This window comes from Sander vitreus, chromosome 16 (assembly GCF_031162955.1).
Source record: "Sander vitreus isolate 19-12246 chromosome 16, sanVit1, whole genome shotgun sequence".
NCBI classification, from domain to species: domain Eukaryota; kingdom Metazoa; phylum Chordata; class Actinopteri; order Perciformes; family Percidae; genus Sander; species Sander vitreus.
The window spans coordinates 14,502,270-14,790,627 of record NC_135870.1 but is presented as its reverse complement, the minus strand read 5'-3'; the positions used below and the strand labels follow the sequence as shown (position 1 = coordinate 14,790,627).

General features: G+C 39.9%; 16 protein-coding genes and 1 pseudogene across 37 annotated transcripts in view; 10 read left to right on the top strand and 7 right to left on the bottom strand.

Moving 5' to 3' along the window:
• Nucleotides 1-8,780, bottom strand: part of tescb (tescalcin b) — an 11,779-nt gene extending 2,999 nt beyond the window's left edge. Inside the window, exons 1-7 of the mRNA XM_078271484.1 lie at nucleotides 8,494-8,780; nucleotides 2,139-2,208; nucleotides 1,880-1,960; nucleotides 1,616-1,755; nucleotides 1,446-1,507; nucleotides 765-872; nucleotides 638-685 (exon numbers count right to left, since the gene is read on the bottom strand). Of these exons, the coding sequence (XP_078127610.1) occupies nucleotides 638-685; nucleotides 765-872; nucleotides 1,446-1,507; nucleotides 1,616-1,755; nucleotides 1,880-1,960; nucleotides 2,139-2,208; nucleotides 8,494-8,557 (573 nt within the window). The 5' untranslated portion in view covers nucleotides 8,558-8,780. The remainder of the gene's footprint in view (nucleotides 1-637; nucleotides 686-764; nucleotides 873-1,445; nucleotides 1,508-1,615; nucleotides 1,756-1,879; nucleotides 1,961-2,138; nucleotides 2,209-8,493) is intronic.
• Nucleotides 8,781-9,560: 780 nt separating this feature from the next.
• LOC144531689 (uncharacterized) lies at nucleotides 9,561-11,502 on the top strand (annotated as a pseudogene).
• Nucleotides 11,503-54,188: 42,686 nt separating this feature from the next.
• On the top strand, nucleotides 54,189-69,932 carry cabp7b (calcium binding protein 7b). The gene is made up of 5 exons (XM_078272092.1): nucleotides 54,189-54,297; nucleotides 68,654-68,797; nucleotides 68,930-69,042; nucleotides 69,551-69,698; nucleotides 69,805-69,932. Exons 1-5 carry the CDS (start codon nucleotides 54,189-54,191, stop codon nucleotides 69,930-69,932), a joined length of 642 nt encoding a protein of 213 aa, XP_078128218.1.
• Nucleotides 69,933-74,946: 5,014 nt separating this feature from the next.
• Nucleotides 74,947-77,847, bottom strand: zmat5 (zinc finger, matrin-type 5). The gene is made up of 6 exons (XM_078271458.1): nucleotides 77,702-77,847; nucleotides 76,501-76,684; nucleotides 76,127-76,189; nucleotides 75,939-76,019; nucleotides 75,388-75,496; nucleotides 74,947-75,280 (listed from the first exon to the last, which is right to left on the bottom strand). Exons 2-6 carry the CDS (start codon nucleotides 76,625-76,627, stop codon nucleotides 75,133-75,135), a joined length of 528 nt encoding a protein of 175 aa, XP_078127584.1. The 5' UTR covers nucleotides 76,628-76,684; nucleotides 77,702-77,847; the 3' UTR covers nucleotides 74,947-75,132.
• A 4-nt stretch (nucleotides 77,848-77,851) lies between these two features.
• uqcr10 (ubiquinol-cytochrome c reductase, complex III subunit X) lies at nucleotides 77,852-78,523 on the top strand. The gene is made up of 2 exons (XM_078271459.1): nucleotides 77,852-78,021; nucleotides 78,197-78,523. Exons 1-2 carry the CDS (start codon nucleotides 77,881-77,883, stop codon nucleotides 78,245-78,247), a joined length of 192 nt encoding a protein of 63 aa, XP_078127585.1. The 5' UTR covers nucleotides 77,852-77,880; the 3' UTR covers nucleotides 78,248-78,523.
• A 1,934-nt stretch (nucleotides 78,524-80,457) lies between these two features.
• Nucleotides 80,458-82,748, bottom strand: gal3st1b (galactose-3-O-sulfotransferase 1b). 3 transcript variants are annotated; one of them, XM_078271246.1, is made up of 4 exons: nucleotides 82,601-82,688; nucleotides 81,718-81,857; nucleotides 81,586-81,637; nucleotides 80,458-81,393 (listed from the first exon to the last, which is right to left on the bottom strand). In XM_078271246.1, exons 2-4 carry the CDS (start codon nucleotides 81,837-81,839, stop codon nucleotides 80,494-80,496), a joined length of 1,074 nt encoding a protein of 357 aa, XP_078127372.1. In that variant the 5' UTR covers nucleotides 81,840-81,857; nucleotides 82,601-82,688; the 3' UTR covers nucleotides 80,458-80,493. The 3 variants fall into 3 exon arrangements, with proteins under 3 accessions (XP_078127372.1, XP_078127373.1, XP_078127371.1); XM_078271247.1 differs by having other exon boundaries at nucleotides 80,458-81,637; nucleotides 82,686-82,748; XM_078271245.1 differs by having other exon boundaries at nucleotides 80,458-81,637.
• A 1,227-nt stretch (nucleotides 82,749-83,975) lies between these two features.
• Nucleotides 83,976-95,029, bottom strand: prodha (proline dehydrogenase (oxidase) 1a). Its single transcript, XM_078271377.1, has 14 exons — nucleotides 94,581-95,029; nucleotides 94,127-94,335; nucleotides 92,479-92,513; nucleotides 90,774-90,923; nucleotides 90,513-90,577; nucleotides 89,622-89,738; nucleotides 89,358-89,437; nucleotides 89,104-89,185; nucleotides 88,204-88,296; nucleotides 87,823-87,969; nucleotides 87,290-87,465; nucleotides 87,111-87,209; nucleotides 86,754-86,842; nucleotides 83,976-85,541 (listed from the first exon to the last, which is right to left on the bottom strand). The coding sequence occupies exons 1-14, from the start codon at nucleotides 94,911-94,913 to the stop codon at nucleotides 85,351-85,353; spliced, it is 1,866 nt and encodes a 621-aa protein (XP_078127503.1). The 5' UTR covers nucleotides 94,914-95,029; the 3' UTR covers nucleotides 83,976-85,350.
• Nucleotides 95,030-100,142: 5,113 nt separating this feature from the next.
• srsf9 (serine and arginine rich splicing factor 9) lies at nucleotides 100,143-104,559 on the top strand. 3 transcript variants are annotated; one of them, XM_078271417.1, is made up of 5 exons: nucleotides 100,143-100,257; nucleotides 102,324-102,500; nucleotides 102,683-102,909; nucleotides 104,023-104,195; nucleotides 104,286-104,559. In XM_078271417.1, exons 2-5 carry the CDS (start codon nucleotides 102,343-102,345, stop codon nucleotides 104,511-104,513), a joined length of 786 nt encoding a protein of 261 aa, XP_078127543.1. In that variant the 5' UTR covers nucleotides 100,143-100,257; nucleotides 102,324-102,342; the 3' UTR covers nucleotides 104,514-104,559. The 3 variants fall into 3 exon arrangements, with proteins under 3 accessions (XP_078127543.1, XP_078127541.1, XP_078127540.1); XM_078271415.1 differs by having other exon boundaries at nucleotides 100,144-100,257; nucleotides 102,197-102,500; XM_078271414.1 differs by having other exon boundaries at nucleotides 100,144-100,257; nucleotides 102,106-102,500.
• A 1,110-nt stretch (nucleotides 104,560-105,669) lies between these two features.
• Nucleotides 105,670-121,042, bottom strand: sgsm1b (small G protein signaling modulator 1b). Of its 2 annotated transcripts, XM_078272009.1 has the most exons (25): nucleotides 120,897-121,042; nucleotides 120,747-120,790; nucleotides 117,118-117,193; nucleotides 116,286-116,448; nucleotides 115,952-116,104; nucleotides 115,538-115,605; nucleotides 115,269-115,411; nucleotides 114,901-115,032; nucleotides 114,601-114,725; nucleotides 114,445-114,512; nucleotides 114,194-114,357; nucleotides 113,939-114,068; nucleotides 113,334-113,460; nucleotides 113,185-113,249; nucleotides 112,938-113,083; nucleotides 112,685-112,813; nucleotides 112,431-112,604; nucleotides 112,216-112,284; nucleotides 109,977-111,206; nucleotides 109,769-109,893; nucleotides 109,577-109,659; nucleotides 109,370-109,479; nucleotides 109,185-109,281; nucleotides 108,915-109,082; nucleotides 105,670-108,651 (listed from the first exon to the last, which is right to left on the bottom strand). In XM_078272009.1, the coding sequence occupies exons 1-25, from the start codon at nucleotides 120,901-120,903 to the stop codon at nucleotides 108,563-108,565; spliced, it is 3,885 nt and encodes a 1,294-aa protein (XP_078128135.1). In that variant the 5' UTR covers nucleotides 120,904-121,042; the 3' UTR covers nucleotides 105,670-108,562. The 2 variants fall into 2 exon arrangements, with proteins under 2 accessions (XP_078128135.1, XP_078128134.1); XM_078272008.1 differs by lacking the exon at nucleotides 120,897-121,042 and having other exon boundaries at nucleotides 120,747-120,809.
• Nucleotides 121,043-124,670: 3,628 nt separating this feature from the next.
• On the top strand, nucleotides 124,671-140,966 carry git2b (G protein-coupled receptor kinase interacting ArfGAP 2b). Of its 6 annotated transcripts, none has more exons than XM_078270922.1 (20): nucleotides 124,671-124,886; nucleotides 125,452-125,585; nucleotides 125,718-125,830; nucleotides 127,323-127,428; nucleotides 128,219-128,305; nucleotides 128,402-128,532; nucleotides 129,658-129,752; nucleotides 129,860-129,905; nucleotides 130,211-130,259; nucleotides 130,351-130,423; nucleotides 130,521-130,618; nucleotides 130,749-130,860; nucleotides 131,353-131,504; nucleotides 131,619-131,771; nucleotides 134,574-134,783; nucleotides 134,930-135,019; nucleotides 135,660-135,742; nucleotides 136,806-136,961; nucleotides 138,988-139,075; nucleotides 139,353-140,966. In XM_078270922.1, the coding sequence occupies exons 1-20, from the start codon at nucleotides 124,835-124,837 to the stop codon at nucleotides 139,560-139,562; spliced, it is 2,238 nt and encodes a 745-aa protein (XP_078127048.1). In that variant the 5' UTR covers nucleotides 124,671-124,834; the 3' UTR covers nucleotides 139,563-140,966. The 6 variants fall into 6 exon arrangements, with proteins under 6 accessions (XP_078127048.1, XP_078127049.1, XP_078127047.1 ...); XM_078270923.1 differs by having other exon boundaries at nucleotides 130,208-130,259; nucleotides 139,012-139,075; XM_078270921.1 differs by having other exon boundaries at nucleotides 130,208-130,259.
• An 802-nt stretch (nucleotides 140,967-141,768) lies between these two features.
• LOC144531036 (glycolipid transfer protein-like) lies at nucleotides 141,769-144,321 on the top strand. The gene is made up of 5 exons (XM_078270927.1): nucleotides 141,769-141,949; nucleotides 142,371-142,429; nucleotides 142,579-142,712; nucleotides 142,804-142,954; nucleotides 143,225-144,321. The coding sequence occupies exons 1-5, from the start codon at nucleotides 141,847-141,849 to the stop codon at nucleotides 143,405-143,407; spliced, it is 630 nt and encodes a 209-aa protein (XP_078127053.1). The 5' UTR covers nucleotides 141,769-141,846; the 3' UTR covers nucleotides 143,408-144,321.
• Nucleotides 144,322-145,741: 1,420 nt separating this feature from the next.
• On the bottom strand, nucleotides 145,742-166,419 carry LOC144531251 (protein FAM222A-like). Of its 2 annotated transcripts, none has more exons than XM_078271288.1 (3): nucleotides 166,146-166,419; nucleotides 156,802-156,970; nucleotides 145,742-148,336 (listed from the first exon to the last, which is right to left on the bottom strand). In XM_078271288.1, exons 2-3 carry the CDS (start codon nucleotides 156,929-156,931, stop codon nucleotides 146,931-146,933), a joined length of 1,536 nt encoding a protein of 511 aa, XP_078127414.1. In that variant the 5' UTR covers nucleotides 156,932-156,970; nucleotides 166,146-166,419; the 3' UTR covers nucleotides 145,742-146,930. The 2 variants fall into 2 exon arrangements, with proteins under 2 accessions (XP_078127414.1, XP_078127415.1); XM_078271289.1 differs by having other exon boundaries at nucleotides 156,802-156,967.
• Nucleotides 166,420-170,073: 3,654 nt separating this feature from the next.
• On the top strand, nucleotides 170,074-190,378 carry cplane1 (ciliogenesis and planar polarity effector 1). 9 transcript variants are annotated; one of them, XM_078270711.1, is made up of 50 exons: nucleotides 170,074-170,232; nucleotides 170,526-170,679; nucleotides 170,776-170,911; nucleotides 170,994-171,113; nucleotides 171,414-171,613; nucleotides 171,739-171,842; nucleotides 171,920-172,076; nucleotides 172,173-172,276; nucleotides 172,914-173,096; nucleotides 173,585-173,834; nucleotides 173,947-174,129; nucleotides 174,727-175,517; nucleotides 175,628-175,818; nucleotides 176,010-176,090; nucleotides 176,178-176,342; nucleotides 177,268-177,435; nucleotides 177,514-177,745; nucleotides 177,853-177,989; nucleotides 178,080-178,297; nucleotides 178,391-178,555; nucleotides 178,773-178,920; nucleotides 179,006-179,115; nucleotides 179,207-179,356; nucleotides 179,465-179,576; nucleotides 179,934-180,249; nucleotides 180,342-181,460; nucleotides 181,753-181,904; nucleotides 181,997-182,082; nucleotides 182,171-182,235; nucleotides 182,532-182,802; nucleotides 182,892-183,266; nucleotides 183,368-184,009; nucleotides 184,104-184,285; nucleotides 184,376-184,463; nucleotides 184,560-184,644; nucleotides 185,396-185,530; nucleotides 185,768-185,830; nucleotides 185,940-186,046; nucleotides 186,368-186,584; nucleotides 186,719-186,984; nucleotides 187,099-187,198; nucleotides 187,364-187,504; nucleotides 187,877-187,919; nucleotides 188,059-188,190; nucleotides 188,255-188,450; nucleotides 188,554-188,609; nucleotides 188,694-188,861; nucleotides 189,040-189,167; nucleotides 189,297-189,574; nucleotides 189,693-190,378. In XM_078270711.1, exons 2-50 carry the CDS (start codon nucleotides 170,599-170,601, stop codon nucleotides 189,846-189,848), a joined length of 9,753 nt encoding a protein of 3,250 aa, XP_078126837.1. In that variant the 5' UTR covers nucleotides 170,074-170,232; nucleotides 170,526-170,598; the 3' UTR covers nucleotides 189,849-190,378. The 9 variants fall into 9 exon arrangements, with proteins under 9 accessions (XP_078126837.1, XP_078126839.1, XP_078126831.1 ...); XM_078270713.1 differs by having other exon boundaries at nucleotides 171,381-171,613; nucleotides 177,271-177,435; nucleotides 185,940-186,025; nucleotides 188,270-188,450; XM_078270705.1 differs by having other exon boundaries at nucleotides 171,381-171,613; nucleotides 177,271-177,435.
• An 855-nt stretch (nucleotides 190,379-191,233) lies between these two features.
• Nucleotides 191,234-232,066, top strand: wdr70 (WD repeat domain 70). The gene is made up of 18 exons (XM_078270714.1): nucleotides 191,234-191,478; nucleotides 192,290-192,349; nucleotides 192,455-192,538; nucleotides 192,619-192,727; nucleotides 192,883-193,087; nucleotides 194,005-194,064; nucleotides 194,610-194,743; nucleotides 195,668-195,821; nucleotides 199,584-199,660; nucleotides 207,106-207,280; nucleotides 215,993-216,092; nucleotides 217,037-217,121; nucleotides 217,225-217,363; nucleotides 226,410-226,510; nucleotides 227,014-227,093; nucleotides 228,804-228,920; nucleotides 230,558-230,720; nucleotides 231,438-232,066. The coding sequence occupies exons 1-18, from the start codon at nucleotides 191,454-191,456 to the stop codon at nucleotides 231,523-231,525; spliced, it is 1,956 nt and encodes a 651-aa protein (XP_078126840.1). The 5' UTR covers nucleotides 191,234-191,453; the 3' UTR covers nucleotides 231,526-232,066.
• Nucleotides 232,067-237,570: 5,504 nt separating this feature from the next.
• gdnfa (glial cell derived neurotrophic factor a) lies at nucleotides 237,571-244,388 on the bottom strand. The gene is made up of 3 exons (XM_078271441.1): nucleotides 243,686-244,388; nucleotides 242,546-242,776; nucleotides 237,571-239,042 (listed from the first exon to the last, which is right to left on the bottom strand). Exons 2-3 carry the CDS (start codon nucleotides 242,748-242,750, stop codon nucleotides 238,495-238,497), a joined length of 753 nt encoding a protein of 250 aa, XP_078127567.1. The 5' UTR covers nucleotides 242,751-242,776; nucleotides 243,686-244,388; the 3' UTR covers nucleotides 237,571-238,494.
• A 19,037-nt stretch (nucleotides 244,389-263,425) lies between these two features.
• Nucleotides 263,426-279,515, top strand: opn4xa (opsin 4xa). Its single transcript, XM_078272172.1, has 10 exons — nucleotides 263,426-263,641; nucleotides 267,452-267,587; nucleotides 273,899-274,032; nucleotides 274,486-274,689; nucleotides 274,800-274,971; nucleotides 276,469-276,630; nucleotides 276,947-277,054; nucleotides 277,139-277,307; nucleotides 277,737-277,889; nucleotides 277,992-279,515. The coding sequence occupies exons 2-10, from the start codon at nucleotides 267,454-267,456 to the stop codon at nucleotides 278,418-278,420; spliced, it is 1,665 nt and encodes a 554-aa protein (XP_078128298.1). The 5' UTR covers nucleotides 263,426-263,641; nucleotides 267,452-267,453; the 3' UTR covers nucleotides 278,421-279,515.
• A 3,513-nt stretch (nucleotides 279,516-283,028) lies between these two features.
• Nucleotides 283,029-288,358, top strand: part of pdlim5b (PDZ and LIM domain 5b) — a 39,949-nt gene continuing 34,619 nt past the window's right edge. For all 3 annotated transcript variants that reach the window (XM_078270931.1, XM_078270930.1, XM_078270928.1), the window contains exon 1: nucleotides 283,029-283,136. The gene's annotated coding sequence lies outside the window, so the exon portion shown is untranslated. The remainder of the gene's footprint in view (nucleotides 283,137-288,358) is intronic.

The following is a 288,358-nucleotide window of genomic DNA, read 5'->3' as shown; positions in this document are numbered from 1 at the left end:
TCAAATTTGATTCATTCAATACATTGTTTTTTGTCCACCAGCCAACATTTGCAGCATCCTGAGCCTTTTTGGTAAGGTTACTAGGAAAAGTCAGCCCAGAGTATTTTTATTTTTTTTATTTTTATTTTTTATTTATTCTCCCCGAAATAAGTTTCCTTTTTATTTTTAAAGAATTATACCAACAAAAAAAAAATCACAACTTTTTTTTGTCTCTTGCAACTTCATTGCAACAAAAATACAAAAGCTCCCACAAAATCAGGCATTTTGGGACGCAATAATCTAAAAAAAGGCAGCAAAATCCTGGAGGGCCTGATAACTGCTTGCAGTTCTTGTAATTACCTTAGTTGCTACAACAAATTCTTGCTAATGCTTTGGCTTGTGACAGCTAGAAAAAATCTTTACGACAGCAGGTGTGGTAAAAACACTACAGCTTTAGTCCAAAGGGGCCGCAAGAATCAAAACAAACTGAAAGTTCCTCGTAGCTGATTTAAATGGAAAAAACAAAAATTCTAAACCATGTCATTTAATATGATCAATTTCAAATATATTCACATATTTCAATGCACTTTTAAAAGTATCGTAAATAACTAAGAAAGTAACAAACATATTTATTATAGTATGTATTCTGTGTACCAACCTTGAGGAAATGTTCAAATGTGATTCCCTCATAGAATTCATCAGGTTCCTGCATGTGAAAAGTGAAGTTACAGACAAACATTGAATCAAACTTAAAGTTATCTTGAGCTATAGTACAGCTCACGTACCATGTGGCCCATTGAAATACTGGCCACCTCCAACATGGCTGCATCAGCAATGCTTTTGGCTGTGTCCTTCTCCAGTGCCTCGCTGAAAGATAACAGCTCCTCCACCACCTGGACAGATGTTAACAACAAGATATAGGTCATTTCATATCTCGATAAAGATGTATATCGCCATAGAGCATTTTTTTCTGGTAATTCAATAACTAAATATAAAATAACCATATGGTAAAGCCTATTTTTGTATACTCCTGTGTGAATTAAATACTTGACAAATGAAAAGAACTGAGTATTTTCTCATTTTATTAAGAACTTTAGTGTAAAATGAACATAACACGCAAGGATCAGTCGTCCAGATGGCGTAAATATTGCCATAATGTTTAACATTGCGATGGAAACAATATAGAAAAGTATATATGATAGACATTTTTATATTGCTTTGACAATATATTTCATCATATCACCCAGCCCTACCTTTTAGAATTCAGCTTAACAGCTTAAAATGTTTCAATGATGCTGATAAAACAGACACAGATAACAGTAAAACCCACATAATAAACCTAGATGATGTCTTCAGACCATGAGTAGAGATTGTTGTAATCTTCACTGGTTATAGGATGACCTAAGTTCATTTAAAAGGTTTAAAACTTCATGAGTTTTTATCAACAGAAGTAAGCAGAGGCTTACATGTCTGTATTCCTCAAGGGTTATCGTCCCGTCGTTGTCTGCATCATGCATGTTGAATAAAACTGCAGAGAATAATAATACAAATACATATAAACATAGCTATCAGTTCAACAGCTGTGTGTCAGCCACAGATAATGTCAGGCATGTGATCACGTGATTTGAAGACACACATCTCAGTTTGTCCCTCCTGATGCTCTCACGCTGTTCCTGTGTCATGTGCAGTGACGGGGGCTTGAAATGGGACATAACCACCAGAAACTCCTTAAAGCCGATCTCCTCAACTGTACCCTCGCCATTCTGCCGAAAGTTTCTAAAGAAATATAGAAATGAGCGTACAGATCGTGCAGTTCTGACAATAACATGAAGCAAATTCTTGAATCTTATCTCGCTCCACATTACAAGTTCAGGCAACTTTCTAACCATTGTCACTGTACCTTCTGTCAAAGAAGGCCTCTATGATCTGCAAACGGATAGGATTACATGCTAGATCTGGGATGTCATTGAAGTGATGTCTCCTGTGGGTGTAAAGAGGATTTTAAGGTGTGGCAAGGGTTTCAACTTGCGAAGAAGGTTGGTGAGCTGCCAGGCCGATTGGGTTTAATAATTAAATTAAAATGATAACAAACCTGTAGGTGTCACTGAAAAATTGACATTGCACTTGTACACACAATACCTAAAAATCTTAAAACTTACAGCAGAGTTTCTTCATTGTGGCTCAACTGCTTGAACCTGTTATGTAGGATCCCAATCTGCTCAAATGAAACTGAAAACAGAAAAGTTATTTTGTTAAAGGTCCAATATGTTGGACCCAAAATGATCCCAACACGTCATCAGATATTAAGGAAACATGCTAAGCTGAAATACTATCTTTTCTGACAACAATGCTAATGCCAGTATTTTCTCCTTTTGAAACTTCTGTTCCGTGACGGAATTTCTTTTTTTAAAGATTATTTTTTGGGGGCTTTTCCATTTATTATGAAGTGACCATGGATAGACATGAAAGGGGGAGGGAGAGAGAGAGATGATACGCAGCAAAGGGCAGCAGGTCGGATTCAAACCTGCAGGACTCAGCCAACATGGGGCGAACGCTCCTACTGGGTGCATTAGCTTCAGGCTAATTTATCCCAGCTACACGGGACATTTTATGTCATTTCAACATTCGTGTAGCTACTCACATTGAATTATATAGCTAGAGTACCCAAGTTGGTTACTCACAAAAACAATTGAGACACAGCCAGTAAAGTGATCCTGACTGGTCCTGGCTAACGCCGCCATGCTAACCCTGCTAACTGCTAACATTACCGGAGGACCAGGCAAGCAGGCCACGGCTGTTTACAATGTGTAGCCTGTTCAGCGGCCGTAGCCGACAACGGTGAGTTATTTGAAGCCAAGAGAGGGGGGCTGTAAATCGGGAAGTTTGCAGTGTGTTTAGAGATTGTTGCCGTAATTCTAAGCCAATAAAGTATGTATTTCAGTCGGGTGGAAAAGGACGGCAAGGTAGTGGTATTTTTAGTGGTTCCTATCGTAATTCTAAGCCAAGGAAGTGTGTCTGTCTGGCGTGTGGAGAGGACAATTCAATTCAATTTTATTTATAGTATCAATTCATAACAAGAGTTATTTCGAGACACTTTACAGATAGACAGTGATGGGAGTTACGCGTTACAAAAGTAACGCAATTACAGTAATGTATTCCTTTTTGCTGTAATGCAGTAATATAACGCATTACTAATAAAATGACAGTAATATTATACCCGTTACAATCTCAGTAATGCAAGTTACAACGCATTTTAAGCCCGTCATTTAGTGCTCGTTTTTTTAAGAATTCACCAACACCGCGAAACATTTCGACACAGAAAAAAAGGCTGTGAGTGTTATTTACTGTTGCTGGATTCAATGGTTGAAATGACTGCAGAGACAGATACGTTTGCGACATGGACATTATTTTCAGGAGTTTTTTACGCTGCGTTGAAGCTGTCCCGTGGTCAGAGCCAGACCCAGAAGCGGTAGGCTAGGGACATCTGTGTCCTGTCAGTGCTGACAGCAATGTGCCCGAGCAACTGACAGATAACAACATGTCGGGAATTAATGTTTAGTCTTGCTACATGTAATATCATGACATTTTATCAGCGGTGGAAAGTAACTATCCCGTAGGCTACTTCGATTCAATTGTAAGGTGCTTTTAATTGAGTATTTTCATTTTCTCCTACTTATTAGGCTACTTCTAGTCCACCACAATTCAGAGTCAAGTAGGCTATTGTATGTTTTACTTAACTATTTGTTTTATAGCTTTAGTTACTTTACAGATTCAGATTAATAATACAAAATAATATGAATGAATTATGATGTATATAGTGGATAAAGATGAGACTTTGTTGAGCCCTTGGTGAAATTCACAAGCTACCTGCAAGTCATACTTCACTTTTATTTTGGTGAAAGTAACTCAAAAGTAACACAAAAGTACTGTAACGCATTACAATTCAGAGACAGTAATATTGTAATAAAACTAATTACTCTCAAATGACAGTAACTAGTAATCAATAATGTATTACATTTTGGAAGTAACTTGCCCAACACTGCAGATAGAGTAGGTCTAGACCACACTCTATAATTTACAAAGCCCCAACAATTCCAGTAATTCCCCCAAGAGCAAGCATTAGCAGTGGCTAATGCGACAGTGGCGAGGAAAAACTCCCTTTTAGGAAGAAACCTCGGCAGACCCAGGCTCTTGGTAGGCGGTGTCTGACAGTGCCGGTTGGGGATGTGATGAACAGGACAGCGAGGTTGCGGGATTTTTAGCGGTTCCTACTGTAATTCTAAGCCGAAAAAGTGTGTCTGTCAGTTGGGTACAGAGCTTCGCGTGAGCATGGGCTTTTATGACTGTCAATATAGCTAGCATCTAACGTTAGCTACTCCGCTGTGCTGTGGAGTAATGTCTGGCTATATGACACAAGCGTCTAGCAACATTGCTGTGGATGCTGCGGTCTCAGCCCGGCAACCTCCGTGAACTTCAAGTCTGGGGAGGAGGGGGTGGGGGAGACGACTCTCTGCAGTATTTTGAATTTGTACCATCCATCCATCCATCCATCTTCATCCGCTTATCCGGGGTCGGGTCGCGGGGGTAGCAGCTCCAGCAGGGGACCCCAAACTTCCCTTTCCCGGGCCACATTAACCAGCTCCGACTGGGGGATCCCGAGGCGTTCCCAGGCCAGGTTAGAGATATAATCCCTCCACCTAGTCCTGGGTCTCCCCCGAGGCCTCCTCCCAGCTGGTCGTGCCTGGAACACCTCCCTAGGGAGGCGCCCAGGGGGCATCCTTACCAGATGCCCGAACCACCTCAACTGGCTCCTTTCGACGCAAAGGAGCAGCGGCTCTACTCCGAGCTCCTCACGGATAACTGAGCTTCTCACCCTATCTCTAAGGGAGACGCCAGCTACCCTCCTGAGGAAACCCATTTCGGCCGCTTGTACCCTGGATCTTGTTCTTTCGGTCATGACCCAGCCTTCATGACCATAGGTGAGGGTAGGAACAAAAACTGACCGGTAGATTGAGAGCTTTGCCTTCTGGCTCAGCTCTCTTTTCGTCACAACGGTGCGATAAATTGAATGTAATACCGCACCTGCTGTGCCGATTCTCCGACCAATCTCCCGCTCCATTGTCCCCTCACTGCGAACAAGACCCCCAAGGTACTTGAACTCCTTCACTTGGGGTAAGGACTCATTCCCTACCTGGAGAAGGCACTCCATCGGTTTCCTGCTGAGAACCATGGCCTCCGATTTAGAGGTGCTGATCCTCATCCCAGCCGCTTCACACTCGGCTGCGAACCGATCCAGTGAGTGCTGAAGGTCACAGGCCGATGATGCCATCAGGACCACATCATCTGCAAAAAGCAGCGATGAGATCCCCAGCCCACCGAACTGCAACCCCTCTCCACCCCGACTACGCCGATATCCTGTCCATAAATACTACAAACAGGATTGGTGACAAAGCTTAGCTCTGGCGGAGGCCAACTCTCACCTGAAACGAGTCCGACTTACTGCCGAGAACCCGGACACAGCTCTCGCTTTGGTCGTACAGAGATTGGATGGCCCTGAGAAGGGACCCTCACCCCGTACTCCCGCAGCACCTCCCACAGTATCTCCCGGGGCACCCGGTCATACGCCTTCTCCAGATCCACAAAACACATGTAGACTGGTTGGGCATACTCCCAGGCTCCCTCCAGGATCCTTGCGAGAGTAAAGATCTGGTCCGTTGTTCCACGACCAGGACGGAATCCGCATTGTTCCTCTTCAACCTGAGATTCGACTATCGACCGAACCCTCCTTTCCAGCACCTTGGAGTAGACTTTACCGGGGAGGCTGAGAAGTGTGATACCCCTGTAATTGGCACACACCCTCTGGTCCCCCTTTTAAAAAAGGGGAACCACCACCCCGGTCTGCCACTCCTTAGGCACCGTCCCCAGACTTCCACGCAATGTTGAAGAGGCGTGTCAACCAAGACAACCCCCTCCACACCCAGAGCTTTAAGCATTTCTGGACGGATCTCATCAATTCCTGGGGCTTTGCCACTGTGGAGTTGTTTAACTACCCTCAGCAACCTCCACCAGGGAAATTGATGCCAATCCCCCCTCATCCTCCAGCTCTGCCTCTACCATAGAGGGCGTATTAGTCGGATTTAGGAGTTCCTCAAAGTGCTCCTTCCACCGCCTCTATTACCTCCTCAGTTGAGGTCAACAGCGTCCCCATCCTTACTGTACACAGCTTGGATGGTTCACCGCTTCCCCCTCCTGAGGTGGCGAACGGTTTTCCAGAAGTACCTTGGTGCCGACCGAAAGTCCTTCTCCATGTCTTCTCCGAACTTCTCCCACACACGCTGCTTTGCCTCTTTCACGGCAGAGGCTGCAGCCCTTCGGGCCCTTCGGTACCTTGCAACTGCCTCCGGAGTCGTCTGGGATAACATATCCCGGAAAGACTCCTTCTTCAGTCGGACGGCTTCCCTGACCACCGGTGTCCACCACGGTGTTCGTGGGTTACCGCCCCTTGAGGCACCCAAGACCCTAAGACCACAGCTCCTCACCGCAGCTTCAGCAATGGAAACTTTGAACATTGTCCACTCGGGTTCAATGCCCCCAGCCTCCACAGGGATGCACGAAAAGCTCCGCCGGAGGTGTGAGCTGAAAGTCTGTCGGACAGGGGCCTCCTCCAGACGTTCCCACTTTACCCACACTAACCCGGTTTGGGCTTACCAGGTCTGTCCAGAGTCTTCCCCCACCCCCTGACCCAACTCACCACCAGATGGTGATCGGTTGACAGCTCCGCCCCTCTCTTCACCCGAGTGTCCAAAACATATGGCCTCAGATCAGATGAAACGATTATAAAATCGATCATTGACCTTTGGCCTAGGGTGCTCTGGTACCAAGTACACTGATGAGCATCCCTATGTTCGAACATGGTGTTCGTTATAGACATTCCATGACTAGCACAGAAGTCCAACAACAAACAACCACTCTGGTTTAGATCAGGGAGGCCGTTCCTCCCAATCACGCCTCCATGTGTCTCCATCATTACCCACGTGCGCGTTGAAGTCCCCCCCAGCAGAACTATGGAGTCCCCCGACTGGAGCCCCATGCAGGACTCCACTCAAGGCCTCCAAGAAGGCCGAATACTCTGAACTCTTGTTTGGCGCATATGCACAAACAACAGTCAGAGTTTTCCCCCCCACAACCCGCAGTCGTAGGGAGGCGACCCTCTCGTCCACCGGGTTAAACTCCAACGTAGCGGCGCTCAGCCGAGGGCTTGTGAGTATCCCCACACCCGCCCGGCGCCTCACACCCTGGGCAACTCCGGAGAAGAAAAGAGTCCAACCCCTATCCAGGAGTATGGTTCCAGAACCAAGACTGTGCGTAGAGGTAAGCCCCACCAGATCTAACCGGTAGCGCTCCACCTCCCGCACAAGTTCCGGCTCCTTCCCCCACAGAGAGGTGACATTCCACGTCCCCAGAGCCAGCCTCTGCTGCCCGGGTCTGGTCCGTCGAGGCCCCTGACCTTCACTGCCACCCATGTGGTTGAATTTGTACTGCAGTAACTATTTTAAACACTAGCTGTTAGTATTACATATTGCACCTTTAAGTGTGCATGCATAAATAGCCTAAATGCCGCCAAAACAGTGAGACACAAAGTAAACATAAAACTCTTTAAACCTATTAAACATTAATCATTTTGACATTTAAATAAGTAAGTTTGTTGAGAATCTGATGGTAACAGCTCTTTATTCCTTCACAAGTTTTACTAGAGGCTTTCAAGGCATGCAGATTTGAATATTCATATTTAATGTAAACACTTTGGTTTGCGGTTGTCTGTCACCTGCAGCTACTAAACTCACCTCTATCATAAGAGGCTACAGGTGAATTAAAGTAGCTATTGATGCATATAAAAAGTCATAACTTGCAGGCACGTATCCATTAGATATAGCCTATCCTCTTCTCTTAAATGGTTGTAACACAGTCATATGACATAGTAGTAGCCTAATATAAAATAAATGCCAGATATTGAAAGTTTAGGTAGTCCTGGAAAAGGAGGCCAGAGCACTCACTGATTGCATATTGTTTGACAATTTTACAGTCAAAAAAGCAAAAAAGTCCAGGCGGCCTGAATGAGCACTAGGTGTTAAAGGGTTAAATTGTTTTGTTTAGCTTTCAATACAGTGTCTGATCTATTATTAACTGTACTTCCCTTTGTAGACTGGGTAAAGTTACACTTAATGTAAATGTAATTGTAAATGTAAATTATTCATTACTACTGCACCATACTACTGGTTTTCCTTAGAGATGCTGGACATGAGTAATTAAAGGCAAACAATGATCATATCTTTACTTATGACGTTGAAATGGTCAGATTCCCCTTTAAGACAAGACTGGATTAAAATGAGACTCAATTCAAATAATATGTCCGGTGTAGTGAGCTCAGGTTTTGTTTTTCACACATCCTACATGTCTGACTGCTGTGTTTAAAAAGCAACGCCAAAGCAAACAATAATAATGATGACTACTCACAGCCCGTCTTCTCCGCCAGATCAACGTATTCTGGTTTACCCGGTAAGGACTGTAGCGCACCCATACCTGGGAAAAGATCTTCCACCAGTCCGATTTTAACGGGACCAGAGACACGTCAGAAATTAGCCAAAACTGTTGGAATTGAAACGGATCTCAGAGGGTCATGTCTCAGAATCATCCATCGCCACCTGAGTGTTTGTACGCCAGACTTGTTTTCCGTTTGCGGTCGCCAGGCAGGTCTCATCTCTCTGCAAACTACGCAGGCTACTTCCGCGACTACAGTGCTGGTGACGACACACATTTAGGAACAACAGGCTGCAGTTTGAATTATTTATCTAGACTTTTTTCATTTATTCAGAGGCTGCGACCATTAACTGTGTTTGTTTATACTGTAGGCTACCAGCCAGGGAAGATGGAGATAAAAAGGTAGTTCTCATACACGACTGAAATATTATATAGTCTATGTAATATTTCAAACGGAACTCTTTTGATAATTTGTATTCACATATATTATTATATATAATATTTCTATTTTGATCGGTAGATAATAAAAACATGTATTTTAATAGATATAAAGTCACTGGAACTTTAGATGATATCCCATGATCTTCATCAACAGGTGGAATTTGACACTTGTCATAGAAATCGACTGGAAGATTGACAAGTTTGAATGCTTCTTCAAACCATGTAGGGAGTCTAATTAACCACATGTCCTGCATTAGGAATTTTAGATGAGCTCCAATGTTTTTCAAATGTATTTTGCTTGTAATAAATTAAAAAAAATTAAATTAAAAAAATATTAGTTCATCCATATGATCTTAAAGAGCTCAGTCAGTATTTGTGCAAACTGTCAAATGTAGGATTTTATCCAAAATATCCAGATGGTGTATCCAATGTTTATTCTATTTCTGACCTTGTGTGATTTTGTATTCCAGTTTATGCAGAACTACAATGTGAAAATGTGTCCAAAACACTATAGTATCTGATAAGTTTCCATAAATTATCACAGCAGTCCTGGCTCTGATTTTTGAGCTTTGAAAGAAACCTGTTCATGCACATAAAGTAACATGACTGTACGTGCAGTCATTTACATAAGTGAAACAAGTTACATGCTAAATATTGTATATTATAGATTAAAACTATGTAGTACTAAAATACACCACATGGTGGTAGCGTTTTGTCAACTATGTAATGTATGTACCAGCAGTAGAGATCAGTTATCCCTGAATCCAGTTTTGTTTTTATCAGAGCAGGGGTAAAATATACAGTATTGTGTGTGTGTGTGTGTGTGTGTGTGTGTCTGTGTGTCTGTCTGTCTGTCTATCTGTCTGTCTCTCTGTCTGTCTGTCTGTCTGTCTGTCTGTCTGTCTGTCTGTCTTGTGGCATTAAAGTGCCATTATTTCGTAGTGTTTCATCCCAGTCACTTGAGGATAGCATTTGTGTTTCCATATTATGTCATTGTCTTTACATTAATTGAATTAAAGGTATTGTTAAATACCAATTTTCAGTATTCAGTATCAAAACAATATATACCATCAGTTTTCAAAATTCACAGCTGTTTCCAAAGCTGGTGTTTGACAGCACCCTGAGGGACGCAGCATCCGTCCGATCAACCTGCACTGAGCTGGACGGATGGCTGAAGTCAGTGGACCGTTCTGGATTGCCAGGGAAGTTCAAAGCTTGGCTATACCAGCATGGCATTCTTCCCAGGATCCTGTGGCCACTCCTCGTCTATGAAGTGCCAATCTCGACTGTGGAAACCTTAGAGAGGAAGGTCAGCTTAGAAAATGGCTGGGGCTTCCAAAAAGTCTAAGCAGCATTGCACTCTATGGGCATCGCAACAAACTGCAACTGCCACTCAAGTCCTTGGAAGAGGAGTTCAAGGTAACGAGAGCCAGGGAAGTGTTGCAATATAGAGACTCAAGCGATCCAAAGGTGGCAAAGGCTGGGATTGAAGTGAGGACTGGTCGGAAGTGGAAGGCTGAGGGGGCTGTTCGACAAGCAGAGGCAAGATTACATCACAACAGGCTGGTGGGAGTGGTAACAAGAGGCAGGGCTGGACTGGGTTCCTTTTCAACTCCCCACATTGACACCACCAAAGGGAAGGAAAGGCGCCGCCTAGTCCAGGAGGAGGTAAGAGCAGTGGTAGAGGAGGAGAGAACCTGCAGGACAGTGGGAATGAGGCAACAGGGTGTTTGGATACGATGGGAGAATGCGATTGAGAGGAAGGTGACATGGGCGGAGCTGTGGAAGGCAGAGCCACAGCGGATCAAGTTTCTCGTCCAGGCGGTATATGATGTGCTTCCCAGCCCATCAAACCTTCACATATGGGGCAAAGTGGAGTCACCAGCTTGTACACTGTGCTCCAAGCGTGGAACCCTAGAGCACATTCTGAGCAGCTGCTCAAAGGCACTGGGAGAGGGAAGGTACAGGTGGAGACATGACCAGGTGCTGAAGGCCATTGCTGAAGCCATTGCTGCAGGAGTCGAGTGGGCCAAACGTTCCCGCCCCTCCATGCAAGCCATCACCTTTATTAGAGTTGGAGAGCAACCAAGACCAGCTGCAAAAACATCTGCAGGAATCCTGGCACTGCGAGAGACTGGCAGCTGTTGGTGGACCTGGAGCAGCAACTCAAGTTCCCCAACCACATTGTGACCACCACCTTAAGACCAGATGTTGTTCTCTTGTCTGAATCCACCAAACAAGTGGTTCTGTTGGAGCTAACAGTCCCTTGGGAAGACCGTTTGGAAGAAGCCTTTGAAAGGAAGCTTGCCAAGTATGAGGGACTGGTTAGAGAGTGTCGACAAGCCGGATGGAGAGCGAGGTGTCTCCCAATAGAGGTTGGAAGCAGGGGCTTTGCAGCCCGATCACTGTTCAGAGCCTTCAGCGTGTTAGGCATCGATGGAGTGAGAAGGAGAAGAGCCATCCACAATACCACCAAAGCGGCAGAGAAAACCTCAAGATGGCTATGGCTAAAGAGAGGAGATCCTTGGGGGCAGAGTAGCTAGATAGATAGATAGAAGCTGGGGTCCGATCAGCCTCAGCTGGGTCGCCTGAAGGAGGGTGTATGATGTTGAAAGACCCGAAACATCCAATGATTCCTGAACATCACTGAAGATGTGTCCAGTAGCATCAGATGTATTTGCACAGTACCATCAGTTTTCAAAATTCACAGCTGTTTCCAAAGCTGTCGAGCCCCAACGTCTGTAACTGTTGCATCCTCCAGTCATGAGCAATGAGCTGTCATTGCAAATAGTGAATCAACAGGGCCTTGTAAGAATAATAGCAACACAATTCCTACTATTTTATCTTACTAATCTCCATTTCTTTACATTTCTCTTAATGCCAGATGTATGTACTGTATAACATTCCTGCACAATACTGTGTTCACACCTGAGGATTGTCAAGAAATTGTCACTTTTTAAGCTTAAGAGCTCAACAGGTTTTGTCACCTCTATTAGGAAATCTGAAATCCCCATCAATTATCAAGTAAATGAAGGTGCAGTAATAGAAGAGCACTACATCGGGAGGTTACTAGTGCTCTTTATACTTGTTGCGATACAACTCGTTAATTAGAGTCCGCCCTAAAGATTTAATCATCTGCGTGTGAGAGCTCTTTAAGCTCTCTGTGCCAATATTGTGTGTCTGTGATCAAATGCTAACTGTTTCATAATAACATTTGTCTGCTTTGTGCAATGCAGTAAAACAAATAACTATGCCGTAGATTGTATCTTTGAATACAGTTCAAAAACAGGGGAATGCACAAGGTCAAAGACTACGTTCTTTATGACATATATATTGTAGATTTAGATTGGGTATGTTTTGCACTATGCTATTTAGAATATGAGCAACCTGTAAATGAAAAGTAATGATGCTTTTCATTTCAGTTTTAAAATGCTTTACATATCTGTAAGCCATTGGGCTCTGATAGCTGAGAGTAAAGGAAGATGTTCATGGTAGAAAGAGGTCGACCAAATCACAACATGTTAAAATATTTTCCCTGTGCAGAGTAATTGATGCACCTAGTAATACACAATCGGGCCTGAAAAAACCCACAATACATTTTCTTTTCTTTGTCTGTTTCTGCCCTTGAAATGTTCTTTCCCATAAAATTGTCTCACTTGCAGCATGTTATGTTTGTGTGCTTTGTAACTATTACTGAGCGCACTACATTTGATGGCTTGAAATTGATTTGAATAAAGACTCCGCTTCAGAGAGAGGGGGAGAAAATAAGGAGGTGTCTGACACAGAAACAAAAAGGGGTGGAAAAGTGTGGCCAAGGAGAGAGGGCAGCTTGAGCCTGTTTTGCATGCATAGGGGCTTCTGTGGGAGAAGGAGTTGACAGGGCGCCGCAGTGCTGCCTCCAGCTCTCAGACAACAGCTGCTCAGAAAGAGGAGACGTCCTGAGGGTGCTGCGACATGTCTCGCTCTTTCTCCATCTTTCTTTTCACCTGTCTGCCTCTTCTTTTCACCGAACAGACATATGCTAGACACATGTGCAATACACTGCCTTCTCCACATTCACACACATCTCTTTCTCAATGAAACACACACATACATACACACACACACACACACACACACACACACACACACACACACACACACACACACAGACACCGAGGCATGGGATTCATAAGAAATTGGCAGGCTGCCTGTGCTCAAACAAAACACCCAAAATAAACCAGGTAAAACTGGATATTTGATGGGATCTGTTATTTGTTACTTACTTGGAAAGATGTTTATGACGAATAATTATCAGCAGTTACATGAAAATGAAATATTCTTACTCTACTGTTTTCCGAGCCGATGATGACAGAAATTCAAGTAGATGAGCCAATATACTGTATTAACATCAAAAACATTTTGTATTTATTTATATTTGCATCAGTGTAATTTGGTTACTTTGGTTACTGCAACATTTGTTTTTCTATTGTCACCACGTGTTGTGTGAGAGTGATGCCTTTATATCACACAATACCATCGTAAGATTGTTTGATGTGACAGCTCACATAATTTAAGAACGATGAAATCTTTTATTTTTCAACACAAAAGCTCATTAAATAAAGAATCTTTAGCAACAATCCCCATATTTAGCATGCATTAGCAGTATATAAACATTTATTAAATGGTTTAAATGGTTTATATCACACTACAATGTAATTGTAAGCAGATATGAATTGATGTATTTGTCAACACCCATAAGAATTTTTTTCACATTAATACAAATTAATTAAAACAAAATAAGTGCATGCCAAATGTATTAATGGTCCCCCCACATTTATATGCATGCTATACATTAATATAAATGGATTTAAAATAAAATCACAAGCCAGCTTTTGTTTGGGTACTGTTATTATTGCTTTCACAACTTTAGAGGTGACCCAGTTCTAAAATCAAAACATCCAGACGAGATGCTAAGAATTTAGTATGAAATAATTACTGTACCTCATGAGAAGGATACTAGCAGAAAAACAACCTTCTGTCTATGTGGCTTAAAAGAAAATTTAATATATTACAAACCAAGATTTTGTGTCCAACTGTAAGTAGGAATGACAATGTCATCTTAATCTTTTTATACTCATTCTACTGCAATAAATCAGGAAAGTGATTTCACAGCTTTTTCAGTTTGCTTTTGAATTGATAGCACATAAAAGGACAGAAAGGTGTTTCTTTTTTACGTTTTGCCCTTGGTTTGTCAATAGAAAAATGGAGAAGGGATTGCAGAGGCGTGAACAGGGCATGCTCTGATCTCCAGACAGAAAGAAATCAATTTCTGAGTACAAGCAGTTTCGAGACAGCCAAAGACAAAGTTAAGTTATAGTGTAAAACAGTAAGGTTGTAGAAAGGTCAGTGAAGTTTTAGAAATGTAAAAGTAGTTATATCGTGATCAAGAAGACTAAATTAAGATTTTAAAAAATCCATACAAACTGTGCTATCCAGTTTCAAGTGATGACTAAATGGCCTTTTCTCCAACAACTCTTTTGGGGGGAACCCTCATATCTCTCAGGCCTGATGGGAGTCCTAGGTCTGTTCTGGGGTGTCTTCCCACTTGGTCATGCCCGAGGACACCTCCAAACAGAGCCTGGCATTTTGATGAGATGCCCGATCCACTTAAGCTGGCTGCATCCTCACAGCACAAAGAAGCAGTTGTTCAATGTCGATGCTTTCCAAAATCATTGAACTCTCTTTAACATAGAGGGAGTTAAGCCACCCAGCGGAGAATCCTCATTGTATCTGCAATCTCATTATTTCCGTGAGTGTTTGTGAGGATTTGAATGAGGACTGACTGATCAATTGAGAGTTTTACTTTAGCTCTCACTTCACTGCCACATGCTCATACTAGGCCTGCCAGCCAATGCCCCTAACTGATTTTCAATCTCACAAACCATCACAACTGAACTCCTCCACTTGTGGCAGCTGCTCCCTCACCCAGATTGACTAATCCACCATTTTCTGCATCACGTTCAGCATTAAAACTCTCCACTGAACATCAAAGGTCACAATCCTTTAAAGCCATAAGGAGAGAATCATCTGCAAAAAGCAGAAATGCCACCAGGGTGTCACCAAATGTCAAGTGTCCCATATTTGCATTTGCATTCAATTCTACTTGTTCTCAACATTATTATTACTTCTGCCAAGGAGGTTATGTTTTCCGTTCAGTTTGTTTGTTTGTCAGCAGGATTATGGAAAAACTACTGGCCTATGTTTTCATGAAACTTGGTGAAATGGTGAAGCATGGGCCAGAGAAAAACCCATTACATTTTGGAATGGATCTGAATCACAGGGGCGGATATACAATAGCAACTTTTTGACCAGCAGCACATTCAGTCGACCTCATCAGCCAGACAGAAACGTAAATGAGCTGTGAATGTGCGTACCTGATGACCAATCACTGATTCCAATTGTTTGTCTGAGGAATTCATTCTCCTTTGTTTTTATTCTAAATGAGTAAAGTGCCCATATTATGAAAAAATCACTTTTTTCTGGGATTTTGGGTGTTATTTTGTGTCTCTGGTGCTTCCACACACATACAGACTTAGAAAAAAAACCCATCCATGCTGTTTTGAGTGAGATATGGGTTTCTGAATGTATCCTGCCTTCAATCTCCGGGTGAGCTGTTCAAAATCGGCAGGACTGTCTATGTCATTGGCCGAAACATTTGAATATTTCACCCACCACCCCCTCCCATCAGAGCATACGTATCCTGCGCGCTTTCAAATCACCCACAATCCTATGCGCGCGGCTTTGCCGGCTCGTTAAAAAAAACAACAATGGCAGACCTAAGCGGGAGTTGGAGCGGGATCGCTGACGGCGCAATAATCATTTAAATGTAAGTATCTTTAGTGTTTGCCATACATTTGTTATCACCGTTAATGTGTTACATCATTGTAAAGCTTAACGCTTTAATGCTGGTACAAATTGCTAAAATCATTAGGTAGATACACCCCGAGCTAATGTTAGGCTAACTGAACCTATCATTTAACATTAGGCTGGGTTGCTGTCTTTTGTGCCATTTGTGTTTGTAAAGTTTAATGTCCGGTGGCATTTTCATCTCTTTTTATATGCCGTTACTGTATATGCGTAACGTTAGCAGAGATTTAGAAATTGGTATGTTTATCAGTTGTAGCTGCAGGATAGGAGGTAAAGCTGCACCTTGTTAACTTCACTAGCAACGTTAAATGAAAGCTAAAATGTATGAGTTATTTCCCATGTAAAAAGTATAACGTTCCGTAACGTTATAGCATTCATAACGGTAAACATCTTTTTCTTGTGTTTGCTATCTTTTAACAGGGACTAAGGAACACACGGAGGCGGTCACTGAGGATGCAAAAGCCACAGCAGCAACAAAGAGAGATGTTGAATAGATTATTTGCTATATTACAGATTGGCATTCAAAAAATAAATGCATTAAATTAACTGGTTTGTCTATGTCTTTAAGTTTTTGGGTGTGTATATATTAAACGGTTTCATTCAAATTCAGTCGAAAAATAACTTTAACTCAAACTAAACACTGGGAAAAGCAGGCTACAGCTAAATTAAGACTTTACAGTCATAACAATAAAGACGAGTATTGATTGATTGTATTTTAAATGAGCACAAGTAAAGTAGAACTGACGTAACAGCTGTTATATATTTTAACGGTTATTTTCAGGTTTTATTTTGAGGGTCTTTTAAAGTTATTACATGCTGTCTCAGCTAGCGGTTAGCCGAATTAGCTGTTAGCTAAACTAACGTTAGCTTCCCGGTGTTATCATCTGCGTATGACGGATCGTGCAGGCAGCACAAATCGGGTACCGACAGTCTACACTCTCCCCGATACCATTGTAACAGTTAATGAGTGGGGCATGGGCAAATGAGCAGCAGCTCATAAATATGTAATGAGCAGCAGAAACAGCACACTCTGAAAGGGACTGAAACAGAGAGTAATAGAGGTAGCTAAGAATCTTTTCCTACAAGCTATTTCCAGCAAACAACTTCAGAAACATGTTTTCTCGAACTCAAAGACCTATTTTAACTTGTTGAAACATAGTCATTATATGGGCATTGTAAGTTGACTATTTAAGTTTTCTTTCTTTTTTCTCTTATAATACAACAATGAGTTTATTCCAGTGTCTGAATCATCTCTATATTTGACACTTCAGTTCCAGAGTCTGTACAACAGCCTTCATAAAAAAAGTTTTTTTAACATTAGATGAAGATTTAGATGCATACAGATGTGATAACAGTTTAAAAATAGTAAAAGCTAATGATAAAGCTAGTTAGAGTCAATTAAGTTTGTCTTGACTTTATTTTTAAACTTAGATTTTTTTTAAATGTTATGAATGTAAATAGTTACTTATAATAACATCAGGGATATTTAACTGCGTCAAGCAACAGCCCGTCCCAATTTAACCCCTGATGAGGGCTAATTAATGTGTTTGGCAAATGTAACTTGGGTAATGTTGGCTGGGGTTGAAGAAGTGTACTGTAAACTTATACAAATCTAATAAAGAGCAGGGCAGAGCCTCTAACATTTGCCTGAACTCTGATGGTTTCCACTCAGTGAGGAAATACTTCATGGTGGATGTGTTCGTCTGTAACACAGCTTTCTTTGTAACAGCAAAAACTCAGGTACCCTCGTCAATTAATTATGTGCTTCTTGGTCTTGGAAGTAATGCTCTGTTCCCACTGTAGCTAGTTTGCAGGGCACGGTAACGTTGGTACCTTACATTAGAGCAGATAAACACTGGTTAATCCATTCCTTACACTTTTGTGTTTTTGTGTTTTTGTGTTTTGTTTTTGGAAAGGCTAAAAAATAGACACAGTCCATTTTCTTAAAATGCAGAGTATCTCGCTACAGCTTCTTGCACACTGAGACATTAAAAGTGTAACAGACCTGCCATCATGTCAAATTACCTTAACTTAAGGCTGCTAAAGGTTACAGTAAGCCAGAAGAAACTGAGCATCCTGACCCTCCTAGGAAATCCCTTAAAAAATAAGTATGCTATTCGCCTGTGGAAAATTGCTTACAGCATGCCCTTAGGATGGATTACCTTATTGGCCACTGTCTAAAATAAAATGTTTACTGGATAAGGGCATACTTATTGTTAAGCAGGCAGCTTATAGCCAGTGTGTGGAAGTTATGCTCAGCTTTAACTTTTACTACAGTAATGTCTTGCTTAGATCTTAATTTAGGATTAAGTGATGCTTTAACCTATTTTCCCTCAGAGACCCTTTGGTGGGTTCATTATTGGAAATCTAAATCATGAACTTTATGCAAGTGTATTGAGCCTAAATATAAATTACAATGATGCAAAATATGTTACACTAAATTACAGGGAAATATGCGTAAACTGATGATAATATATGCAAAAATTTAGAAGTACAGCTAAAGAAAATTATCCCTTCAAAATTCCCCTCAGTATATACAGTCCGTGATATGCAAATGTTTTTCTATCAAAAACAACGACAGGTGTTCAAACCTTAAGAGAGAGAATACTGAGTTGATGAGGGGTGTCACAGAGGTGGTAGACTGTATACGACAGATGAATATGTGATGATTGGACAGAGCAAAGAAAACCTGTGATTATGAATTACAGTCGACGCATCTGGGCCAGGTTCTGTCTCTAGTGCCGTGATTTGATTACTGATTTTAAATTAAACCTGTTTTGTTGTGTTTTACATTTGTTCAATAGACATACTTATATGCAACATGTTCATCAGATGTGAAGTGACCCCCAAGCCAATTTGAAAACCCTTAAACCAGTTTCCTAAAAAAGCTTTTGAAAAACTGCTGTTCCCATTAACACCAGTGCAATGATGACTACTGATGTGCTGGAATTAATACCAATGGTGTTAGATTGTGGTAATTTCATTAACAAGACTAAGAGTCAATATGGGGCAATATTGGGTCCATCCATCCAACAGTTGTCAATACATCTAACTCAAAACAACAAATATTAAACTCATGGTGACACTAGAAGAAAAGTCAGGGGATCACTAGTGTAATTGTGATTCATCGTCCAGGAACCCTGATTGTCTGTTTAGAAGTTTGTGCCAATCCATCTAATAGATGTTGAGATATTTCACTGAATAATTGAAAAGTTTGACCTGCTAGCGTACTAGATCACTAAATTCAGTAGATTTCATCCTCTCGGGACCATCAATGTCTGTATCCAACAGTGATAATACAGTAATTTAGAAGTGGTGGGCTCACCGACAGACTGACTTTCTCTATCCATAGGGCGCTAGTCTGGCTAAAAAAACAACTTTATTAGGAATATGCATCACATAAGTACAATAAAAAGAAAAATAATTGAGTTCTAAAATTACATTTTGACACAGGGCCCTCATAAAACAGAGAGCCTTAAAATAGTCAAATAAAGCAGGGCCCACTTTAGTTGATATTGTACCTTAGTGGTTAAAACTTCGAAACAAATTTGCAATTAATCAAATAGCCTGTAATAAAGAACAGATTTCAAGTGACACGGACTTTACCGTTGGTGGCGCGTGCATGTGCGCACCCGCGTACTCGCGCACCACGCTATGATGGACTATGATGCGAGCGCTCGCCTTCGCCGCCGTGTGTTTATGCCGTCCATAGCAGACTTTTATTGGATTGCCTGACGTGTTCTCGCCTTTCCTGTCTGCGTGAATGTCTGATCAGTAAGTTACATGTTCTTGTGTTGTTGTTAAGACTGAGGAGTGAGGACGGACATTTCTTTGAGTTGATAAACTCTCAGTTTATAGAGTTTATAGACACGTTTATTAGCACGTGTAATTGGCTAGCTGTGACGGCAAAGTTTGTTTGTGTTTGGTACTGTCATTTGTTATTAGTCACTGCTGAACTGTGTCAGGATACATGACTGAGAACTGCTGTTAGCTGTTATACCAAGGTGAGAAACCTGACAAAAACCTGACTGTTAAACTTAAATCAAATCCCTGTTTTCCAGTCCACTATTTTTTGTTGTGCTCTGTCAGTAGCATAATGAAAATGTTTTCCATGACATATGGTGCCTGTCCCCAGCAGATGAAATCTAATGATGTTGATGAGACCCCCCGACCTTTCTTTTGCACTGGGTCAAATTCCCTTTTTTATCCCAGCTGTGTTATCATGTAGTTGGCAGATTGTTATTAACTTTGATATTCAAAGTACAAAGCATTTGTCCAGTGTCCAGATATGAGGCCCTAATGTAATTTACTGTACTTGTATGTTTCTAAAATAAAGGTATCAACCACTATATAGGAGTATGTATACAGTGGAAAGGTAATGGTGTTGGTAAAGTACGTCACAGTAAATTCCCCTTTATCTATTTGGTTAAAAAGGCACATCATACAACACTGCATTCCATTCAATGCATTTCAATTTCACTACTGAAGGTTAAGACTGTATTTGTGTAAGCAATGCAATATCCCATTTTAATAACATCTCTTGAAAAACAACAATTCCTCCTGGTCTGAGTACATAGCAATTCTTTGTATTTGACCTCAGAAAGTACAACACACTCATGTAAGCTAACATAAAAATGCATTGTCATGAGCCAAGGTCAGTGCTGTGTTAGTAAACACACAGTTCCTCAGCCATACCTGCCAGGAATTATACACTATAGGAACGCAGAATTGAAAAATTGTTTTTTGATATCTGGAATGCTTTTTTTAAACAACAAAAAGATTATCGCACCAAACTATGAATCATCACTATGATTTATAAAGTGTTGGTTCAAAGTGATGTCAACGAATCATTGTATTTCTTCATCCTGAACAATTCCCGTGTCTGGTTTGCAGCTTCCCATAGGCAGTCAGGGAGAGCTTCAAAAGAGTTTTGGTCATCAAGGGAGTTTCAACCGGTTTAATCGTCTTCCTGTTGCTCAGGAAGCAGGAAGGACAGGAAGTATTCCACAGAGACGGCAGCTTTGTAGTTTGAATAGACAGTGGTTAATATTTAAATCAAACAAAAAATGAATAATATGAAGAGAATGTATTTTTATGGGTAATATACTGACTTGTGAATGGGTTTAGTAACTATAAAAGTAACATCTGTAGAAATTCAGATGCTTTCTGAAAGGGCAGTGTGTGTGGTTCTAGTAAAAGACAGACAAATAGCTCTTTCCTGGTGCCTAAAAAATGATAGAACCACCCTGGATCTGTGTCCAGTTAATGCAGGTACTGGATGGAACAAATATTATTTTTATGCTCACCTTGAAGAAATTCTTGGAATTGGTTTAGTCATGGAATTGGTGCATCCAAAAGCTGCTGACTCTTATTTAAAAGTTGAGAAGAATCCCCCATCCCTCCTGCTCTGTGCTGTGGTCTCTCTGCATCAGTGCGATATTGTTTGTGACCTGTGTCTCCTCCTCTATCCTTTTATTCACTTTCCCACACTGTGTGAAAGGCTTGACGTGCATAGCTTTAGCAGGAAGGATGGGCTCTTGAGCAGCTATATTATGTTATCCGAAGCTCAGCCTCTCCCCAGGTCCCTGCTCAGTGCTCAGAAAAGACCTGTTGTGTGGAGATACCGGCCTGTCACGCTGTGCTCTGTGGCGCGGCGGTGATCGGCTGTAATATTTACCTGCTGCATTGCAGTCAAGGTCAGTGGATTGGCTGTAGCCCAATATATGGGCATCCATTGAGACCTGTGTGAGGGAAGAGCTGTTGAATGTTTATTACAGACACAGACCAGCTTGTGTCTGCTATTTCACCCACCACCTTTTTGAACTACAGGCTAAGATGGATGGGGATTTAGTGGTCGGTATACTGTAAGTAATTCTCCTTAGTCAATTAGCCTTGACAGGAAGCGATGATGAGCTCCCATGAGTCTTCTTCTCCTGTCATTATTGGACTTCACCACATAAGCCTGTATAGATCTGTTGGGGCAGGAAGTATGAATTAAAAACACATTGTAAAGCTAAACCAACAACATATCTACCGGGCTCATCTGTGGTTGGCTGGACATGTACACACAAGCTGTTGGATGCAAAAACATGAAGAAGAGGGTCAAATGTATTGAGTCCCTTTAAAGAGCTTTACCTGTGTTGATAGACCCAGGCTAACCTTTGCTGTCATTGCTGTCTGGCATCTGTTGTGTTCTTGCTGCAAATAGAGATTTTAATTGTTTTTCAGGATCATTATTATTCAGTCACAGTGTGTGACGCCGGCAGTAGTTCCATAATAGAGGAGCAGTAGGGTAATCAATCACAGTGTCGGCAGCAACACTTGACACGTGGCATCTAAAATCCAAAACGCGTCAGCCATATACACAGCTCTGTCGTGCTTTGAAGCTTTTCCAAATTAGTTTCAGGAAGAAGTTTCAAGGATAAATATGCAGTGATCTCCAAATCACAGCCCTCCTTCATACAATATTACATTAGTTAAATCAGATTTAGGCAGCAGGAACATTCAGCTGATCTAGAGGACAACTTTTATGCACCATCTCACTCTCCAAAAAGGTCTGAACAGTGGAAAGTTTAACATAGATTTTTCTGATATGTTTGCATGCCCATACCATTTGATTTCTACATGAGCAAATAAGTTACAAAGCTTCAATTTGAAATCAGGAAGCTTCATTGATTGAAAGTGACTGAATTATAAAATGTTTTGCCTGTTTTGTCTTAAAGACGAACTGCGCTTTTAATCTAAAAGGATTGCATATTTAGAAACCAGGATTTTCTTCCAAGCAGGTGTAAGTAAATGGCTGCCACATGAGAGGAGTGACCTAAGTAGTGTCTGACATCGTTTCAGTCTTTCCAGCTGAACCATTATTTAGTCCTCTGTATAGAATTTCCTCTATAGTAAATAATTGCAGACAAAGCCATAGATCTGAGAAGGTCTAATCAGGTAAAATAAGCGAGACAACTGCATGTCTGTATTGACAGAACAAGTAGTAGTTGTTGTAATGTTTAAGCCCAATTTATATGATATTCAGCTGCAAAAGATCACACAACTGCATAGTGCATACCACAACCTAATGTCTGTTATCTGTAGGCAACAGCTTCAGAGTTCTCTGTGATACTCTGTCACTTCAAAAGGAAGTAAATGAAGGGAAATCACAGCTGGCGGGTTATTGAGTAGACACGTTCTGCTGTGTTTACTGCTCAGTCAATTAGGTGACATAGAAGGATTTCTCCGTAGTGACAGGCATGCTCTCCAAACCGTTTCCTTTATTTTTAGCTTTTCAAGAAAAGCTAAGAAAATGGCCCTTTAAGTGTGCAGCTAGAGAAACTTCTATGAATTGTGGTGGAAGTTTTCGATGCAGCAGGTGTAGATGTTTTAAAATAGGAAGGTGAAACAAAATAAGGACAGTCGAAGACTAAACCAAGTTAGGTTTTTGTATTTTATTATAAACTTGCAAGTTTATAAGGAAGCACACTGTTCACAAAAGGCACGCAGCGCTGGTTTGAAAGGTCTCTTCAACGAATAAGAAAAAGCACACAGTATATATGCATCTCCAGTGAGATAGAAAGACATGCCCCCTTTCTAAACATGAGTCAACATTTCTTACAATCAAACATAGTCAGATATTCAGGAGCCACTTCACTTCTTCCCCTCTGTAGCGCTTTCTACCCAAAGGTTTAGACATCTCGTTTGTGAGAATGTCTCAACTATCCAGGGAGAAATAACAGATAGTTTAGGGTGACCTTGTAGCCCCTATCTGTTCAGCGTACACATTACGTTCCCAGACTTTGTGGCTCTTACTTTCAACATGTGAGAATAAGAAAAACTCCCTTCCAGTATTGTGAGGGAAACAGTAAAATAAATTATACAAATAATATAGAGAATCATGCTTAAATGTAAATTTGCCATCACAGTGTGCATAGGCTGAGTCACAGCAGGTTGCTTTTATACGTCAGGTTTCAGTCTGGATTAGCACCCCCTGCTGAATAAAATAGATCTTTTTGTGTTTTTCTCAAGGTGAAGAATTATTTCAGTTAACTATGTGTGAGGGAGAAAAATAAGAAACTTCATAGTCATGAGAATTAGAAATGCTTTGTTGGCCAAATTTAGTTTTTAGATTTCCTTATCATGAAATCAGTTAGGATAACATTTTTCACAATAAGCACACACGCACACACACACAACTAAGGATTGGTTATGTCACTGTTTGCATACTGCATTTAAATGTAGAATATGGTTTATAGTGAAACACCGTTGAAGTCTATATCAACCAGAATTATACATTGACAAACCCTGTGAGAAAAGCTGAAAGTTTCATTCAGCCAATGCAGATATTTCCTCCCTGTTTACCTCATTCCTGTTGGTTAATTAACTAAATAGCCAACAGCTGATGCCAAGAACAAGGTCAAGTTCTTGTTTTCCCCAATTAGTGAAAAGCAAAGAACGAGGGCTTGGAACAGAATACGTTTGTTTGAGACATTTGTGGGCGTGTATTTAGTCAAATGAAAAAAATAGTTTTAATATAAAAGCCTGCATTCAAGTTCCTAATAGCAAGTGTAAACTTGATCTTATTATGTCAAACGGTTTTGTTAACATGCCAAAACGTGTGTTGTAAATACAGAAAGCTCTAGGGAAACACTTTGATATATTATTCATGGTTATAAAACCAGTTTTGTCTGCACATATTTTATTACTGTATCAATTTCGAATGCTAGTATTGGTCATTTTTATGTATCTTTGTTTAGTACAATAAAAAGTAAAGAGACATTTGGGATTGTGGACCTAGTGGTATTTTCTGGACCATAGCTCCACAAAGATGAGACTGTTCTTGCCTTTAAATCTTGAGCACCATCACAGCATGCCATTTTCTAAAAGCAATAGGGATCCCATGCAGAATAAAGTAGTCAATCAATATGTGATTGTGGCACAACCCTTTCTAAGTGGATCTGCAATATACACTCACAAAATAATTACTGAAAAGTATGATTTATGTGAAAAACGGAGCGGCGGTGGTGTGGCTATGTGCTCCAGAGGAAAGGTCATGTCACGTCTTGAAGTTTATTCCCCCCAAAACAGTAGCTGCTTGCTGCTAGCTGCAGTCCGGTGAGTGTGTTCAGCCAGCCTAGGGAGGAATAAACTTCAAGACGTGACATGACCTGTCCTCTGGAGGACATAGCCACATCACCGCCGCTCCATGGATTGTTGTCGGGATGATTATCACAGAAGCCTGGCTGAACACACTCACCGGACGGCAGCTAGCAGCTACCAACTACCATCTACCGGCAGGATCGAGACAGGGACCAGGGTAGGTGAATTTAAACAATGTCTGAGTTGAAAACGCATCTTGTTGTCACGTAAGGGCCTTGTTCATGTTGCACAGACATTTTAATTGCATTTTATGGCTGTTAAGAGGCACAAAGGCACTCTAAAACTTGCCCCGACAACTGCCGATTTAGTCCAGTGGAAGTTCATACACTTAGCTGCAGCTACTCCGTGTTGCCTGCACCGATTCAGGTCGGGTTTTCGAAAATACACGCATATTTATAGCGATCAAGATTAACGTAAAAATTGACCGGAATTCTCCTTTAAATGTCCTTCTTTTTCAACTTCTTGAAATTCTCCCAATTTCTTACCCCTGTTAGATGACAATTGTAAACCAGCCAGAGCGGGGTATTCCATAATAATAAAGTGTGTAACTAGGCTATGGTGGCAGCAAATCCTAGCTGTAAACATGACAGATGGACTGAGAGGAGAAGGCAGTGACCCCCTTGATTGTTTGGAGGGAAATGACACAGATGTGACAGAAAACAGAAATTTTGACACACAGAATTCAAATTAAATTAGTGGACAGGGTGGAGGTATAGACACACTGGCTAGTTTTGCTCATCCTAACAGACCTTTTCCATTTCAATCTTTCATACTCTGGTGACGCCTAGTGATGACACATTTAATTGGCTAAACAAATTTTGATGAATCCATTTATTTGGAAAACATTCTAGTGGTTTCTTTCAAAACTGAACTCTAATTCTAACTAACTACTAAGTCAGTAATGTCATCTGCTATACAGCCCTCACTAGAAAAGGAAATAAAACATTTCAAAGACAATTTATACATATTTCTTTCTGACAATATTATTTGTAGATGACAGCCTTTCATTATTTCATTTTAGATTGCTTTATCATCAATGGCCTTATGTATGAGTCTAAAGCATTTGACTTTGGGGGGAGGATAGGTATCTGGATGCTCAAAATGACTTTGTTTATATTGCTTAAAAAAGACAATGCTCTCCTTTTGGACAGCCTCTCTTGAACCTTCAGCATCTATGTTTTATATCACTTTCACAAATTAAAAAAATTGACCTCAAGTAGCAGTAGCATCTGGGTGTCCTGCTTCAGAAACACAATACAAAATGAGTTCCACTACACACATGCAATCTACATGATTGCAGTAGCAGTCCACTCTTGGAAACTGATCTCTCTATGTGACGTCAGAGCTCATGTGCACGGATGAGATTAATATGGCAATTGCATTGAAAGACCAGGCTATTCATGAGAAGTGTTTTAATCGCGCTGATATATCTAAATCAGACAGCTGCTGTCCGCACATAAATCTTCCTACTTCGATTGAACAATGCCATGTCTTAATTGGCAGGGCACTACAGGCAGAATATAATCACCTGCAGGTTGCATAATAAAAACCACACATTGTTTGCATCCCTGAGATGTGATTGAGTGAACAGTTTAGAGATTTAAAGATATGATACACATGGAGATAAGGGAAGGACATGTATGGGAGCAGATGTGAGGCTGTTGGAGAAAAGACATGAAAACTAAAAAAGAAAATAAAGAGAAAATTAGAGCCAGAGAGACAGATGTAATAGCTTATCCAGAATGGAGTTTCGCCATTGTTATTCATAGAATGGCATGCTTGGATTAGAAGAGGTTTCTCACTCACATAACATTCTCGTGGCCTGAAATTGCCACTTAATTCAATGACAATGCAATGAGATCTGGCATGATTACAGGAAAAAAGCAGCATTGGCACAGCCTGGCAAGGAGCTGGATGGTATAAAGACATTCAGTCCCTCCAGGATTTTGCGGCCTTTTTTTGAGATTGTTGCGGCCCAAAATGCCTGATTTCGCAGGAGCTTTTGTAAAACATTGCGATAAAAGTTGCTATGTCTTTTGTATGTTTGTTGCAATGAAGTTGCAGGAGACAGTGAAAGTTGCAAAAAAGTTGCGATTTTTTTTTTTGTATAGTTCTTTAAAAATAAAAAGGAAACTTGTTTTGGGGAGAATAAAACTACTCTGGGCTGAGATTTCCTAGTAACCTTACCAAAAAGGCTCAGGATGCTGCAAATGTTGGTATAAAAGGAAAATGGCTGGTGGATTTAAGACAAAAAATAATTTATTGAATCAATCAAATTTGAACATATGTGTCAGTGGCTTGTTGATCTTTACATTGTTAGTTATTTTCCTATGCTGGCCTGGGACACACATTCATACGGTTTGATAAAGTACTGACTTTAACTTATCATTGCACTTACAATAACGAGCGTAGCTGTCCTCAATTTAGGTCATTGTGTCGTCTCATCTCCTTTATCTCCTGCATCCACCGTGTGTGTGTTGTTTGTGTGTGTGTCTGTGTGTGTAAGCGTCAGTCGCGGGGGGTACGGAGCAGTAGCCCCACCCGCTGCAGAGAGCCGACAGCCAGGATGGAAACGGCAGCAACTTCAGCGACTTTTAAATCGTTAAAGTCTACATTGATGTCAAAATGTATCGGACGGTCTGAAATGTTTTGCACGGTCTTTCGCTGTACGTTTTGTTGGTAAATGAGTCACACACACGTCTCGTCTTCATATCATAAACAAGGAAATGGTCATTGGCTCTCAGAGTGCACGTGGGACTGCTGTGATTGGTTGAAGTCGCGGGAAACTTCAGGTTATTGGTCAAATGTGCGGAAAAGTTGCGGTGATTGGTCAAAATTGCAAGTCGCACCAAATTCGCGGTGATTGGTTGAATTTGCGTGAATTAGCGCGATCACAACATCGCAAAATCCTGGAGGGACTGTATATTACAAAGAGGGGGAGTGAACATCACACGAGTAACATTTTTTGCATAAGCTGTATATTCTATTGCATTTTGGCATTATTTGAGAACTTAAAGTGGAGAAAGAGGATGAAAATTAAATTGGTGCAACAAATCTGGGCCCGGTTCAAACCCATGTTCTGGTTTCATGGTTTGTTCCTCAGGCCAGTGAGCCGCCAGGACTCCTTAATCCCTTTCTTCACACAGTTCCCCTTGACATAAAAACACTGTTATCACTTGCGGAACCAAATCGGGTTCTACCAGAATCCTCTAATAATGAATTCTTACTTAATGCATCTTTAATACACAATCCTACTATATATATATATATATATATTATATATATATTATATATTAATGTGCACATTAACAGACATGCATTGAAAAAAAAGTGCCACATTATAACCTCTCACTGGAGTTGCAATGTCAGCTGCAAAGTATATGTAAGCTCTATCATAAAAAAAGTTAATGTTAGCCAGACTTGTATTCACTGTAGGAAAGGAAGTTTGAGATTAGTATTTCTGCATTTCTGCACACCCACCTCACCACACTGTAAACCTGCCTCTCAGAAATAAATCTCAGTATCAATCAAACGTGATTTTGCTTCTTTTGATAGCACAGATCTGTGTGTGTACAATCCGGAAGAATTATAAGACTGAGTCTGTAAAGCTCAAACACAACCAGATAATCTTCGCTGACTGCGAGTTCTGGCAAAGCCTCTGACCCTCCCTGAGGCACCGATGGCTGGTGTCCTATCAGGAACAGTCCTCGTCCAGAGGCATTTTCCAGAGATAACAGACCCACTGGAGAGCAGGGACATTAAGTAGATGAAAGGTCTGGGAGGAGCTGAATAAACATTGAACTCAATAATACTGAATTTGCTGAGGAAACTCTGCATCTCAGAGTAAAGCTTATTACATATGCAGAAAAACCTTAAGCTGTACATAAATCAAACAAATCATTCGATACCTTAACAAGAGCTTAATAGATTTAATTCTGAATAGTATCCTGTATAAATGTGTCTCTCAGACTGACACCTTGTCAACACTGCTCCTCTGTGCAAGAAATTGCTCAGTGACGTCAACACACGTGCCTCTGCTTTGATCTTATTAATTAATTAAGTAATTGATTTAATTAACAAAAGTCCTGTACGCATCAAGGATTGGCAAACAAAAAGGAACTGTTTATTTAGTAGTTAAACCAATAAAGCACTGCAGAGGAATGCATGTCTACTCACGATGAGTGTAAAAGACACAACATGTACAAGAGCAACATTTCAATCCAGAGTGGGCCTGACTGCAGCAAAAATATTTATAAGCAAAAACAGTAAATAAACCCTCGGCTTGGAAATGAACACAAAAAAACTATTCATGCATAAATACATAAATGCATAAATTGTCTTGCAATGAATTAAATAGAAACTTCCTAAAGTAATCTTCATATAAATAAATGTTCAACCTCAACTCAGCTCATTCAAAGCGTAATCATTTCTCTCCCGTTCGTAATGTAGGTAACAACGTTACACTGCTGCATCTGCTTCACGTATACTGTCGGGATTTCTCGTCCTGTTTCACTGTGGTAATTGAAACTGTGCAGGTGTGAGGCCCACTACACAGGGACTTCATTAGTAAAGAGAGAGATTTTACCTGACCCATTTTCAGAATACCCTGAGTGCTACAGGAGAGGTTTTTTTGACATCCCAACTGCTGTTTTGACATAAAGAAGAAGGGTGATTCATTTATTGCTATGGCATATGAATCCATAGAGAGCATCTCTGGGTCTTTTCGAAACCTTGAATCTTAGAGGTCTGCGAGTATAAGGTCAGTACGGTTAGAGATCAATCTTAAACAACAAATTAATGCTTTTTGCCCAAAGCCTCCAAAATCTCCCATAATGCAAATATGATTAATTCACGAAATAGTTTTGTTTGTTAATGCTACAAAAACATCATATGAGGATGCAGTTAGAAAACTCAGAGCTGCCAATCTGAGACAGACAGATGCAGATCTTTTAAAGATCTCCCTGCTGATAGATTTATGCAGTCGAGTGCATGGAATTGTCTAGTTTGGAAATCTTGTCGCTTTGAGCTGACTGACCGCTCACTGGAAGGAAGCAGGCGGGCATGAGTTGAATAACAAGTGTCGCACAGATGGCAATCATCATTACTATTGCCGGATGTACAATACACCTTATGAAAATAATAACAGGGTATTCATTGTAAATAACCTGTTAAATATGTAAAAAGATAAGGATTTATTGTTTACCTGCACAGAGGAATAAATCAATTGACAACAACCTTGTGTTTGTATACATACTTAACTTAATTAAATTATCTCTGAAATGAAACTGTTGTCTGTCCGCACTAGTTAAGGGAAGTTGTTGAAATGTCATAACGTGGTGTTAAACTACAACTGAGACACTCATTATTGAGAGAATATGCACTGAGATTGTAGCATTAAAGATTTTATTTGTTGTTCTTAAGGATTTTTGGTTTATGTGAGGGAGCTTGACAATTTATCTCCCTTTGTGGGGAGGGAGAGCTTTGTATGTGACAGAAACTTTCAGGTGTATGCAGGCTTAGGGTATGATTCATTGTTTTTTAACTTTCTGTCTTATTAGGGGAAAATGTTGAGTTTATAGCTACGTTCAACACAGAGATGTGTGATTTTTTTTTTTTCTTCCAGACATTAGCTGTCAGCTGTGACCAAAGACTTACATTTGAAGCCTGTGACTTGTTTCGGTAAGTAATGATTATGATGCTGCTTCCTCTCCGATAAAATTGTCCTGGAGTTTGTGTCCGATCCTTAATGAGTCTGGAGTTGACAACTGGCACAGACGTAATGGGTCATGAAAAGCTTATTTCACTCTGTGTCAACTAGGGAGGCAGATTTTGATTCATCCTAAATCTGCATACCCAATTTACATTTCAAAAGGCAGCAATCCTTTTAATTTCCATGAAATTGGGTGTATATTAGAGGGGGACTTGGATACATGGAATACACGAATCAGTCCAATAGGATTCTGACTTGGGAGGACATCCCACGTGGGAAATAACCATGCAAATTATTGATGTGTCAACCTTCTCTCTTATTTTTTTCTACCATTAAGTGACATTACCTTCCATAATCTTTCAAATCAATAGCTTATCAGGCAAATAGATATTTAAATACCTTAATATTGTATAGCATCATAGCCAGGCTTTTTGTGGAGTTTCGTTATTATCATTATTATTTATTTCATTAATATTATTTATTATACTTTTTGTACATCTTAATGGTTTTGCAAACGCCCTCAGTGGCTTGCTTACAGATTTAGTGGTAGCTGAAATGCTTAATACAGCAATATGATATTGCCTTTTACTTCTGTTGCCCTGGGATCAGAGTCAAAACAATGTAACTTCTTATTCTACTCAGATGGATCATCCTCTGCTGTTTTCTGGACGAGCCAGCAGTATCTTGTGACCTAATTTTCCAAATACACAATTGAGTGCTTACATGACAGCTCTATGAATGTAGGTCAGCACTTTATGGGTCAGTCCTGCCAAAGTGCTGAAGTAAATAGATACTGTTTGTTCTGACTACATATATTTTTTGTTGTTGTTCATACTCCTTGCTATTTCACTGACTTATTCCTTTCATTTTAAACAAAGAAAATTGATGATACTCAGATCACACCAAACTGTGTGTCTGTAATATCTGTGATCCAGAGGCTGATATGAACCCATGTGTTCCTGTATGAGAAGACCTTCTCACAGAAATAATTTCTCACATGAAATGACTGTCACCACAAAACGTACAAATGTAGTTTGCCCTATTGCATCCTAAATAGTAATACTGAAATATTCCTCTTTAAAGTTCCTTGTGATCTATGTTTAGCATCTGTTCCTTGACAATGCTCTGTATTAGGTTTCCTTATGTGCTGCTACTGATACGATCAATCAACAGCCTTAAAGGAATAGTTTGACTTTATGGGAAATTTGCTTTCTTGCTGAGAGTTAGATTTGAAAACTGATACAAGTCTGATGTACGCTAAATATGAAGCAAGCCGACAATTAGCTTAGCTTAGCATAAAGACTGAAAACAAACTTAGCTGGCTCTGTCCAAAGTAGAGCTGGGCGATACATCAAATTTATTAAATGGATTTTTTGTGTTTGCTTGATGTGTAAGATGTCTACATCGTAAAATCGAATTATAACAAGCACAAAAAGATCACTTTTAGTCAAAATGTTACTATAGTTGTCTCATAAAAACTACACAGCATGAATGGAATAGTTACATTATATGCGCGCCTGCCATAGTTTACAGACTGTCGTGAATCCATGTGTCTCCCCATTTCAGGTGCACAGCTGGCCTTGTTGTCTTGTAGTAAATTTAACAGTTCAGTCAGTTCAGACTGAAAAAGACGTTACAAACTGACAGATGCTAGTGCGAGCTGAATGAACAGGCTGATGCTAAGAAACATAAACAAGCAAAAGAGCAGATGACTAAGTGTGTAGCATTTCCTGCCTGGTCCGTTCTGAAACGGATTATTAAAACTTCATGTCTATGCTCTACATTTTAGTTTTAGGATCTGCTCCTGACATAGCAGTGTGGAATAACTGATACTTTTAAATGTGCATGACATTTGTGTCATGCACATTTGTTGTACTGTCATACACATGTGTTGTGTTATCTTGTTCATTATATTATATTCCAATAATGTTGCAATCATGATGATGATCTTTTTTGTGCATGTAATAGGTTTACAAAGTGAAACAGCCCAAAGTCCACCCCAAAGGGACTTACCATCTCCAACAGAAAACACTGTTCACAAACTATTGTAGTCCAGCCTTTACTTCCGTGACGAACGTGCGTCACTTTGTAACACACATTATAATGCTCGCCTAGCTGCTAACATGGCACGCCCTCATACTCTGCTTCTGACTGGCTAGCAGTGCTGACCTAGCTACTGCGCATGTGCGACTCCTAACAAAGATGGAACAGAAGTGAGATGCCTCACTCGGCAGCTAAAACAGAGAGCTCAACACACAGGGTGAAAAGAGGAGCTGCAGCAATGTACAGTACAACAAAAATATGGTGTTTTTTGAAAATTAAACCATGTAAACCTATGCAGGTACAACCTCTAAATACAATTATGAACCTGAAAATGACCATAATACGAGCACTTTAAGAATCTGGTTGGCATTTTGGACTCTACTCTTCACTGGTTCTCAGTAAGCTCGATCAAGTCGGAGGTTAAAGCTGTAGAAAAGGAAAGGGGCAAATTCTGTTGGAGAAAATAAACCCGAAGATGTTGAGGGCCAGATAGAGGGGACAGAAATCGCTGATGATGAAAGAGATGACAGAAGATTAACAGGATGGAAAGATGAATTGGTCTTGCTTGAAGGGCAAGAGAGTACAGAAGATGGTGGAACGATATTGAAAACAGAGCTACAGTTGAAGGAGAACGAGCTCCACTAAAACAGAAAGAAGAGGTTAATCAAATGGTAGCGCACAATAATGTCATTGTGGAGACTCTCTAGTGTTTGAAACTAAACAATGTTTCATTTTTCAATTAAATCTCTTTGACAAAGACAGGGGATGTTGAAACAGAAAGACAGCTTTAGAAAAGCGAGATAAAAGAAACCCGAAGTAAGCAATTACACAGCTAGTTAAAGAAAATTAATGGAAACATTTCATTTGAAAGGTCATCTGTAACTCCAAAGCCATGACAAAGCTTTCTCTCTCTCTCTCTCTCTCTAGACGTTCTCTTCCTCAGACATGTATTTGAGAGAAACCAGGACAGAGGAGACACAGGTGTTTCTGCTAACATCAGTCAGAGATTCATAGAAAAATAAAAGAGGAAGAGGGTTCGGCGATGCAGCTTAAAGTGGCCATTTTATGCTCATTTTCAGATTCCTAATTGTATTTTGAGGTTGTACCAGAATAGGTTTACATGGTTTAATTTTCAAAAAACACCATATTTTTGAACTGCATATTGCTGCAGATCCTCTTTTCACCCTGTGTTCAGGTCTCTGTTTTAGCTACAGAGTGAGACCTCTCATTGCTGTAACATCTTTGTTGGCAGTCGCACATGCTCAGTAGCTAGGTAAGATCACATAATCTAGCTAGCTGTTTGTTTCTACAACTTCGGTAGTACAAGGCAGGATTAGCCGGTAGACTTTTTCTAAACGAGGGCACACTTCCAACTTTGTGTGGAATACCTGCAGAATAGGGAAATGTAAGTAGTTCTTTTGTAGATTATGGTGAACTAGTGTGTGTTGTAGCAGTGTTTTGCCATTCAGAACATGCTAGCATGTTACGGTTAGCCACCTCGTTTGGGCTAGTGACGTAAAAAGCCCTGCCGATTTTGAACAGCTCACCCGGAGACTGAAGGGAGGACACATTCAGAAACCCGTATCTCACTCAAAACAGCATGGATGTATTTTTTCCCAAGTCTATATGCACCAGAGACACAAAATAACACCCCAAATCCCAGAAAAAGAGATTTTTTCATAATATGGGCACTTTAATCCAAAGGCCACAATTAAGTATAGGTGTTTTTTTATTTTCATATAGAGACTTCTTTATATCAATTTTCACAGCTTGGTTTCTTCGACTTTCTTTTACAGCAGATGGGTAAAATTGTTAAAGGAGAATTCCGGCCAATTTTTACGTTAATCTTGATCGCTATAGCTACGCGAGTACTTTCGACAGAAAAAAACCTGGCCCGAATCAGTGCAGGTAACACGGAGACGCTGCAGCTACGTACTACAAGCGTCCCCTGAGCTAAAACGGCAGTGGTCGGGGCAAGTTTTAGAGTGCCTTTGTGCCTTTTACCAGACACAAAATTCACCTACCCTGGTCCCTGTCTCGATCCTGCCGGTAGCTAGCTTGCCCTGCTAGCTGATAGCCGTTAGCCGTTAGCTGCTAGCTGCAGTCCGGTGAGTGTATTCAGACAGGCTTCTGTGATAATCATCCCAATAACAATCCACGGAGCGGCGGTGGTCTGGTGGATGACCTGCATAGGACAGATCATGCCTTCGCAGCGAAAAGTTTAGATTATTTCCCCCTCAAAATAGGTAATTGAGCACTATAGTGGTTATGACCATATCAGTGACTATGTAACTACATGGAAACGGGATAAACGATGTCTGTGGCTTGCACAGTAATAGCGTTACTGAAGCTTAGCTGTAGCATCGCACTGTCTCCTGGGAATTCAGTTGTAGCAGGAAAAGGTAGCAAGAGTAGTGTGTGAAGAATGAAGGGCGGAGTTGTTCACAAGGGAAGAAGCTTGGCGTAACGTAACTATGGAGAACATAGCAGATATACAACACACGGAAGAGCATTTTGAGCTTGATGGTCGTCCTTATTTATTCGAACCCGAGTATACAGACGAAGAACTAACCTCACAAGAGTTGGAAAGAACGAGACAGACAAAGGGGCAACAGGCAGATGAACTTGCTGCTCCAAGCGCAAGCTAAAGCTAGCCTTCAGTAATTGGAGGACATAGCAACACCATCGTCGCTCTGTGGATTGTTATTGGGATGATTATCACAGAAGCCTGGCTGAATACACTCACCGGACGGCAGCAAGCAGCTAACGGCTATCTGGCTGTATACACCATGGATGTATTAAGAGAACTGGATACAGTGTTCGGCGAGAAGCCCCGTACGTTCCAATGAGAGTGCTCAAAAGCGCATAAAGCAAACATGGAGCTCGGCTCTTCCGCATTGTTGGCCCATAACGCTGGTTGGCTCACGATGGGCATGCGCACTAGCAACAATTTGTTTGTGTTGTCGTAGCAACCGGTAGCAATATGTGCGTTCATGAGCTCCTCTTTCGTGTCTCGTACAAGTGGCGAACTCATGAACTCGCCGTTTTCATTGTCTAAAATATTACACATTACGTTAAACATTGTGTTTTCGTTGTTCCCGATCGTTTACATGCTTAGCTAAATAAACGATAAATGTATTTAGCTAGACAACCAAGGAGATTTAATAATTATGTTGTATTAGCTAGCTAATAACTAGCGCTAGCAGTTAGCCTGCAGTTTCTTGAACAGAGCTCATCCATGGCTTCATCCCTCATCCACGTTACAAGCTTTACAGCATACAGCCCTCGGATGTATCATAAGAGAGAACCAAGGCGTTGTAATCACTATATCTGTAGTAACGTTATGTAGCTAGGCATATAACTAGCTATGTATGGCTCTTAATACTGCCATGCTAGCTACCCCTGATGTTAGCAACTAGCTAGCTAGCCGCTAGCCTGCCAGTTTGGGAAATGCTAATGACGTTACATCTTCGTAACAGGCTTTAGAGCATACATACATCCCTCGGCTGTATCATAACTTCATAAGATAATACCATGGACGTATTAATAGAGCACATGGTGAATTACAACCATTAGCTATATCCATTATTACAGCTAGCTACATGAGCGGGCGGGCGCAGTCCCGCGGCTCTGCTCGCGTCCACTATGCGCGTTCATCATGCCAAATTTAATAATTCTGGATTCGCTTCTAGTGCATGTTAAAAATGTTAAAAACGTGACGTTTTAAACAAGGACCCTTTCAGTGTTCGGGCTGGTAAGTTGATATACCCAGAAATAAATTATCCGTTGAAATATAGACGTTTCTTTTGCCATGCAAAGTCTATGTGAAAAGTCTTTCTGGGCCATGGGGTGCAGTACCACCGTTATCCCCTAAGCCCATGGTGGCTTTTAGACTTGACGCCCTTCCTGGGGGCTTGGTACACACTCACCGGAGGGCAGCTAGCAGCTAACGGCTAACGGCTATCTGGCTGTACACACTCACCGGAGGGCAGCTAGCAGCTAACAGCTACTACCACACTACTGGTTTTTTTTAGGGGGGAATAAACTTCAAGACGTGACATGGCCTGTCCTCTGGAGGACATATCCACACCACCGCCGCTCCGTGGATTGTTATTGGGATGATTATCACAGAAACCTGTCTGAATACACTCACCGGAGGGCGGGTAGCAGCTAACGGCTAACGGCTATCAGCTAGCAGGGCAAGCTAGCTACCAGCAGGATCGAGACAGGGACCAGGGTAGGTGAATTTAAACAATGTCTGAGTTGAAAACGCATCTTGTTGACACGTAAGAGCCCTGTTCATGTGGCACAGACATATTAGTTGCATTTTGTGTCTGTTAAGAGGCACAAAGGCACTCTAAAACTTGTCCCGAAAACTGCCGTTTTAGCTCAGGACGCTTGTACATGTAGCTGCAGCTTCTCCGTGTTACCTGCACTGATTCGGGTCGGGGTTTTTACTATCGAAAGTACTCGCGTAGCTATAGCGATCAAGATTAACGTCAAAATTGGCCGGAATTCTCCTTTAAGTCAGTGTCTTTCAAGAGAGTTTTCACTCTTTTGTCTTTTAATGAGATATGCATCCAGTGGACATGATTACGGGCTATGATAAGAGACACTAAAATATGGGGACTGTCCTTGTCTGGCCAAAGCAGCCAAGCAAACCATGGTTCTAATAGCTGAAGGGCTAATTGCAATGTGAAAGGCATTCTTAATGTTTTATGACTCAGCTCTGAGAAGATGATTATTTTCAGATGATCATTTAAAGGCAATAATTCAAAGATGTACATTTAAAAGCCATTTAATTGAACATACCCTACAGCTGTCTTTGGTTCTTTTAGTTGTTTGGCAAGGAGATGTAATATTGGCAAGGAGATTTAATATGCTGAGTCAGAAAAGTTTTAAGTTGATGTCAACACGAGACAATGTAAGCCACTGGCCAACACTTGTTCAATTACACCAGTGTTTTGAATTGTTTGTTTTTTTCAGGGAGGTGTCATTCAAATTCAAAATAAACTGTAAAAATGTACAAACTCCATAATAGTAGTTTCATATAATCTATTGTTTTTGCAGTTAGTATACAATAGATCAATGCAAAATGTCTGCCACTGAATGTCTAACTGCAACCTTTGAAAGCCACTGCTATAACCATAATGTGCTTCCAAAGATGTAATAACATTCACCCTCAACAACATTTTTTATGCATGTTAATTTTTTTTGATAATAATACATTTTGTCATTTAAGGATTTTTTGTGCAAAAACACATACTCAAAGCCTGCTTAAAATGAGTATGGAATACTAGTGTAATGTACTAGTCTATATCAACGACATTTCATTTCCAGGATTGTTCCGCCACATGTCCCTCATTTCGGCCGGATGTCCCTCACCTTCCGCTTTCTTTGTGTTGGCATTCTAAACTCTGGTTGATTTATGAGTACTATGGCTAACTGCTCCTCAGATTTCTGCAGTGTAAATCCAGACAGCTAGCTAGACTGTCTGTCCAACCTGAGTCTTCTCTCGCACGACTAAAACAACTTTTGAAACTTATTTTCACCAAAACAAGTTCCTTCCCGAGGCTATTTTGCAGCGGCACCGTTGCTCTGTCTAGCGCTTAGTGCCGCCAAAGACGATTGTGATTGGTTTAAAGAAATGCCAATAAACCAGAGCCCGTTTTTCTCCCATCCCGGAATGCTGTGTGGACTAGCCAGAGTCAACACTGTGGAGGAAGGTCTGGCAATGCGAGACTAATTATGTACATACAGTACATACACATGACAAGATTTCTAATTGCCTTTAAAGTTTAAAAAGAAAAGTACAAACCACTAACTTCTCTCTGCTGAACTCCATTTAGCTGCTCCAGTTTCAAAGTCCTGGTGTTGTGCATGCTGGCTCACTGTCACACTGTCATGGCTTACTGAATAGAACAGAGCCATTGTTAATTAGATTAGTTGGACCTGTGCTCTTCCTACTACAATTAATTCATGGCAGTTACTGTGTCTCATCCCATACTCCCACAATGCACAAAATAAAATGGAGAAGCAGCTCAGAACTAGGAAAAAAAACAAAAACTAATTGGATGGTGGTGAAACGGCTCGAAAAAAAAAAAAAACCCTAACTAATGTTTTTTTGGGGGAAATTGTGTCTCTTTGTCAGGTTAATTACTAATTAGCAGTGGCATTCTAAAGTCACAGTTTGACTGACGTTTGACAGAGCATGTATTATTTCCTGATTTCTTGTAGACTTACTGCAAAAACAGTATTCTATAAAGATGCAATTGGTATATAGCATGAATTTAGGACAGTGTGTTTGGTGATTTGTCTAATATTTTGCACTAAAAACACAAATATATCGGAGTGAACAAAATGTGTTATAGTCCAGCCAGCTCCTCTAATGGTAGCCCCTTTAACGCTGAGTTCATTCCCCTTCCAGCAGCTTTGTTACAGTTCAGCACCTTATGTGTAGAAATGAGCTCAACTATATGTCTATTTGCAACCTACTTCCTGCACATCTCCTTCCTCTCCAGAGTGGGAATGTGCTGCTGTTCTTTCCCCTGCAAACAACACATCTCTCCAACACAGTAATGTCTCAAGGCTGTGAAGGCCGTTAAATACATCAGTTGGTTTGGGTGTCATCAAGACTTTAAGTTCTAAAACTCTTATCATTTATCCACATTTATTTAATGCTATGGCCAGGGGTGGAGCAGCAGGGTGGTTTCTGGGACTACAGCCCCAAATGTTTTCTCAAAAGCCCTGAATCTTTGAGAGTTTTAAAATAACTTAAATTTCCCCTCAGTATCTGTGACTAAACCGGCAAATCAATGGAGCAAAAGTTCTATTACTGGGGAAATATCGCCATTCATTCTGTTAAAGGTCCCATGGCATGAAAATTTCACTTTTTTTAACATGAATGTGAGTTCCCCCAGCCTGCCTATGGTCCCCCAGTGGCTAGAAATGGTGATAGATGTAAACCGAGCCCTGGGTATCCTGCTCTGCCTTTGAGAAAATGAAAGCTCAGATGGGCCGATCTGGAATCTCCTCCTTATGACGTCATAAGGAGGAAGGTTACCTGCCCTTTCACTGCTTTGCCCGCCCAGAGAATTTGCCCCCCCCCATGAGAAAGAGAGAGACATCATGGCTTGAAAACAAGCAAAGTGGCAGTTGGTCAAAGCCACACCCCCACTCTCCACCTTGCCCCCCCCCTCTCCTCCTCAATAGCATTTAAAGCTGCAGACACAGAAATGGCACGTCCTAAGTAAAGCTCATTGTGGGACTGGCTCTAGTGGCTGTTATTCTGCACCAAGGCTGAATTTCGGGAAAGAGACTTCAGATACAGTATTAGGGGACCACTAAGGCCTGTATAAAAGCATCCAAAAAGCAGCATGTCATAGGACTTTTAACTCTACTAAAAAAGGTTTCAAGATGAGTAATGCTGTTTACGACAAATTCCTACCCTAACCACTGTACATTATTAAATAGCAGCATCAGACAATGTTTGACCCTTTCTAGGTGGCAGGAGTGAAAATGAGTCATCCTCAACATTTATTGTGTTCTGGTTTCAGAATGATGAAGACAGTTGGAGAACAATTAGATACAAAACAGGATATATGTTCTACATGTGATCCTTTCCTTGGCAAGTATCATGTTTTTCCCAAGTGATACTTGGTACTTGGTAGTGGTACAGATTTTTAGGCATTCTATCATGAAATGGCTTAAAAAATAGTGCAAATAGCGGTTGTAAATGAAGCATGCCCCTGAACCCCCCTAGATTTGGGCTGCACTGTTACTGTCATGAAGGCAGCCAGCTAATAGTTTTTCTGCAACCTTTTTTTCTGTTTACAGACTGCCATTAACCCTTTCAGTTCTGTCTGACCCCTTGTCCACCAGTTCGTTCCCGCCATTCATCCTCACCTGATCATCACACCCATCTGCACACCTGCTCCTCATTCCCCTTTGTTAGCTCCCCAAGAATAAATCCTGTACCTGGCCTCCAGCAGCAGAATTTTGCTGGATCGTCTATTGGGCCTTTTTGCCCAGGTGTTCCAGCCATGTTCTCTATCCTGCCTGCATGTTGGCCTTAGTTTGGATGCTTTCTAAATGTTACAGACACCCCAAGTAATTTCTTTGTGCTGGACATTGGGGATAACACAAACCTCACTGTTCCTGCAGGAAAGATTTTAGTAAGGATGGTGTAAGGATATCAAAAGAAAGCTGTTGACCTAAGACATACTGAGAGTCTTCATACCTGGCAATGTAGATGTGCTTGAGAAACACAGCATTAGCTTATATTGCTCCCATAGATGGAAAAATAGAAGAGAGGAACATGAGAAAGTTGCAAAACTGCCGATGTCAGAAAAATGAGATCACCATCCTGTTGGTGAGAATGTGCAGCAAGAAGGAAGTTTCCCAAAGTGCTTACATCACTAAAAAAAAATCAATTACAGCTTGGATTTTTCATTTGGAAAGTGTAGTGGTGCTGACTTGTATGCCACATTAAAAAACTTTTGCTTTTAGTCCATCTTATGTATGGGGAAGGGATGAGTAAGGGTATGTACTGAAATTGGAGGTTGGGGGGGGGCTTAGTAAGAAACTTCCAACCTGACCCTTTTTGTTTCCTGTCCTTACTCGCCTTAAATCAGTCCCCATCCTTCCTGTGATATTCATACTGACACTTTCTACTCTGAAATGTGGCCCAGGCGTAAACTAATTGATCGTGAACAAAGCTGTCAGTGCATTATGGAGCTGTTTGGGTAATAGTTTGTTTGTTTGTTTGTTTGTTTTTTTCGCAATCAAACTCATCATTCTAGAAAGCCTTAGCACACTCTTCTAACTGAATGGCACCCCAGCAATTGTCAGTTTTATACATCCTGACAGGAAGATGGCAGTTATCCAGTTTTAAGGGTTGCTAGTACCGCAATGAGAGCATATGCTGCTTCATTAAGAAATCCAGCCAGAGGACGTTGTTCTCTGAAAATGAAGAATCAACAGACTGTGAAGACTGTGAAGTTTTAATTGTAAACAAAAACAGTTTTTATATTTAGTGTTTCTCAACAAAACACATTGTGTGCATCCTTAAGGCCTAACAAACATTTTTAATGCATTTTCAAACCTCATAAAGCCTTTTTGTAAACCTCTTCATTGTTGACATCAGCTTGTGGTTTTCTTATGCTCTTTTATTGGCTCAATGCAACCTTTTTTTACAACACATTTCCTCCTCCAACTGACATTGGTATATCACTCCCCATGCTTGTGGTGTGCATGTACATCCTTCCTTGTACTGGTAAAACAAACATGAACAGGGCCCTTCTCATGAATCATTGTTCCATAGCACAACTAGTGGTCAAAAATGTTTACATCCTGGTTTTATTTCACGAAATCACAATAAGTATTGTCACATCTTGGATCACAGTCTGGTTCACCTTCTCTGTCTTTCCAAGGACAAACTCCAGCATGTTTTGTGCTCTCTTAGGCTGATGATTGGCTGTCAACTGAATACTGCATGATGTGAGGGCAAAGGGGAGGACAGGAAGGAACACCACTGACCCCTGCATAAACTAACCATCTGTTCACAAACCTTACCTTTGAGACGCTGATTCATCAAGATTAAAATCAAGAGGTGGTAGCTGGCCCAATCAGCTAATTTGAAAGTCTCCTTAAGATTTGATTTGTCTTGTAACTGCAATTGTGAGATAATGAATTCCTTCTAACAGTGGATAACAAAAGGCTCAGCCACAGTATTAGTCAAAGCCAGAATCTGTGAGCCAAAAATGTAACTTGCGATTCTTGTTGAATTTTCTGCGCACATGACTTCTTAAAGGCATCACTGTCAAGTTGATCAAATGCAGACCAGGGGATGATCAAACGTACTGCTGTAATATATTGCCACCACTCACTTTATAGCAAAGACTGAAGTATGTGTGGAGAAAACAGCTTTATTACTCCAGAGGCAACCGACCCAGAGAACTGTAAAATTGGTCACAGAAATGGTATTGATCTGGCTTTTCAAAGCACTGTTGTGACTAGACTCGTAATGCTCCTTTTGTAAATGCTCCCTTTCTGCTCCGTCTTTCCCCCAATCTACCAGTTACATGTGATATCATTATACAAGGTGTGGGTTCTAGATTGAATGGAAGATATTTCATTAGTAGTGTAATTTGCAAGAGTAAAAGTCATCTTCAAACTCTGTATATGATTAAATGAAATGTATTAGTTTTAAGGTAGTTTATTAATAGAAACCTTGAGGAAAACGCCCTACTGAAGAGTCAGTGATGGAGATTTCTCTACAAAGATGAAAGGTTTCCATAATTGATTCTGAGTTATGCAATGGTACATATACATGCGACTGCCCATTTACAGTACAGGGTGACCTTGTGGGAAACAGGAATGGTCCTTACACAGATCTCCACCTGGGCTGCGCTTTAATGGAATGGGAGACGAGGAGATAAGCCAGTGCAACCAGCTTGTGCGGGCAATGACTGATTGGGGAATTCTACCTAACATAATGCATTACCGCATCATAATTGACTTTAGTGCAAAACAAGATTCCCAAGGGCTAGCAGTTTAGCCTCAAGGTCACGGTTTGGGGCAGAACGCAACATAAGTATGAGGAGCTGTGTGTCAACAATAGGTGAACAAATGAGTAAAATGCACAAAGAGATCCATTTTCGTTGACCTTGCATGTATCCAATCCAATCCAATCCAACTTTATTTGTAAAGCACATTTAAAACAACCAGGTTGACCAAAGTGCTGGACATTGACATGATTTTAAACACGCGAGTAACAAAACAAACATTTAAAAACAAATAACATACTAGACAAATAAAATACACAATACAGCTCTCAAGCCAGTTTAAAGGCCAATGAATAAAAGTAAGTTTTAAGTCGTGATTTAAAACTGTGAACGCTGGGGGCCAATCTGACATGCAGAGGCAATGTATGAAAAAGTGTGGTTCTTTACATCTCACAACTATGGATCCCATTTAATGGAATCCTGACCTCCAAAGACCATTCAAGAGCTTCTCCTGCATCCTAATATGTTATTCCAAGGAGTTCAATTAATCTTTACAAGATTACTGAGAGATGTTTTTGAGAGATTCATGAGAAACAATGTGTGAAATGCAGAATACATACATACACCTTCCTGCCATGCAATGATTCCAACTGCCACTTCTGGCATTTAACAGGGCTCACTGACTGAGTCTGGCTTCAGTCTCTGGCCAAATGACAGCATATTTAGTGTCATCGCCCATCAAGCATCTGTCAGTCGGCTGTGCCTCTTACCATGATTGATGGTCACCCCCTGGTGTATAGCGAACAGCAAGCCATTCAACCACTGTCACTATCCGTGGTTAATGACCTGCTCGAGGGCTTCCATGACTGAACTGAAAGCAAAAGTTGTCTGAGCCTACCATCACGACTAATGCACTTTGAACACACTCACAGATAGTATATGCAAACAAATGAAGCTCAGCGTAAATTCTTTAAGGAAGACTTCTAAGCTCTCATTCACCTCTCTCTTTCCTAAACTGATGAGCTGATTCAGGGCGTTCACTCTTCAGTTAAACCAACCAGAATTGGCCATGAAATCCATGAGCCAATCACATCATAGCATCTCTGCTTTAAATCTGTTCTTCTCTCTGCTGCTGTCAGTTGTCATTTCAGGCAAATCGTGCAACCCTCCTCCACCCCATTCACCTCCGGTCATCGTCATCCACAGCACCCTGGGTCCTCCTCTGGAAGACCGCTCCTGTACTTCCAACCAGTCTTCAGGCTCCTTCACCACCACCAGTGTCTAGACTCCATCGGGGGATATGCCTACTCTTGGCTTCTCTACCCCTTATAAAAATGATTTACATAGCGATGGAGTCTAATCACCATTTCAATATTGTGTGACGTGATGAATAAATGTATTTATTTGTTGCACCTTTCAATGAAGTCTTTCCTGATTGAAATGGGTAAATCACTTAATATGGTTATTGCAAGACATGGTGCATGCTACTGATGGTATTTATCTAGATATGCATACATTCTTTCTATTATCCATAACTGCAAAGAAAATGATTATTTACACTTTATAGTTATAGTAGAGTAAAACTTTTTCTAGCAGCAATGTGTATCTTGGCATTTTATACGGGGATCAAACTGTGGCACAATTATCTATCAGGGGGAATCATGTATTTATTTATGTATTTATGTTAAGTGAAAGCCATAAAGCTTTGTATGTGTTGCGTGTGTGATAAATGTGCACTTGATGCTTATTTTTGGCGAAGGTCATTAACTGCTGATGTTTCATTGCTAGATGCAGTGGGTTATGAAGGTGGACTCCAAATGCACTCAAAGTCCAACAATGTAGTCCTTGTGGTAAAATGGTTGCTGATGTAATAATCTGTGCAATGACTTGCTGTGCGGGACAAAGACATTATGCTTTAGTAGCGGTCCACAATAAAAGAAGAGTCAGTTTACACACTAAAGTAATGTTTCAGTCTGACTGTTGCACTTTAAAAGTGGAAAATGAGCTGAAAGGTTTACCAGAGAAATCTGTCTTCTATCATCTGTAAAATTAGCTAAAATCTTTAATCCTCATTGGGTAAGCCCTGTATCTGTCCCAGAGCTACAGAGGAGAAACTATAATTGGATATTGTAATTAAAAAGAAAAGGAAACTATTTCATTAGGTGTGTACAGCAGTGCACTCACATTTCCATCACATCAAATGTGAAATAAATAGTTCAATGTGTGGATGACAACCAAGTGGGAAATGAGGTGAACAACTGGATGGCTGGTTTTATTTGATACTGGATAGCTGTTTGCTGATTGCCAGTTTGTACATGGCTGGGAAAAAGGATAAAATACAAATAAAATCAATATAATAAAAAAAGCAAGAGAGAGATTTTCTTTCTCCAAGTATTCTCCCTGCATGTTCCCAAGAGCCCTTTCCTCCACCAGGGTCTTGCTACTGAACATGAAGATACCCTTAACGCTGTTTTCCTCCTGTCAGGATGTTTTAGTGTCTGCTTGGGTGGAAGCCATCATGTTCTCCTGATTGTTGGATTAAATGGACGGGGTAAAGATAGAAGGCTAGAGATAGAATCGTCACTGTCCTCTAGACAACATGATGGCAGGTGTGTCAGTTGATGTGTGGTTCATTTAATCACGTCTGGTGACTTATTTATTTCTACTTGCCACTAAACTGATCTAAGGCAACATGTTGATTGGACAGAACAAGCAGACTCAAACAACAATGTCAGAATGTGATCCACCATGACAGACATCTTGTATGTTGAAATATAGAACCATCCATAAAAACATCCCTGACTTGAAATGTTAACTGCATTTCAGCATGCAGTACATAAACCAATTGTAGTTATTATTTTAAGAAAATGGAATCCAGTCTGGTCAGTGTATTGTAACTTCTTTCAGACAAGCCATCAATGGTAAACATATAATCAGAATGGCATTTTTTATTAGGAAAGTATGAACCAAAGAACTAAACGCTGCATATGGTAAAATGTTTGCTTCTTTAAAATGCTATTATGAATGTTTATTATATAATATACAACAATGGACAACGGATCAAATGACTAATGTGGAAGGGGTCGCTCATAGTGACAAACCCACAGATAATGATCACCCGACTTTGCAGCTCGAGTGTTACGGTGTCTTTTAATCCCTTCTTTTGGTTTTCTGACCCGCAGCTGTACTGTTTTGATTCACTTTCACTTTCACGCTCTAATAGCCATGTTATCGGCCGCTGCAGGCAGCTGTTTTCAGCGGGAAAGTTTTCAAAGCCCACCGTACACTACCTGCTCAGCACCAAATGGCAGACAGATACAGTTAGAGACTAGCTGGTGATCTATTATATACGCATCTGCTGTGGATCGACATTGTTGATTATAATTGTTTAGATTTTCTTTAAAGTTAAAAATATTCATGGATGCAACATTTTATGCAGTTTCTGTGTTGGATATGTAATAGTGTCATTGTGTTTGAAATATGCTGCAAACACAAGCTTTACATAAGACAAACTACATTAGGACATAAAAAAAATAAAATTAAATCAACATCTTTTTACGAACAGCAAATATTGCTGTATTTAGTATAACATCACTGGATATCTGTACTACTATTCACCATGTGTTTACACAGTTTTAAAGACTGTGAAAGATTAAAGTCTCAGAGTCTCAGAGTATGAGCCATCACATACATGGTGTGTAGGATGTGAGAGAAAAACAAAGCCTGTTATTCAGTTTCATTTATATCATATCTAGTATAGTAAAACGCAGCTATCAATGTCCACTTCAATCGTCATGGCTCTAAAACATTTTGACCGAAGGACTGAGGTACAACACAGACAGGTTTGGTGAGACTTTTTGTTTTTGTTTTCTCAGGGGATGCCTAGTTTTAGTCTTCTCTTTGCAGGGCTGTTGGAAGGCATGTTTCCTGCCTCCAACATGGCCATCAGCCAATCATAACTCAGGATTTAGGAGTCCGCACCAAGAATGGCCAATCAGATTTCTATACCACCCTTGGTCAGTCCCCAGACATGCCCCATGCAGTCAGAGATATTCAGAGGGGTACAGCAATAATGATGTCCTCATTATATTTTAATACATCACTTGAATATGTGTTGATGTAAAATGTAAATAAGTACTTTTAGGTGCTCAATTGGCACTCACAGTGTGCAAGAAGAAATGAATTACACCACTATTGGTCATGAAGATTCACAATTAATATTTCATCAGGATGCCAGGGAATTCTCACTATTGCCGTTAATGACAAAGCATGCCATCTGCCACAGCAACAGGTAATTTAAGGAATTCATCATAATCTGTTGTCGCAGACGTGAACAGAGAATGATACAGTAACATTGCAAACAGGCTGCAGACAATACCCGAATGTCTGGTTGTCTGTTCTCTAAAAACAAGAAACACGTTTACTTTCTGAGCTCAGTGTGTTGCAGTCTGGCCTGAGGTCTTCCATCTCTACTGGGTGAAAAAGTATTAAATGCAATAAATAATAAGTTCAAGAACTGAATTTTCTCCTCACATTTTGAATTCCACATGTTTTACACCACAATGACATCATAACCCTCCTCAAACAGTCCAGTGCATTAAACCCTTGGTTAACGTAGGTACAGTCTGACCGGACCAAGGACAAATTAGTGTCAGTGAAGTTGACTGAAGCATGTGCAGAGCAGGTGCTCATGGTGAATGTAAATTGCGATAAAGCATTTTATTATCAAATATTCATGAATCACTGTGCATCACAGGCCATGTTGGACGCAAATGTATAATTGCCAATTACACCTGCAGCTCACAGTTCATGGTGGTGAAAATGAGTATCCAACAATATAACAGAAATAGCTGAACTGCATGTGTTAGGTCATTTCTCAATATCTCTTTTAATGAACGTGTTTTCAGAAAGAAAAACAGCTTTGAGATTAAAAGATGTGTTAACAATATTGACATATTAAGAGACTGCTTTATGGTGGGGAAACAAGAAAAAACAGACATCCTTCTGTCATGTGTTATATCAAGGTCTCCTCTACACCCTGTACTCTCTGAATACTCCTCTGCTAGAGGATACTTACATTTTACAATTTTCCTTTGTTTATCATAATGTATTACATTTGGAAATATTTATTTTGAACAAATATTCAGTAAGGCATTTTAAATTAGATTTGACCAAAAATGTGAGTATTTAAATAAGATAGTGACGCTGTCCTGTAAAACAACATGTATATGTATCTCTAAAAGTGTCAACTTTTTTAAGGTAAGAAAACCTAAATGTTTAGCTGTGTGACAATTCACATAATCCAATGGTTTTTTTAAATACAGAGTACATGTTTTTAATCTTAATGAGTAGAATTTGGAAAACAAATTTGAAAAGGATCACCAAAATTGGAGGTACATGGTTTTATTTGGATGGTGACTTTATACTAAAATATATAATTTGCATTATTCAGTAACAAAGATTCTCATTATTCTTTTCATTATCTCCAATTGTTATTTTACAATTTTTTTCTGTCAATCTACAGTATATTTTTGGTACATCTCAAGGGGTTTATCCTAATAAACAAATTTGAAACTATATGACACCTGCGTGTGTTGCTCTTCCTAAGGTTTCCCTCTTGAGTTTTTTCTTTATTCATATTTGTGTTTTTTGGGCTATATACATAAAATAGATGTGACTTAATTCTCCACTGATTGGGAGCTCAGATGAGAATGTATTGCTGTAATAATCCAAATCACATTTATGCCAAGCCTCCAACAAACCCAGAGAAAAGAGATAAAAAACAGTAGGCAACTGACACTTGGGGAAGTGTTACAATTCTGATCACAGAAATGCAGTCTGTTGTGTGACCTCATACTTTCTGAAACCAAAGGTTCTTTAGTCAATTACAAAAACAATCAATAATCCCAAAATAATCTTTGACGGTAAGATGTTTTGATGTCGGTGCCATTGATGAGATTTTTGGAACTTCTTTCTGCACTGTTAGTTTTATAGATTGCATTTACCATGCAGGGAAAATGCTGTCCCAGTTTGTTTATTTAAAATATGATGTGTTTTCTTAAGATAAACATGAATCTCATTACAAGTAGCTAGTTAGACATCTCCTCAACACTTGATGAAAGTGGATGTGGAGTGGATGAAATAATGGAGACGCGCAACAGTATATGAATATCAAGTACTTGTGACTGAAAAGCACTTGGAACTTGGTTGTGTTGCCTCTTGTATGTCTTACACAAAGTTGTCTAGATCTTGACTAACTAGGAATTCTGGGTAAATTAAAACTAAACAAACTAAAGAACATGGTTGATGCATCAAATGGCTCAACTCCCTTTACTCCAGCAGTAAATGTTCTCCTACTAGAAAAATGTAACAGTTACAAGATGTTTCACTGGAATAATTCAATACAATACAACAATACAAATAACTTCCAGCAGTATAAAATCTCTACGCTGATCAGACCTGCAGAGCTGAGATGCTTTGGCTTCTTAATGTGGCAGTGCTCAGTACTTCATCAGTCAGGCTCAGGATAGTTTCCTTAGACAAACGGAAACGACTGAAGAGGTGTTATCTACTGTATATTTCCAATAGGTTTCTGTGGTCTCTAAAAACATTATGAGCCATGTTTTTCTCTTTTTTGTTCTTTGGTGCCACTGGTCAGCAGATGTCACTGATTGTTACCATAGGAGCGTGGCTTTTAGTTAACCTGGGGGTATGGTGGCTAACCTTTTTAGGCTCAAAATACCATAAATCTGTCTTATTTTTGTGAAATGGTCTAATTTGCATTAGATTGATCAGCAAAATGAAGACTGGTCTAACACAACAGTCCAGTCCAAAATATATTTGTGAAACTGGCCCCAGGCAACAGACATTTAAGGTTGAATGTAATCTTTGGATTTCTCCAAATCTAATCCAATATTGGTCAATTATTTAGAGAGAGGACATTGGACCCTATTGCTCAGAATATCAACTATTGTTCTCCACAATACCATTAAAAGTAGTAAAGTTACAGTAAGTGTGGGATATTTCACAATGCATACTGCAGTGAGAATTAATGTGCTGCCTTTCTAGTCCATGATGGTGGTTGATTACTTTTTGTTTGGGCCCTCTGAAAGAATTTAGAAGAGTTTTCCTCCATCCAGCGCTGAATATTTCCATCATGACTTCCTAGATGTCAGCAGCTGTGGTTTTGATGTCTTTTCCCTCCCTGCTGTCAGGTCTTTTGCCTCTGTAGACAACCCTCAGTCCTCCCTAAAGGAGACTGTGGTGCTCTCCACCAATGTCAGCCCTCAGGCCGGGACTATTCTCTGAATGACCGTGTCTCCCGTTTTCATCCTAGCAGGCATATGTTAGCTTTCTACGTATAGTTGCAATTGCATGGCAATCAATTGCAATACACAGGTGACTCTCACACTCCTGTCTCATGTGTGAGGAGTTTGGGAGTGACTGAACTGTTCAAAGAAGCTTTCCTGGCTTCTCCAGAGAATAAGAAACATCTTGGTTCAGCTGTTTTTGTTTTAATTTGTATACTTTTAATAAAGGTTATCCTCAGAAGAATTACCTATACATTGGTTTTGAATCATTTTACTTTATGTTTATGTTAGTGTTGGTTTTAACGATATTTTGAGTGATGTGATGTTTTTTACAATGTTATGGTTTCATGTGTTGTATAATCATGTAAAGATTAAAGGTTAAATACCCATGAATGCAGTTTCTGTGTTGGATATGTAATAGTGTCATTGTGTTTGAAATATGCTGCAAACATAAGCTTTACATAAGACAAACTACATTAGGACATAAAAAATAAAAAAATTAAATCAACATCTTTTTACGAACAGCAAATATTGCTGTATTTAGTATAACATCACTGGATATCTGTACTATTCACCATGTGTTTACACAGTTTTAAAGACTGTGAAAGATTAAAGTCTCAGAGTCTCAGAGTATGAGCCATCACATACATGGTGTGTAGGATGTGAGAGAAAAACAAAGCCTGTTATTCAGTTTTTGACTTGTTCTTGTGTGAATACAGAGCCAGCAGGAGGCTCAGGTGCAGCAGACAGAGACAATCCCTTCACATTCAGACGGGAATAGACCTGTCAGTCCTGTAAACCCTTGAAGAACCAACCAGTGGAACCACATGCGGCTCTCTCAGCACGCACCACACTTATCTGGTGTGAACCAGGGTGGAAAGATAGTAACATAGGGCATTGTCATGGAAAATATAGGCATTCTCAACCAGTAATGTGTTTTCTGAGGGTTTTCTTGCACAAAACATTCCTCACATGTCAGTGATTCATACAGCTGCTTCCGAACAAAAAGTCAGGGTGTGTGCGTCTGGGTTGAAATTAATAAATATGTGTGCTGCCTGTAACTCTCTCTGCAGGTTTGCTCATTTCCAGAAACTAGATTTTCCTTTAATCCATTGTCAGTTTTTAAATAATATGTAAGGGGGGTATAATCCCCATAAATCTTTGGCCTTCACAAGATTCTTCAAAAAAAAATCTTTGCAAATATGTTAATATAATGTCAACTTGCTTTGATAAGTGAGTAAAAAGGTACTTTGCTTTGAGTTGGATTGCTGCGGTCAGCTAATGTCATTTTATAACTTACTTTACTTTTACTTTATTTTAGACTGATAAGCTCCAAGTTTGTCATTTAAATATAAATAGTTTGAAATCTTGGGAAACATAACCATATTACTTCTTGCTGAGAGTTAGTTGAGAAGATAGATACCACAGTCATGTCTGTACGATAAATATGAAGCTACAGCCAGCAGACGATTATCTTAGTTCAGCATAAAGACAGAGGGATACAGCTAGCCTGGCTCTGTCCAAATCCACCTACCAGCAACTCGAAAGGTCACTAATTAACACATTATATCTTAATTGTTTAATCTGTACAAAAACGTGAGCATAAAGGGACAAATTGGGGTTTCACGGAGGGTAATGTGCTGGATTATTTCTTTACTGGGAGCAGTGACTTCCCGGAGTCTTGGCGCTACTGTGAGGTTACCAGGAAACCAGCGGAGACTCCAGGGGGAATAAGTCAGCTGTAGCGATGCAGGGGTATTTGGTTACCTTTCCCCCTGCGTTCAGTCCATGCTAAGCTATACCCATCTGGCTGTAGCTTCATCTTTACGCAAGACAAGATAAGATAAGATACAACTGCATTTATTCCAAGGAAAATTGCTGCACAGTGCAGATACAAAGAGTGCAAAAAATTATTATTATGATTATTACTATTATTATGTTTTTTTTTACCTTTATATATTCAGGGTAGGTTTTATTAAAAGGAAGCCTCTCTTTTGCAGGAATGGCCTGATCACATTCACACAGTTACACATTCTGGAAGCTGCCCAGTACAACCACAGTCTGATCGGCTGGACACTGAGCAGCTCCACTGGAGCAGTTGGGGTAAAGGCCTTGCTCAAGGGCACCTCAGTGGTGGTAATGAGGGAGGAGCAAGTGCTGCTCTTTTACTTTCCCCACCGCTGGTGCTCACCTGTGGCGCACACATACACACACACACACACACACACACACACACACACACACATACACATACACACGCACGCACGCACGCACACACACACACACACACGCACGCACGTACACACACACACACACACACACACACACACACATATACTTATAATCGCTAAATTCATGTTTGAGTATGAACTGCTGACTATAACTGCATGAAATATGCTTGGTACTAAGTAGCCTGAGGCTTAATTACATTTTTCAGTATCAGTCCCTCACCTTCCATTTAGCCCACTATGCTGAAGCGCCCCATAGTGGCAAAGAGCTCAAGAGCCTCACTTGTTGCAGTACTTCTTATTTTTAATCTGTTAAGCATGCAAGCTTTTATATTTGTCCAAACGCATTTTGAGTTGTGTCAAAATGTATCATACAGACTGGTAGAGTGCAGAAAAGGAAGATAATCACATTAGTTTGGAAACGGTCAATCGACTCCGCTGTGACAGAGGCAGCAGCAGTATGGTGTGTGTGTGTGTGTGTGTGTGTGTGTGTGTGTGTGTGTGTGTGTGTGTGTGTGTGTGTGTGTGTGTGTGTCTGCGCGCGCGCGCTGCTTTGTGAGAGCCCAAATGAGGCTGAAGCAGACAGTTGGAGAGAGAGAGGATCACTGCCTCATTCAGCGTGTCTGTATCAGACGAGAAGGGGGTCACCCAGGATTCCCTTGACTCGCTCTCCAGGAAATAATAAGATCTAGTTTGTAGCCTACCTCGTTTATCGGATACTATCAGCTCGTCAGCGCTGCCGTTTAGATCGTATTATCGATTCGTTTTTTTTTTAAGAAGATGCCGAAACGGGGAAGAAAAGTGAGGCAGATTGTGCCATGAATAAACAGTTTAGAAGAACAAGAGACGCTGTAGAAATCAATGAAACCAATATAGCGAAAAGGTCGATTAAGTACAAATATTTGTAAAGTGAATTTATCATCTTATTTTCTTTTATAATGCAGGATATATACGTGGATAGAAGAATGACAAAGTAGCATTTTTATATCTTTGATTGCGTCAGTTATAATAATAGCTAATCAATATCTGAATAGTCATCAGTCTATGAAGTATAATTTTTATGTGTCATTTTCTATGAAATGGCATGCCCTATTTGCTTTATTCCTTGCTTACAGTAATCTGCTACAGGCTATGCATTTAAACCAAAGGCGATTTACAAGCTGAATTCTTGGTTAAACACGCAGCCGAACGCAACGTGATTGTGTTCATATTATTATTATCGAGAATATAAAAAAGACGAGCGTTGAACTTTGAAAAAGGGGGGGGGGAGGGTACTGTTTTGTATGTTTATCAAGAACAGTAGCAAATGGTCTGTCTTGAATCTCCGGAGAGATAAGCTATATGAAGATCGCGACACAGTTGGTTTTCCCTCGCAGAAATGCCAGTGCGTGCTGTGACCACCAGGTTCATGTACAAGGGACTTTGCACTATTCCAGATGTCCTGTCCTACCGGACCCCTGTTATCCTGCCCGAGGATGAGGTTGAAGGTGAGTCTTGTTTGTTTAGTCGGTTGGATTGTGGTTGCATGTTCTTAATGTAATGTTAAAGAGTTGTTAACATCTAAATGCAATGTCCACCTGACAAACTAGTTCAGCACCCTGGAGAGCTCCAGCTGGTAAGCGCTTCTTTTTCTGATTCACAAATCTGACTGGACACTTTCTTCTGGTAAAAAAAAAAAACGTTCAGTAGTACAGATGTTCATCATTACCTTTAGGGTTTAAATGTCCCACACAATCTGGGATACATAGACAAACTGTATGTTGACATATTTATCTCTGTTTCTGTCATCTTTTTCTTTTTCTGTTGCTGCTTCTGATTTTTGGAAAAAACGACACAAACACCAAACAGTATTTTTTTTTTGTCATTTGTACATCAATTCAAAATGTCACATCATCCTCTAATAATTACACTAAATAGCTAATAATCCTCACGATTTTTAAGCATATATACGGTGCACCACACATGCCAAGTTCCCCATACATGGACATTGTCATAAACATGTGAGTAAATTACATCTTTATACACAATGCCATACCTGCTGGCTATATCCATAACACCTGTGAGACTTTATTGCACCGGATTTTGTTCTCATTCAGTCATTTGTTCTTGAGCCAAGAGACAAGACTTCAGGAGACAAGGCTTGAAATCTGCATAAAAAGAGGGAGTCTGAAATAGAGAAAATGGCTGTGATGAATGGCAGGCTTATAACTATAAAATGCATATTACAATACCATTTCTAGGAAATCTATGACAGATAAAGCCTCATTAATAAGATGGGAGATTGATTCATTTTGAGTTTTAAATGACATGCTCTCATCTCTTTCCAGTTTGTTTGATGTATTGCATCCTGTCATTAATTAATAAGAACGACCATCCATAGCACAGTGTTGTACTTAGGCCATTTAAAAGATTCATTCGAGCATTATGTTCGTTCTTGCTATAGTAACCACAGTGCATAGCTGTTAATAATGGAGGTTTTGTTTTGGCAAATGGTCCTCACAATGAGAAAGCACATCTGGCAGTGATTTGGAGTTAAGCCCAGCAGACTACAATAAAGAGATAACTCAGATCAGATTTGAAATCACTAAGTCTTTTATGCGAAGGGAATTCTATTTCCCTTTCTCCTGTCTGTAGGTTGCCCGAGCCCACAAGTGGCGGCCTGCCCTTCCTTTGAGCCACTCATTTGACATTGAAAATCCACTAACTGCAATGACGACATAGATGTAATTTACAGGTTGGCCATGGAAAAGCAAGAATTTAGAGCAACAGTAAAATGTGAGGGTTGTGTGTTGCACAAAAAGCCGTGAAGTCAATGACAATACAGCTTTCAGTTAATGGAGAAATATTTTCAAAGTGTAGTTTACTCATTGAGAGCCATTAAATATTCAGAACAGAACCGAGATGGCCCATTCAACCGTGAATGTGTTTACCCAGGGATGCACTGCTACATTTATATGGCCTCACACCTCGGCAGTGCCCAGGGTAAACATTGCTCTACCTTTTGTCTGCTTGTAGTTGTTGAGGGAGGTATGAGAGTTTCAGAAAAACCTCTTCCTATTACAGATCCTCAGACAGACTGAATCAGCAACCTCCCACTTACTGACAACGACCCTTTACACTACAACTGCTTCACCTTAACACACAGCGTGGGAGCTGCTGTTGCAGGTCTGTGAACAGCACTGCGGACCGGTGTTTCTGAGTGAAAATTGTTCCCCTTTTTCTCAGAGCTCTGCAAATCAGCCAATAAATATTGTTTCATCCCCAAAATCTTTAATTACTGCGGGGCAGAAGTTCCCTAATTGCTCAACTAATGTAATTACTCTCCCTAATCAATTTATGATAATAGCTTTTTCCTAGCAAGGTGTATATTTACACCCAGTGTAATTTTGGCTCATCAGAGAAACAGATTACAACCCATCACTGAACTGCTATATATTAAGCTTTAGGAGATGACTACACAAATGACACTAGACATATGCACAGTAATGGCGTGTCTTCATTTTGACTTCATGGAATCCATACCAATGAGATGAATAATTCTCAGACATTAATCCTGACTGCAGTTCAGATTATAGATTTTATATAGGTCTATTATTATTTGGTCACTATACCCTGTTGTTAATTACTGTTTTCTTTAATACATTATTTTGGTTTTACTCTCTATTGTAGTTTTATATTCACTTTTACCTAAATCATTCTGTATCACCTACACATTGTCCAATGTGATGGTTCAAATATAATAACATCTACTCTTCTATTTAAGCATTTTTTACCTTACAAAGTGATAATAATAAAGACACATTTTGCAAGTAGAGACCATGGAACATAAAAAAGTGAGCACAAACCTCTGTGACTTCTGTGATTAAATCAACAAGAATTTCTCTTGGTGACATTGTTGCAGAGACATGCTGACTCCCATTGTTGTGCCCACTGACAAACACAACACACAAGGACAAAAGGACGTTGCAAAGAGAGTTTAGTTCAGTTTCGCCTTCAGGTAAAACTGTGAAGAACGAGAATGTTAAACAGATTATAATGAGATGCACAAAATATTTTATTAGTGATGAAGGTGTTTGATACTGTATCTGCATGGAACAGGTGACAAGTTACAATTAGGTTGACTTACATGTAAATTAGCCACACTTGAACAATTGGGTGAACAATGAAGAACTGGTAGGAAAGGTGAGAGCTCCCGCAAAGAAAAACACATCTCTCACCTCTTGAGATCAGAGAAGACAATGTTACATATCAAAACATCTTTCTTGAGGGCATTAACAAAATCCTCAATCACTTTGCTGTTTAAGCAACCAGTGACCACCTCGGTTTAATGCTGAAGCCAATGCGGACGTGCCTTGAGCTGCAGTTTCTCAAATGGCAACTAGATGCTGTTTCAGTAGTCTGGCTCAAAGGATGAACATGCGAAAAAGCCTGACACATGTTGCTCTGACCATCCCCGCTATTGGGGCTTAGTATCGCCCAGGAAAGTTGTAAATGGTTTAAAGAAATGCAAACAAGCCACAGCGTTTTTTGCCCTCTCCCAGAATAGATAGGTGGTGTCGCCAGACCATAATGCAGCGCTGACACAGCACTGTGGATATAGTTCAGCCAATACGAGACTACTGTTTAAGTAACACTCTGCCAGTATTCAACTAACTGAGACAACTTCAAGTTCTTTTATTGAAGAACTTTTTCTTTTCTGCAAGACATAAGGGCCTCAATGGATGACTTAATATTCTATAATGTGTGTCTTGGTGGCATTTAAAACATGATTTTAAAAGTAAAAAGTTATTGTAGCATGGAAAATAATAGGAAGACACTCATCATTATTTAAAAAGAGATTAATGACAAATAATTATTAACAGTGTTGGGAAGGATACTTTCAAGACATATTCTGTTACAGAGTACAGTATACATGCCCAAAAATGTCATTTGTAACGTATTCCGTTACGGTACTCAATCTGAGTAACGTATTCTGAATACTTGGATTACTTCCATATTGAATTGCATTTTATAAGTAGGAATGCGGCCATCACATACAGCTTACTAAACTAGAACCTATTCTGGTGTGTTCTTCTGTTCCAACTGGCTGAATGTGTACCTAAACAAGCAGATAGATTTTTGTATTTGTAGTCCCAAACTGCATACTACAAAAATCTAACCGCAGTCTAAGCTACCATGAGCTAATTTTAGCTAACATTAGTTAACATGTCAAACGGGGCTAGTCTTTCAACGGCTCTGGGGCTAGTAAATCAGCATGTAGGAGTAAAGTCGCACGTGAACTATACAATAGCAAGGTGACCAGTAAAACTACAGCAGACGACTACCCTTGGCTAAAAATAACTTACTTTAAGATGCTTCTTCAGGTTGAAGGTGGAGTAATTTGGACACTGAAAGGAAGTTGGTTGCTGGCAAGCAGAAGTTGCACTGCAGTGCACAGTTATATTTCGTTCTCCCTTCTCTTTCTTTAATGTTAAATGCTGTTTGAATTCCAAGATAGAAACGCATTCCTGCCCTGGCTCTGTTGTGCCGGTTCCGGCTCCATCTTTACCTCTATCAGTGATCACGCAAATAGCTAATTATTTCGTTTTCATGTTGGGGCTTCTGGGAAATGCATGGAGTTGCGAGAGTGATTAAACCCGTGAAACAGAGAAGTATCGTCATGTAATCCATTGATTTCAACAATGTAACTGTATTCTAAATACCAACTATTTAAATTGTAACTGTAACGGAATACAGTTACTCATAATTTGTATTCTGAATACGTAACGCCGGTACATGTATTCTGTTACTCCCCAACACTGATTATTAACTGGCACTAATAGCGATAATGAGGATTGAGGATGAGGATACTTTATAGAAAATACTTTTTCTCATTCAAATGTAAATTACAGGTTTCATTTAAACACATTACTTAATTAAATTATTATTATTAACCAATAAAGCATGGACAACTATACCAGTTGCATGCTCAAGACTCCACAGAGATTATCTTTGTGTCTTTGTAATCCCGCATTTGTGATCTTTAATGACATTTTATGTGGATCACAATCATATCTGCAATATTAACTGTATTTACCATTAACCAAATTGGACATTGCATATTTACAATTTTTATATTAGAGAAATCTTTATAGCAAATACATTAACAGTGACAACTACAAACGATTGCACTGACTGGAGACACTATTGTTTATACTGGGCGAGCTTTAGGGAGGATGATTAAGTAATCCCAGCTCTTAATGGAACTGCGGTTTCCAGGGAATGTTTTTCGAACAGATGGTTGCTAGGTGGGCAGGATCAGTGGCAAGGCTTCCTGCCCTTTTCTTGTCCTTGTGTCATGCAGTTGTCATAAACCCTGACGTGTCTTCAAACCATTACTGCGAGCAACTGTATTACTGCTTCTTCTAAAACAGGGCATAGATATGTGAAGCCTAACCCTCTTATCCAAAACCTGATTAGTTTGAGCTGTAATTATACAATGTTATAAATGGTTTACCTTTGGGCATTGGTTGTTACCGTAAGTAGTCTCTCTGTTATGGACATCTAATTTTTTCACCAATGCTGCTTATTTATGCCAGTGACATAGCAGTGATCACTATATTATTCATGTTCAACACATCCATTTATGTGTGTATTTACCATATGTGAGAGACAGTTAAAACCACTGAGCATAATTTTGTAAATGTCTATGTCTATGAACATTATGCTGTGCCAAGTGTGTGCCCCTACTTAATGAGCACAATATTAAAACCAAGGTCCAAGGCCAAGTTCAGCCTATTATACGTGAATGACTGAGATAACTGAATACATCCAAGATACTTTGACTAAAATACATTGAAATTCCTCCACAACCTTTGATAATTACACTCACAAATTAAAACAAACTCATTTTTTGACAAGGCAATATAACAATTATATCACTTAACTTGTCAATATTACAATTACTAAAATACACACCAAAACTTACAGTAAACTGGCACACAAACTGCACATACGCTGCACCTGGTGTGTTGAAACTGATGAGATTCTCGTTTTATGGCTCAACAGTCATGACTTCCCAGCAGTTACACTCTTGGAGGTCTCTTTGAGTTTGTATCACTCCTCGGTGCATTGCTGACAGAGGAGGTGAACAGTATTTATAGATCACAGTCAGCAGGAGAATCCCCCAGACGTTAGGCATTGTAGCAGAGTATAGACCGTCTTCCACTTTGTATGCAAAGCTGTCTGCTTTTGTGCTTACAATTGTGTTTTTTGCTGCAATGTTTACTGTGTGTGTGTGTGTGTGTGTGTGTGTGTGTGTGTGTGTGTGTGTGTGTGTGTGTGTGTGTGTGTGTTACTTTATTACAGATGTCAGGGATCTATAACTGTAAGTATACTGTACACAGAGAGTTTTATTTGTCAGGCAAGATAGTGTTTTGATGTTTTCACAGCAAACCAACAACAACAAGGTTAAAAAGCTACAGACTTGCCATGCTCGGTTGTACAAAGTATTTGCCACAGCTTAAATGTGGCTTCCTCTGTATTTAATGACAAATGTGTGATCATCACTGTAACAACGATCATTTACATCATCCGAGTTGGGAAGCATTTTGACACAAAGCAAATCTTAACTGATCAAAACTTAACTTGGACAAAAACATAAAATCTATTCTACTATTATCCTTCAATATAACTGGGAGGTAAGAAGAGCTGCAGGTCAAGTTACCCACAAAGATTCACTTCAACTTGAGGCTGCAGCAAACACAGTAAATTGAAGGGTTCACATGATGCCAAAATGTGATGGGCCTGTCTTAATCTCAAACAGCCACCCCTCCGTCTCACTGTAGGACATATGGACATATTCTTAACAGAAAACATCAGTAAACAAGACCTTGCACTGCAAATAACAGCATGTTAATCAGCCTGTTTCCTTTTTTTAACTTTACCATTATTTATCATTATTTATTATATCATGAAAAGTGTGAGAGATCTGGCCAGGAGAAGCAGCTTCATGAAGGCATATAAAGATTACAGATGAACTTAACAAAACAACATAAAGCCGGACAATACCATCTTGTAGAAAAAGAGATCAGTTGAAGTAAAATCTCTACTGACAATAAGTCATTTGATTTGGTCATGCAAAACAGCAGCAACTGTTAATGAAGTCAAACTCTAACTGATTTGTCTAATTGCAACTTTCCCAAAGAGATCAGGTCATGTAATTTCAACTGAGCCTGCAAAGAGCTGCAGGTAGTGGGAGTATTTAATACTTTTGACTTCGGGAGTTGTTTTATCTGCAGGGCTTGTTGCAGCACGTCTTCACGTCGTCTCCAGTGACGTGTGTGTGTTGTTTATAAATGTAATAATGTGAAGATGCAGTAAATCTGTAGCAAAGAAAGACAGGCGTAAAAGTGTGGGACCTGTGATGATGGGGTGATTTATCTTTTTTACTATGTATACATGTTAAAACACTCCACAGGGGCAACATATTATGGTATGGTGAATCATGTCTTGTCATATCATGATTCATCATATTATATTTTTGACTAATTCAGTTCACACCGAATCAGTTGAAATTGTATGAACTGTGTGTATCCAGTGCGACACCACTGTGATATTTTGCAAAAGCCTGGTGCTTGTGCAGATTCAGTCAAGGTGTGTTTGAATGAGGTATTGTGGTGGAAGTTTCCAATGCAGCAGGTGTAGATGTTTTAAAATAGGAAGATGAAACAAAATAAGGACAGTCGAAGACTAAACCAAGTTAGGTTTTTGTATTTTATTATAAACTTGCAAGTTTACAAGGAAGCACATTGTTCACAAAAGGCATGCAGCGCTGGTTTGAAAGGTCTCTTCAACGAATAAGAAAAAGCACACAGTATATATGCATCTCCAGTGAGATAGAAAGACATGCCCCCTTTCTAAACATGACTCAACATTTCTTACAATCAAACATAGTCAGACATTCAGGAGCCACTTCACTTCTTCCCCTCTGCAGCGCTTTCTACCCCGAGGTTTAGACATCTCGTTTATCTCAACTATATGAGAAGTCTCAACTATCCAGGGAGAAATAACAGATCGTTTAGGGTGTTTAGGCTTGTAGCCCCTATCTGTTCAACGTACACATTACGTTCCCAGACTTTGTGGCTCTTACTTTCAACATGTGAGAATAAGAAAAACTCCCTTCCAGTATTGTGAGAGAAACAGTAAAAGAAATTATACAAATAATATAGAGAATCATGCTTAAATGTAAATTTGCCATCACAATATTCAGTATATTATTTAGTTCTAGAGCATCCATACAAGTTAAGCATAGACTTGAAGCTACTGCAAGTAGTTACCTAATTGTCAGATTTTATCTTACGTATTTTTTGGGTTCGTAGTCAGGCAGAAATATCAGTTGAATTTCGCTTCAAGAAAATCATGTTCTTAGCAGTTGCTGCACAATTTAGAGGTATTTTCACAGCCCTTAATATTTATTTGTATGTTTGCATTACTCTGATGGTATTTGTATGATGTGTATACATTTACTGAATGGAGCTCTCTGAGCTGCACAGTATTTTTTATTTTTGTAGCCTCTGGTTAATGTGATTCACATGTTTTTTGCCTTTCATTATCAGAGTGAAGGAGTCATGGGTGTAATCATGTCATTATTGATAACCACCTGGGAGGGGCTCTTATTTAATGAAAAGAGTCTAATTCATCGCTCAGTGAATAATGTTATCCTCCTTTTAACCAATTTTTGGTAACTACTTCAATAAATAGCCTTTTAATAAGAAAACCCTTTCCTTCATTTAAGGAAAACACAAAACCCCACAATCTTTACTTTTAAGCAGAGAATGTTGATTAGGGCAAATGACACTCGTAATATTTTCTCACCTGGACTTGAATACTGCGGTTTCTGTAAAAACGTACTTAATTTAGGATTTTATTTGAGATTACATTGTTTGGTTTCTCATTCAAAAGACGACCCCTGTTTTCCCTGAAACCCACACATTTTCCAGTATCTTCTCCAATGCATAGGAATGATACAGACAAATTTACAGAAACGTCCGGTTTCACAGAAACTTCAGCTTATGACCGATTACGCAGAAAAAAGGGAGAGCCCTTTCTTGAAATATGGCTAAAACTTTGAAAAGAAACGGAGATATGTATTTCATAGTTATTTGAAATTTGAAATTCAATGTAAAAGAAAAGTCACATATCCAAGCTAACATAACATAAGAAATAGTAGGACTAGCAGCAAACTAATGCTAGCCACGTCAATGCTACACGTGTCTCAATTGAAACAGTGGGACCACCAGCAAATACACAGAGCCTGGACAGCTCTGTATGTTTAGAAATCTTGTCAACATTGTGATACTGATTCGAATTGTGATATTGGAAAACAAATGGCTGAACAACATGATATTCAGTCTGCAGTCTTGAAACTCTCTGAAGTCCTCTCAGCAAGTGAAATAATGTAAGGGACACCAACTGTGGCATCAAACTGTGATAATGTACCAAAATGCATTTGATACTTTAACACGCACCATTAGGTACACACATGTATTCAGTTTAGTCACAGTGACATATTTCTATTTATAATAAGTAGTTTGCTTCATATCCCCTGTTGTGGCATCTTTTAATTACAGCTTGGCCACTTAAATAAAAAATAAAAGTAGAGGTGATGTAAAACATCATCTTTCTCTTAATGCTATGTTGGTCTATGACATGTCTTTATCTGGCTCAAAGCCATTATTTGAATTTCCCCAATTATTTAGGTGAGCGAGCTTCCATGGCCTTTCCGCCCCTGCCTGTGGCACAGACACTGCCAAAGTGCAGCGGTGAGTTTCTTGGCATTAGCCCTCGCCATGGACTATTTCCATGGATGTTTTTAGCTACACCAACAACCCGCATGAATCACTCTGTTGGTCGGTCAGAAAGGTCAGTCTGATCTGTTGCTCCTCATGTTCTGTTTTAGCTCACTTGGAAGGTCAGCAGACTTTTAAGTCCTGTGTTTAGATCTCAGTGTTGGCAGAAGTGGCTCTTTGATGTATGGGACACTTAAATTCAAGCTTATTACAAAACAAATTATATACAGTATAGGCTCCTAAATGTATAAGTGTCCTTACGGGGGAAGTTTGGGATTGGGGCAAGAAGTAAACTGAGCTGAGAAGGATGGGGAGCACATGCTAAAAAATAAGTGAAAGACAGATGATAAACAGTAGGTCAAATAAGCTAAAACAAACAGCTCTACGTTGCAGAATAAATAAACATAAATAAGACAGTTTGCTCTCCAGGAAACAATCAGCATAATGATTCTGTTGGCAGCTGTTGGTCTCACCTGTCATGAAATTGTCAGTCAATATTTCATTTTGTTCTTGCATGGCAACATTTGATGAATTGCTCATATCACTTTTGTTTCAGTAAACTCAAAATGGCAGTTTAATGTGATATCATTCTATGTAATTTGGTTTATATACTCTTGGCCTCAATTGATCCAATCCTACAACATTGGTAATCCAGGATACACTGAAGGGCGTCAAATCTATTCTTGTGCAACAAAAACAAATATTTCTTCTGCAGCCCCCCAAAATTGTTTTCAAGATGATACAGCACCTGTCACCAGGATGTAAAGAATGCACATTATCAGAAATGAAAAAGATTACTGACTGATTTAGAAAAGGCAGCTACACACTAATGACACAATGCACATTTGTTTGGACCGTCCATAAAACCAGTGTGCTGCCTTCATCAGATTTGTATCTGACAGGACCTGAGTTTTTCAGTTACATACTTTAGCTGGAAAGCTGTAGCTTTGTTATTGTTAATTTACATACATCATGTCCAAAAATCAGAGCTTTATTAAACTAACTTTGTTAAAGAAAATAGAATTGTTTTTACATCTGAAGCCAACAATTACAATACAGTATGTTGCAAGCTTCATATAATATATCTAAACCAAATAAATTATCTTAATTGTCATATTCGTTTTTCTTTGCACAGTATGATTATTATTATGATTTTGATATCCATGTCATTGACCTCTCCAACACATATACCAAATAATTAGTTTTCTATTTGTTGAATCTGATTTGTGACAGATTTGTCATTGTGGACACACCCATGACCATGTTTTACCCTTGACTTGACTCTGAACACTGATGACGTATTTTGTTTGACTCAGTGCTACAGTCCGTGCCAATATCTCAAAGACTACAGACACTCTAAAACATTCTGACATATTGGTCATAAAAAATGGAAGTCACAGATAATATTTTATTACATTTTATCAGTCAATATATTGTCACTGACTTGAACAATAACTTATTTCACACAAATATTAATGATTTGCTTAATAGTGTTAAACAAGTTGGTATTTCAGTTAAAGCTCTGAAATTCTTATCCTCCTATCAGCAGAATGAACCCTAAAAGGTTTGGTCATACAGACCTTGATTACTTGCTGCTGCAGGGGGAATGCTGAATTAATTTTAAAAAAATCCTGTGATTACATACAGTACAAGGACAGCCATGGCTTGGCGCTGACTTAAGATAATCGAGCTGATGCAGACAGAGCAGTGCAAGGTTACTCTGATCAAGGACTCACAGTCGAACAAAAGCTGAGTCTGTTAAAACTGGTAAAGGTGAGTTTTCACCAAATCTCACCTTTACCAGTTTTCTTTTTTTAAACAACAATGGTGGCGCTTCTGTAGTATCTTGTGTATACTCTTTGTACGTTTGTATGTACTGTATGTACTATGTCTACTGCATATCTAAATGCAACTGTTTCGTGCTTGTAGTTTGCAGGCATGTTCAAAATGCATTGTTGTTGTCCTCAAAATACTGCACAATGATGCTTTTAAAATAATTTATTAATATCCACACTATGACATGCACAAGTCGGACATGATAATGTCAAAACAATTAATGTAATATTATTACCTTTGTGAAGCTTATAATGATCAGTTTGTGTTAAGACTGTATCAGAAATGGGTTGCACCATATGGTGTTTTGACCTTCTGCATTATAAAAAAAAATGCACTTACACTTTGTAGTTGACTTATTTGAAGCTAATGTACTTCTACGTAATTCTTGCTGTTCTGATTTGTACCTTAATGGTTGAATGCACTTATTGGAAGGAGTCACTTAAAATGTAATGTAATGTAATGCATTCCAGTATAAAACAACTTTAAAAAAAACTGATGATAAATTAAATATGAGATTGTAATGGACCTACCTTTTCAGAGACGTTAAGACTCTTTTTTTTTGTCCCTAGTGTGTAATTTAAAAAAAAAAAAACAATTCACTCCTCATGGTGTGACACAATCAGTAGTCCAGCCGCTGCTCAGCTGGCTCAGTGAATTAATTATTTGTCACTGGCGCCAGGGGTCATGACATTGAATCTAAGGTGGTGCTGAAGGAAGATAACCAAACTCAAGCAGCACTGCTGTAATTTAGACAAATATGTTGTGTCTGATATGTCAAGGTTTGTTACAGACAGTGATACTTGTTCAGAAGGACCCCAATGAATGTACCAAAGACCAAATGCCTCTTGCAACAGTTTCTTCTGTTTAGGCTATAGTCTGTCACTGTGGGCTATCACTTGTAAACTCATCACTTGTCATTCATGTACACAAGATGGATGGTCAGTGCTTGTCTACTTGTGGGCTTGAATGCAAATTACAGCTGGTGCTTTCCCAATCACATACTTGCATGCAAATTTCTCCGTGGTAGAAAGAGTCAGTATAATTACATGCTTTTAATCCATATGAAGTTCAAATAAGGTATTAGCAGGTAGTAGCAGTATACAAGTACATGTTATATCTGAATATACTGTAGATGAGTCTATGTTTTATTATGTTAATGTTTAATGATGTAGACTGACTGAGCCTATATACAGTAGGTTACCGTGCCTGGAAGAGGCACTTGGCTGTGTCCCTGTCCCACTGTTAATTCCAATGTTCATTTATTTGTTGTTCTCAACACTTTTCCTTTCCTGCTGATAATATATCAGGCTAGCATTGTACATGTATACCGGTACGTTGTGTCATTTATCTGTTGGTATAATTTCATATCCTACATGTTGCCTTGTTTCATCTAATGACGTGACTACTGAGCAAGCATCGAAGAGTCTTGTATATTTGAGGATCTACATTAAAAAGAGCCACCGGGGTTCAGTGCCTTTGATGTGCTATTGCTCTTTTTTTACCACTTCAACTGAATACTGTAATGCAGGGTGAGGACAGGAGCCAAATGGCAATGTTAATGCATTATTTCCCAAAAATTGTAGTTAATGATAAACACATTAACCTGCTCACTACCTTCTGTCACAACCAATTGTGCTGTGGCTAACAGGTGTAGGCTGTGAAGGTGCCTGTTAGTATACATCTATAACAAACAAAGCCAGGCAACAAAATAGAATACATCTTAATATACACAGGGGCCACACTTTATCTATTCATTCTATTTATCTATTTTACTGCAACTCAGGAAAATACTACTGTGCACGTATAGTCTCCATGGTGCTGAAACATTCAACTACAGTCTCACTCTCTCTCTCTCTCTCTCTCTCTCTCTCTCTCTCTCTCTCTCCATGGTGCTGAAATATTCAACTACAGTCTCTCTGTCTCTCTCCATGGTGCTGAAACATTCAACTACAGTCTCTCTCTCTCTCTCTCTCTCTCTCTCTCCATTGTGCAGAAATATTCAACTACAGTCTCTCTGTCTCTCTCCATGGTGCTGAAACATTCAACTACAGTCTCGCTCTCTCTCTCTCTCTCTCTCTCTCTCTCTCCATGGTGCTGAAACATTCAACTACAGTCTCTCTCTCTCTCTCTCTCTCCATTGTGCTGAAATATTCAACTACAGTCTCTCTGTCTCTCTCCATGGTGCTGAAACATTTAAATGCAGTCTCTCTCTCTCTCTCTCTCTCTCTCTCTCTCTCTCTCTCTCTCTCTCTCTCTGTCAGTCTATTGTGCTGAAGCGATTGAACCTGCCCCTGCTTTTAATGAGGATTGGTGGATTAGAACTTGACTGTAACTCCTCCTGTGAGCACCCATAAGCGGAGGCTGGTGTATAAACACATAATGATTAGAATAAGTATTCCTAGTTGAAGCTGTAATTTCTTACAACCATTGAATCTTAATAAAAACGTGTCCATATAGCTGCATACAACTATTATAGCATGTTATAGACCTGTATTTAATGTTTCTATACTGCTTATAAATGCTAAATAGCTTGCCCTGCCATGTCTCTTACTCTCAGCCCCAAGTCCATTTGTTCACTCTAAAGACCAAAATGTCTAAAAATGGCAAAGGTTCTCAAACAGGAGTAAATAGTGCATTTGTTGGGGGCTATTTTCAGCTGTGGATTTGGTGCAGTAGTAGGCACTTATAGCAGCAGGGCCGCGTATGTGGATTTACTCAAAATAAACAGGCAATAAAGGAACAACTAATTGATTTGTTTTTAATCGTTTTTGGACAACAATTGGGCTCTATAGTACAAGGAATAAGCTACAGTATATCAGGATTTGGCTATACAGATACTACAGTAGGATCAGAAAAAAGATATTGGAAATAATTGATTATAAGAAAAATTAAAAATATCAGCATATTTATCCTTTAATTCCTCTGCTGTATTTGTAACAAGAGAAAAGGAGTTTTACATTCTTACTCTTACTCTTGCAATTCCAACTCTTCAAACACTAAATATTCAAATATTCCTACTGATTTAAACATGTACACATATAATTTAAATCAACATATTCAACTGAGCCAGCCTGCTGTTGCTCACATTGGGAAGTTGTATGTGAATAATCCATATAAACATGCTATACCTCCTTCCTCTCCACTCTTAATATAATTACTGCCCTTCTCCTCCCAACAGAGATACGTGAGGCTTTCAAAGTATTTGACCGAGATGGGAATGGTTTCATCTCAAAGCAGGAGTTGGGGATGGCCATGCGCTCACTGGGCTACATGCCCAATGAGGTGGAGCTGGAGGTTATCATCCAAAGACTTGATATAGATGGTACGTTTCTTTCTCTCTCTCTCTCTCTCTCTCTCTCTCTCTCTCTGGATCAGCAAGTTCAAAAGACTGTTGCATATAATCAAACATATGAGTTATATAGTGGCATGTTTGTATTTCTGTCCATTTCATCAGGTGACGGTCAAGTTGGTTTTGATGAATTTGTCACATTGCTTGGTCCTAAACTCTCTGCTGCTGGAATGCCTGATAAGTTCCACGGAGCAGACTTTGATTCAGTGTTTTGGAAGGTATATGTTGTCATCAGTATCATCAATCAAGTCTATGACTTTTCCTTTATCCGTGTCCATTAATCCATTCTCTTTCCTCTTTTGAGTAATTTAAGTTTGTAAGTTTCTCTTCTGGCTTTTCTGTTGTTGTGTGATACCGAGCCATCTGTTTCAATTAAAATTACTAAACAGAAATTATTATTATTATTATTATTATTATTATTATTATTATTATTATTATTATTATTATTATTATTATTATTATGCATTATATTCTATGTGCTTCTTTGATGACAAATTTCCAAATGGCCTTGACATACTACACCATTCTGATAATTACAGTACGTCACATGCAGTATCTTCATATCCTCGCATTTAGTTGCATATTCAAATAAATTAGTTTACCAGGAGTTACCCTGTACTACCACTGTATATTATTGTCCTACAACTTATTTGCGTCACTGAGGGGCTTTGAGCCCAAAGTCTTTCCTCTGCTAATTAAACTTTTCCTGGTGTTTTATGTACCCAGTGTGACATGCAGAAACTTACTGTGGATGAGCTTAAGAGACTGCTTTACGATACTTTCCGTGACCACCTCACCATGAAAGACATTGAGAACATCATTATGACTGAGGAGAGCCATCTGAACAGTCCGGAGTCCCATGTTGACATTGACAGTATGTTGCATACAGATTTTATTTCACATGTTGTTCAGACATTTTTAAAGCTCTGTTTAGACACTCAGATGTGCTAATATATATTTTTTTCTAAATCTTTCCACAGCAAGCCCAACACAACAGGAAAAACATACGTGTGTGCGTAAAAGCCTGATTTGTGCCTTTGCCATTGCATTTATCATCAGCGTTATGCTCATTGCAGCAAATCAAATGCTCCGCAGAGGAATGAAGTAAATACTACACCAGCTGGTTACAAAGAGATTTAAGGATGGACAATGAAGAAACAAACATTAACCAAAATACTTGACTGTTTTTGGTTTTGTTCAATGTTTTCAATACCCACAATGATGCCATCACAGCGTCTCTCTTTATTGGACCAAATTACTGTATGTCAGACAGTGGTTTCCACAAATCATAGCATACCATGGTAAAAAAAGAATGAAAGACATTTCAAGGGCTGATTATTATGCTACAAGAGTGTGCCATTGATTCAAATTTCTGATGTTTTCTAAGAAATTAGATATGAGTAGACTGTAGAAGTATGTCCTGTAGCAATGGCTTTGCGGTGTCTGTAAAAACAATTAATGTTGTTGATGAGAACCCAATAATCATATTACTGATGATAGTAAAAAAGCAATACAAATGTGTTGATGGGCTGCATATTAAGTAGCTTTAAATCACCTATGAAAGCATATAAATTACTGGGTACTGCCTATTGTGTCTCTATTAAATCTTTGTTTGTTTTAGCGCCAAGATTTCCAGTCCAGAAGTCTAAGACATCTACCATCTGCGATCTTAATCATAACAAAAGAGTAGCCCCACTAAGTCAAAACACAAATCTGTTTAATGGAATATTTAAAGTATTTTGACAACTTTTTAGCCATGCTAGAAGCATGGCTCTAAGGATGACAATGTCAGTCTGTCAGTTGGTCGATTCACCACTTGGCTTAGACTGAAATATCTCAAAAACTGTTGGATGTATTGCCATTAAACTTTGAACAGACACTTCTTATTCCCAGAGCATGAATGCTACTGACTTTAATGATCCCCTGGCGTTTCTTGCAATGCCACCGGCAAATCAAAGTTTTCACTTATCCTCTGAAATATCTCCACATCTACTGGATGAAATGGCACAACATTTAGTATAGACATGTATGGTTCCCGAAGGATGTATCCCAATGAATTTGGTGACCCCTGATTCTTCCTCTAGCATCACCTTGAGGTTGACATTTGTGGTATTGAGTGAAATGTCTCAGGATGAATTGTAATAACTTTGGTGATCCCCTAATTTTTCATCTAGCCAAACTTAAATCAACCTCAGCTGTATTTTATGCTTAGTGCTACTTAGCAAATGTTAATTTCCCAAACTTTCCACCATGCCAATGAAAAGTACAATGAGAACCCAACAGTTGGAATAAACTGATGAACAAGCACAGGACCCCACTGGACAGCGCTGCTGAAAAGAACAATGGAAAGGAGAATGGTATGTTGACACAGCCTGTGACCCTCAACCACATGCTGTGTACGCCATGTCAGGTGATCCCAGGGGCTATTTCTAAAGATGTTTTAAAGCTCACAGTGAGCCTTCTTGGCTGAAAAGCTTGATTTGGACATCAACCAGCTTTTGTTTCCAGCTAAAAATGTAGGTGTAAGAATTAAACCTAAGTAACAGTAAAGTCCAAATAAGAGGCAAAACACAGCAAGAAATTACAAAATCTCTCTAAGAAATATCATACAAGAGTGTGTGCATAGGCATTTATGCAAAAAGCCCAGACTTCAAGACAAATGAGGATCACACAACTTGTTAAACGTGTTTCAGAAGAATCAGATTCAGAAAAAGGTTTATTGCCACAGTAAGTAAAACTTACAAGGAATTTGCCTTGGTGATTGGTACATACATAAACAAACAGACATATTAAACATATCATATCAATCATATACTCACAGTCTGCCAGCGATAACATGCCAAATGCTGCATATTTCAAATCTGTGCATCTAGGCACCAAAATGAGTCATAATGTGTCACACTGAAAGACAATTGATTTGCTGTATGGCCTGAGCTACCTGCTGTGATTAAAGTCAACCACGACAAGTTTAGACAACAAAATTAATTGTAATATTTATAGCAAATAAGAATGAAGGATATTCAGTTCACATGTTGCATGTACATTAAACAAGAAATATATGTGTGTTCTATGTGTTTACATTTTGAAATATGGTCTATGTATTCAAATAATTATGCAATTTGTAAAGTAATCATTGCAAAACAAAATCTCAGTATTTGACATTTTTCTGTAAATGTCGATTTTTGTGGACATGCAGACAATATCAAAATGCTAAATACTTTGAAGTATGCTGTGAACAATAATTTAACATATCATGAAAAATGTTTTCTGGCTTTTACATGGACCACCAAAACAACATATTGTTTAAAGTATAACATGGTTATATTTTCTTACTTGGAAAAGTGATACATCGAATCTATGTGATTTTATTATAAATGTAATCTTAATGTTTTGTATAAAACAAATAATGCCAAAAAAAATATCAGGTTACTGATATAATTTCCAGGTTGACTGGCCATTCAGAAACAAGTTATTGTGTGTATTAAGGTCAAGCACTTACATTAACGTTTCTGATTTGTTAAGATTTCTTTTTTAGAATGTTTTCTTTAACACTTCAAGCAGTTTAGCATTTAAAAACAGTTTTCTTTAAACATTTGTCAAATTTGACAAGTTTTACAAAATGATGTATATTTTTTTCTTGCTCTTTTTATCTTAAAGTTTATCAAAGCTATATCGCAAGAGAAAATGTATTAAACAGCGAATATCATTCTGGCAATAAAAGATATTTGATCTTGTATATAGTAGCTGTTTATGTATGAACTACTTATATGACATCACATTACCTCTTCCTGTGAACCTATCATGTAAGGTATGGGTTTCTGTTAATAGTTATTGTGCCAAATCTTGTCTTTAGACATATAAGCAATTATTGTGTCCTATCCTGTATACTACAGTGCTTTAATGAGCAGATTTATGTACACTCTGTTGACGGATTGTCTTAATTGTTATTAATTGGATTTTGTAGATGTCTTCTGTTCTGTGCTTTTGTCATTTGGAGTACAAACAGCGCTCTCATGCATTGACTTAGAGTAACTTTAGAAAGACCTCTGGAAAGAAGGAAAATCAAAACAAAGTCAAAGTTTTGACAAAAATGAATCTGATGCTAAATGTAGTTTTGAACTGAAATGACTAATCAGTAATTCAAGTGATGTATTATCTGTATCTCTCCCCTGTAAAAGTCAGTTTAACTTTCTAGTTAATATTTGTATCATCCTGCTGTGTGACATTACTAGTAATTGTAATGTCTAGATCGAGAATATCCAGCGCTGTTTTATTTCTGTAACTGTTACGGCACATGTAGAGGTTACTGCATCAATTATACACTAATGTAAGTGGTGGCTATAGATGCATGTCCAATAAAAACTAAGGCTTTAAAAAGGAGCTTGCTGTTTGTTTTTCTGTTTACAAATGTGACATTGGTTGCATATTAAAGCTGGATATGACAAATCTCAAAAAAGGAACATTTACTGTGTACACTTAAACAACATAGTTGATACGAACAACAAGTAGAGCAAATAATAATAAAACAGAAGAGCAGATCTGGGTGGGATGCTCTTTTAGGGTAAACACAACACAATTTTGAATTCATTCCTCATTCAACACTTTGGACTCACAGTCAGGATCTGATGGTGTGACGGCCCTGATGGTGCCACATCAGGCATGTTAAATGTGCATTAACAGAGCACAGCACACAGCCTGCACAGAAGGAAAAAAGCATTTCCCTGTAGCCATATAGTGCATAGTGCACTTCATGTAGTAGCATGGACACAAGCAACAGAGCGTTGGAATACAGAGCTTTAGGGGAAAATAACATGCACACGCAATTACTGTAGTTGTAAGGGCTAACAGGAGTAGTGAGCACAGCAGCGATGGACATGAAGTAGTTTAAATGTGAGAAGATTAGATCCAGGATAAGGACGTGTAGTGTCATTTTCTTTAATATACAGAACACACCTATATATATATATGAGGATCTAGTGATAAAGCTACAAGCTCACAACTTATATATGACTGAAAAATGAGTTATTGAACTTCCCATTTTTATAGCCTTTATTTAAAGGTGCCTTATGGTGCCAAAGCCACTGTGTGTATTCCTGAGGTCTAACAAACGTGTGCATTTCCTTCCACATTTAAAATTTGGAAAACTGATTTTTTTATTAGCTTAATAAAATCATTTATTGTTTACATACATGTCTGCTTTTCCGTTGCTATCCATCTTCTTCACTGTCTTTATTATTTGTTGCTGTGTTACTGTCACTGTCAATAAGCAATATAGCCTGAAACCAAGGCTGGCCGTGCATGGATCCTTGTGTGTGTGGACGATACAAATGTTGATCCATAGTGCTAGAGTGGTCCAAAACACCACAGGGCACCTTTAAGTACGTAAGTAGGTAGGTTAAGTCCCATAAGAAGTCAGAGACGTATTCTGATCAAGGTGGCAGAATAAGAGTTAGACAAAATGATACAAAACAGAAACTCATACCAATTTAAGGAGGATTCTGCTGTAACCACTGCATTAAGTAATTAGGCTATACAGTATACATCTCAGCAAAACCCCAGTTATGAGGAATAACCTTATTGTGGACCTTTAAAAGGCCAATGACAATTACATTAATCAGAAATCCAGATCTGCATGAGGTTCTTTGGCAAGTGTTTTAACAAACGTTCTAACTATGAAAACCTTCATTATGAAATGTAATCCAGATCATTAGTTTGCCATCTTTACTATTTATGAAGTAAAACTGTTGTTTTTTTTAGCTGGCTGGGTTAGAAATAAAATACAGTCAGATCAGTGATTACCTTGGTGACAATGCAGAGGATTAAAATTAAGCAAATTATTATTTCCATCTGCTCAGCAATCCTCTGTTTCATTCAGGACTACATTATACTAAATGTAACTCCTTAGAGGAGTCTTACGATTAAGTCACTCTACTTCAGGTTAGTGCAGCAATCAACAACAAACTGCCAACATGTCAATTATAAGGGTTATTATGCACTGCATGTGTGTTTTATGTAAATATAACCACTTACTCATTTTAAATTAGCTTCTTTTTACTGTTAATTGTATTCTTAAACAAGTAGCATGTAATAAATAAATAGTTCTTCTAAATTAAACAAACATGACCTATTCTGTGGTTTTTTATTCTTCTTTTAAAAAATTGGCAACAAACCGCTTTTAGAATCAACTGGAAACCTCATTAAACCTTCAAATATGTGACACAATCTCTTAATATGCAATCTGTACCATTCCTCCTTCAATTAATGTCCCATATCCACTTAACAGTGATGTGAACCACAAAGTGAGTATCTCAACCCCATTCTGTGTTCACTTTGACTTTCCACCCGCCTGGGGGAGGAGGTAGAAGAGAGGGTGGAAGGTCAGGGATGGAGAGGAGCTGTTGAGGTATGTCACTTTCTTCTTGGCCCTCTTCGCTGTCTTGCTTATCTTTTGAATCTCTGCAGATATAAATAATGAAACAGTTGAAATCTAAATCAACAGGAATAACCATTAGCAATGCTAACCACGTATGAATAGGTGTTAAAACAAAAATTAAAGTGCATACCCTTCGATATTGAGGGCAGTTCGCTTTTTTTCCCTTCTGGAGAGCCACTCTTCTATACTTCGCCCAGGTATCATTCTGTCTACAGAGTCCTCTCTGCGCTGTCTTTCATCTGAAAGAAATAACATCTTACTCCTGTCAACATATCACACTTATGTACACAGTCATCTGGGCAAAATGCACTTGACAATTTGTACTTGTAAACTATTATTATTATTATTATTAATAGTATATTTTTTAGGGGAATTTATGAGAAAGGGCTAACCGGTGTGCTTGCCTTTTTAGTAAGTACATTTTTGTTTTAAACCCACCTTCTGCAGCATTACATTTGAGCTATTAACAATCTGGACTGTGTTGATCATGTGTGACAACTGTGAGTGCAATGTTGAATGTTCACCTTATTATTAAAGAATCTTTTAGATAATACTATTTATATTTGCAAATTACATGTGTCTTAAATGTGTGGAATATTGCTTTGGGCGACTGTGATTTATTAATTTAAAAAGTGCTCAATCATGTGGTAGACACAGCACTATCCTTTGGTTACAGCTTACCTTCCACCTGTCGTTTTAAGTTAAACAGTTCCTCTTCAGACATGTGAGAAAACCTGCAGTTAGGGCCAAAATCACAAATTCCTAAAAAAGAAGAAGAAAAAGCCAGGGAATTTTTTTATTTATTATAACAAGGTACTTAATAGAATTTCCTGGTTAGTTAAAAAAATCTATGGTTAAACTGTTGTTACCTTTTTGGAGAAACTTCCTGCAGGGTTTCTTTGTTTGCTCATCACACAGAATGGCTGAAAAGTCTGTAAAAAAAATTATAGTGTTGTCTATGGTTGTTTCACTTGTTTGTATAATCTTCCATCATAAAGTAAACAGTTGGGCAGCCAAAATGGCATAATGAAATGTAAGCGTGCTTAATTCTCATAATCTCATAAATAGGTTTAAGACTTAGCATTTTAAACAGTAAATTGTAATAGGAATTGTATAGGATCACTGTCTAAAACAAACACATATACATATACACTAAACATCATATATAGTGAAAACATAGCATGTCATTTGATTTTCATTGCAACCACATCTCAAAGGTCCAAGGACCAAATGCAAGTCTCACCTCTAAAAGAGTCATACCAGGCCTTTTTAGCTCTGTGATGCTGAACACCATTCAGATGTTTTTTCCTGTTATGCATATTGTCCTGAAAGGACCGGTCACAGTAGTCACAGTAGTATCGCTTCCCCATGGTGCAGGTTATGTGCTCAAAACAGCAAGATGTCACCTTTTAAATTGCTGACAAAGACTGTAAACAGAAATGAAACACATTTACATAACTACTCTGTCAAGACATGGTGAATAGCTGTGCCGAGTGCAATTGTTTCGGTATGAAAGTTTCTGATTCTGAGTGTTATGTTATGTATCATTATGCACTAGATGATTCAAAGCCAAGTTTCTAGCCAAACAGACAGTATGTGTACAATTATCAATTATGTTGTCGATTATTGTTCTGATTAATGGATTATTTGTTTAGTCTAAAAAAAATCGAAAATACAGATGACATGATGTTTGTTTTGTCTGCACAACAGTCTGAAACCCAAAGATGTTCAATTTCACAGTGATATACATTAGAACGGCCTCACATATAAAAATAGTATTACTTATCTGTTCATTTACTAATTGACTAGGCCCTATCTTTTCAGGACTGAAAAGCCACACAAAAAACAGTCAGAAGTACATAGCAGACCCAATTTACCCCTAATTATGGTCATAGTATGAATCTATTTTATCAATGCGAGTTTGTTTACATTTACATTAAGTAAGTATGGTCCCAATCGTTTGTTTGCTTTTGCATTTGTGATCACGTAGCCTACAGATTTGGCCTACCACGGAAAATGACTGGAGAATAACTGGAACCAGCCTAACATCTACAATAAAGAACACCAGCAATATCATAAACAAGGACAGGTGGTACAAGCAGCCTTCTTTTGCTGCCATCTACTGGTTCAGTATTGGAGGTGCCTTTATTTTGAATATGCATTGGTATGACTTCCTGTTCTACTGTGAGGACACAATCATTGTGAAGGCACAAAACTCTTTAATAATATACACACTGAGCATGTAGCAACGAACAGTTTGATGCTGGTACAAACACTTCCCCAGATAACACAACCAGCGAAGCAAACGTTAATATTCCTTAACATGTGTCCGTAGCGTTGTTAAAACTAGATGGTTAAGTAGCTTACATGCTGCTTATTATTAACGTTACATCAATACGTTTACTTAAAATCGCTGTGTGTTGTTGAATTTAAAGAGCACAAACCATTGGCGAAACAGTGCTGCCCTCCTCCGTGATGTTTGAAAGGCCCTATGTCACTTTAGCTAACTGGTGTAAAAAGAAAAAGGAAATCCACACTACTGTTATTGCTAACATCCGCTGCTCCTGGAGCGGAAGCGTTTTGTCCCAGCTTCCGTTCCTGCGCAATACGTCAATCCACCGACATGGCGCTGGCTAAGTCCGTCTACAATCTGCTCTTCAGGAGAACGTCCACTTTCGCTATAACCATCATGGTTGGAGCGGTCTTCTTTGAACGAGTATTTGACCAAGGTGGTGACGCGATCTTTGAGCAAATGAATCGCGGGGTAAGTGTGTCCTTTGGTGTTTTAGTGCTTGTTTTATCCTGACCTTGTAAGCAGAGGGCGAAGCAGTGCTAACGTTAGCTAAGCTAAGCTATCGAGCAAACGCGTCCTTTTACAACTTCACAACCTATCTGTGCATATGCAATATCTAACTTAACTAATATGTGATTTATTGTAGAAACTATGGAAACACATTAAACACAATTACGAGAACAAAGAGGAGGAATAGAAGGCCGCGGGGTTACCTAAAGGCTGAAGTGCAACTGTTGTCACACTTCCCTTATCCATTGTTCCTGGACTCGATACCTGAATCAAACATCAGTCAACATGGACAATGTGCTCAAAGTCATGCCTAGTGGGACCTGTGGGAGCTGATCCAGACCACCATGAAGAGGGAGCAATGGTTCCTGTTACCTCTTCCTCCACTTCCTGTTGTTATTTGTAAAGTCTTCGTTCTCCTCACAGATTGTAAATGGTTAAATTAAACTTGTTAATGTGGTAACAATCTTGTAATGTCTCAATTTATCATATCAGATATATTGACAGGCATGTGTCAAAGCATGTTTTTTAAATTAGTAACACTGTTATAGGCAAACTTTTAGGCACACCGCCAGTGACATTATGTCTTCTTAAAGTCTATCTTCATATACAAACTAATTGAGTTAATTGGTAAGAGGACATGGAAGGGTGTTTGCATAATGTTGTTATAGTTAAACTGATCATTTCCATTTTCTAACTGCAAGCTTTTTCAAAATATGCAATGATTTGTGTCCTTTCTGTAAGATAGCAGTTTGTATGGGTTTTGACAGTGTATCATTTCATGGATATACTTCCACGTGAGCTTGGTGTGTGGTAGTACTACATAAAAGAATGCAAATGTCACATTGTGCGGACAGAAGCCTGCATTTCAATGATATGTATTAATTTTACGAAGAGCATGATATTAACAAAATACATAGGCTGGCTGATTCAGAGTTATACCAGTAATCAGTATATGTTATCAATATACAAGCCCTTTTAAAGTAAATTATACTTCTCATGCACACAATACTGTAAACAAGGTCTCTCCAAACGGCTGCGGTGTGCCTGGTGTATTAGCTACAAGTACATACATAATACTTTTTAGCCCAAGGATGAGTTATATTTTCACTTTGCGGGGAAAGAGCATCTTTATTCTAAGATGGATTCTAAAGCGATGCCTTATGTGCCACAAATATTGTGATGAAAAGATAATTAAGTATTTAAATTATGGTGCTTGGATAGCTCAGTTGGTAGAGCAGGTGCCCGTATGTAGAGGTTTACTCCTCAACGCAGCAGTCCTGGGTTTGACTCTGGCCTGCAGCCCTTTGCTGCATGTCATTTCCCTCTCTCCCTTTCATTTCTTCAGCTGTCCTGTAAATAAAGGCCTAAAAATGCCCCAAAAATAATCTTTGAAGTAGTTCAATTAAACTTGACATAAAATGATAAAGCTCTTATTCAGATGAACCTGTATGTGTAACCTGTGGTGCTAAAGATCCAAAGTTATCAGTTATATGATATTGTATATTGGCCTGGTCAGCAAAAAGTAGTATGGTTTACAAACAGTAGCTGCCACCTACCAAAAATAATCATGTAACTGATAAATCATTTGCTTTTGCCTAAATTAAATCAAAATGTACGCACAGAAAATGATCTGCTGTTTATGCCATGTCAGACCATCGTTACTGTAAATGATGAAGCCATGTTATGTAAACAGTTATGGCAGGGTCAGGCAAGGCCAAGTATGCTTAGTAGCAGAGTGGATACTGCAAGGCCAAAACCATTCAAATTCATTGCATGCAACTGCACCTAAGCCTTAGGCCTCTAGGGGCACACTAGCATTGCTTGTACCACTGAATGATAAGAATTGCACTTCTAACATTAAAGCTATCACTGATTTCTCAGTGTTAGATCGATGCTACACCCTGGTTTGATTCCTGTGGAATCAACAAAAGAATAGCACCAGGACCCAGAAACATTTGTGCTTGCAGTGGACAATCACCCAAATAAGCTTTGACGATGAAACATAAATCTTACCAGGGAGGTGATCATCAACTGCAGAATTTTACTAATTTAGAGGCAACAACAATAAGGAGTCTTACTGTTCACACTTTAAGCCTGAACCTATTTTTAAAAGAGTGTAAACACTATTTTTATGTAGTGTACAACTAAATGAAGCAATTAAAGGCCAACGGATGATGAGTAAAAGTATCTTAGCTAACTGTGACCCATCTGAAGGCCTACTTGGGAGTGGTAAAAATTCCTAAATGTAAAGCATTCTATGCAGCCAAATGCGAATACAGATTCTAGGAGACAAAAACTGAACATTATGGATGCATCATTCAGAAGAAAAGTGAAAGATTTTCTAAAACAAGAGGAAAACAATTGTTTCAAATAGGCATCATTGTGTTGCAGGACAAATTGTTATATTGTAGTTGTAAATGTTTTTAATCCAAGTCAAATTATAAAAACAGAATTTTTTAACCAACCCCATAGTCTAGTAAGCCACAGGTTTACGCCCAGATCTGACAAATATTGTATTTCAGGCGTGAGCATTTTTTCACAAAGTGTCCTGAATGTTGGATGAACATTTTTCTTCATGTTGTACCCCAGGATGGAAGACTCTCCAACTGGCTGCCAGGGCAGGAAACGTCTGTCCTGAATCTTTTGGGCTTCAACCGCATCTCCATCCTCGACACAGATAGCTTTCATCGCAGCATTTCTTCTCCTCAGCTCATTTACCTCCTGTTTCATTCTTTCTCTCCCATAGGCCTCTACTCTGGCCCAGAAGGTAGCATTAAAGTGCTGATAGAGTCTCCAGTCAGCCCCGTTCCACTGTAAAGCTTTGGCTCTCAACTCAGGGGTCAGACGAAATACAGATGAGCTCCTGCGAGCATTGAGTTTAAAATACATGATGTCTTCCATAGTCCAACACAGTTTGTCCTTAAGCAGGATAAGAGACTCCTCAAAATACTCTGCTACGAGAACCAAATCAAAATGTTTTGATAAGTTATGAATATCCCTCATGACACGAGGATCATCAGCTTCCAGGTTGTTGTCAAAACCAAAGTCAAAAAAGAGCAGATTTTTCAGGTAGAATGAGTTAAAAGCCTGTGGGCTGTAGAAGGTCTGAGGACTGTTTAGAAACTCTGCCAGTTTGTTCTCTCCATTGATACTCCATGTGAGAGGAACTGCTCTGTGATAATAGTTGAAGGACGACTCAAAGAGATCCACTGGGTCACGTATGATGGTGATGTACACAGCATCTGGAGGCAGGAGCTTTGCTACTTCTTGATGGTCAAAGCGCATGTGGTTACACATAATGTTGAAACAGTCTCCAGGCCTGTAATCTTTCACCTGGGAGCACAGAAAAGGCGATGGGTAGAAGAAGTCATTACGCCCATCAGGTAAGGCAAATTTAAGCTTGTGTTTTTCTCCAAATCTAAAGAGGATGTTGAGTATGGTGCTACTGGCAGTTTTGTGGGTCTTCATAAACATGATGTCTACTCTGGGGGAGCACTCTTCTGTGCTTTGAGAAGGCATGCTCACATTTTCTTTCAATTTCGCTATGCTTAGAGGACACGTGTCTTGTTGGGAGCCCCTATAAACAAAATATATGGATAAGAAAACAGATCAACTGACTTTACTAAATAAAATAATGCTTTGCTTTTAAATCTTTACCTGATCTTGACTTCAGTTGGGTTCATCAAGCAGTACAGCACCAGCATTATGTTGGTCAATAAAACCCAGAGAATCAGTCTCCGTTTTAGTGTGCACTTATTTCCTTTGATGCCAGACATCATTAACACCCAAATGTGAACCTGGAAATGAAATTGGAGAGCATGTATATAGAGGAAAACATCACAGGGAAAATTCCAATAAGGCTTAGAAGTTTTGATACACATCTTGCTGGATTTTGCTGTGTAACTTTTGTGTTCTCTTACAACCAATGAGCACAACACTAAGCTCATAAACAGTTGAAACGCCCTGCAGCAATTCAATACACACAGGCCGACTAATTACCCCCTTATCTCACCTCATCCCTTAATACAGCAGAGCCCCCATGTATACACTATAAACATGTTTATGGTGCTTGCATTACCATCATAACAAAAAAAATGGAAGGAGTAAAGAGACACTTACATGAAAAACACAATTTAGGCACAAGCATCTTTAAGTGCTCATAGTAAAAAATGGCTAAATACTGTATCAAATAAGTGCTTCTACCAATGACACTTGACAGATGCCACCTGGGAAAGGTAAGTCCCTTTGCATACCAGCTCTGACTTCTTATCTTTAACACTGATACTTGTCTATGTAGTCCTTTTGTTACATTTGATGTCTCACAGAGCAGTTCTAGCACATGAGGAAAGACAACTTGATTAAAGGCTACACACATATGCAACATGTCTTAGCTTAAAATAACAATTCTGTAGACCCATTATCCTAAAAAATATTATTAAAAACTTCTTTTGATAATTAAAACAGCCTGAGTATAAATGACATTGTAAACCAAAGAAGGATACAACGTGTAGAAAACATGCAAGTAAAGAGCTTTACTTACCTGCAGATGAGAGCAATAGCAGTGTCGGGGTGAGGATCAAAGATGCAAGGTGAAAGAAAACCCTCTATTGTTCAGCATGCTGTACACAATCCCTGAAATCATATCCCATTGGCTGTGGGGACTGAAAGAAGTCCGATGTAAAGTCTCCTCCCACAGGGACTGAATTGGTTTGAAAAAGAGGCTATTGTTGAAAGCCACACCTCTGGGGCGACCACCTGGTAGAGTGTGTGCCCCATGTAGGCCGAGTCCTTTGTAGCGGCCCAGGTTGGAATCTGACCTGTGGCCCTTTGCTGCGTGTCATCTCCTCTCTCTCCTCCCTTTTCTGTCTGTCTACTATCACTATCTAATAAAATTAGAAAAGCCCAAAAAATTATCTTAAGAAAAGCCACACCTCTACAAAACATAATATGTAGAATTATTACTACATAACTGTACCAATGTTTATTTGCCATGATATTTCCCGTTAGTGCTTGTGTTTGGCAACATTTGACCATCGTAACCCCAGCAGTAGGTCCAGTCATAAGAACACTGCGTATAGAGTACTTTTGGTTTGTTGTTACATTCTTTTACTAAGCAAGATGACTGGGTGGTTGCATACATGTATAAAGACATGAGGTATTTACATACTGTAGTATTTATAAAGTGTGTGGCTAAATTATGTAGCTATCATTTGTGTACAGAACATGTAAAAATACCAATATGCAGGGTTTGAACTGAGAACATGTATTAAATTATGTATGATAGAGCCACACCAATACATATATAGTGTACTATACATCTTAGGCCGCAATAAAGTTGTCATAACTGTAATAAATAATAGCTGCATATAACATCTAGCTGGACAGAGAGTAACTCCAACAGGGTCTGCTTGGTCTCAACACAGCTGTTTTGTGTTGTGGGGCTGGCTGGCTGCTTTTCTTTAGTCTCCAGATACCTAGGACTCAGGTGCTGCCTCAGCTGCTGTTGACTTTGGCGGGGTAGAATTACCTCTGATTTTATAGGTCACACAGACTTGGCACAGGGAGCCCACTAGCTTCTGTGTCGCAATGGTCGTAGTTGTTGACACCATTGACTTTAGAGTAGGTCAGCGAGGAGAGCCAGATCTACATCACTACGAGAGAAGATCAGGGTTGCATCTATCCAGTCTAGTAAGGGCTGCCTACAATGGCAGAAACTGGAGTTTGTATAACATTAAGGCAGCAACAGATTGTCTTAAGATATTATGTCATATGTATATGTCATTATGTGTATCTTGAGTTTTCAAAGATCCTACCCCAATAACGAAGAAACTTATTATATATTTGCAACTCAGTGTTGTTTAAGTAAGTGTCTACCTTCAACACCCACAGCTGCAACAATAATAAACACAATTCAATTTAATGTTAACTGTATTTTATTGTATTTATCAATAATTACATTTATTTTACAACTGTACAAAATATGATATATAGTATATACTGATACAGCAGTGATGAGGAAACCAAACAGAGTAAAACATCAGGAAATACAAACCAAAATCCTGCTTAATTACTTGAGATGTGCCAAGGTCATTCAAGGTGAGAGACTAAAATCTAATTTGTTGTTAGAACACTCAAACTCAACCCTCCACACCAATTAACGCAGCTTTTATATTGCTGATATTGGGTTAAATTATGACATTGAGACTGTAGCGAAAATGAACTTAATGACTTTATGTCAAGCTATTAACTTTTGTCGTGTTTCCAAAAATACTAAATGTTTTATTTAGCTTTACAAAAAGTTAAATAAAGCACTTTGATTCATAGTTTTTAAATTGTATTACTTTTACAAAAGGTATAAGAACATTTTACAGTATTCATTTCTAGTCTTAAAAAAGAAACATTTCAATTTAAAAGACATTTTCCATTCAATCGACCAACCTCTGAGAGGACTACACTGAACAGCACAATTTACAGATTATTCAAAGGCTAGGGGCAGTGTTGAAACCAGAGATACTGACAAAACCAGTTTTTATCATTATGAATCCTTTAAGAACATCAATGCACGGGCTTCATGAAAGATCAAAAGAGGATCATCTGATTTGTGATGCTGCATTTACTAACATTTTTATGTAATCAAAATCACTATGCTGCACAATAACAATCTCTTAATAATATTTGTTAAGTAGATTAATAAAATGACAAAGCATAGCAATAAACATGTTAAAATAAGTTACAATGCCCTCAGAGGAGCATACAGTTACAAAACTTACAAGTTGTACAGCCACTGTTTGCTTGTGAAATCAATCATAAGGCACTTTGAGTGACAGCTACTTAAGACAAACTTTACATTGAACAAAACATACAGTGTGTCTTTTACCATTAAAAAAGCACAGGACAAGTACGCCACCTCTGGTAACCATACATACACAATAAACATTTCTTAGCCTCTATTGAATAATTACATGCTGTATATCAGAAAGGTTCTATGTTTCGAAGCATAAACATTTGTTAAAGTTCTATAAAAAAAAAAGAACCAAATTTTGAGTTAAAATTCAAAAGTAATTCTAATTTAGATTGAAAAAAATCAAACATCAGTTCCTAATTGAGCAGCACATGAATCTCCAAAATTATTATGGAGGTGTTTTAAACACATCTATCGGTAAAACTACAAATCTTCCCTCCATACAGTGCAGCCTTACAAGCCAAGGACATGCATCTTCCTCTACAACGAGCAGTTAGCAGGTAAAGATGGTGGAATGCTTACAGACACATTGCAGTTAGTATGTTGACTCAGTATACAGGCTTGTAGAAAATCTGCCCACCAAGCAGCCTGCGTTTCAGCTCCCTCCACAGCAGGCTGCGCTCTCTCTGGGATCCCTTCATGAAGCCACGGTTCTCTTGAGCCCGGCGAGACAGATAAGGAATGACCTCGTTGACTGGGCCATATGGAACATACTTGTAGACTGGGAAACCTGCTTGACCTGTTTTGAACATAGAGCAAAAAGACGCGTTTTAAATCAATGTCAACTATCTCCACCGTGAGTGCATTCCATGTTTATATTAAGCTGACAATGGCTAATGAAGGTAACTGTGCCACAAAGCAACTGGGGGGATGCTGTCTGACTCCACGGTTAACTCGGTAAATTGAAATAATGGTGTAGTAGATTAAAACATACATACATACATATATATATATATATATATATATATATATATATATATATATATATATATATATATATATATATATATATATATATATACACACACACACATATATATATATATATATATACACACATATATATATATATATATACACACATACATATATATATATACACACATACATATATATACAGACATACATACATACATATATATATATATATATATATATATATATATATATATATATATATATATATATATATATATATATATATATATATATAGATAGATATAGATAGATAGAATAGATAGATAGATAGATATAGAATAGATTGTATTAAGATACCACCGACTTGTAAAAATGGGGTTTTGATATTACATATAAAGTTCTATGGCAAGGTCAAACCAGCCCTGTTGTCTCACTAGTGGAAGAAAGGTAAGGGCTATCTACAATACACCATTCCACTTGAAAAGCTGACCACCAGATCATTGCTAAATTGTTTAAATAGCAAAACATTTTTAAAAATCAAAGCTCAGTGGCCTTTCCATTAGCATGGGGTTGAAGCAGTATCTTAGTTGTACAGTAAGTCTTCTGTATCTCACTTGCATAACACTTTTAAATAGACTGTTGAAATTGTCCTTATCATGCAAAGAGATACTTTTGTGTGGGTTTTTTATACAGAGAATGTTTAATTGTGGCACAACTTAAAAGGCTATTATGCACAGTAGTATATTTACTGTTTTCTTAAATGTGTACACTTCAGTCCCTGCTGAACCAAACTGACATAATATTTGGTAATATAACAATTACGGACATTGAGAACCTAGAGTTGCTTGTTCCCAAGATATCTATAGATTGGATTGACAATTTGTAATGCCAGTGGCCACCTGGCATTACAAAATGCTGTGTGTAGGGACTATGTTTCTGTGGAACCTCTACGGCCACATGACTATGTGATGTAAGCCTCTGTGATTACATAACTTACTGTTTACTTTTAGTATCTGAGCTGAGTGCAACATACCTAGCGGGAAGCTGATCTGGTCACACATTCCTAGCAGTTGTCCAAAATAAACTTTATTCTCAGTGGGTAAGAGGCCCATCTCATTCATCCTGAAGAAAAAAAAAAAAAACAGAAAAAAACATGAATACGTTAAAGGGTTGTTACATAAAAAGAGCTAGAGTGTAGTATTTCACCATTGATTTGGCAATCATATTCTGTAAATCCTATAATTGCTTTGGAAGGTTATCTTAGGCATTAGTTTAAACCATTAGGATTAATCCTTTATGAATAAGAGATTTTAGGCTTTTGTGTATGCTCAAACTAAATCTGCACAGAGCACATGTCAAATGATTGGTCTTTGAATTTTTGAAAACATACTTTTCTAGGGTAAATTTCACTGTGTCCTCATTGTGAGTCGCAACCATGATATTTGCTTTCCTGTTGTGTTTGATCTCCTCCAGCACATACTCCAAACACCTGGACAAACAACAGGGCAGATGGTTAGGATTAAGACATTTTCTAGCTGAGCCATGAAGGGCCTTGATAATAATGCTTACTTGTGATACATCCTGTTAGTGGCCTCATAATCTGGGTTTATTGGGTCTTCGTAGCCAATCTCTTTGGCTCGGTCTCTCTCTTGGTACATGTAGGCGCCGCGCACCAGCTTGGCACCAAAGTACCAGCCCTCCCGTCGTGACAGCTCAACATCCACAGTTACATTGTCATATGCTTCCTAAAAGCATTAAAAACACAAAAGGACATGACTAAATGACAGGGTGTCTATATGGGTAAAGAAACAAGAATTAAATGGTGAATGTGTCAAACAAATATTACTGAATAGAAAAACATGACACTTTGAGAGCTACCTGTAATGTCTCCATTAAATACTGTACAGCTTTATTGACAGTAAACAGGAGCTTGTAATTGTACACAAACAAAAAATCTGTTTCTATCCATATGATAGGTTAGTAACAACAATAAAACCTACATGTTACAAAATGTACAAAACAGTAAATAGTTTTACAGTTGGGACAAACAGAAAGGATTTGTAAGTATAAATAATCAATAGTAAAAGTTGCTCTGGTCTTACCTTGAGGTAACACTGGTAAGTGTTGAAAATGATTGGCTTTTCTCTGTTAAATTTCCTCTGCATTTCCAGAGTCAGTCGACTAATAGCTGGTTGAAAGTACGTCTGCTCGGCATCAACCATTAGCCTCACCCCATTCTCCATGGCATGCTGGTGCAGGTGCACACAGACAAAGCTTTTTTTATACAGTTCACATGGCTCTATAAGTGACACATTATTTTCCATAACAAACATTATTTTTCATCACTTCAGCAAACACAATTCACTTCTGATTTCTTTAAATTCCTTGAACCAGGTCTGATTGCAATAAATTGGGTTTAGATTTATTTATTACCTCATAAAATGATTTACTAGATACAATTGTATTTGTTTTGGTATCTTTACCTTTGCCAGAACGTCCACTCTCTGTAGCATTCTCTTCATCTGCCTCTCCTCCTCGGCTGTAAACTTGTTTAACAAAGGTTCCAGATGGCCTGTCTGCACAACCGACACACAAAACATTGACTCATTGGCATTTTCTATTTTAAAGCCATCTTTATGATCAGGATAAACCCGCTAACTATCAGTATGTGACAGGCAGGGCGGGGGTTTGGTGGGTGGGGGTCAGAGTAGAATGAGTGCCACTGACATTTTGACAGTTTCCTTTTCAAACTGATAGTTTCTCAACTCCCCTTAATAGCACCACCTACATTAACATGTGTACTAAAGCTTGACTTACACCAACTCTGCAGAAATGTACAGAGCACTGTAAGTCCTAAATGATATTATCCTCATCGGAACAAATGTTAACTTGTGGAAGATATATTTCTTATACAAACAAGATCTGTATCAACTTGTTCCCACAATATGATAAAGAAGTCCAAGTTCTAATGGAAAACAAATGTCTTGCTAACATCTATTTTACTCATTTATTTACATCATTATCTGTTTATAAGAACATTAACTATATAATTGCCTTCATCTGTAAGATTTTGGGGGTTTGAAATGTGAAGTTCAGAAAGTATGTTGCATTTCCCCCCCTTTAAAACTGGAACATGATCACCTAAAATATGCGTTTCTGCTGTCAAATGCTGTATCATTTTTGGAAATATGCCCTTTTCAAGATAATATTAAGGCCTTCTGTGTTTATTAGACAGGTCACAGTGTACAGATAAGATAAGAAATTACCAGACTGATTTAAACCGAGGACCACTTACATAGGCAACAAGTACTGAACTGCCACACGCAGTGCTTTTTTTCCCCTTTCAGAATCTGGACACAGCACCAAATATTTACATGACTCACCTCAAGGTTTGGCACCATAAGCAGACTGGAGATTTTTGTTGTATCCTTAATTAAACTGTTCCAGTCCAGCAGATCTATTGTTCTGGCAATAAGATGTGAGAAACTGTATATTAAAATATGTTAACAGACGCTGTTTTTCTACTGACTAAACAGGGATTCAAGAACCTAATTGTTTTGATGTAAACAATGAAAGTACAAAAGTATTAATGTGAAGTATTTGTGGTCATCATTTCACTAATGAGTGACTATCTTACCCTGACAAACCCAGCTTTTCTCCAGTAAACCAATTCTCTATGTCATCCTTGGCTGCAATACCCATCTTAGTCAAACTTTCCTACAAATAAATATTTCAGAGATTAAAAACAAATATTGCAGATGATTATTGTTTTAACAAAGGACATGGCACTTAAAGTCATGAAGGCTTGGACACAACTAAACATCTTAGAAAGAACTAAATATTATTGGAGGACACAAGTTATGGATGAACATACATTTGACTTTCTGAAGGCAAAACACACCTTGAGTTGTTCCAGCTCCAGCTTTTGTTCCAAAAGCATCATTTCAGATTTTCCCTGTTGTTCTGCAAGGAAGTTAAAGAACTGTCTCCATTTAACCAGGACTTCTGAAAACTGGAGCTGTTCAAACACAGAACAATTCATCAATGATCAAATTATAATATTGCATTTGAATCATACCGTTAGCTGGACATATCAGTATTTTATTCACAGAAAATGACAGCTCTTGCTCACTGTCAATTGGCACATCTTTTCCTTTTTGTCTGAGAAAGTTAAGACTTTGTGTGACCTCACAGTTGCCCTTTTGCCTGGATGCTCTTTTAGAATTTCAGTGAGAACACTGAAGGCAACTGCCAGAGTTTGCACACAATAATGTGAACCTTTAATCATACTAATCAACTGGCATTGACTCAAAACCATAAAGAGATAAATAAATGGCTAATGTTTTATTTACCCATTACCCTGTAATGAATGGTTTATGGTTTGTTAGTGTTCAATCTAGCAGCACTGGTGTTGCCAATCACACTTTTCCCTTTACAAACTTTATCTTTTCTAACTTTACAATCAACACTGTTCCCAGTAGCGTGCACATTCCAAAACTGACAACTCACTCATGTGCAATATCAATATTTCAAATGTGCATCTCATTGAATACTGTGAATTCAACTGTCTACTTATTATATTTAGTTTTTTACTGGTTACTGCTTTTTCAGTGTTATTGCTTTTTTACAGTTATATCTTGCATTTTTACTGATGCCTCTTGTGATTGCACTATCCCCTTTGCTGCTGTAACACTGCAAATTACCCCACTGTGGGACTAGTAAAGGATTATCTTGTTTTTATCTTATCTAAATTCTGTAATATTAACTTCTAGTTGAATTAAGTTAAACTTACAAGGAACTGTGGGCGTCCGAGAGCAGTCATTTTGATAGCAGAAAATCCATCTGCTGAGGCTCCCCCTGAAACACATTTTATTTCACTTGATGTTGTATAACTCTCCACCCATTTTACTGGGTGTAATTCAACACTATCATTTATATTGCAAATTTACTTTATTTTTTCACAATAGTTTTAGTGTTTGTATAGCCATTATTCTAATAGCCAAACTTACATATTATATTTCTTAATGGCTTCCTCAGAAACATTACTACTTACCAGAGGCTCTAATGCAGTTTATGAATGTCTCCATTTGGTTGTCACATTTGGACTCATCTGCATAGAAGTAAGTACGAGCACTAATAACCCCTCCACGCCTGTCCCCGAACTGACGATGGGCTTTGTACTTCTTCTCACGATGATCAGCATCTGGAATAAAGAGAAGGTAACATTAGCTGCTTGACCTGGAAAAAAGTTTTCATCACCAACCTAAAGCTTTTTTTCTCCTACACATATTTTTGTATTAATTGTTAGCTCAATTATAGTTAGATGTATCCATCACATTTCTATCAATGAGATAATTTAAACCATAATATTCAGGAATTATATGAAAAAACACATCTTCAGAGACAATATTAAGATTTTCAAGTTATTAAAAATAGGTTTTCTCTCTGTTCTACAGCTTGACTGTGTAATCAACATAATTATTTTAATTCTACAAGCTTTTGTGTTGAGTACTGTATATTTATTTATTAATGCCACAATAAATGTCACAAGCTAAAATTATTTAACATTTACAATTTATTAATGATTCTTTTACAAATGAATGAATTTGAAATGTCTAAACATGTATTTCATCATGAGTGATATGGCAGTACTACTATTACCATTAATATTACTGCCAGAAAGAGTGATACTAAGAATATGTATTAAAGTGCTCATATTATGCTTTTTGGCTTTTCCCCTTTCCTTTATTGTGTTTTTATATATATATATATATATATATATATATATATATATATATATATATATATATATATATATATATATATATATATATATATATATATATATATATATATATATGTTTGTGCATGTTATAGGTTTACAAAGTGAAAAAGCCTTAAGTCCAAAGGGACTTACCATCTTCCAGAGAAAACACTGTTCACAAACTGCTCCAAACAGCTCTATTGTAGTCCAGCCTTTACTTCCGTGACGACGTCACTTTGTAACACATTATAATGCTAGCCTAACTGCTAGCGTAGCACGCCCTCATACTCTGCTTCTGACTAGCTAGCAGTACTTACTGCACATATGTGACTCCCAACAAAGATAGTACAGAAGTGAGATGCCTCACTCTTTAGCTAAAACAGAGAGCTCAACACACAGAGTGAAAAGAGGAGCTGCAGCAATGTGCAGTATAACAAATATATGGTGTTTTCTGAAAATTAAACCACATAAACCTATTCTGGTACAACCTCTAAATACAATTATGAACCTCAAAATGAGCATAATATGAGCAATTTAAGGAATTCCTCTTCCTTACTGATAAATTAACGTTGATTATAACATCAGACTTTGAAACAAGACCAGAGAAAGCACTAGTAGGTGAATGATATACTTGGGTTTCTTTCATTAACCCAGTAACATGAACCAATTGTCTTTTCACTGTACCTACTGGACTGGACATGTCAGACCCAACTAAATCCAGATATAACCAGTACTTTCCAGGCTAGACCACATGGCCGCATGACTAGACATACCAACACTGACACTCGACTAGACTTGTGTTGCATTCAGGCCAAGCTGAAGCAACTGAAGAGCAAAGGAAACTAGTTGTTCAGTCTTGCCAGTTGCCAGGGTTGCCTGCTAACTGTACAGCAGTTATTTAGTAGATGAAGCATGCAGTGGCTGATTGTGCAAAACATTTGGAAATTGAACATTTACAATACATTACATACAATAAATCAACTGATATACAAACCTGGACTTTCTTTCTCTGCTTCAGAAACACATGAACTGAAAAAGAAGGGATAGGAATCAGAATATAAAAGCAAAACCATGCATCTCCCTAAAACAGTTTACTTTTCAACACAACAAATTATTATCTAAAAAGAGATTATAGCATCTATATTTTCACTCAGCTTTTCTAACTTATCATGTCACTTACATTGTTTTAAATCAACCAGACAGTATGCCAACGGTAAACATGGGAAGATCTAAAGATTGTTCTACTGCGACCTAAGAAGACAGTTTTTAAAGGGAGGAAAGGCAAATTTAATTGTAACCATTCTTTAACCAGCTGTCTTTTTAATGCAGTTAAGATAATGTCCTGCCTTTCTAGACATGTTGTGACATGAGAGACACATCCAGAAACAAACAAAACTACTGTGTATTATATATCTGTTGTCTTCTTCATGTAACTATCAGTATTTTCTTTCTGTGAATTTAAATTCAGTGTATGTTTGTGCTTAGTTTGATAATCCTTGGTTTAAAAAAGGGGGGCTTATTTCCTCCTCTGAACATTGCGTAACACTTTCGTGTGTGTGTGTGTGTGTGTGTGTGTGTGTGGCCTATGAAGTGATCCAGCACATTTCTCTAAAGGCTGGCAGCCTTTTCAGGAGGTACATTCCCCAGCTGAATAACCAGCTCAACCAATCAGAGGAGAGGGGTCTGTTCTAGCCAACCAATAGGACAGGCACTGTTTTGCTGCTAGATATGAGTCAAATCTGTTTACAGTCTTTTTATGTGGAGGAAACGTACTGTTTGTTACGTGACTCAAATTAAATATGTGATAAGACACATGACAGAAGCCAGACCTGAAGAGATAAGTTAAGAATGAACAGTATCAAACTATAGTTTATTGAATGCTGTAATGTCTGTCTATAAATAAAGGAGTCAAAAGATAATTTGCAGAGACAACATGTAATGCAGACAACGGGGAGAGAAAGAAATTCAGTCTTACACTAAAGTGGGCTGACTTTTAACAGTGTATTTCAAATATAAGTGCCATATGTTTTGAACAGTGAAATTAGCCTTAGCAGTTGGTTGAACCCGCTAGGGGGACCAAGGGCAAACTGACCTGTTGGGGCATAACATTACTGTAATATGTACTCCACAGTCACAGAGCCATAGATGCACTTAATGTGCCCAATAACCTTTAATAAAAACATTTGGCGTAAAGACCATGACTAAAATTAAGTCTAGTAGTTATACTTAGTTATTTCACTATTAAATGACGTTGATTTATTATAATGATGCCTCAGTAAATTAATTATTAATATAAATAGATTAACTGCAACAATTATTTTTCTGTAATTGCTCTTTCCAGTGTGCAGCTCCTATTACAACCATGGATGCAGAGGGGAGAGAGGAGTATTTCCTTGACATTAAAAGAGCATGGGCGGGATCAGGAACATGATTGTTGTGGAGCATGTGATACTGGGCTATACAAATAAGCTTGACTCAACAGGCCTTGTGAGTTTAGTATGTTACGTAACTCATAAATTAATTGTGCTTGGTTTAAAAAAGCAGTACGACATTTCTATGTGAACCACAGATCTTTATGAGAAAGGAGCCTACGTTGTAGCCTTTACTAAACTCCTGGTCTGTCTGTTGTAAACATTACTTACTCCATTTCCTTGTTCTCAGCCTCCTCTTGTGTCAAGTCCTCTTCAACACTATAGTCCAAAACTGCCCCCACACCAAAGGCCTGATTCTTCTGAATTAAAGGTTTGATGGAATTGTGGTCTTCCCCTGCCACAAACTGACCATAGAAGGTCATCTTCATCAGCTTCTCAAACATCCACTGACCAAACACCTTCTTACTCAGATCCATCAACTGAAAACAAAGCAAGGACAAAAAGTTATTATATCTCAGTAGTTAAGATAATAGCCTAGTTCATTATATGACTGAATGTTACGGACTGAATGTTGTATATTCATTAATGATTACGCATAACTTGTACAGTCTAATTGTAAAGTTATAACTTTACAATTAGACTCATCAAAAAAATAATAATACTTGTTCTTAAATCAAAAGGCTAACGTTAACTTTAACGTTAACTTTGAACAATATCAACTCACCTCTTTGTTCTTTTCAACTAGGATGTCAATTGTACAAAGCTTGAAGACCAGCAGACTTCGAAGCAGTTCAATGTTTCCCTTGCTTCTGTAGGCTTCCTGAGTGTTGTCGAAGTCGATGTGGATTTTATTTAACTGTATGTTTTTAACGTGTTTGGTCTGGCTGATGAGTTCAAGCGGCACAGCTTCCACCACGGTGCACCCATCGATCTGTGGATCTTTCTCTTCTTGGCTCTTGGTGGATGCCACTGTTGACCGACATCTTCCAGGTGAAATGCGTATTTTCCTGACATTGTTTGCCCGAACAAGAGATGCTACAAGCTTAGTGTACAACATGGTGTCGTTTTCTTCTCTTGAACGCAACAGCCCACACAAACCACGAGTATCCACCTCGCCGTGGCCTCACTATGGTGTTGACTGTGCAGCGCGCGTTGGTCAGTTATATTTTCAGTAATCTCGCACCGGGGGGTGGTGCCTCATACATCACATGTTAGTTAGCTACATCACGCTGCGCGCGTACACATGGCTGCAAATGCGCGTTCTAGCGCTTGGCTTGACCTCAAGCCCCTTGCAAACCACGACGAGATTATAGTTTCATTTCTGACTGTGTGGATCATTTTCGTCCTATCGGTCTTCACAAAAAATGTTTAGGTTTAACTGTTACATTGAAATTCTTAACGTATATTCCCCCATGGTTGGTTGCAATAATCTAGTCTGAATAGGCTATAGACCACGTTTTTATTTATATAGCTAGCACATTTCACTCAAATATGTATGATATATATATACATATATATAAAGTATACAATGAGTCAACATTAAATATAATAAGTGGTTAATAATTCTTAAAATTCAAATCTCTCATTATTAATGTGCTATATACATTTATTTATTTATTTTTACAACATAAGTGAAAGAGAAAATTATATTTCTGAATTGCACAAATCCTTCATTAGAACATTTGAAAAACACACTTAAGAAAATCCAGTTATTTAACTATTGCAATTACAACAGGAAACACACTTTTTAAGGTGCATTGATAGACAAAGATGAATACATTTAGTAGATGTATATATACATATATATGCTTCTCCGGGAACCATCACCTTATCGTGGTGGAGAGGTTTGTGTGTCCCTATGAACCTGAGGGCTGTGTTGTCTGGAGCTTTGTGCTCCTGGTAGGGTCTCCCAAGGCAAAGTGGTCTCAGGTGAGGGGCCAGACAAAGAATGGTTCAAAAATCCTATGAAAAATCGAGGAAGGGATGAAGTGACCCTGCCTGGAGGAAGCCCGGGGCCCCCGTCTGGAGCCAGGCCCAGATGGAGGGCTCGTCAGCGAGCGTCTGGTGGCCGGGTTTGCCACGGAGCCCGGCCGGGCACAGCCCGAAAAAGCTACGTGGCGGACATCCCTCCATCCCATGGGCCCACCACCTGTGGGAGGAACCGCTGGGGTCGGGTGCGCTGCCACATGGGTGGCAGTGAAGGTCAGGGGCCTCGACGGACCAGACCCGGGCAGCAGAGGCTGGCTCTGGGGGACGTGGAATGTCACCTCTCTGTGGGGGAAGGAGCCGGAACTTGTGCGGGAGGTGGAGCGCTACCGGTTAGATCTGGTGGGGCTTACCTCTACGCACAGTCTTGGTTCTGGAACCATACTCCTGGATAGGGGTTGGACTCTTTTCTTCTCCGGAGTTGCCCAGGGTGTGAGGCGCCGGGCGGGTGTGGGGATACTCACAAGCCCCCGGCTGCGCCGCTACGTTGGAGTTTAACCCGGTGGGACGAGAGGGGTCGCCTCCCCTACGCCTGCGGGTTGTGGGGGGGGGGAAAAACTCTGACTGTTGTTTGTGCATATGCACCAAACAAGAGTTCAGAGTATTCGGCCTTCTTGGAGACCTTGAGTGGAGTCCTGCATGGGGCTCCAGTCGGGGACTCCATAGTTCTGCTGGGGGGACTTCAACGCGCACGTGGGTAATGATGGAGACACATGGAGAGGCGTGATTGGGAGGAACGGCCTCCCTGATCTAAACCAGAGTGGTTGTTTGTTGTTGGACTTCTGTGCTAGTCATGGATTGTCTATAACGAACACCATGTTCGAACATAGGGATGCTCATAAGTGTACTTGGTACCAGAGCACCCTAGGCCAAAGGTCAATGATCGATTTTATAATCGTTTCATCTGATCTGAGGCCATATGTTTTGGACACTCGGGTGAAGAGAGGGGCGGAGCTGTCAACCGATCACCATCTGGTGGTGAGTTGGGTCAGGGGTGGGGGGAAGACTCTGGACAGACCTGGTAAGCCCAAACGGGTAGTGCGGGTAAATTGGGAACATCTGGAGGAGGCCCCTGTCCGACAGACTTTCAACTCACACCTCCGGCGGAGCTTTTCGTGCATCCCTGTGGAGGCTGGGGGCATTGAACCCGAGTGGACAATGTTCAAAGTTTCCATTGCTGAAGCTGCGGTGAGGAGCTGTGGTCTTAGGGTCTTAGGTGCCTCAAGGGGCGGTAACCCAGGAACACCGTGGTGGACACCGGTGGTCAGGGAAGCCGTCCGACTGAAGAAGGAGTCTTTCCGGGATATGTTATCCCAGACGATTCCGGAGGCAGTTGCAAGGTACCGAAGGGCCCGAAGGGCTGCAGCCTCTGCCGTGAAAGAGGCAAAGCAGCGTGTGTGGGAGAAGTTCGGAGAAGACATGGAGAAGGACTTTCGGTCGGCACCAAGGTACTTCTGGAAAACCGTTCGCCACCTCAGGAGGGGGAAGCGGTGAACCATCCAAGCTGTGTACAGTAAGGATGGGACGCTGTTGACCTCAACTGAGGAGGTAATAGGGCGGTGGAAGGAGCACTTTGAGGAACTCCTAAATCCGACTAATACGCCCTCTATGGTAGAGGCAGAGCTGGAGGATGAGGGGGGATTGGCATCAATTTCCCTGGTGGAGGTTGCTGAGGTAGTTAAACAACTCCACAGTGGCAAAGCCCCAGGAATTGATGAGTCCGTCCAGAAATGCTTGAAGCTCTGGGTGTGGAGGGGTTGTCTTGGTTGACACGCCTCTTCAACATTGCGTGGAAGTCTGGGACGGTGCCTAAGGAGTGGCAGACCGGGGCCTTTTTAAAAAGGGGGACCAGAGGGTGTGTGCCAATTACAGGGGTATCACACTTCTCAGCCTCCCCGGTAAAGTCTACTCCAAGGTGCTGGAAAGAAGGGTTCGGTCGATAGTCGAATCTCAGGTTGAAGAGGAACAATGCGGATTCCGTCCTGGTCGTGGAACAACGGACCAGATCTTTACTCTCGCAAGGACCCTGGAGGGAGCCTGGGAGTATGCCCAACCAGTCTACATGTGTTTTGTGGATCTGGAGAAGGCGTATGACCGGGTGCCCCGGGAGATACTGTGGGAGGTGCTGCGGGAGTACGGGGTGAGGGGGTCCCTTCTCAGGGCCATCCAATCTCTGTACGACCAAAGCGAGAGCTGTGTCCGGGTTCTCGGCAGTAAGTCGGGACTCGTTTCAGGTGAGAGTTGGCCTCCGCCAGGGCTGCGCTTGTCACCAATCCTGTTTGTAGTATTTATGGACAGGATATCGAGCGTAGTCGGGGTGGAGAGGGGTTGCAGTTCGGTGGGCTGGGGATCTCATCGCTGCTTTTTGCAGATGATGTGGTCCTGATGGCATCATCGGCCTGTGACCTTCAGCACTCACTGGATCGGTTCGCAGCCGAGTGTGAAGCGGCTGGGATGAGGATCAGCACCTCTAAATCGGAGGCCATGGTTCTCAGCAGGAAACCGATGGAGTGTCTTCTCCAGGTAGGGAATGAGTCCTTACCCCAAGTGAAGGAGTTCAAGTACCTTGGGGTCTTGTTCGCTAGTGAGGGGACAATGGAGCGGGAGATTGGTCGGAGAATCGGCACAGCAGGTGCGGTATTACATTCAATTTATCGCACCGTGGTGACGAAAAGAGAGCTGAGCCAGAAGGCAAAGCTCTCAATCTACCGGTCAGTTTTTGTTCCTACCCTCACCTATGGTCATGAAGGCTGGGTCATGACCGAAAGAACAAGATCCAGGGTACAAGCGGCCGAAATGGGTTTCCTCAGGAGGGTAGCTGGCGTCTCCCTTAGAGATATGTGAGAAGCTCAGTTATCCGTGAGGAGCTCGGAGTAGAGCCGCTGCTCCTTTGCGTCGAAAGGAGCCAGTTGAGGTGGTTCGGGCATCTGGTAAGGATGCCCCCTGGGCGCCTCCCTAGGGAGGTGTTCCAGGCACATCCAGCTGGGAGGAGGCCTCGGGGCAGACCCAGGACTAGGTGGAGGGATTATATCTCTAACCTGGCCTGGGAACGCCTCGGGATCCCCCAGTCGGAGCTGGTTAATGTGGCCCGGGATAGGGAAGTTTAATATATTTATTACAACATAAGTGAAAGAGAAAATTATATTTCTGAATTGCACAAATCCTTCATTAAAACATTTGAAAAACACACTTAAGAAAATCCAGTTATTTAATTATTGCAATTCCAACAGGAAACACTTTTTAAGGTGCACAATCTCTACCTCCAACATTGCCAAAAGACATTGGGGGAGACTCGAAGGGGGTCTCTCCCAGGGTGTAATTCAATGTAGAACCGCGACTGGAGACAGGCAGTGCACGGCGCTGATGTCTCTCCTATGCCTCCAACAAGGCCCTTTTAATAAAATAAAATAAAAATATAATGCAACACCACAGCCTCAGGCAAAAAACAGCTTTACATCTTTCACATGAGTTTAGTACAGGGCTAATTGGATTGCATTTTGTATTCTATATTGTATGTGTAGGTGTCCATTCACCCCCTGTAGTTCCGTTTATCCAACAGTTTGGGACTTTTATTTGCAGCCACTTTGAACTTGCACAGGTTGTTACCCTTCTCCATTTAGATTTTTTTGTATATGATAATCATGGTTTTCTTTGAAGTGACACTTCTGCGTATTTACACATTAATATTGACAGCATAGATATTCCCTTTTGATGCAGATGTTTTTTTTCAAAATCAGATCATCTTGTTTTGCTATAGGCTTGTTTATATCAATTAATGTCATAATTCAATGACCATGACAACAATTTGACTGTAAGCTTTTACCAGTAGTTGCCATTATTAATTGTGTGTTTCTTAATGAATATGATACCCATTTGTTTCCTTGTCAGAACAATGGTCACAGAATGGCAATGTCTTGGAGAAAGTATTTTGTCTCTGGTGTAGCAACACAACCAGAGACCTTATCTCTGAAACTTCCAGAAAGAACCAACCAGAACATGATGGAGCCAACACAGAGATAAAGTCAATGGGATATCAGTGTTTTGGTGATTAGTATGCTGTTTCAGCAGCTGCTCTGGTGGCTTATGGAAGTGATTGAGGTACCTTACAACATGCTGAATAATGAGTGTTTTTACGATTTACAACGGTTTTTGGATACAGCTAAGCTAGGAGTTAAACCCTAACGTTACTTGTATAGCATTGTTATGAGTTGGGATACAAAAGCCAATAACATGTTACTTTTCTATCCGATGGGAGGCAGCAGTGCAATAACCCTCACTACTGTCTGCCAGAAATGCGAAGTAGGTTAGAAGAAGAGCCACAGCGAGCTGCAGCTTGCTGTTGCTAACACGGAAGCAGCGCGTTGAACTGTTAGCATTAAATCTACGAAAGGAGGCGCCCTTACTTGTTTTTAAAGGTAATCGCCCTTTTGGTAATTTAAGTGCTTGTAACTGCATGCAATATAATGTGTACTGACCAGTTATTTTTATCTTCAAGTGTGAGAAATATTGGTGCATTGTAACGTTAGCCAAAACGCTCGTCAGCCCGTCTAGCTGACCTTATCAACAAAGATACACGTCTCGGCTAACGACGTTAGGCTAACTTTCAAGCTACAAATGTCAAGCCGAACCGTCCGGTTAATGTATTATGTTATATGATCGCTTACTAAGGATGTAGTAGCTAGCTAAGTAGTTGCAAAAACTGTTTGTAAGACAAGCAGCCAATCGTATAACGTTAACCGACGCTAGCTAAAGTTAGCTAGGCAGCTGCAGGCTAACGTAGTTTAGCCGTAGCCTTAACACAGTTTAAGAGATTGCGGTTAATAATTGGCAACCACCTTCGTTTGCTGCCTTAAAACTAACGTTAACATCACTAACGTTATTAAAACTACGGTGTTAACCAGGAGCTCTCAAGATTGTAGCTAACGTAATAATAAAATCAATCATAAACTTCTCAACATTAATGTTCAACTGGCAGGCAACTAACTTAACAGGTTTGGTTGGTTCACCAACTGTTGTTTTAATCATACGCGAATTTCAAGGACCGGTGTTGTGTCGAAGACTGTTCCCCCGTCGGTATGTTTTGTCCCCCTGCCTTGACCTGAACCAAACCTTATCCCTAACCGAGGGGGGCGGGGGGCGCCACCATCGGAAACACTATTCGACGGGGCAACACCGGAAACGTAATGAAGTCCAGTATTGTTTTTTTTAACGTTATACATGGGGAATATTTTTTTTTAAATGTTAGTGAAATGCCCTTGAGCATTCACTACGATTAACGTAATGCTAATGAATAGCCCGTTGTCTGTCGAGTGTTCAAAAATAAAAACACCTGCAGTGTATTGAAACGAAGCAGCCCTGCAATAAATACATTTGTTATAGTTAAAATCTTAATTTGTTAGGGACATTATCGGTGGTATATTGATTCAAATCTATGTTAATATGTAAGACTACTAGTTAGGTTTGCATTGTATTGTACATTTTGTAAATGAGGTGTACAAAATGTCAAAATATAATTGTTTTAATTTACCTCACTGGAAGGCTGGTAGATGTTTAAGTAAATACTCACAGGTGACACGTTAAAGGTAATACCTGAACAACTGATTTGAGTACCAGAACACATGCAGATGCGTGCCAATGGGGCACATAATGATGAATACGAGTGAATCATTTGCCAGGGCCTTTACAGTCACCAGATCTCAACCCAACTGACAACCTATGAGCAGGGTTCGTACAAAGTCTTTTGAAAATGCTTAAAGTGCTCATATTATGCTTTTTGGCTTTTCCCTTTCCTTTATTGTGTTATATATCCTTTTTTGTGCATGTTATAGGTTTACAAAGTGAAAAGGCCCAAAGTCCACCCCAAAGGCACTTACCATAATAACAGAAAACACTGTTCACAAACTGCTCCAAACAGCTCTATTGTAGTCCAGCCTTTACTTCCGTGACAAACGTCTGTCACTTTGTAACACATGTTATAATGCTCGCCTAGCTGCTAGCGTGGCACTCCCTCATACTCTGCTTCTGACTGGGTAGTAGTCCTTACGTAGCTACTGCACATGTGTGACTCCCAACAAAGATGGAACAGCGTTGTCCAAATGACATAAATATTGCCGTAAAATAGTTTTGCCACTGTTTTTTTGGAACAAACACTTTCACAGGGGCGCTAATAAGCAAAAAATAACTAAGTGGGTTTCATTTCTATAAAATATATCAATCCAGATCAATGTATCGTTACACCCCTATTCATTACCCTGTGTTTTCAGGCTTTGATCCGAGGGCCTGTGCCATGTTTTGAACTCATTTGCTACTACGGCTGCATCCCTGGTTTAGAGTTTTATTTTTGTCTAAATTAAGGAATTGGAGGCGGATGGACTAAGTTTCGGATTGGAACTAGGATTAAGATAAGGACAACTTCCACAGCTATTTCTGAAAGAAAGAAGTGATCTTAAAGTCTCCAGGTGCCCCCATTCTGTGTCAGCAGTGCTACTTACTCAACCACCATGTCGGATGGCCGGATCTATGTGGGGAATCTTCCTGTGGATGTCCAGGAGAGAGACATTGAGGATCTCTTCTACAAATATGGAAAAATCCGTGACATTGAATTGAAGAACAATAGAGGCACTATACCTTTTGCCTTCGTCCGATTTGAAGACCCACGGTGAGTTTTAGGGATGGTCTTTGGCAAGTCCAATCACATTCCCCTTGTTGGATACCTTAAGTTTTATAATATCATCTCCAGTGACTGGCTGCAGGGAATGGATGGAGACGGAATTTCCAGGTCTATATCCGCTAGTAAAACGAGCGTACTTTGGTAAGGAGTTCTTTGCTCTCTTCTCTTAGGGATGCAGATGATGCTGTCTATGGAAGAAATGGATATGGATATGGAGACTCCAAGCTGCGTGTGGAGTATCCTAGATCCTCTGGTGCTAAATTTGGTCCAATGGGAGGTGGTGGTGGTGGTGGTGAAGGAGGAGGAGGACGTGGAGGAGGAGGAGGAGGAGGAGGAGGACCTAGGGGAAGATTTGGACCCCCAACCCGAAGATCTGAATTCCGGGTCATAGTGACTGGTAGGTGGACGTCATGAGTCGTAGCCGGTTCATATTTCTCTCTTTCACTGCAGCCTGGAGGTCAAGGGGATTGGTAGCATGGTGGACGTAAGAGTCGTAGGCAGATATGTTTCTCTCTCTCTCTCTCTCATGGCGGATTGGAAAACAAGGGGACTAGTAGAGGACGTAGGAGTTATAGGCAGATATGTCTCTCTTCCTCATGGCGGACCGAAGGACAAGGGACTAGTAGAGGATGTCATGAGTCGTAGGCAAATATGTTTCTCTCTCTCATTGTGGACTGGAGGACAAGGGGACTAGTAGAGGACGTCATGAGTCATAGGCAGATATGTCTCTCTCCCTCATGGCGGACTGGAGGACAAGGGGACTAGTAGAGGACGTCATGGGTAGTAGGCAGATATGTCTCTCTCGCTTGGCGGACCGGAGGACAAGGGGACTTAGGACGTCATGAGTCGTAGGCAGATATGTCTCTCTCTTTCATGGCGGACTGGAGGACAAGGGGACTAGTAGAGGACATCATGAGTCGTAGGCAGATATGTCTCTCTCTCTTTCATGGCGGACTGGAAGTCAAGGAGACTAAGTGGATGAGGTCAAGTCAGCTCCTTAAGTCCTTAAAAACAAAACAGTAAAACCGGTCATTTTGGCTGCATAACCCTAAACACCGACTATAGTGACTGGTAGGTGTGATTTTTGTATATCATTATTTGTTGTATGCTACATTTATCTCGTGTTTTATACAAGCATGTTTATACAAGCTGTAGAATTAGACTGCTTATCTAAGACCAACCCCTTAAAGTCTAAGATTTATATAGTTGCCTGACTTGACCGGTCATACTAGAGCAGATTTCTGGAACTACAACACTGGGGTTCTGGTCTAAACGTTCACTGAAACATTCATCCAATAATTTTATGTGAGCTTTTAAATTTCAATTGTTAAGCTCATGCTTCATAAAAAATGTCTTCAAACCTATTAGTAAAGGTGTTGTTTACCCCAAAGGGTTTAGACTTTGGCCAAAAACGTAACTTGTCCCTGCAATGATTTGAAAGTGCCAGGTAATTTAAAGCGAGGAAGTAAGTTTTGTCCCCATCACATATCACATATTTTTCTCATTCCAGGGTTACCGCCAACTGGGAGCTGGCAGGATCTGAAGGATCATATGCGTGAGGCAGGAGATGTTTGTTTTGCAGATGTGCAGCGTGATGGAGAGGGCGTGGTGGAATTTCTCCGTAGAGAGGACATGGAGTACGCATTACGCAGACTGGATCGAACAGAGTTCCGCTCTCATCAAGTGAGTTCCAGTGCTGATGAGATTCAATTGTCCCTTATCCTTTTAGATGGTGAAAGCAACAAATGGCCTATATATTTTTTCCTTTTGCAGGGTGAGACTGCTTACATCCGCGTCTATGAGGAGAGGGGCACTCCCAACTGGAATCGGTCGCGTTCCCGCTCCAGATCCAGAGGTCGCTATTCACCTCCCTACCATAACAGAGGATCCCCGCCTCCACGCTACCAGTCGCCTCCACGTCATGCTATGTCGCGCCATAGTCCACCCCCCAGGAGGCACCCTCCACAGCACCATAGCCCCCCGCCACGTCATTACCGGTAGAATAGCCCGTCAGTTATAGAGGATTTGGGGAAAATGTTTTGTAATTCTTTTTACCCCAGGCCTCTTTGTAGGATACATCATTTTTATTTCTTGCTACATACATTCCATGGTCATGATCACCTGAACAACCCCTGCTCCTCCCCACGGCCTTAAAGATTTCTTTCTTTGTAACACCCATATGTGTTATCTGGAATCAGGATTTAAAAAAAAAAAAATGAATAAAAATTTTTTTTTAGTGAGGTAATTGGATTTGATTATCGTATAACAAATTGGAGGTTTCTTTTATAAAGAAATCGTGGGTTGTGAATGATGTCATACCTTGACAGGAATTGCAATGGTTATTGTCCAAAACTAATTATTTACACAATTCTGCAGCTAACGGGATAAAGTCAAACTGCTTCTTAAATCTTGACATGATTTTCCCTATTGTATGTCGCATTTCTGTAGCTTTAAGTATGAAGTTTTTGCCAATCTAAGAACCTGTGAAGCTAATCAATATCCTACTATGATTTAAAACATGTAAAGTTAGTGAGCCTTTTAGAGTAGTGACACAAGTTGACTGTGAGCCTCGCCTGTCAGATTATATTTTTAATGTGTGAACCTCTGACCGAGGTGGCCTGTAGGTGGACTATAATTTGTATGCATCTCTGTTGTTTTTTTCTTTACCAATAAATGCAAACTTTTACTGGCTGTTCCATTCATTGTCCTAAAGATTTTAGTCTGATTTTTCGTGATAGAAATGTAACACTGTTGTTGGAGCCATGACAAATTTCTGAGTTGAGCAGAAGCTAGTATCAGGCTTTGATATTCTCTCTGTGTTCTGCCAGACAATATATGAGCTGTGGTATAAAGGGATAAAGGGGGATCTTTCTCGAGCTTAACTTTGGAATGAATTTTTGCAGAGAATAAGGGCTGTTGTTTTCTAGCTCTTCTATTAAAATCACATGAGGAAGGGATCTCTTCATCTCCATAGATGAGAAATAGGTAACAGCTACCAAAAACTTTTACAATGTACAGGAACAAAAACCTATCCTTTAAAGGCCAAGTGACTTTAAACAAGGCACCAGTGCTAACAACATATACTAACTTATGTATGAAAGTGTGTTGAAGTATACATGAGGCACATGGAATGCAAAATATAATATTTTTAATATGCAATAAATAAATTATACCAGGTGACAATTTGAGATGACAGAAAAAAATAAATATATTTATTTCCAATGGCATTTCACTGGAATTGTACTCCGTACGATTTCATGTGACAAATCAAATTGATATTTTTATCTTTCTGTTCATTATAATCTGTTAAGCCCATATACAGACATTGTATTGCATTTAATATGAGCTTAGTTTCTTTTTGACACATTGTATACAGTAAATCTTCTGACAACAAACACAGCAATACACAAACAGCAATAATCCATGTTGGCATGTTATGTTGACACATTAGCAGTGATAACGAAACACTGGTATTTAAGCCACAGTGAAGTGTGTTTTGGCTATTTTGCAACTGTGTCACCAATAAATCATATTTTCTGACATACCTATGCTGTTATCTAGCATGTAGATAGTTTTGTTTGTATCTGCTGAGATTTTAGGACATCCATCTGGAGGCACTATGAGACCTTATTTGACCAATTGAATCTATTGACATCAAGGTCTCCGGCCATCACTCTCTGACTCCGTGGCAGAAACCCTCATACATGCTTTTATTACCTCCCGTTTGGACTACTGCAATGGAGTCCTGTCTGGGGTCCCCAGCAAAACTCTAGACAGGCTCCAGTATGTCCAAAACTCTGGCGCCAGGGTCCTCACCCACACCAAGATGTGGCAGCACATCACCCCAACCCTCATCCACCTTCACTGGTTCCCCATTAAGTCCTGCATCAAATATAAAATCCTCCTTCTCACCTACAAATCCCTCCATGCCCTGGCCCCACTGTACCTCTCCGACCTCCTCCATCCATACACCCCACCCCGAAACCTGTGGTCCTCAGACGCTGGCCTGCTCTTCATTCCCCAAACCAGACTCTGTACCTTTGGAGACAGAGCCTTTAGTGTGGCAGCCTCATCCCTCTGGAACACCGTCCCTGCAGATATTCAAAATGCTACATCCCTGGACATTTAAAAAAAAACAACTCCTGAAACACCACAGCCTACAACCTCCCTTTGTATAGCCACTGTTTCCTTGGGTTTCATGAAAGGAGCTATATAAATAAAAGTTATTATTATTATTATTATTGTTTCTGGAAAGATACAATGTCGTTAAAAGTTCATTTTCAGCCAAAACCAAACCAAAATTAACTGCATGGCTACATACCACTGAACTAACCCTTTAAGTGTAATAACGTGACCTTACTTACTAGACTGTGAAAACCTGATGAGGGCTTCAAAAAGATCACATTTACAAGTAGCTGAAGTTACGACAGTCTAAGCAGCACTGTACTAAAATGGACAGAAACTCTTGTGAGAGGAGGTGTGCAGTAGTAAATCTGGTTACCATTACAGTCTGGCCAAAAAGTCCTCCAAGGAACTGGAGGGCACCAGATAAAATCCATCAGGCAGAGCACAAGTTGGCTGCTTTTTCAATTGAATAAAGGAAGGAGGTAAGCCTATCAAGGTGCTTTCTGGCTACACTGGCTCTACAGAAAACAAAATGTAGCTGAGGAAAATTGTCGAGGCTAAAGTGAATCCATAAATGTTATACTGGCTTAAGCCTCAAATGACTGGCTGACTTAATGAGGTTCAGCAAGCAGAGCTCTTTTTCAACAGGCATGAACACTGGGATCTTGAGGTAATAATGAAAATAAATTACTCAGTTATTACACAGTTACTCCAGGAAATATCAATAATTATTGTAAGACTTGTTGCCAAAAGTTTGCAGTGCAAAGCACTGCAATTGAGTGTGTTATAGACAAGCCAACCAAGAGCCGTTTTCTCATATTAACTCGGCAGATAACTATGTAACTGATCTCAAGGTGAAAGTGAAAAAGAGAAGTATTGAGTGCAAAGGAAGCATGCTGCCCTCACTGCTCACCCCTTCAGGTTTACCACCACATCAAATTTAACCATCAAAGCAACTATCGCAATGCTGCAAGGAAGTAGAATCTGTCAGCACTGTAAAGCTAAATTCTGCAGCCTGAGCAGCACTGTTATTTAAGGTGAGAAGAGAATCTGCATTAACCATTCGAAACCAGTATCAAGAACCAATCTACACAGCAATGAAAGCTAATCAATGCATAGAGGAGATCAGAAATAAAAGGAACACAAAGAATGAGATCTTGGTACCAGAGGACATGGCGCAAACTATGTGCAATCACGCCAGACGGCACATAGTTCACAGATTTGGTCTGGATATCCTGCAAGCTTGTGTGCATCAGAGGCAAATACAGAACGAGGACCATCAAGCCTCAGAGAAGCCAGCAAGTGGTCCTCAAAATGGCTATTGAGAAGCAAACCACACATGCTACGTGGATCACACAACCTTCTGTATCTCTGACGTTTACAAAACCAAATTATCTAATAATGCCAGATATTATTACTAAAAATATATTGTGCATCACAAGATGTCTAATCATGGTAGCTACAATGTCAGCAAAAATTATATTTTTGAAAATATACTTAAGTGCATCACAAGATGTGTGGTGAGTATAACTAAACAAAATCAACCTTGAAGAACAATACAGTGAAGAATTTGGTTGCTGTATCCCTGAAAAATGGCTCAATTTAAGGCAAAATAAACAACATCCTGAAGCTTTTTCAACAAGGGTACATTCACTAGGTGAACAATAACGCTTTAAAAATAAATTTACTGGCAACAATTGCATCTCCCCTGAATATAGAAAGGAGCAACTGGGAAGAAGTTGTTATGCAACCATCATAGAATATTGACCCGTTGTCTTTTCAGTACTTAACAAACACGACATTTCATTAACATGTGTTCCTTTCCTCTTGAATACATGACTATTGTGTTGTTGTGTCAGTATCTCGAAACAATTTAGCTTGCACAAAGAAACATGGGAGCAGCAGCAGAACAGCAGCATCCTGCATCACTTGTTTTCTATGAGCGTCTGCACTTTGTTGACCAAGTCTCGAGCCATCATCAGGACCTGCGGGACATTGTGTCTCTCTGCCATTTCTGAGAAGAGAATTTAAGCACCATTGTGAGTTACAGGAGGTAAATTGCTTCATAATATTGATACTATTTAATAGTTGTTTTTTCTCCTGACTAAGAAAGTATATTATCATAGCTGAAATATCATCTTAATCAACTGGTTAACTTTGCTTCAACTGATTATTAGAGTTGTATATCAATCTAGTGTACTTATACATAAGCTCTGGTAATTGGTAACATTATTTCCACCATACTGTAGCATTTGTTTTTCTCTTATCTCGTCTTACCATTAAAGAACTTGATGATGTCTGTGAAGTCCATGTTATTTTCTAGGATGATGTCTCTATACATCTCCACAAGTGCCAGAGCAATAAAGAGCACAAAGTGCTTAGAGGAGGTGTACTTGGCTGCCCAGATTGTTTCCCACACAGAGTACACATCATCATACACCATTTCTGTGTAAAAAATAAACAGATTACATTCAGTATCACGTTGTGTAAAATGCTAAATTCTCTTTAAGAAGTAATTCAATCAAATGTCATGTCTGCATTTGCCACCTCTTTTGAAGTCAAGTAGAAACCAACGATAACAGAAGTAGAAGTGTGTGTAGTCTCCATTCTGCTGCATCAGTTCAAACAGCTCAGAGTCCAAGATCTATTGGTATAAAAACAAATTGTCATCATTACTATATAGCTTTGGTGTATATACATGCATGTGTGTTGGTGCACATATATGCACATACCTGGATAAGAGAACGCATATTGGCAAAGTGAGAGTCCATGGCACCTCCATGAGGAAAATTCTGGTTCATCCTCTTCATCAGCTCAGTGAAACAGCTAAATGCCATGACCTCTGGGAAGCACAAACATTTAAAAAAGTGACTAATTTAGACATTTATGTACATTTAGGGAAAGTGTATACCGATAGTTTGCAGTTAAGTGTCACTGACCATCATCCAGAATAACCAGTAGGGGAGCCAGCAGATCACACATGCCCTGGACATAACCTATGTCCAGATGCTGCCACACGTAACTGCAAAGACAACCACATTTTTCAGATTTTATTGCACAGACTCAATTTTTCAGATTTTATTGTTTTTGGATTGAAATTTCGGAGATATTTAGCATGGCGGCGCATTTACCTGCACATAATGTTACGCAGCTTCTCCAGGTTCTCTGGAGTGAAGTACCAATATGCTCTGTCACAACGTCTTACATCTTTGTCAATGCGATGTAAATTGATCAAGTACATGTCCAGTGTTTCTTGCTACAAAAATAATAGTGAATTATGTTAGCCCGTGCTGATGATCAAAAGAAGAAGTATGTCTGTATGTAAAGTGTAATGCTTACAGAATAAGTTTGTTCTTCTGAGGATTCGTCGTGATTGGTGTCTCCTCCCACCTCTGCAGACTCTGGTTCAGTGAGCACATTTTCCATCTCAGGCTCCTCTTCAGAAAGGCCCAGGTCGGTGCCCTCAGGACTGGTGTTACAGCTTGTGTCCAGATGGTGATCTAGGACAGGGTCCTCTGATGCCATTTTCTGTCTTTGTGCAAGGGAGACAAGGGGTGCAGCGAGACCTGCCAAAGGCCTGGCCTTGATATCGTCAGACGTCACACATGTCCCTGCAGGAATGTCCTCCATTTCCAGGGCCGAAGGAGAGTCATCTGAATCTGCGGTGTCTGGAGACTGCCGAGAGTGGGACGATAATGAAAGGCTGCCCCTTGACGCTGACTGGAGAGCATTCAATACCTGTCTGACAGGTGAATTGGAACCAGGTTTCTCAAACGGAATTTCTGCAGCTTTTTTTATTTCGACCACGTCACAAACTGTTGCTATGGCATCCTTTCTTTCTGACTCTGTGGCCTTTTTTTCAGAAGTCAGATCAGTTTTTTCAGAAATCTCTGGCTTTTTTTCACTCTCTGGATTAGTATATTTTTCTGCTATAGGCACCGGCGGACATAATGACTCCACTTCCAGATCTCTGCTCTTGTGTGCTTGAAAAGTCAAGGTCTGCCCGAGTGGAGGCGCTGGGAAATATTCATTATGAATCTCTCTTTCTAGCTTTAGAACATTAGTGCTCTCTGGAACACTTCTCAAATTCATATTTGTGTCTACTGCTTTTAAATCTTCAGATTTCTCAGTTGTTGTAATATCTTTTTCTTCTACTTCAGGTTTTTCTTCAGATTCAGATGTCTCCATGATCCCACGGTCTTTAACCACCTCACCTTCTGAGACTGTCTCCATCTTTGTCTCTGAAACCTTGTCCTTGGCTACTGGGTCCATTACATCCTCCCCTCCTGACTGTGATCCAGATGTAGTTTCATCATGTAAGACTTCTGATGCTTCCTCTGAGTGCTGAGAGGGTGCAGATCCAACAGCTGATTTTGTTACAACAGGGCTGTTTCCTGAAACTGGACATTGATTTGACAGACCTGTGGAGGTGGGGCTGCTAGAGGGAGGTTGTGAGGTGTCTGCAGTGTCACTCGTGATGTCCTTCAGTGGATTATTGTGCTGTACTTCTCCTTCCTCAGCCTTGGGCTCAGTCTCAATCTGATCCACTGCCTCAACCGATCCACATACCTGGTAACCAAAGGAAAGTGGTGAACATGCAATACATTTTGTATCCCATAGCAATGACATGGACAAATGTTACACCAATGGTTTTGCATGTGTTAGACCATTAGCTACAAATCAGATATACTTCTGCTGCAAATATTCCAAGGCGTAAGGTACGTTCTAAGAATGATATCCAACCTTCAAGGCAGCATTTGGTTTCCATCTATTTCATTACCGCATGAATGTCTTTTTGAGATTTGAAACGTGCATATGATGTAATATATAATCCATCACAGTGAACATTACATCTAATTTGGCTTACATGGCTCTGGGAATGGCAATGTCAGTCCACTGCTTGGTACAGACAGAGATATCTCAAAATCTATTGGATGGATTGCCGTGAAGTTTAGTATAGACTTTCATGTTCCCCAGAGGATGACACCTATTGACTTTGGTGGATCCCCTGACCTTTTCTCTAGTGCCACCTGCAAGTCAAAGTTTTTACTCATCCTTAGAAATATCTCAACAACAATCATTTTGGTAATCCTCTGACTTTTCATCTACCACCACCATCTGGTAAAAAAATTCAGTTTGTCCATTGAATGATTAATGACATTAAATTCCGGCAAAACTAAAGGCAGCCTAGGTACAGCCTCACAGAGCCACTCTAGAATATTTATCTTTCATTTTTAACTTTCTGACAACACAGCTCATCAATGTGACTTTTTTTTTTGCCAGTGAACTATGAATTGTCAGACATGTTTGACAAAAACATTACTGTGACAAATAATTAAGGTGATAAAACATTTAATATCACTCTTTACCTATACCAAACAACTTCTGCAAGTTGATTTAAATTCAGTTTTAATGGAAGGTAGTAAATCAATCTATAAAGTAATGATATGCTTTGGAAAATGGAGGACATTATAGTAAACTAAATATAAGTTGTAATAAGTGGGCTAACACTTATTATATGGGAAAAACACTGGCGTTAGAGATAGTTGTCGTGATGTTCATGCTTATGAGAAACTACCTGTGCGCTGCTGGTGGAATCACTTTGTGAGTGGGCATTCTGTTGATCTGAGCTGCTACTTAGAGACGACTGGAGTAGAGAAAAGCATCACACGAGAGACAAAAAGCAGAACTGTCAAGCAACGTCCTTAGAAATGGTATCATAATACTATAGTTTGCCTGTTGTGATAATGGTTACATAATGCAGCACATTTTATGCCAAAAGGTCAAACTTGCATCTGTACTGATGGTAGAGTCCCGCTGCACTGGTCCTCTTTCCACACTGGCTCCAGACGAACATCTGGCAATGGCCTCAGCATGTTTCTCTCTCTCCCTCTGGCAGACAATGGCCTCACAACCATGCCACTCCTTCATAGTCTGCTCATACATGGTCCGCATCTGCTCGTCAATCTGAAACAGAAACCTTTTGTAAATAAAGATTGTAATGGTTTATATGTGTACCTTATAATGATACAGTCTGACAGCACTACCTCTAGTCGGCGTTTCTCAGTCATGGTAAACTGGTAGTGTCCCAACAGGAAGGGCCAGACCTCTTTGCGTAGTGAAGGAGCCACACCACCAAAATACACAAGCCTGCGTAACTCTTCTTCCTTATACGCCTGGACAAGATTAAGTCTGGTATTTATCAATGCACACTGAAATCACACACTACTTAAGACCATTTAACACGTTAATTCATAGCAAAATATATCTTATGGGATGGTGTTTCAGTATGAATCTTACAGAGCTGTCCTTGAGGTATTGGCCCCAAACCTCCACAGAGAGGCCTCCTCGGGCATCACAGGGCACATTATGGTCAACTATAGTGGTGTTGACCAGAGCAGAAAGGTGGGTACGAACTGTGGACAGATGACGGCAGTATGCAAGCCCTGGAGAGGAAAGATACATATTTTCATAATGACATGTTCTATTGTTTCCCTGGGAATGAAATGAGTTCCCAATGAATGAAAGTTAACCAACGGTTACTCACATCCATAGAAAGCACGGGAGATTATCTGGTACTTCATTGTGTCACAAAGGAGCTTTAAGGGAGCCCTGGTAGAAAAGGAAAACGGTACAAATTTAGTCCACCAGATTAATCTGAATTTATATTTGAGCCTGACCCTAGGAAATACTTACCTTTCCTGATTACAGCCATTAGGCAGAGAGCCGTCAGAGGAGCCATTCTGTGAGCAGGAGGAGCACGAGGACTTTCTGGGTGTCGGTTGCCACATGTTCACACCCTGGTCCATCAGCTCCAGGGCCACTGCACAGCATGAAAGCCCTTATCATTACCGTTGCTACTGTCATCATCATAAGCAAGTAAAACCAGATGAAATTCCAATAGATGTGGACTTAACAGTGCATGTATGCAAATAACAAGAAAAATGTAAAAAAAAAAAAAAAAAATATGGAAACAAACAAACCAAGTGAAAGGATGGAGATGGAGATGTGGCTTAGAAATTACTGCATGTCCATGCAAAGTCTCCTTATTGTCGACAGGACTATAATGTGAAATGGACACACAGGCCCTAAATAGGCAGATATGAAATGTAGCAGTAGAGAGAATTTCATTAGAAAATATACACTGACTATATGCGTAGGGAAAACAGATTTATCCAAACTGAAATAGTCTAATCTGTAAATCAGTATTAAGAGAGTAATGCAAGCGTAGATGTAATCGCTGATGACGTTTTATTAGATTAGCTCAGGGAGGCAGAGTTGGGAAGATCAAAGACACTTACTGAACTCCATCTGATTGCCAGGAAAGAGGATTCGAAACACATAATCGGTTGCTTCATCATCTTCCTTATCGGATACAGAATCACATGAGCTGTGTGGACTCCTCTTTCGCAGTTTGGGGAAAACCTTTCCCTGGGAATGGAAAGGCAACAGACTGTTACAAAAGATCATAGTTGTAGGTAAATGTAGCATCATTGCATCAATTATTGAAAAAAGGAGGCCACGGAGGTATTTCATTATCCTCTGTTCATGCTGACCTTTCCTCTCTGATTCCAGAGCGGTGGGTCCAGCTGTCCGTGAGGTAGCAGGCCAGTCTCCAGGCAGGTGAGAAACTGGAGGAGGTGGCCTCCTTTGGGGAAATGTAGAGGGGGTCTCTGGATCCCATCCTGGCTCACCAGAACTACCGTCCCACCACTGTTCACTGGAGAAATTAACACAATGAAAAACACGATGAATAACTCTTAAAACTCCTTTTGTTAATTAAAACATTATGAGGGGACTACCGTACCTTGCTGATGACAGTGTAGATACACAATCTCCTCCAAACGAATTGTCATAGCATAATCCCAATAAACACTGAAAGAAGGATGAGAGAATATGAGCCATTGAGTCAACTATGCAAAAACAAGTTTGTTTTTATTAGATTGGGTTTCAGCGGCCTAACCTTTTCTCAGAATCTAGCTCCCCCACATTGCCATTCATCAGCTGATTGGGCGTCCATTTCAGTGTCATGAGGTCTGCAGTTTGATGTAGAGAAAGGTAGCCTGGGATGGCCTCCATGTCATCTCTCTGCAGACACAAGTTAGAGCTTTTAAATCACAACATATCTGCAATACGATTTAGATAAGTTAGGTATAAATCAGTTAACAGATGCACCCAAGTCCCCCAGAAGGTAAACAAGCCTCTCTTAAAGGATTGTATTGTTATTGTATTAAAAGATATAAGGCAAAAGAAAAACATGTACCGGCTGCACCAGGACATTGTTCTTTCCAAACAGAAGTGTGGCTCTGGAGTTTTGGTGGAGTGATTCAACATAGTCCCTCACCCACATGAGAGGGCGATCATCCATGCTACCACTGGACTGTCTCTTCTGGATCTGATACAGGTTAAGAAGACATCAGAATTATTACACACAGTAGTTTATAGCCGAATAATCTTGCATAGCCAGCTCTATCTCCACAGCACTGTCAGCGGAAGGGGAGAAGAAAGCTTGACATCTTGCGCGAGAGAGACGTGCCGGATGTCAGGCTTTATCCCAGCACTCTACATCCAGTAACCAGACTAAGAAGCTGAATTTTCAAGTAAAATCAATTAAGTCTGTCACTATCTCACCAGGGCAGGCCGTCTGGAGGGTGAATCCTGCCGACAGTGGCCGCTGTGGATGCGATGCCGCTGAACGAGCTCGTCAGCAGATGGGTCCGTCCAAAAATGGTCTGCAGTCTTAACTTTGGTGTACTCCAAAGCACAAGGGCCAACTGTAAAACAAGATTTATCAGTTTATAGTATTTTAGATATTTTAAGTTCTGAATAATATAAACTAAAAGTTAGTAAGTTAGAGATTTAGTGTGGTCCATGTGACGGTTAATGCGGTTTATCAATACCCAATAGAGATGCAAGAATTGGTCCATCTACAGGATCCATCAGCATGGCTTCTTTCTCATAGAAGGCACTGCAGAAAACAATATTTACAACAATTACAACATTTTACTATTTTGAAATCATAACCAACTTCCTGTTTGCATATCATAGCTGTAACCGCATAATATTGGATGTTGACATACGGTGTCAGGAGAAAGCAGAAAAGCTAGAACAATAAAATGTTTTACATAAAATTAAAGATGTTGAAAACCGTTGAAGCTGAGATGCACAAAAAACAAAAACAGACATCCTACTGTTGCTTCTGAGATCGGTAAAGGAACCAGTTCTTACAGAGGCAAAATTATGGTATTGAATGGAGGATATAATCTTCTATAGCCAGTAGCTTATAATTGCATTGAATGATGTATAAGAAACACCTGCTGTTCTCCACCAAGTACAGGATAATCTTGTCCAGGAGCTTCTCCATCAGGGCAGTTCGGATCCACAGGTGTTTCAGTGCCTGAGGAGGGATGTAAGCCAACTTGGATTGCCGACTGCGGTCATTACTCAGTGAAGAATTGTTCTGCTTGCTGAAAAACAGTAAAGAAACCTGACAGATGAGATGTCTGTTTAGGTTGTTATTAGAAATGAACAGACATATAGGACAGGACGAGGCACACATAAAAGTAGAACACAAATGAGGAGAGATATACAAGACTAGCAAATCATTTTATGTCACTGCCATCTCACAGGGGGAGGTTAACATCTCACCTGATTTCGATGAGCTGTTCCAGCTCCTGGACCTTGTGGCAGAGTTCCTCCGCAGGAGAAAAGGTTTTTGCCGCCTTCATAAAGAGTGCTGCGACCTTGTTACTGCACAGCAGGCCTGCAATACGACGCTTCAGTCCGTGGAGCATGCAGGCCTCCACTACAGCTACACACACAAACACACAGAGCATTAGTCAATTTTTAGATTGTTTTTCTCCAATTCAATTTTATTCATGTTATTGTTTCCTTAAGGTTGTATATTTTTCTTTTGCCCTTGAGTTTTGTTTTCACCTAATGAGCACAATATAATTTCCTCTTTGTGAAAGCTTCAAGCCTTAATATTAAAAATAAATAGGTGAAAAGCAAGCACAGGTGGCACAAGTAGAAATAGACTGAAATCTGCCTAACACATGTCTCCTGTTGCTAGGATATGAGGGATGTGCATCACGCATGCCTCACTCATTGTTAGTATCAACACATATACGAATACGTGACTAATAGTATTACGAAAAACAATTGTTAGGATTTATATTGCTTGAACAGACTGTAATGGACCATTTTGCACTGTGAGTATGAACTCGTAGGAATCTGGTCACAAATTGATGTCAACCATCTGCACTGTACATGTCAATGTGGTTGTAACAATTACAATCCTGTGGCTTACACCATGTCCTGTGCTTTAATCTCTGACATTGGATACAAAAGGCTGAACTATTTTAGCAAATAAAAAAAGCTAATGGAAAAGGCCTGCAGCATGTACCCTGCTTTTTGAAACACCCTGCTGCCCGAGAAAGATGGTTTATTGTGCAGTGTAATCACAAAAAAAAACATTCACCGCAGAAGGATATGATGTGGCTGCTGTCTGCGTGCACAAATTTCCTCGTTACTGCTTCTTCCATAATTTGTTTCACCTAAGAGAGAAAGGTACACAGTGAAGCAAGACTTATAATGTCTTACATAGTTACATGAGGTGAAAGAGAGTCAAAACAACGAGCACAACAGGAAGCAATAGGGGAATACATTACAAGACGATATGATGAGCAATGAAGGAGCAGTGCAGTTCCACAAAACATTTGAGAGGTTAACATAGAGAGCAAATTATTGTGTAAACTAAAGCACCACAAATGTTGGAATCTTTTTAAAACTATAACATATGCATTAAGACATTTTGTCTGCTTTCAGATCTCATAACTTCAACTTGAGCATGGCAAGAAAATTCAATTTCAATTAAATTTTATTTATAGTATCAAATCATAACAAGAGTTATCTCAAGACACTTTACAGATAGAGTAGGTCTAGACCACACTCTATAATTTACAAAGACCCAACAATTCCAGTAATTCCCCCAAGAGCAAGCATTTAGTGTGACAGTGGCGAGGAAAAACTCCCTTTTATGGAGAAACCTAGGGTGGTGAGGAAAACTTCCTTTTAGGGAGAAACCTCGGACAGACCCAGGCTCTTGGTAGGCGGTGTCTGACGGGGCCGGTTGGGGGTCTGATGAACAGTGGCAATAATAGTCACAATAAAGATAATGGAACTATGACTAGAAATAGTAGTTGTAGTAGTTCATCGCGTAGAAGGGCACTGCAGGGTGTTACAGGGCATAGCAGGGCACTGCAGGGCGTTACCGGGCATAGCAGGGCACTGCAGGGCGTAGCAGGGCACTACAGGGCATAGCAGGACATAGCAGGGCGTAGCAGGGCACTGCAGAGTGCAGAAACCTTGAGATTTCCCTCAAGTCTCACATGTTGTTTTGTTCTTTTACTATTTCTAGATGTTCTGGAGGAATTTGGTTCTTAACACCTACGACTGATCCTCTGGGAATGTTGCAACTGACACGCATAGGGCAGGCACTATCAAATAAGTAGCCTACAAGTATTTTCTTCTCCAGCTTAAAGGATGCACTCCAGCAATTAAGTAATGCACTTCCATAAAGTTGGAGAACTTGCGAGAAACACATTTGTTTTTAAATGGTCGCAATTGAAGCAGCAGAGGCCAAAATATCCCCTATAGTCCAATAGTCCCTTATGGCTAAAACTCCCAAAACACTGCATCTTACACTTCGCATAATGCAAGTCGGTAGTGTTTTAGCGCAAGATTCTTCCTGCCCGGTAAATGCACATATCTTAAGACCATGTTTATAATGGCTTTCTTTTATACATTTGTAGTCTCCAAGCCAAACCTGAGATAATTCTATTAAGCTTTTTTATTTGGCTTGTTGTCATTCCTGTCATCCCAATAATCAATGAATACATTTTTAGAGGTTGACATTTAACTGTATTGCTTGTTACTTACTTTAGTTTGTTACTTACTTTAGCAAATGCAATTGTAAACCATAACATTTTGGTAAAGGTCATGTTCTACAAAGTAATTATGTTTATACACAACATGACTGAATTAATGCTCTGTGTCTGTGCTGTATGACCATGAATTAAGATGATTTTTCCCACCCTTTTTTGATGTATCAGTTATGTACCAAACAACCAAATCACAGAACTGCAGATGAGATAGCTGTAGACCACACAATTGTTTGTGTCCCTGTAGGGCGGGGCAATTAATCGGCGATCACAAAAACAGAGTAATCGTCAAAAACGATTATTTTGCACATTACGCAGTGTTTTTGCTATACATTCGGCCCGCAGCTGAAGGGGCGATTGCCGCCATTCCGCCTCGATGGCAGTTTTACCATGAAAACCGTTTGAAACATGACAGCTACATTTGCTTGGAAAATAGCGTTATGGGCACTGAATTTGATGAATTTACTGTTTATCAGACTCCAGATGAGACAAGAAGCTAACGTTAGCAAACCCTGCGGTCCCTCTGCCTTTGAATCCCCACTGCAGGAGACGTTGTATTCCCACGACACGCTGTATTCACTGTTTAAAACGTTTTCCAGGTTGGTGGGGATGCATAACGCTCAAATCCAACATGTAAAACATAGTAATGTTCCCTCAGCATTTTGTTTTGTTGTTAAACTATGTAAAATGAGCGTTGACGTTAAATCACCTGTTTCACATAAATATTTTTCCTTAGCAGAACTTAGCTTGCAAATAAGCCCACTGACGGCAACATTATTGCTCACATTTGGCACAATGTTTAGTAATGACAGTAGTGGTCATTGTGAGTGAAAATGTGATGTGAGATGCACATTGTGTTATGTATCTGGAATTGTTACTAACCGACTCAGAAGTGAGAATAAGGACACTAACATTATATCCTAGAATGTAATTGTATGATGATGGTTTTTTTTTTAAAATTATTGCAAATAATTCCCCCCCAAAGGTTAATGAGTAATCGTGTTAAATAATTATTTTTTTATATAATATATAATATAATAATTATATAATAATATATAATAATTATTATTATTATTATTTTTTCCATAATCGAGCAGCCCCATGTCCCTGTTCTTCATATGAATAAACAACCTGAAAGAGTCTGCTTTGTAATAAACAGGCACAAATGTAAATACTGAAAATCAATTATTTTAGTTCAGGCCTATATATGTTTTAAATCTATATATCACAACAGAGCACCTCCTTGCTGCAGGATCTAGCACCAGAGTCATGGATGTTTGAGAGGCAATGAGTCACAGGTGAGGGGGAGCACGGACACGATAAGACCGGAAACACCGGTCTTTCTCAGCAGCAATGAATAAAACATCCTGTTTTCTCTCACTAGGAAGTCATGGAGTCACTGAGCAGTTTGGAAAGGTCTGAGGTGTCCCGTCCGTTTTTAATTTCTATGTCCAAATGGCTCATAATTAACTAATAAATCATCCAGCTTGGGTGGGACTATTTTGCATTTTATGGTAGCTATCTAGAGTACACACTAAAATGCAAATGATACAGATGCCAAGGTCACACCTTTTAGTTTTGAATAATAGATGGTGTGTTATAGAAATGTCAGTTTAACCATGATTTCTTCAGAGAGAGAGAGAGAGAGAGAGAGAGAGAGAGAGAGAGAGACTAATCTAGGATATGAAAAAACAGGTGCATGGATAGAAACAAATGTAGGCCTATCTATACACGTTCCTTAAATGTGTTGTTTTCCAGCTGATATAAAATCAGCATCCTCACCACCATCATCTGTATCATCATCATCATCATCATCATCCTCATCATGACTATATCGTCACCATCATCTTATGCCAGTCTAAAAGCAGACAAAAACATGCCATTTTACTAGTCGCCTAATTGCATCCGCTTTTATTATGTAAAATAAATTGACAATTTTATAATAAACAGGCCTGTGGCGTAGTCGTGGCTCAAACCCGATGAACGATGTCCACACACACACGCACGCACGCACGCACACGCACACACACACACACACACACACACACACGCACACACACACACACACACACACACACACACACACACACACACAAGCACACACACACATTGCTTGCATCGCCAACATAAACTGTGACGAGCGAGAAATAAATACAATGAAACGAACCTCTTTCTTCACATTGCGCAGCAATTTCTGACGCGTCTCGGCCTCTGTCACGAGAGAAAACATAATGAATATGCGGATCAGATTGCTTGTGTAGGAAATAAATGATGACAGGCTCACGACAGAAAAATAATAACGGCGACTGAATCCTACCTCCCATCGCTCCAGGAAGGGTGTAGCGGTTGACACGCACGGCTTTTTTTTTTTGGAGAATGTCTTCTTGAAAGCAATAAAGACAACACTGGTTAAAAGGCAGAGAGACTCCGAGATGTGCGCTGTGTTCTTAGCGACTAAATTAAACCTATCTGTTACCTCTCTCTCAGCGAACCAACACCCCTTTAAAGTCACAGTAGCATATACATTAAGCGGTACAACGCCAACACCTACACACTATTTTCAACTCCTTGTAACACAGCAAGGTGTGTTTACTGTGCCTAACTTATGTTAAGTCAAATAGGCTACACATTTGGAATATTTCCATGAAAAGTTTCTTAGTCACATTATCCATAAAATCTTCCGAGCTTGATTAACAGATATGATAATTACAGTTAATGAGCCCCAGGTCAAATTATTCAAGGCCTCATTAAAATAATTATTATCTTACTGAAAGCGAAACATTTTATTGTATTCTTCTATTCTATTGTATGTTCTAGTAGGCGTAGGCTATATGTGGCCTATAGCTTGTGCTGTTGTTGCACTAATTTGCTTTAAAGGATGTTCCTGTTATTTTGTCTACCCTCTGTACTAGTGGTGAACAATGCGGATACATTTCTATATTATAGGCCTACTACATGTGATTTTATATCAGATATATATTGTGATTTAATACTTTTTTGATTGATATAATAACCATACAGAAATGTTTTTTTATGGCTAATCCGGATAATAAAAAAAATAAAAATAATTGATGCAAAAGCAAAAATCATATTCAAATCCACTATTGCCATAGAATTGTAAGTTATGCTCACTGATTTGCAACATTGACCACAAAAGGCGAATAAACCCAAAGATTAAAGGGAGAATCATGGAGCGTCGACAAATTTATATTATCTGACCACCAACCTCAACCTTAGACTGCACTAAACAAGGATGAACTCACAAAAATACTACAAATGAAAATGGAACAAGAACACACACATACACAGGTTTCCTGTTTACAAACATTACAGGGTGCGTGCGCATACCAGGGGCAGAAAGCCAGATTGGTGAGCTGGTCCGCTACTGCAACAACCTTAAGTATTGAAGCTTTCCTTATTGTTTGTATATAACTGCTGACTCAATAAAACGTAATTTTAGTTGTATCTGTTTGTCTTTAATTTTGCAGTGTTACTGTGACATATATGTATGGCTATAAGTATCATTTTAGGCTAATGTAATAGCCAATGTTAGCAGCAGGGTTACCCCTGAGTGTACCCCTATGGTTGGTTTATGCCTTAAAATAATGGCCAGGATTGCCGGGAAAAGGTACGATATGTGTGTCTCCATTTCAAAACATCACTGCAGGTTGACTGTTTTTAGCAGCAGAGGTTGATTGTGGGTGAGAGGGCAACAACACTGTCCTGGTTAGCTTGCCGAAACTCTACTGCCGCTGTCTCGGCAACGTTAGCTAATGTCCGCTAGCATACATACAGGCTAACTATAGCCAGTTAGCTTTGTGTGTAACGTAATAAAAACCCACCCATCTCGTAGGAGCGAAGCTTAATATTTCATTCAATAAAAGTATGGTACAAAAGGAGCACTAACGCCACAGGGCTTATGTTGACAACGTGGACGCAGATATAAAAAACTCCGAAGGCAGTCGTAATATTTACCTAGCAGCTAGGCTAACACTGTTGCGCTAATGTTAGCAAAACATCGGCGTAGCTTTAGCTAGCAGTCTAAACTTGTCTCGAGTCCGGACCTTTAACTGTCTATGGTCCGGACTCGAGTACTCCAGCCCTGACAGGTAGATATCAATTAGCTGAACAACTGAACAAGCTGCAACTTTTCTGATTGATACAATGGGAGCCTGACTCTTGCATATGACCCCAATCTGCCCTTCTTATGGCTTCAAGCCAAAAACCGGCGGAGGTTATTGGCAAAAGCATGCTTCCCCACTAGGTATGTTACATATCAGGCACCCATCACTGGCTCTGTTTGTACAATTAACCACGCAACAACTTCTTAGCATTTTGATTTACGCTATGCTGCTACTACTACTAGCTACACGAAACACGTCTTCTTTCTGCCCCCCAGTTGCGTGCGCAAGCACTGATGACCTTGCCGAGAAATCCATGTATAAGAACACATTGTTTTCATCGGGGCCTTTTTTTCAGGGTCAACAGAGGGTCATCTACAGTGTCCCTGAAGTGCAAATCACAACAGCAATAAGAAAAACGCAACAACAAATCATAAAACACAACGGCAAATAGGAAAACACAACAGCAAATAGGAAAACACGACAGCAAATATGAAAACACGACAGCAAATATGAAAACACGACAGCAAATATGAAAACACGACAGCAAATAGGAAAACACGACAACGCATATGAAAACACGACAGCACGTATGAAAACACGACAGCAAATATGAAAACACAACGGCAAATAGGAAAACACGACAGCAAATATGAAAACACGACAGCAAATATGAAAACACGACAGCAAACAGGAAAACACAACAGCAAATATGAAAACATGACGGCAAATATGAAAACACAACGGCAAATAGGAAAACAAGACAGTAAATATGAAAACACGACAGCAAATAGGAAAACAAGACAGAAATATGAAAATAACAATATTTGCCATTTTGTTTTCCTATTTGTCGTTGTGTTTTATGATTTGTTGTTGCACTTCAGGGCCACTGTAGTCATCAGTGCCATACTAAGTCAAAAACCAACTGGATGAGAGGCAGTGACGGACTGGCCATCTGGAATTTGGGCAAATGCCCTATGGGCCACTACTGATATGTCTTCGGTTAATTTTGATAAGTTATGTTATGCATGCAGCCACAGATATTCAAGACTGTACTGCGGTGAGGTGCGTGGAAAGATTCACTCGAAAGGCAGAGTTACTAATTTCCAAGCTTAGGTTATTGACAAAAATAGGGCCGGTGTGTTGCAAATGCCAGAGCCGTTTTTTTATCCCAGTCCGTCACTGATGAGAGGTTATGAGTATTTATGATACTACTAGCCACAACCTGGAATTAAAAGAGAAGGACGTCACATTCATTGGCTGCAGACTCCAGACAAGCTCATTTCCTCATCCCACTCATATACACCAAAATGAATGAATGCACAGACCGCAGGGCACACAATCTAAATTCCCCATCAGCAAGGGAAATGATAAGCCTAGAGCGAGGAAAAGGTTTTCAGATTGGTGTTGGGCTAAATACACTTTGCCTCTTTAACTGCCGACTGGTACAATGAGATGGGTGAACTCAGGAGGATGCAGTGAAATCAGTGTGATCAAATCAATTATGATGAACTGATTTAAGTAAGATTAAATGCAATGCCTAGAAATTACATGTAGGGGAAATTAATCACGTGAAACTGGCACATACATTGTGTGTTGAAGTGTAGATGGGTGGTGAGCAGTGGTTGAGAAGTATTCAAATCCATAAAATATAATAAGTAAAAAAACTCATAATTGTAGGCCTACTTGAGTGAAAATGCTTTCCATCACTGGAGGAAAGGGGGGAGGGGGGGGGCAGATGCTGGTAAAAGTGAACTTTGTGAATTACTTTATACACCCAACACCAGATTTTCATCTTTTTAACTTGACCAACACAGGCTATATTCACATACATTACTAATAGCGTTACTGCAGCTAGCACATATGGTGAGTTGGACGATAAAGGATAGACATCAAGAAAAACAAGGAAGGAAGGATGGAAGCAGACAAGGAGGCACAGAGGAGGCTGTGTGAGTGTTGAAATGGGACACTGCTTTGTTCAACAGTAGGAGGGGGGGGCAAACGAGCACAGTTTGCCTGCTATAATCGGTGAATACAATCTGCTAGGGCGGGCAGTCCCGTTTTTATCTCTGTCTAGCTGTGTTGTAACGTATCTTTCAAATATTTGTCTTTCCTGGAGGATTTCTATCAAGGGATGTCAAAGCGAGTACGAAGCAGAGAAGTCTGCGCTGATTGCAGTGCTCCGGGTATGATGTCAAACAAGCTAGCTTTAGCTGCCCAGCTAACCAGCTAGTCCTTACTACAACTTACGTCCAGTTAGCTAACCTAGTTAACGTTACCAAGCGCCGATAATTAGCTAGCTAGCTAGCTAGATGGATAACTGTAATTGTTGTAAATGTTATTCACACTTGTGAAAATGTCATGTTTGTGTTTTGTCTGTGTATTCACATTAACTTATCTGGTTCTGAAACTCTTTGCTTGAATTGTCTTGATTGTTGGTTTATAGTGGTACAGATAAATTAGCTTATTTAGCTAGCTCGCCAAAACTAGCTTACCGATAACAAGCAGGTTAATGTTGTCGCACAACAGACCCATGCCTGGTTGCATTTGTGATTGGGATTTTGGATGTGTCGAAGGCATTAGGAAGCGACCATGGAGGTATTTGTCGCTGTCAGTTGGCGAACATCCTCGTCTGGCTAGAATGTAAAGTTGTTATTCAAAATGAAAGCTTCAGTTTAAGGTTGTGTGTTATTAACCATCTAACATTAGACTGGCAGATTAACTAACGTTAACATTTGCATCTTATTCTAGAGCCACGCTGGGCCTCTGTTAACAGGGGTGTGTTGATCTGCGATGAGTGCTGCAGCATCCACCGAGGTCTGGGGCGACATAGCTCTCAAGTCCGACATCTGACTCATTGTCCATGGCCACCCTCACAGATACAGGTGAGGAGACAGTCAGAGACACAAGCCCCATATTGCACAAGTGTGATAGATTATAAAATGGTTGACACATCAAGTGACCAGAGGTCAACCTTCTATGCATTTAGGTAAACTTTTATGTGGTTTCTGTTTTAGATGGTCCAGACACTATATGGCAATGGAGCTAATTCCATATGGGAGCATAGCCTCCTAGACCCTTCCTCTTCAGTAAGTGGGAAGCGCAAAGCCAACCCCCAGGACAGAGTTCAGTAAGTGCTGTTCAGAATTTTGATGCATCAGTGCTGATTTTAATACTTGTCTACACTTTGATATAAAGCTCTATTGGCAACATTGATTTTCATGGTTAAGGTCAGTGAACATGCATAATTGGCCCTCTGTATCATGCACATGACTCATGGTCAGTCAGTCTCAAGTAACTTTGAGAAATGCCATGATTTGATCAGTTGACATGCGGATGGGAATATACACAACAAAATGTATGTTCAGTTGAAAGGAAAGTGGCAATATTCTACCCATGTTAGCTATAGGGAGTCAATTTTGTTGATTAACTGAATGATTTTGCAAGAAAGTGAATTTAAAAAGGTTTATGCAGCTTTTCCTTTTATTGTGATTTTTTTTTTTAATTTTTTTTTTTTTTTTTTAACAAGCAGTGCGTAGTGTAACCCAAAATGCATAAGAAAAAAAAGAAAATGAGAGTTGTGATGCAGTCACGCTCATCTGCTGCCAGGTATAAACACTGCTTCAGTCTGGTGTCTGGCTGGTGCAGTAAAGATAAACAGTCCGCTACATATAAACGCAGCCATGCTGAGTCTGACCCTCACAGAAAACACAACAGACAAAAAACAGAGTATGAATTGCACCAAACATGAGGCTGCTATCCTTGATCCCAAATAAAGGCTTCAAGATGAATGCTGTGTTATTGGGTTTTTCCACTGCAGGATCTTTTAAAGGGGAGTAAGACCCATTTGAGGAGCTCAGGAACTAAACCTGCGTTTCGACCACAGGAACCAGGACTACATTTAGTACCCGTAGGATAATTCCAGGTGCAAAGAAAACTGGTTCCTTTTCAGGGGATTATACTTTCTGATGGTACAGTCAGGAGCTACCATAGCAATGTTGTAAGTCGCTGAGCTGTCAAACACAGACCCAGCAGCTTTCTTCATTAAACTAAACAAGGAAGTATTCTAGTGTTGATGACATGGGTTGGAGTTTTCTTGTTGCTTGTTAACGTTAAAAACAAAGTTAGCCTTTGTTTTTGGCTTCCCCACTGATTTAGTATGCTGCACTGTCCTCTGTCTGTACAAAGATCAATGGAGACAAAGTTGGTCATGTGACAGTGAGGAAGGGTGGATGTGAATGTCTTAAACAATTGGCCACTCTGATTGCAAGAGGGGGTGGGGTACAAAGATGGGGAGCTTCTAGCCAAAAGCTACCAGACTATTTTCTTTCTCGAATTTAAGGGGCAGCAAGATATCCAAAAACCTTTTGAAGTGGTATAATGTATTACTTAATGGAGGAATTGCTTAGCCACCAGTCAAATACTCTACATTGGATTTGCAGATATTGTGTCTCATTTCAATGATAGACATCAGGACATCCCCAGTTGAGATATGTGTTGATGATTGTGAAACAAACGTATATAGTTGATTACAGTATGTGAGGTGGTCACTTAGATAGTGATGGTGGTCCAGATTTTCAGTGTTCCTAGTGTTAGATGTGAACATCTTTTGTTGTTTCCAGTCCCAACAAGACAGAGTTCATCAAGGCCAAATATCAGATGTTGGTGTATGTCCATCGGATGCCTTGTCGGGAGGATGACAGTGTAACAGCAAAAGACCTCAGCAAGGTAAGAAATGGCTTGTTTTTGGTTTTAGTGTTAACTTTTCTACATTCTTCATTTGCCAAACATTTTTTAGATGTAAGAATAACCCAACATTTTGCGAATAAAATTCTTGGAGTGTAACCAAGGAAATAAACGAAATAAAGCCAAATGTTTGTCTTTTGAGCACCAGTTGCTTTACCATTGCACAGCAAGTGCAATAATCGTTTTATAATCGTGATATCTGACCACTGCCTATACATTTCAGAAATGGTTTGGCCTATTTATAGATTGGTAATTAGCATTCAGTCCTGATCTGACATACTGCCACTCAGATGTTCTTGTACTGGTCATGATAGGACTGTGACTATCATATAGTATAGCCTGTCTTATCTCAAGTTTTGCAACAGCCGCCGCTATTTCAGTCTCTTCTTGGATTTCTGCTCTGAAATCTCTATTATTCCTTACAAATAATTTAAGGACAAGCTGGATTACACGCATTTTCATAGTAGGCATTTCAATAACCATTTATTGTTAACGGCAACGTTTTTGTGATTTAGAAAGAGAAAAGTGCTTGTAGGTGTATGCACAGAAGACATAAAAATCAGTTTTTTGACTTTAATGCACCCATAAACATATATTGTTGTATCTGTGCACCTTTTTAAAGGGATGTCCCTCGTGTGTCAGTCACTTGCAATTATCTTAGCTTTTATCAAAATGATATTTCTAGCAGGATGTATCTAGTGAAGTCAGCACTGTGTATGTATGCATCTTAAAATAAAATTCACAATTAAACTACTTGTCGATCACCTTTCAGCAACTCCACTCCAGTGTCCGGACTGGAAACCTGGAGACCTGCCTAAGACTCCTGTCTTTGGGAGCACAGGCCAACTTTTTCCATCCAGTAAGTGTAGTGGAATATGCATGAAAACACATTTTGTGAGGTTAATGTTGACATAATACTAATGCTTCATCATGGTGGTGTTTTTTGGGACAACAGGAGAAAGGAAACACCCCACTACACATAGCAGCAAAAGCAGGACAACTGTTACAAGCAGAACTGTTGGCAGTTTATGGAGCTGATCCCGGGGCTCTGGATTCCAGTGGAAAGACCCCCATCGATTATGCAAGGTAAAACTGGGGCTATGTTTTTAATTCAACACTGGCTTCTTTTTTTTTTATTTGTTGTACTTAACGATGTTTATTAGGTATGAGCAGTGGGAAGTCTGTACAAACACTATGTAATGTTACTAACCCCGTTTTATAATTTTAGAGATTAGTTCACAGGCCATCTCCCTCACACATGATTTCTGGTGAGCTCTGCTGTAAAAACTTAGTGTTGGCTATGTAGACAACATAGCAAACTGCCAACAGTTTTCACTGTTTTTGCTTTTCATATGACTAACCTTTTTAATGTTGCTGCAAGCGTCGCCTTAACAGACACAGCCCAGCTCACTAGTGGCAGGAAATGATACACGTCCTTTGAAGATTGTACACAGACATTGCATGTATAAAATGTGTGCTAATCATATATTCATGTGTTAATGAGGAAATGGTGCACATTATGAAAAGGGAAGTGACAAAAGCTGGTATAAAAAGCCTAGTTAGGAACTGGGAAAAAACCTACTGAAATGGCTAAAATATTTAGCATACCTTGCACTACAATGAACATTAGACACAGACCCAGTGGCATTCTGAGAAATTCAATAAGAGTATGACTAACTAAGGCAGAGGAGGAAGGAAAAACTCCGTAGCACAGTGTGCTAGCTGACTCAGCTGGACTAGTTGGAAGTTGGAACGAAGACCTAGGAAAAAGTTATAGATTAAAAAGATAAAAGTAAGCTGACATTGATTTGTCATGTTACTTATTAGTACACATATTTTACAAAACGGATATATGATCAGGACAGTATCTGCATTGCAAAGAGATTACAGGTAGACTCGTTGCCTAGTTTTACTTCAAGAAATAAAGTAAAAACAATATATTTTATGGTATTTCTGGCATAACAGAGGCTTGGTGGTGTCTAAGCATGACTGGTCACCATGGCCAGCTAACGCCCACACACATTCTACTTCAGTTTTACACTCATTACTTAGCAACTAAGTTACCAAACCAACTTTGTACTCTTAATTAAACTTGTATTGACATAACGTTTTGACATGGGTTAATTGAAAGGAATCCTACCTGAGGCATTCTGTAGCCTTAGCACAGTGCCATATTTTGGAAACATGACCTTTTATTTCTAATCTGTGCAGACAAGCTGGGCATCAGGAGCTGGCAGAGAGGCTAGTGGAGATACAGTATGAACTCACTGACCGGTTAACATTTTACCTTTGTGGAAGAAGACCAGGTAAGTAGGCACATCAAGCATAGCTTCTGTATGGCATTTTAGAGCTGATGTTTTTTTTCTTTTTTTCTATGGTAGTTTCTCCCTATAATGCCCTTGTTGTGTTGTAGATCACAGAAACGGGCAGCACTTCATCATTCCACAGATGGCAGACAGGTAACAGACATTTTTTAAGTCATAGTAAGGATTTAGTTTCGTACTTAATAGTTACAAAAGTTGAGATATTGTAATCTACAGAAAACAATAACAAGTGATATTATCAGCTCCGACAGGCTCTTGGTTAATATTTAATGCTATATTTTGTACTTTTATACAAATAATAACAATCTTATTTTTCCCATGTTGCATTCTCTTGATGGATAAGGAATAAGTAAGTATGTTTGCCATTGTGTGTCTCTTTGTTTGTGTAGAAATTTGTTAGCAGAAAAATGATTAATTTGAATCTTTTTTGCCCAAAGCAGCCTGGATTTGTCAGAGTTTGCAAAAGCTGCAAAGAAGAAGCTCCAGTCGGTGAGACATTTTTACATGTGATTCAAGGTCTAAAATTCTGTTTCTATTCAGTTATTTTTATTATTAGAAATTCTGCTTTATTTTGTCCCAGCTAAGTAACCATCAGTTTGAAGAACTTGCCATGGATGTTTATGATGAAGTTGACAGAAGAGAAACAGATGCAGGTGAAAAAAATACAATCTATATATAATGCTTTTTATGCCTTCATTTTAATTATTTTCTCAGATGTTATATCTTATATTGTGCTTTTTTTTTTTTTAGTGTGGTTGGCCACTCAGAACCACAGCACACTTGTAACGGACACCACAGTTGTGCCTTTTCTGCCGGTCAATCCAGAGTACTCATCCACCAGAAACCAGGCAAGTGATTGCACCAATGTTGCCTCGTGTTTAAACTTCAATTTGTTGTGTGAATACTGGATTTAATAGTGCTGCCGTGTTTTTTTTTTTTTTTTTTTTTTTCTTTTTGTGTTGGTACATTCATTCACAGGGTCGTCAAAAATTGGCAAGGTTTAGTGCTAATGAGTTTGCCACCCTGGTTATTGATATTCTAACTGATGCTAAACGACGGCAGTGGGGTAATTCCTGCGACAGTCCCAAAGGTACAATTTATCTTTCAGCTTTTATTTTTAAAAGACCTTGAATTTCCTTGCTAATGTTCTTTTGTGTTGGGTTTTTTGTTAACGTTTGTATTGCGGTAAATGTGTTTATCAGCATATACACAGAAGAAAGCCTAAATTGGTTGTTGCAAGTAAGATGCAGGAAGTCAGTATTGAATTTTGCATTTACATGTGGACCATGTGGGCTCAGCTATATTTAGAATGTGGACCATATGTACTGATGTTTGTGCAGAAACTGTGCCAAATGCAGATTGTGGATTTGGCTTAGTAATGAAAACTCCTGCATTCTTTAAATTATAGAAAACCACATCATAGCCTGTTATATAACCTGATTGTTAGAAGAGCTAATCCGGATTTTTGGATTCAGTAAATAAAAATAAAAATGTGTTCCTTAGCTATTTGATTTATACAGCTGTCTGTAGCCAGCAGGGCTTGTTTGATCTCTAATGCTTTGATCTGGTGGTCTGCCTTCAGAGAGTGTAGAGCTGATCCTTCAGGGAATAGACAGTCGCCATAACAGTGAGAGCCAAGACAATGACCAGCCCGATTACGACAGTGTGGCATCAGATGAAGATCCAGTGTTGGAAGCCACCTGTGGTGACCGCTGCAATGACGGAAGGACCAAGGTTAATAATTGTTGGAACCTGCTACTACACTTCACTAAGAAAGTTGATAGAACATCTTGCTTTTCTCTTTTAAAACTGATCTAATGCTATCTTGTGTAAAATGTTCTGCCGCAGAGCTCGGAGTCCTCTGACCTCTCTGATGGACCAATCACAGTACAGGAATTTATGGAGGTGAAGAGCGCCCTAACTGCATCAGAAGCCAAAATACAACAGCTTCTTAAAGTCAACTGTCACCTCAGTGAAGAGCTGCGTAGCATGCAGAGCAAGGTTCGTAAATTCACATGTAATTGATAGGGAGTTGTACTGTAGATTGTTTAGACACTTTTTTTGTTTTGTAGGAATGTGTTCAAACTCAGTATGCCCTCATAGTTTGATTTATGTCTCTTTAATTAGATAGTAGTACACATTAATATTTCAAGAGCCATAATTAGTGGTCACTTTGTACTGGATTTAAGGTATTTACATCTTCTCTAGTCTCGACAACGTTTTATTTCCGGGATTGTTCAGGTGCCTCCGGAAATTCCGTTACCTTCCGTTTTGTTTGTGTTGGAATTTTAAACTCCGGTCGATTTATGAGTACTGTGGTTAACTGCTCCTCAGATCTCTGCAGGGTAAATCCAGACAGCTAGCTAGACTATCTGTCCAATCTGACTTTTCTGTTGCACGACTAAAACAACTTTTGAACGTACACGTTCCACCAAAACAAGTTCCTTCCCGAGGCTATTTTGCAGAAGCACCTTTGCTCCATCCGGCGCTTAGCGCCGCCCAAGACAATTGTGATTGGTTTAAAGAAATGCCAATAAACCAGAGCACTTGTTTCTCTCATACTGGAATGCTGTGTGGATTAGACAGACCCTCCTCTGCAGCGCTGTGGAGGAAAGTCTGGCAATGCGAGACTACATCTTCTCTGATACTTGCTAGTGTTGGTAGCCTTTCTTTCCTCTTGACTTTATAACACAGTTAGTGTTAAAGTTTAAGTCTGTGTGTCAGAGAAAATGGCTGCTGTGTTTCTGGATGGGGTAAAATTCCTGTGGTAATAATTAACAATCACCAGACTTTCTCTGCTATGCTGCTCCGTGAAACTAGGTTCTTTGTGGTCTGAAACGGATTGAGGAGTCACAAGTCGCATGTCAAAAGAACCAACTACTAATCAACAAATAGTAACCACAAAGGACATTATGATCCATTATCGTAAATATATATATATATATATATATATATATATATATATATATATATATATATATATATATATACATACATACATACATACATACATACATATATACACAGCCACAAACCACCTAAATGTTAGTGATTACAGTTTGAATGTGGGGGAATCACCAGAGTTATCAACTCTGCACCTACCATTACTAAAATGTCATTAAATTAGATCTCTGACATCTCGAGGCATGTAGCAAGCATTGGTAACAATCTACTATTTATTTCTATTTCAGGCATATTGCGTCACTCAGATCCTTTCTTAGTAATTCAAAAAAGTAGATTGTCCCACTTAGCTCCAGTGGTATTTAGACATGCATGTTTTTTTCAGTTTTACTTGCTTAGGTTTGAGGAAATCTTCTTCTGTTAAGATTTCTGTCACCACTCCAATACTATGGTGACACTAAACTCAACTCTCAACGAGATGTTCTCATTACTTTTCTTGGTAAAATATATTTCTACTAAATGCATCTGTTTTGGAGAGACGTGTATTTACACTATTTCAACATTTGACAATCATATTTCAATCTGTCTCCAATTCGTTCAAAGGATTGGATTTACACTTTGTCCAAGTGATTAAGTGAAATGGGGTTATACTCTGTCACAGGCAACTAAAGGATCTGATGAATTAATTTCTACTTGCCTGCCTTAGTTGCCGCTACAAGACACTTGAGCACCTGATAATGTTGCCAAGTGTATCATCTTATGGACACAATTTTCAACGCTTAGAAAAAACATTGTGTATTAAAAAGACAAAGGTTTGTCACCTACTCACCAGTTTTAGGAGATGGCAGCATTTCATTTGGTTTTCTTATACAGTATGCATCAAAATTCTTTCTCTTCAGTTTAGCCAAGAGACAGTGTTAACACAATGCACTGCTTTTATCTGACAAAAGTGGCCTTCCTCCATTCCAGTCCCTTATTATTTTGCTGACACAGTGGATCCTTAAAGGTGCCCTGCCACATGTATTTCATTACTTTGTGGTAATGTCTGAAGTTCTACCATGAACTCTGTAACATTTTTTGTGGAAAAAAATGCCTTGGCTACCTTGTTTCAAGCCATTCTAGCGTGGTATAGAAAGCCTGCTGGAAGACTGATCTTGATTTGTGCCAGTTCTCATTAATATTCAACGAGCTAAGGTGCTTGACTCTGATTGGCTAACAGCTAGCCAATGAGAGCCTGGCTATCAGCATCCTTTACCCAGCACAACTGGGCGGGCTCATAAATAGTAATGAGCTCAGGCAACACCACGTCAGACTGACCAGCTTTTGTAATTAGCCTGATTTCTTCGCTTATTTCTTTTCCGTAGCTAGAGCTGACAGAGGACGTAGCAGTTCTTTTTCACATTCACTACATAACACACCCAACATTTAAAAAAATACAAGTAAAAACAGTTTTGTGTGGCAGGGCACCTTTAAGACATTTCCTAACATATATGCTTAATAGCCTCTAAAAGCTCTTTTAATACTTGCATATTGTTAATTTGTTAACTTTATGATAACTTGCATACTACTATGGACTCTAAGTCCTGTTTCCCATTGTTCTTTTCAGTTTCTAAGAGCTGTTCATGTAAATCAGGGCAACCACTTATGCAGCAGTTTCTCAAGGCCTCGTGCTACAGTAATTGCCACCCAATCAACACAGTGTCAGCATTTCATTTGTCAAAGGAGCAAACTTTTGTTTTAAGAGAAACCAAAAACAAAACAGATATGACGATGAACTCGACATAGAGGAAGGGCTTTTCCCCCTGAGCTTTATTCTACTCTATTATTGATGTCTGGCCAAGCTTTTGTAAGGAGATCTTCCCCCAGCTAGAGTTGACTTGAGAGATGTTTTGTTCTCTTCAGCTCAACTCCCTGCAGACTGAAAACACAACACTGCGATGGCAAGCCCCCAGTGGACAACAACACCTCCAGGGGCCCTTTGGTCGACACCCACCCCGCGGAGGTCGCGCCATGTCCATGTATGAGACGGGCTCTTCTCCGAGGCAGTACCCCCACCGGGGGGAAACGGCTCGGCATGAGGATGGAGTCATTTTACAACCCTTCCCAACCAATGTAAGCACAGAAGCACCGATGATCCTGCTGGATTGTTATCACAAGACAAAATAATGATGCCTGGCTTGGGGCTGGTGTTGGTTTTTCATTCATTCAATCATTGCATCTCAATAGAGTATGCTCAACTTGGTTTGACCCCTTTCTAGATTGGGAGGGGTCCTTTGGGGACGGCTGCGTCCTCCCTCCCTACCTTCCCCTCTTCCCTGTCCTGGTCGTGGGATGAGCAATCTCGAAGGGTTAAGTACTGAAGTTCCCCTCGGTTCAGAGGCAGCCCCAGGGGGATGGAAACTATCCCCCTGCTTGACCCCACAGTCTTCTCTCTCCTGCTGACCTGTTTCTTTAAACTGCTTTTTTATCAGTATCGCCTGCCTGCCTGCATGCACCACAGTGCCTCTGCTTCAGTTCAGTTATCTGAACAACTCCAGCTTTTTATCCACAAAGAACCTTAACCACAGCTGCTTTGGCTCAAGTAAACATCAGAAGTGATGATGAAATGTTGTACCAGAGAAAGCTGTTTGAATGATCAACCAGCAGAGTCCAATATCCATGAAAGCTAGATAAAATGGCTCATCACAATGTGTTTTATTAGTCACAGCCGCTAATAAGTGCATCAACAGTTTACATCAGGGTTTCTTTGCATCTACTAATAGCATCATATGCAGTACGCACTGTGTTACAACAGAATGACCTGTTGTAAATTTCCTGTCTTTTTTTTCTCTTCATCTGCTTTAAAACCAAATGTCTGATGGTGTGAACTATCAGAAATGCATGATTCTGATTCGTATGTGCCTACAGTTGCTCTGGTAATGTTTGTGCTAATCATATACAGTAAATATACTGTATTTGATTGATGCTAATTTGCGGATGTCTCCATAGGGCTGCAGTCTGGAAGGACAGAGTATCATGCTGGAGAATGATTATGACTCTACGCCCAACCACTCTGAACTGGAGGAGACTGGGTAAGAACATTGTGTTAACTTTGGACCCACATGTGCAAAATGGCAATGGCTGTGACTCGTTGTATATTTTAAAACAAAGTCTAGATTTTAAACACTGTTTTCTCAGTGAAGGTTTGTACATCTATGTATATTCTCACCCATGATGCAACACAAAAGATCCTTAGTTTTTTTTTTTGATAAATCCAGCCAATTGGTCTTTCAAATTAATACATTTAAGTATTAATTATTAAGTGATTTCATTGCTATTAAGTTATGAGATGCATGCAGTATCTTCTGAAATAAAATGTTGGAGGGAAGCATGCAGACGGAATAAGAAATGAACTAGTTAAATAAATGGGAAGGTTTTACTTCTTGTTTCTGGTGCTGGAGATGATGACATCCTCGTAGCAGAAGCGTACAAAGTTAAAGGTCACATGAAGAGAGGAGGAAGCTAGACTAATATTAGTTTTGACAAATATTTAGAAAGAGTCCTTGATTTGAACAGTCTGACTGTACAGGACTAAGTTAACATATCAGGACTTGCACCTGTCTGACTTAAGCTTCCACTTGCAAAACAATCAGCATACGTATGGGCAAGAGCCAGAAGCCTTGCACATGTCATCCATCTCTGCTTGTTCTTTGCCATTTACGTATGTGTAGTGCTGATTATAGTCACTGCTATTGATTTGATGAGTAGCTATGAATAATGAAACCTCTACTGAATATAGTACATTAATAGCTAGTTTTATGTCAACTACGGTTATACAATTTTAGTGCTGTTTTGGGTTTTTATCTCATAAAGGTTTGTTTTAGATGCCACCTTGTGCCTAGCCTTAACCTCTGCTGCATTGTTGTAATTCCATATTACAAGTCAGACTGCTTGTTTTGCCACAAGGAATGATACTTCAATTACTTCTGTTTACTGCAAACCAGAAACGAAATCCATATTTAAAATGGAATCACACTTGTTATGGACTCTTTTAAAAAAGATGCAGTTTAATAAAGAAACCTGCGTCTGTATAAGTTGCAAAGCGTATAGCTTAAAGCCGCGATCAAGCATTTTTCTTTTTCTTTCCATTCGTAGCAGCCCTCTTCCAGCCTCTGAAGCAGTGGAGCCAGGGGAGGAGGGGGGGGAGGATGCCACCCTGCCATGCACAGAGGATGTCATCTGTAAGACAGAGCAGATCACCAAGAACATACAGGAGCTTCTAAGAGCTGCCCAGGAGACCAAACATGAAAGGTAGTTAATGATTAATAAATAAATAATAGTATAATATATATATATATATATAAAGTATACAATGAGTCAACATTAAATATAATAAGTGGTTAATAATTCTTAAAAGTCAAATCTCTCATTATTAATGTGCTTTGAAGTACAGCCTGAACTCTATATATTTCAACCACGACTGTATTGCTGTCATTCTGCCTGTCCTTTTGAAGAGGGTAAATGGTGTTTCATCCTCTGTCTCAGCTGCTTCTAGGTCAGTGGTTAGTCGTCCTCAGGGCCCAGGGCCCTGCCGGTTTTCTTTCATTCTGGCCAGTTAACCAGCAGGGGTGTCGGACTAGGGGTGGAAAGGAGACTGAGTACCCAGGGCCCTCACGTAAGGAGGGCCCAAAAATATACTAGAATGAATAGCTGTGGATGTGGGGAGGGGGCCCATAGAGAATGCCTTTCTACAGGGCCCAGAATTCTGTGCTACGCCCCTGTTAACCAGTGACTGATTTCCACCTGACTTTCAAGACAGTTGTAGTTATATAGTAAACCAGCAGCACTCTGGTCCCAAAGACCGGCAGTGAGAGCCGTTGTTTTTGAGCCTCATAGACCTCTGTCCCTGTGTCCTAGACACAGTGTGTCTGCTGGGGGTAGGCCTCGGGTCTTAAAACGCAGCTGACAGGAAACGCCTCACTTCCACGTATTCCCCTGTGACCTGCCAAATCCACAGTGAGTTAGTTTAGTCTGACAGGTTTCCTGTATTCATTTCCTGTTTTGTTTTTTTTACAGTTTATATATTACTGTATTTAATTTCCCGGTTGAATCATGATGTGAGCTATTAACCATTTCACTTCATCCCAGTTTAAATATCCAGTGTAAATATTTTAAAATGAACAGTGCCTACTTTATCCAGAGGTATTCACAATCATATAATGGTAATTCATAGAAATCATGTATTTCTTTGTTTTAATTTTGTGAGGACTATCGTGTGACTTGGCTTGGTATATATGTTGGCTTGACTGGGTACTGATTCTGAGTGCTGGCCAAACCACAACCTTTTTCCAGCTGTCATGGTTAGGATTGGCATTGAGAACCGGTTCCAACTTTTTCAAAAATCACAATTCTAATGGAATCGTTTCAAAAATTTGGTTTCAAATCTAACACGCGGAAGTTTGGGTTTCCATAGTGACCACTGTACTTCCAGGCGCTTGTTGCGTTTCAGGAGCACAGTAAGCGGCAGTTTTACGCTGAAAAAGCCCGGTAAAACTTAAAATCACCATTGAATCAAAATAAGATGTTCCTCTTATCTGTGAAATAAGCATGTGACCCGTTTCAACTCCTCAAAGAATTGGAATCGAGAATCTAGTCATTGTGCTCCTAAATGTGCACAAATATAATAAGTATTAATATGAAAGTATAGTTCATCCTATGTGGTCTAATGCAGGCTTTCACAGCTTGATTATTGGCTTCTTCTGTTAGAATATTGGTCTCTTTGAAGTTGATGACAGCTGTTTTTTTCCAAAGCCTCAACAACGGCACTGTTTACCAACCTACTGTTGTATTTGCTTACCTTTTTTGTGCTTTTGTGACACATTTCACCTTAGCTGGTTATTTCAGGGTTTTTTTTCTGGAAAGTTGCACCACTGAAATGCATATGTTTAGTTACATAATCAAATACAGTAGGTAGGCACTGTGTCTGACATTTTAATGGTGTACTTGGGAAGACTGAAGTTGTGTAAACAGCAGTGATATTTGAAAGTAAAAGAGTTTGTATTCTTTGCCAGGTCTGCAGGATTAAACATGTTTAAGTATGAGGTACTTTGTCTATGATTTAAAAAAAAGTGTGCTATTGAGCAAAGCCGCAGAATTTAACATTTCATATTTGAATACAATGTGCAATGTACTGTATTGATAAATGGTCTTTACTGTTGGCACAAATAATATTACCTCAGGCTGCTCTTTTTTTAGTTTCATGATGAGGAATGTTAGTGGTAGCTGTTTAGCTTTGGTGTTGCTGAATATGGCCCAGTGGGGTTGATCATCCATTCAGCCTTTTTGTCTCCATCTCCCGCAGCTTCCTGCCTTGTTCAGAAAAGATCTGCATGGCCGTGACAGAGATGGCCACCCTGTTTCCCAAGGTAAGATGACTCCTACCAACAGCGTTATGTCCATCTCCCAAGCAATTAAGGGATTTGTTGTTTGTTTGAAAACAGCCAAAGGGAATCTTAAATTGCTTGTTTAGATCGGGTAGGTCCTGTTCATTGCATTACTTGGTTTTATATTTACCATATATTGGATTACTTTGTTTTATGTTTACTCACACACACAGCCCACTGACCACAATGAGGGTTTATTTATTAACATTGTCATGTCAGTCCCTTATCGAGTCTCCATCATCCCTCCTTTCCCTCACAGAGGCCATCCTCGGAGACTGTGCGAGGGTCTCTGTGTCTGCTCACTTCAAGTGCCAGTCGGCTCCATGGAGAGTGCCAGAAGGCCGTAGAGCACAACCCCTGCCCGTCGGACATCCAGCTGGTCACTCAGCAGGTCATCCAGTGCGCCTATGACATTGCCAAAGCTGCCAAGCAACTTGTCACTGTGACAACCAAAGAAAACAACAACTAACTAAAACCCAAAGACATTCCTGGTGCACCCAAAATAGTTCATCAATGATGTTGCTAATCAGTGTTAACACCCCCTGTATTTATCTGTGTAAGCATTCATACATTCCTTTTAAAAATGAGATGTACCATGCAAAATTACTGATCAATCAAAACATATTCATTTTGTTGTTTTTGTATCACGGTTATAAAGAGTAAACAAACATCTTTAAAACTGTAGGACAGAATCTGTTACTATCCCTTACCTCACAAAGAGATAACCGTTTAATCCACACAAAATCCAAAAGTGCAATGTTGTGTGTGTGTGTATATATATATATATATAAAACGATTAGAACAACAAGCAGTTGAGCCTTCCACGTTGTAGTTTTCCACATAGAGGTCATCATTTGTGCTCCTTGAGGTCGGTTGTCTGGCATGGCTGAGCTGCCAGAAGGGACAAAAGTCTGCAAGACACCTGGCATCAAGGATCAGAAGAGATTAACCTTAACCTACACACACAGTGTTGTCAGTTTATTTTGCTTTAGCCATTTTAAATGTCTACAGGATGCAATGACAGTATTTTAATCTTGAACCATTGAGATGCCACTTGCTTAGAGTTCAAATGTTTGTTTAGTAAGCAAACCTGTGATTATAAAAGTAGCTTCAGTGCATTGAGCCCTATGTAAGGCCAGCAGTACCAAGAGTGTGCAAACCATTCCATCCAGCAGTTCCAGCAGGTGATTTCAGTAAACTGTTCATTTAAGTAGCAGTCATTTTTGGAGTTATGTTACAGCCGTGTGTGTGTGTGTGTGTGTGTGTGTGTGTGTGTGTACAGTTGTCACAGAGATGGCCTGTGTGAAATCCATTTTGAATCAATTTTAATAGCATTATGCAAATATATAAGATGTATGTATCCATTTAATTCTTTATCAAAAATAACCCAAATGCTATTCTATTTATAAACTGTATGTCATACCTCTAAGAAAATATCAATGTTTATTTTCATAAGCTTTTGTTTAACACGATGCTCCTCACAGACTAACTTTTGTTCTGAGGTTTGGGACGTCTCAGCTGGCAGCAACATGTGGGCACCTTGGGATCTCTGTTTATTCGGTGTGATGCTGTAAGTCCAGTGTGTTAGATGCTACCTGTGGTCACATACGTACAGCTATGGTTTACAGTCACTGGTAAAGTAGAAATGTTTGGGTACCTGTTGTAGAATTTGGGTCTAATGTGTCGTTGTTGTGAGATCAGTTTCAACCAGGGGTGGAAAGAGAACCAGAATACCCTGCACAAGTGGAGTACAGTTAATTCTATATTATTCAAGTAGAAGTAAGAAAACGTTATCAGAAGGTTGATAAGAAGGGAAATGAAAAGTCGGCAAAGCACACCCTAAATAAGTATTAAAAATATTCTGTACATATTACACCATTAATGTCTAATGTTTATTTCAAGTCCACTGCACAGTAGAACATTTTATTTCAAATCATTTTTTTTTATTTTTAAAATATTTTTTGTTTTATCTTATTGTAGGGTGCCCCTGAAGAGAGATCTTGTCTCAATTACTTGAATTCTCCTTTTTTTGCACTGATCTTAATGCAAAGCTATTGGACGTTTTAGTAGAGCCTAACTCATGTCCATTATTCTTCAACATCTATCTAAAGTTTGCTAACATTAGCCACCATAAGCTAGTAGTGGTCATACCAGACCAGTCTATGTACCAGACCAAGTAATGCTGCTTTGGCCAAACCTCTGACTGTAATGAATTGAGCAATTGTGTATTTTTTTTTTATTGCTTATGAGTTCAACTTTTCATTTGTAAGAAAATGAATGTGTTATTTCTTCTTTCAAAAGTTACATAGCCTCGCTTTAAATCTTTATTTCAAACCAAATCTCTAAATTTTAAAATTCTAGTCGATTATGTGAACGAACGAGCTACAGCTGCTGCTGCTGCAGTAATAAAACTGCGTGTTTTCAGTTACTTTCCACCCCTGGTTTTAGCCCCGACATTTAATCCCATGTAACCTATAGCCTACTACTACCTCTGTGGTTGAAAACAATCCCTGCCCTAGGTTTAATAAAGTATAATTCATACCTCAACTAGCTCATTGTCGTGTGTGTTGTGTGGACCAGCAGCGGTTTTTAACACGCCCATGTATAATGTCCCACCTGTTGGAGAAGGACGAAAGTGATAGGGGCTGGTGGCGCTTCCCCACCCATCTGACAAGAAAAAGAGTTCCGGGTTCTTTTCAGCCGAAAGCTGCTCGCGATTGACGCTTTATCACGACGCTCACACTGCGGGGACCATGTCTCTTTTACTGGATAACCAATTCATAGAGCTGCCCCCTGACAAGGCGATAAACACAAAGTTGTTCCTGGATGCTGTGTCCCATATTCCTTCATTTTTTGGTGAGTACATACCTCCACCTGAACTCGGCAAAACACATAATTTAGTGCTTGAGACTGCGCGGTGTTGTCGCTGTCATGGTTCATACTTTGCTGACTTGTTCCTCATGACATGTTCAACGACTTGCCACTAGTCTGATCCCAGGACGTGTTTATTTCAAACATACCAGAAGTGGAGCTGCTGGGATACGGTGGGGATCCGACCCAGCTGTGGCAGTTTAGCCTATAGAGAAACTCTTTGTTTACTCATTGAACAGAGCAACATTGGCCTCATTGTGCCTTAACTGTTTGACTTTGCGTTCACTGCATTTACCTCCCTCTGTTTGTACGTAAAGGCTGATCTGTCCCCCCCAGCCAGGGATGTGTGTGATGAAGTCATTCATATTTTATTGCTTTGCTCTCAAATGTCTTCTTTCTCTTTCAGACTGCTTGGGATCAAACGTATTTTCTGTGATTAAATCAGACATTAATGGCAATATAATGGTAAGATCTGTCTGTGTATTTTCATGCCTCTGCTAGTAGTGCATTGGTGTGTTTTCATACTACTTTTTAGGAGGAATATTTAAATATGATCTTGAAGTTTAATGGTGCAGCTCATACAATGCAAACTCAACCCAAATGTGCATTTTCAGAAAATTAAAGGAGTGTATCTTAAGGATCCTGCGAAGTATGTCTCCCTGCAGGACATTGTGGAGGCAGAGCGAGAAGCCCATGCAGCAGAATGGCCTAAAGTTGGAGCAACATTAGCTCTGATGTGGCTGAAAAGGTGAGTGCACTCCCTGGTCTTAATGTTATGTTACTGTATGCTTAACATTCAGCTGCTGAACTGAAATGTTTTTACTGGGTCTCTCCTGCAGGGGTCTCCGTTTCATACAAATCCTGCTCCAGAGTTTGGCAGATGGAGAAAGAGATGAAAACAACCCCAACCTAATTCGGGTTAATGTCACCAAAGCCTATGAACAGGCGCTGAAGAAATACCACGGCTGGATTGTTCAAAAGATTTTCCACGTGAGTAAAATGTCCCTTTTCCTGTTATTCTTAATAATTTGTGGAAATATTATAATAGGAATGTGCAAAATCTGACCACAACAATACATTAGCCCATTTGAAGCTGTAGTTTGTGTTGTTGTGTTTGTTATTTTGACTACCACAAACGCCTTATTCTTTGCTCCTGTATTATATTTTACATGTTAATCTTGTGCCCATACCCTGTATTTAACTTTATCTTTCTTGTTTTATATGTTGTGACCCTCTATATTCTTTTTTTGTCTCTTGCAGGTAGCGTTACTTGCAGCGCCCTACAAGTCAAACTTCCTCAAGGCTCTGTCGAAAGGAGAGGACGTGAAAGAGGAGGCCTGTCTGATAAATGTGCGTCAGTTCCTGGTTAATTACACGGCCACTGTAGATGCCATCTACGAGATGTACACAAATCTGAACGCAGAGCTGGACTACACGGTTTGATGTCCTGGGACATCTATCATACCTCTCAGGTGTCAGACAAGTCCAGTTTCCAAAGGTGTTTTTAATAGGATTGTTTATAGGATAGGTAAACAGGATTAGTTTTACTAAATAATTTATTACTACTGTATATTTGGTTTTTAATATGATGAAAATGTCTTGATTCAAACCATTATAGCAGAAGGTTATGTTTTTGTTCTTGTATATCATTTGCATCATTGCAGCATTGTTACCGCAAGAGTGCAGCTCTCACTCTTATGCAGAATTATGTTATTGTGTGTGAGTTGCTGCTTTATTTATAACATTAAGGTGGCTTTTCACTTGTTCCATCAAGAGAAGAATACAAGACTGTAAACAGTGTTTACAGTAACACTGTTATTACAGGGAACCATTTCTGTTAATGCAGATGTCCACTGCCTGTTGAGCCTTGGAGGCACAATTTCAAGTCAAATTGAAGTCATTTTCAATTTTAACAGCCCATTTCAGGTGTGCATTAATCCACTTGTGCCTTGGTGTTTCTGTACAAAAACGCAATGTTTTCAAGCTCAGAATCAATATGTTTGCAATTCTATTTTACCTACAAAGCAAAAGTTAGCAGAGCCAGAACAATTTTTCTTCTGAGAGTTTAACCTGTGTCTGTGGTGAGTTTGAAGGTGTGGTCGACTTCTTCTTTTGTGTGTACTCTTCTAAAGCCTATTTTGTTCCTATTTGTCTCAATTGACCTAACTTCCTTTACACAAACATAATGTCAAACAGCAGCAGACATCATGTGCCCATTTAATAATAACTTATTTATTAGATCTGCATTTTCTGAATGATAGATGAGCTGTTTGTTTTTTGGAATATGAACTATGATCAAATGTGTTCTTATCACAAGGTCTTAATGTGTGACAGAAAATAAAAAATAGGTGACACTACTTCAATGCAAATCACACTTACAGTTCATTCATTTTACTCTAGGTGGCGATATTTACTTTATTTTTGTCTTTTTTTAATCACATTTGTATTTGAGCTACTGCATGAAATATTTTAAATTATGTTCAGTGATACAAATCATACACTAAATGCAACGTCGATACAGTTCCAGTCTGTGCCAGATCTTACATTTTTTTCTGAACAGCAGTTCTGATTTATAATTATAATTTTGTAAGAGTAGGTTTGTACAAGCTCTTCTGGTGGACAACAATTTTATTTGCTCTCAGCAGAAATATTTCCCAGGCTGACTGCTGTAAAATTATTTTGAACAATACTGTTTCAACGGCAGTAAATTTAGAAAAAAAATCCCTTCTCTTCTTCATGTCTCCTAATCCCCTAGATCAACCAACCTTTTCCTCTGCCCAGTCTTACTTATCTGACATGTGTCCCAGAGGCTGGAGTGGCTCTGGTTGCTCTCCCAGAGGAGCCTCCGCTAATCGCCTCTGAGCTAGAGCAAAGGGAGCATGTCTGTAACCCTTTAGGTTTATCAGCAGAGCGGCCTGGCCTGTCCCGACTGATAGATAGGATAGAAAAGCTCCAAGCGAAGCCAGGACACAATAGGCTATGACAGGAAATCATTTACAACAATGCCTCAATGACAAAGCCACTGACCTTTAACTCTGAAATATTTGTTATCTGCAATGAGGTCGTCAATTGAATATTGCAGTTTTATTCCCAGCAGTGCATCTAATGCCATTATTCACGCCATCTAGCTTATATGTTTTGTAATGGAGTGTGCATTTTATGTCTGTGGTGACCAAAATGCATTACTGCTATAGCATCCAATTTAGGAGGACAAATGAAGCAAAATAAGAGGTGCAGGCACGCTGCCATCTAAGATTAGCAATTCAATAGCTGGGTAAGCACAAGCCCATTTCTACATAATGTGAACAGTAATATTCTTGTGGATTTATCTTCAAGAAAGCATGTATTTTTCATACACAAATGTAATATAACATTCATTTACACATATGTATTTTGAAGTATTCAATGGCTTCTGCCTCAAGCGTCAGCCATCCATCTAGGCTAACGTAATTCACTGTGATAACAAAATTAGCACTTTCAACTCATTTATGGAGGAACCAGGCCAATATCTTTCAGCTAAGGATTGATTTACATCACATTATAAACCTGAGATCCCCCCAGTGAAAAGAAAGATCTTAATACAAATGAGATCTATGACTGAAAAAAAAAGACTTGCCAGGTGGTTAAGCCTCAAAACCCTTTGCAATAAAACTAGAAAGATGTCTCATCTTTCCACAACTAGTTTATCATTCATGAATATAATAAAAAACATTCTCAGCTGCATGTCTGGCAGATATTAACTAATAATATGTAATAACACAAACTATGTGCTGGGTTTAGAAAATCTCATTTATTTGACAATCCTTATTACGAAGAGGCAAAAAAAGGATTGAGGGATTAGGATCATACATTGCAAAATGTAATTATTTCAACAACATCCTTCATGGAGAGCGCTCGCATTTTCATATATAATAATTGCACTTTATAATTATAGACAGTTTGCCATATAACTCAACAGGCTGACAGAAATAAATAGTATTACAGAACAAGTGCAGACACACAAAGAGCTACTCAGTCATACATATCACACCATCAGAGATTATATAGCCCTACAAAGAAGATAGTGTAAATGATTCAGGTGACCTGCTCTCCAACATGGCACTCATACAGTATATACCCAGGTGTTGTGCAACAGAGTCACAACCTTCCAGAGATTAGTTCATTCAAGAAAAATGTTTAAACAACCATTTCAAATAAAAAAGAAATACAACCAAAGGACACATCTAGCTTGGCCTGAATTGCCACAGTGTTGATTTGGATATGCAACAGTCCAAATACATTGTGCTGAGCATGACTACATTAAATCAATCAAGATGTTAAATTACATAACTTTGTCTGTGGCTCCATAACAAAAAACATATTCACATTTCTATACAAATGATCAAAATGTTCCCCCATACAGCGGCCTGGAAATTTGCATCATATTGCAGAAGATGGGGCACTGCATATGTGCACGAAAAAGCCACAGACAACCAAAATTTCAGTAAATAGTTAAGGAATGTTCAAATAAGAAGCCATTTTATGTAAAAATATACAATATATTCACAAAAGCGGTTACCAGCGACCCTAGATTCAAGTAAATGTTTTCAGAAGGGTACCAATGATTATTTCAGTTCACCACGTTTGCATTTTTGTAAAGGCCTATGGGGAAATTACCTGCAAAATATACAGATCATGGAAAATTCTGATTAGGTGCTCAGCATCAGTATTAAATGAGGAACAGCAGGCATATGTGATGGCCATTTAAGATATAAAAATAAAACATTAAATCCATAAGCTAAACCTGTATCTTAAATCATGATTATCGTTTACCTTTTTAGGCTCATAACACAAAGCCTTCTACAAATACAGTACATGCACAAACTAAAAAGGCATGTCTCAATCTCATAGGTGTCTAAGCTCACACGCCATTGTCTATAAAAGGTTTGTCACCTCTGCGTTCCGTTTTGTGACAGCACGCCATATCTTATCTGTAGACGGGGAGCTGGATGTGGGTTTGCTGGTGGTGCTCCAGTAGCTGAGGCATCCCCATGGCTTCGTACCCACGGCCCAGCATGCGCTCTTTGATGCAGGGAGGCTGGATCTCACTGATGAGGCACTCCAGAGACTGCAGGCTGCTGCTAAGTACTGCAGCGTGGCACAGGCTAGAACTAGGCAGCCCACAACAGAGGTTTTGGTCTGTGCTGTAAGCCTGGGTATGAGGAGGAAGATGAGGGTGGAGCTGTGGCTGGTGTCTCTGGGGGTGGTGGTGTTGATGGCGGTTTGGTTGGAGATGGGGATGGGACAGCCCCAGGTCTCTAGGCCTTGCTGCACATGTACCCGTTGCCAGCACCTGAGAAGTATAACAGTCACTATCATGGGTGGCCATGACACTGTCCCAGAAAGGAGCAAAGTACTGTCCGACAGAAAACTCCCCCTGCATGGCAGCACAGTTCAGAGAGGAGCTGCTGACTCGCTCCTGTCCAGCCCCCATGCTGGCAGGATGCGGCCTATAAGACAGCTGCGATGAGCATGGCAAAGGGAGGCAGGTTTCAGGAGACTGGCCAACCCTAGCCTCTGCGGCTCTGTGCCTCTGAGCACTGTTACTCATGCTGTACATCCTCACTGCTCCCTGCTGATAGGCCTGCTGCTGTTGGATTTGATGTTTATGCTGCCACATTGTGTAGTCTCCTTTCTCTAAGTACCCTGCTTTGGCTATGTCTGCACTCTGTGTAGGTAGCACTGCCCCTGTAAATGCAAGATTGCTCTGGGGCTGCACTCCTAGGACAAAGTCTGTGTCTGAATGTGCCACTGCAGCCACAGCCTGCAGAGAGGGGCTGGCTCGAGCCTCTCCCCCCAGCTGCAGGGCCTGGCTGTGGGGAACTCTGCTCATCTGCCTCATCAGGCTTTGAACCTCTGCCAGCTCAGACTGGGGGGCCAGGCTCTGATCTCCAGAGGCCATCCCTGCGCTAGAACAAAGTGTCTCAATAGGAACATCATGGGGCTTACATGAGCTTATATGATAGGCCTTATGCCTGTGTCTGACTGTGTAGCCGTTATTCAGAGGATTATTATATGGTGCCACAGGAGTCTGGTTGTTTGCAAGTTTAGTCCTCCTGCCCTCAGAGTTTTTCACCACACCTTTGACTACCACAGAGGCTTTGATGATGCCCAACAAACCCTGATAGCCTCCTGAGTACGGGTGTGAATAGGAGCTATAGTGTTGGCCTGTGGTGTCTAACCCGTTGACTGTTTTGTTAAGCTGTTTATGTTGTGGCACCCGGATGTCAGACGGAAAGATTTTGATGGACAGTGGGCTGTTGGCGGTCCTCTGGGCAAAAGCATCCAACTCTGCAGGAGATGGGTACCGAGAAATCATGGAGGCTGGCTCGCCTGGGAAGAAAGCAGACAGAGACAAGTGATTAGTCTACAAGCAGCCCTGAGAAATCTTGTGTTTTCCTGTCAATCTCAAACCTGTTTTAGAGAATAATGGCAGTCATCAACATGTATAAACTAATTTTAAGGAGGGAAACACTTCCAGCAGTGTTGTAGTACATCGGTCTTGGTCTTGAGACCGGTCTCAAGACCACTTTTTGAAGGTCTCTGTCTCGTCTCGGAATTGAATCGTATTTCTACTCACTTTTATCTCAGTCTCAGATAAAGAGGACTCGGGATTATATTTCAAGACCGGTCAAGACCAAAACAGCCTTTTGATTATTTTATCAAAGCATTTCTCATGATAGACCTATGGCAATAAAAGAGGTGAATAAAGAAGAATATGAAACAGTTTTGTATTGTTGCCTATGGTTAGCATTTTTAAACATTTTAATGTGTCATGCAGTGTGGGACTCGCACTGGTTTGGTCTTGGTCTTGACTTGGTCTCGGTACACTCTGGTCTTGGTGATGACTGTCTCGGTTTAGGTGGTCTTGACTACAACAATGACCTCCAGCACTGTTTCATCAGTGTTCATAAGTTAGTTCAACCTAAAGTTAGTTTACTCTGGGAAATTAAAAGTTGGAAATTGGCAAAAGAAAAAGGGGAGGACCTAATTTTACTGAAATGGCTCCAATGAGATTTATTTGATGGCATGTAGCTGTAGGAGCCAAGAGGAACCTGATTTAAGTAACTACAATCAACAGGTGCTTTATTAATATTGTTTTGTAGCTTTCTTTAAAATTATAAAATAAATTCACCGACTGTAGTTAATCATTTCTAAGATCACTGCTGAATATTTCAACAATTTTGCAGAAATGCTCAAATTCTTCCTAGCTGAGCCACACCCTACTTTTGGTTCTTTCTCTCAATAATTTTGTAATCATTCGAGCATCGTCAGTTCCTCCCTATGACATTTGGTTCCACTTTATGCTTTTCTGAACCTGAACCGATTCTACTGTAAAAGCTTGGAGTCCAAACTGTGAAGGAAACGTTGATGCAGATGGAAAAAGAGCAAGAGCACTGCAGATTAAATTGTGTGCGGGCAAAGCCGACTAGACAAACTAAGATTGGATTTAAACACTATTACTCTGGCAATTTCATGGCTGCTTAACTCCTAGCGACAAAGGAAAGGTGGAAAAGGCGCCCCATTTAAAAACAATAAATCACTTGGTAGAAATTACCGCCACTTTTCAGAGTGACAGTTTTATAGAATTCCTGGCATAAAAAGAAAAGGCACTAAAAATGAACCTAGATCGGTGGAAATCATACCAGGCAAAAGAACAAAGCTGTAATCTGCAATGAAAGGGCAAAAAAATAACAACAAAACACTTCATTTAATTATCAATAACAAAACCAATTCCAGCTATGCAGGGGAAAGCTCACTTGTTGTTCCCATTTCAAATTGATTTGGGAGTTCATTTCATTTCAGGCCTACAGTGAGCCTCCCGACTGTGAAAATGATTCAATCTACAAGATCCATCTCATGAAAGAAAGAAATTGGGTGTTTAAAGCTGTAAGGTGGAGTGTTCAATCCATCCAGCAATCTCCCAGCAGAGCCGAAGGAACAGCACCATGGTGCTAGGAGCATGAATGAATTCTACAGAGAAATACAACAAAGCAAAACACTGCTTATTATGTATCACAGTGTAGTGCTGCTATAGAAAACCATGACATCATGGGATGTTGAAAAGGTGTTCAGATTGTACACAACATCAAGATGTGAGAAAGACGTAACAGGAAAAAACAGCTGCAGTAATGGTTTCTGGCCTTTGGCCAAAAGCTGAATATTCATAACCATAAACAATATGCAGAAGAGGTTCATATCCACCTGAAAGGAGCTTAGATGATGAGAAGTGATGGCACATTTAAAAATATCGTGAATCCGACACACACCAGCATCGACACCACTGCACAAATCTCGTCTATTTTCTGCCTGGGATAATATTGATCAATTACCAAAAGATAGATCATTTAGCAAAACAAGCATTTTAGCGGTTGCTTGGTCAGTAAAATGTCGGTGTCAAGCCCCTGCATGCTGCGACTGGCTTGCTCTTCCACCAACACTTCAAACACTTTGAATGCTAACACCTCTTCACAGGGTGTCTGATATTGTTAGTCCGCAGATTACAGCCCTGTCAGAGCCATGGAGACACAACACAGCTGCACTTCCCACTGTGGCTGCCTTTAATGTGGCACTATGGAAACCTCATTAGCAAATAGGCCTTCCCCACTCTGCACTCACATATTAATCATCTGAGGACCACATATGCATAAAAAAGGGGATCATTTTAGCTAATCCTGACAGAAGCAAGCAATGCAAAGTTAAAACTGAGATCAGAAACACCATGACCAGCATCAAAGCCGCGCTAAATTACAACCAGCAGTAATTGTTTCATTCTTGGGGACTTTATTACCAATCAGTGGTGTTAAATGGCCATAAAGTAAGCACAGCATGTTTACCATGACTTTCCCAAAGCATGTGGTAGCAGTAAAGAAAAGTATATATTGAAGTCAGTCTTCACAATATTAGCTTCCTTCACTCAACCTTCCTGCAAAACAAACCCAAGTCAAATAGTGTTTGGTTCATTAATTCATAAAAAAATGTGTGGTTCATTAATTACAATCTGGCACTATGAGAGCTGAAGTTTCCATTTGAAAGTGCCAAGAAGGCAAGAGCCTAGAGGCTGCTGTCTCACCCAAACACTCAAGATGAGGGCACATGCATACTAGTGAAAGTGATAATTGATAACACGTCACTTATATGGTGCTCTGCAGGTGTCCAAAGAGGTTATTTGCACCCTCACCCCAGCTCATTTTGGCCTTTATCCTGAAAACAAGTAAACAAACAAGTAAAAATGTACAAATGCAGCCAGAACCCCAAGCTTCTTACTTATTAGGCTGCAATAATTATATTCAGTCAGCTATTTGGCTCTTTTAAAACCCAGGCATTTGGAACTCTAGCACAAAAATGTAAATGTAAATTAGTAAATATTTTCACCTAGCAGATAAAATAGCTGAGCTACAATTCCAACATGGGCTGGTTCCTTTAATCATCCCATGTTGCCTTTATGAGATTATATTATTCATGTTGATATTAAAGTAGGTTTGCATTAATACATTTTTAGTATGTAATTAGTAGCACAGGCCAGCAGAAATGTTCTGCATACACTATAGACAAACTGAAAAGGTCTTGAAACAGGTCAGCATTTGTGTGTTAACAAAAACAACAAAAAAAACTCTCCTTTAGATTGTCAACTATACATTTCTTCATGAAATGGTTTCCTGTCTTTATTTATTGAGAGGCACTGTAGACACACAACAAAATTCTGTGCTGTAAAATACAGATGAGATATGAAAACAAATATGAGGCTGTTCACATGACAACGGGGGAAATGGCAGCTATGTGCTGTCAGGTAAGGAACGGCACAGAGATAATTAGCAGTCTGACCTTAAGCACTTAATCACCCTGAACCTGCAGACTGCACGCTGTTTCACTCTTCAGCCTTGACAGGAAGCACAGGCGCAGAGGCAGACGAAAAACCGCACAGAAAATAACACCAGCCACTTTTCACGAGCAACCTCGTCCTAGAGTACTTACAAATTTAAATTCTTTGATCCTTAACATTTTCCATCCACTTGCTTTTTGATTGAAATAGGTTACGTAGGATTGAAAAAGCTTGTTTGTATTTTTCTTTTTGCAAAAATCTGCATAATGACACTGATGTGTGATGCATCTACAACCCTAGATGGATTTAATGGTCCAGTTAGGCTTGAATGTTTTCTCGGTTGGAAGGGGCTCCACACATTAAACATGCTGCTCAACTGTTGTGGCACCACGCTGAGTGAAACTGGCACACTTTCACAGGAAACACCTAATCCTGATTTCCTCTTTCCATGCAGGGGATGTGCACAGTTGGGGGTGGGGGGCCAATTATAAACTCTCCATCACCACTAGGCCTAATTTATTGTGTGTGTGTGTGTGTGTGTGTGACTAAAAGAAAAGAGATTTTATAAATATTAGCATGAAAATATTCAGGAGGGATAAAACACTGGGTACTTACCATACCGTGGTGTATTTTTTTTATATATATATATATGGTCTTTCATTACCCTGATTCCACCCCCATAACATCCCACTCAATGCTTTCTGCCACTTTAAACTGAGCTAATCTTTTTTCCCGTGGTCACACTTGAAGCCATTTCCCCTCAGACTAGAGCAGACCTCATTGTTTCGGAGCAGTTTCAGTTAATCACTAATTTATGGGCAAAACAAACCCCAGAGGCAGGGCTGAAAACGGCAGTTGGACATGCTCATTGCTTTTCCAAAACCACAGCTTCCAACTATTAGCCTACATACCCAGAGGGCTAACATAAGAAAACCATTAGAATGACCACTACATATGATTCTCACGTGAGATAAAACAAAAAAATCATAATTTATTCCTTGTTAATATCTATACATGCTGGCTGGCAGGCATAAATCCCACAGGTCTTTGATGTTATGCTAAAGACTTATAGCGAAACATTTTCGTAAGATAATATCTACGAGCGTCTAATCCTCAGCAGGAACATGGCACTGAGAACTGGCAGTTAATTACAGAACAGTGCTTCTCGGGCAGGCATAAATACTTGTTTACCACACAATAATCCTGATATTTAAAATACTCTGTGGCTGGGTTAGCTCAGTTTGTAGAGCGGGTGCACATATGTAGAGGAGGTTGATTCCTCGACGCAGAGGTCCAGGGTTTGAGTCCGACCTGTGATGATTTCCTGCATGTCTCTCCCCTTTCATATCTCAGCTGTCCTATCCATTAAAGGCACAGAAATGCCCAAAAAAAATCATCTTTAAAAAAAATAAAATACTCTGACCTACCTTAATAACCAGGGACTGAGCGCAGCACATTCCCATTGCATTTGAAATCTATGTCTCTATTACCATGGCAACCTCCTCTATGCACCCAGTTGGCCCAATGAGCCCAGTCGAGTCATCAGAACCATGTAATTAATTGGCCCTGACTTCATTCATCTCTCTGAGCGAGCTTCTGCAATTGAATATCTGCTGATCAGTCACAAAGCAGGACATGACTAGCAGCTAGCTAGCAGCTATCCCTCTCAAGTCAGGCCACAAATTTAAAATAAACTTGTTTTGTATTTTGCATAATTTATATCATTATATGGTAATTATATTGGATATTGTAATGGTCGTTATTGTGATAGATTGTTTCAGTCAGTTTCCATCTTTCAATTGCATTTTAAACATTCAAGCAATACAGATTAAAACTGAATTAATCAATTGTTTGGCCATAGATCATTTTAGTGACTCAGATGAAGAACTGAATATGTGTGAAATATCTGGTTCTTTGATGAAACAATAGAAGGTACCAGACATGAACTCCGACTCCCAAAGTGCATTTCGATGAGAAACATCCAGTCCGATGCTAACATTCTGTTATATGCACCACTAACTGTGGGCCAAAGCTAAAGATAGATATGAATTAGATATAGTAAATGTGTCATAAAACCAAAACAATGCACTGAAAGAAGCCTAAAAAGCTCATAGTTGAATGCCAATTCTCTGGGTTTGTCACTGAATGACCCCTTACACATTAGAGTTATTTGACTCAACAGACTTATATGAAGATGCATTAATATTTACAGTATTTCCCATGGGGTTAAAAGAATATTGCCTCCATTGTTAATGCCTCCATGTGGTTTACTCAACCTAGCAACCCAGAGGACCATTAGATAGAGAAGGGTGAGGCGGTGAAAGTAGACAGAGAGGACATGCTGACACCAGAACATATGCTCTTAAATCTCAAACTAAACTCTCTATTCACAAACTTCTTCCGTAAACACAAAAACAAAAATACAGACACTCATTCACCCCATGTTTACATGCCTCCCTCTTTCCATCTCTGCATTAAGGGTGCTCACAGAACAGAGTAACATCAGGGCTGAACACTTAGTTATGTGTGCTCGAAGAGGCTCTGGCGAATACTCCTTTGCACCAGTGTCACTCCTCATTTGTTTCTGTGCCGCTTGGCCCAGCTTGGGCAAACTTTCCCCTCTCAGAGCTGACCCGAGCACAGACCAGCAGCGTGGGAAAAAGCATTTCCAGCCCCTGCTTTCAAGCTGAGATAGCAGAGAGGAGAACAGCTCTCATTCACTCTCATCACATAATTCCTAACACTCGTTTCTCAGAAATCTCTCACATGGGTTTGTGTGGCTGAGAGTTTTCATGCCACGTGCCTTCCATTTATTGATAGCTTAAAATGATAATTGGCTTTCAAAAGTGCAGCAGCCACTAAAGTCCCTATTTAACTCAATCCAACAGCAACTCATTTAATGAAGAAGCCTGGGCCACACAGACCGAGCTCCCATCAGCAGTCTATTCCCTGCGGTTGTGCTTGAAATGTCAGACTACAGCTGGAGGGTGCTGCACTATGCACAGTCGCAGTACATAAAACTCAAAAGGGGAGGGTGGGAGGCCCTGCAGGTAAATAGGATAAGAAACACACCCCTGTTCTGCCTGAGGCAAACTAGGCCCTTCTGTTCCAGCGTTTAGCAGACAAGTGCTCCAGTGATTCCCAATTAATATTTAATAGCAAAAAAGGCATTCCACCTGAGGAGAAAGATGGGAGATGAAGCGGAAGAGGGAGAGATTTTCACCAATTCAAACATGAGTCAAGTTAGAAACGCATTGTGCATCTGCAAGTAAATAAGGAAAAAATAACAATGCAAAATACTTTTTTTTTTGTTTTTTTGTCTTTTTTCGCTTTTTGTCAATTAATTACACCGTCGGTCACCATGACCACACAGGTGTTTTCCCTTATTTTTTGCTGATTAGACTTCGTCTCAGGATCATGTGGGAATTTATACATCTCCCGGACTCTCCTGTTAATCTTGTGGCACCTGTTAGATCAAGAAAGAAAACTTTTATGGTTCTTTTAAGTACATGGAGTTTGGTGACCTCAGAAACCCTCAAGCGTGGTTCCACCTGAGAAAAGGTCTAATTATCCAGAATAAGTGAAAACACCTGTGTGTACGTGCAGGTGTCACTGAAATCTGATCATTACAGGGTCATCTGAAAACACTGTTGTGCCTTCTATACTTCCCAAACATACATTTACTATGTTATGCATACTCAATGGAAGATCAGATGTCATGATTAATGAACAAATATATCCTGTATGAGAATACACAGGCTCATGCAAATGAAAAAAAAAACATTAACTGGCAAGTGATCAGTCAGATAAGATAATCCTGACCACATAGTCTAAGATAATATTGATAGTCAAATTATGGTTATTTTGTCAGAGACAAATCTGAATGCACGCAATGTTACTGGTCAATATTTCCAAGCTCTTGCTTTCAATGAGACCACAGTCTGAGCCCTGTTTCATTTCATTTACAACGATCCTGTTAGCTTTTGCAGTGCGGGAGCTGCTCTTCCATATATCCAAATAAAACACATTAAATATATGACAGCATAAGCTCAAAATATAACACAACACATATACCAAAAAGAAAATCTTCAAAGGACCAAATCATTCAAGAAGTTTCATGGCTAAGTACATTCATAAGACTGCAATACACACCCAGCAGAACCATTACACTGTAAGTAGTTATATATCTTCAATATAGCTTCAAACCAGAGCCAGCATAGAAATATAAAGGCATCAGCAAATATTTTAAAGCAACCGAGAAAAGGAAACCACAGCAGAATAACTTCATTTGTGGAACTATGATCTCATTATGTGAATCTAGACTGTCCAGGAAGAAACAAGGCAATTTGGACCACTACACAAATAATATGGATGCAGAGTAACCCACATTAAGAAAGAAGCATCATACCATGAACTAAATCTGCAAACAAGTCGCATTCAATCAATTAACTGAAAGAAATCTAATAACAAATGTCAGTCCAGGTTAGGTTGAGACACCCACTCAACCTTTCAGTGACTGTAGTATAATCAGTCATGATGAAGGTCAAACAACACAGACAGGGAGCACTTTCTGCACAAAATGTGAACATCATTAGTAACCCTGTATGTGAGTTGATTAATTCTGTAATTTTGGAGTCCACTTTGACCTGCATGCATATGCACTGCAGGAGCACACTGATTAGTAGCCCAATTAAAAGGCATCATCATCATCAGGAGGCCCATTATTTTGAATTCTAGAAGATTCAGAGCTGGTGAAATCTCAGCGCACCCCGCTAAAACCATGCATGAGCTTCATGTGCACATGAACATGACTGATTAAGTAACAAGTAACTCACTAACGTGACCAACATCCTACTAATTACCAGTATTGTCTATGTTTGTAAAAAACTGTACAAACTGTGTATTTGGGGTATCTGTGTAGTACTTGCTGTCTGTCCTCTCTAGCAAAATGTCTTTACGTGTGATATAAACTCACCTTTGTGGTTGCAAGGCTGCAGTGGTGGTACTGACAGCAGTAATGGCGGTGGAGGAACATCAAGGCTTTTGGGTGTGCAGGCCAGACGCTGCGACGAGTGATTCTGCCGTCTCTGGATACAGGCCAGCATGATAGTTCTCTAGGGCTGCACACAGCCTGGATAAACCTGCTAGAACAAAGACAAAAACAGGTTTTAACTGTGTAGCCAATACACGTAACACCAAATAAAATAGAGATTAAACAATACTTCTCCTAGTCTAGTGTACAGCCATGCTAGCGGCTCTGTGAGGCTGTTCAGGACAGCAGTGCTTTGAGCTAAATGTTAACTTTAGCATACTCACAATGGTAATGGTAACATGCTGATGTTTAGCATGTACACATTAACCATGTTAACCATTAGCTAATTAGCACATTAGAACACAAAGTGCAGCTGAGGCTGGTGGGAATGCTATTAGTTTTGCAGGTATGAGGTACTGTTAAATGTCAGCACCAACATTTCATGGCAATCCATCAAATAATCAAATTAAACATAAATGTCAACTTCGTGGTGGCGCTAGAGGTAAAGTCGGACAATTAACAAAGTCAGTAGGTTTCATCCTCTGGGGACCGCAAAAGTTAGTGCCAAACTTTACGGCAATCAATCCAATAGTTGTTAAGATATTTCAGTCTGGACCAAAGTGGTGGAGCGACCGTCAGACTGAGATTGACATCCCACGACGCACCTAGCGTGGCTCATAAACCTTTCACTTCACTAGAGATTATTTGATCCCTAATCAGTTTTGTTCTCATGTCTTTTTGTGATTGCTTAGGTACATTGTCCAGGATGACTGGAGGAAAAATTAGATGGCAACTTTAAGATTGGAAAGACATCAAATTATAAGCAATACATACAAACTCTTGCATCAAAAATAAGTTTGATGTTGGAAGAAAAACTGCAAGCTTGCTGGTAGAGAACATTAAAACCCCATATGAGGCTCTCCTCTTTTTTCGTTTTTCCACGTTACTTCAATAGCTTACATATATGAAAGTCTGCAACCACTTGGGTCCTTTTACTATATTAAAATTCAGGAGCCCCACTTTGAACTGCCTAGAGTGTGCATTCAAAGTAATATCATATAATTACGACTCCATCTCGTCCTTCTTCCTAGTTGTTATGATGGCTCTTTCCTGTTATCAACCTTGTTCTGTCGGTTGCAATCACACAGATCACTTATGTACAAGGCCTCCTGTAGCCTCGGGCTGTGTGTTTCAATTTATAACTAGTGCTGAGACCTGGGTTTATTCTTCTGTAAATTTATGGCCGTATTGATCAGCAGAGAAAGCTAAAAGCAGCTCACTCCCTAAAATAGGCTGTGCTGTTTGCAGTTAAGTATTGTTGAATTGAAATGAGAGGCTGTGTCTGAAAGAAAAGGCGCCTCACCACACCATCTTCATTTTGAAGATAAAGCCAGGCATTGAGGGAATATTTCAGTGATAATCGCATTTGACATTCTCTTTTATTATCTGGCAGTGTCACCAAGTATGAATGCATGCACTGCAAAACTATCTATCGTAATTACTTCTTACTGTATATGAATCAGGTACCTTATAGACCGACGACTGCAATCTATGCAACAAAAATCACAGACCTGTAGGGTATTAATAGTCAGTCCAATAATTATGGATGGAAACACAGTATTTCATTACAAAGCAGTGGTCCCCAACAGGGATAATATAAGCCTGCAGCATACAGCTGTCAGATTGCCTCTTTTTCGCATTTAAGGTTCTTTTTGATTTTTGCTTTCATTTCTCCCTCAGGGTCCAGAGGGCTGCTAAAGTGAGCCAACCACAGAACAGTGTTCAGTGACGAGCTGCAGAAACATGATTACCTTCACGTCAAAAGGAAGAAGAGACAGGGTGGCTTTCATTTTACTCAGGTGCCAATGTACACACACAAGAAAAGATTCCCTCACTCTTCCTTTTCTCCGCTCATCTGTCCCTTGGTGACAAGCCCACTTCAAACTGCTCAGTGCAACTTGCTTAATCTGAGCACACACATCTGAAGAGCTAAAAGCCTCAGCATGGTCAGATTCCATTTAGAAAATAATGGCAATTTCACAGCAACCCTTCCATTATCACACGTGTCAAGAGGGAGGTGCCCGAAAACGCAGAAGGAACACAAGAGATAAATGGTATCTCCAGGGAAATCCCTTCCCGAGCAAAAATGAGCTGTGAATTGGAATACGTTCCATTACTCCCATAATTTGCTGCTGGAATAAAATACATCAAGGAGAGCATTATAATTCAAGGAGAAGCCAGCAGAGTTTTAAAGAAAAAGAAACTTTCACTGAAAGCAGAAAAGGGACCTAGAAATGATGCATAAAGTGCAAGTAATGATGGTTTCTTTCATCCAGGTGTCTAAATTGTAAATTTAAAAAGGGATTTTATGAAAACTTTAGCTTAAAATTGCCTTCTGACTCTTGAATTACCCAAAAAAGGAGAAGAGAGATATGAGATCAAAGTGATTCCAAAATTCATGATATTATCTGGGCTAAGTTATCAAGCAATAACAATTCTCCAGCCCTCCATATAATGTTCTGTCTTGCACTTTCTTACAATGTCAAATCAGGATATCTCACAATAGTGAGTGGCTGTAATAATACAGAAATTAGGGGCATGGCAACTGCAAAGTCAGCAATCTTAAAAATGGCAGTGTTCAGCATAGTTCAACTCAACCTTCACAAATGAGGTCAAGAATCTTTGTCATTAACATAACGGTCCCCTTCCAAACCAGTTTTCTTTAATTAGCTTTGCAATCAGCAACTAACCTGCCTTTTGCAAGACATTATAGAGGTTATAAAGTAGTTGTCTCACTTCTCACATTTCCTCCCAAGCCCATACTTTGGCACTTCCCCTGTCTTAAAGTTCACATATTCAAGGACTTCTCTAACATGCATAATAAGAAAAAAAGCACAAAGATTAAGCTGCAAGGGCGTCTATAATCTCCTCCACTCTCAGGCGACATTTGGGCAGCTGATAAGCAGTGTGGTCTATTGAGGGCCTGACAGGGAGATAAAGACATTGTGCCTAACTGTCCCCCAAGGATGTCTTGGCAGATAAATGTATTTTTTCAAGCCTCTTCCAGAGTCATGCAAATGCAAAATGCCAGACCCCCCCCCAATGTATCGTCTGTCCTGGGATCAGGAGAAGGTCAATTGAAGAGTCATAAGGGCAGTGATGGAGAGTCTTTATAATAGCTGCTTTAGTTTAATATATTTTATTTTTATATCAGTTTAACAAAAACGGCATCCTTTGGCTAATTATCTTGAGACCACTATTGATGTGTTGTCATCAAACTAGCACCATTCATATGTATGCTCTAATAGGAAGAAGTTAAACTTCAGACAATGTGGATCATATTTTTAAGTAAAAATCTAAAATGTGTCATGCCTTGCATTATACCTGTTTCGCTATACAAAGTGGCAGCACAAGAATATCCATCAAAGCAGGAAAAAGCCCTAAATTATACTGGGACAAAAGCATCTGTCATGACCTTCTGGAGTCTTGAGTATGCCCAGCATCAAGGGTCAGAGCGAAGATAGAAGAAAATTGAAAAGAGGGAGGCTCCCTCTAAACAAACGATAGAGATATAAAGATATACACTGGCTCTACACACACTTTCACCCTGCCACATTCACACATACACCCCTCCCTACCATCTCAGCTCCTGTTAGCAGTTCTCAGAATCCTCAGTTAATAATTAGATGATAATGGAAACTGTCTTAGACAAGCACCCTTTTCACTCTCTGGGTGGATTAGCATGTGAGTGCTATGCTAATGTTTTTCCTTCCTTCCACTCAAAAACTGCAGATGAGCAAAAGGAAAAGAGTACAAAGGCAGAAAAAACGAAGGTTAATTTAGGAGGAAAAAATGATTAACAAAGAGCTATTGGTCATTACAGAAGAACAGATCAGGGTCTCTCTTTGAATGAACAGTATATGGTCCATGAATAACAATCCACTTACTGTATAATTAATTGTATATCACGTATGGCTTTTATACTGCCTTAAAGGTAGGCACTGCAAGAGCCTGTCTAAGTAATGGAGACCAGACAAGTAGTCTGACAGACAGAATTAGACAGCAGTGTTGCAGCAGCTTCTGGATTCATCTCTATACCACACACACACACACACACACACACACACACACACACACACACACACACACACACACACACACACACACACACCACATTTTTAATAGAATCTATTACTTCTGGATTAGCCGATAAGAGCTGGCCTGGTTAAATTCTATAATAGTTTGCATAATTGGTATCAGAGCAGCATATAAGACAGACCCAGATTTCTCTCTTCTTCTTCTTCTATAGAGGAAAAAAGGACACAAAGGTTCACATACAGGATAACCAAACAACCCAGAGCCACTTTATACACTGCAAGAGCACTCAAGGCCTGCAAGCTGATAACAATGAGCCTCATTTCCGTTGTGATTAGTTAAAAGATATTACAGCAGTGTTAAAAAGTGTTTCCTATACAATTCATGCGCAAGCACAACATGTTATACAATTGCTGGGCAATATTCAGACCGATGTTCAGAGCATTCAGTTGGGTGTAAATCACACAGCGTTAATGGCTGTGTCTGGGAAAAACATTAACATTACAGTTTCTCCCATGCAAAATGTTCATGTAGCCATCACAAAACAGTCTCTATACTATTTAATGCATATTTCCTTTTTGGGCAAAGGGCTAATGCATATGGAAATTAAACTTGTTTGTATACGCAACGTCCAATGTGGTCCATCACTGTAAACGTCTTTTATAGTCTATGGTAAACTTCTATGCCATTGTTAAAATGTTTCACTATATCTTAAATGGCATTTTCCCCCTGTATGTTCAACCTAGAGCTGCAACTAACGACTATTTTCACTGTTGATTAATCTGTCGATTATTTGCTCAATTAATCGATTAGTTTGGTCTAGAAAATGTCAGAAAATGTTGATCAGTGTTTTCCAAAGCCCAAGATGGCATCCTCAAATGTCTTGTCTTGTCCACAACTCAAAGATATGCAGTTGCCTGTCATAGAGGAGTGAAGAAACTCGAAAATATTCACATTTAAGAAGCCAGAATTTTTATTCTCAAACCAATTATTAAATAATCAAATTAGATGGTGATTCATTTAATAGTTGACAACTAATCGATTAATCTTTGCAGCTCTAGTTCAACCACTTTTTCATAAGAAAACATGTTTTTTTTATCAAAGTTCCTTACAACTCAATGTCAAAAGCAAAGCTGATGTAATTTGTCTTTGGTACAAATAATTGCTGGTGCCTTATATGAAAACTACATCAATTGGCATTTAGTTACTTACGTTGGCATGTACATTGTTACTGACTTGCCTTCTATATTGCATCTATAGTTTGAATTTATTTGGAAATCAAAGTAAACTACATAGCTATCTATAAATTGGAAACTCTCTGTGCGTGTGTCCCCACACATGCGCAGTACGCACGAGCATATCTGTCCTCTCTGCATGTAGACAGAGAGTGGGGCTCCGACACACACACGCACGCGCGCGCACACACACACACACACACACGCACACACACACATATATAGGTGTTTGTTGGACGGGTTGGGGGGGTTATTTTGTGTGGAGTGTTAAATGTTTTGAATAAATAACAAAATGTTCTATGTAAATAGGATAAATAGGTTTGGAATTGTTATTACAGAGGTAAAGCACTGAAAAAAGGTACCGTTACTGAAAAAAAGGGGATACGCTGAATCGCTACATGAGCTGCAGCTGAGCCGCGACTGATTGAACCGCGCTTATAGTTAGATAAAGTTGTGGGGAGGAAAAAATACTGGGAACCAAACAATTGCCCCTTTCTGAAGAGGAACGCACTCCAAACGGGCACTGCACTAGTTAACTATGAAAAAGCTTAACTGAGTTAGAAATGTAAACGACATGTTGCGGATATGAATATATGTTTTATCTATGTGCAAGGAAAACCTACAGTCAGTCACACAAAGCTTTGTGACCATGTTTCTACTCAACCGTGAAAAAATGTACATCACCTTAATTAGGAAGATTCTCAAACAACATTTTTTGTGGAATTTGACATCTAACACTGCAGCAACAAATGGTATGAAACAAAGTCCAACTCCCTGGGATCAGAGCTTGCACCATTAATTACAGCAGCAGCTACTGCCAGCATGAAGTATTAGTCTAGGATATTTACAGTTTTGACAAACAATTAATCATTTACTCTGGAGTTAATATAGGGCCACTGCTATGAGTCTTTTATAGCAGTATTGGTATGATGATTAGTGGTTATCCTACCTAATATATCAGTATTATAATAACCAATATATAATATAATAATACAATATTGAACATGGATTTGTTTTTGTGGAAATAATAATTCTGACTTTATATGTATACAGATGCTGAGAACACGATTTAGCCATTAATCCAAAACTGCACAATTAAGTGAACTTAAGGGAGTAGAAAGCCTTGGACTGACCCAAATCTGCCCTTGCCCACAAACAGTCCCAAGGTTAAAAAAAACCCCACACACACTGCATGGGGTAAAGTCTGGCCAAAACCAAGGTAGCATGAGAGGGTAAACAGAGCCTTATCTTATCATTATCCCAGTATGCACACTGAAACACACTGTCAAAAGAGCTATGGGTATGCTGACCAGCCTTCAGAAAACCTTGAGTTCAAAGATAGCAGATGGTAAAAGAGTGCACTGAAGGTTTTGTGGAAAGATGAGTTCTTTTTCAAAAGACTCAAACTATGATTTTAATTGATTGTTGACCCCATTCTCATCAACTGTTGTTAAAACCATAGAAGAAGACAAAATGACAGACAGAAATTACTTTATATTACACAAACACTCAGTCCTCCCAACCCCCTTTACTCAAGCACCGTCCTCTGGCTGTTTACTTTACTGTTAAGGGTCACTGATTCCTTCAAGTCATTAAAATCTTCACGCAAACATGAAACTAATTAGAAACTGTAGAGAAAATGCTGCCTGTATGGCTCTAATCTGGCAGATAACCTAATGATAAGCTCTCCACCATGCATCACAGAAACATCAGAATGTTCTAGGAAGAAAAAAAGGTCTTTGATCTCTGTACCATCTAAGCATGTCATCATCTCGCTGCCTTTCTATTTAGGGAAATGACGATGCATCAGTTGCAATTTGGCAGACTTAATCATTAATTTGAAGTAATGACTGAGCGCCATCATGTAGACAAAAATGAGTGGAGCTCCAAATAACCCTTGCAGTCCTGTCCCCTCCCCCAATGACCTCGGAGGCCTAGTCCTTAACCTTCCACCCTTAACCCTAATCTCACTCCCCCGTCATCCTATTAGAATGAAAAGACCAATTAGACAGATTTCAAAAGATGGCAGGCTGCCTCTAATTACACATGACATCTCTTAGCAGATTAAAAAAAAGGTGATTACAAAGGTTGCATTACATTATTTCTAAAAGAGGGGCAGAAGGGTTGGGTGCATGTATATATTTTCAAAGTCATTTTATCAGTCTGGCTCCTAACCATAGGCTAATCCACAACACGGACTGGAGGCCTACACTTAAATCAGCCTTAAATGTGAAGCTATGGATGACATGGCAGAAAAAGACATGACCTTAATTAGTCCTTGTACTGGCCTGGGTAATAGTCATCCAAGGAAAGGTAATTCTCGTGGTGAGCTGTTTCCTCCATTCAGTAATTCGGTAGGCATGGAGATTGAGCGAGCCTGGGGAAACTTCACAATAAATCAGAGCTCAGCTTCGCTCCTGAGAAGGCAAAGGGAAGCAGGCAGCCAAATGACAAATCCCTTCCCTTCGCAGAGTTGGAATTACTGCTGGGGTGTGATGTGAGATCAGAAGGAAACCCCCATGGGATACCTGCACATGGACTGCTCATAACACGACGCAATTTACAAGCCTCCCAAACGACTCCAGGCCCAGGCAAAGCACTTTTTAAACAAACAACCAAAATATGAATGTCATTAAGACTAGTTACGGTCTAAACAGTCTAGAATTGAAGAACACAGTGGTAACCCAGATTATATGACAAGAAAACATGTAGCAATAAACATTCTGGCTAAGTAAAAGTATACAAACTGTAGATTTGATAGCAAATAAAGCCAACCAATATATTTTATGATGAAAGGGGGATAAGGCACTAACATTTGCTTTATGACATTGTGGTAAATCAAAAGTCACAATGACATGATTTAAATATGCTTATAGGAATTCATAAAACATAAAGATAAGCCTATTCCTGATAGTCACATGCCTCAAAATAAAAATAAACCAAGAGGGGGGTTGAGGTATTTTTCTCACTGGTCAGAAAAAAGACAGAAAAAAAAAAGGGGACAATAAAACACCAAATTGCAGGCTTTCCTTCTCTACCTCTGGTGGGAAGATGTGACATCCCATCTCTCTGGGTAATAAAGGAGCTGGCACAAGCAGGAGAAGCATGCGGGGTAGAATTTCACACCTGGCCAATAATCTATATAGGCCCCTCTGCTGCGGCTAACCTTCAACCCCGGCTGCCACCGGTGCAGTGAAGTGCGATGATCCCACCTCCGGCTTCTAGACAATAGAAATGGAAACCTTCAGAGGCAGCCCTGAATGACCGATAATATACTTCAAAGCACTTCCCGTATCCGCTGAGATGCTGACATATAAAGCGCCTTTCATTGCGCAAACCATCATCCCAACAAAGATGTCTTTTGAGGATGAAAAGGATGAGCTAGACATTGTATCGGCTCACAACAGAGCAGTTTTCAGAAAAAAAGCACTTAGAAACTACAGATTTGTATTAACCTATGCAAATGCTTAACTCATATTATAATGACCAATTAGGCCTACTGTTTTCCCCATAGGCCTATTTAACTGTTGAATACATGTTGGCGAATAGTCTGCCATTAGATACACTATTCTATAGGCCTATAGTGAATATAAATCACAAACCTCATAGTTGGACTCGGCCCATATAAATACACATTAGCCAATAGCAGGATACTGACATGGTAAGGGCGAGACGCTCATATCCATAGTGCGCACTGGGCATTTTCACCACTTAAGTGTTGTCGACTTAAAATCAATGCAGGGCGAATCCTGACATCATGCATTGTAGCATCTTTACAACCCTAAATATTTGTCTTATAACCTACTGTTATTGTCATGTAGCCTAGTTATACAGATACTGTTAAAAATCAATTCAGCTACAACAAAACATTGTCTGCACTGAGAAACATTTTCCATGAGCCCAAACAGTGCCCCTAAACATGAAGGATGGAAATAGGAAACATAATAATTGTCTTACAGAGTTTTGTATTATCATAAGGCTTGTTTATCTTTGGTTCGCCACGGCTGATTGGTTGTTCTCCTGCTCGGAAGGCGTATTTCCTCTGCAAAAGCAATCTCGCCACTGATTTCGTGGAACCTCCGGAGATATATCCATTGATGAAACTGACTCCATTAACTTTACATCCTCGACATATTCAACAGTCGTGTATAGAAGATAATTTCGCCGATTGTGTTGTCCGTGCAGCTGCCTGCATCTCGTCTCGGCAGTCGACCAAGCTGTCTGTGCCACAGCAAGTGATGTCGGAATGGAAATGAGTCCCCTGCACTGTTGAAACCGGCTCTGGGCCAATCAATCAAGGCTGTATTTGAATATTCCCACGGCTCGGCCAATCGCATGAAAGAGAAGGCGGCCGCTGTCGTGATGCCAACCCCGTCAAAGTAAGCACGTTGCTGTTTCGCGGACAGTTTTAAAGGAGAAGAACGTCTGATTAGCCCAAAACAAATGCAAGCTTTTGGTCTAACTTGACTCCTGCTCGTCTGATCGGCTAAGAAAGCTACGCGTCGGCTCTGTACAGTAGATGTTTTAGAGCTCAGCCAATCAGCAGTGCTTAATTCACTCTTAATTGGATCAGGTGTGGCGTGCAGAGCAGAGCTAGAAGAGAGAGCTGCATCACTTGGGGAAAGTGAAGTAAAGCTGTAAACTGGATTAGGAGCAATGGTGGGAAAAGTATTCCAACATAAGTAAAGATAAATGTCCTCCAATCAAATGCGTTATGAGCATATATACTTTGAAACGTACTGCTTAGAATGCCCAATCCAGTAAGTAAGTAGTTCCTCCAATAAGTGATATATTAGCCTATCATAAAAATTGTTTTTAATTTGTATGCTTTAACATGTAGGAATCTTTTTCTTTAGTTTGGCATTGTTGGCATTGTGTATATTTTGGATTTTGGATATCTGTTTATTAAAAAATGTAGAGAGAAAAAAACTCCAGTGCAATAATTATTTCAAGACTGTGGCCTGACAGTAAGTAGAGAAACAATTTTCTCAGGTTAGAAATATCTCAGAATAAGAGCTTGTCACGATTGGTTGCTTAGTATGCCATTTCCACAGCAGTGTTAATGTTATTAGTAACACATGTGCTTCTCCTACTATGACAAGTCAAATGTCAGCTGTAAAAAAAGACCTATTGACCCCAACTTCCTTTGGAAAATAGCCAGGCTAGCTATTTCCCCATTTCCAGCCTATATGCTGCTAAGCTAGCTTCCTGCTGGCTGTAGCTTCACATTTATCAGAGAGATCTGAGAATGGTGTTGTTTTTCTCGTCTAACTCTCAACAAAAAGGCAAACAAGCTTATTTTTCCCAGCATTTCTTCATCCTCAAATGCTGAATTAGACTTTGAGCACCCATTTGTCAATATTTAACATGCACTGCTGCACTCAGCACTCACTAATAAATCTTCCCAACAAACGTGATGACGGAGACTAACCATCACAACACATTTATTTAACCTTTCAAATACAGGTGTTTTTTTCTGAGACAGACAATCAAGAGCATACCAAGAGACTTGCAGCAGACAGACATAGTGTTCAATTGTTTCTTTACAGCTTCCTGAGTGTCATTTTTCAGTATGAGTGAGGCCTGCAGATGGCAAATGAGGTTACCATGCCAACTAATGTCCCTATATTGAACACTGAGGACGTAGATAGATTATTGTTTTCTAGTTGATCACATGTTGATGTTGTAATGGCTATGCAGTTTATCGAAATTAAGGAGGAGCCCACTGTTCGGACGTGCTTAAAAGCATTATGCAAACTCATGCTGATCCTTTGTGGTCAAACACATCTCTACAATCCACATGTAGTAATTGTTCAGTTTACAGGAGAATCATCTAAAAAATCCTAACCCAACTGGCTCTACCTTATGTGCAGGCATGCATTGTTGAAAGAGCAGGCAACATTAAAATAAATAGTAATTATAGAGTAATTACAGAGTAGACCTTTGTTTTTATGTCTGCTGTAGAAAGGGGGTTGTTGGGTGATTTACAGACATCCTTCAGTAACCTGCTTGTGGGTTATGATCAGTGATTACCAAATTAAGAAATGATTTGTGTGGAAATACAGTTTATTTCTTTTCAATGATGCAAATAGCTAATACTACTTTATGCTACCGATGAACGATGTCCACGCACACACACACACACACACACACACACACACACACACACACACACACACACACACACACACACTCAGCTACTAGTATACAAAAAGCCTCATTGAGGAATGATGCAAGGGGTGCAATTGAAATCCTGGACACAGCTCGATTAAACAATAAGCTCATAAGCATGACAATATCTTGGTAGTCTTGCTCTATTGAAAAAACTAAACTAATTATTGACAAATATTGACAAATATTATGATTGAACATAGTCTTTATAGAGCTGTAACTGTTTGTTTCTTGAACTACTCTCATCCTGATTATCATTCTGTTTTGGTCAGGTCATCATGTCCTCATAGGATGTCAAGCTCTGCCTCTTAAGATGGTTCTCATCAGACCAGAATGTACCTGGCAGTGACAGTAATAAAGAGCTCCATCTGCGCCTGGCAGGCAGAGGCAAATGAACCAATTAAGGTCTGGTGAAGTCTCCTCTTTCACCTATTGGCAATGCCTGCAGCTGCCATCTTCATCATGATGAAAAGGAGAGAGTACAAGGGTAATTAAATACCAGCAGGGGCCCGGGGGGCAAACCTAATAACTCTCTGTGACAAGCCAATAAGAGACCTTATTGCTTGAGAGTTCACACAACCCATAGCATGTTAATGGTGAGGAGGACCACTTACTCAGTAAGAGTACTGATTTACTGCACACAAACATTCAGATAGTTAATAGGCCTGCATGTTCTTCAGAGAAAATTGACCTTGTGGAGAGAGATCTGCAATAGCCCAGAGGCAAAGTACAAAAAGCCTCTATGCCACTGTTTATCTACCACAGTGATCTCTTCTGCTCTAGTCAGAACTGGCTTTCACGTGAACGCAAACACTTTGCTATGCTGAGTATAATGTCTGTTGTAGCATTGCCATCTGCTGGTAACAGTATGCTTGTGCAGCAATATTCTGAAGCATCTGTGAATGTGCAGTGCACTACACATTGCCAGTTGTCTTTGAGTATTATGAGTCTTTTTGGAGTATGACATTCTACATTGATCACAAAGACCACCATACAGAATTTGCTTAAAGATAATGGTACACAATCAACTGAATCAAAGTTCTTAGCCTTTGAGTGTGATGGGTTCAAAAGTTCAAAAGACAGCATTAACCTGATGTGCAACAATATGGTCAATTTAAATAGTCCATAGTTAAATTTAAGGCCAACCTAGTCTCGCATTGCCAGAGCTATCTCCACAGCTCTGTAAAGGTCAACCCAACTCGCAACTGCCTTTGTTTATTGTGTTTGTGCATCCCATCCATACCATTGTGTCAACATGCCCTGCCCTTTTTTTCTCCTGTTGCCCCTTGAGTGTGTGTAAAAAAAACAAAAAAAAACACATGACCTCTTCAATAGGGATTCTGTAGGGAATCATTAAAGCCATCTTGCATACAAAACCACAGCAAATTCAAGTGGCTCTGAATTGCTGCCCCATAATGGAGTGGCAACAAAAGCCCCATCACTCATCAGTCTAGAGTTAAACTCGGTAACGTCCTGTAAACTGTCAAGAAGATTATATTTAGTGAAGTGCTCAAAAATAAAGTAACACAGTTCACCACGAGCTTTAGGTAGACATCACGCTTAATAAACCCCACAAATGAAATAATACATTTTTGTAATGTTTCGGGTCACGGGGTTTAACAGAGGGCACAAATCACACACTATTCCCCCAACAAGGCGTCGGCTACATCTTTAGGTTTATATACGTTTCCACAGCAACGCGTTGCCAAGAGGATCATGGGAAACAATTCTGGCTACTGAAGGGGAGGGAGTTTCGAAATATTTTATGATTAGCTACAGAACAACATAACATAGCATAGCTATATTAACATCCCCGCAACCAAATGATGTGAGCATAACATTTGAGTACAACCAATGTAGTTTAATTGCTCAGGTAAGACTTTTTTCGAGACCAATGCTCCGCGCAGTAAGCAACAATAGCTAGGTGGCTAATGCTAGTTAAAATTAGCGATGTTTTGTGTTGGTTCAAACAATGGATAACATTAGCTATTAACACTTTAACATTGCCAGTAAATGTCACGCATTGCTGTAAACATATAAGGATTCCATCACATATTTCTAACTAGTTAACGTTACGTAGCTAGCTAATCAAAATCGTTACATTGTAGCAAATAAAACTGTTGCTTGTCAGCTAACCTACATATGTATATTGTCTTGCTTGACTAGTGGGATCCTGCAATCTCGATAAACTCTTCCTGAGGGCATAATCAAGAGGAAGAACTGATGCTGTCTTTTAAACATGGAGCTAACGTTGGACGTTGTTTTGTCATCCAGCATCAAACGGAAGAAACCATGGCCGCGATTCTGTTGGCTTGGGAAGGTGAAAACAGTAAAAAGCATTTCAGCCAGCGACACTAAAACTTAGCTTTCCTTGTCAGAAAACATGACAGTGACTTTGTGTCATGTCTCTCTTCAGGAGAAGGAGTCTGTGTTCCTGTTAGATGACAAACGGATCAGTGAGATCAACATGGTGTCTGGTCGCACCAAGAAGAGGACTCCTAAACTCCATCCTTTGCTCAACAGTGTGGTGACAATGGCTTCATCCAACAATGGTAACTATATTGTGTAAACTCAAAGCAAAACACATGCCACCTGACAATACTGAGAATACATTTCTTGTCTCTTGGGTTTCAGGTATGTGGCTTTGTGGACTTTTGGTCTCAGGAGAGCTGTTTCTGTGGAACAGGGATAAAGACTTGTTGAAGACTGCTGCAGCAGTCCCAGAAGTAGTTCAAATAACTACTGCCATTCAAGGTATGCACGGTACAGGTATATGTACATGTATATGCATTCTCTCTACTGTGAGACTGTAACATACACTCACTTGGAAGATGTGGGAAGGTGCATTCTTGACCTGAGATGTGCAAGTATTTGCTTCCATATTTTATCCTGGAAATAACAATGGCCGGTTTGCGGGTGGTTTCTTTTTAACCTTAGCTGATCATAGAGTATCCTGGTTCCAGTTATTACATGAAATATTAAAACCTCAATCCTTGGATTTATGTGTCTATGTTTTCAAAGGGAACGCCAGACAACTGTCACTCCATGTTTCAGGGGATGGGATGCGTGTGCTCCTGGTAGCCATTACAGGGCAAGTGTTCCTGTGGGAGTGTATAGATGTCAGGGATTTGACGGGGGTACGAGATGGCTTAGTCAAGGGACACTGGGCACATATACAGCCCGTTGAAGACTCCATTCTGCCTTCTTCAAAAGACAAAGAAGCATCCCATCACACCATCTTCACCAAGACAGAGGTCTGTATAATGAAAATAATATATGTTGGACATATTGTGTCATACAGACCTGCACTCCATTTCTGATTTTCATTTTATCCATTTAAAAAAAATATATCTCTCATTTTATTTTTCTCCAAACTTAGTGTATGGGTGATGCCTGCTTATCAGCCTTTGTTTTCACATCTGGGAAGAAGTTAGTCATCACTTGCCTGAAAATCCAATGGGAAGATGGCCATGTGAAAGTGGGGTGAGTGAGCAGGTCTATGTAAAAGACAGAACTTATTGAGTATTACAGTAGTTAAAAGTACACATTTCTCTTTGTAGTTCTGTGGGATACAGCATACAGTGGGCCACCAAGACATACCACATGTCTCGTCTCAAGCCGCCCTGCCAACCAGTGAAGTCCAGAGGGGCCTTGTTGCCAGCTTTCTCCCCAGATGGGCGCCTGTTAGCCATCGTGCTGAACCAGAGACAGCCTAAGGTGAGCATTTGGCCTGTCTATCTCTTTTTTCACATTTTCACATGTTTGTTTTCAGAAATGTAAATCAAGATTTATATTTCCTCTTGTTGAATGCAGGCTACACAGGTCCTCTTTGTGAGCACACAGAATTTTGTCTCCATATCAAGTGGCCTCGGAGGATGTGGAAGTAAGAAAATGGAGATCCCCTCTAAATACATAAGGTACGGTATGCATGAATAAAAATGGGACATCACCAACAATATCACAATATACAATTGTATTAAGACTGCCAAGATATAAGACACCAGGACATTTTTGCTACCAAAGGGTGTGTGGCATCATCAGAATGCCATCTGTCATAAAAACTACTTTCAAATCTTTGATGTACAGCAGGGGTTCTCAAACGTATCACTCAAAGGTCCGCATCCAATTTTTATTCTAGGTCAGAGATCCGGAACGATTGGCAATAACAAAATAACATTTAATCAACTCACTTTTAACTTTTGAGCAACATATATTCATGTTGAGTTCTCGGTTTTCCTGTTCAACTTTTGTACTGATTTGGGTATCGTTACATGAAATTTGAAACCGGTACCCAACGGTATCTTATTTTAAGCTTCATGCAGTAAGAGGACGTTTTTGTAGTTTTTTTTTTTAGGTCGTTTTTTTCGACTTCTTTCCAATGTTTTGTCCGGTTTTTTGTAAGCATTTTTCGATGTTTTTGACACCTTTTTCAACGTTTTTGTCCGAATTGACTTTCCGTCCGGTCTGGATGCGGACCTTGGTCCAGACTTTGAGAAGCCCTGATGTACAGTGTGTATATATTTAGAAATGGACTTTGCATATCTTCTGTTTTAGGTCCTACTGGGTGAGCAGTGTGAGCTGGTCACCAGGCGGTCTTTTCCTGGCCTGTGTTCTGAAGAGAGGCTCCCTTCTTATGTTAGCTCGCCTTGGGGGGCTTCTCATTCTAACAAGCTGCGGTTGCAATGTTGACTTTGGGCCTGCACACTTCCTACCCCTGCACCCTCTTGTCACTTACCGGTATACCCTACATCACTTATTAGCCCTTGTAACAAGTTATTGATTTATTTTTGCTGATGTTCTTTATCCTTAATTCTCTAATCTCATCTGTGGTCATCTTTGCTATTGATTGCTTCACTTTCACTTTTCACCATGAGAGCCGAGTCATTGCCTCTCTCTTTTCTATTGTCCCAAGAATTGAAGCATATATATCCAACATGTAATGTTTAATTATATATATTATAAGCTGCAAATGATAATTATTTCCATTATCGATTATTCTGCTGATTACTAGCTTGATTGAGAGAAAATCTGCAAATCCTCACACTCTGAGAAGCTGAAACAAAGGAGTGTTTTTGTATTTTGACTGGAAAAATGACGATTATTTGTTTATCAAAGAAGTTGATAGTTGGCGATCGACTAATCGATTGATCAATTAATTGTTTCAGCATGAATATGTCGGTGATAAAAAAAAAAAAAAAAAAGTATATATCCTTTCCCCTTTGCAGGGCACCAATGTCTGCAGGTAAAGAGGCGGCCTCTTTGTCCAGCTCCAGCTTGTCTGTGCGGGATGTCCTGAGGCAGCGGTATTCTGTGACCTGGCATCCACGGCTCATGTATCTCATTGTGTCTGATGGCTACATGGCCACAGTTATGAGGGTGCTAGATAGGCCTTCTCCTGCCCTGTTGCTGACAACACTTCTAAAGGACGCAAGCATGGACCTTGAGAAGGCCAGTCGGATACTGGATAAATCACAGGTGGTGAACCAGGCACTTCTAGAAGTGGGAACAGGGATCAGCTTCAGCTTTGTATGTACTTTCTACAGGACTATTTTTGATAATATGGTTTCCTCACATTCATTATTTTCAGATTCATGTGAGGGCATGGTTGGAATCCCTATCTTGCCTTAATCTTGACAGCAGCCTTGTTACACGTGGACCCAACACCGCAGACTCTGTCATTTCAGCAGCCACAGATGGATCCACTTTGCCACTTTTCCTGCAGGATCAAGGGACACTGGGTGGTACCAAGGAGCTTCTTGAAAAAGTACAGGTCGGTCACATAGTTGATAAACTAGAAATGTATAGCTTGTGGTGACTTCTAGCTCACCCAGTAAGAGCGTGCACTCCATGTAGGCTGAGTCCTTTGCAGCGGCCCGGGTTCGAATCCGACTTGCAGCCCCTTGCTACGTGTCAACCCCCATCTCTCTCCCACCTTTGCTGTCTATCCACTGTCACTATCAAAGTAAGGGAAAAGTCCCCAAAAAATTATCTTAAAAAAAAAAGGAAAGAAAAGAGAAATGTATAGCTTTAGATTCCTGTGTAGGCTATATACACTGACGGGCTACATTTACATCAAGGTAAAAAGCAGATTAGAAATCACATTTCCTACCATCGATTTTTGTACCAGCATTTACATATTCTCAGTGTCTTAAAGTTTATATCCCCTTGTCTTATAATTTGTCAAAAATGCAGCCTTCTCTGTTTACATAGCAATTTTGGATGTCAGATTACTGCTTACAGTGAAAATCTAATTACTATAGTGCATGTGATTACCCTGAGTAATAATGTGTCATGGCTGCTGTATTAGTTGCTTGATTCACTTATGTTTGGTGTCTGTAACCTGCTGTTTGTGTGTGTGGTTTCCTAGACTTTCTTTGAGGATGACTCTGATGTAGATGGGCCACCTGCTGGTTCTCATGTTGAGGATGGCGGCCGTCTGGAGTTTGCCTCGATGTTTGACACACTCCACGCCCTGGACACACACACTGACACTGGACTTGTTACTAGTCCAGGGTATGAAAAGGACTTTGTTGAAACAGAGAGGAAGACTCCTTTTCTTCATTGTGAACTTGGAAAAATCCAGACTAAGCTGTTAACAGCTTGGGCTTTTGGCATGTCTCTAGGAAATGCTGTGGAAAACAGAACTCGTCTGCTGAAGCATACCCTCTACTGTGTGGTGCGATTTGCTGCTTTACTCCATTTGATTCCCCGCTCCGAGGTCCACACAGGGAAAAAGAATACCTCAGTTCCTACTTGCCTTCTGCAACTTCTCAAAGCCCTTTTGTCTTTTCTTCCCTGGGATAGCAGTCACTCAGATGGGCCTTGCTGCCTGGGGCTGATGGTAGACCTCAGTAAACGGCTGGTACGTCTCCTACTGACCCCTCACCCTGACTCCCACCAGACTGGTCACTGTCAGTTATCTTCTCATAGTCTATCCACAGTCATGCTTATCTTGGAGCTGTTCTCTGATTCTCTTGATCACACCTACACCCTGCATCAAAGAACTGTCTGGTCCTCTGCAGAGAAGGAATCTCTTTCCCAGCCACAACAGCTCTGGCCTTCCGATGCACATTATGTGCCTCTGTTACAGGATGAGAAGGAAGAGAAATCCAGTTTTGTACATCAGGCACGACCTGTTCCCCAGCGACCATCCAGCAGGTACAGACCATCTCTCTGGCTTTTTATGTGTCACTGTTTATCAGGAAATAGTCAGTCAGTTATTTGTTATCGTGGATGCCAGTCTTAGTCATTGCATGTCATGTTTTCAGATTGTTGGGAGTGTGGCAGTGGGTCTATAAGGTCACCCAGCAGTATATGGAGGAACTGAAAAGCTTTAAAGGCTGTGATGGCTGGGAGGAGGAACAGCAACAGGTGTCTGTCATCATGTCCCAGATCCAAACAGCTCTGCAGGCTACAGGAGAAAGGCTAGAGGAGGGGCCTGTACTGCTGAGTTGCCCTGGTCTGTAGCAAAATGATTATTTATCTAACTATGGTTATTGCACCAGCTACAGGAAATAAATTATGTAGTTTAAAACAAACCATATGCAAAATAGTTTAACTGTGGTTCAAATTGAAGAAAACCTTTTAGAGTTCTGTCTAAATATGTCTGAATAATAATTGTTGTTTAGTATTTCACTCTTCTCCCCCTAGGTGAACATTTATTTCTGTGTGGCTCATACCCAAAAAGTGCCGATACATGGCGGTCACAAATTTGTGAGGAGAGTAACAAAAGTAAGAACCACTGCTTCAATTTTTCTAATGAAGTACACCACAAGGTCACATTCACTCTAAAATGGTAATCATATGTCTTTCTTATAGGCTGTGATCGTAGTGTCTTCAAGGAGACACGGCTTTGTCTGGCACTCCTATACAGTCTGTTTTCCCAGTACCGTCTGAGAGAAGCCCAGGAGTTGGGGGACCACATGGCCCGCCTAATTCTGCACAGGGCTGGACACCAGGAGGACCGCATGACCTGCATAACAGGTCAGCAATGGTCAATAATTCCGTAGTCTTTTAGAGGGCTTTCATGTGTGAGTCAGCTAATGGAATCAAGTTGTAAATAGCTCCTACATACTGATATGTCATGCAGTGCTGAGAGATCTCAAAAGGTTTCAATACTGTATGTTATACTGGCCTTTGAGTTGGCTTTGAATGTCTAACTGTCCAGGCTGTGTGGTCAAAAGATGTTTTCCTCCTTTGGGATGTCCTCTCTTTCTAAATTATTAATGTGGTGAATGGGGGAGATGTTTTTTTTTTACTATGTTTATTGAGTTTTCCTTTTCTTCTCATAGAGGACAATCAGTACAAAAAGTACAATGGGAATAGCATTTACCATGACCCTCGCCCCGCCCACCCGCCAGATAGTAAACTATAACATCATAGTAATAGTAGTGGTAGTATTAGGTATTACGTTTAATTTAAAAAAAATTATATTAAAAATTATGATATTGAATGGGGGAATGTTGTTAATATTTTTTGGTACTAATCAGTCTGCAAAGAATGAATTAATCCAGGTGCTATAAACTGGGTGGTGGGTGGTGATGGTACAGTGGATATGACACATGCCTTTCGAGTGGGATATCTGGGTTCAATTCCCACTGAGATACATCAACCAATGTGTCCCAGACACTTAACCCATAGTTGCTCCAGTGGCGTGCCTCTGACATATATAGCAATTGTAAGTCGCTTTGGATAAAAGCGTCAGCTAAATGACATGTCCTGCAATGCAATGCAACTGTGATTTTGCTCCCTGCTGATCAATAGTTTGACATAGTTGCTGCAGATTTTTTGTTAGCACATTCTGCTGCTTCACAAATGCCCTTCTCAGCATAGCTGTTATAGAAATAACTGATATTCCATGTTCATAGTCGCTTAAGTTAACTAGTAGCTCTGCCTTTATGCCCTGCAGCAGACCCTCTTCCTTGCCCGTGGCTGCCGATGGACCTTCACAGTGACGCAGCTTGTGCTGTGGTTCAGACCCTGGGGAGATTTATGGGCTCTTATTTCACCAACCAACCCCTCTACATCCTGCCCCCCCACCATGTGGCCATCCTGCCTCCCCTACATCTACCTCATGGTTTGTTTCCATAATTATTTGTCAGTTAAAAAGATAATTTCTTAATGTATTGCTATTTGGTAACATGTTCTTTCTCAGCTGCTAGTGTTGGGCGCTTGGTGCCACTGTGCCAGGTGGAGGTGGCTAAAGCAGTGCGACAACAGCAACTGTCAGAAGTATGGACAGTAGATTATGCCCAGGACCTGCTTCTGTTAGGGGGTCTGCTTCCTGAGACTGTGTGGTTGGCTTATCATCTTGGTGACTGGAAGACAGCCGCCTCTCTGAGCCTGGCCTATACCAATTACTGCACTGACCACTTTGACTTCACTTGGTCAGTGTGAAAGCATACATTATAATCAGGGAGTGAATGAAATGTATTCACTAGAATATAAAATATGTTTGTTTTCATGAACATCTCTGTGACATCTTTTATGACAGGCTCAGGAGGAGAGAGTTCCACCTCCCAAAATCTTTAAAACCAGAAAGCATTTTTCAGGTTGAGTTGGAGTGTCTTCTTGGCAATAAGTCTGACTCCCAAGAGCGCAGACATAACGATGGTGACAAGAGTTTTACAGGTTAGTGAGACCTGACAGTCATAAGAAGTCAACAATGCATGTAGAACCCTTTGATTTTAATCTATGCTTTGTCTCAACTCCTTTTACTAGACCCTTCAGAAGGAGAAGACTGGGACTTGTTACAGGTTTCTATACAGGACATTCTGAAGGCTTCAGTCATGGCTGGAGTAAATGTTATGTCTTCACCATTGTCTTCCTTGCTGGACACAGCCAAAGACCTGTGTTCTTGCCTGCCTCTGTTGGTGCCCAGTGGACTGTATCTGCCTTCCCCACCTCTTTATTGCCCTCAGCCATCCCCCAACACACAGGTTCATAACATAGAAGATTAACCTTTACATACAGTACATTTACATATATATTCTATAATTAAATTGTGTGTGTGTGTGTCTGTGCGTGCTTAGGACCCAATAGGGACAATAGGGCAGTTTACAGAAGTTGCATCACGCCACAAAGTGTCTGCAGTTCTCCAAAGATTACTGTTACTTCTGAGATCTGCACGTTGTTGCCATCCTGCTGCCCAGTGGTACATCAGCCATCTGCACCGTGCCAGACACATACTACACAAGGTACTTTCTAGGACTAAAGGGTATTTATCAGTTTAATAAGAGGATTAAAGGTCCCCAAGTGAGGCTGACATAACTGACATTCTTTGTTTACAATTTCATGCATTGCAAAATACAAGCTTTTTTTTGACAACAAAAATATTTTCCTTTTTACTACACTTTAATTGGTTCATCATGCAAAAAGGAAATAAATAGTGCAAATATGTGATGTTGTTTTCAGATCAGGAAGAAGTACTGCTATCTATCAGCCGCTGAAGAAGAAAAGGCTTTCCCAGAGGGCCTGGTGAAGTTCGTCACCCGTAGTGGATTCTTCAGACAGGGGCCTAAAAAAGACAGTCACCTGGACCCTGACACCATTCAAACTATTAGTAAGACACAACTCAGTGAATTGCGGATATCATAATCCATGATCTACTTTCAGGTAGTACTTTTTGACTATATTTTTCCCACAAGTCTGTTTCAGGGAGCTGTGTGGTTTGTGCTGGATGCTTCATGTTAGGGACCAGCTCTCCATTTCCTGCAGGAAGTATCAGGCCGCCAGACAGCATTGTAGAGATGAACAGGTATTCCTTTAGTGTTTAATTGTGTAACATGGTTATGTATAAATATCTTCAGCCATAGATGCCCTATGATGTGTGTATTTGTGTTTCTAAGATCCCTGTTGGTTCCGAAGTGAGATCTACCTGTGTTGATGCTCTCCGCTGGGCCTGTCGGTTCCTGCCTTTCTCTTGTTTCCTTAATGCTGAGGAGATCCTCCAGGACATACTGCTCAGCCTTGTGTCTGAACTTCCTCCTCTCTCTCTGGTGATATGACTTGTTCTTGCCTTTTCTTACACAGACAGTGTTTATCAAAGTAAAACAGAATGACGTTAAGTGAGTAAATGTATCGTACTTGCCTGTTCTTCTTCTCAGGTGGCAGACACGCTGGTACGAGCCTTCCCAGAGGAGGAAGAGTCTGTCAGAGTCCCTCTGAGAGAGAAGTACAACTCACTGCTGCAGAGACTGAGGCGATGCAATGTCCTTGGTACGAACACCTCTGTTCATTAACAAGTTGCTTTAAGGCACTAAACAGAACTTAAACAGTAGGAATGCAGTTTTTTTTATTTGACTTACCTGATGGTTACATTTTAAATATTGATTCTATGAAGAATGTAATGAAAACTTGTGACGACCCCAGAGATTATTTCTTATGGTGATTTGCCGGGTCATTAGATTAGTGTTGGTAACATATGATCTCTATATGCTATTATGGTTTAAAATCCTCAAAGCTTTGTGTATTCCTTTGAGTGAGGGATTTAGGATAATGTATTTTTTACGTATTATCCATGACTTCCTAAACATATGTGATGTATTTATAAATGTTATTCTGTTTGTTTTCTAGAGGGGGAAAAACAGGAGATCAACGAGTTGATGATGATTGTGATTCAAGACAAATTCAGGCAGAGGAGAAAACATCTTGGGCGTTTGACGAGGCACCTGGCAGCCCCTGAGCTCCATATGTGGGAGAAAAAGGAGGAAGAGGAGGACAGGGGAAGCAAACATGGGATGGCCGTGTTACGGCAACTCTCACTGGGCACAAGTTTGAGCGCCAGCACCTTAACTGACTGTGGCTTCCCCCCAGTTTACAGTGATGGAGACACAGTGGATAATACATCTGAAGATATCTCTCCTGAAATGCATAGCAGGGCAACAACAAGGTAGCCAGCGTAGAATACTACCACTATCATTACACTGAGGTATCATGTATCTGTGTTGTGGCTTATTCTGTGCTCTGTGTTGTTCTTTGCAGGGGCAAAAAAGCAAAAAAGGTAAGAGGCAGAGAACATGCAAAGAAGACGGCTACTAAGATTGAAAGCGTCATTCAGGAGCAGAGTAGGCCAGGGAATGCCAAGGAGAATGAGCAGCCCTCCCTACCAGTGGTTGGCACCTGGGAGTTTGAACTGGAAGATGATGAGTATCTAAATTTCCTGGAGCTCTTCCTCAGCTACGTGTTAGAGAAGGATAGTGCTGATGGAAGGGACTCAGACAGTGAACTACCTTTGTTGAAGTGCTTCTCCTCCCAGCTGCGGGAGAGAGAGTTGCATTCTCTCACCTTTGATGTGCTCACTACGGTTCATCGCCGTCAAAGAGATGTGCACCATCCAGCGAGAAAACACTTGGGCAATGATCCTCCAGTGTTCAGAGCCGGCTGCTGCTACAAGCCAGTGAAAAAGGATGCAACACCCGATCTGCAAACATCCTCCATCTGGAGTGAAGTTCCTGTATCCAGAACTAGTCTTTCTGTCACCTCTCTTCCTGGCCTGAGAACTGGCAGGCCAAAAGGTTTGTTTGGTCTCAGACAGCAGAGGCATTTAAGGCAAAGAATGAAGGGAGGGCTCTTTGGTTCTGAAACTAGCCCTGTTCAAAGTGCCTTTCCCACGGGCCAGCCTTCAGACAGCGTGATATTTGGCTCCTCAACCTCTGTGGAGGCAGTGATTGAACTGCAGCAGGGTTTGGACCCTAAATTAGAGGCTCGGTTTCCAGAGCTGGGCAGGCTGCTGGAGTGGATGGTACGCTGGGCTGATAGGAGGTTGCTACTAGGACATCATGGCAAAAAGAAGAAAGAGAGGGGAGGAGGGGATGGAGGAACAGCTGATGAAGGAGTAGTGATCCGTGTCAAAGCCTCAGCGCCTGCTGTCCTCACTTCTCTCAGCTTGCTTGAGCACAGGTACACTGCTCTACTTGGGACTGACCGCTACAGTGCCCACATCCGAGTTCCAGAAGCCCAATGGACTGTAGCCCCTGTGCTGCAAGCTGAGGTGGATAGGAAGCTGGAGAGAGAGAGCAGTGTTGATACAGGTTACCCGGGATCAGCCAACACTCCCATCACTGGTTTTTATCACAATCTACAGCAAGGAGAACTGTCAATGTGAGTGCCCCATGTTTTTATTTACAATGGTTTATTATTGCATTTATATAACAAATGACAGTAATTGGACATATGGTGGTAATGTAAAAAATGCAACAGGCAAAATAAAAAAAAAAAGTGTGTAAATAGGTAATAATGTATAATTTAGAGTTTGATGTTTGTTTTGTACTGATTCATCATTTGACATGGTTTAATGTCCTGACCAGTTTCATATAAAACAGCAGAGTTCCGTCCAGTTTTACTGTAAATATGAATAACCTACTATAGTTATATATTATTTGTTTCCCTGCAGTGGTTCTCACACAGATGAACCAAAAGAACTGACATTCCACAGGACACCTCTCCCTAATGACCAGGATCACCTGACCTTTGATGCTCAGCAGAGACAATCCAGTTCACAACAACCATCTCTCGATGACTTGGATGTTACACCTGAAAAAGAAGGTAGACTACCTAAGTTATCTTGGGCCATCAAAGTTACTGTAATGCAGACTCTTATAAGAGAGTATATTAATTGATGTGTTTGATATTTGTAGGCAAAAGCAGTGACAGTGAGGGCTTGGAAGTGTCGTCCACTGTTTCCAATAGGACCATCTCTGGAGGCATCTGCACGCCTGAAACGGTGAATATTACCATTCAGGATTCCCATTCTTCATTTGTATCATCAATGATGTCAAAGCACACAAAACTGTTGTCTCTGTTCTTTGCAGAGTTTAAAGCTTGCAGACCTGGAATTCTCAGAAAATGCTGAAGACTTGTCCAGCTCCACCTCCTTGTAAGTTTTTAAAGTAAACTTATTTACTTTGCAAGTGCGCACCCTGAATGTGTAAAAGGAGAGCTATTACTGCATTAAGTCAGTGCCAAGATTATAGCATAATGTTGCTCATTATTGCATAATTCTTTGAGATGTTAAGCCTTACCATGTTATGTAATGATGTAATGTTAATGATAGTTGTAGTTAGACATTATAGAAATAGAATACAACACAATTCCTGCTGAGTTATTTCATACATTCAACATGCAAACATACACAATCGTTGTTGGCATTGGGTGCCTGTTTTGTTGTTTAAGCCACAGTCGAGCTAAAAGACTGCAAGACCCCCCACACCCAGAGCCCCAAGCTCATCCTACTGTCCAGCCTGAGGCAGCAGCCCACGCAGAGCCTTCTGATTCACCTGGAATGCTGCTCCCCAACACACCTGTGGATCATCCAAGCCTCCGGCCACAAAGCTCCACAGCTGGTGCACCCACTGCAGATTCCACAGCCCCCCATCAGCCGCTATCCAATCAGACTCCACAAATGCGACAGCGTCTGGGTGAAGACTTATTCAGATTGGTTCAGGTAAAAACAGATTAACCAAAAGGAAAGGTTTGCACTCAACTGACTCTTTAGATTGACTCTGATCTGAAGTGTTTTGTCCTTCATTACAGCATATCAACTACATGAGCCTGATGGAGGTTTTGGGAGCTTCATTTTCTAACCTGCAACTTGCCCAGCAGAGCTCTTCTTTGACCCAGTCTAACATGAACACCTCACACCCTGATGTGCCATCATCTTATGCTACCAATTTCATCCCTCAACCAGATGCCTCACCCATGCAAACCACTATTTCTGTGCCACCTCAGACACAAGCACGTGTGCTAGATCCAAGATCCAACAACCCTCAGTTCAGTCAGACCCCGGTATGCATGTTTGCGGACCAGCCTGCCACCCAGAGCTCAGGGAAAACCTCTCCAACAGGCAGCCAGCATCACACCATCAGGAATCTACCCTCCAATGCTAATGGTGCAGGAGTAAATTATCAGGTATTACTCACGTGTTCTGTTAAGTTGTGACACATTGTGCTTTTATGTAAACAATAATCTCAGTGAAACCAAGCTGAATACAATTTTCTTTGTTTCTTCAGGAAATGCAGCCACTCTCTGTCCAGGCAGTGTCACCAGAAATCCAGTTTCAGGAGAGCAGGAGGTTAATCCCACCCTCACAGGGGCTTCTGGCCACTACTGGCACCAGTCATGCTTTTCACAGTGCCCCGGTGTTACTGCCTTCTAATGATAGCATACATAGTGCTCCTGCTCCCCAGGTCTTGGGCTTGAAATTACTTCAGCTTCACCGTCCTCCATTATCCCAGCAGAGTGCCCCACACCATCCTCAAGGCCCCCAGGTGCTTCACACTGCAACCTCTGCAACTATAGAATCGCAGCAGCACAAGGTTAAAAACCATGACCAATCCACCTCCATTCCAAAAAGACAACTCAGTTGTAATCATCCACATGATCCAACTCCCAGGAACTCTCAACACAAGAGTCAGACATCGGAAAGATCTAGGGGGCAAGGGTTCTCCCTACTTCCTACTGCTTTACCAGCTCATACATCTGCACCAATGCCGGGCATTCGTCTACTGCACTTTCAGCCTGTTCCACACAGTAACACCACGTTCCCCAAACTACCCTTACCACCTTCTTCCAGGCCCGCTACTGTTATTGCAGCTCGGTGGGGAGACGCACCTATGATCAAGCTTCTACATATAGAATCTGGACCAAAAATGGCAAGCAATACTTTCATTTTTTCAAGATGTCTAAATTGGGTATGATTAAATCTTGCATTGTAGTTTTATGTACAGATATCTGTCTCTGCCACAGATGGTTCCCGAGGCAGCACCTTCAGCACAAATGACCCGTCTCATGTCCATGGAGGAGTTAACAAGTTCAGGGATCGGGAGGCAGATTGCTAAAGAGGCTCGACTGCGGTTGCTCAGAGTAGACCCACCTCTTGAAAGCACTAGAAGAGCTACCACTTCTGCGAGCTCTAACTCCAGCAAGAGGCAATCGCATATTAGTCTCAATGTTATTGATTTTCTTTTCTTTTTTAGCTTTTTATCTTAATCACTAAACGCTCTGTGTGTTGTTTATAGGCAGAAGAGGAGAGAGGAGAAGGTGGGGAGGGCAAAAAAAGCAGAGGTCACATTCAGACCAAATGAGTCTATCATCCCTACACAAGAGGTAGGAAAATATTTATTCTAGTAAGAAGTATTTTGTGCTACTATCAATGCTTAAGTGTAATTCCACTATCATTTGTTTGTTCTAATATATCTACAGCCAACAAATGAGCCTGTAAATGAAGAGCCTGCAGCTCCTGAAGAGCTCCCCCCTGGACGAGATGTTGCCAATTTTGCTCAGTTTGGTTAGTGTCAAATACACGTTTCATAAATAAACTGATATGTTAAGAAAGTTTAGGTCCAAAGCGGATTGTGATCACCAGAAAAAGCAGCTAACTATATGCAGTATGTTGCCAGTGGCCACACTTTACTTGCAGAGTAAAAAGCCGGCCATCAGAGAGAGGGGAGAAGCGATATCATTTAAATATGGAGCTAACAGCCAACATTTTCTGACAGTCTCTCCTGAAAGACTTTCATAGTGTTGATACAAAAATTGTTGTGTAAATAATGAAAAAAGAGCACTTGAGAGGGAAGTTCAAACCCATCTTCTCACAGCTGGCCAATCCCGGTGGGAAGTGGGTGTGAATGTCGGATTGTTGGTATCAGAAGTTTGATGTTGTCTGACACGACCCTCCCAAGTTCTTATGGAGTATACTTCTGCCTTCATTTGGTAGCACTAAAGAAAGGGTTTACCTCGAGGCAGTCATGAAAAAAACAGGTATAATGAATTTAATTATTTTATTACTTGTCAAAGAAATTGCAAGAAATACACATCGCTACATCTCAAAGGGAGGACGGTAATCTGCATTGTTGCAGTTTTCAAATTTACATTGATTGAATAAAGATGCAAAGATTGTAAATCCTTTTTCACAGCAATTTATCTACTGGCCCTTAGTTTTACATGTGTTGCGCACAATATAATGTAGGTCTTGACCAGACACTTTGGAACATTATAATGTCTATTGATCTGTTGTTCTAATTACCTGTAACTCGCAGGGTCCTTTGACTCTTTGCTGACTGGTCAGACATTATTGGACAGGGCCGTGTCCACTTCAGCTGAGCTCCATGCCTTTGCTTCCACATGTAAAAGACCCCCAGAGTGCCATGATGCTTTCACCAACACAGACCCAGGTAAGTAAGAGTTTGGGTTTACGCAGTGTTAATATTGATTTTGCAGAGTTGTACTGTTATAGCACAATTGTTGCTTTTATTTGTAATTGAAAGGAAATGTTTTTAGCATTTATTTTATTATCAATAAGACATGTATAACATAAATTGGATTTCTCTTTTTCTGCCTGGGTTGTTTCAAGTGCATGTTTTCCAAAAACCTACATTTTGAGAAAGTAACGTGGATTATCTTTCTTTCAGCTTGTCCTCCCACCCTTGTGGATAAAGCTGTTTCTGCCTCTGTGACTTTGAGTAGCCCTAAATGTAAGTGGATATACAGTTCCTGGTACAATGATAGCAAACTGCTTTTTATTTGTTGTGGATATAATGAAGAGTTAAACATTATTTGTTTGTGTGTGTTGTCTCCATCCAGCCCAAAGTTCAGGGAATCTGCAGTTTTGCGACAAGCGCCTTGCTCAAGGAACAGAGGCGACCCCACAGGAGCCAGAGAAGAATTTGGTAAGAGGCCTGACATACAAGGTGAACCCAGCAGGAGCTGTGAATGGTGCTTTTAGACTCCAAATATATGTCTGAATAGGTCTTTCGTTCCACTTTGAATACAACACATAATACATTAGTGCCTACTATTCTGTGTGTAGAAAGCAGTATAATTAGTACAAATTGATCTCAATCCAAAAAAAGCATACATTGGAATTATGTTTTTTTTTTTCATGGAGGGACCATGGTCTTCATACATTCATGTTGGAAGTTGTTATATAAAACTTGCATTTGAGCAAGGGCTTACCTAATTAATGGGCAGTTTAATGAAGGCTTCTTGGTTTCTCTGCCTTTGTCTCTCAGGGTCTGGATGGCCGCCAGTTCATAAGTGTCTTGGATCTAGAAGACAAAGACCTGCATCAGGACTTGCCACCCTGTCTTTCCATCCGCCCTTCTTCACCTACTTCTGCTCAGCTTCATGTACTTGCGACTTCTGTTATTAGGAGTGGTAGTGTTGATGCTGCGGATCCACAACCCGTAGTCACAATTCCAGAGGATCTCCACTGGAGATCTCACACAGGTCTTTATATGTCTTTATATATTGAAGGGTCTAATGCAGTTATGTATTTATACTGAATACTATCAGATCAGTGGTGAAGCACAATACCATTGGTTAAAATTTGGTCCAAATATCTGTTGCGCTGTACACTCTAGATATCCCTGAGGAGTCGCCGTCACTCAGCCACATTGAGCTCACTAGGGATCCAGAGAGAATCACTCCACAAGACATGGACAGATATCCATCTCACTCTGAAATCTGTCAAGCCATAAAGACCCAAAGCGTTGGACCTCACAGTGCCTCATCCTCCACACCTCCTACAGTGTGGTTCTCCTCCCGCCTGTCAGAGCTGGATGCTCAGTTGGCTGCTCTACAGAACATTGCAGACTATCTGGAGATGGACTTTTCCAACTCCAGGATGGTACATAAGCATGTTGTTTTTCATTATTTATCCTGTATATTATTAATGACACCCACGTTTACAAATGTTCTTTGAAGGCTGACAAATATATGTTATATATCTTTCTTTGTGTAGCTGGTGAACACTATTGAAAAGCTCACACCAGGTTTTGCTCCTGATGTAAAGACTACCACAGCAGTAAAAAAAACTGTCAGACTGACTGTCCCACACCAAGGTATGACCTACAACTATTCAATCATCTGTAATAATAGCCAGAACTGCATAGTATTTTAAATGACATTTCAAGTCCTTGAAACCCAAAAACAAAAGTAAAAGTTGAATAGAGCACTGTAGTATTGTTACCTATTAGACTCTGTTGTACATCCCCTGTCTCTAACAGCATGGCTACCACGACTTGACACTTCAACTGAACATGCCATTGAAGAGGAAGAAGAGAATCGGGAAGAAGAATGTACCCTTCAAAATGAATCCACTTCTTACAGTCACAATGCTGGTCCTTCCTACCTTCACACCCCTCCAAGTAAAGTTGCAATTTAATCAAACATTTCCTAAACATTGTTACTACCTTAAAAATTGGCTGGCATAGTGCCAAACATCTGCTGTTTAAGTTAATGAATAATTAAAATAAAAATGTTGATGGATTCTTTATCCTTGTTTAGTCAGATAAATGGTTATTTTCTCAGTAGAGTGATAATGTTAAAAGTTACTATTTCAACTGTTGTCTTCCTGCCTCTGGACTACAGGTGAAAATTAGCATTTATGCTATAGCCTGGCTCATTTACAGTCTACAGAAATGTTAGATTGTTCATTAATGTGCACTGTCCCGAATAAATAAATTAATTTATTTATTTATTTAAAAAAAATAAAAAAACTGTTTGTGTTGCTCCCACAGAAATGAAAGATCAGCTGACTGAAGCATCTGGAATATCTCCTGTGTAGGTTTAAGTAAATCGTATTAACCATGTTATGACTCACATTATCTGTTGTGGATGTGCTTACCACACTGTTATTTCTTCTATTTTACAATAGATTTAAAAATCTAATTTACAATACCCTCTACCTGTCCAACTCTAGATGGGCAGAGGAGAATCTGGGTCAGACTGGGTTATCCGATACAGCAGAAATCTTAGACGAGTTGGTGAGGGAAGGGTATATATCCCTGACTGACCTGGATCTCTCCAATTCACAGACTGCACACCTTAGCAGGTATGGTACCTACTACCAATTCAGTGTTGTCCAAATGACTATGATTTATCATTGAGCTTAAAAGTAATGTGACCCCTAGCAGGCTGGAAGAGCAACAAATTAGCTGGATGTCGCAGAAACGTGTTCTTCCAGAGGATGAGAGGAGAGAGCTGAGGATCTGGATGAGAAGGAAACACAGGGAAAGACTGGCTGTTTATCACAAACACAGAGAGAGCCTGAGGGAGAGGGAGCACAAACCTTTTACTACCTCCGGAACAGTGGTGAGATATATTTGCCTCTTTACTAGAAATGATTTTCATTGTATGTTATTAAAAAAAAAAAAAATTAAATCCACATTGTTGTTCACTTGCTCTGCCCCTGCAGAAATCAGCAAACAAGAATCAAGCAGCCATTTGGAGAACCAGAAAGGATAAAGAAAAGTATGTACCTGTTTACATTGTCTGTTCACAATAAACATGCATTTGCATAATATGCTTAACCGTTATTTCAATTTGATTTCATAGGTTAATGCTACTGGAGAAATACAACCAGAGGACCCGGGAAGCCTATTCTTTGGCCAGTGACTTTCCCACCAGTCCCCCAACACTACGCAATTCTTCAGACACTGAAGGTTCACCAGTGCCCTTAACTACACGACCCAACTCTGCTCCACCCTCTGGTAGCACTCACAGGTATCTCCTGCAACAGTAATATGACCAGGTTCTTGTCTCATTAAAGAATAGTTGTAGTAATTGAACAAAACATTAATCATTCATTCATTATTCCACAATGATCATATTCTGTACAGAACCAAACCTGTTGATTTTAAACATCTGGATTAGCTAGTAATGGAGGTAATATTTTCTTCAGTGTATCTGCCAATGATAAAAGAAGTCTTAAGTCAGGACAAGCTCAACCCCACCTTCGTCCATGGACTGCTGAAATGCAGGGACGGCCTTCAGAGGATTACTACACGAGACTGGGACTACATAGACCAGGTATCATAATGATATTCAGTAACATTGGTGTCTTTCAAAAAAAAAAAAAAAAGCTTACAGAGATGATGTGTTGATAAAACCCTGTATAATAATATTGAATTTACTAAACTTGTGTGAATTTTATGTTAGTTACTGCTCTGCCAAAGGACCGTATGTCTCAGGTGACCAGACGTGGCATGCTCTCACACACAAAGAGCCACACTAAACTGCACACAGCCAGCCAGAGTGAGGAAGGGCACCTCGGACACCAGAGAAAGACGGGGCCAAACAAAGGTCCTTTAAGAGGTACTGCTGTAGGGAGAGGGATCCTGAGGGAGCAGACGAGGATGGAAGAGAGAGAAGAGGCGAACCTTTGGGAGCCCACTTCTAAATTGAATAGGCTGCTGGGACCAGAGGAGTCTAACATAGTGAGAATCACATTAATCACATATTAGCCTTTATCTGAGACTATTTGTGACTTCTGTAGATGGAAAATAATAATGATGTGGTTCCCTATCCAATTTCATACATTGTTGTACACTTCAGGTTTTGGCTGGAATGTTGGATGAGCAGGATGATGGTGCCAGAGCTGGTGTGTCAGCAATGGACTGGCTGGACAACCTTTCTGAGAGCGCCAGCAGCAGCCTCAGCAAAATAGACTGGGCAGCTATCGAGAGGATGGTGGCTGCAGAGGACGCTTGATTGTTACAAGGAATGAAAAAACAATACCACTTTGACACTTAATAGATTTGCATATTACTGGAAAACACTTCCAAGATTTGTTGTGCCTATTGAATATACTGTAATTCAGAAGCATTTTGAAGTACAATAGTATAAATTATATTTAGATATGTTTAATACATTAGATAATGATCAGCAGTGATATTAAACATGTCAAGACAGATTGACATTTTTTTTATGTATTGTATAAGTAGGTCTACAATCATTTTCATATATAATTAATAGAATATTTGTTGCACTGACATCTGCGGCGTTGTCCTTTTCTGGAAAATCTAGGTTTGCGCCATTTAAGTGTAAAGTTTTCTACATTTATAATTTATTTTTGTATAGACTTGACTGTTCCAACAATAACATATCTGGATTAAAGCTTTTAAAATCAGTTTTTCCCACTGGATCACACCAGCATGTGTTTCAGTATTTGACATATCTTAAGTTTTCAGCATATATCATACAGACTAAAAGTTCTCAAAACCATTAAATATTAGACAATTGATAGCTTCTTGAGTTTTGTTATTGCTTTATAGACAGGATTTTGCAGTGGATCTACAAAAGTCTCCTACACGAAACAGATGCCATGCTTTTGTCTTGTGTTCATCAATATAAACAGTATATAAAGATCTTTATCATCTTAGTATGCAAAATAAGTGACACCGTATTAAACGTTTTCTTTTTTGTATTGTTTGTTATTAACTGGGCTTTGCTTCGGTGTGAACAGCCTTGACATAATGACTAGTGCACCTTTTTAGAAAACACCGGAGCAGCCCATGGATGTATAGCAGCCAAGGGGGTAAGCTTCTCCTCGGACCGCGAACCTCGAATGGTGCCATTTTGATGCTAATAAGCCATCACCTGCCCGTTAGCATTCCATTGACTGCCATTCATTTTGGCGCCACTTTGACAGCGAATAACTTTACATCTGAAGCGTTTAAAGACTATTTGTCCGTTGTTTATTTCTAAAGAAACACAACAATGTATAAAAGGCTCCATTACCTTGTACTTCACGTTATGGCTCCATAGCAGACGTTTTTCTAAAAAAAAAAAATAGGCTAACGATTGTGTCATAACCACGCGACTTACTGTCGCATAGTAGAGGAATTACCGTATAGTACAGGAGAAGCGCGCAGGCAGTTTCGTCTCACATTAGCTGTTTAAGTTTAATTACTAATGGTAACTAGAACTAGCATTTTAGTTAGCAATAATTAGCCTGTGTCCATGTTATCTCCTTAAATATACCTACGCTCGCCGTCTCTGCAAGATTGGGAATAATTGAGATTTCTCTTGGCACAGCTACCAGAAGACTTACAACTTTCAGACACGTTGCTCACGGCACATTTACGTCGTCTCTCTCAGTTGGAGGCTGTGCAGTAACGCTCAGCCATCACCGGAAAAGTGCTTCTAAAGGCTTCACTACGGTGGTCTCCGTCCAGAGCAACGGGATCTGTTGGTCCATTCTTTTATACTGTCTATGATAGCAGCCTGCATTAGCTGTGCCGCAGCAAGCGCAACAGAAGAAGAAGAAGAAGAAAGAACTTCCGGAGGTCATAGGTGATCTTTGTATTTGAAAACATGGATCCAAACAACGTGAATGAAGGTAGTAACTTTTTGTCTTTAAGTTTTGTATATTCATCTTAGACGACTTACATGTATGTGCACGCATATTGGCCTGTATTTCCAGTTTGTCTGACATTTATCGGCTAGCTACCTTACCTTAAAAGAAACCTGTATCGTTGCTAGTTTTGCTAGCTTATTTGTTAGCTTATGTTTTCTGCCATGGTGTTCTCCAATTTCCAAAATTATTATCAAAGCATTTAACTGTAAAGTTAGCTAGTTACAGCTTTAATTAATTAATACAATTTAAAGTCCTGAAAAGCTGCAACAATTGTCCTTCAAACGAGAACGAATTGGTGCTCTTAACGTTACCAGTGTTAAATATATTATTCTCATTCAAGCTAAAAGCATACAGTTAACGTGCTAGCTAACAGACAAGCTTTAATATTTGAACTTTTCCTAACATAACGTTATATTGAAAGCGAATTATGTTTCAACTCGATTAAGGCCTATATATTTGCTGCAAGTTCAGTTAAGATATATGTTTCAATGGAGGAAGATGTTCAACCACCAGTAACGTTATATAAAAAATAGTGTTTGTCTTAATGGCTAAAGTTATGTAATTTCTGGTATAGCAGCACCATTTATTTAGCTATTCGAGCTTAGCTATGTGTTTCTTTCACAACTCGATACTCGGTATTTTACCTCTCTTTAGAGTAATTCGCCCCCTTCATCAAAAATTACCTCAAGTGTTTCTTGGGAATTGACGTGAAAAGCAATGTGTCGTTATTACAGCTTCCATGATAAACAAGATAACCAGGCTATGATAAACAATTTGCTCGCCTCCTTTGCAGCATCGGACAACATGAGTGATGATGGAGAAATGGCATCTGTCATGGGATTCTCTGGGTTTGGTATGTACATTCCAAAAATGGTCAATCATTTTGCAGGCTAATTTTATTTCTTATGTGAGAAAATGACAATATGGGTTGTCAGTTATTTTTCTTTGTTCCATCTAGGTAAGAAGGCCCGCACATTTGACCTGGATGCCATTTTTGAACAGACTCGTCGAACAGCCATTGAGAGGAGTCAGCGTGCATTAGGTAGGTTTACCCACAAGACGAGCTGTTAATTCTGTCACCAGGGTGCATGTAACTGTATACCGTAATTGTTGCTTCCTCAGAGAGGAAGCAGAAGGATGATCAGATGGAGGAGGAAGAAGGGGAAAGCTCCAAATCAGTCAAGTCATCAGTACACACTCAGAGAGAGAAAGCTGCGACTGCTACTTCCAGGTAACCAGAGAGTTTTTGTTTAATTGTTGGAGTGAGTACTATTTTACAGTTTGGTCAGGCCCCACTGCCTCAGAGGTTAGTTACATGTCTGTAAATCAAACGTAAGATAACATTTTGCTTTGACTTACAATTATGTTTTGTTTTTTTCCTTTTAGAAAACAGGAGAGTGAGAGCAGCAGTAACAGTGGTTCAGATTCAGACTCAGAATCAGAGCTTATTGGACCTCCGCTGCCTCCTCAATATACAGCTCAGGACGACGACGATGAGCATGTGCGACTGCCACGCCTACCAGGCAATGCGGCTCACAGTGATGAAGATGATGATGAAGGGGAGACACAAGATGACGACGATGATGATGATGTACGTCTGAAATAAGACACTTAACAGTAGGCATTGAGTGGATTACAAAATATTTCCAATAGGTTCACCACCTGAGTTTTTATACGTTCTGTTGAAAAAAAACAACATCCAATCTGTCTTCCTGCTGCCTTAAATAGGCCTTTTCACAGACATTTTGATTTGTCATAGTAGAAAAAGCACAGGTGTTACTAATAACATTAATGTTGGCTCTGTTTTTTTTCAAGTGTCCCAATAAGTCGTGACCGTGTGGTAGAGAGAAGAAAATGCAAAATACCAGGACCCTGGAGCCGAAGCAGTTAAATATAAATTATGTAATTGAGCTATCAGTAATTTTATTATTTACACGTGTGCTTTTCCTACCCGTGACATGTCAGTGTCTTCAGTGAAAAATACCTATAAAGGCACCTGTTTGTTCTGGTGTTGTGGGGTGCTTTTGATATTTCACCACTAGATGGCAGCACAAGAAAATAGACTCAGTTGTTAGTGTTACACTATACATGAGACTATGATCTTATGTTACTGAACAGTAATTACAATGTTGTCTCTTAGGTGTTTATCCTGTTTCTTTCTCATACCTAAATGTATGTGGCACTAGCAGCATTATTCAAAAGAGTGGTGATGCATTGGTTTTCACATGAAGAGTATTCATTTACACTCTGTGACGTAGGGAAGTAAATGCCCCAGGTTGTGAGTGATATTGCTCAAATCGTAACCTTTTGCATCCAACGGTGTGACTGTTTCCAGTCAGTCATTTGCAGGTGATTACTGTGATTCCAGAGTTTTTAGTCAAACAGCCTATTAAATGTTAAATGTCATGTGTAATTCAATATTGGGATGAAATGCCTACTCTATTACTACACACCTAATTCTTCAGTATATTACTGTTTCCTTATATTCATCTCAACTTTCCGCCCTAGAATCCAGTGAAGAAGATTCCAGACACTCATGAGATTACCCTGCAGCACGGCACCAAGACAGTAAGGACTTCTTCTTTCAGCACTTCCTAATTATTGCTTACGTGTTTCTATGGTAATGTATTCAAAGACTCTCTTAGAAAGAAGAATAAGAAGTTTTGTATTCATCGTAAGTGACTTGTAATCCATACCATATTTTATTTGCATTATGCTCACACTAAAACATCTGGAGATCCGTATTCCCTAACTTTGTGCTGAATTTTAGCAGTAAGAGCGGCAGCACGTCTCTTTCACTTGATATTTTGTAGCAGTGAGAAAAATGTTTTGAAATCTCTGTATCATCAGTATAGAGCCAATCTGGTATCCAGATACAGTGCTGATTGCAGATTTAAAACATGTTAGATCTGAATAATTTGATCATTACACAAGAACAAACTTTAAATATTTGGCTTTTGTTTATTTTTGCTGCCTTTTAGAGAAGGCAGTATAACTACACTGTCAAATATTTGTAGCAGCAGAAGCAACCTTCTAAAGTTGGTTGGCCTCTGCCTTTGTACAGGCTTATTGATTGTCATCTAGTTTGAAATATAAACTCATTGTCTCCTCAGGTATCAGCTCTTGCCTTAGACCCCTCTGGAGCTCGTCTGGTGACTGGTGGGTATGATTATGATGTGCGGTTCTGGGATTTTGCTGGAATGGACCAGGCTCTGCAGGCTTTCAGATCCCTCCAGCCCTGTGAGTGGTGAGTCCACTTCTGAGAATACAACGTGTAACATCAACACAATTGCTTAACATGTGGTTAAATAGTTCCATGCAAACATCCAGTACACTCACTGCATTTATGTGTGCCAAAGTACACACACACACACACACACACACACACACACTTCTTGAGCTTCATTAAGCCTCATGTTAACTCTGTGACATCCTGTCTTTTCATTCAAAATGAGCCTTTTAGAAGCAGATGTTTGCGATATGTGGGTATTTGTGTGTCTGTGCATGTTTATTCTGTGTTTCACTGAAGCCATCATCAAAGATCAAATTCTTTTTTGGTTTTGGGAACCAGTGGACTGAGCTGGAGCAGGCTTCCCCTTATTAACAGAAATGTACGCTACATTTAATTTGATTACAGTGTGATCCAGTAGCCTGTTTGGTTTACTAACAAGCTGGGCTTCATATAGAAAGCTGTGCTGCTGAGTTCCACTGTTTCTCTTTCCTGACCCAAAAATAAAATGAGCTCAGTCAAACTAAAACAATAAGGAAAATTACCATTTGGTGCTATGTAGTGGGCCTTTGAAGATGCCAAGCCCGGTTATTAAAAACACCATTGGTGTTAGCCTCACTTTTATTTCAGCAATGGAACTTTTTGCTCTGTGTATGGAAATGCCCCAGCTACCCCCTGATGTGTTAATGCTGTGCTATTTTGTTCCTATAGCTACATGTGTATATTGTTGTTTTTGTCCCCTTTGAAGCCCTTGAAAGATTAAAAATCTTCTTGAATAACTTCGTTTTGGTGCAAAAGTTTTGTAAAATCACAACTCACAGATGGCTTGCAAACAGGCACCAAGACACTTGTCAGAACTTATCAGCACCACAGAAATGCAAACTAAAAGGATCTTCTTTGCCTCAGATGTTGTCTTTGTGTGTGTTGTGTGTTTGCCCTCAGCCATCAGATCAAGTCCCTGCAGTACAGCAACACTGGTGATGTCATCTTGGTGGTTTCTGGCAATGCACAGGCCAAGGTGTTGGACCGTGATGGCTTCAATGTCATGGAGTGTGTCAAGGGAGACCAGTACATTGTGGATATGGCTAAAACCAAGGTAAAGTGGTGCTCACCTATACTTGGGTCGTATTTTCGTAGTTTTGGCCATTGTTCACTTGGTTATGATAACATTGTACTCAACAAAGTAATTGCTGTGATCTGGTAACACAGCGACAAGGTCTGACAGGGCAATAAACATGTGTGATCAGAGGATCAACCAACAATTAAACCAGATTCTGGACCACCTTATTTGAGTTGAGCATACAACTACAGCAAGTACTGTTGGTCAAAGTTGAACCAAGAAGTCTGTAAGCTGAGATGGATTTTTAGGACAGACAGTTTGGGCAATTATTTCACTGTTTCACTCCATTTTGTGGGGTTAGTCGTCGCCCCGTATCACTGCGGGGGGGCTGAAGATATTGTGAACAAATTAATAACATATGTAATTACACTGGTCAGACTGTTCAGCTCTGTTTCAGACTGATGCCTCCGGTTCAGGCTGGTCCTCATCCTCAACACTTGCCTTTTTCAGTCGCGGAAAATACTTTTCAATACTCATCTGGATTTAAGCAGCAAACATTCAGTGTAAGAGTAAAAAAGGACATAACATTATTTATAATACGTTTTCACGTTCATGAGATAGATACCAACCTTTCGTGAACTAGTGAATTTCGCCAGCTGTCTTCTCTCCTTTATGGAGACAGACGCTGTGTGCACAGTGGGCTCGATGGTGTTTTAAGCCTCCAACGTCGCCTTCCAGGCAGCTAACCCTCACCTTAACCCCCTGCTTAACCCTAAACATAACCATTGCCGCGCTGCCTGGAAGGCGACGTTGGGGGCTAAAAACACCACGGGCTGCACTGTGTGTGTGTGTGTGTGTGTGTCACAAGCTATATACAGTCTATGGACACAAGTGACACAGAGAGACGGAGGAGAGCGGGTAAAGGAAATGCAGCTGAACGTGTTTTTAAATAGCGTTTAAAAAAAAAAAAAAAGAATAACGAAATGCAATGTGCGGCAGCTGGTGTTGATAGTGCGGCGCACCGCCACACATTAGTCTGTGTGGGAAACACTGGAACTTTTTCACTGAAAACAGCAGCCTAAATGACACTATGAGAGCAGTGAGAGTGTACCAAAACAGTAAAGTTGTGGTGTCATTTGATACATTATTATGAAAAATATTGATTATAGCCACTTTAAAAATGTTACAGGCATTCATGTTTTCTCTCCAAAGCAACAGCCCAACAGTGGTTGCTGCTATTTCTAAACACAGGCTGGATGCTCTGCTCTTATGTTCTGTGGGTGGATCCTGCCAACCAATAATGGTAGCAAGGTGTAGCCATGAGCTCGTCTGTTTTTGTATTGACTAGCTAGAGGCAGTCTCAGAGGGAGAGGACCACCACATGCTTTCAGGACTGTCATAGTTCATCTCTTACTTGTACATGCCTCTACAAAGGAGGATCCTAATTAATCGCCCATGTTTGGGTTTTATTGTGGTTAAGAAAGCTGTATTGGTGGTCACTAACCATCTGTGCCAGCTGCAGTGCATTTAGACATAGTTTATACCACCCATATGAATTACTTGAACAAGTGAAGGCCCATTGATTGTGAGTAGTGTTTACCTGGATGTCCTACATTCTTGTCCTGCTCTGTCCCATCTGGAGCTGATGGGAGAGTTTGGTTCAACGATAATGCGTTTTGGCCCGCTGACAATGTCCCAGACGATTAGCTGTCTCATGTAATAATTAAGTCCTTGCTTCTACTCTGCCTCTGTTGACAATTACTTGCCTCTTACCTTATCCCGCTGTGTGCAGATATATTTGCCCAACAGAGGCCTGTGTGCACATGCAATAATGTGTTTTCTTGTTTTAAAGTTTTTTTTTATTTTTTTATAACGGTTAGTTTTCATAAAATCTAGGAAAATGGTGAAGAATCCTTGGCACAGTTTCCTAGATCCCAAAATCTTCAAATTGGTTGTTTTGTCCAACCAACAGCCCAAAATCCAAAGAAGAGAGAGAAACAAAGAAAGGAGCAAAGCTGACACCAGAAATAAATTGGCATTTTTGCTTCATAAATCATGACTTAAACTTGTATCAATCATGAGTCAGATATTCAAAATAGATTTTCTGTGAACTTGCTTTATTGGCTATCCAGCTCCAATTTTTAGTCGGTCAACTAATTAACTACAGTTAAACCTAACAAAAACAGAAACCTGTTTAGGCTATGTTAAATGCAACTGTAATGAAAACAAACTGGACATACCGGTGTTGTCCCCAATCAGCCACTTTTTGTTATCAGGGACGTTTCTATTCTTAGTGCGGTTTGTCATTATCCTGCTCTATTTTAGTTCATTGTTAGTTTAAACATCAGTCTGTTTCTCTTTAGTCATTGGCAATTTGTTGTCCTAAACTGTTGAGGAAGAGCAATCACCTTTTTTTTTTAAAGAAGGTAGCGGCTCCTTCACCCTAATCATGAGGCTCTTTTGCATGATTCTGCCTATTTTGATGTTATTGCACAGAGCAGGGAGGCAGTCATTCACAGCCCATTGAAGCTTTAACCATTATATGAGTTTGTATTTTGCCATAAAGTCTAACAACTTAGCAATTTGTTATTAATCCTTTTTTTTAGTCGTAAAACATCAAGACCTAGGTAGTTTTATCAAGTGGTGTGTTTAAAGTATTTGACAGTAAACAGGCAGGCCTCTCTTCCTGATGCACACATACCAATGTCATTTGGTCAACTTCTGCTCATGCAAGGCTCTGCTTTTCTTGAGCATCCTGTCAAATAGCGGTATGTCATGTCTGAAGCCTCTTTGCAGCACACTGAAGTGTTCCTCTCTGACCTGGCAGCGGGGGAGGCCTCTCTCTAGGTTATCCCACTTTGAAGTCATTTGTTATGAGTAATTCTCCACATGACTACTCCAGCAGAGGAAATGTCTAAAAGTTACTCTTGTAGGAGCTCGCTGTTTGAAGCCGTGACACAGCCTGCTGCACTGCTTCAGAGTTCACCGGCTCAGTTGTAGGGCCAGGCCTATGTTGAGGAAGGCCAAAAGTCATGGTTACAATATGATCGAATTAAAGGTCCAAAAAGATCCTTTCCTCAAGAGAGAGCCCTTTGAAGTTTCATCCAGATCAGGCAACATAATTGGTGCCTTCCGGGAACTTTTGTTTGCGTAGTAGACGACTGTGTCTCTGTAGATACAGGCCTCACAGTTGCCATGCAGTTCACCCTACACAACTCTGAAAATGCATCGTCACAAAAATGTAATAGCACCCCTGAAATCTTTTTTTTTTTTTTTTTTTAAGATTATTTTTTGGGGCATTTTTATAGCTTTATTTGACAGGAAAGACATGAAAGGGGAGAGAGAGGGGGAATGACATGCAGCAAAGGGCCGCAGGACTACTGCGTAGAGGAGTAAACCTCTATATATGGGCGCCTGCTCTACCAACTGAGCTACCCGGGCGCCCTTTGGCTCAAGATTTAACAATGAAGAACAACAGCGGTCTCTGCACATAATTTGCGTGCAGTACGATTGCAAAATAAGTCTTCATGAATTCACCTTCATTGGTTGCTCCTGGTGATATTTCACCTTGTATGTTTCCACCAGCTCTTCCCTTTTGAGTTTAAAAACCGTTGTAGGGCAAATTGTAGCCCTGAATGTCTATGTTGCGGACTGGGTCCACAGTAAACCACATGATTCACAGGCTTGTGCTGCTGCACCTTAAAGTAACTGGAAGCTAGCCACAGGATCAGGCCAGAAACAGTTTAGTGCCTGTTAAAAGTGTGCAGCTTGTACATTTTAACTTTCTGCTCTTTTCAGGGCCACACAGCTATGCTGAATTCTGGCTGCTGGCATCCCAAGATTAAAGAAGAGTTCATGACCTGCTCCAATGATGGGTGAGTTTTAAATAAGTGTTGTGAGCTCTGAGTTGTAGGCATAATCAACTTTTTCTTTGTTATAGCTGCAATATTCTACGTATTGTAAACCTAAACCATCATGGTGTAATCCATTACATTTTCAGAAGGAGAAATAGTCACCAGAATATCCACTCCATGCTCAGGCATATCAAACATTTGTTGGTTTACCACTAGAATGTGTCATTAGTTTGAATTTTAAAAGGGAAAAGTATGCACTGGACGGAACAGGAGACATGCAGTGCTTAAAAGTAATTAATTGAAATACTATATATTCTGCCATGTCTGTTTGCTGTTTCTAATTGTAAATAATAAGTTTGCTCATTTTGTTTCATTATTCTATATGACGCACCAGGAAAGTGCAAAAACACATTTTAAATGGTCTACTGTAGTGATACCCAGAAACAACCGAAACACCAGTTCATCTTGTCAGAAATTATTTTTTGATGTGGTACATTTATTTATAACCTTTTATAGACACCCCTCTAGAATATTATCATTACTTGTCCAACATTTATTCAAAATCATCCTTACTGGGCAACAATCTTGTGTATGTCATGTCCAAGACTTTTCTTTGCTCTCATCCTCTGTCACCAGCAGGGAGTCCTCTAGTCCAGGTTATGCCTTGTACATTTTATACTGGATGTAGTCCAAATGCAGCCCTTCATTTGTATGCAGGTGGACCAGAGCAACACTGCTGGAGATAACAACCCCACACACACACACACACACACACACACACACACACACACACACACACACACACACCAGTGCTGTACTGTATGACTGCAGAAGCTGTAATCCTTTGCCATGTGTATAGGTGTGAGTGAATATTTGCGAGCGTTTGACTTTGAGTGAGAGCACAGTGATGAGTCTAAGTGAGTGTGACAGGCAGCAGTGCAGAAACCCAGGGCTATCATCATTAAGTGGAAACAAGGACCTGGCTTTGTGTGCAGGCCGCGGCCCAGTGTTTACCAGTGTTACTGCTCTCCCAGATGTGGAGGCTGGTTTATTTAGCTCTTATTGAGGCTCTGGAAATCCTCCCCTGGCACGTTAGCACTGGGTGTTGCCCCTGGCCAGCTCACAGGAGAACAGCAGAGAGGAGCGCACAGGGAACCATTCAGACAGAGCAGCTGCATGTGCGGAAGGTTCGCAGCAGCAGAGCAGGTCAGCACAGCAACCTATGTCTCAGAGATGGAAAGAAGCAGTTACTGCCTACAGTGTTTGACAGGTGAAAGATGTTGTCCATATAACCCCCCATGTCAAATCTCTCTTTTTGCACTTCTACTTATCATCACTTTAGTAATGTGCAGTGCCACACAGGGGCTCTTGTTGATGAAGTGCTGAACTTGACTTTCTTGGTCGAACCACTACCTCTCCAACTTCACACTTCTTCAATCAAAAGTCCCTCTCATTCCTCCAGTGCAAACAGAACGTCGGAGCCAGGGTTTTAAACAGGTGCGATACACACTGATCACGTTACTTTAGTCCTTGTTTCTGTACTCATTTTCAGAGTTAAGCATTCAAGGTACATGCATTTTTTTGTGCGTTGGTGAATTTTAGCATCTTTGAGAGTACAGTCTGAGATACTGTGAGCATAGCACCTGTGGCTATGCATAAAGCTAGACAAAAGGCAGCCAGGCATTTGCTGATCCATCTAGATATGAGGGGGTTCTGGTTTTATGGTCTAAATTGCTAATTTCATTGGTTGGGATTTTCAAAAAAGAAAAATAATTATTTGATTTATATGTGTGGAAGTGTATTTGCTTGATTGACTTGCTTATTCCACTCAGTTGTGGTCTCTTGCTCATCATTCTTTTGCTCCATCAGGCCCCTTTGACGACAGTGGGCCTCTTGAGAATGGACCAGCAGTTGGCCAATAGTACCAGTGGGTGTCTGCTACTGTCTGTGTCTGCTTAAACATCAGACCAACACCTAGGTTTTCTGTCTTTCTTCCAGTATCAGCCTAGTTAGATAGTCTTTGTTGTGTTTATTTGAATAGGTTATTAAGCATGATCACTGGACCGCCCAGCTCCTTAATTAAAGGTCCGCCTAGTTGTATGGAATCTCATTCATAAGAACTGCCTCCCAGCTCGTTGAATGATTTCATTAACCCAGACTTTTTTCCACTGAGAGGAAGTGGATGAGAAGGAAGTACTGATGAAGCATCATAATGCAGCAGCAGGGTGGTAGTGATTGTCCTTTCATACTGAGGGTTGAATGGGGGCTTCAGCAGAACTGTGCAACTCCGGTCCGTCAGTGAAAAGCGGTTGTGCTCGGACTGGTGTCAACGTGTCTTTCACATTCTTCTGTCAATTCTGTTTGAGAGTCGTGTGATTGTTGAGCGGTGAAATATTTTCCAACATTATTCATGTTTGATCCAAGGGAGAAAATGCGTATTAAGCATTGAGCCCCTTTAACTAAAGTCTTTGCTGAAAGACTGAACACCTGTTTAAAAACCGCAGATTTATTTCTCAGAAAGTGAAGGCAATATGTGCTGGGTCTACTCCCGGTGGAAGAATTTCTTTGGCAGGATTGAACTCTAAGTAAACTAAAAATATGGCTGAGACTTTTGTGTTTTGTCATGGTTTGTGAGAGCTGCAGTCTTTTTTTTAATGAACAAAATCCTAAACGGTAGTGGCTTACAAGTGATTGAGTAAATTCTGTTTAAAGATAGCTTTGCATTAGTGGCTTCAAGGACATGGTACTGCTGATTGTTGGTTTTACTTGATGTAGTTTTATAGTGCCTCAGGAAAGCAGTCCAAAAATGTTTGACTGAAATTTCGGCCAGCGGAGCGTAGGATGGGACAAACGGCGTCGTTCTAATTGGGCCCACATGTTAACTTCTGTTGAGTCTTAAGACACACTTGCGCATGTGCACACACAAATACACACAATTTGAGGAATGTTTCCAGGAGGTTTGAATGCCAGGGATTCCCTTTGTGCTGGCCTGCTGTCAGGGCTGCAGCTGGACGTGGATGTGTAGCTGTATGCAAGGAGACTCGGAGGACAACATGGCAGGTCCTTTGTGTCCTTCCTTTTTGCAGAGGAACACATAATTTCTCTTTATCATGCGCTCAAACCAATCACATTAAGCAACTATCTTTTGAAGTGAAGCCACAAAAATAGTCACACACAGCAGATTCATGATCTGCTGCTTTGATACATCCTTGTAATCAAGGATGTTTTTTTGCATGTGAATAGGCACTTTTTTAGAGCTTTTTCCAAGTCAGTATTTTTTTCTCTCAACTCTCTCTCAAACTAACTGATCATTGCCAGCAGACTGATCTTGTCAAGTAAGTAGGTCATCTATTTTTCAGTGTTTTCAGCCAAATGCTTAATGATAGCTTATTTTGGATTTTTTTGGGGGAAAGGGCATTACTCATAGGTTATTAAGTGTTATCTGCGTGACAGAACAGGGATAAAGAGTGAGGACAGTCATTACAAAGGGTGTGTGAGCATGTTGGGGCGATTCACACAGTTAGAGGTTCATGCACAGTCCAGCTCATCTCCCAACTGTTGCCCGCCTTACACTGCAAGTGTTCCATGTCCTGCCCAAGAATGCACATACCATATCTTTAAGGAGTGCATTTATCCTTCTGGTTCAATTCACAGTCATGGCTGAATTTTTGACTGACAGTTTCTTTGAGTTTTTGTGTGTGAATACAGTGTTTGTTTCTTTTCTTGTTGAACTAAATACACGGCCACTTCCTTATGTGCAAGGCATCTTAACCAGATTGCTTGATTAAATCTGAAGAGTTGTCCTGACTACTTTTAGCTTGAGTCAAGCATTTTGTTCCTGTAGTGTGTGGTCTCACCTGTACTGCTAAAGGTTTTATGCTTCTGCGTCGAATCGATGGCGTACCCCCACAGACCCCTCTGCGTCTACGCTGGACCCTACGCCGTAGCCTGACGTGCACCTCTCGAAAAATGTAACCACACGTCTCTCGGCCGTGGCTTGGTAGCGTTGCATTTCCCCTGACTCATTTCCTGGTTCTCCTTCTCCATAAACAACATGAAATAAAGGAGAGGGTTAACTTTTCCTGCTACAGATTTCTCACCTTGGTCAGAAAACACAGGGGAGACACTTTGTTTCTCTCACTGTGACTCTAGAGTCGGTACTCGCTCCGAAGCTTGCCGTCACTCTCTCACTTCTCCCTCGCTCTACCACACACACACACACACACACACGCCGTCTCGACGTACACACCAGCGCACAAGTATAAACTTCAGGCCACTTACGTAGGCTACGGCAAAAGCTCTGTGTGGAGCCTCCGCAGAACCATAAAACAGCCTTTAGGCTAACTTATAACCCGTTTGATGTAGACTATTGTGTGAGGTATCATTGAACTGAGTAGAGTGTTCCCTTTTCATTGGTGACCGGTTGCCCCGACCTCTCTACTTTGTACACCATTTCCAACGGCGCAAACTCCACCGCGTGCGCGTTGTCCGACCGTTGCACAAATGCAGGGTCACGTGGAGCGGCGTCCGCCAGTAACCCCAACGCGCACGGAGGAGCAAGTGCCCGTCCAACGCTGCTTGCAGCTTTAATTTTAGGTTGATTTTCTACTTTGGAGCCACACTAATAATGTTAATTTATGAATCAGTATCTCATTGTACCCACATTGTATCTGTGCTCAGACCAGAGAGTTTCTTCTTTTGCTTCCCACTGTGTGTATGCTTCCTCCCAAATCCTTCTGTTATTTCCCCACTTTATCTTCTTCAGCTGCGATGCAAGATGGACCATCACCCCCCCCCCCAATCCGCTTTTCTCATAACAGAGCCCTAGTTAGTCAGTCAACCGGCCGTCAGGCAGCACTCCCTATCACTGGAGTTTGACCAAACAACCTTATACAAGACGTACGCTTTTCTTATCTCTCTCTCTCTTCCTTATCTCATCATCTGGGAAAGTGATTCTAGCAACCGTCTCCCCCACTAGGTCTGTAACCTGACGGACAGATAAAATCTGGGGCCTGGGGAGTTGTCACTCCTCACTTGATGTGTGAACGACTGTGCTACCTTGTAAAGTGCACACGCATGACTGAGGATGTATGGGTCTCAATTTATTACATTCACCCCTCTGTCTCTGAAGCGTTTGTAGCGGAAAAAGGGGGCTGCTGATTGAAGGGAAAACAGGGTCGCATGGAAGAGGAAAGGGCGCACAGTTTTTGGCGGTTTCTTCATGCCGCATGTGAATATTTTGACATCTCACTCTTTTCATTGCTGTTACTTTCCTAAAACAACCACATTCTCTGATTGAGACTGTCCCAGATCTTTCTCTGCTGGAATAAAGGTGCAACTTTAATTTGGCGAAGCTGCAATTCATTTAAATAACAATTCTAGAGCACCACATATTAGAGCCGACAGTTTTTCCTTCCCTGCGCTGCTCTGTGTCTTGCTCCTGACAGGTGAGAGTGTGCAGTCTTTGCCCTGTGCTCAGGGTTGGCTCAACACTGGTGGGCTCCAACCTCTCTGTTCTGTCCCCCTGACAGCCAGCAGTGCCATGTTTTGGAAAGAGCCCTTATGATAAATAGCATTCCAGGTTTTGTGTGCTACGCGAAAGGTTATGTTGTCTTTATTGGCTTGACAGACGCCGGCAGTCTTGTGTAAACAAAATAGAGATGTCTGTGTGAGGCAGCAGGTGGACCAATTTGTCATCCAGTCCATGGCGATCACTCTTTCTCATTCACTCTCACACATACACGTGCACTTGTAATGGGCAACCTCCTTATATACGTGGCTTTTGCATCTTTCTTTCCAGTAAGAGATTTTTTTTATTTATGAACTTAAAACTTTGGTTCATGTGGATTTAAGCACAACTATGCATCAAACAGAGTTTTATTTGACCCTCGCCAGTTCTCACTCAAACCATATGTCTTCAGCTGGCATTTGTATCACATTGTTAGACTTATCCAAACACAGTTGAGCGTGTGTGTCTGTGACTTTGTAGCCGGCCACGGAGGAATCCTTGCCTGGCTGTAAGTAGCAGCCCTGTCTGTATGTTTATACTCCTCTGCTGACCTCATGACCCATAGGTCATGATGCTCGCTAAAGCAAGCAGTGGATCACAGACACATTTGGACACGCTCTGTCTGGCATGAGTGTTGGTTTGGTGTGTGAGAGGTTGGCCATACGTGTTTGTGTGTAGTCAGGTAGTTCAATAAATAAATGTGGAGGTTTACGGCTCTTGAGGTCACTTGCAGTGCTGGTGGGCACCTCAGTTTGTCTTCTTTGTCATAAAGTTTCTTATTTATTAGTTTCTATATCTCTATTATTTTTAGCATCTTTTTGTTTAAACACGGCATCCTCACTTATACACCTTTAACAATAGCCCTGAAAAGATAGATTTAGATTAGGTGGGTGGAAATTGTGTGCAGCATCCCTTGCTTGGACATCTTCTAAACAGCAGCCCATGCCAACGGGGTCAAAGCGTCCACTCTCCTTTTGAAATTCAAAGTATGCAGAAATACTGACAACTGCTTTGACTAAATAATAAGGCGCTTTTGAGTAACTTCATCCTTTTTTTCTTATAATAATAATAATAATTTGGAAAGACTAACTGCAGTGAATGGTTTACTCAAGTTTCAAATGTATTTTGGGTTTATTTGTTGATTTATGAAAGACTATCTCTTCATTATGGATTGTTTATGTGTAACTATATGTAAATTCTTTAGTGGCATGATGGGAGAATTTGCATGTGCTATTATGAAAGTTATTAGTTAATAAAATATGTTTTAAATAACACCATTTCAAGCTGCAGTGGGTAGAATGCCAAAAAAAAAAAACAGCAGAATTTTAAGGAGATCGAGACCTTTTCCTGCAGCCTTTCCTCCTTCCCTCTGTCGCACATGCAATGCATGCACAAAACAGCTCTTACTCTCTGAAATGACCCGTCGCGTCTATAATATCTAAAGCCTGAAAACGGAGCCAAGAGGAGGTGCAGAAAGATTATTATGGAATATTTGCCCAACTATAGCAAAAAAGTGCGTACTACAGCTGTTAGTCAGCATAATGTGTCCAATGTTTTGAATATAAACCTGTAACCATCAGGGATTGTTGTTTGGCTTAACTTTGTTGACATTTTGGAGAACAAAAACCTCTTTATTTGCACATATGCTGTATGAAATGTCTGCCTTTTATTTCCTCCTTCTCAGTGGTCCAGGTTGTGCAATTTATTGAAGTTTCATGGAGGCTTCAGACACGCCTGCCAGACTGATTTACTGTTCTGCTGTTTGCTAACCCCTCACCCTGCAACACATAGCTGCCTAACCTTATGTTCATGAGAATGGCTAAGGCACACTGTATCTATGTGATTGTGATTTATTACGATGGCGTTGATCACCAAATATGTTTTGAAGGAAAGATATTTTATGAAGAATTCTTGACAGTTGGGTCAGGATAAATGAAATACTCTTGTCTGTCCGCAGCACTGTGCGCACATGGGACCTGAGCTCAGAGAAGAAGCACAAGTCTGTGTTCAAACCGCGTTCCTTCCAGGGGAAGAAGGTCATCCCCACATGCTGCACCTACAGCCGCGATGGGAAGCTCATTGCAGCAGGCTGCCAGGATGGCACCATCCAGATATGGGACAGAAACCTCAGCGTGAGTCTTAAAACAACCACATACCAACCACCTCAATGAGCAATAGGTTGTATTTGTTATGGCCTCAGTCACAGAGTCATGAGACCCAGGTCATCCGGTCACAGGCCAGAGAGGTTAGAGTTCAACAAGTCACTAACACTGACCTGAATTTGAAATGCCTGGTTTTAAAATGCATTTGTCCAAAATAAGTGGTTGAATATATATTATTAAATAGCCTGTCTGACCTGTATTGACCCTGTTATCACACTAACCAATTAATAGTTGTCCTCATTCCATCCAAACTCTGAAGAAACGAGAGTCTACAGCCATGTTAGAGGCTCTGTGAGGTTGTACTTTGAGCTAAATGCTAACGTCAGCATGCTAGCAATGACAATACTAACATGCTGATGTTAAGCAGCTATAGGGCTCTATTTTAATGATGGCGCAGGTGCATTTATGGCGTGTCCAAATTCACTTTTTCTAGTTTGACGGCAGAAAAAAGGGTCCGTGCTCCGGGCGCTTGGTTCAAAAGGGTTGTACTTAGTGTCTTCATTAGTCATAGGTGTTTTTTGGGCGTAACATGCAATAAACCAATCAGAGTGTCATCTCCCATTCCCTTTAAAAGCCAGGCACGTTTGTACCTTGGCGCATTGCTGTTATGATGCCGGATTTGCACCATAATATTTTTATTTGTAATCTTTTGTGTGTGTGTATAACAAGCATAGTGTGCGTGCGCTGTGCATAAGCCTAGGCGCATTTTACAAATTTGCTGTTAAAATAACAATGAAATGCTGCGCTATTAACTTTAGACCAGGTTTTTGTTGGTCAATGGCGCGATCACTTCCCGCTGCCTCAAGATAGCAATATGCCAATAATTCACCTGAAAACACCTCCCTGTAAGACCAGCACACCCATGGGCGCAGGCGCATTTGCTATTTAAACGATGCCGGCGCTGGACGGGAAATTGACAACTGCGTCGGTCTTAGACTAGCAAAGACACTTGCGTCAGGCTTCGAGCTGCGCCGGATGCAAGATAGGGTCCATAATGTTTATCATGCTCACAATCTTAGTTTAGTGTGGTCGTATGCCAACATTAGCTAATTAGCACTAGTACAACTGAGGCTGATGGGAATGTCATTAGTTGTGCAGGCATTTGTTCTTAAACCAAAGTATTGGAGACATTGCAATTTTGATCTGATGATGGCGCTACATGTTTAGGGTTCACTAAAGTGATCTATTAGTTGTTGAGATATATCACTCTGCACCAAAGTGGTGGACTGACCATCAGACTGACATTGCCTTCCCTAGAGCCACGCTGCTAGCATGGCTCAAAATAGCTGATTATGTAACTGAATTAACTGACATATGATGATGGAGTTGCGTTTCATGAAAGTTACTGGGAGGCCCAATCACAATTTCCCTCTGTACATTTTCCACTATTCGTTAATGAGACAATTAAGTGATCAAAGAGTTTATTCCATTCTTCAAGATTCACATTGTTGAGGTAATAGTTGATCTTGGCTCCTAAGTAGCATTACTCTCACTTATTTGGCTGTCTTCACTCGAGTGATTTGACCAAATCGTCACTGTGGATAAAAATGACTTCCATTCGGGGCTGCAAAATGCATCCCCTACCATCTTTCATTGAGGAGATCTTCTTGGTCTCTCGATTTTGTATTTCTTTTGTCACTGATGGTTACACCTTAAACCATTCCTGCCTGTCTACCCCTAAGTTTATTTTCTTGATGGCCGCCACAGTGACGCTTCTCTGGATAGTGTGTGGTAAGCAAATGGAGTGTGTTTGCAGCTTACTGCTCACTTTGTCTTTCACACACAAAATTCACCTTCACGACACAGATGTGAAGATGCGGGAGAGGTGCATTTGCTGTTGAAACGGAAGTACTCATAATTCAGTATTTTCAGAGGTGACATGTTGCAGGCATCATTCCAGTTTGGTATTGTCTTACATTATGGCTAGGTCTTTTGCAAAAGATGGTTTCACATGTTGCTTTTTCCACGGTGTGAGAAATACTTAGTGGATACTCTCCTGGGAGCCCTAAAATACAAAAAACTCATTTTAAGACAGTAACTAAAATTGATGGAGGGCTGCACAGAGATATTGCTAAATCTAGTATCAATATAGACAATATACGTTTTGAGTAATTGGTCGGTCTATTTTCATGAACTATCTAGAGAATAAGAAGTTGTTTTTCACTTTATCTTTTCATCTGTCCAACCCCATATGCGGACAAGGTTGAATGCCTCTGTTATTTAATATGACAGTGACAATTAAGCTGCAGTTAGTGAGTTGGAACAGCTTGATTGGACAGAGGGGCTTATCCAGATTAGTCAAATAAGTAGTAGGCTACACGATAATTACTCCAACAGTCAACTTCAAAATCACGGGACACACAAAAAAATTTATTTAGATGGCTGATTCCTATTGTAAGAGCTTTTGTGCTTCGATTTACCCGTGTTGTATAGACTCCACTCACCCATCATCCCACCCCTGGGCTGCTTATAGCAGCAGGCTTCGAGTGATTGGGTTAAAGCTCTTCAAATTTATTACCCCTCTTTCTCCAAACTAAATATTTACCCTGTGTCCCATAGCAGCTTACAATAGGCATGTCTGTTGCCTGACCAGTGGAGCCTGTCCTGTCTGAATGGCTCAAGAATGTAGTTGGTGCCCTCTGGCCTAATCAGCAACCTGTACTATTGACTCAAATTCAGCCACAAGCCTAAAAAGGAGTTCCCTCCCCCTCTCAAAAAAGGCCTATCTTATGTTGTATCGCCACTATTACTCATGGCCAGAATATGCAGGCAGATCAATCACAATCAATCATGTACATGACCTTGATCTAGAGCCGAGCCCGAAAAGAAGCGATTGAGGATGACACATCGTGCTCCTGAACCCTGACATGAGTTGATTGATCCTATGATGGGAGTCAAGTAGGTCTCTTTTAGTGGACCGCCACAGAGAGTGATTGCATGCTCATTCTCTGACCAGAGGGGTCAGTGCCAGAATTACAAGACTGCATTTAAATGGTTGCCAGGTAAAGTGCACTCTGTGAAAGTTTGTGCATTGAGGGCGCAGGCCCTCATTCAAAAACCTAACCACAGAGACCTGGGGAATGTTATGATGTCATTGGTGGACTTGGATGTTTCCAGACTTCAAAGTGGGACCCCAGAATAGGTGGTTTTTGATGGACTACTCAGTTAGGGAATGTTATCATGAGATGATATGGCAAACTTTCTCTTGTTTTCTGCTTGTGCTGGCTTTGTCACTGCAACCGATCCTTAATTATGAGAGAAACCAGACATCCCTAAAAAGTTATAAATCAGTCTGTTTTAATTAATGCATTCCTTTCAATGTGCAGGATGTCTTTTTTTTAATCCTTTGTGATTTTTGCCTTCTTGTCAGCTCATCTTGTTCTTTATAAAATTACTTAAGAGTCCATCCTTTTTTTCTAGTCACACACAGTTTGTCACCTGCATAAACTGACCACCAGTGCTGGTCAGCACATAATTCACAGTTACCGTCCTAATAGGACCCTCAACACAGTAATGCGACTGCACAGCATCAGTGTAAACTGTGACTCTGTGGGCCATAAAAGATGGGGCTGTGGAAGATTAAAACAGAGATCAACAGAATAACTTCTTAAAGTCCAATAAAAATGTTTAGAAAACTGTCTAGGATCTAATAACTGGCTAGAGTACATATACGACCCTCATCATGAATATGTCTTTAGGGACTCATTCACCAGACTATCTAAAGATAGTCTGATCGTAAACATGTACACCACATCTCAGTACTGCAGCCTCCATTGTGACTTACCCATGATTTCTTTCGTTGTTATACAGTTTGATTCTCCCTCCCTCAACCCTTTCTACATGTGGGGACAAATAGTCACTAAATGACCTTTTTGAGAGGTGCTTTATGCCAAGTGAATGCTGAAGCTTTCAGTGTTGTGCTCATTCCTCACCCATGTTTTAACCCTGAACAAAAGCTTGGAAACAACGTGCAGAATCCTAGAATGGAACACACTAACACTGAAGTGAACACTTACTCCAGCGCGCCCACGCACACGCACACGCACACATACACACACAGCTTCACCATCTCCACTTGTTGATTTCCATGAAAGATCAGAGCAGCTGCTCAGGACTGTGGTTTGGCCACTTGATCCTCAGATAGTAACAGAGGTCAGAGTGAGATGTTACAACTGACTGCACAGTGGGCATCATTGAGTCTTTCAGGTGTGTGGTTGTAAAAGTATGGAGGTTGGGGAAAGGCAGCGCTTTGCGGTATTTATATAATGATACCCAGATAGAGTGGTTATGAACAGTTGGCCCTGTGGTAGATTGATAGTCTGCTGCAGATGAAACCCAATACTGTGTTCCTTCAGCTATTTATCAGCTCCTGCTGCCGAATGAATGTATTCACAATCTTATATGAAACAATATACTTGCATATCTATGTGGGAAAATGCTCACATTGGCTCGCTGAATGAAATCGTGACAGTTTATCCCGATGGGCCAGGGAGAAGGGCACAGTTTACAGAGGAAGTCACAAGGCGCGAGAGAAGTTTCAAACTGTGTATGAGAATCCGGTTTCACAAGCTGGCTGTGTAGATTATCACAGGAAGCAAACACCATGGCATCTACCAATGCCAGCCAACATCAGGATAGTAAATAAACACTAAAGCTTCCACAACAGCAGTAACTGATCTAGAAATAGCTGGAAGGGTATATGTTTGCAATAAGCAGCTATAATAACCACTAGCTACCTATTGAAGGCACTACCTTTACTGAATGAGATTGAGTAAAAAAAAAATAAATTATTTTTATTTCCTGCGATGTATTTGTTTTTTTTATATATATATCAAATACATCGCAGGAAATAAAAATAATTATTTTTTTTACTCGATAAATAATCTCATCTCATATATATATATATATATACACACACACACACACACACACACACACACACACACATATATATATATATACACACACACACACACACATACACACACACACACACACACACACACACACACACACACATACATATATATATATATATATATATATATATATATATATATATATATATATATATATATATATATATATATATATATGCAGAAAAAAAAAAGCAAACGGATCTTCGCAATTCTCTATGTAAAGCAGATTTCATCACCTTCTCCTCGCAGTATATTTATGGTATAATATCTACTTTAGATGTGATGTATTTTCACCCAGCAACTCTGCACCTCTTAGACAATACTAATATCTTTCTTACAAACCATATAAATGTGCCAGGACTATCCTCTCCACTAGACCCACTTTTATGGTGTGCCATTGAGCTGCATGCAACAGCTCATAAGACAAGATAATTACAGGAAAATGGTTCATCAGCATACCCTCCTGTTCATAGTCCGCTGACCCAACCCAACCTATTTGTGCTACCATGCATAGATGCGCTCGTAGTTGAAGTAGATGAATAGAAATATGTGTTTGAATACTCTCCCATTGTCCGTGTGAACATGACATAGCGGTGGCAGTGGTCGTTGTGATTGAAACGGGGACCCCAACGTCTTTGTTTTAGGCTGATGAAATATAGTAGTCAATTCTCAAAGCTCAGTCAGTCACCATGCACCCTCAAGGTAGAGTATTGTGTGTTTGACTGGGTTTAAGCCTTACACATTATGCTTTAGCTGCTGTTTATTAGTCCCGAGATAGCCTGTGGTCTCGCTGTTTCACACCTGCTGTAAGATTAGAAAATGTACTTTTTATATTAAATTGACCCCTCGACTTTTATTTCTCAACCAAGTCAGTTTCTAAAGCAGCGAATAAAGGAATAGGAAGATAATCTCAGATATGGAATGAAGAGAATGGATTTGAGTCAAAGGTAATATGTGAGTAAAATGATGATGGGAAGCAGAAAATTATCCCCGGAGAGACTACAGAGGCTAAATAGCCATGGCCCAAAACAGTGGAATCCATGTTATCTACAGTTCAAGGTAACCGTTATCTGTCTCGTCCAAGTTAATAACTTCCCTCCATTTACTTTGGAAGTAAGGTATGGCCTCGTTTCCTTCTTGTATCATAAGGACACATCACTCATTCACCTCACGCTCCACTCTCTCCTGCTCTTTTTGCCAGCATTTCTCTATCTTATCTGTCTTCCACGCTCTGTGCTCACTTCAAATTCCTTATCCACCTCTCTGAGTCAAAAGCCTGTATTGCAGCAATTCTCTTTTCACTGATTTATTTGCATTCCGTTTAGAATTAATGAAAATGTAGCTGTATAAACCAAGGTTATGTTTGTTTGAGTGTTAGCAAGTCTACTTCCCAGACTATTGCTTCACCACTGTCTTTTAATGATCGATCTCTATAATCTGGCTTTACCCAAGTAAAACTAAGGCAGTGGGAAGTAAATGTGGAGAGAAGACAGGCATCATGGCATTGTAGTTATTACTGAAACAATTTGATTCGTTTGTTAGTTTATTATTTATCAAACATAAATGTCAAACACTTTCTGGTTTCAGCTTCTTGAATATGAGAGCTTTTCTTAGCTCTATGTCTTTGTGCACCAAATACCTTTTGGATTTTGGACCATTGTCTGAACAAAACATGCAATTTGAAGACGTCACCATGGGCTCTTGACAAATATGCTGGACATTTTGAAGACTAAATGATTCGTTGATAAACAGTTGCATCCCTAATTAAAAAATATAGAGTAAAAGAAATCTAAAATTCTATATGCTATACCTTTTTACTTAGAACATTTGATTGGTCAGCAACCATGAAATGATTTTTAACATTGCTCTATTTGTTTACTAGTTATCTCGTTTTTCTTTTACTTCTGTTCATTGTCCATATTTTGGGTTGCCTTTTAGAAAGCTATTCTTCTTGCTGTTCCTTTGTCTTCATGTGTATGTGTGAGAAAAAAGATAAGAGAAATTATTATTTTCAGCCTGGAGCTGCAGACCTTGGCACACACGACAGCACGCACTACAGTAATACACCACACACTCTGAGCACAGAAAGTACAGCGCACGGCTGGCCATCTTGAAAACAGCAAGTTAAAATGCTTCTGTTTGCAGGGGGGACATTGCTGCAGTGGCTGGAACTAATTAGGAATATTTTGGATGACTTTTTAATTGGGTGTATTGTAATTGTTAAACTGCCACCAACACTTTTCCTTAAACAACTTATTATCTGTTTTTTATCCATAAACTACACCGGTGAGATTTCATTCCCTCTAGCTTTGTAATCAGTCTGTTCTCACCTCCTATAGAATTACCTCAACTGAAATGTTACTTAGCCTACTTGGCTTGCAGTGATGCGTGCTGATCATTGCAGCCAAGTTGAATAAGTTGACATTCTCAAATACAGCAACATGCCGAGCAAATGGTTACAATGGCAACATTATACGCATGATTTGCCTGACCTTGATGGTGGAGATGTAGCCTACGGAGCTGTAATACTTTGTGTTCGATGTGCACCGTCTCTGCTTCAGAATTACGTGTACTCATATTTAGGGCTTCAATTTAGGATTATTAACGATTTATCTGCTGATTATTATTTTTGGATTATAATTCATTATTTGGTCTATAAAATGCCAGAAAAGAATAAACAATCATCATAAGCCTTTCCTAAAGCCCAAGGTGATGTCTTGACTGATGGGGCTGTCCTTTAACTGTTCACAGGAGAGGCGAGGGTTACTTATTTACTTCCTAGCCAATACTTTAAACACTTTTCAATCTCCACCTCTAAGTACTGCTGTCTTCTATGCTTCTGGCACGTGTTGTTGAGAAGCCAACATTTCAATATTTTGTAATTAATCAGGTGGTCGTTGATATTTTGATGTGACACTTATAAATAGTTGTTGTTACTGGCTGCCACTAGTTGTTAAAGGATGGCTAATAATAATAAGATAATCAAAATGGCCCTGTTAGCCGCCCAGGGCTGCACATAAAAGGGTCTGATGTGCGTTATTGACTGGTAGACTGTATGAAGTAGAAATATTATTACACTATTTCAGGTAGGAGCAAAGGAAAAATCAGTCTGTCAGAAAGGCCACCTAAGCTTGCCAAGGTAAATCTCTGTGGTCTGTAGCCTTGCTACAGAGTGCAGTGGGTACAGTTTGTAAGGTGGCTGGTATTTTCTAAGTTGTAGTGGGCTTCATAGTTAAATATATAATATGGTGTTCACGAAGGAAATGGAAACCGTGTGTTATTTTGAAGACACAGAGAATGAAAATGTATTTTTGTTACTTCAGTGAGCAACTGAAACGAATGCTACTGAAGCAAAGCATTTGCACTTTCATACTGCAGTACATCAGGAGATTATAGGGCTCTTGTTAATATTGATGAGCATGAGTTCTATAACTAATGATCAATTACATCTTGTCTAGGTTTTCTTTGTCTCTATAATGTCCTTTGAGACTTGTCTGTGATACATCAACAGTATATAGATGAATTAACTTAACTTCTGTATTTGCTCAAGTATTTCTACTTTTGTCACTTGCACATACCTTTTTATTAGACAAAGACAGGAGTGAGTTGCTGCTATCATGACCTCCGTACTACAATTTTACTTTCATGAACAAAACATGCAAATGGAATAATGAAATGGCATTTAACCTTTGACCCATTCATGCCAGTCTTCTCATAAACCATAAACTATATACCAATGCATTGTTTTCTATTTTCTTCTTAGGTCCATACAAAGTTCCACTGTCGGCAAGCACACATTCCAGGATCAGACACCTCTTGCCTCTCATTTTCGTATGATGGCATGACTCTCGCTTCACGTGGAGGTAAGACAAAGACCTTAATCTTACGGTATCCTCCCAAACCCCACAGGCAGCAGTTGCACACATTAAGGTTGCCTTCATCAACAGCCCAGCTCAGAGCCTCCAGTTTTCAGGTCCATTCCTTAACCCTGCATCCAAAGTGATGGTTTTAAAGGTCCCATGGCATGAAAATTTAACTTTGAGTTTTTTTTAACATTAATATGAGTTCCCCCAGCCTGCCCTACGGTCCCCCAGTGGTTAGAAATGGTGATAGGTGTAAACCAAGCCCTGGGTATCCTGCTCTGCCTTTGAGAAAATGAAAGCTCAGATGGGCCGATCTGGAACCTTATGAGGTCATAAGGGGCAAGGTTACCGCCCCTTTCTCTGCTTTGCCCGCCCAGAGAATTTGGCCCGCCCATGAGAAAGAGCGAGACATCATGGCTTGAAAACAAGCAAAGTGGCAGTTGGTCAAGGCCACACCCCCACCCTCCACCTTGCCCCCCCTCTCTCCTCCTCAATAGCATTTAAAGCTGCAGACACAGAAATGGCACATCCTTAGTAAAGCTCATTGTGGGACTGGGTCGGGAAAGAGACTTCAGATACAGTATTAGGGGACCACTCTGTATAAAAGCATCCAAAAAGCAGCATGTCATAGGACCTTTAAGCAGTAGCTTTTCTCTTCCTGCGCAAAATAACGAGCCACCACCAACAAAAAACAGAAGATTCACTTGACACTTGAGTTCCTTTTTGGTATGTGATCTAGTCAGGAGGTTTCAAAGACAAAGACAAACAGGAATAACTCTGTGCAAGTACTGTGTACATAGTTCTGTAATGTAAATACAAAATAACTCTTACAGCCTTGTTGTATCTAGGAAAAGGCAAAGTAAATAACTTCTAAGACCGTTTCACTGTGGTGACGTTCTGTTAAGTAAATATTACAATTTACAGATTACCTGTTGTCTTTCTAGGTGATGACACTCTGAAGATGTGGGATATACGTAACTTCAGGAATCCTGTGAATGTCGCTACTGGACTGACCAACTACTTTACAATGTGAGAATGTTTTAACTTTTATCCTAACAATCTGCATGATTACTGGAAATGATGTATGGTTTTTAAACTGATGATATTGTATGTTTGTAATGTTCTCTATTAGGACTGACTGCTGTTTTAGCCCAGATGACAAACTTCTTGTAACGGGGACCTCTGTGAAGAAAGACGAGGGAAATGGGAAGTTGGTTTTCTTTGAGCGAGCTTCCTTTCAGAAGGTCTATGAAATAGAAGTCACCAATGCAGTAAGTCCTGCCTCAATCTCCACAGCCACAACTGCTCTCATTGCAAGATGTTTTTTAATATGATATGTTGGTTACAAACCAAAATGACCCAAAGTAATGTGCAGTGGAAAAGAAATATAATGAATCCACAATGAAACAATGAAAAACATAATGAAACCAATGTGTATGTCTTTCCTCCTCCACGTAAGTAGTCTGGGCTCAAACAAAACTGCTGCCTTAAAATGTTTTTACTTGTTATAGCTCCCTCAACAACAGACGTCTAAAGGTGTGTGTCCGTTGTCAGCATCATTTACCTGCTTCCCATTCATTTCTATGGGATCAACCATGCAATGCATTCTGGTAGCGTCACAGGGACTTTGGAGAAGCGGGGCGTCGAGTTGCCTGCTCCTCATTTGCATTTGAATCCAGCCAACTTTATGCAAATGAGAAGCGTCTGGCTCAGCTCACCGGCTCCCAAATCTGACGAAAATCTTTTACTGACCATTATCGATCTGAAATGAAGACAGATTCAGCAACTGCATGGCCTATTTCTCGCTTAAAATGTTTTCAGAAATCCAATCCAATCGAGCCGCCATTATGGTGGGTTTTGAAATTTGGGAGCAGCCAGTCCCACGTAAGGCGTGGGACTGGCTGGCTGAGGGTGTTTTCTTTGCTTGTCAGTGGTCAGTGAAGATAAACTGGTGGCAAGCCCACTAGCGTGCAATGCTGGGAAGTGGGGCGATGCCATCCATGAAAACAATGCATATATGGACACGTACTGTCAGGCCTCATTATGCCAGCCAAACAGATTTGACTGGCCTGATATGAAGATTTATTTAACTTCCTATTTATCCCAACACAGGATTATTCCAACAAATTAGAAATGGAGTCTATTATTTGTTGTAGTTGTATTTATAACATTTTAATAGCAACTATGTAGTAGTGTACACCAGTGTACACTTAGTCAGTAGCCTCTGTTATGTATATTTATAGAGTAAGAATCCTAGAAACCCAAGTCTACAAAAAACTCCTAAAACATAAATTAATATCAGTTCATGCAGAAAGAGAAATTGTTTTTTTGTCTTTTTTTTTTTTGTAAATCAAATATCAAATAGCCCAATCCTGTGGCAGTGAGTAGACATTTCCCTTTAAATCACTGTGTTTGAAGTTGTATCTCTGCAGCATAGCAGAATACGTATTTTCTCGATCTTCACCCTGGGTGAAAGATTGACGTGGCGGTCTTTGGGGAAAAATACAGAGGAAGATGAGAATGAGTTATGGAGGGGAGTGAAGGCAAAGGAGGAGTAAAGTTTGAGGCAAGCTTGGAGAAAGTGGAGTAATGTGACCTTTCCTTACTGGAAGGCATTCCCACAAACCTTTGGCACGACAGCTATTGACGCTTTTATGTGCCTTTTTTGAGTTACATTTGAAATGAAATTATCTATTGCCACAATCAGCATGTTCCATACACATGCACTACACTTTCAAGCACGTTAGCATACTATGTACTTCATACTAATCCTGCTTTCTCAGAGATCCATTTGGTGAAGGCAACCAGCCATAGGTGCTGAAATGAAGGGCAGCATGAAGGGTATGTGTGTGTGTGTGTGTGTGTATATATATATATATACTGTATATTTTTTGTTTCCTGCTCCACCTCCTCCTCCTCTGTCCCTCCTTTTCAACAGATTTAGCACTGTGTATCTGTAGTCATAACAGTGAGATCTGACAGAGGCTAATGGCTTCTAACTTGGTTTCCCTGGCCTAAGGCATGACACTTTTACATGGGCCACTGAGTGAACGTGTTCGAGAAAGGGGAAAGAGACAAAAGGGTTTGTATGCATCCCCCTGTGCTACCAGCCAGCTGCTGTTAGCTTCCAAACCTTGGCACAGCATCGACAATAAGTGCACACCCCGCATAGTTGCACTGACTGAGGGGAGGGCAGACTGTGTTCTGGTTGACCCATTTTATCTGAGATTTCAACTCAAACTGAATACATTTATTTTTATCTATTGCCATTTCCTTATCTAAATGACTTTTTGGAGTTTTAGAGATTAAAGCTGTCAATGTATATAAAAGGATGACTTGATTGAATTCAAAGTTGAGTGTGAGCTGGTCTGAAGTTAGAATAAAGAATGACGCGGAGTTAAAATAGAATTGACTGAGTTCTGTGGATACTTTGATGACTAAAAGCACTAAGAATAACATCTTTAGCATCAATATACTCCCCATCAGTTCCTTGGTGTCCCTTCATTTAGGTGGAACAAAAGCAACAATCTTTGTCCTACCATAATGTTACACTATTGTTTTGTGCAAGGATTTCTCAAAATTAAAACCACATTCTAGATGATGATGTTGTTGTATTCGTCTTCTCCTTTTCTAGATAGCAGAGCTCCTATAATAAGATGGCAGCCCACAAAACCTGCCCCCTAAATAGTGCACTCCAATTAAAATACATTTGACTTCTGAATGTTCAGCATTAATGGTGTAACTCATAGACAGTAGGTGGCATTATTAATTTGCACAACATAATCCTTATATGTATGGATGTCTGGCATTTAGATAAAACAGTGGTCTACATAAACCGAATCAGCTGTAACATTTGCACCCACTTCACCGTGGTGACGATATCGCTATAGGCAGCATCAAAGAAAGACCTCAGACACTTAGGGTCAAAGAGTCTGTTTAGAACTTAACAACCCTCCTTCTTTGCATCACCCCACGGATGTTTGTCTTCCCTTTCACTTTACTAAAGAGGCTGAGCATTTGGAAGTGATTTTTCCATTGGCCTTTCACTTGTTCCACCATCCACCATTGTGAGAAACTCACAAAGCTTCAGCCCACTTTCACTGGAAAAATGGCAAAACATTTTCCTGTCTGCTCAACCTTTGTGCTGCACAGAAATCCAGCAGATTTCCCATAAAATCCCACCAGGTGTCACAAAAAAAAATTCATTCTAGAAATGGCTACATTCTGCCAATACATAAAAGCTTGAATTTGTGGGTGAACATTTTGAGTTGGGTGGCCACATGAATGGCACACGGGCTCAGAGAAAATATGTTGTGTTGCTCCTACAAATATTTTAATTGGCTGTTAATGGTAATTAACATCACTCATTGACAACTGAGATCAATTACTGTGTTATAGTAAAATTGCATTGACATTTCAGTTTTCTTTTGGGCATTTTGACATCACTGGGCAAATGTCAATATATAGAGGTTTAGAGAAGCATGTACACAGAGAAGTTTAACGGGGCATTGGTTAGGGTTAGCTGCCAGATTGCCCAGACTATATTGATGCACATGTTTGGATTGACGCCTTTCATGGTATTTAACTGTATGTTCACATTTGATAGTTTTCATGAAATTAATCATCTGGATTAATCCCCCCCAAACCCACTGACCTTTACTCTAACATTCTGGTATTGGTAGCTTTACCCCCTTTTTTTAAAGTAGAATTTTAATGCAGTGACATTTAGTTTTGCTGCTGATCAGTTTTTTCTGGTTGACATGCACTCTGTGAACCTGATGAATGTGCCATTTACTATGTTTACATCAGCCGTCTGCTTCTCGGATGGCCTAAGAATTTAAGTGCAGTCTTTATAAAGTGGCGTACCAGGCAGGCGAGTGAAAGGAAGGGCCACCAATCATTTCTAACTAAACAGTCTACATAACCCCAGACCTGGATTCTAGGGTACGCCTGGGAGCGGAGGCTGTTTTAGGCTCATTTGGTAAATACTTCAGACACTCTTAAGCTTATCTTAGTCTATCAAAAGGGGCAGAAACCAGGTGAGACCATGCTGACTATCAAAACACTGAGCTTTTGGCTGGATTTAAAATGGAACTTAAACCTGCAGCCCTCATGCACATTCTGTAAATGTGTGCATGTATCACTTTGTGCTGAAAAAGGAAAAAAGAGCACTGGCTTTGGATCAGTACTCAGTAAATACATCTAAATCGTGAGTGTCTGTATAGAAATTAGTACTGGGAGAGGAAAAAGTGGCATCAGAGCATCCTTAATATGATGTGCTTATGCTTGGTACATTTTGAAATCTGATATTAGTTTGACTTACAGGTGTAAGATTCTACAAACCCCAATTCCGATAAAGTTGGGACATTGTCTAAAATGTAAATAAAAACAGAATATAATGATTTGCAAATCCTTTTCAACCTATATTCAGTTGAATACACTACAAAGACAAGATATTTAGGGCGTTTTCACATTTGTATGTTTGTTTGCTTTGGTCCGAATCAGTTGGTGAGTTAGTAAACGTGGAGCGATTTGCCCTCGTTCGGTTTGGTTTGGTTTCACACCTGGAAAAATCCAAGCGTACCAAATTGCGTTATTACAAATCAGGCAAGAACGTCAGCCCTCTTATTGGTCGGATATGTCTGGGGGTGTGAGCAAGAAAGTAAATACAGGAAGAAGGTCGTGTGTTCTGGTCTAGTGGTCAGACCAGCTAATTTTGTTAAAATGATCAGACATTGTTTCGCGAGAGACGTTACTACATCTGCTCTGGTCACCGAGACTTCACTCTGCTCTGCCGGTGTCTGTCTCCAACTTTAGCGGCAGCTGGTTTGACCACGAGATATGAGTGACGGACGGGAAGCTTGACCGCAGTCTATTTCTGCGATAGAAACCCTGCGAGCTGCTACAGTTTGCTGCTCTGCTGCATCGCAGATTGCTAAACACACCTGACTACAGTTCAGACTTGCAGAGTATATATAGTTGGTGCGGTTCAAGTACGGATCACGTTCTCACCAAAAACAAACCGCTCCAGAGTTCGATTGAAAGCGTACCGAGACCACCTCTTCAAGCAGGTCTCGGTACGCTTGTTTGCTCCGCTTTTGGTGTGCACCAGAGTTTGATTGCCGTGTTCTCACCTGCCCAAACGAACCACACCAGCGGGGCAAAGAACTCTAGTTCGATTCAACCGAACTAAAGGCTGTCGGTGAAAACGCCCTAAATGTTCTTTTTTTTGCAAATATTCACTCATTTTGAATGTGATGCCTGCAACACGTTCCAAAATAGCTGAGACAGGTGCATGTTTACCACTGTATTACATCACCTTTTCTTTAAACAACACTCACTAAGCGTTTGGGAACTGAGGACACTAATTGTTTAGCTTTGTAGGTAGAATTCTTTCCCATTCTTGCTTGATGTATGACTTCAGTTGCTCAACAGTCCGGGGTCTCCGTTGTCGTATTTTCTGTTTCATAATGCGCCACACATTTCAATGGGTGACAGGTCTGGACTGCAGGCAGGCCAGTCTAGTACCCGCACTCTTTTTCTACGAAGCTAGGCTGTTGTAACACGTGCAGAATGTGGCTTAGCATTGTCTTGCTGAAATTAGCAGGGACGTTTCTGAATAAGACGTTGCTTGGATGGCAGCATATGTTGCTCCAAAACCTGTATGTACCTTTCAGCATTAATGGTGCCTTCACATATGTGCAAGTTACCCATGCCTTGGGCACTACGCCCCCCATACCATCACAGATGCTGGCTTTTGAACTTTGCGCTACAAACCAATAACAATCTGGATCGTCTTTTTCTTTTTTGGCCCAAAGGACATGACGTCCATGATTTCCAAAAACAATTTGAAATGTGGACTCGTCAGACCACAGCACACTTCTCCACTTTGTGTCAGAAGAGCTCAGGCCCAGAGAAGCTGGCAGCATTTCTGGGTGTTGTTGATATATGGCTTTCACTTTGCATGGTAGAGTTTTAACTTACACTTGTAGATGTAGCGATGAACTGTGTTAACTGAATGGTTTTCTGAGGTGTCCCTGAGCCCACATGGTAATATCCTTTACACAATGATGGCGGTTTTTAAGGGATCGAAGGTCACGGGCATTGAATGTTGGTTTTCAGGCCTTGCCGCCGAGATTTCTCCAGATTCTCTGAATCTTTTGATGATGATATGGACTGTAGATGATGAAATCCCTAAATCCCTTGCAATTGTATGTTGAGAAACGTTCTTAAACTGTCAGACTATTTGCTTACGCAGTTGTGGTGATCCTCGCCCCATCCTTGCTTGTGAACAACTGAGCCTTTTGGGAATGCTCCTTTTATACCCAATCATGACCATTTAACCTGTTCACCTGTGGAATGTTCCAAACAGGTGTTTTTTGAGCATTCCTCAACTTTCCCAGTCTTTTGTTGCCCCTGTCCCAGCTATTTTGGAACGTGTTGCAGGCATCAAATTCAAAATGAGTGAATATTTGCAAAAAAACAATAAAGTTGATCAGTTTGAACATTAAATATCTCATATTTGTAGTGTATTCAATTGAATATAGGTTGAAAAGGATTTGCAAATCATTGTATTTGCATTGTATTGTTTTTATTTACATTTTACACACCGTCCCAACTTCATTGGAATTGGGGTTTGTAAATGATCTGAATAATTAGTTAAATATTTGTTCCTGAAGAACAAATTCATGCAGTTGCAGCTAAAGAATCATTGATTAGCCCTACTATGTATTTTATGTTTCTCTGCATGGAATGGGATTTTTGTATAGGGAGAACTATTTTGGGGTCACCAGTTGCTATTTGCCCATGCTACACTTACCATGTCATGCTTGATGGGCCTTTTATACGAATGGTCAGTCTTTCATCCTCAGTAAGAGTAGCCAAGCTTGAAAGGTATGAGGGAGGCCTTGACTCTGTTCTTTCTTGTGGCATCTTACCCAAGTAAATCTTGCATGATGTAAAAGCCAGTTGCTCCAGTAATGCAGTTCACACTAATTACAGAGTTCTCGGACATGTGCCCACTCAGTGTGTAGCTGAGGTGTTAGGTCTAGAGTTCTTCTACTGCATTCAGTTGGCCTGTATGTAGCCAAGTCAGTCAGATTTGGATCTGCACATTTGGATCCACTCACCAGCAACTAAACAAGGAATGCAGCTGTAACTGTTGTGTCCCATTAGTGCCGCATAACTTTATTTCATAATCAGCGTACATTTGGGCAAGTCGCTGTTGTCTTATTTATGCCGAATCAGCCTTTGATATTTTAATCTGACGGGACATAGAAGGCTGCTACTGAAGAACTGACTGATTAAAGTTGTCTCCTTCATGATGTGATGTAATTTTGTGGACATGAAGCGTAAACAGGGGTTCCTAGAGTATAAACACGCTGCTTTGAATATCTGGAAAGCAGTTTTACTGTTGGACTGGACTGAGCTATGCTTGACTCTGGGCTTCTCAGTGGATCCAGCTGGGGTGGGCCCCAATGAACTGTTCTTTTTTAGGCTGCTCTGCTCTCTCTGTTTGTCTAGTTTCACTGCTGACAGAATGATTTGTTTGGGTCTGAAGAGGTTGTTTTCTGAGTTTGGCTGGGCTGTAGTTACCTGGCTGTGTTGTTTTAGTTTTACTGCCGGATTTGGGTCGTGCTATGTTGTGTTGCCATACTGTGTATTGGGTGAATTCCTCGAGCTTTGACAGTAACACAATTCCTAACTGTTGTCTCATATGTAGGAACTGCCTGTGTTGCTAAAGCAACCCTGACTGTGCAATTTATAACCCATTACACATTTACACTGAAGCACATCCACAGTGGGTAGACTTCAATTGTTCATGATGCAAACATGTTGACACATGTTTTTATCAGTGTTGAGCTTGAGCATTGTATGGGAACAGCATCTCCCTCAGGACAAATAAGCTGATTTTCACAGTTCTGAATTATTCATTAAAATAATAATAAATTATGTTAAGATAATAAATTGCAAACCAATTTTTGTTTGTGCTTATTAGGTCTGAGTAATTTATTGGAATTATTTATACATGTCATCTATGTACCAATGTATGACTGGAATATGTGAGTCCCATGTTAAGGACATCCTGTTTAAAGCATTTTCCAGATCTTCTCCCAGTTACAGCTGGCTCATGATCTAGTTGAGCAGATTAACCCTCATCTGGCCCATGAACTACACATGGGCCACACAAGCTGTTGGCCTGATAGTGTAGATACTGTATGCTTGTATGAGGTTTGTGTAAAATGTAAGCAGATTGTGAGCAATTTTCACTTCTACAGGCACAAATTCTCAATTTTATTGCATACTTGCGTAAAAATGTTGGAACATGAGTATGTAAAGTACATTTATTTACATGGTGAGAGAATTTTAATTTTATATAGAAAAATTGTTATCTAATGTATTATATGATTACTTGATGTCATATTCTATAGTTTTGATTGTAATATTGAAGTAAAGTGTGTGTGTGTGTGTGTGTGTTTTCTCCTTCCCATGGTATCCTGGTGGGAAGCTGAACAGCTGGGCGCTAAGCAGCTTTTACCGTCACAGAATCTGGACATCCCAGTCGTAGTCCTACCCACCCCCCATCCTACGCCCCTGTACTAGACCCCTGCCCCCCAGATTGCCTACTCTGTTCCACATAAAGACAAACACTCACTCTCTCAAAAATTCTGTACAACTACTGGACATGCATACATGACACTCTTAAACACAAGTCGTCAAAGGAGTTTGTAATGTGTGAGGAAAAGAGGCACTACTGCAGGAAGTGTAGCTCGCATATCTCAGAATGAACAGAGGGTCTTCATCACTGTCCAACAACTGTGTAGATTTCTCTCTCTGCTCCTCTTTTGCTCTCTGTCTCTATCTCTCTTTCTCACACACACACACACACACACACACACACACACACACACACACACACACACACACACACCTCTGGATAAATGTGGTCACATTTGCGTATTGGCACTGGGCCATCTGTCACACACAGACTGAAGGATCCAGCCCTCATCCCAACAACCAAATATAGTCAACTAGAGCAGCAGAGCACGCTGGGACTGAGCCCCACGCCCCACTGTACCACAACCAACCTGGGTCATAAACTCACAATACTTCAGACAATAAATTGTGATTGTTAACTTTTGTTAGCCGAGAAGCAGAAACATCCTTGCAAATCTGAAACACAGTAGAGAAAGAATTTCACAACCTGCTGTGGGCAGCTGTCTTAAAGCATGACCTCCTTTCCTCGCATGCACCATCTTCAGTTACTGTACACAAAACACTTAACTGTATCTTGCTGTTTCTGTCTGTCTATTCCAGAGTGTCGTACGCTGCCTGTGGCACCCAAAACTTAACCAGATAATGGTGGGAACTGGGAATGGACTGTCCAAGGTCTACTATGACCCTGTTAAAAGCCACAGGTATGTTCAGTTTAGACCTTTTAGAAATAAGACCTTTTCATTAACAATTCTCATTAAAAGTCTAAAACCAATAATTAATTTATCCGAACAGTTATTCTCTGTGTAGCCACAGCCTGAAATATCTTGCCGCTATGCCATAGAATTCAATTGTTGACCAAAAATTATTAAAAACACATGTAAGAGCCACACTGTTGTAATAGATAGAACGTATGTGTTCACTGTAGTCAACACTGTGTAAACGTAAGCAAACCAAATACCATAATTGAATCATTTGTTTGCTGTTCCTAATATATGTAGAAACACTTCATGTCAATCATGTTTTTTTGGACAACAGTTGAGCTCTGTGGCACCATGACATAAGCAATATTAGGCAGGTGCTGCAAAGAATTATTAGTGCGATAAATTCATTGTTGGTTTAAGTGTCTTCAGGTAAATAAAAATGATGTTACGTGATATGACGCATGTTAAATAGCTGCATTTGTAACCAACTGGCTCTTTTCCAGAGGGGCTAAGCTGTGTGTAGTGAAGAGTCAGCGGAAAGAGAGACAAGCAGAGACGCTAACACAAGATTACATCATCACACGTAAGTTCTTTTATGCCTGTTACTCTCACAATCTGTTTCATCCATATCTTCTAAGAATAATAGAATTCGGCAGTTAATAAACGTTAACTTAATTTCCCGCTCTCCTGCCGTGCATCGACTTTTCATTAGTAAACAATTACTAAAGCAATTAAAGTGAAGTGCTTTTCTCAAAGCCCTCCAGCAGTTTAGTCCACCTTAAGCCACTAACCCATCTGCTCTTCACATGATAAGGCACATTGTGTTACAACAACGAGAGAAACATCACTAAAACGATGGCGGCCATCATGTGACAATTAGACTATATTCTGAGCAACCTTCTCAGCTATAAAGGACAAACAAATCCTCATTTACATTCTCTCTCTCACACACACACACTCTATCTCATACCCGAGGCGTTGCGAGGAATGATAGTGTTTCCCGGCTTTCACGGGCCCATTAGCTGATGGAGCAGGGTGTGGATGAGTGGATCGCCAGCCGCAGGACACTGTGCCATGTGGTCTGCAGTCACGCCGGATCACGCTAGGGACAGCCGCCTCTCCCACCTCTACTGGCGTGATCTCCTGCTGGTCCACACGTCACACACACTAACTAACCCCCCCACCTGTCATCCTGTCATATCACCAACACACGAGGCTGTCATCTCTTTTGTGCGTGCCTCACGCTCCTTTGCCCAAAGACTAAGATCATCTACCTACACGTATGGAACAGTTCCAGAATCGTCGCCCCTGATTGGCTGCTAAGACCCAATTCAGACGCCATTTATTGTTTGGGCTACTGCAGCCACTTCAGATACATCATGTGATTTCATTGCCATGCCAACAGGGTGTGAAATAGGCAGGCATTTGATTGCCACAAGCAGCGAGTGACGCACTTGATGCCCTGGCACTGGAAAATTAGAGGGGACAGGAAGCAAGTGATGGCCCATTGAGAAACGCGAGGGAATCTGTTAACAGTAACCTTTTTGCTTAATGTAGCGTGGAGGAGAAGAATTAACACTGAACAGGGACAGGGCTCCTGAATGGAAAATCACTTTATCTAGCCCTTTACTAAAGTGTCTCTTTGTAACCCCTGAGGATAAGAGCAGAGCATACACTCACTTTACACAAGCACAAATGCTCTCACACACACACACACACACACACACACACACACACACACACACACACACACACACACACACACACACCTCTCTCTCTCTCTCTTATACATACATACATACATACATACATACATACATACATACATACGCACGCACGCACTTCACACACAGCGGCACTCATTCACACTTATTCATGCACACGTTCACTCACACTCAATTTAAGTGCTGGGGCCTTTATTGTGATAGTGTTCACAAAAGTGTGAAGAGTGGCAGAGTGATTGTCTGTCTGAATCTAAACATGGGGGATATAATGAATATGGTGGTGTGCACAATGGCAGAAAGGTCAACAGGTGAGTGTTTTTGCGTAAATGCTGCAAATCTTCTGCAAGTTGTAGTAGTGGGTGAGGTTGTGTTTCTGCACTTTCTTTATGAATACGCTGCCAAATCTCAGCTTTGCATATTGTCTTCATTTAGCGACCTAGCAGTATACATGAGCTACGGAACTCTGAACATATTGCCAGGTGCCCTGCCTGCTTATTTGTGCGGCTGTGTTATGTGATCTTGCAGTTACCTAAGCAACTTGATTATCCTTGTTTACCCTGTGTCTCCAGCTCATGCCTTACCCATGTTCAGAGAGGCCCGGCAGCGGAGTACACGAAAACAGCTGGAGAAGGACCGACTTGACCCAAAGAAATCCCACAAACCCGAGCCACCTGTGTCTGGACCAGGTGAAGTGCTTTTTTGTTTTTGCTTTTGCTAGTGCAAAACATTAACTTCACAGAATAAACAAACAGTAAGAAGAAAATAGACAAAAGAGTAACAAAAAAGGCATGCAATAGCATGTACAATAAGTGTCCCTGGGAGAAAAAACAATTTTTCAATGTGATTATAGTAACAAGGTACTGCAACAGTTCTACTGTTGCAAGTGTAGTATAAGACATGTTCTTAACTGGATGAATACATGATTCAGTTTGAGGCAGATGTACAAAACCACAGTTGTTGATGTGTTCAGTATTATGCAATCCAGCTGAAGTCAAGAGCTATAACAGCACTGCTCCCACTTGGCCTCTCAAAGATTCATTGTAGCCTGCTGTTGTCTCATATTTCTTAACTGCTGGGACATAAAATGCATTGCGAACTTACTCTGGAACCCATGGTCAATCTGTTTGTATTGTTAATGTAATACACACGTTTACAAATGTCTCACCTATGCGCGATCATGGATACAGTTTGAGTTTAGTTCCAATAAGCCAAGGTGCCAGACATTTCCTGCTTCATTGTATTCCAGCTGGCTCATTGCTGCTGTTTTCTTATTTTCGTTTCACTCAATAATTCCTTAAGTACGAATGTTCTTACAGCAATCTAATGGTTCCTCGGTACAATACAGTGCAAATGTTTTTTTTTGACATGGAACAAACAAAAAGTTAAACAATTTAAAAAGGGGTGATGAAAATAAGTTTTGCATTCAAATTAATTTTTTGATATATATGATATATTCAATATTTCAGTGTTTTTTGTTTTACCTTACTGTCAAAGTTGTGTAGTCAAAATCTATTTAGACAATTAAAACACTGCTCAGCTAAATGACAATGAATTAGGGGTCCCTGTGTATATACATAAGAAAACATATAGAGTTACAGGTTGAGAGAAAGACAGAAACTTAAATTGAATAGTCTTAAAATGAAAACGTAGGTCCGTTTTATAAAAAAGTACTTGCTAGCAGGCCAGTGGTTTTTAGACGACAGGCTGTCTTTATATTGTTTATCCTGTGTGTTTATCTCGCACTTATGAACTTTGCATAAGTGGAAGATAATGTTTGGTGGTTGGCTGGATGCTTACAAGCAAAAGAAATAGGTGCCTCTCAATCCCCCAAACAACTTCACTGTCCAACTCCAGCAGGAAATCTGTGTGTGTGTGTGTGTGTGTGTGTGTGTGTGTGTGTGTGTGTGTGATTCTTGAAGACAACTGTAACAATGTCCTCCCTGGAAAGCAGCAAGTTCTCTTAAGTGCAGTCAAATACAGCCAACAGCACAGTAGTACTGTAACTACCGCAAAGATCAGTGTAGCTTTTACTCACTACTTTCTGGAGCAAGAACATACATGTACAAAACAGAATTCTACCTAAAGTCATAAAAACTCATAATGTATGAGATAGTATGTCAATAATAAATTGGCATAATATATTACTATGCCAATTTATATTAATAAATTGTGTGCGTCTGTGTGAGTTGAGTAAAATAGTGTGTCTTGCAGTGTTTTCACATTTTTAACATTAGAGCAATTCTGTCATGCAACATTAAAAAGAGGTATTTTTTATGTACTAGGTCTAAACTGTATCTAATCCAGTAATCGTGTGTCCTGACAGGTCGTGGAGGAAGAGTAGCAGCTCATGGTGGCACTCTGTCTTCATTCATTGTGAAGAATATTGCTTTAGATAAAACCGATGACAGTAACCCACGGCAAGCCATCCTACGTCACGCCAAGGAAGCTTCAGAAAACCCTTACTGGGTTGCTCCGGCATACACACAGTAAGAAACCCTCATATCTTCAGTTGTAAAAAAAAAAAAATATAAATAAATGATTTACACACTCCCTGTCCACCTCACTGTCTTTTCCTTACTCATATTCTCTCATTTCTGGGTTTCTCTCATTAGTAAGAGTATCGGGAGTGCTGCTAATGCTATTGTGATGGTACTTGGGTTTCTTCCTACTGGTGTGACACATAAATGTTTAAAGAGTTGTACAGTTTTACAGGTACACTCTTCACACTGCAGAAAGGAGAGTAATGAACGACTTTAGATCGCTATCGGACTCAGACAGCTATGTAAACGTGGAGCAAAGTTGTAAGCCAAATGAAACAGACTGTTTCACATACTGCAAGGAAACAGTCTCTAGTTAAACATATACTATATTAGTCATATACATTATAGTAGATCAATCTGATAAAGTACACTACTTTTGCCTGGTTGCAGAGCTCTCTCAAGCAGTAGGCTAATCGTCATTACCACAGCTCTTTGCTTGGCTTGAAGGATCAGCCCTGTAAAGGCAGGTCTAAATTTGGTCGGAGTTAAAGTCTTCTGCACCATTCTACTATCACATCTGCAGCCTGAACTATCTTAAGCTTCAGTTGGCTTGTGTAGAAGAAATAATTTGTCCACATTTATAATATTAAACTTGTGTCTTGTTTAATCTGCAGTTGTCCGAAAAGAAATGTTAAATCAAAACCCCTTTTTGTTTCCCTTTAGGACCCAGCCAGAGCCTGTGTTTGCAGAGGAATCGGAGGAGGATGAGGAAGCTGACAAGGAACCGGAGTGGAAGAAACGCAAGATCTGAGGTGCCTCAACTGCAGCTCATCTAAATGGAATAGCAGACAGGGTGGGCTTGTGTGTGTGTGTGTATATATATATATATATATATATATATATATATATATATATATATATATATATATATATATATATATATATATATATATATATATATATCTCTCTATCTATCTATCTCATGGTAACCAGAAGTTCTCAGGATCAATCCCAAAACACTGAGTTATTGTCAGAAAATGTGCATAGGAGCATCAATTAAGTTACTAAAGTGGATAGTCCTGTCCTCCCTCTCGTAATGTTTGCATATATGTATTTATGTGCATGCTTCTGTGTTAAGGGGTAGCACATAAATGTGCGTGCATTTTTACTTTGCAAGCATAATATAGTTTTATACATAAAACTGTTCCTCTCATTACAATTTATCAACCCCTGGAAGAACTTGGCTTTTTACATCTGTTTTGTTTATATGGACTTTATTTTCATCATTTGCATTATCCTCTCCTCCCACATCTCCAGAGTTTGCTAATGCCTCATAAATTGTCTCCAGATTGTGTGGTCTGGTTGTGTTCATTAACTATGAAGAGCAGGTTTGTAAAAAGTAAATTGCAAAGACGTACACAAACTTGCAGCCAATTCTATTCTTTTTTTTAAGGGTTTACGCTTTTTAAAGCTGTGCAGTTTTGTTGGATGTTAAATACAAAACAGTCAGACATCTGCTAATTTAGATTTTTTCCGACATGCTGTATTTCACCTCAAGACCTCTTGTCAAATAGTGATATATTTAACCCAAAGTGAAGTTATAGATCTGCTTTTACCAGCTGTTCAAAGGAATTATTCTGGCAAATATGTTTTTATGAGGCACTGGCTTTAACCTGCAGATATGCGGTACACCCACTTCTGGCCAAGCCGGCGTTTTGACTCGCTGCTTTTAATAAAGGTTTGACAGGCTACTTTTTGCACAGTTATTAAATTGGTAAACTTTACTGCAAGTGCTGCAATTTTCTAATATTGATGAATAAATAAGAAATTATATTTAAAATCTTAATGTTAAGGTTCACTTCCTAGCTGTCTCTGTAGTTTTTAACATCCTCTCTCAATCTTTGTCAGCAAATTGAAGTTAATGAAGACTATGATATGCAACCCTGACTTAAACATGAACTGTCAAGCCCAAGTACCAAATTGCATTGTATTTCTAGGTGCTCAAATTGCTTTCATGCCTCAATTTATAAGATAAAACTTAGTTGTGACTACAAACATACAGTATGTTTTTTTTGTTGCATTGTCTTTGCAAAGCAAATAATCTGGAAATAACTGTACTGTATAGCACACCTACGGAGTGGAGCCATTTCTCTGTTTTCTCTTTGAATGACCTGTACAGTGTCTAAACATGTTTTAACTGACAGAGAAAACCACAACATGCAGATCTCATGGAACCCATGTTTGTCTTCTTTATACAGTGCATCTCTTTGCAATGCAACCTCTGCCTACAACAACAAACTAAATGTGAGTGTTTTTCAACTAAAAGTAGTTTGTAACAAAGAAATTAGAATTTTACCGGCAAGATGACGAGAATGTTTTGACAACACATTTTCCGTTTTTCCCACCCAATTACTCAGTAACTGATATTTGATGATTTGAGACAGAAATTCTTTACACTCCATACCCGTCATTTAGCTGGTGTTTCTACTCGGTCACTTACAATGGGCGAAACTGTAGAGCAGTTTTTAATTCCTAGCCAACCAAAGTTACAAGCAGACAATTGAATGTCTGTGTCCTGGGAGACTTCCTGTGGCCATAAAATGAATATGAGACAGAGAAATACCAGGACAAGAAATATGGAACGACTAAAACAATGAGTGATGTTTTTAAGAGCAACTAAAGTGGAGAGTTGAGAGGAGAGAGGCTTCATGGGGGAAAGGCTGACGTCACACTCTTCTTGAGAAAGAGTTCTCAGCCAGCAGCAGCGTGAGAAGTGACTGCTGTCTGATTGACTCCACCAGCATGTGATGAATCAGTTGGCACGTGGAAAAGAGAAACTGTGTGGAGCTAAAACCAGAGCCTCCAGGTACAGACATTTTAAGCAGACTTTTATGCAGACCTGTCAAAGGGTCAGTTCATCAAAATTACAATGAAACATCTTCCCACAGTACCTGCAGGGGTATCTATTTATGCTCCCACTACAGATGAGGTGAAAACTAGTTTTTGTGCTGCTCAAAGCATTAAAAAGTTTGAAAAACTCAACCCCAGATACTGTGTCCTAGTTATTCAGAATATTCCATAGACCTCTATATGACTAGTTTTCATCGGAACCTCTTTTACCCAAGAAATAGTCGCAAAGAAAACTTTCTTTTTGTGGCCACCAGCAACCACTAATTACTGTCAGCTCTAGATATCCTGTAGGATCAAATCACATTGAACTTGACGTGAATTAACAAGTAGGACCCAGATTTGTGGACTAAAGGATGAGGCTGACAATGTCTGTGGCACTCAGTCACAAGCCCATTGGTTACTACTGAAGACATGCAGTAAAAACAAAAAGTGAAACATGCAATCATTTGAGTGACATTATCATTCAGATAAGAAAGAGAAAGTTCTCTGCGCTTCTGCAGACCACAACAATCCGGTGCAACCAAGGCAGGACAAAAACGGTATAAAGTAACAAAAGATAGCCGGTGCAACACAGATGTCTTCTTACTTGATGGTTTTATTACTTAAGGTGCAAAACAGTGACTAACGTTTCGATGTAGAGTTACATCTTCATCAGAGTCCTCTGATGGACTCTGATGTAAAATGTAACTCTACATCGAAACTGTTTTGCACCTTAAGTAATAAAACCATCAAGTAAGAAGACCTCTGTGTTGCACCGGCTATCTTATGTTACTTTATGACATTATCATTCATTAGAGCCATGCTTCAGGACACCTGGTAAATATTTGCTGTCTTTTATCGACGTTTTTTGGCCCCTACCAACTCCTGAGGGAAATGTTTCTTTAGCTGCTAAGTGCTCCACTATGTTCACCAGCTAGTGAACTAGCTAGCTACTTTGTCTGTCTGCCTTGTGTGTGTGTTTTTTTTTTTTTTTTTTTTAAAGAGTTTTAACAGCTGCCTACGTATGAAAACGGTGAAATGGAAAGGGCATTAAAGTTGTGGACCATAAAACCAAAACAATGAGCTGAAAGACGGCGAAGCGCTCTGTAGAGTTGGGTGATAATTCTCTGTACGTTTGTCACTATGAGCGACCTCTTTTATGTACACATGGTCATTTGATCCATTATTTATATAAAATTACTGCTAAGAGCTGCTTTAATTATAAAGCCTAAGCACTGAAGAGACATGCCATATTTTTTAAAACGAAAAGCATTTAAACATCATTGATTAAAAAAACTCTGGTCAGTATTCAGAAGCCCGAAATATTTGGAATTTAACTTGTGACTTGTATTACAAGAATCTAGACTTGGACTTGAAAACAGCTTGTCGTACCTTAGCTATACGTTGTATACACACCTTGAGCCCGTCCTTAATGACTTGCTGTTTGTACTGCTGCCATCTTCTCGTCAGCATTTACAGATCTTTGCACAGTGGGAACATAGCGCCTTGATTTACTGTTCAGTGGCGCTTTACGGCTAGCTTTTGTTTACTGTAAGACCCTGGGCTAATGTTCAGGAATGCACGCCACACAGTTGAGGCCATTTCTCAAATTTTCATCCTCAATTTTACATGATGCTTATGTAAACACATCACAGGCAAATTATCACCATCTGGCACCGGCGCATAATTGTACATGGCAGAATACCAGGAGACACGCTCATTTAATAGAAACAAGTTTAATTCTGTAAAAAGTTATAAAATGAATATTGTACAAAAATAAAGTTTGCAGAGAGCTTTGGTTCTGTAACACAAAACAAGTGAGACGACATGACAGGTTTTTCACAGAGGTGTTCAAACAATGAGTGAAAAAGAAATCAATCCCTTCTTTTATTATTAACACTGAGGATTCCTTCGCATTGTTACCTTTTACTTATTTACCTTTAAATCCAAATCAGAGGACTAAAATTGCCAAGGAACAGTTGAGCAAACAGTCATGAAGATGAGAGGGCTAGTGGTCACAGTTTACACACTTAAATGTATGGTATCGGAGATTAGCAAGGCACTCTAAGGGTTCTGGGAAGTCTCCTAACTGCACATTCTCATCTGGAAAGGTTTATAGACAAATCAGTTGTTAAAGGGGAAGATGATCCAATTGATGAGGTATGCTGTGATAAAAGCTCAATTTTTTTTCCCTCTCTGTGTAGTGTTTGGCCTTAATTCAGCTTGATGCAGTGGATTTGTTCTGTGTGCAGGGGGATTATACAGTAAAGCTGGCTTGCTTGCTGCTGGGTGGGCACAGATACCTTGGTCCCTAATCCGTCCTAACATCAAGACCTACCCGAGGGCTCTCTTTGTTCCACTTAAAACGATCCCCTCGCAGGGTCTTGATGGGCAAAGCAACTTGCTTTTAAAGAGCCACATGTTTTCCTGGATTCATATTTGTGTATAGTTTGGGAATAAACTTGACTGAACAAATTATTACATGTAGAAAGCATGTTGAGGCTACCCCTCGTCTTCCGTCTGTAATTCCAAAACATATTCTTTTGTCCAAGCGTCTAGTCTTGAGATATTTACATCAGTTGTGCGATGACAGCCGCTACAGTTGCTAGATCTTCCTTAAACTGCCTTCACCAACATGCCTTTGCCTACAGGGATATTTGGTTAAGACTCATGTTAGAGGATCACTTTCAAATCCCCTTTCAGGGAGTAAAACCTGTCTGTCAAAGTCGAGACAGAAACACAAGCAGTCTAGCTTTAAAGCCTATTGGGACAGGAACCGCTGCAAAGCCTTTGCTCAGACTTGGTGCAAGGCCAGACTGAGATTTTGGGTAATGTATGCTGATAGGCAGCTTCTGTACTCTGGGCATCAAAAGGTGGATCCTAAAAGGCACCTGCAGATCCTTGGAGAGACCACTACTCTCATGTTGACTTTAGATTTCAATTAAAAGATGTGATGGCTCCTGTTTGGAGTGACATTAAATCTATCCTGGGTTATTAACCTGACAATTGTCTTATAAACAAACAACAAAAAGTAATTTGCTGAGAGAGCAGCATCTGAAGTCCCCCCTGTGTTAGCATGGTCACATCAGAGAAAAATGAGGTGAAATGTCCCCCAAATAATACCCTGTCGTCTCTAAAAATTCTCCAAAACAACAGATCAATTCAATTAAAAATCTTCTATTGGTCCCCTTATCTGTGTCTCTTTCTACCCTTATCTTAACTGGATAGCTAATGATGATCCTTTGGAGTAATGAATTGAGAAACTCTGGAATCTACAGTAAGTGAAGTGAATAAGCATCATTAGGATGTGTGGGAGAGTGTTTAGCTGTTCTGGATCACCTTTTTTAGATTTTGCTTGAGAAAATGCTCCACATTGGCATCATCCAGCACAAACAAAGCTTTTAAATAAATAGGAAAAATGACAATTTCTTTCATAAAATGGATTGAAATAAATAACAATAAGTTAATTTGCATCTTAATAAATATACCTCTTACACACACGTGTATATATTTGTGTGTGTATATATATATATATATATATATATATATATATATATATATACATACATACATTACACACACATTATACATATATAGTGTTGCTCATAAGTATTCATAATTATAAAGTTGACTGTGAATAAAAAAAATCATGTTTTGAAATTGATTTTAATGCCTTAAAATGAGAGAGGTCCAATATGACACTACTTAGAATGAATAATGGTTGTGGCCAACACGTTCTTCCCAAATACAGGGGCCATAATTATACATACCCCTATGTTAAATTCCCATAGAGGAAGGCAGATTTTTATTTTTAAAGGCCAGTTATTTCATGGATCCAGGATACTATACATCCATGTTCCTTGGTTTTTGAATTAAAATAGCCTCAATATCACATAGCCTTCACATACCTAGAGATTAGCATGTTTATTTCAGCTAGCCTAATAGCTAACTGAGATAAGATCCATATCAATGCAAATCAAACCAGCTATTAGACTAACTGAAATAAAACCATGCCAATCTCTAGGTATGGTGAAGGGTATGTGATGATGTGGGGCTATTTTAATTAATTTTAATCATAGTATCCTATAAAAAAAAAGGGTATGTATAATTATGGCCCCTGTATTTTAAGGATGAACATTTATTTATTTAGAATACATTATTCATTCACAAAGAAAATTGGTGTCCTTAAAAGGTCGGATTTTTCCTCTTTTTTAATTAAGGCATTAAGATTAATTTCCAAAAGATGATTTTTTTTTATTCCTCTTTTTAGTCAACTTTAGCATGGGTATGAATACTTATGAGCAGCACTATATATATATAAAATTGGATTTTATGTAGATGCGTTGCACCAAAAGTCTTTGCTGAACTGTGGTGTGGTATTTGTCATCCATTGGCTCTGAATGTAAATGTCAACATCCAGACTATGCAGTGGAAGTGATTCAGACTGCAGCTGAATATACTCCTCAAATCTTCGCGTTCATCATTCATTCACGCTCTATGGAGTCAGCTATGGAAAAACTGATGAACAAGCCAACTTAGTCAGTAGTTTTTTTTTTTTCACTGTCTCCTTATAGACCGCACAGTTAGCAAATATGGAAGTGTAACAGTGTCTTTTCTCCTGTGAATTGGTACAGGCCTCATACATTTCTGCATGTGTTTGATGGAACCGTCAAATACTGGTCAGGGGTTCTAAAGGACTGCGCATGGACTGTAAAAGTTGAATGTACAGTTTGCTTCTTTAACGGCTGTTCCATCGTCTTTGACCACTACTGACAAAAATGAGAGACAATACACTCCCGCTCCGATCTCCTATGTCCATTTCCAACAAAGATCCCACCAGCTTGTAAAGATGATCCTTAGTTTACTGATGATGGTCTTGTCTGTCACTTCCTCAGACACAGCCACACTTCCTGGCAGAATGCTTCTTCAGTGTGTGATACACTACATTGTCGTCCAAGAAAGATAAGTCATCATCGAACGCGATTGGTCGACAGCAGGTGCGAGAGGGCGTGTCCTTGTCCAACTTCTTGTTGTGTGTGAGGTTGTTGAGGATCTTGTCATAGTTGGTCTCCGCCTCCATGCAGGGGCCGCTGCAGTACCGGAAGATCAGCTCCTCTTTAGTCTGGTAGCCCAACCCTAAGTCCGTCACATTGAGGTGAACCTCCTTTAGCAAGCAGCCTCGGGTCTGCACCGATATGCTCTCCTTCCCTTTCTCGCCTCGCCCTCCTTTACCACCTCGACTACGACCACGCCTCCTGTCGCCATGTCCTCTCCTCTCGCCTCTCGTGCCTCCTGTGTTTGCTGCTCCTCTCTGTCTCTGCTCCCTCCGTCCCTTGGATCCCCCGCTGGGCTCTGACGATCTCCGGAGTCTGCCAATGGTAGCCTCAATAAAATCCATTACATCATCAAACTGCTCTGGATAGGGACCTGCGATGTCATCTGAAAGATACAGAAGGAACAGATTCACTTATAAAACTGGTATTAAAATAATTTCATCACTGACATGGACATTCTGAAATGTCACCAACATGGTTATCAATGATGGTGCTTTCAAAGACTGTATACGCAGATTCAACTTTAAATATCCCTGTGGAAAAAAAAAACGTGTTGACGCAAAAGAACATATGAGGGGATCGAAGTAGGAAATAAATCACATCATGTTAGCTGAGACTAGGGTTGCAAAGGGTCAGAACATTTTCAAGGGAAGTTAAGCTTGGGAATTTGGGGAATAGTTGCACAATCACAAATTAAAAAAAAGGACTTAATAATGAACTTATTTGGAGGAAAATACACATACAAAAGGAAAACAAGGTCTTAGGGCAAGTTTTGGTCAAAAGTATGCCAATTGAATTGTAACCATGCACTGCATTTAGCAGCACACTCTTTCATCACATGTACAGATAATTGGCCAGTATCCCTTTTAAATAGGAACTCAGCAAAGTTACAACCCTCTGCATGCACAGTGCATTCTACCATCACATGCACAGCCAACACTACACTGTCTGAGCCAAAGGATAACATGCTTTTATGTAAGTTTTGATTACATTACTGGAGTGAATATATTGTGTATAAGATTTCAGTCAACCAGCAGATAGTAGAGCAAAGTACACCGTTTAAAACTTAACAACTTTTTGCTAGCTAGCTGTTAACCATGTGGGATGTAGCTCGATTGAGCTAACTGAGGAGTTTTAATTCATCTATTTCCATTCATTCTTCATTAACATGTCTTTTATAAATTAGTTGTTTAACTTTAAACCCTAAGTTTGCACACAGCCCACATTGTCGGATCGAATTTTCAAAGTACCTTTCCCTATTCGTTAACTTGCTGCCTAGCAACTAACTCCCCACATGGAAATATCACACTTTATGTATTTGACAAATTAATGGATTATGTTTGGTCATAATAAAAAGATTAGTTCTTATATGCCTACAATATTGTAAATAAGCCTGGGCAGATAACCCCTATATTTCCATATATCTCATATCTCAATTCCTGTTTTTTCCCATGGAAGGTTTCCACCTTGAATCTTCCCAGAATTTTGCAGCCCTAGATGAGACAAACAATAAATGAATGGAAAAATGTTTATATACAAAAACATGACATATAGGGAATAAGGAATAACTTAAACGAAGAGAAACAGGGGGACAGTTGGCTCTGTCCAACAGTAACACAACCCGCCTACCTCTAAAGATAATTAACGTGTTATATCTTGTTTATTTAATCTTAACCCTAACCCGAAATAGTGTATTTCACAAAATGTTAAAATACTTCTTTAAATGCACGAACAAAGATACTTACATAACATGCAGGATTGAATAAATGCACTTCTATTAAATCAATTCAAAATACATGCTGACACAAATGCAGACAATGTCCATAAATACTGAGAAATGTGCAGATCAGAAACAGTGCATGCTGATTTATGGATTACTCTCAGGCAGAGGAATGCAGAAAGCAGCCCAGAGTTGTTCATATCGACGTGCAGGTGCCCTGCTTTAACTCTTTTCATGGGGATGAGTTGGCGGCTCAAGGTAAGAGTGTGTTGTCAGTTTCATTTTGAGAATTGTTGTAGTCGGAAGAAGAAAATTTATAGACTCGATTTCGCATTCATAACATGGGCTGGCACGCTGCCTACATTAGGTTAGAAACTCACAGAACCTGAGCCGTTAAAGGTTGTTCAGCTATACCGCTTCAGTTAACCCCGCTTGCCTTTACACACCAATTGCATGTATTGATACAGTAGAACAGACCAATTACACCACCAAGAGACACAGTAAGAGATTGCTTTTCAGTCATTTAAATTTATCATGGATGTCATTTTAGAATGCCAAGACTTCAAAGGCCAAATAAAAGGAAATCATATGTTTTGAGTCAATAAGATGAAGCAGATTGTAGTCTGCCCGAAACTCAAAACGTGCACAGGACAGCTCCACCATCTGCTGCGTGGAGAAATGAGGACTGACTGAAAGTCTTTTACCCTCCTGTGTTACATGTTGATTCTATTATGGAGTAAAGTCTCTCCTATTCCAACGGCTGCATGTCTGGCAACAATAGCCGACGTATGAAAATCATGATGACATATTGTTCTGAAATGAAACAAGTGGTCCAACTCTAATTACGTTAACTGCATGTGTCTGTGAGTGTATGCGTGTGTGTCAAGAAGTCACGGTGGCGGTGTGCGATGTCTGGCAGGTGGTGGTGTGGTTAACACAGCCTCTCTATTGCAGTGTCACCTATCTCTCTTGTCCTACCTTCTCCTCTGGCAGCGCAAAGGCCATCTGATCCGCCTGTGCGCCACAGCTGATTGGACCGCTTTTTGAATATCAGGTGAGCCTGGGACAATCTGTTTAGACACACCTGCCCTTTGATTTAGACACCTCTTATTGTATGTCAGCTGACAGGCAGGGTGGCTACAGTGTACACCTGCTGACAGACTGTGCCGGTGGAAGCAATCATTTTCATTGGCTAAATACTACAATACCAGTCTCCTCGTGCAGCTGCTGCCTGCAGATTTTAGCCTTTAAACGTACAAGAATATCTTTTTCTTTGACACCCACAAACCAAAAGACCCATCCCATCTTGGAGCTACAGTGTTGTTTACAGTATTAGTGCACAGTTAATGGTTTTGGGTTACAAAGCACATCAGTGATGTCACCACGGTCCAAACAAGAATATGAGGTGGCAGGACAAACATTTGTCCAAATGTTCCATTCCTTATCTAGTTCTTGGCTGTGTCTACATCTGTGTGAAGATAATACAGTGTCACATTGATCCAAACAAAATAAATTCCTGCCCACTGTCGCTGTTAAAATGAACATAAACACAGAACTCTCACTTGATGCTTCAAACGTCCTGGTGTTGTCCAGCCTCTTCCCTGGAAATTCCTGCGACCTGGTTCACACTGCCTTCTCTAAAAACCATGATTTCTGACTTTTGGCAGATGGGTAAAGGTCACGGGTCTCTAGAGGCAGAGGTGAACATAAACAAAGGAAGAAGGGGAAATGTGGAGAGGGACATCTGGGATCGGCGCTGCTCATACTCTTATTCATGCTGCTGCCTTGTTTTGACATCAGTGTGATGTAACCCACAGCAGCAATAAAACACAAATTAAGATCTTCCGTCTGATAACCTGCCTGTCTGAGAGCCTTATCAATGTAGGACTCTCCACTGTTGGCTCAGCCCTGGCTATCACTTTGACTGCTGTTTCTCAAGTGTAATTAGTGGTAATTACTTGGCCAGCAAACCAAATAAAGGCAATTCATGTCTGAATTGCCTTTATACAAAATGCCCCGTATGAGCTATATGTTCTACTATTCCTCTGAACAGTCAACACATGGCCCCCAATTGGGCCAAATGTGGGCCAATCATCCGCCATTTAAGAAACTATCACAGTGACTGCACATCACAAAATATTTTGTTCAAAACATGCCATGTGCCTTACATTGATCCTCCATGGAGATCTCCTGCAGGTTGTGGTCTTCACGCTGGAACGCCCGCTCTTCGTCCTCCACAGACAGGGACGCAGAATCACTGTAGCTGCTGGAGAAATAAGTCCTCTTGGCTGGCTGAGTGTTTTGGTAGAGAGGCCGTGTAGCAACAGAGCTCAGGAGCAACAAACACGTGGCCAAAACATCCCATAACTTCATCTTAGACTCAGTTCCTATGAAGAAAGCTGCAACAATAAGAGAGGCTATTTTATTTGAAATAGTTAGAAACAATAAAACTGATTCGAAATAAACTAAATTAATAGAATCTAAATACAACCACAGTCCAATCAGAATGTAGGCCAACTCTTGTTTATAATGAAGTCATCAAAGAGTTTGAAACGGTGTGGCCAGACTTACCCTGACTCATTCTGTATTAATAACTGTGTGTCATCATCACATCAAGAGGCTTTGATCTTCACTTTGTCTCTGTCTCATAATGGGGTTAGTTGTAAATATGAATATTAGAGTAAACATACCAGAAAATTCTAAATAAATTAATCACAGTGAAAATGTGTCTTTTATGCACATAATAATGTCCAGTTATATATTGACACAAATATAGAAAGAATAATGCGTAATGTGCGTAAAAGTGTTTTTTTTTTTTTTAAATTACAAACATTTGTGATTACCAACAGCCTCCTATTTATTCTCTACTGACAGAAATAAAGATAATATAAGATGATATATTCATGTTGTTGGGATTGAGCTAGTTATAATGAGGCACGGAGGGTGCGACTCACACAAAACCTGCGTTGGTTAAAGCACGCACCAAAGCGTGTTGGCAACGATAGCCTAAATAATAGTGAGTTGGCCAGATGGCGATCCCTGAAGCTTACGTGACTCTGTCTAATGGCATGTTGAGTCTGCAGTAAACCTAAACAGCTATGCATGGATAAATAATGGGCTTAAACGTGCTATGCAAAATTCCTAACAAATGCACAAGTTGCATTTTTCATTTAGATTTGCTATTTCAACGAATATTACTGAAGTGAGGCTCGTATGCCCTTTGTGCACAAATAATCTGAGGATATGAGAATATTTTTATTTTACACTCTCAAATGATACAACGAATAGGCCTATGTTGCTTTGCTTACCTTAAATATGGCCCATGCAGACCTGAAACTCGCTTGGCTGTTATTGTTAAAATCCAAAACAGAAAACGCGACTCATTTAGTGTCCCAAGCTGAATCAGCTGCATGAATCGTTCAACAGCCACAATCCGAAAAATGTCCTTAAAACGAGTTCAAATTCGGTTCATGTCCTGATAGAAATAACAGCTAAAAAAACGGCACCAGGTGTGTTTTTCATACTCCGATCCGGCGCAGTAACCAAACCATGCGTCTTTCCACACTTTGGAGTCCAAAGGTAGGTGTTCAAGAGAGTAGACCAAGTGCCACTGCGCCTTACGGGGTACAGTTGCAGTCGCTGATTAATTGGATGCTACGTTTCCACGTTGGAAATCCGAGAGAGTTCCACCATCTCCGACTGAAAGGAGTCCAATGAAGACATCAGCGTCTCCAGCGCATACGCGGGGCGCAAAAAGGTGTACACTATCTGTTTCCCAGAGCGCAAGGAGCTCTTGTCTGCCTCTTGATAAAACTGTTAGAGCGCCGTTATATCCAGAGCTGCGTTAAATGTTCATAATCGCCAACATCTGACAATATCTTGACATGGTAAACGACACAGATGGGGGTATTTATTCTCCATTTTTCTCCGGCTCAGCTACTGTCTATGCAGCTCGAAGAGTTTCCACACGCGTTGTCCTCATACTGGACCGAAGCAGGACAGATGTCTGTGCATAACACCGCACCAGGCGCAAAGGGCAGTTTGGAGAGATTTATAGTTAAGTGCGCTCTGACGTTTGGGGCAGTTGGTGTCCGCCCCTCTTTTATATATCCCCGCAAGAGCAAACAGAGGTCCACATACTTCTCCAAACCACCCCTGGAGCCCCGTTTGGAGGAGCGCAGTTTTCAGATGTCTTGGGGATTATGTCACACATCCTCATGTCCTCGGATTAGATTTCAGTATGCGGAATGCGATTTGGAGATGTTCTGTTGCGATGCATGTTTCTAACCTGATCTCCGCGCTCTCTTTGCGCACCGGTGTCAAGTTCCGTCTGATGGCTACACGCATCTCAAATTTAAGAGTCCCACTTCACTTGCTATTTACTAGAACCTATTTGTAAATACGTGAGAGGAGCATTTAGGGCACAGTGGACACTTTGATAGGTTATGTTAGCCTATAATGTAGGCAATTTATTCCATTCCAGATTTATTACATACTCATATACACACCTTGGAGCATGGTCATTCAATTATCGGTTTCTTGTCTAGGTGAGCCCGGGGCAACACGCACAGACCACAAAAGAAGGACTGAACCAGCCATAAGATGTGGCACCTGAGAAAGCCTTTCCATCACCCTTCATGATTTACAAGTTTCACACCCACTTTTCATCTTCTGCAGAACTGAATTCCACAGTCCTTTAAGAATTAAACTCATTTTGTGTTCATGTGCCAAAAGAGACCGGCTCTTTCCAACAACTAGACACTTGCTTTTCCAAGAAGCTTTCTGGTTTTAATTTAACATGTGAAATGCCGCTAAAGATGGCTGTTCAATAAAAGGAGCGAAATCCCATGCAGCACTGACACTTTAAATCCATGCTGACGTATCTGTTATTCAGTGGTATTAAGGCTCATATTTGTTTGCTCATTGACTGAAGCTTCTTGTCAATACATGTTTTCTTTCAAGCGATTAATGTGTGCCCTACCCATTCTTAAAGTATCTGCATGTTACTGAGCCAAGTCCTCATTGTATGGATTCCTTTCCGCCATGTTCTTACATGGTTTCACTGTATTAACTGACAGCTACTAATGTTTCATTTGTTGTAATAGAATCCTCTGAATTCAGGTAATTGTTTTTTGTAAATGTATGGTCACTTGGCCTTGACTTTTACCTCATTTCACAGAGCGTAATTGTTTTTTATACAATGGCAAAACGTATCTTTGGTGTTTAGAATAAGTTAATGTTCAGAGTATAGATTCACTGGTGAACTCCTGTTATTTCTGCCCTGCTGTTACTGGACCAGATCCACTTCAACTTTTTAAACTTTCAAACTATTAATTGGATTATTTAACTAATGTCTTAAGGAAAGGGTATTTAATATCATTGCCTTTTTCCTTCAAAACAAGTTCCAGACATAACTTTAAATTGAATGACCTGGATGTTCTGTATATGAGCTGTTCTGTCATAACTGAAATTGAGCCCAGTTTCTGTGATTTAGGTGTTGCAGCGGTCCATCACATCAGCAGTCGTAATTCTCTTTGCCCTCGTGCCCTCACTGAAGCATCACACGAGTTCAGGGTAAGTGGACAACTCAGCTACACTATAACCACTCAACATATCTCTACAAACCAACAAAAAAACTATTTGTTGGTTCAACAGGAATATTAAATTGTTCTGAAAACAGCTCTCTGCAATGTTTCCGTGCCAGTGCATGCTGGGATAGCCTCCAGGCTCCCATTTATCCTGAACAGGAATAAGCAGGAAAAAAGAATGAATGAAAGGAAATCATACTTATATAAACAAGTTTAAAAGCATGAATGTAATATGAACTGGCATACAGTACATAATAACACAGTGAGTCATTTGAAAGCAGAGCAGAATGTTGTCAGGACTCTGTGTGGTTCTTCAAGGTTACTTAAAGTGCATCAGGATGCGTTTTGTGAAGTTGGAGCTGAGAAATCTAAATCTGCTGCTACTTACATTTACCATTACATATCTAGTTAGAACACTGATTTTCTAATAACAGAATTATATTCATTTATTATTAAGTGTATTAAATGCTTTGTTCCTCAAATGCTACTATACATATCAAATATATCTGAATATGGAAATATGTGATACATAAACAGATAATAATGATAATACAACATCTATGTTTACATAAATATATAAAAACTGCAATAAATAGTTATATATTTGTTATTCATTCTATGTTAATAGTATTGTATTAATATCCATGGATGGAAAATCACTTTAATTGCATTTGTAGAGGAATATCACACGGTTCATAATATTAGAGCTGAAACTAATTAACTAAAATTAGTCAATTATTTAACAGAAATGACTGATCAGCAACCGTTTTAATACTTTGGTATACATATATAAAGATAATAACAAACAATGTGAAGACATCACCTTGGGCTTTAGGAAACCGTGGTGGACATTAATTAGAAAAATTAATCAGCAGAATGATCCATAATGGAAATTATTTTTAGTCTCAGCCGTAATTATAATACAAATTACAATTTAAAATATGGTAAGAAGCAAAATAATAGCAGTGGAAACAGTTCCCAGCAGTCAGTGATGGATCAGCTGAATTGATCCATCAATCATGTGGCCTTGCTTATTGTTATGACTTTGGTTGGTTAGCTATAATACATTTGATTAATGTCTGGAACAGATTTCACATAACATATATTATTACACTGCATATGACATCTCATGCTAGGACACAGCCTGTTCAGAGATGCGGCACACAGAGGCCGAATTGTTTATTGATATCATGCAGCAGTGTCACCAAAGGATTCCTCTGTGACCCTCCTCTGTCTCATACAGGCAGAGTTGAGATGATAATGGTCACTGAAAATAGAACCATCTCACAGAGTTCCTTTATGTGAGAGCGCTGCACAGTCCGGATGGTGTCATAAGTCCCCTGAGCTGAATACTTGAGTGACTATAATAAATATTAATTTGTTGGGAGGAGAAACATGAGTAAGCTGAACGAATCACCACCACATGGGGTGTGAGGAAGAGACGCGTCACTTACACAGAAGAGCCCTCTTTCATTATTTGTGCCACTGATGGGACAAGCATCTCAATGTTTGATGTCAAGACGTCAAGCCCTCACAGAGCAATGGCAGGCCCTTAGATGGAAATAACAATCACTCCCCACAGAGTTTATATGAACATATAACAATATTCAGACAAACAATCCAGATCGCTGCAGCTGTTTCAGCTTAATATACAAATAGAATTGTAAAACATAATATGAAACAAATAGATAATCAATTTTCTTTGTCTTTGGGTATCTTGTCTTCTTGTGTGTATATCCCTTAATAATGACTTGTTTTGTTTAAATCAACAACTGGCAACCTGTTCATGATTATATTAATGTGTTTTCTGCCTCTTGATTCTATTAGTCACTGTTGCATGTAATATGCAATAGAAATGGGACATCTGTAGGCTTGTTTGACATGTTTCATTCCAACTTTGCAACGTCTTCTTTGATGAGAAAAATATTTCAACACACTATGACGAGTCCCTCAGGAAGAAAATCCAATAAATATAACTAAACCGAAGACAAAAAAACAATTCATTTAATGCATAATTGTGGTTTGGATGATTAACATTTGAGTTTCTATGAGATCTCAAGAGATCCTCAGGGTACCACCTAATCAGTATTTGGGTTCGGGTCAGATATACTTAAAAATCTCATTTCAGTCCAGTCTGTCAGTGGCACCCATTGAACAATCTTTCCCTCACTCTGTGTGTTGTTCCTAAATGTGTTACAAGAAAAAGAATAATGATGATAATATATATTTTTTAAACTTTATTTTGTCATTGTTATGTGCAGTGTTGTTTTTATATTGGTTGTGTTGATCTGTCAAGCTTGTGTTGTTTGAAAAAAATACTAAAATACTATTTAAAATAAAATAATGGATCATTATTCAGGGGTGAAGAAAACTGAATATCTTACAAAATACTGAAATCCATCACAACACCACCATGAAATATGGTCTTAATTTGTTTCAGGCCTCGCAGATTGCATTAGCCTTTATTATAGATTTTCCTTTCATTGTGTCCACACTATGCACAGCAACTCAAACTCCACATTGCAGTGCTTTTGGCTTTAATACCGATCATGACAGTGGCCTCTCATTCTGTATTATGCATCTCATGTAGTTGTGTGCAGGAGTGCCGGTTGTCTGCCAGAGTGAGCTCAGCTGTCAGTGGGCACAGAGCCCCGGATCACTGTTGGCACAGAGAGGGAGAGACAGAGAGCAGGTAGTCAGGGCAGATACTGAAGGATTCACATAGCTTTCAGCTGATCCATTAGGACATGCTACAATTCAGATGTGGCGCGCTGCCAAATGCCCAGCCATTGTGGCATTCAGAGCAGTATTTCCATCTGTTTCAGTCATTGCTCAAACATTTTATCAGTATTTGTTGGCATCATTCACGCATAGATTGTATGCGTGCAAAAGTATGCGCTAGCAGGAGTGTGTGTGTGTGTGTGTGTGTGTGTGTGTGATTGTGCGTGTGAGCGAGTGTGTGTAAATGAGATCACTTGGTACTATCAAAGTGCAGGCAGGACTATGACACTGTTATAAATAGAAGGGAGGAAGTAACGAAGGTTAAATCTCTCAGACACAGATACTAAATGTGTAGATAGAGGGGAGCCATTTAAAAACCTGCATGTCCTTCGAGACCCATTTCACTATATATATATATATTCATTATGTACATTTTGTGGTGTTCTCCTGCTATACGGTGTGAATGGTGGACTGAGGTAGTCACAGTAATTCAGCTATAGTCTATAGACTAAGACTATACTGTATGGTCTGATTTGAAAAGTTGAAACAACTCTTCCTTGTTTTCCTCTTAGGGTCAATGCTACATGAAGGCTTAGCCTGTCATCGCCTGCTATAGCTGCACACTGTGTGAACAGCTTATTATTGGTCAAGGGTGAATTATCACCCCATGAGCAAATGGGAATCCAGTAAGCTCTCTCCCACGGACCAGTGACTTCATTGGGCCATGATGGAAACGATGAATTCAAGGTCCTTTAAGTGGTTTAGTGTGCTACGAAAGTTATGATTGATGAGTTATGAGCATTTACGACACTACTTCCTGTGTGCATATATATATATATATATATATATATATATATATATATATATATATATATATATATATATATATAATTTCTTTACACCATTTACTAATACTGATGAAGGACTTATGGAATATTGTCCCTGTGTGCAAAAGGCTGGATATATGGGATACATAGATTAGGACTATGAGATGCACTTGGGACATCTTGGCAACTGCCCAAAAACCCTGAAAACTTCCAGGCGAGTCTGCGTTCAGCTGTCTGCATGACAAAAGATGGATTTAAATAATACATTTCAGAGGGTGTGTGTTTGTGTGTGTGTGTGTGTGTGTGTGTGTGTGTGTGTGTGTGTGTGTGTGTGTGTGTGTGTGTGTGTGTGTGTGTGTGTGTGTGTGTGTGTGTGTGTGTGTGTGTGTGTGTGTGTGTGTTATATTATATTATATTATATGTTGGGACATATGTCCAAACATGCACACAGCACTACACCTATAGACACAGCAAGGATGGTCTGTGGTTAGGCTGATAGAGTTGCACAATTCTTTTAATTCAGCCCTCCATCATCCTTCACTGCCTGCCCTCAGCAGTCTGTAATCCTGACCAATGATATCTACCTGGCATGACTTTGACCCCTGACTTTTGGCAGCTGTCAGTGGCGCCCCTCATCGAAGACTGGACATGTGGGATATTAGCGCTCCTCCTCAACGTGGCACAGTGTCAGACTCTATGCTGGCTTTAAGGTTTTTAGCATTCAAAGAGTGTCCATTGGGGCCTCCTCCTACTGTGTTACTAAACAAACAGGGCTGGCTTAGAGCTGATCACAACCACTGGGCAAAGATGAAAAGCTCCCTTGGGGAAGGGACATGGTTACATTTCTTGTTGTCCGTTTGCTTTACGTCTCTGTATCGGTTTACAGATTTGAACTGAAGCTATTTTGATTATAACCTCTAGCCTTCAAACCTGCTCGCTGCACAGCTCTGCTAAAAGTGTGGTGCATGAAGCTGGGTCTTGACTTTCACAAAGCTTCCCTGTCCCAAACGTAACAAGGTCACACTAATTGGAGAAGGAAGTGTTGAGGATGTCTTTGGGAAGGAGCGGCAGGGTTAGAGAGTGATAGCAGAGAGGGTCAGATCCTGTTTCTGCTCTGGTTCCCTGTTCTAATCCAGCCTGGTATGTGTTGAGATCAGAGCAGGTCCCTTTCACAGCAGCCATCCGGTGGCTGTGCAGTGGGACTTGCTAAGTCCCCATTTCCTCTACTGCTGCAAATTTGTTGTAGAAAGCACTAGATGACAATCCGGCGCAGCCTCACCCCCGGATCCAAGTTCATTGAAAGGAACTTAAAAGGAAGTGACCCGACAACAGAAACAGTCCCACAGTCCATTTCAGGTCCTAACCCCTAAGAAACATGGCACTAGACAGCTGTGTGTTCCCCTTGATGTATTTATGTCAGCCGCTTACATAAATACACTTTGACACACATACACATTCACACTCATACACGTGGGCCTGTGTGTAAATGTGCTCGCTCACACAGGCACAGGGACACACACTAACACACACAAATGCATACAGTGACACACACACCAAGGCATAGACACACGCATATCATGCTCCCTGTCAGTAATACCCAAAGGATATTATGTCTCTCTCAGCAGACTGGACAGTTGATCAGAGCAGCACTTTGATGTATATCACGAAGTGCAGTCACCTTGAAAATTGCTTGCACTGTAAATATGAGGAATGCTCTTAGATTAATCAGCTGATACACCGATTCATTTACAGGAGAGAAAAGCATTTTCCTTTGTTTATTTTTCTTATTTTTTGATGATGTCCATGCAAATCTGTAGCAGATTGGTATAAGGAGCATTTATTATAAGATTATACTGTATCACTGTAACAAGTCTTAATGTTGGCTCATTAATGCAAATGTGCTATTTGTTTTGTCTCTTACTGAGAGGCAGATGAGAAGATCTATTAATCCCTGTGTTCATTGGTCTCGGATGTCTTTAGCTTAGCATGAAGACTGATAAAAGGGGAACTACTAGTCTAGTGTGACCACTGAACATTAAAAATACATATTTTAACCACTTGAAAGCTGTGGATTTTAACCCCAAGTGTTTTTCACAAAATGCCAGAGAAGTCAGAGGTAGGAATTTCTGGCACAACTTCACCTACCGTGGCATGGGGCATGGGGAAGGGAATAGTCTGAAAACTCCAGCAACACCAGTAGCACTGTATGAAAAACAACTTCAATGTGAGACCAACACATCAAAATTGTAGAAATATTTTTACATTACATTATTTATTCTGCCAATGACTGGATACTGTTTTCCACACATCCAGGTTAGAAATGATGTAATTACAGAATACACACACACCTAAGCATAATTTAGAGTAAGAGTTAAGTAAGTTTGTGATTTTAATCAGAATCAGAATCAAAATCAGATTTATTGGCCAAGTATACTTACATACGCAAGGAATTTGGTAGGTGTTAACTCTCTATGCATTCAACAAATAGACATGTAGTAGTAACATCCTGTACAATAGAGACAACAATATACATATAGGCACATATCCACATAATATACAAAAATACAAATACACAAATAAGACATAATATCAAGACAAGTACACATGGAGTGGGATGTAAAATGCAAAAAGTAATAGTGAAAAGTACTTTGTGCAAGATGCATATTGGAATAATAAGCATGTAATGTGTAGGGAAGTGGGTGAGTGGCAAAAGTGGAGATGACCCCACTTATCAAGTGTTCAGTAGAGTGATGGCAGTGGGAAAGAAGCTGTTCTAATGTATGGTTGTTCTTGCGTGCAGGGATCTGTAGCGCTTGCCAGAGGGGAGGAGGTTAAAGAGAGTGTGTGTGGGGTCTTATGTGTTGGGGGGTAATACTCCTAACCCACTGCAATATTGTATTTTTTACTAATTGTTTACATAAGTTACTAATTAAATTGTGTTTAGTGATTTTTTAGAGCGCTAGATAGATAGATGACATTTTATTTTTTCATCTTTTTTTTTGTCAGTGTTTTCCAACTTTTTCATGCGTTTACACGTTTTATAATGCTTTTTTCTATGTTTTTGTTGCTTTTTCTTATTTGTTTGTTATCAACATTTTTTGTCATTTTCTTCGACCTTTATTGTAGCTTTTTTTAAACAATCATGACATTTTTTAAGACATTGTTTCATTGATTTTTTAGACCTTTTTAGAAAAATGTTCCCTTTTTCACTGCTTTAAATGGATTGCCTTTTTCACTCCAGGCTGAAGTCATGATCCCACATTGTACAATAATACAACAAACAAACACACACATACACACACACACACACACACACACACACACACACACACACACACACACACACACACACACACACACACACACACACACACACAATACTGCAAGCTGACTACACACAAATGCACACCTCTGTGTAGAACATGGCTTTCACAGTGCTAGGGTTAGATTTTAACTGGGGCCACCCATGTTAAAATGTATAAACTCCTGGTCCTGCCAGGCAGTCGAAATCCATTAAGGGCAGATGTGGATGGAAGGAAGGTGAACTTTTCCAGCCCTGAGAAATATGACTTATGATTATGCTAAACAGGATGTGGTGTTTCCCTGTGTTTTGTATTGCACTGCTATTAAATTACATTACCACCTTAACACTCAACAGACTCGAGTATTAGGAATATTAGTACATATTGTTATCCAGTCATGCCACTGGACAAACACTGCTCACTTGTTCTTGTAATGAAAAGAAAGGTGAAATGTGGCGGCAACCTTGGACTTTGATTCATGAATAGCACATAACAAGAAGCTTACAATAGCAAACAGAATGGAGTTTACAAAGAGACAATTGGATGTAATGCCACGATAATCTAATCAGAGTAGAGGTTAGGGGAAAGTTGACTTGCAGTGTTTATTTACTTCCAAGGTCAAATAAATTAGCAATAGCTACTAATTGTATAGATGGATCTTTGGGTCCTAGATTAAATCAGCTGTAATGTGATATCAGATATGAACTAATTAAAAGTTTTTATAACCTTGGTGGATATTGTATCTTATTAAAAAGAGAGTAAACATGATATTTGACTCCAAGCTTAATCCATTTAATACCTAGATAAAGAAATATTTAGCTCCTTCAGAACTTGAAATGAAACAGGATACATTTTAGACACAGTGGTGGAGCTGTGTATGTCTGATTGTACAGGCAGTATTGATGACACTGTAGAGTGTGAAAGCTGTTAAAAAAAACGCTGTGATAAGTCTGCATGTTATCATCATTATCAGAATATTGAGGGCAGGTTTGTTTGGTAATCAATGATGTGTTTGGCTCCAAGGACAAGAATGACTAGGCAGTGAGTCATTCAGGGCAGAGAGAACATTTTAAACTATTTTCATTCCTTGTTTTGAGTCTACCTGATAGCTGAAGTATCTCGAGACATACACTTGGGTTCATAGGGCAAGGTTCAGGTGTCAGACATTAAATTGCTCTAGGAATACTTTTGTCTAGCCTTTAAGAGGAAAAATAAAGTTTGTGGAAATGTCAAGTTCATAAACTACATTTAAATTTAAAAGAAGTGTGAATAGTACATTAAAATTATATTTTCACTTTTTCCCAATCCTGGGGTCTAATTCATGAAATCTAAGGGCAATGATGACAGACTCTTGGAGGTAGGCGAGACACATGACAACATATGAACTTTATCATGGCTGTAACAAGATAATCTGGCCTCATATCACACATCACTCCCATTCCGAGACACTTTATCAGTTTAAGCCAGAGTCTGAAAACACTACAGCTGTCTCTTTGACCTAGGACAGGCGATCTCACTGCAGGTTAGGATGCTGAGGCGGTTCATGTTACTAACAATTGGCATGTGCGAGTTTGTGTGAAGAATCACCAGCAACACCGTTGACGCACCGAAACAGCTGAGAACACTACGGATGAACGGCAGTCTCGCAAATGGATGTGACAGATAGATAGATATATGGCTGTATAGATAGATAGATAGATACTGTAGATAGATAGATACTGTAGATAGATTGATAGATACTGTAGATAGATAGCCAAGCAGATCCATATTAACATACTTTAGATATAAAGGTAGATGCCACAATTAAGTAAGCGAAAAAAGTAAGAGATTACAGTGAATGAAAAAAGGTTGCAAAAACATTAAATTCCTGTATGGCAAGTTCAGACTTGTTCACCAATTTGGTTGTGAATTATAGGTCAGCCGAAGGGTCAATTATCCAACTCTTAGTGAGGATCAACACACTCATGCATTCCTTTAGGCCTGTTTTTCTGCTCTTTAAAAAATACTGTTTTCACTAGGGGAAAAGGGCGCAGAGGGCAAAGCTTTGGAAAGAGACGACTATCGTATTTCCAATACATTTCTTCTGAGAACAGAAGAACCGTCGTACCTGTCGCAAGTGTAAAACAGAGAGGTGTCAAAAGTGAAATGCGATCGGCATGTCTGACAAAGGGGAAACTGCTGTAAAGGATCAGTTCAGAGAGAAAGACCCGCGTCCCCACAGCAGATGGGAGCTTTATCGTTATGGCCCGAGGGGGAGAGAGCCAAAGAAGAGAGATGCGAGACCACAAAAAAGGCTGGAGACATGGCTGGACTGTGACACATCTCCCACTGTGGAGGGGGATTTTACTCACCTGGCCTTTGGTGTGTCATCATGTTACCAGTCCTGTCATGAGCCTCCACCCTGTCCGCCTTTGCTGTATTGTTCTGTACTGCATGTGGACAAGGGAATAAAAGAGAATAGATAATGAAAAAGAGAGTAGGCTAGGCAGTGGGAGTGAGCTGCATTTTGGCCCTTTGTTCGTGCTGTATCTTTCTTCTTAACAGTACTAAAGTGAGGTATAATGCTGATCAAAGGGCTGTATATGATTGCTCTGGTGGGTGTTGAGGATAATTAGTTGGTAAGGCAGTGAGAGTGAATAGAGTGGGGGGTCTGATGTGTCACAGAGGAGGAAAAGAATGATGCTGCAGATGAAGAAGCTCATCCAACAGTGATATCATACTTCATCATCAGATTTTGAAAAGACGCACCTGAGGACCGCTCACTGAATACCGCACCTGTTTTTTATTTCATATAATGTCTGTCACCATCTGTCTCATTCAAAGTAGCTACACGCAAAATCTCCAACTTGTATGTTGTACATCAAGACATTTCATAGATTTAATGACAGCTTTTGTTATGCTTTTACACAATGCAAGAGAAAGAGAGAAAAAGGGAGTGTTTGTGTGAGGATCTGAGGGGAAGAGAGTGCCATAACACACCCCACCCCAGATGTGCTTAAGCCCAAAATAAGCAAAAGCAAAAGCCAGTTTTACTGTGTTGAGTCCTATTTACGCTGATGTAAAGACAAGCCTTCACTTGCACCATGTAGAAATTGAGCATCCTCAGAATCAAACGGATCAAACAACGGAGATGAAACACAAGACAGCTGACCAGATACTATACAAAGATTTAACCAACTGGAAACCATACTACACAGAATTTACACAAAGGTCTTCAGCTTTGAATGGGACCGTGTTTTGACTGAGGCATTTATAATATAAACAAACTCTGTAACAAGCAAGGATTTAGAAGTAACACTTAGAAACATGAGCCACTCGGAGGTCAGAAATGACTTACACAGTCCCCAAGACTTCCATGTGAAATACCTTTGTAATGGAGCTGTTTTTCTAAAAAGGACCGTGCACACACACGTACACACACACACACACACACACACACACATATTTGTATGTGTGTGCACGGTAAAGTGGAACTTGGGGTTCTTAACAGGGAGACTGAGTGAGAGAGCTGTGTGCCAGCCTGCTGGAGGTGCCGCGAGATCAAAAACAGTCCACCCCCAGGTGGTAAACCTGAGCTCTCAGGGGTGAGAGGTCACAGACACCGGAGTGGTCACACACGTGTCAGAACACTATTTACAACTGGAGAGGCCCACCTTAGACCACCTACAACTGCTCTTCCACCACAATACTGTACATCTGCAGGAGGTGCTGTGCTTCAGGGTCCACTAGGTGGTAGTAAAGCTCCATATAGAGCATCTCTTTATCATGACATCCTGACATGAATGGCTCTTATCAACCGACAGTACATTGGTAATATGTCTGAACTCTGATCTTCTATATAATCATAAAGCTTGTGCTACTGGCTTCCTTGGCCAGGACTCCTGGACTCCCTCCTTAATGGGACCTATCCTGGTTAAATAAACATTAATGAAAAAGAAAAAACGAAGAAAACCATGAAAAGATGAGAGGTTTACACAGACATTTACAGATGAAATGAAACCATAGAAGTGTGGTTGGATACAGCTTTGGATGCGAAGTGGCCATGCATGCGTGTGCATAACTATGTCGTTAATTTGAAACCGGTCCATAACCTTTGGGATCCCGTTCAAGGCCGCAAACGACTTCAGTGTGGCTAACAGTATTGGAACTTGTGCTACTTATCTCCAGCAGTGAGATACACTTACTAAATTTATTATTCAAATATTTCAAATAGAACAAAACTCTACATGCAATATGAGAGCATCATCTCTCATTGGAGCGCCATGAATATCTGATATTCGATCCCTGATCTGTGTCCCGCAATCATACTCAATTACACTCATCCAAGTCCTACAATTCCACGTTTGGTGAGAATATGTGCTGTGAATTACTGTAGATGCAAGCTATAGTCACATGCATGCAGACTAGATGACATGTAACTTATTTATATGCCAACAATGACAGAATGGATTATGTTTTCTTGTAACAAATTTAATTTATCAAATGTATAAACTGTTAACTTGTACAACAGAGGAAAGATGAAATTTAACACAGAGTTTAAACAGATATACAAGATGTATATGACCTAAATAAGAACAATTAACACAAATACAATAGAATAGGGAAAATGAAGTACTATACTGTATGTCATATTTAAGTTGAAAACACACACATGTAGTGTGTAGTGGAGGAAGTATACTGTATGTATGAACATTTTGCTGGTCTCCTACAAGCATGGAAATGTATGATGTCGCCCTCTAGTGGTTGCAAGCAAACATACATTCAGCAATGGACATTGTGTGAGTGCATTACATATTAACACCATAATCTGTTTTGTTCAACGAAATTAGGGACATTAAGAAGCCCTGGTACTGATAGCTGTAGTGGTCACCAAGAGGGACATGAGAGGTACACTACGTATTGTGACCACTGCCGCTTTGATGAGGATATTGCAGAGCAAGTGCAGCAGGGTCTTCGTACATATAAATCTGCATGAAACAATACCACAGCGATAGAAAACAGGAAAAGGAAGAGGACGTGGAGCAAATACATCACCAAGAGGAAGTAGCAAGGTGTGTCAAAACACTTCTCAGACTATGAAAGAATAATGCATGAGTGCAAAAGTTTGGGTGTTTGGTGTCTTGATTCATTACTGGAGCAACGTGTGATGTGCCGTCATCACCTCACAGCTTCAGCATACACATCCTCCAGGTTTGACGACTACAAGTCTCAACATATTGTATCAGACTGCAGATTTTGTCTCGCCAATGGCTGATACGGATACAGTAACAAAAAATATTTTCACACAGGATAATTGTTATTCTTACACCTGACTGAGTCTTTTTGTCTTACACATTTGCTGCAAAGTGTATTCTTACTTTGACAGGTTTTGTATGGCAGGAGACTAGGAGATAGTGGCACCCTACAGTGCATCATCTAAAGCAGTCCAACACAACACCACCCTTGATTTGAATGGACTTCCTTTAGACAGGTTTCAAGAAAGACAATGGACAAGACAGTGGACAAGAAAGACAATGGCCATATATATATATATGGCCATTGTCAATTTTACTTTATGCATCTAGAAAAGCAGAAATTTCATTGTCACAACAATATACAGTAAAATGACTGTAATTGATGTAGCGATCCATTGAACAGAACAAAAAACAATCATCAGTGGATTAAAGATTGAATACTGTTTATGTGATCTAACCATTGGTGTCTTTTACAAGGCATTGGATTTCCTCATATAGCTGTCAGTCATCAGCACATAGCTGTATTGTTAAAAGACGAATCAACTATGTTCAATATAAAAGTCATAGAATAAAGAACCAATAGCCATAACTCATTATTGTCTCAGAAAAGCTACGTCACAGCCCTTGACACAGTTCACTGCGTCACTGAGGTTAGCGTCATTGATAATCTCTCATTCCTGTGAGTTGCTGTGCCATTAGCTATGACTAAATCTGTGAATTCCATATAGACAGGTCTGCAGGAACCCTTAATATAAATGAGTAGTTGATCCTCTGTGCCATTAGATAATACTTTTCTCCTAATGACGGCCCTGGATGATTCGGAGTGTACCTCCAACCAGCCACTGCCTCGCTCTTGCTGATGCTGAGACACTTATGTAATGCAGAAAAATAATCAATATAACGACATTAAAATGAACAAGAGCATACTGTGAAGGTGACTAGTCATTCATTTAGCCTACCATTTGTCTCCTGGTGGGATAGTGTGTGGGAACTAATCTCTATCACGGCTGTGCATGGAGTTGACTACCTATAGAAGGGCATGTGAGATGAGGACGACTTACCCACTCCAAAGAAATTGGACCCAGACAAGGTCACACTTGAACTGCCGAGGGCATGCTATGGTGGGTGGCAATTAAGTCTGATGATGAACCTGATTGGAAGTCAAACTGTCAAGTGAGGAACCAAGTAACTAACTAAAACGAATAGGAAAAAAATTTATTATCAAAATAGAAGGGATTTTGTTGAGGTAGAAGGTACTTTTATTTCAAAACTTCTTGATATTACCAACAAGGCAATAATATACAATAGGTGTCAAAATGAACGCAAAAGGAAATTATCTAAGCTTGCAAATCGCAGTGTGCATGCTGCAGACTGAATACAAATACTTCATATTCATTTAATATTTAATGTTTGGTTTTATTTAAGATTTTATTGTAAATCACAAAAAATGTCATGAAAAAAATACCATGCCATATTTGGGGTCATTCTGCCATCCCTGAGTGTCGGATTGTTATAGACATCATGGGATCCCTGGCTAAGTACGTATGGGTCACATTACACACTCCAAAAGTCGGAAGCAATTCTTAAATGCTACAGCGCTCTATTCTGTAATCAAGTGCACCCATGTAGGATCCTCAGCTCATCCCTTGTTGTGCTACTAAACCTCTGTACATTAAGAGAAATATTGACAGGGAAGCCAATCTCTGGTGGCTGGAAGCAGCGCCTGAGGAAGCTTGGCCTAAGTGCTACAACAATCACCAGTTTTGCTTTCCAGAAGCCTCTCTTCCCCTGACATGAGCTTACAAAACATTGACCTAATTGGGTAAAATCTGCTTCTTGATGGTCACTGTGTAGAAACGTAGGTAGTAACACAGTGGAGTCTCTAATTGTCTCTAAAAAAACCCTGAGGGCAGACTAGTTCTCACGTACAAGCTTTTTCATTGAAGCGTATTTTGTGGGATGCATTTGTCCTTTTCACTCAGAGGGAGTGAGAGAGGTGACAGACCATTTTGACAGTAATTGAATGTAGGGCTGCACAATTAATCAATTTTTTTTTTTTTTTTGCTGTCACGATTACGATTTTGGCTGATCAAATTCACGTGATCTGGCAGTATTTAAAAATGCTTCATTCAGTTCTCAGAACAACTCTGTATCAAATTTTTTCCAAACTCAATAAAACCGCTCTCTGATCACGTGCCTCCATGAGCCAATCAGAGTTGTTCCCTGCACCGCGCAGTTTAGTTTAGATGTTGACAGTCACAGAGGACAGAGTAACGTGAGGAACATTCCACAACAGATAGCAGTCGGTCATAAGTCGTTACGAGGTTTACCAGATTTTACCAGTAAACGCAGCATTTTTGTCACGTCTGTGTTGTTTTCAGATAACAGCAGTGACCAGTGCTAGTTGAGTCTTTAGCTCATAGCTTTGTGACAGATTCATTATACGCCCACACTGTTGAATCTCTACGGTGAAATGATCACACTACTGACAGCTGTCAGCATTTTGGCCAAGTGTTTAATCCAGTTACTGCTGTAGCTAGCGGTAGGTACAACGTTGGCTGCTTTTGTGTAACACAATGTTAATGTAGATAATTAACTAGCGTGACAAGCGGCGATGTTTCTGTTACCCTCTAACGTCTGTTTGAAGCATCAGGCGCAACGCAGACATTTAGTGGCACCGTAATCCGCGTTGCTATTTAGTCCGGTGCTTTCTGCATGGTTCGCGTCGCCCGTGCGTGAACGAAAATTGCATTGCCTGTATCTTTTCACGGCAAACGCGCATGTTTGGAAAGCGGTAGCACAACAGCTGAAATGGCATACTCCTTACATAGTATACTTGTACTTCACTTCATAGTATCCTTCAACAGTGGAGGAATGTAGCACAATATGGATGTATTGGCAGGAATGTAGCACAATATGGATGTGAAAGCAGTTATAATTGTAGCCTGTGACAAGAATTTGTTTTGGTTAAAATCAACAAATAATCGTAATAATTAATCGTGATCAATATATTGATCAAAATAATCGTGATTATCATTTTGGACATAATCGTGCAGCCCTAATTGGATGGTTGATTGTTGTGGTGCAGTCATCTCCACTCCGCTCAACAATCAACCATCCAATTACCACTCAAATAGCCTGAAAAGAAACCTGACATTATTATGTGCATAGTAACCTCTTGGTTGCTATTGAGAAGCAAAAAGTACTTCCAAGCTGTGATACACCATATGGAATAATAACTTCTTACTGGCCCACAGGGACATTACAAATGATTCTCACATCCTCTAGTCTTTGTCTTCATCCAGGCTATTGAAAAATCAGCCAAAGTGGCGATACAACAGATTTTCCCACACAGTTCTTCCCTGTGACCACATAGTCTTTAGTAGTATCTTTAGTAGCATCTTTAAAGTATTTACTATATTCATAATGTATAATCCATTACAGTAGCTGTAATAATATGCTACCTCTACGCATAATGGAATTACAACACCACAAAATGACCTTAAAATAGCTACAGGGTTGAGTTAACACCTTTTTTTTTAAGATTATTTTTTGGGCATTTTTATATAGGACAGCTGAAGACATGAAAGGGGAGAGAGAGGGGGAATGACATGCAGCAAAGGGCTGCAGTGTGGAGTCAAACCTGAGGCCGCTGCGTCGAGGAGTAAATCTCTATATACGGGCGCGTGCTCTACCAGGTGAGCTACCAGGTTCCCGAGTTAACACCTCTCTGAGAGTGTTCTCCTGTACATGCTTCCCTATTAAACATCAAATTTTCTTTCCCGATGAAGTATACAGCATTACTGAAAGCTCTCTTTGTCTTAGCTACATAAAGACATCAGTTCAGCCTTGTACACATGATCCTAAATGCCCTCTAAGTGGATCAGCTGGTCATCACAATCCCGTAGTTAGCAAATGATTAAACAAGGCTTCAACACAACATAGAAAATTAGAATTACCGCATTGTGGTTGTATGCCTCCTCCATTCCAGTCAAGTTGCAGTTTCCATCCATGTCTGTTCAGACTCATAATGTAATATATGTAGTGACGACTGAACAAATGTATCTGTATTTTTTGGCAAAATGAAAGTTACTACTTTATTGACATGATTCCAGTGAATCATTTTCACTGAGAAACATGATGTCTTCACTCATAGACTATTGGTTCAACGATGGTGCATATACTGTCCAATGACAGGTGGAATACCAGAGGAACAGGAGAGAACACAAGGTTGTAGCCATGACAGTAGGCAATGCTTCAAATATGGATGTTGCTGCAAATAAGCTACAGATTCTAAAACGTGGATGCTTCACACATATTTCTGCAGCACAGAAGATCTATCCAACACCACAGTTTTAAGGTGGGTACCCAAGATTAGTGTCACCAATTCAGTATCAGACGCGTCTCTCCTTCTGTTTCTGAGTTACGGTGTTGAATGATGGCCAGAAAAGTGTTTTATGGCCATCATTCATTATGATGAATCATTATGCCAGATGTAATGAAATTCCAGGCGTTCCTCAGATATTGTGTTGACAAGCATGGGATGGATGTGAGGTCAAAGTGACCTTTGACCACCACAATCCAAGCACTTCATCCTTGAGTCCAAGTGGACATTTGTGCCAAAAGTGAAGAGATTTCCTCAAGGTGTTCCTGAAATATCGCATCCACAAGAATGTGCCTAAGGGATGGACAACCTAAAAACATAATGCCTCGACCATGGCTGTCGCCAGCGCAGAGGCATAACAAATCAACAAAAAAGGATAACATAACTAATATCTTCTTCCCTGTGTTACTATGTCAGAACTCATTCTAGTGAAGCTAACTGGTTGGAAACCAGAAATGTTGATAGGTTGCACGTGCAGTGACCCAGAAGTGAAGGCTTATCCTCCACTTGCTAGATGGTATCCAGAGAGTAATCTTTACAGATAAAGCCCATTTTATAAGTCGCTGCATTTACTGACCTGCTTTGAACCGGCCAGGTGCTATGACAGTCAAAGAGGCCAGATTTCAACATACAAATGGGGAATATTAAGGGCAAGAGGGGGTGCTGCAGCTATCTGCCCAGTTGTGCATGAAATGATACACACACCTACACAAACAACACACATCCTCACACACATCCTCACACACACACATAAACACACACACACACACACACACACACACGCGCACACACACACACACACACACATACACACACACATACATACACACACACACACACACACACACACACACACACACACACTGGCTTGATTGATGTGTTGTGCAATGTGAGAGCTGTGTGTGATGGGTAGCCAGCAGGGGGATGGGTCAATGCGCTGCTGCTCTCTTTTCCATGTGTCTTTCAGTGTCTTTTCATATTCTGTCAAGCACTGGTAGCAGCACCTTACTGTTGCTGCAGTCTACGAGAGAATCTCCATCTAACTTGGGGAGTAGAGAAGCAGTCATCAACCTTATCCATTTAAACCTTAAGCGGGGTGGATTTTTCACCAGCATTTTACATGCTGTACAGCTTTGGTGATCCTCTTTGCCAGTCCATTACAAACACAGAGCCCTGAAGAGGAGAAGGGGCTTCACTCTCTGGACAAGGTAAAGACACACTTTTTTAAATATATAATTACTGTAATATATGACTTGATATTGGAATATCTCTCTTTATTTATTTGCGGTTGTATACTAGTATCTAAAACATGACATATGAATCTACTGAAAATCAACTGTACAAAGCAAATTTTCTAAGAGAGCAAAGACAGTTTTCAAAAATGTGTTGGGTTGTTTTAAAGTATGCAATTGCAGAAAACATCTGTGGTTCCCATACTTTTGCTGAAAAAATACTTTTACAGCCTGCTTGTTGTACCATTTGTATGTGTGTCTTATTAAAGGTATTCCTTCCCAAGTGCAGTCACACTGATCATATAATTACACAGTAATGTTGATAATAGTAGATCAATACTTAATTTACCCCATATGCATCCGGTTGTTGTCTCACCAATACAACATCCCTTATAACATGATTTGGATATTAAATTATCACCAGCTTTGAAGGATAACTTCAAATAAAAACTGACAATTCTTATAAAAGGAAAAACAAACACACTTGTTGATTCGAAATGTGCTCTGTGTTATGCTTACCAATACATTGTCAAGAATATTTCTTGAATTAATATACCAAAAGATCTGTTGTTTATTAACACATTTTTTAAATTAATGTTTTTTTTTTAAATATCCACTTAAGTTAAGGCATGCTCTCCTTTATCAAAGCTTATTCATCTCCATCGATCCATTTGCTTTCTTTGAACACAACAATTTCTGAATAAACATGAACACATGCAATCATCCCAGTTTTTAAATCCTCGTAGAAGATGGCAAAGGGTGCATTTCACCCTTAGTATGAACACAGTCACACTAAATCATTATATATATTTGATTCATGGGACTTTAGCCTTTTTATATGAGACAATGCTGTCATGCCTAATAAGGGGAAGTAAGATGAGGTTCCTTTGACACATCCCTGTGTACTTCCCACTTCCCCATCCATGTGTACTTCCTTCTCACTTCTATGTGCTGTTATGTAAATGTTTATGCTTATATATTCATTTTTTTACAGGATAACAGAAACTGCTGCAACATTTACTACAAACTACATTTAGGCATAGCAACAGGCTGACATTTCTCATGTACATGTATTACTGTATACGTCAGATTCACTACTGCTCTGGTGGATAAAGCATGGTACCATCACTCAGCTTTGCATTGCCCATTGTGAGTTAAAAACAGACATGATTCATAACAAAAAAAGGATTGATGCAATACATGATAGATGTTTTACTGCATCTTTTGTGGTAGAGAGCATTGTGCTGTAATGGCACCTAACTTCTTTCTACAATGCAGATTAGAGGCAAACATGAAGTGGGTTCATATAGGATGATAATTGCTGTTAATATTGTATGACTCAACGTGCACTCTTGATTCCATCCCATTACCAAAACATAGAAATTGTGCTATAATCACTGCTGTGATTGGCGACACGGAACAGCATGTGGAAGTCCATACAGCCATTTTCATAATCAGAAATGTCTCGAGTTAATCACCTTTTTGATAAATTGGCAAGTTTTTTTTTTTTTTTAGATTAGATTAGATTAAAAACTGTTACACACACTTATATACATCTTGCCTGTCAAACTGCTATCCATTTTAAATGCTGTTGCCTTAGGCAAGGCAAGGCAGCTTTATTTGTATAGCACATTTCAGCAACAGGGCAATTCAAAGTGCTTTACATGAAAAGAGATAAAAAAATTAAAAACAGATAAAATACAAGACAAAAAGTGCAGTATAAGAAATTCAACATTGAAGAGCAGTTAAAACAGTTAAATATATAAAAGCAGATAAAATAACTTTCCTGGACTCAGTGATCCATTTTTTGGAAAGCCAAAGCTTTTTGACCAATATGACAGATATATCAAGTAGTCCGGTCCATATTTTTTAACCATCTCACCCACTATTGGTCCAGATGCGTCACACAGCTTTGAGGTTTCATTCCCCATATTTACAGAAGCTTACTCTTGAGTATACTCTTATCCTTATTCTTATTATTACTCTTAGCCTTATTAGAGTTGTTTGTGGCTGTACTTAGAATGACCTTATAAAAACTCTTTAAGTCCATTAGTTCAATAATACTGAGTGAGGATCTCATTCTCTGACCAGAAAAGGCCACGGTTGCTTTGCTGCTCTTAAACTCTTATTGGAATTAATAGTGCATTCCATTAAATACTGAGCCTACCGATTTTAAAGTTTGCGAGGGTTAAACACACTGTCATAATCTTTCTAATAATATAAACTGTAAGAAATGTAATTCGTTAAAAAAAAGCATACTCATCAATCTTATTCGTCATGTCAAGTCAGTGTATTAGCATTAGGTGAACTGGAAGACTTTTGGTCTCTTTTTTTTTTTCAGTTCAGAAAAATGCAGTGTGGAGAAAGTTCTTGGAACAGGAATGAGTTTTGTATGTAGGGAAAATAATTGCTTACCAAACACCTTGCAATAGAGATACAATGCCAAAGGCACGAGTTCTCTTCTAATTGAAGAATAAGTAGAAGCTGTAAAAAATTGAAAAGTGCTAAAAAACCCTAAAAAGTGCCAGAGCTGACATTTAGACAAAAAAAAGCAGATGTGGGGGAAGACACATGAAACTCAAATTTGCTACAACTAAATATGTATATGAATTCTTTTTGTCAGATTGAACAAAAATCACACAACCAGTGAAACCCGTTAACAACCTAAACAAAATAAAATGAGGCAGAATCTGAATAGTTATTACTTAATATCGACCACAGTATATCACCTTCGGATTCCTGTAGAAACCTGTATACCTGGTCTGTATGTGTGAGGTGCACACATTATTAACGCACTTCTTTTACACTTCAGTTATGTGCAGGGAATGGCGTATGCATGGTTTTTGTGCATAGGCATGGTTTATACATCTGGCCCCTGGTGTGCAAACAAGACTAAAAGAGTCAACCTACCAACAGACATTGCCATCCAGAGACCCATGCTGTAAAAGCAAGGCTGAAAAGTGCTCAGGTGTACAGTTGTAAGGCTTTTAACACTGTTTTGTGTGAAAGTAGTGTGAAGGTTTTCCCTATACAGCTTGGAAGCCAGACAACATAGATATAATGTCTATAATGTCCAACCAACCAAACAGACATACCGTTAGTAGGCACTAAAACAGTACTGACTTTTCCTCGGAACTTAGAGATACACTGTTATGTGATAATTATATAATTATTTTTTTATAGTGCCCACCAGTAACCCCCAAAACCCAACATTTCCTGTTATAAAAACTCATCAAAGTTCACAGTTGAGTTTTAAAACATCAACAATAAAGCTGTGGGGATTTCCTCAGATTTCCTAAAGGGAAATAGTGGGTATGTTCAAAATGTGCGCATTGACCTGGTACATTTAAAAAAAACAAAAAAAAAACATAAAAAGAAACAAAAAATAACGACAATGGATCAAAAATTAAAAAAGGGATTGAAAATGTAATGTATAAACTATTAACACAATGTTTCAATGATTAAAGAAACCTCAACTAAGTCAAATCATCATGACCTTGAGCAAAACTGACTCAAACAAAAAATGTTGATGTGTGAAGGAATGGTATAAAGACTCAGTGTTGCAGACGCAAGCTGTATGCCATCACGTCTTAATTTGTATTATTGCCCCCAGACATTATACTTGTTGGTCGTGATAAGTACTCTTACATAATGCTGGAGAGTTTAGTGGGTCAGAGGGACGGAAAGGAAGACGGTGTTTGTATGAAAGTCACTGGGACATGCTGTACACGAAGATAGACCCTCTGATGCTGACATCTGTGTGTGTGTGTGTGGTTGTTGTTACAGAAATGGACGTAGAACACGGATTCTATCGGCCGGTGGATGTCCAGGCCTACGCTCACTACATTGTTGCCTTCTTTGTCTTTGTGATTGGAACAGTGGGTGTTACTGGGAATGCCTTGGTCATGTATGCCTTTTTCTGGTAAGTGAATGGGTGAGGATGAAGAATGTGGTTGTCTGTCAGTGTAAGTTACTAGCCTTTTCTATAGCCAAACAACAGAAAAGGTTAAGCTTGTTAACCTTAAAACAATTCTTATTTGTAATTCTGCTTTTTTGAAATTATTATTATTAATTTGACGCTGCATCCTGCCTCGTGGATTTATTACGGTATTTGGTTTTTATCCAAGAAGCTAGTCTGGAAAACGCAACGGTTCCAAATTATTAAAGTAAGCAGTGTTGTGATCATTTTAGCCTTTTGTTGTTTTCACCTTAGCCATAATCATTTTATACCTGGTTTATAATTTAGATTTCATGCAAAGCCTTATTTTGACCTAACTCCCACTACATTAATCACACTTTGAGTTGGGTTTTTGAGTACTGATAAATAGATTTGTTAAGAATTTCAGGGAAGCAACAGGGAGTAAAGCATCATGACTCACGAGGCACGCTTTATGACGCTCAAGTGCTGCTGACATGCTGCTTGCACAACACAGCCAGCACTGACTTTTATTCTCTACAGTAAATCTTAGAGAATAAATCAAAGTCAATTAGAAGTTTTCATCACATATTTGCACATGAACTGGTCCTATAAGTAAGTAAGTAAAATGTATTTATAGAGCACTAATCACATATATAAACAGGGGCGATTCTAGGATCAGACCTTTAGGGGGGCTCAGCCACACAATGAGAATGTGACACGGATACAGTGCCTTGCATTTATTAAAATGTGTGCTAAAATCGCCCATGTATATAAATCACAAAAGTGCTTTACATAAAACATACAAGATGATACATGTTAAAAACCCAATACGCAATTAAAATTACAAGTTCATACATAAAGAATAAAGTGTAGACAGGTCAACCAAAAGCCTGTTTAAAAAGGTAGGTCTGTAACTGATTTTAAGAGTCCACAAAATCAGCAGACCATAAGGGAGGAGGTAGAGCATTCCACAGACTCGCTGCTACCGAATCAAAAGAACGTTCATCACGGGTCTTAAGCTGGGTGTGTGAACACACCCAGTAGATTTAACAGAGTAGATCATAGAGAGTAAGCTGTCAAATATAATTGCAGTAGGTCAGCCACATATGCAGGTGTCTGACCATTCAGTGCTCTGTATGTAAGTGTTAATTGAATCCTATATTTGACATTAAGATTTGAGAACAGGGGTAATGTGAGACCGTCTATTTGTGCTATAGTAAGTAGCCTTGCCACAGCATTCGGGATTGACTGAAGGCGAACAAGAGCAGCATAATAAGTGTGGAGAACAGTGCGTTGCAATATTCAACGCTATAAACAAATTCTTGGAAGTTTGCACAGTGCTGTACTGTGACTTCACAGAAGCTGTTTTTTTTAGCTGTTAGCTGTTTGATCTTTTTCTTAAGTAAAAGCCACAGTATCTCACTCTAAAAATACTCTGTCACAAGTAAAAGTCCTGCATTCACAATTAAGTAAAAGTACGGAAGTATTATTAACTAAAAGTACTTGTTATGCAGAATGGCCCCTTTTAGAGCATTATGTTAATGTTTATTTTAAAGCATGTTGATGTTGTTGATCGAAGTGAAGCTAACTTTAAGTATTTTAATAATAGTCATTTACAATATTACAAAATCAAATAGCATATTTAAGATATCTGACTGGATTATGCTATAATAAATTCTATAATATATCTAATTGAATATATTTACATATTGAATAACTATTCAGTGACTATTAGCTAAAGGTTATATACCAGTGCCTAGGTTTTAGAGACTAGTAAAATAAACTCAAAGTCAACACTTTAACACAGTGTAAGCAGTTCATGTGATGTACTTTCAACCCTGCACAGTACACTCTGCAGTGTTTTGACATTGCAGAGATGTAGAGCACTGAATGGGGGGAAACAGTGTGTTCTTGCATTAGGAAGGATGTCACAAGCACAGGCAGAAAGGTCTTCACACAAGCCTGCAGGCATTCAATTGCAGGAAGCACCTCATTAATTTTCTAACTGTATTAGATCAATCAATGCATAAATTCAATAATTCAGTCAGCTTCCTACTTATTTACATAGTCAACACTGTGGTACATTACCACCTAAACCACATAAAGACGTCAAGCAAGCTTAAATTACTACTGCCGCTCAGGGTAATCCAATCAACTACTATGTGATCCACTTTAGGTCCCACTCTTGGTATAACTCTCTCTGGCTTTCATTTCTTGGTGTATTGTTTTTTCTTTAAAAAAAATATTTTTTCACATTTAGGACCAAAAACTCTGATGCCAATTTTTGCATTCTTTTTTACTTGAAAGTATATGAAGAAATATAGTTGAAATGAATGTCTGAATGTAGCATATACACCGGTGTGTATGTTACATTCAGTATATGCACTATGGCTACTCCTGGGTATATAGTATATAGTGTTAGATAAAATCCTGGCCCTGACATGTTTTTTGCATTAACATCCAACCTCCAGTGACATCTATCTCAAATGTTGCATCGATCGATCTCCACTCCAGTCACACTATAGTACATACCCACTCACCTGCATGTAAACATACAAATGGACTCCAACTAATCTGTCTGTGGAATGTTTACTCTTTTTGGGCTTTTTACAGACAGTGGGCAAAACTAGGAGGACAATGCCCATAGGCTAAATGGAGCATATGTAACTATTTAAGTAAATATTCAGTTATGGCACTACACTATATGATCACTGGTCTAAGGTTTAGTTATCCAGGACAAGGACACATATGGTATCATTGTTTTCATTTCAGCTGGAACAAATGTTCATTCACCATCTGAGTCCCTATACACTCAATATAGCTTTTATGTCACGGTAAATACAATGTAATAAATGTGAGTATACAGTGGTGTGAAAAAGTGTTTGCCCCCTTCCTCATTTCCTGTTCCTTTGCATGTTTGTCACACTTAAGTGTTTCGGAACATCAAACCAATTTAAACAAAAGTCAAGGACAACACAAGTAAACACAAAATGCAATTTGTAAATGAAGGTGTTTATTATTAAAGGAGAAAAAAAATCCAAACCATCATGGCCCTGTGTGAAAAAGTGATTGCCCCCCTTGTTAAAACATACTATAACTGTGGTTGTCCACACCTGAGTTCAATTTCTCTAGCCACACCCAGGCCTGATTATTGCCACACCTGTTCACAATCAAGGCATCACTTAAATAGGAGCTGCTTGACACAGTAAGGTCCACCAGAAGATCCTTAAAAGCTACACATCATGCCGAGACCCAAAGAAATTCAGGAACAATTGAGAAAGAAAGTAATTGAGATCTATCAGTCTGGAAAGGGTTATAAAGCCATTTCCAAAGCTTTGGGAATCCAGCGAACCACAGTGAGAGCCATTATCCACAAATGGCGAAGACATGGAACAGTGGTGAACCTTCCCAGGAGTGGCCAGCCGCCCAAAATTACCCCCAAGAGCGCAGCTGACGACTCATCAAGAGGTCACAAAAGACCCCACAACAACGTCCAAAGAACTGCAGGCCTCACTTGCCTCAGTTAAGGTCAGCGTTCATGCCTCCACCATCAGGAAAAGACTGGGCAAAAATGGCCTGCATGGCAGAGTTCCAAGGGAGAAAACCACTGCTGAGCAAAAAAGAACATCAAAGCTCGTCTCAATTTCTCCAGAACACATCTTGATGATCCCCAAGACTTTTGGGACAACATTCTGTGGACCGATGAGACAAAAAGTGGAACTCTTTGGAAGGTGTGTGTCCAAGTATATCTGGCGTAGAAGGAACACTGCATTTCATAAAAGAACATTATACCAACTGTAAAATATGGTGGTGGTAGTGTGATGGTCTGGGGCTGTTTTGCTGCTTCAGGACCTGGAAGACTTGCCGTGATAAAAGGAACTATGAATTCTGCTGTCTACCAAGAGATCCTGAAGGAGAATGTCCGACCATCTGTTCGTGTACTCAAGCTGAAACGAACTTGGGTTCTGCAGCAGGACAATGATCCTAAACACACCAGCAAGTCCACCACCGAATGGCTGAAGAAAAAACAAAATGAAGACTTTGGAGTGGCCTAGCCAAAGTCCTGACCTGAATCCTATTGAGATGTTGTGGTATGACCTTAAAAAGGCCGTTCATGCTCGAAAACCCTCTAATGTAACTGAATTAGGACAATTCTGCAAAGATGAGTGGGCCAAAATTCCTCCAGGACGCTGTAAAAGCCTCATTGCACGTTATCGCAAACGCTTGGTTGCAGTTGTTGCTGCTAAGGGTGGCCCAACCAGTTATTAGGTTTAGGGGGCAATCACTTTTTCACACAGGGCCATGATGGTTTGGATTTTTTTTCACCTTTTAATAATAAACACCTTCATTTACAAATTGCATTTTGTGCTTACTTGTGTTGTCCTTGACTTTTGTTTAAATTGGTTTGATGTTCCGAAACACTTAAGTGTGACAAACATGCAAAGGAACAGGAAATGAGGAAGGGGGCAAACACTTTTTCACACCACTGCAAGTGTTTGTACATAGAACCTCAAAATCCCATTGACACCTCTTTCCTCTGCAAATCTCACAATTTGAAACTGCCTCTGAAAACGGGCAAATCTCAACGAGCCGCCTAGTTGACGTCAACTCGGCGGCTTCTCCTCATTTGGCTCTAGTCTCTATCTTTGTCACGCCCAAATATTTACATAGGCTACACCACTGATCTGAGGTCAGCTTAGTCTTCTGAATAGGTCGCGTAGATCTCAGAAATTTTATACATTGTTCATCTGCTATTTTACCACTAAATTCACTTCTGAGACTTTTTTATGCGAGAAATCAACTATGTAGAGGTCAAATATGGGCTGTTTTACAAAAATTGATGGCTAATTGCAAATTTTGTCCGACTGTGTGTCGGAGTTAAGCGGCCGGTGCTGCCTGTGTTGCTGCCTCGCCGCCCGGCCTGCCTTCCTTCACAGACCCCGGTTAATGGACCAAACGTCGCTGCCCTGACAGAGCTCCAGGGCCTGCAGCTCCCCTCTTCCTGCTAAATGGTCGGTGTGTGTGAGTGAGAGCGCGGTCAGTGAGCTTGTTACGCCAGCAATCTCTTACCACAGGTTCCAGTTAATCTTATAATGTGTGTCATTATAATGTGTTGAGTTATTTAAACAAACGATCGGGGAAATAAACGCCTCTTGTCCGCGAGTTGCATTGATAGAGTCTCCTCTTAGAATTCCTCTGAAATTCACAAAAATGCATTAAATTGAAATCGGACACCATTGTTAGTTTTATAAGACCTTGGGGTAGATGTTATATAAGTGGCGTGACGAAATTCAAACTGTAAATATAGCTACTCTAGTTATGCCGGCAGCTAGCAGCCAGCCACGGTAATAGTCCAGCCCCAGGGAAACAGTACCCAGGGAAACGGTGACTTTCACTGGGTATGGAGGTTGCCGCTTTCTCGTCAGACTGTGTGGAGCTCCTAGCTAAAGTCCGACACGTCTTACCAAATTTGCAATTAGCCATCATTTTTCGTAAAACGGCCCATATTTGAGCTTTATATAGTTGATTTCTCGCTTAAAAAAGTCTCAGAAGTGAATTTAATAACAAAATAGCCCGACAAACAATGTACAACTTTGCAATGTCTGAAATATGAGACCTGCTGTCTCGTCTCCAATGTGTTTCTATGTGGTTTGCTCAAACCAATCAGCGCGCAGCTCATCTAAATATTCATGAGCATACCATATTTGGAAAAAAAGCTCTTGTTCCAAATAGAGTCATATTCACAGGGTAGTTAAAGGCCTAATAAAATAGCATTCGGGCAATTTTCAGCCCAACCAATGTTACATACCCTATTAGGAGACCTTAAGGTACAGTGTAAAATACCCTGTATAATCATTCTATCACCCCTTTATTGATTTCCACTCCCTTGCCTGTAATGGTAAGGGAGGTTGAATCAAGTTAACAGGGATGAGGGTTTAAGAGTTATTGGATGGATATTGCATTGGCAAGGGACTCCTTGCACCTCTGCATGTCTGTACACTCTGGAGAAAAAGTAATTTAAAAAACAAGCTTTCAAAACAATTAGACTCTAATTGTAATGAAACCCCACTCTGGATTTTAATTCTGAGCCAGAAATACATTACATTTACATTTATCTTAACATAGTAACAAAGTAGAATAGCATGGCTTACTGGGCAAAATGTTCTTGTCAGCTCTCTGTTAGAAATTACAAGAAGTACACTTGCTGGCACATATGGTTCCCACATGATGTCACAAATTATAGAAACACGTTGACACAATTGATATATTGAGTTGTGGGATGCTGAGCATCTTTCAATCTTCATGTGTTACAGTAACAAGAAGCTACGGACTGCCCCCAACTATTTCATCATGAACCTAGCAGTCGCTGACTTCCTCATGGCAATTACACAGTCACCCATCTTCTTTGTGAACTCCCTTTACAAGGGGTGGATTTTTGGTAAAACAGGTATTTTTTTCACATTCAATTATACAGTATGAACTACGAAAATAGCTACATTCTTTATGTATCTATCAATGTTTTTTATGTATGGAGCTATGTATGAAATAGTACCAATTTATGTCAATAAAATCTTATGCAAAAACATCTGCTTTTACCATGCAATATTTTAAGTTATTTTCAGAATGTGTGTTTGGTTAGACTCTGTTGCTGATGTTATGTTTAGTCATAAGAAATGTATGTAAAATAATAATAGTATTTAGTTCCTGAGCCTCAAGTAACCTGAATTCTGAATTCAAACCTACACCCTGGGCTATATGAACAGTGTGAACAATGTGAACAGTGTGAATCCCAATTTGAAGTCCTGTCTATTCATATCTCGTATGCTTGTAATACAAAGTCTTCCAATCAGAAGAAACAAACATATGAATGAAAAGCTCTCTTCTTTCTTTCCCTCCACAGGCTGTAAAATGTACGCCTTCTGTGGAGCTTTGTTTGGAATCACTTCCATGATAAACCTTCTGGCCATCTCTCTAGATCGCTACATTGTCATTACCAAGCCTCTGCAGGCCATACGGTGGACCTCCAAGAGACGCACTTGCCTCGTTATTGTTCTGGTCTGGCTGTACTCACTAGCCTGGAGCCTTGCACCCCTTTTAGGGTGGAGTAAGTCCCTTATTCTCTCGACAACTCACTGTTTTTAAATTCAACTATACTCCGTTTATACCTTTAGACCTTACACTTCCTTCTTATCCCTCTTTATTTTTTCCGTCAAGGTTCATACATACCGGAGGGCCTGATGACCTCATGCACATGGGACTACATGACATCTACTCCTGCCAATAAAAGTTATACTTTGATGCTATGCTGCTTTGTATTCTTCATCCCTCTGGGCATTATATCCTATTGTTATCTGTGCATGTTCCTGGCAATCCGCCATGCAAGCAGGTGAATAAATTAACCTAGGTCAATATGCAGCACTTTAAAGCTATAGTGCGTAGTTTATGTCGCTCCCATGAGGAACACCGCTTTCATCCACATGACGCAAGCCTTTTGTGATCACGCAACACCCCCACCCCTCCTCCACAAAGTTGTTGGTAGAGTTTCACTTGTCAAATCAAGGAGGATATGGAGGATTAAAAAAAAACATGATAGACTCTTCAGAAGAGGTAATTAACTTGTAATGTTTATGTCCTCTTCGTCTCTCTCAGCGGTGATTGATGTAATACGCATCACTCTAACTCAAGCGTGCGAATGTCACGGACTACACCATTTTGTAAACATAGCCGTACTGAGAAATACAGAGACAGTTTTGTGGGCTTTAATTTGCTTTGCATCAACTGATTTGGCAATGGCTTGAATGTAACGGACGTTAATATAAATATAATATAAATAGTTGCGCACTATAGCTTTAATGCACTAAACACGCAAAAAATACTTGAAATGCTGCTATTTAAAGCAAGTCTACTTAGTAACTGTACAAAACAGCATAATACCATTAACTCTACTGTCACATCTTCACATCAACAATCTACTGCAATGTATTTCAGAAGAGGCTTGACATTACTGCAATGCAAATTGTTAAATGTAATCACAAGCACGTTATAAATTGTGATGGTGGCTTCCACATCTCCCTAGTCCTTTCCTTCTCTAATTTCTCTTTGTGCATGTGTGTACTGTATATTTGTCTGTTTCTCATATCTGACTATTTCTTGCCTGGCCACCAGTAGCCTTCCATACACATTAGCGAATTCACCCCTCAGCATAGCTGTTTCCCATTTAAGTGTTGCCCTTAAAGACTTTGCTGTAGGACACAACCAAGTAACAATAGTATGCGCTTTTATTATTTACCTTAAGGGCAACGTCGATTAAAGGAATACCTGGACACAATGTTAGTATTGCTCTCTGTAAGGCTAACGTTGATATCTTGGTACAATGCTGTGATTAATATTCTGTAGACCTTCTAGGTTGTAGTCAGTCAAATTCATGCCCTTGTTAACCTGCCCTCCCCCTTCTCCATCCAGGGGATGTTTGGTTGAATAAGTTAGTCTTGTCTGCCTGACTCCTGATCTTTATCTGATCACGGTTTGTGCAAGTTATTGTCTACGGCCCCTCCCATGGCTCTGAAATATCAGTAGCCTAAATGTGTATTGATAAATCCATAGAGCTCTCCGTGGTGCAAATGAAATTTATTGAAGAAATAGGAAAAATCAGATGAACCCTGTGTATGTTGCCCACCTGTTTGTTACATTGTCTTCCTTGCCGTGCCGCATGTGTCTCACTGTTTCTGCATTTGTGTCCAATGTCCTCATACGTAACATAATAAAAACTGTCTGCAAACAGTATATTGAATTTAATTTTTGCAATGTTTATTTTTATTTAGCCACTAAGTAGACTTATAGATTAACTACAAAATCCCATTATTCCTTCTTCCTGTCCTAACAGAGATGTGGAGAAGTTGGGGAATCAGGTGAGGAAGTCAACTCTGATCCAGCAGCAGTCCATCAAGACTGAATGGAAACTGGCCAAGATTGCCTTTGTGGTCATCATAGTGTATGTGCTTTCCTGGTCGCCCTATGCATGTGTCACCCTCATCGCCTGGGCTGGGTAAATATACAGTATGACAAAAGCTCTTTATGATCCAATAATTCTTTTGTGTACAGACAGGTAATTATTATGGTTTTGATTTGGTTTTATATTCAGGCATAAAACATATAGGATGCTTGGTTGCACTGTGTAATTAATTTCAGCCGTAACCATTACCCATGTAGAACATCATTATATCCGTTACCATCCATTACCTCTTGTAGAACATCATTATATCCGGCACGATGAAGTGCTATGCAATAGGCCAAACTACAGTACAAGTATAGTCACAGGCGATGTACAGTTCTGCTATTTAAAAACACTTTACACCTTTCAGCTATGGAAGCATCCTCAGTCCCTATTCCAGAGCTGTCCCTGCTGTTATAGCCAAGGCATCGGCCATCTATAACCCTATTATCTACGCCATCATTCACTCTAAATACAGGTAAGTGCAGTCATTCAACTAATCAGTAACCTAAGCTTGGAAAGAATATAAAGGTTTTGCTGAGAGATCATTATTTTTCAACAGGAACACCATGGCAGAAAAGGTTCCCTGTCTGTACTTCCTAGCCCAGGCCCCGCGGAGGAAGTGCATATCAGACAGCGAGTCCTCCATCAGGGAGTTAGGGCTGAGCAGACAGTCATCAGTCTTCAAAACCAAGTTTCACAGAGTTTCCTCCATGTCTACGACGGACACAGTGAGTTTGGCCTCTGCACTAGGTTTTAGAGAGTAGAAACAAACACAGGACATGACAGCAACATGAGTGGTGTGCTGAAATCAAATGCACAGAAAGTGATGTGTCCATTTTAGTAGAGTTAATTTTTTTGTATTGGGTTTGAACCTTCTATATATATATATATATATATATATATATATATATATATATATATATATGACTTTATTTACCCAGGAAAAGACTCATTGAGATTAAAAATCTCTTTTTCAAGAGTGTCCTGGCCAAGACAGGCAGCAGTACAAACACACATACATACATACATATATACACACACACACACACACACACACACACACACACACACACACACACACACACACACACATATATATATATATATATATATATATATATATATATATATATATATATAGCTCATGTCCCTTATAGCAGGTTTGGAGTGATCTGGAGCTGGATCCTATCGACCAGAGCCAATGTGTGAGGTCCAGCTATTCCCTCGGGGCTCTGAGGGACAAAGAGCACAAGTCATTAGCTAAGCAGGCCATAGGAAAGGGAAGCCAAAGCCAGGAACAAGTAGGGAAGGTGCTCATCATTATATTTGTTGATTGAAAGGCCTTATTGGCAAAACATTTTAGCACAATAATGTATCGCTTACTTTTGTATTTGATTTAAATTCTGTTCTAGATCCACATGCCAGAGCAAAGATCACTGAACAGATGTGACCACACCCCATCACCTGAGTCTGTCAGCACAGTCATTCCATTGGCATTGGGGAAGAGAAGGGAGGAGAATCCTAACAGTTGGAATAAAGAGAACACACAAGAAGATGAGGAAAAAGAGGGTGAACATCAACAGAGAGAGGCACAGCAAGTTCAGAAGGAGAAAGAAGTGAAGGAGCCTAAGGACCTCATCCAGCCAGACTCTCTGGACAACATTGTATGTGTGCACTCCCAAGCGATCATCAGACCCAACTTAAAGAAAGACCCTTTGGACCATGACTATTGTGAGGAAAAACAAACCACACAGAGCAGACAGAGAGAACTGTTGCTCAATATACAGCCTCTGGACAGTTCTGCTCAAGGATTTGAGTCTGTGCAAAGATTTCTAAGCTAAATGCTGGATATTTTTATTTGTCTATGTGGCTATGTGTGACTGTGACACAGCAAGTAAACAAGTTTGTTTTCTTTGTTCAAGAATGCTGAGGTAATCTTTTGAAGCAGCTGACGGAAACTTTTATCTCAACTGTTTGGCAATGCAGTGCAACCAAGTACATTTGTTTATAGGTTTTTGTGCCATATAGGTTAAGGTTTATATACATAACTTCTCTAATAATCCTGGCACACATCTCTCATGTTAAGACTTTTTGTTAACATGCATAATAATGCTACCCCAATTGTTTTTGGTTCGCACATGCTCGACACTGTCACAGTGAAACAATTAGAAACAATTACAAATGGAACCTTAACTTAAAATGAAACGTTAAAATTCAAAACATTATGCATTTTTGTCAAAATAGCCCATAGACAACGGTATACCAAGAACAACTAATGAAAGACCATCCATATTTATTATCAACTTGCAGAGAGATCAAAGTCTGACTGAGTGTTTCTTGTTTATTTCTTCAAGAAAGCATATTTTTGTACATTTGTTTATTTTGTAACTAAGGCTATCTATTCATAGCTATTCATTTAAATGAGCAATGAGAAAATGTGGTAAATATTTCTTTCATTATTTCTCTATAATGCACCATAAGCAAGTTCAATAATGCATTAATGCATTTATGCATCATTGCAGAACTCATTATCATAATATGCCATATACCATTGTTTATCATGTTTTGAAAGTTGCTGACATTATGTGCTGTATCATGAGTTCAGGCACCATAGTAATTAACCGTTATGCAACCCAAAACCTTAATTTACTGCAGTTGCTAACCAAAGTAAGTCGTAGTGCATTTCAGTTACCAGATTTGGTAGGTCATGAAGACACTTGACACCCTGATTTATCTATTTATCATCCGTTCATCCTGATTGTTTTATAAGAAAAAAGGCTGCATGTTCTCAGGAAACAAATTGGCACAGCAGAAATCACTAAAATGTTGCACCTTTTGCTTATTTGAATACTCAGTATGTGTTGCTATTGGTGCTATTGTTAAATCGTAAACTAAAGAAGTTATTGTGTATTTGTTGTGGGAAATAAACTTTTCATATAGCTCTCAACACATTTCTTTGCCCCATCTTCTTAGAGCTTGCAAATGCTATTTGTTATAAATGGCATCCTATAACTTCCTATAATCTTACCACATCATGTAACATAAAAGCTCATTCTTTCACTTTATTGAAAAGCCTAAAATATATTAACAGTTCCATTTTTATATTTGTACATGCATTATAGCACATGCATGATTAGCATGGCCTTCCATAAGTTTTACTACAAATGTTAGAGCCTGCAGAACAAAAATAGTATGTTGATATAATTATTTGTAAATCCACATCGAAGTGCTGTCAGGATTCTGGAAGCAGATTGAGGTGAGATCTATTTTCCTCTAATTCTTTTTTTTAACCCACCAAATCCCATTTATTTTTTAGTTGTTTGTCTGCATTGTTGCATGTATTAAAGAGCAGCAACAGTAAATACAGATAAAGACTGTAGAGAAAGAGAAGGAGATGACATCAAAACCAGGATACACAGGGCATGTGAATTGGCCATCTGAGACACCAGGATGACAGAAGTCCATTAATAATATGGATCTGTTAAATGTAAGTCGCCTCAAAGAGTGAGGCCATTTATTTTAAAGGGTGTTCTTCTTTTAAATTGAAACACCCAGAAAGCCCCCGGTTGAGATGTCTTTGAACTTTAATTCCCATATTTCCTGAGCCGTTTGCTTATCCAGTTATGTGAAGATGAGTTAAAGGTATGTACTGCAGTCTTACATAAAGGACAAGTGCACTTCAGCGGTTCAATCACATTGCACAGGGGGATTTTGCTGCTGAGCTTCCCATTAGTTTATAACCATATATTGACATGGCACGCATGTACTCTAGCTGAAAGAAAGCTCAGCTGACCTATGCTGTAAACATCTAGCTTCACTGGCTAAGTACAGTTAGTAGTAATCTGTAGAATGTGTCATGCCTTTTACAAATGAATGTATGTTTTTTTAACAAAGCATCACAAAATAAGCAAAAATAAAAGGCTACAATCCACATCAGAGAGCTGAAATAGTCAGTAATGTTATTTCTTTATAAAAGATTAAGACAGTTTAACAAAGTAATATTAAATAATTTCAAGTAATAAATTAGTAGGACACATTCAAGCAAAGGGAGTAATCTTGAAATGCCTTGTCTACTAAAATACTGTGAAAAAGCACTGCAATTAAAATGTTTCACAAAATACTCTACAATGCCGACACCCTAGTTTACTCATTCCTGTGCTGTTTGAAACTGTGGATCATGCTATAATCTTACTCTACCAAATAAGTATGCAGTGTTTGACCTTTGTGTACATGACAAATGTCCAGATATGTAATCTATAGACTATAACATTCACAAGGGTTTTCAACCTGCTTACTTTCAGTAGAAGACCAGAAAAGAAACTATTGGAATATAAGAAATATGTCTGCAACTAACGAGTATTCTTTATTATTGATTAATCTGCTGACCTAATCTGTTAGACCATAGTCTAACAGAGACAAACATGCAATTATCACAATTTCATAGCTCAAACCATGCAGACAATCAAAAGTTTGTATTTGATTATTAAAAGTGTTGCTGATTAATGTCGATTGACTAACTAATTAAATGACTAATCTGCATCCTCTAGGTAGCAAAAATGTGCTCAATAATTTCAATGTCAATCTGCCCGTTAGTGTTTGATATTTTTCTGTACATCTGAAAATATTGGCCTGATGGTGGTGCTATTAGGAAAGGTATAGCCACAGAAAATTGTATGGACATTTAATACAATCATCCTTCTTAAAACCTTGTTTTTATATTTTGACATTTTGAGTCATATATTGTTGCTTATTCTAGGTGTGGCGAGTCATAAGTTAGTGACCAAAGCTCAGTGACGTAACAGCAACAACTTGAGAGATCAGTACAAAAGAATAGTGGAGCCAGGAATAAACACTGGTAAAGGACTATCGTCATTGACTATCAAATTTATTTTTGTTCTAATTAAAACTGTTCATGGTCAACTCACAATTTTCATTTCAATTGTCTTTTTTTTTTTTTATCTTCATTGCCTTGAGTTGGCTTTATGAAAACCTCAGCCTCAGGCGAGACGCCATGTCTAGGTAGACAAGAAACAAGACAACAAGATGAAACATGAAATCTTCAGGTGTAAACTTGCTGAGCAGGGCAAGATAAACTATTCATTTCTTACCCCTGGGCCATAAATTGCTCAGTGACTTTAAATTCACAGTATCTGCATAAGCTGAGAAGCATGTGCTTTATTTGCTGACCACCAGAGAGCATACCAACACTATGCCACAAAAACCTGCTTCACTGCCATATCACAGTAAATGTATATTCGAAAATAAATAAACAAATTATAATAATGATGCACCTGACAACGTTGCAAACAACTTTACAGGGAATAAGAGCACACAAATGCAAAGTGAAAACACTCAATGCAATCCTAAAAGACATGCACACACATAATTGATGTGGAAATTTGCCAAGATAATTGTATTCATATTGCCCAAAATTACAAATCTCCAAGGGGCTTTATAATCCGTACAGCATACAATAAATGGATAGAGTACATTTTATTTATCCCAAAGAAATTTGCACAGCTAAAGCATCCAAATCACAAAATAACCACAACATAAAGAAGAAATAAGTAATAAAACCAAAAATAACTGTGACTAGAAACTGAACTACAATGTATTTTAATGTATGTGATGCATTGTAGCCTAACTGTAATGCATTTCGTATTTCCAGGCCTAAATATAGGCTAAATCTCCCTCATACATTCCTATAACTACTGACAAATATGCTTTCTTTACAACTTTCTTTGACTCAAAAATATGCTTATCTATCTATCTATCTATCTATCTATCTATCTATCTATCTATCTATCTATCTATCTATCTATCTATCAGTATAACGCACATTTTAGCTTAAAATAAGCTTAATCCAATCAGGTCATGGATCACAGAGTAAAAAGATATTTGTATAAGATACTGTATTTTTAGGATAAAATATAGAGACATTTAGGGAAGATGTCAAAGAATTACATCTACAAACGATGATGGAGTACAAGGTGGGGGTTGTTCGGTTAGCTAGATAACGTTAGCTGCAGCAAAATCATCTTAATGAACGGCAACTTTTAGATTGGTAGGTTAGTGATTAAGTCTTTTTTGCATAACTTTATTGTGGTCGGGTATCACCCTCAGGGTTAGGGTACTAGAGCTTGACTTTCTGGTAAAGTTAGGGTGTTGGTGTTCCCTAAGTAGTCTCGCTTTGCCAGATTATCCACTTTGTCCCACAGTGGCAAGCCCATGCTTGCCAATGTGCTGCCTTCAATCGACACACACACACACACACACACACACACACACACACACACACACACACACACACACACACACACACACACACACACACACACACACACACACACACACACACACACACACACACACACACACACACACACACACACACACACACTGCTGTGAACGTGAACCCTCCTACCGGCAGCTGGATAGGGCTGGTTTATATGCGGAAGTTTCAGTTCCGCTCAGTCCAGTTAACTTTGAAACTGAGAACAGACGGACTAAAGTCACGCTTCTCTCTCTACACATCAGACCCGGCTTCACAAGGCAACGTGAGTACTGTACAGTAGATATGACTAAATATTTTAAATAATGACACAGGGAAAGTCACTGCTCGTGTTACCGTTATTATGTTACTGGTTTATGTGCCTGTTACAAATTTGCAATTAAAAGAACATATGCGCATCGAAATATGTAGCCTGTCCACTTAAAAAAACAAAAAACGATTTGTTATAACGTTACTACTCATAACACTTGTTTTACTGACAAGTAACAAGTTGGCTAAAAGTCAGAAAAGTGCACTAATAATGTGTTTTATGTCACACCCACTGAGACAAATTAAGGTACAGTTTCCGTGAGAAAAAATAACTGCTGGATTGTACAGACGCTAATGTACGGTCTCCAAAGTAAACACACGATTGAGGACGACCTGGGGAATTATCACTTTGTCCCATGACTACAACTGAAGCTCAAACGTTATGTTAAAGTATTGCCCCATGAGTTATATTATATTTAATGGTCTAGACTGACACACTGAGTTAAGACACTATAGTGAATTTAAATAGGCTTTTGAAAAGTAGATATGTTGTTATGGCTATACTGAATGTGTGACGTGTTACAAGAGCACAGAGTTTGCTCTAGAACAAACGTGTAATCAGTTGGTGTACAAAAAGTGTCCAATAAAGTTAGGTTGGAACAAGTTGTCCCACTGACACTGGGTATGCCAAGGATATTAAACGATAAGCCTACATTTTACTGTTCAAAAGTTTTTTTTAGGTTTAATATGGTGTCGTCTAACAAAAAAATTATGTTTAGTTATTTGTTCATTTAAATATACTTTTGGTATTGACAAAATAATAAATAATGAATGTAATAGCACACAAGTGAGGTATAGAGTAGACCACATTGTGAAAACATACTCCACTCTGGGAGTCAACCTGTCCTGCAATGATGTCACCAGGCAACATTGTCTCCTGAAGCATTGTGAAATGAGCATGACGTCTGAAACTCTGGCAAATCATACTCTCTAATATGTTCACCAAAACTCAGAGAAATTTTCTTTCCAGTACGCAAAGATTACTAGAAGGAAACACAGCTGTATTTTGACACATGCAGTGGAAAGGGCATGGAGTTCAGGCTAGTTGATGGCACTTACTGTACATTTAACTCTGTTGACCTGTGTTTGATTCCTAATTAAGAATGCTTCGGCTGTGAGCAGTTTTAATTTTCAAGCAAAGTTATGAATACAAAGTTATGCCACATTTTAACCCAAGTATCCCCCCTAAAACCCTGCATGTGTCAAGTTAGCACGTCTATTATTACTGTAAATTCATCTTAATCCAATATCAAACTATTTGGATAATCCACCTACTAATTAGATCAAGCAAGGTAAAATAACATCTACAAGAACATGTAAATGTCTGAGACCGTAGATAGCTTGGTCAGTAGGTCCCATTTGTGCTTTGCTGAAAGGATTGTGTTTTATCTTGTTTTTGGTGTGAATGTGCTGAAATATTACGCACAATAAAGTGCCATTTTGACAGGATCTTGAAAGATAAGGCCTAAGTGGAAAATAACCAGAATTACACTGGAACGAGCTTAGAGAAAGGGTTGATGTAAGTACTGCTGATAAAATGCTTGTGCAGGGCTCAACTGTTTTTCTCGGTTTGGGAACACTGAAAGGTGTGTCTGCTCATGCCTATGCATGATATCATTAGGGATTACAAAACAAGCAGGGACATGAGATGAGCCTAATGCTTGTTCTCTCCATATTAGGGAAAAGAAATGCCACTGATATGTGGGTATGACATGAGTGTGATCCAAATTTCACCATCAACATTTTTTGTGGTTTTACAGACACGTCCAAGTTGGCTATGAAATCTAATACTAAAAGAATCTATTGTGAACAACTGACATAGTTGTAACAGAGCTATTCAATGCTGTGTATTCCTCGAGTTTTATTTATTTTTATTTTTTTTAACAATGAGAGCATGTCATAAAACCATTACTTTTGGTTAAAAGATGTTTGAATAGAACTTAAGTATTTATGGGCGCCCGGATAGCTCAGTTGGTAGAGTGGGCACCCATATATAGAGGTTTACTCCTCGATGCAGCGGGCCCTGCGGCCCTTTGCTGCATGTCATTCCCCCTCTCTCTCCCCTTTCATGTCTTCAGCTGTCCTGTCGAATAAAGGCCTAAAAATGGCAAAAAAATAATGTAAAAAAAAAAAAAAAAACTTAAGTATCTATGTGTCTTGTGTCACCCAGTTTCTTATATTGAGGCTCAGTACAGCTGCTGCAATGTAATGAGCTTAAACAGAAGGGTTAAATAATTGGACAATACATTGGGTGTGGCCTAGTCTATATACACAACGTTCCACTTCCGGGATTGCTCTGGCGCCGCCCGAAATTCTGTCCTCCATTTCGGCCAGATGTCCGTTACCTTGGGCTATGTTTGTGTTGGCATTTTAAACTCTGGTGGATTTATGAGGACTATGGTTAACTGCTCCTCAGATCTCTGCAGGGTAAATCCAGACAGCTAGCTAGACTATCTGTCCAATCTGAGTTTTTTGTTGCACGACCAAAACAACCTTTGAACGTACACGTTTCACCAAAACAAGTTCCTTCCCGAGGCTATTTCGCAGAGGCGCCGTGGCTCCTTACGGCGCTTAGCGCCGCCCAAGAAATGCCAATAAAACAGAGTGCATTTTTCTCCTATCCCGGAATGCTGTTTGACTCGCAAGACCCTCCTCCGCAGTGCTGTGCAGGAAGGTCTGGCAATGCAGGACTAGGTGAGGCCTTGTAATTTCCCTAAAAAGAAATGTCTTGGCTCACCTCAACCCTTGGTCACCTTTAAGATGGAGACAGCTGTCTTTAATTGGTTGCCTTCTTATTATAGACCTGCAAATTCTGCATGTGTGCACGTGTGTTTTTGTGTTAGGTTTGATTGTGAAAGTGTATGTTGCATAAATAGTAGAGCTACAGTATGTGCTCTGTGCCTTCCAGGTGTCCCCCCCTCTCTATCACTTTCACACGTGATTTTACCCCCCCCACACACACACACACACACACACCCTTTTATGGCTTCTCTGTTGGCTTCTTTGAAGAGCCAGTTCCCCTCCAGGCGATATGGTGAGACAATAGGCCAACCCTCTGATTTGATGTGTGTCTCGTACAATTGACCAGGTGATGGGCTACAGCAGGTGGTGCTTTGTCCCTGAGGGAAATTGTGGCGGCAGCATGACTTACAACCTCAAAATAACATGCCTCTGGGATGACAAGGCATTATTATTCATGAAATACTCATCAGGAAAGTATGTTTTCTCTGCACTGCCCAGCGCACAAGTGTGTGAATATTTCTTTTTCAAGGCAGGCATTGAAACAGTAATCATGTTTCCATCTAAATGTCAAGCGAATTTTAAGCAAACTTTTTAAGGCCCTGACACACCAACCCGATAATCGGTCGTTGGACAGTCTGGCGAGGTCAGTGACTCGAGTCTGTTAGGTGTGTTCCGTGCCGTCGTCCGTCGGAGGGGCCGTCTGCCTTTATTTTGGCCGATTTGACATGTTGAATCGGAGGGCGGGCAGTCGGACTCAATGACCAATCTGATTGGTGGAGTGGAACGCCTCTCAAAATCTGACGAAAATATTTTAAACTGACCTTTGTCGATCTGAAATGAAGACAGATTTAGCAACTGTAAGGCCTATTTCTTGCGTCACTTCGGTATTTTCCAAGGCACTTTTTTGACCAACTCGGGGAGACTGATCAGTCCGACTGCGGCTACGCCTACACACCTTGTGCCATAAGTGTATGGCGCATATGACCCATATCACGATTCTTCCCCCATCCGATGGATATCGGGACTATAATCATGTGAGTTACATGTTCGCTACGTCACTACGTCAACTTTTTCAGCAAAGCTGTTTCCATCTCCTATTTTGCGCATTAACTCTTTTTCGAAAAAGGCAAAAACCACCTCAAGCTAAAAACTTTTTTCGAATTTGAGGACATTTTTTTCTCAAATTTTGCCGTTTCCATCAACATTTTCTAATGCGATACTTCAAAATGCGCATAAGTTGATGGAAACATGACTCGTTAATTGCTTAGTTTAAGAAGTCACATTCACACGTTCTTCCAGCCACAGATTATGTAGTGAAAAAGTAAAATCAGCTTCACCAAAGCCAGAAATAAAAGAGCAGATACTCAAATGTCATCAAAACTCTTAAAAAGAAACTCTTAAGTTCAGCCCCAAATGAACTTCCCCCTATTTACCCACAGTTTCCTTTACTATCTTTTCCAATTTTCTCAACAGAAAGGGCAGACCTTTAGTTCATTACATCAGAACTATAGGTCTTAGCTCTCTGCTTCTCAGTTTGTCTCTAAAGTAAATTCTGATAACCACAAACAATAAACCCATCTGTTCAGAGTTAGACTCAGCTTTGCGTCTACATTTCCCATTTTTCCATATAATTGCAATGTACTGTATGTGACATATAATTCTTGTGGGTTAGCCTTTGATGTCATGTTTTCATGTCAACATCCACCCTTCCTGTTGGGGCAGGGCAAAGGTGATATTTTTCCACATGATCTGTGTTTTTTCTGAACTTGTGCACAGAGGCTCACAGGCACACAGACAGACTTACTACAGTCTGTTAGCTGAATACTCATACCAGATATTAAAGTGTACTCTTCAAATATGGTTTACCAATTTCCTCAATTATTAACCCAATAAATGTAATAATGCACTGAAACATGTGACTGTACTTAACCTCAGTCTCGCTTGCAATAAAGCTTCCATTTTTCAGGGGAAAAGGAATGCATGACAAGCAGGGCTTAAACCAGTGAAACTTAATAGTGCATGAAGTATTTTACTGCACCAAATAGTCTTCACTGTGTTTAACTTTTGGAACTGTCCATTTGATTTGAATGCACACATGTATAATCTGGATATGGTATTTGTATCCATCCATGAGGTAATGTAGTTGATGGTGCATTTAGCCATTGAGATGTTGAAATGCAAGGCAAACCTGCTCTCCAATGAAATGTTGGGTTGGCAGCTGAGCTCTTTAGCTCTAAGAATTATCCCAGGAGATATGATGCCTTTTCCTTCCAATGCCTAATTTTCAAAATGCTTCACTTGACTGGTTTGATTTTATAACCTCCTATGTCTTGTAAGGGCAGGCTGGCATAGAGTATCTCCATAATATAAGTTTATTTTTTAATATAGTTTGTCTTTGTCTGGGTACATTTGTCGGAACATATTTCACAAGCAGCG

What these genes read in the sequence shown, in the direction of transcription:
- LOC144531251 (XM_078271288.1), bottom strand. Translation starts at nt 156,931, where the DNA reads ATGCTGGCCTGTATCCAGAGACGGCAGAATCACTCGTCGCAGCGTCTG. An exon ending in GCAGCCTTGCAACCACAAAG is followed by an intron (nt 148,337 to 156,801) that starts GTGAGTTTATAT and finishes CTTTCTTCCCAG; the next exon opens with GCGAGCCAGCCTCCATGATT.
- cplane1 (XM_078270704.1), top strand. Translation starts at nt 170,599, where the DNA reads ATGGAGCTAACGTTGGACGTTGTTTTGTCATCCAGCATCAAACGGAAG. An exon ending in TGCCAATTTTGCTCAGTTTG is followed by an intron (nt 184,645 to 185,395) that starts GTTAGTGTCAAA and finishes TGTAACTCGCAG; the next exon opens with GGTCCTTTGACTCTTTGCTG. An exon ending in GACCAGAGGAGTCTAACATA is followed by an intron (nt 189,575 to 189,692) that starts GTGAGAATCACA and finishes TGTACACTTCAG; the next exon opens with GTTTTGGCTGGAATGTTGGA.
- zmat5 (XM_078271458.1), bottom strand. Translation starts at nt 76,627, where the DNA reads ATGGGGAAGCGATACTACTGTGACTACTGTGACCGGTCCTTTCAGGAC. An exon ending in CTGGTATGACTCTTTTAGAG is followed by an intron (nt 76,190 to 76,500) that starts GTGAGACTTGCA and finishes TTTTTTTTACAG; the next exon opens with ACTTTTCAGCCATTCTGTGT. An exon ending in CTTAAAACGACAGGTGGAAG is followed by an intron (nt 75,497 to 75,938) that starts GTAAGCTGTAAC and finishes TATTTCTTTCAG; the next exon opens with ATGAAAGACAGCGCAGAGAG.
- sgsm1b (XM_078272008.1), bottom strand. Translation starts at nt 120,809, where the DNA reads ATGTTTTCTCTCGTGACAGAGGCCGAGACGCGTCAGAAATTGCTGCGC. An exon ending in CTGAGAAACGCCGACTAGAG is followed by an intron (nt 112,605 to 112,684) that starts GTAGTGCTGTCA and finishes TTTCTGTTTCAG; the next exon opens with ATTGACGAGCAGATGCGGAC. An exon ending in ACTCTACCATCAGTACAGAT is followed by an intron (nt 112,285 to 112,430) that starts GCAAGTTTGACC and finishes TCTCTACTCCAG; the next exon opens with TCGTCTCTAAGTAGCAGCTC.
- prodha (XM_078271377.1), bottom strand. Translation starts at nt 94,913, where the DNA reads ATGTTGTACACTAAGCTTGTAGCATCTCTTGTTCGGGCAAACAATGTC. An exon ending in TGGAGCTGGAACAACTCAAG is followed by an intron (nt 89,438 to 89,621) that starts GTGTGTTTTGCC and finishes ATTTATTTGTAG; the next exon opens with GAAAGTTTGACTAAGATGGG. An exon ending in GAAAAGCTGGGTTTGTCAGG is followed by an intron (nt 89,186 to 89,357) that starts GTAAGATAGTCA and finishes TCTTATTGCCAG; the next exon opens with AACAATAGATCTGCTGGACT.
- gdnfa (XM_078271441.1), bottom strand. Translation starts at nt 242,750, where the DNA reads ATGAAGTTATGGGATGTTTTGGCCACGTGTTTGTTGCTCCTGAGCTCT. An exon ending in GATCTCCATGGAGGATCAAT is followed by an intron (nt 239,043 to 242,545) that starts GTAAGGCACATG and finishes TGTATCTTTCAG; the next exon opens with ATGACATCGCAGGTCCCTAT.
- srsf9 (XM_078271417.1), top strand. Translation starts at nt 102,343, where the DNA reads ATGTCGGATGGCCGGATCTATGTGGGGAATCTTCCTGTGGATGTCCAG. An exon ending in GTCCGATTTGAAGACCCACG is followed by an intron (nt 102,501 to 102,682) that starts GTGAGTTTTAGG and finishes CTCTTCTCTTAG; the next exon opens with GGATGCAGATGATGCTGTCT. An exon ending in ATTCCGGGTCATAGTGACTG is followed by an intron (nt 102,910 to 104,022) that starts GTAGGTGGACGT and finishes TTCTCATTCCAG; the next exon opens with GGTTACCGCCAACTGGGAGC.
- gal3st1b (XM_078271247.1), bottom strand. Translation starts at nt 82,709, where the DNA reads ATGGGATATGATTTCAGGGATTGT. An exon ending in GATATGATTTCAGGGATTGT is followed by an intron (nt 81,858 to 82,685) that starts GTACAGCATGCT and finishes TTTCATTTCCAG; the next exon opens with GTTCACATTTGGGTGTTAAT. An exon ending in CCAACTGAAGTCAAGATCAG is followed by an intron (nt 81,638 to 81,717) that starts GTAAAGATTTAA and finishes TTTTGTTTATAG; the next exon opens with GGGCTCCCAACAAGACACGT.
- uqcr10 (XM_078271459.1), top strand. Translation starts at nt 77,881, where the DNA reads ATGGCGCTGGCTAAGTCCGTCTACAATCTGCTCTTCAGGAGAACGTCC. An exon ending in TTGAGCAAATGAATCGCGGG is followed by an intron (nt 78,022 to 78,196) that starts GTAAGTGTGTCC and finishes GATTTATTGTAG; the next exon opens with AAACTATGGAAACACATTAA.
- opn4xa (XM_078272172.1), top strand. Translation starts at nt 267,454, where the DNA reads ATGGACGTAGAACACGGATTCTATCGGCCGGTGGATGTCCAGGCCTAC. An exon ending in GCAATCCGCCATGCAAGCAG is followed by an intron (nt 274,972 to 276,468) that starts GTGAATAAATTA and finishes CTGTCCTAACAG; the next exon opens with AGATGTGGAGAAGTTGGGGA. An exon ending in CCATGTCTACGACGGACACA is followed by an intron (nt 277,308 to 277,736) that starts GTGAGTTTGGCC and finishes TGTCCCTTATAG; the next exon opens with CAGGTTTGGAGTGATCTGGA.
- wdr70 (XM_078270714.1), top strand. Translation starts at nt 191,454, where the DNA reads ATGGATCCAAACAACGTGAATGAAG. An exon ending in TCCCTCCAGCCCTGTGAGTG is followed by an intron (nt 194,744 to 195,667) that starts GTGAGTCCACTT and finishes GTTTGCCCTCAG; the next exon opens with CCATCAGATCAAGTCCCTGC. An exon ending in TATGGGACAGAAACCTCAGC is followed by an intron (nt 207,281 to 215,992) that starts GTGAGTCTTAAA and finishes TTTTCTTCTTAG; the next exon opens with GTCCATACAAAGTTCCACTG.
- LOC144531036 (XM_078270927.1), top strand. Translation starts at nt 141,847, where the DNA reads ATGTCTCTTTTACTGGATAACCAATTCATAGAGCTGCCCCCTGACAAG. An exon ending in ACATTAATGGCAATATAATG is followed by an intron (nt 142,430 to 142,578) that starts GTAAGATCTGTC and finishes GTGCATTTTCAG; the next exon opens with AAAATTAAAGGAGTGTATCT. An exon ending in TTGTTCAAAAGATTTTCCAC is followed by an intron (nt 142,955 to 143,224) that starts GTGAGTAAAATG and finishes TGTCTCTTGCAG; the next exon opens with GTAGCGTTACTTGCAGCGCC.
- git2b (XM_078270921.1), top strand. Translation starts at nt 124,835, where the DNA reads ATGTCAAAGCGAGTACGAAGCAGAGAAGTCTGCGCTGATTGCAGTGCT. An exon ending in GGCCACCCTCACAGATACAG is followed by an intron (nt 125,586 to 125,717) that starts GTGAGGAGACAG and finishes TTTCTGTTTTAG; the next exon opens with ATGGTCCAGACACTATATGG. An exon ending in CAGGAGACCAAACATGAAAG is followed by an intron (nt 136,962 to 138,987) that starts GTAGTTAATGAT and finishes TCATCCATTCAG; the next exon opens with CCTTTTTGTCTCCATCTCCC.
- cabp7b (XM_078272092.1), top strand. Translation starts at nt 54,189, where the DNA reads ATGCCAGTGCGTGCTGTGACCACCAGGTTCATGTACAAGGGACTTTGC. An exon ending in TTGATTCAGTGTTTTGGAAG is followed by an intron (nt 69,043 to 69,550) that starts GTATATGTTGTC and finishes TTATGTACCCAG; the next exon opens with TGTGACATGCAGAAACTTAC. An exon ending in GTCCCATGTTGACATTGACA is followed by an intron (nt 69,699 to 69,804) that starts GTATGTTGCATA and finishes ATCTTTCCACAG; the next exon opens with CAAGCCCAACACAACAGGAA.